Here is a 288,358-nt window from a genome sequence, read left to right on the forward strand (position 1 = left end):
TCTTCAGCCAGAGGGTGGTGAATCTGTGGAACTCGTTGCTGCAGAAGGCTGTGGAGGCCAAATCACAATGTCTTTAAGACAGAGATCGAAAAGTTCTTGATTAATAAGGGGATCAGGGTTATGGGGAGAAGGCAGGAGAATGCGGATGAGAAAATATCAGCCATGATTGAATGGCGGAGCAGACTCAATGGGCCAAGTGGCCTAATTCTGCTCCTATGTCTTATGGTCTTATGGAAACCCCAGCAACAAGGAGAAGAATTGTCAAGACACCCATCAGTGGGTGTCTTGGGAAGGGATACAACTCTTTCTCCGCACCCCCCTCCCCTTTTATCATTCCTGTTTGAAAGTTGCCAATGGAGTTCATGTTCATAGTGTGGGAGCTGGACCTCGTGGCCTGGAGTTTGGTAATTCCTTATTATCGGCAATGTGACGTTGTACATGGTTTGTAAAAGAAATACTCATCTCGTGGCTTTGGGATGTTCTAAGTCCTTTACAGCCAATCAAGTACTTTTGAAGTGTAATCCTGCTGTAATACAGGAAACAGCATCCAATTGGTGCACAGTGGGCGGCACGGTAGCACAGTGGTTAGCACAGTTGCTTCACAGTGCCAGGGTCTCGGGTTCGATTCCCGGCTTGGGTCACTGTCTGTGCGGAGTCTGCACATTCTCCCCGTGTTTTCGTGGGTTTCCTCCGGGTGCTCCGGTTTCCTGCCACAAGTCCCGAAAGATGTGCCGTTAGGTGAATTGGACATTCTGAATTCTCCCTCAGTGTACCCGAACAGGCGCCGGAGTGTGGCGACTAGGGGATTTTCATAGTAACTTCATTGCAGTGTTAATGTAAGCCTATTTGTGACAATAAAGATTATTATTATAAATGGCTTATCTCTTATCCTGAGACTGTTCTCGGCCCCTCAGACAGGGGAAAATCCTTCTTGCATCGACCCTGGTGAAGCCCGTTATCAATTTTGTATGCTTCATTGAGATTAATGGTTCATCCAAAAGATTTAATCTCTTCCGGTGCAGATTTCTTGGATTTGGGGCTCAAGTGTCAAGTGGAAAATTGTCACTTCACATTAATTTGTAAAACTTGCTCAGCGAGAGGATCTGACCATTTTTACAGAGAGCTGTGTTAATTTTGTTTCCCACAAAATTAACTGCAATTATTAATGGTCAAGAGCAAGGGTGATGCACGGATTTGAGAGGCAGCAGTGAAAATTACTGAAAGAAAATCTGGAAAAGAATCCTTGTTTCCAGCAATGGGAAAGCTGAGTGGCAGCAACAGAGGAACAGGCACTTGTGGTGGGTGAGGGAGGGAGGAAAGTAGCTAACTGAGCACCAATTCATTAATTTTCTCACTATAGAAATTCTCAGTTCCAGTGATGCGGATCTTTTCTGATGGCAGAGAATGTTGGAAATGTGTAGCAGGTCACAATATTTGAAGGAGAAAGACCAGCTTAGTTTTGTTGCTGTTCTTTCTGAAACATTAACCTGTCACTCTCTGCTCCTCCCCAATACCCGACGTATGCTGATCACTCACAATTTCTCTCTTTCAGATTTACTGTGTTGTTTTCAGCTCTTGGTCGAATGCCTTGATCTGAATGTCTTTTCTCTCCTAGGTGAAACACTCCTCAGCCCACTGGTGATGTGTGGACCTCATGGCTTGAAGTTCCTGAAGCCTGTGGAGCTGCGTTTGCCTCACTGTGCGTCTATGACTCCAGATGGTTGGTCTTTTGCTCTAAAATCCTCCGACTCCTCGTCGGGTATGCTTCTCTCTCTCTAGCTCTCTCTCTCTCTCTCTCTCTGCTTTATCTGAAGAGTTTGGGGCCAGGGGTGGTTTTATCGTGCCTTTGCCTGCTCTGTTTTCATGGTTTATTTAGGATGTGGTTCAGTTGCATTGTTTACATTTCTTTGCCCAGTGTCAACTCCCTTCATTTCACTCCATTGAAACTGAACGTTGTGCACTTGTGTTTATCAAACAGAAGCTTAAGTAATCAATGCTTCTTAATTTTAAAAGAACATGTAGAGATTAATATCTGAATGTCCCTGATGTTTTGTTAGTTAATGTTAGGACTCTGCAATTTTGCTGGTATTACTTTCACTGTTGATCACACTAGACCTGTCGATTATAATTTGTGATCAGACACTCCCCATTCATTGCATACGGTTTATGGGGTATTCATCTTTGTGGATCCTGTCCATTTAGCACTGCTGGCACTCCAGGACTCTGATTTAAATATTGCTGGGAGGAGTGGCGAGGAAAGCATTTAGTCCCGTGATGTAATGAGAAGAGGTGGCGACTGAGAGGGGAATGTGACTTGAAGGGGGTGTCACGGAGGATCAAAGTTGTGTCATTGATGGGCATCTATAAAATTGGGAGCTTCCGGAGAAATGTTGCACTTTGTACTGAGCATCCCTAACGTCAGCTGATGAATTGATCTGAATTATTTTAACTAACATTTTGGCCTTGTTTCCGCTCACAAAGGTTTTTTCAGCCTTGTCTCTGTGTAGCATTTGAGAGTCAGATCCATTGCATGGCCTTCCCTAACACTGCTAGCTGTCCTGCCAGACATATGTTCAGGATACGTAAGAATGGTACTGCTTCTAACCCAGACCAAGCTATGATACATTGTGCTTTAACTTGTGCCTTTCGTGATCCCTCTATTAACCCTGCCCAAATTATTATTAAATTGCATCTTTAGTTATTAAAACTCTCTGCCGTTCTCAGTCTGCAACTGTGCTGTTGGGATGTGCAGATGCTCACCACCTTTCTGCTCTATCTGCTTGTTCATAAACCAACTCTAAACCTCAACTTTCCAGTTTTGTGACACTTATTGCTTGTTTTACTCTTTTCAAAGTATTAATATGTAACATGACTGTTTATGTATGAGTTAACATTGCTGTACTTGGTGAGTAAACGGAAATGAATTTCTGCATGATAATTCACTTCCCGCAGTGTGGTTCAGCTAAACCGTGAGACAAGTGTCTTTAAACCTACTTTAAAGCGGCTTCAGCACAAGCTGGAAAAGTCCTTCAATGGGAAACATTTGGGAAACCTGCCACCTCGCGGAAGCTCACTGTAGTTTTATTTGGAGCTTTAACTGGATATTGGAAATTGAAAGCTCCCCAGAATTTAGAGTGGGGACTCAGCTGAGTGGCGTATGATCCTTGCTGTACCTGTATGGGGGGGGTTTAGATGGCTGAAGTAGAAAATGTTTCATTGACCGGTGCTAACATCCCTCCCCTCCGTGAGTGAAACTGTTGATTTGATGTTAAACTAATGGTTTATTTCTTTTTTCCAGGTGACCCTAAGAGTTGGCAGAACAAATCTCTCCCTGGAGACCCCAATTACCACGTGGGAACAAATTGTGTCTCCGTCTTAATTGATCACTTTTAACGGTGGAAGTGGGTGATTGACAGTTGTGCCGGGGATACCTCGGCAGTGGGTGGAACGCAGATTTAAGCAATAACCTGTTTTCACACAATCAGAAATGAGGGTGTTGGACAACCTGAAATGTAAATGCTTACATTCTAAGTGCTGTGAATCGAATTGCAGACAAGCTTGCAATGACACAGCAAGTCTGAACTGTAAAGTTTCCCCAGATTCTTTGTTAACCAGCAGGAATGCCTTACCCGTAGATTTTGTAGCTATCATTTAAAACACTAAATAGATTTTTCTACTTTGTATAACTTTACAGCCTTTTCATGTTTATATAGGTAACCATAGCCTAGTTTAAATGTAGAAGTTACTTTTCTATGTCCTTTAATTATAAAAAGATGTTTGGCTTTGAGTGAGTAAAGCTGGTTGGCAGGGACTTTCTAACGAGTTACTGTTGGATGTCCTGCTTGCTGTGGGATTGGTAGGAAAGTCGCTGAGATCTATAGCTGTACATAAACCTTGATATCACCTTGGAGCTCAGTTTGTAAATTAACATTTTTTATGTCTTATTTTGTATAAAACAAAACTGAAAAGAGCTTTCTAAAGAGGATCTTTATATTCTGTCGCCATGGGGCCTTTTGAGCAGTTGTATAATTTGCAGCAATAAAATCAACAGTTACAACTTTAAAAAAATCACTGAAATTTTTACAGATTTGTAATAATGTTGCTGTGTTGTTGAGAATGACTTGTCTGTGTAAAGGCACTGGGTCCTTTATAGTTTACGGCATGTTGGAGTGCAATGAGTGGGATCTTTGGATAAAGTGACAGGTTACTGTGCTGTGTGCCCCAAAGTGTATTTTTGTACTAATAGACGATTTATTCTGGCACAGCAGCACGTGGCTCGCTGGGGATTCTAACACGGCTTCTGTTAATCACTTCTTCACTATTCCTGAGGGGCTGACTTTATTTCCTGCGATTACTCAAATTACGCATTTCTAAATATACCACTATTATTGAATAAAAACATTTTTAAAACATTTTTAAAATATCAAGTTGTAGTCTTTTTGTCTGATATTCTATTCCTATTTACCTTTCCTCTCCCCTCTCTCAGTCCTCTCCAGTACAGTAAGAAATCTTCCAAAACCAGGTTAAAGTCCAACAGGTTTGTTTGGAATCACTAGCTTTCGGAGCGTAACTCCTTCATCAGGCGAGACTCCCCCCAGTCCAATGCCGACATCTCCACATCGTGGCTACCATCCTCTCCTGTAGGCAAAGACTCTCAGTGGGATATGTTTTCATGTGTGCCAACTAACCGTGGTAACTATCCCAGTGCCTGTTGCTAATATGAGAGGCATGAGCATTTGGCCGTGTCAGGCCTTTGCAATCACTCGGTGTTAGTTTAGAGCAGAATCTATTTGCCCAGGTTAGTTTAGAGCAGAATCTATCAGGATCAAAGGAATTTTGATTAGCAATGTGAGCACTGACTATCCCAGGGATCCTGAGGCCAGCCCCATTGCTGATTTGTTGACTTGAGTGAGATTAACTCTGCACAGAATTAGGATCTGATGGCCTTGTTGCTTAGTGCTGGATAGCACATTTACTCATTTGTCCATTCATCCCAAAGAAACGTACAACATTGTAAAATTGAATTGCGTATCATTTGTAAAAATAGATGAATTACTAAAAATTCATGACTAAAACGTTAGTGCTGACTCATGTGATCACAGGTTAAAAGCATAATGTCCGAAGCCTCCTGTATTGCTCGTTTGCTACCACTTTTAAAAGCTTTCTGTAGAGCAGCACGGTGGTGCAGTGGTTAGCACTGCTGCCTCATGGTGCCGAGGACCCGGGTTCGATCCCCGTCCTGGGTCACTGTCTGTGTGCAGTTTGCACATTCTCCCCGTGTCTGCGTGGGTTTCACCCCCACAACCCAAAGATGTGCAGGGTAGGTGGATTGGCCACGCTAAATTGGCCCTTAATTGGGGGAAAAAATGAATTGGGTACTCTTTTAAAAAAAAAAAAAAAAAAAAAAAAAAAAAAAAAAAAAAAATTTTAAGGAAAAATAAAAGCTTCCTGTATCATGCTGAGAGCCTCCTGCTCTCTGGGAGCAGGAATTTCCTGATCATTCGGGCACTGCAGGGGATAGGGTGTCCCGGGCATCGCATGGAGGGCCCAGACCCAGGCATTGAGGAGCTTTTATTGCAATCTGTGTCAAAAGATAAATAAATGTGGGCAGCACGGTGGCGCAGTGGGTTAGCCCTGCTGCCTCGCGGCGCCGAGGTCCCAGATTCGATCCCGGCTCTGGGTCACTGTCCGTGTGGAGTTTGCACATTCTCCCCGTGTTTGCGTGGGTTTCGCCCCCACAACCCAAAGATGTGCAGGGTAGGTGGATTGGCCTCGATAAATTGCCCCTTAATTGGAAAAAATTAATTGGGTATTCTAAATTTATTTTAAAAAGCTAAATAAATGAGCTGATGTTTGGACAGCGGATGAAACAGATGGGTTAGACTCAGCAACACAAGTGATAGGATTACGCTGAGTGAATGCTGCACTGGCAGAATTGTGGCCGTGTAAGATGTGTGGCGATCTTCGAGACTACAGTGGGAAATCTGAAGATTGGGTGATGGCAGGCAGCAGTGTCTCAAAGGTGTAAAGCTGAGATTTTAGAGATGGAGGTCAAATGTTGACGCAGAAATCAGGAAGGGGGTTTTGGGGACTCTTGAAGCCGAGGCAGCAACCCACACTCATGGCTATCAACTATCCGAGGTTTCACGCCTCAAATGTATCTCATCAAGACATTGAGGAAAGAAAGTGCAATGGTATTTTTGTGCCATTATCATCAAGCTTATCAATATGTGATCAAATGTAATTTCTCTGGATAAGGGGCCAAATGTGATTGTCCATAAGACTTGCTAATTTTTACTGTTTGGTCCCTCATTCCATGTTTGGCAGCTGGATTTATATTTCATTTAATTTGCTTTCACGTGTGAATTTTACACAAGCCAGAGTTAGCTGATGGATATGGTGCATTAATCATCATCTGCTCCTGTCAGCAACTTAAAATAACTGATTTTGCAGTTTGCTCCCCTTCCTTTCGGAAAGTGCTCACCCATACTGGTGCTGATAGGCTTTGTACCCACCTCCAGAGTCATTCTTCATCAGTGAGCTCTGAGAGAAAGTGTATTCAGTTCCTTCTCCCAAGGTACTGAGGGACTGAGTTCAGCTCGAGTTTCCAGCAGGAGCCATTTAAAAAACAGTCGAATCCAACTTAAATTTGACGATCATGATGTCACATTCCTGCAATCTTTATTTGTTTATTCCTTTGCCTCAGGAATCTCCCCTTCATCCAGGAATTAAAGTGAGGATTATCATGGTCCCTGAGGGATCTCTGAGTTTGGTCTATATTCTGAATGACAGTATGGATGGGGATCTGTTCCTGTGGATTAAATTCCATATCACATCGCAACATTCCACACCACGCACATGAACTGCAGGAATGAGAAATCAGAGATTCAAACAGAGCTAGTAGTTTTTCATAAGAAATAGAAGCAGAAATGATCATGATTTTCAATGGAATAGTGGAACAGAGAGCCGCTTTATGCCTCAAGGAAAACAGAAGCTTCTGTCTCTGCGATGCAGAATAGAGCCGGGGTTTCCTGGGAATGTTTGTAATTTGGAAATTACACTCACGTTGGTAAAGTGCAGCTGGATGCAGTCAGTGACTGCTGGGGGACAGGATAACCTCACTGGTACATCAAAAATAGAAGCAGGAGACCACCATTCGGCCCCTCGAGCCTGCTCCGCCATTCATTATGATCATGGCTGATCATCAAGTTCCATACCCTGATTCCGCCTCTCTCCCCCCCCCCCCCCCCCCCCCCATATCCCTTTAGCCCCAAGATTAATATCTAATTCCTTCTTGAAATTATGCACCGTTTTGGCGTCAACTACTTTTTGTGGTAGTGAATTCCACAGATTCACCACTCTCTTACAATTGGGGGAAGGGTAAATACGATGTTGTCAGACGAGTTGAAGTGCATAAGTTGGGAACATAGGCTGGCAGGGAAGGACACAAGTGAAATGTGGAACTTGTTCAAGGAACAGGTACTACGTGTCCTTGATATGTATGTCCCTGTCAGGCAGGGAAGGGATGGTCGAGTGAGGGTACCATGGTTGACGAGAGGTTGAATGTCTTGTTAAGAGGAAAAAGGCGACTTATGTAAAACTGAGGAAACAAGGTTCAGACAGGGCGCTGGAAGGATACAAGATAGCCAGGAGGGAGCTTCGGAAAGGGATTAGGAGAGCTAAGAGAGGGCATGAACAATCTTTGGCGGGTAGGATCAAGGAAAACCCCAAGGCCTTTCACACATATGTGAGAAATATGAGAATGACTAGAGCGAGGGTAGGTCCGATCAAGGACAGTAGCGGAAGATTGTGTATTGAGTCTGAAGAGATAGGAGAGGTCTGGAACGAGTACTTTTCTTCTGTATTTACAAATGAGAGGGGCCATATTGTTGGAGGGGACAGTGTGAAACACACTGGTAAGCTCGAGGAAATACTTGTTAGGAAGGAAGATGTGTTGGGCATTTTGAAAAACTTGAGGATAGACAAGTCCCCTGGGCCTGATGGGATATATCCAAAGATTTTATGGGAAGCAAGAGATGAAATTGCAGAGCCGTTGGCAATGATCTTTTCGTCCTCACTGTCAACAGGGGTGGTACCAGGGGATTGGAGAGTGGCGAATGTCGTGCCCCTGTTCAAAAAAGGGGACTAGGGATAACCCTGGGAATTACAGGCCAGTTAGTCTTACTTCGGTGGTAGGCAAAGTCATGGAAAGGGTACTGAAGGATAGGATTTCTGAGCATCTGGAAAGACACTGCTTGATTAGGGATAGTCAGCACGGATTTGTGAGGGGTAGGTCTTGCCGTACAAGTCTTATTGAATTCTTTGAGGAGGTGACCAAGCATGTGGATGAAGGTAAAGCAGTGGATGTAGTGTACATGGATTTTAGTAAGGCATTTGATAAGGTTCCCCATGGTAGGCTTATGCAGAATGTAAAGACGCATGGGATAGTGGGAAATTTGGCCAGTTGGATAACGAACTGGCTAACCGATAGAAGTCAGAGAGTGGTGGTGGATGGGAAATATTCAACCTGGATCCCAGTCACCAGTGGCGTACCGCAGGGATCAGTTCTGGGTCCTCTGCTGTTTGTGATTTTCATTAATGACGTGGATGGGATAGTTGAAGGGTGGGTCAGTAAATTTGCAGACGATACGAAGATTGGTGGAGTTGTGGATAGTGAGGAGGGCTGTTGTCGGCTGCAAAGAGACATAGATAGGATGCAGAGCTGGGCTGAGAAGTGGCAGATGGAGTTTAACCCTGAAAAGTGTGAGTTTGTCCATTTTGAAGGACAAATATGAATGCGGAATACAGGGTTAACGGTAGAGTTCTTGGCAATGTGGAGGAGCAGAGAGATCTTGGGGTCTATGTTCATACATCTTTGAAAGTTGCCACTCAAGTGGATAGAGCTGTGAAGAAGGCCCATGGTGTGCTAGCGTTCATTAACAGAGGGATTGAATTAAAGAGCCGTGAGGTGATGATGCAGCTGTACAAAACCTTGGTAAGGCCACATTTGGAGTACTGTGTACAGTTCTGGTCGCCTCATTTTAGGAAGGATGTGGAAGCTTTGGAAAAGGTGCAAAGGAGATTTACCAGGATGTTGCCTGGAATGGAGAGTAGGTCTTATGAGGAAAGGTTGAGGGTGCTAGGCCTTTTCTCATTAGAACGGAGAAGGATGAGGGGCGACTTGATAGAGGTTTATAAGATGATCAGGGGAATAGATAGACAGTCAGAGACTTTTTCCCCGGGTGGAACAAACCATTACAAGGGGACATAAATTTAAGGTGAATGGTGAAAGATATAGGAGGGATATCAGAGGTAGGTTCTTTACCCAGAGAGTAGTGGGGGCATGGAATGCACTGCCTGTGGAAGTAGTTGAGTCGGAAACATTAGGGACCTTCAAGCAGCTATTGGATAGGTACATGGATTACAGTAGAATGATATAGTGTAGATTAATTTGTTCTTAAGGGCAGCACGGTAGCATTGTGGATAGCACAATTGCTTCACAGCTCCAGGGTCCCAGGTTCAATTCCGGCTTGGGTCACTGTCTGTGCGGAGTCTGCACATCCTCCCCGTGTCTGCGTGGGTTTCCTCCGGGTGCTCCGGTTTCCTTCCACAGTCCAAACATGTGCAGGTTAGGTGGATTGGCCATGATAATTTGCCCTTAGTGTCCAAAATTGCCCTTAGTGTTGGGTGAAGGTGTTGACCTTGGGTCGGGTGCTCTTTCCAGGAGCCGGTGCAGACTCAATGGGTTGAATGGCCTCCTCCTGCACTGTAAATTCTATGATAATCTGATTAATCTAGGACAATGGTTCGGCACAACATCGTGGGCCGAAGGGCCTGTTCTGTGCTGTATTTTTCTATGTTCTCTGGGTGGAGAAATTTCTCCTCACCTCAGTCCTAAAAGGTTTACCCCTTATCCTCGAACTAAGACCCTGAGTTCTGGACACCCCAACTATCAGGAACGTTCTTTCTGATTCAACCTAATCCTGTTAGAATTTTAAAAGTCTCAATGAAATCCTCTCTCACTCTTCTAAATTCCAATGAATATAATCGTAAATCCCTCCTCATCGGACAGTTCCGCCATCCCAGGAATCAGCCTGGTAAACCTTCGCTGGACTCTCCTTAGCAAGAACATCCTCCCTCAGATAAGGACATCAAAACTGCCCACACTACTCCAGGTGTGGCTTCACCAATGCCCTATACAGCTGCAGTAAAACCTCTCTCTTCCTACAATCAAATCCTCTCGCTATGAAGGCCAACATACTGCCTGCTGTACCTGCACGCTTACTTTCAGCGACTGATGTACAAGGACACCAAGGTCTCGCTGAGTATCCACCTCTCAATTTACACCCGTTCAAATAATAATCTGCCTTCCTATTTTTGCTACCGAAGCGGATAACCTCACATTTATCCACATTATATCATTCCAGAGTCCAAAGAAGTTTGGAAAATGACCACCAATGGATCTACTATTTATAGGGCCACTTCCTTAAGTACTCTGGGATGAAGATTATCAGGCCCTGGAGATTTCTCCGCCTACAATCCCATAATTTCCCCAAAACCATTTCTTTACTAATACTAATTTCCTTCAGCTCCTCACTAAAACTTGTGTTTCTCAGAACTTTCGGTACATTATTCATGTCTCCATTTGTAAAGACAGAAGCAAAGTATGAATTTAGTTCCCCAGCCATTTCTTTGTTCTGAGTTATGAATCCCCCCATTTCTGACTAATGGGCCTTCCTTAATTTTTATCAATATTTTTCTCTTTATATACCTATAGAAACTTTTACAGTCAGTTTTTATGTTTCCCACTAGCTTACTTTGAAATTGTATTTTCCGCTTAATCAATCCCTTGGTCTTGCTGAATTTTAAACTGTTCCCAATCCTCAGGTCTATTGCTTTTTCTTGTTAATTTGTATGCCTCTTTGAATCCAATACTATCTCTAATTTCCTTTGTAAGCCATGGTTTGGCCACAGTTCCCTTTCTACCCTTGAGCCAAATAGGAATAAACAACTTTTGGAGTTCACGTATTCATTCCTTGAATGCCTGCCATTGCCTGTCCACTGTCCTTCCTTCAATAATGTTTCCCAGTCCGTCATCGCCAGTCTCAGTCCGTCATACCTTGTTCAAAGTGGGGTTACCCTTGTCTTTCCAGCACTGCTTGTGAATAAAGGATGTATGAAACTGATGCCATGACTCCTGCTATCTTGAAATTTAAGAAGGGTTACGCTTCTTTTCAAGTTGAGCCATTTTGCCTTTCATAATGTCATAACATTATCAATTGTCTGAATAAATTAGGATGAATGAAATACAGATTAATAGGCATGGAACTCATATACATTTTCAAATAGTTACAAGAAAATATCAGTCTTCCTGATGAATTCCACTGAACTGTACCATTCCAGCCATATCTGATGGGATCTACCCCAGAATACTGAAGGAGGCTGGAGAGGAAATTGCTGTGGCCTTGACAGAAATCTTTGGATCCTCACTGTCTTCAGGTGATGTCCCGGAGGACTGGAGAATAGCCAATGTTGTTCCTCTGTTTAAGAAGGGTAGCAAGGATAATCCAGGGAACTACAGGCCGGTGAGCCTTACTTCAGTGGTAGGGAAATTACTGGACAGAATTCTTCGAGACAGGATCTACTCCCATTTGGAAGCAAATGGACGTATTAGTGAGAGGCAGCATGGTTTTGTGAAGGGGAGGTCGTGTCTCACTAACTTGATAGAGTTTTTCGAGGAAGTCACTAAGATGATTGATGCAGGTAGGGCAGTGGATGTTGTCTATATGGACTTCAGTAAGGCCTTTGACAAGGTCCCTCATGGTAGACTAGTACAAAAGGTGAAGTCACACGGGATCAGGGGTGAGCTGGCAAGATGGATACAGAACTGGCTCGGTCATAGGAGGCAGAGAGTAGCAATGGAAGGATGCTTTTCTAATTGGAGGGCTGTGACCAGTGGTGTTCCACAGGGATCAGTGCTGGGACCTTTGCTGTTTGTAGTATATATAAATGACTTGGAGGAAAATGTAACTGGTCTGATTAGTAAGTTTACAGATGACACAAAGGTTGGTGGAATTGCGGATAGCGATGAGGACTGTCAGAGGATACAGCAGGATTTAGATTGTTTGGAGACTTGGGCGGAGAGATGGCAGATGGAGTTTAATCCGGACAAATGTGAGGTAATGCATTTTGGAAGGTCTAATGCAGGTAGGGAATATACAGTGAATGGTAGAACCCTCAAGAGTATATCTGACCTCTGTGGGAACTTGCTGTTGACCGTAGCGTTTTGGAGGGGAAAGGTTCAGGATGTACACCTGCCATCTCAACACCACCGGGTGTTCAGGAATCATTACAATTACTCTCAACCTCAAAATTCATGCATGACACCTTGGATGAGGTAGTAACGGATAATAATTATAATAGTGATGGTGTACCATGATGTAACAGTGACATCAGCAGGCAGATGCAAGAGACTGAGAAGATGGAATAGTTTATACCATAGTGTAAATAAAACAAGCTTTTGAAGAAACATACCCATTAGTGGGAAACCTAACCCAATCCGGAACAAGCCAGAAGTTACCTAGAGATCGAAAAAGTATTCAAAATGAAGCCCACAATTCAATAATGTTCCTGGCAAAGCAGCTGGTGAGAGCATCATTAAGGCTCTGACAGCTTATCAACATTCAAAAATAATTTTGAGTGTGAACAAGAATAATTTGTCTCCAATGCGGTAATGAAATTCATAGATTTATCATTAAATAAGGAGCTGTAAGTTATTCAGTGACAGAAAAATCACCAACAGTCAGAGAAATTCAGATTGTGCTAAAGGTCGAAATGACAGATCTCGTTCTCCAATTCCCATCCTTAACCCATCGAACAGTCAAAAAGATCCTCACTTCTTTCCCAGGAACAGGAAAACCTCCCCAAGCTGAGTGAAGAATTGGCCTGATTACTGTTCCAGACAAATTTTATCCCTCAGCTAATATCACCTGCTGATTATGGGATCAGCTGGAAAAGGACCAGGTGTTGGAAAGGAGAGCGACGGTCAATGTTTGTTGTTTTTTTTCTCTGCCTCCTTTCTTGGGTAAAGTTACAACTAAATTAATATCGGACCGGTTTACTAGAGATATGGTGAAAGGTCACAATCTGAAACATAAATCTATTTGTCTCGCCACAGAAGCAGCCAGACCTGCTGAGTATCTCCAGCATTTTCTAATAACAGCCCCCCAACCACCGGACAGAGGGGCTCATTGGCGGAGTTTGGATGGAATTCTTTCCCGGTGACGGGGTTTGGGTGGGGTTCTGACCCGGTGATGGTGATTGGACGGGATTCTGTCCCGGGGACGGGGTTTGGACGGGATTCTGTCCCGGTGACGGGGTTTGGGCGGGGGTCTGACCCGGGGACGGGGTTTGGACGGGATTCTGTCCCGGTGACAGGGTTTGGACGGGATTCTGTCCCGGTGACGGGATTTGGGTGGGATTCTGTCCCATTCTGACCCGGTGACGTGGTTTGGGCGGGATTCTGTCCCGGTGATGGGATTTGGGCGGGATTCTGTCCCGGTGACGGGGTTTGGACGGGATTCTGTCCCGGTGACGGGATTTGGGTGGGATTCTGACCCGGGGACGGGGTTTGGACGGGATTCTGTCCCGGTGACGGGGTTTGGGCGGGAGTCTGTCCCGGTGACGGGGTTTGGGTGGGATTCTGTCCCGGGGACGGGATTTGGGTGGGATTCTGACCCGGGGACGGGGTTTGGACGGGATTCTGTCCCGGTGACGGGGTTTGAGCGGGAGTCTGTCCCGGTTACCGGGTTTGGACGGGATTCTGTCCCGGTGACGGGGTTTGGGCGGGAGTCTGACCCGGGGACGGGGTTTGGACGGGATTCTGTCCCGGTGACGGGGTTTGGGTGGGATTCTGACCCGGTGACGGGATTTGGGTGGGATTCTGTCCCATTCTGACCCGGTGACGTGGTTTGGGCGGGATTCTGTCCCGGTGACGGGATTTGGGCGGGATTCTGTCCCGGTGACGGGGTTTGGACAGGATTCTGTCCCGGTGACGGGATTTGGACGGGATTCTGTCTCGGTGACGGGATTTGGACGGGATTCTGTCCCGGTGACGGGGTTTGGACGGGATTCTGTCCCGGTTACCGGGTTTGGACGGGATTCTGTCCCGGTGACGGGGTTTGGGTGGGATTCTGTCCCGGTGACGGGGTTTGGGTGGGATTCTGTCCCGTTGACGGGATTTGAGTGGGATTCTGACCCGGGGACGGGGTTTGGACGGGATTCTGTCCCGATGACGGGGTTTGGGTGGGATTCTGACCCGGTGACGGGATTTGGGTGGGATTCTGACCCGGGGATGGGGTTTGGACGGGATTCTGTCCCGGTGACGGGGTTTGGGTGGGGTTCTGTCCCGGTGACGGGGTTTGGACGGGATTCTGTCCCGGTTACCGGGTTTGGACGGGATTCTGTCCCGGTGACGGGGTTTGGACGGGATTCTATCCCGGTGACGGGGTTTGGGTGGGATTCTGTCCCGGTGACGGGATTTGGGCGGGATTCTGTCACATTCTGACCCGGTGACGGGGTTTGGGTGGGATTCTGACCCGGGGATGGGGTTTGGACGGGATTCTGTCCCGGTGACGGGGTTTGGGTGGGATTCTGTCCCGGTGACGGGGTTTGGACGGGATTCTGTTCCCGTTACCGGGTTTGGACGGGATTCTGTCCCGGTGACGGGGTTTGGACGGGATTCTATCCCGGTGACGGGGTTTGGGTGGGATTCTGTCCCGGTGACGGGATTTGGGCGGGATTCTGTCCCGGTGACGGGGTTTAGACGGGATTCTGTCCCGGTGACGGGATTTGACGGGATTCTGTCCCGGTGACGGGATTTGGACGGGATTCTGTCCCGGTGACGGGGTTTGGACGAGATTCTGTCCCGGTGACGGGGTTTGGACGGGATTCTGTCCCGGTTAACGGGTTTGGACGGGATTCTGTCCCGGTGACGGAGTTTGGGTGGGATTCTGTCCCGGTGACGGGGTTTGGGTGGGATTCTGTCCCGGTGACGGGGTTTGGGTGGGATTCTGACCCGGTGACGGGGTTTGGGTGGGATTCTGTCCCGGTGACGGGGTTTGGACGGGATTCTGTCCCGGTGACGGGGTTTGGACGGGATTCTGTCCCGGTGACGGGGTTTGGACGGGATTCTGTCCCGGTGACAGGGTTTGGACGGGATTCTGTCCCGGTGACGGGATTTGGGCGGGATTCTGTCCCGGTGACGGGATTTGACGGGATTCTATCCCGGTGACGGGATTTGGACGGGATTCTGTCCCGGTGACGGGGTTTGGACGGGATTCTGTCCCGGTGACGGGATTTGGGTGGGATTCTGTCCCATTCTGTCCCGGTGACAGGGTTTGGGTGGGATTCTGTCCCGGTGACGGGGTTTGGACGGGAGTCTGTCCCGGTGACGGGGTTTGGGTGGGATTCTGACCCGGGGACGGGGTTTGGACAGGATTCTGTCCCGGTGACGGGGTTTGGGTGGGATTCTGTCCCGGTGACGGGGTTTGGACGGGATTCTGTCCCGGTGACGGGGTTTGGACGGGATTCTGTCCCGGTGACGGGGTTTGGACGGGATTCTGTCCCGGTTAACGGGATTTGGGTGGGATTCTGTCCCGGTGACGGGGTTTGGGTGGGATTCTGTCCCGGTGACGGGATTTGGGTGGGATTCTGTCCCATTCTGTCCCGGTGACAGGGTTTGGGTGGGATTCTGTCCCGGTGACGGGGTTTGGGTGGGATTCTGTCCCGGTGACGGGGTTTGGGTGGGATTCTGTCCCGGTGACGGGGTTTGGGTGGGATTCTGTCCCGGTGACGGGGTTTGGACGGGAGTCTGTCCCGGTGACGGGGTTTGGGTGGGATTCTGACCCGGGGACGGGGTTTGGACGGGATTCTGTCCCGGTGACGGGGTTTGGACGGGATTCTGTCCCGGTGACGGGGTTTGGACGGGATTCTGTCCCGGTGACGGGGTTTGGACGGGATTCTGTCCCGGTGACGGGATTTGGGCGGGATTCTGTCCCGGTGACGGGATTTGACGGGATTCTATCCCGGTGACGGGATTTGGACGGGATTCTGTCCCGGTGACGGGATTTGGGTGGGATTCTGTCCCGGTGACGGGGTTTGGACGGGATTGTGTCCCGGTGACGGGGTTTGGGTGGGATTCTGTCCCGGTGACGGGGTTTGGACGGGATTCTGTCCCGGTGACGGGGTTTGGGTGGGATTCTGACCCGGGGACGGGGTTTGGACGGGATTCTGTCCCGGTGACGGGGTTTGGACGGGATTCTGTCCCGGTGACGGGGTTTGGACGGGATTCTGTCCCGGTGACGGGGTTTGGACGGGATTCTGTCCCGGTGACGGGATTTGGGCGGGATTCTGTCCCGGTGACGGGATTTGACGGGATTCTATCCCGGTGACGGGATTTGGACGGGATTCTGTCCCGGTGACGGGATTTGGGTGGGATTCTGTCCCGGTGACGGGGTTTGGACGGGATTGTGTCCCGGTGACGGGGTTTGGACGGGATTCTGTCCCGGTGACGGGGTTTGGGCGGGATTCTGTCCCGGTGACGGGGTTTGGGCGGGATTCTGTCCCGGTGACGGGGTTTGGACGGGATTCTGTCCCGGTGACGGGGCTGGCAACTGGGATGCGCTGCCGCGCGCGCCCCCGCCTTCCGCGCGCGCTCCCTGTCCGCGCGCCCCCCGCCTGCCGCGCGCTCCCTGTCCGCGCGCCCCCCGCCTGCCGCGCGCCCCCTGTCCGCGCGCCCCGCTCTGGCCATGCCCGGCTGGGAGGTGCGGGCCGGGCGGCGCGGGACCCGGGCCCGGGGCCTCCTCCTGACTCTCGGCGCCGCCCAGCTGGCGCTCGGGGGGCTGATCGTCGCCGTCAGCTTCGCCGCTCTGGCGCTGGCATCGTCCGCCCGCGTCCGCCACGCCTGCCCCTTCTGGGCCGGGTTCTCGGTGAGTGACCGGTAACCTGGTTAGTGAGAGCCAGGTTAACCCTGTTAGTGTAACCCGGTTAGTGAGAGCCAGGTTAACCCTGTTAGTCTAACCTGGTTAGTGAGAGCCAGGTTAACCCTGTTAGTGTAACCTGGTTAGTGAGAGCCAGGTTAACCCTGTTAGTGTAACCTGGTTAGTGAGAGCCAGGTTAACCCTGTTAGTGTAACCCGGTTAGTGAGAGCCAGGTTAACCCTGTTAGTCTAACCTGGTTAGTGAGAGCCAGGTTAACCCTGTTAGTGAGACCTGGTTAGTGAGAGCCAGGTTAACCCTGTTAGTCTAACCTGGTTAGTGAGAGCCAGGTTAACCCTGTTAGTCTAACCTGGTTAGTGAGAGCCAGGTTAACCCTGTTAGTGTAACCTGGTTAGTGAGAGCCAGGTTAACCCTGTTAGTTTAACCCGGTTAGTGAGAGCCAGGTTAACCCTGTTAGTGTAACCCGGTTAGTGAGAGCCAGGTTAACCCTGTTAGTCTAACCTGGTTAGTGAGAGCCAGGTTAACCCTGTTAGTGAGACCTGGTTAGTGAGAGCCAGGTTAACCCTGTTAGTCTAACCTGGTTAGTGAGAGCCAGGTTAACCCTGTTAGTGAGACCTGGTTAGTGAGAGCCAGATTAGTGTAACCTGGGGGTGGCGCAGTGGTCAGCACTGCAGCCTCACGGCGCCGAGGTCCCAGGTTCGATCCCGGCTCTGGGTCACTGTCCGTGTGGAGTTTGCACATTCTCCCCGTGTCTGCGTGGGTCTCACCCCCACAGCCCAAAAATGTGCCGGGTAGGTGGATTGGCCACACTAGATTGCCCCTTAATTGGAAAATGAATTGGGTACTCTAAAATTTAAAAAGGTTTGTATAACCTGGTTATGGAGACCTGGTTAGTGAGAGCCAGATTAACCCTGTTAGTGAGACCTGGTGAGTGTAAACTGCTTAGTGAGACCTGGTGAGTGAAAACTGGTTAGTGTAACCTGGTTAGTGAGAGACAGGTTAATCCTTTAGTGAGACCCAGTGAGTGTGAACTGGTTAATGAGAGCCTGGTTGGTGAGACCTGGTCAATGACACCTGGGTAACCAATTTAGTGTAAACTGCTGAGTGAGGCCCGGCTAATGAGACTTGGGTAACCTGGTTAGTGACTGGTAAAGTCAGCCGAGTCGGTTAACTACTTGGTTAGTGTCTTGTTATCTGGTTAGTGTTTGGTTATCTGGTTAGTGACAGGGCAGCTTAAAAAGGCAAATGGAAAGTTAGCGTTTATTGCAAAAGGACTGGAGTATAAAAGTAGAGCAGTGTTGTTGCAATTGTATAGGGTGTTGGTAAGACCACATCTGGAGTAGTGTGTCCAGTTTTGGTCTCCTTATTTGAGGAAGGATGTGGTGGCATTGGAGGCAGTTCAGAGGAGGATCACCAGATTGATTCCGGGGATGAAAGGGTTGATCGATGAGCACAGATTAAGCAGTTTGGACTTATACTCGCTGGAGTTTAGAAGGATGAGAGGGAATCTGATCAAGGTGTATAAAATACTAAAAGGGATTGATAAAGTAAACGTAGACCAAATGTTCCCCCTTGTGGGGCAATTTAGAGTGAGAGGTCACAGATATAGGTTGAGAGGCAGTAGATTTAGAACTGAGATGAGGAGGAACTACTTCTCGCAGAGGGTGGTGAATTTGTGCAACTCGCTGCCCCATAGTGCGGTGGAATCTGAATCATTAAATGGTTTCAGAAAGGAGATAGATGTATTTCTGATTTTAAAAACGTGTTAAAGGGATATGGGGAACAGGTGGGGAGGTGGATTTGAGACCAGGAAGAGATCAGCTATGATCTGATTGAATGGCAAAGCAGGTTCGAGGGGCTGAATTGCCTAAGCCTAGGTTGGTGGGTAAATTATCTTGGTTAGCCAGGTTAATCCAGGTGAGCAACCCGCTTACAAAGGGGCATCTGTGGGTAAGTGAGTGGGAAAAACTGTGGCAGATGGAGTTTAACTTGGGGAAAGTCCGAGATCATCTCTGGATCTAGGAAAGTCACTTTGGAATGAGCAGAAAGATAAATGGATCCAAACGTATGGATCACTAAACGTTTATGCAGAGGTAGCTGATAAATGTTGGCCTTTATTTCACAGGGAACTGGAATCTGAAGAACAGAATGATGCAGCTCAGGAGACCATTCACCCATTGTGCTGTGCTAGCTCTGTGAGACAGCTCTCATACTTCAGCTGTCACAAGGTTCTGCTGGATAAATTTAGCAAGTGTGGCAGTATCTGTGGAGAAAAATAGTGTTCACGTTGTGAGTCCAAATGACCCTTCCACAGAACTGCAATTAGAAATGTGATGAATTATATTGTAGGAGAGGGGAGCAGGAGGTGGGACAGAACAGAAGAACAGGGGTAGATTGGGGCAAAGGTGTCATGTACAGGACGGAATGTTAATTATGCCATTTAGGGATGAAGAGTGCTCAAAGTAGCAAAAGGTAAGATAGCGGAATGTGTTAATGGGAGCAAAACTGAACAAGAAGGAACAGGTGAACATGTGTGACAGGGTTGGGGTGATGTCGGGACAAGCCAAGGGAACTGAAAAACAAAAAACTTCAAAAGGGAGGGTCAAGATGAAGGAGAATGTTAAAATCTAAAGTTGTTGAATGTTGAATCCGGAAGGCTGTAACATGCCTAATCTGAAAATGAGGTGGTGTTCTTCCAGTTTGCGTTGGGCATCACTGTAGAGCAGACATGTGGGAAAGGCCTTAATGCTCCTGTGCTCCTTTGTCAATCTCTCCTTTGCTCCAGCCTATCCCTGTTCTTTTATTCTGCCCACCTCCTCCACCCACCTCTCTGACTGTATAATTCATCACATTTCGACTGTTTTTGTAGAAGGGTCATTTAACGTTTGTTAACATTGGGGAGGCAGTGGTAGAGTCGTATTATCATTGGACTATTAATCCAGTGACCCAGAGTAATGCTCGAGGGACCCAGGTTCAAATCCCACCATGACAGATGTTGACATTTGAAATCATTAAAAATCTGGAATTAAAAGTCTAATGATGACCATGTAATCCAGTCAATTGTTATAATGAGCGGCACGGTAGTACAGTGGTTATCACTTGCTTCACAGCGCCAGGGTCCCAGGCTCGATTCCCGGCTTGAGTCACTGTTTGTGTGGAGTTTGCACTTTCTCCCTGTGTCTGCGTGGGTTTCCTCCGGGAGCTCCGCTTTCCTCCCACAGTCCAAAGATGTGCAGGTTTGGTGGATTGGTTATGATGAAAAATTGACTCTTAGTGTCCGGGGATGTGCAGATTAGGTGGGGTTGTGGGATAGAGAGGGAAATGCGCCTGAGTGGGGTGCTCTTTCAGACACGATTGGCCGAATAGCCTCCTTCTGCACTGTAAAGATTCTAAGATTCTATTCAATGATTCTCAAGGGCAATTGGCAGGAGGCAATAAATGTTGGCCTAGTCAGCGACACCCACACCCCAAAAATTAGTTTTTAAAACATTAGGCCATATGGATTGAGCACAGAAATATAAAAGGCAGCCACCTTGCTGGAAAGACCCCTAAATAGTGAGAGGGAGTTAGAAGAGCACTTATGTCGACAAATTTCTGAGTGTAATAACAATAGAGCAGTAATAGTTGAAGACTTCGACAACCCTTTTTTTAAAATTTAGAGTACCCAATTCACTTTTTCCAATGAAGGGGCAATTTAGCTTGTTCAGTCCACCTACTCTACACATCTTTGGGTTGTGGGGGTGAGACCCACGCAAACACAGGGAGAATGTGCGAACTCCGCACGTCCGGTGACCCAGAGCCGGGATCGAGCCTTGAACCTCTGCGCCATGAGGCAGCAATGCTAACCACTGCATCATTGTGCTGCCCTGACTTCGACAACCCTAATACCAATCGGGGTATGAACAGCGAAAGGCACAGGGCACAACATTTTTGAACTGCATTCAGAAGAACCTTTTAGCCAGCATATAACGAGCCCAACATTTAGTCGTAGATAATTAATCTGGGCAAGTGGACGAAGTAGCAGCGGGAGACCATTTTGGAAATAGTGATCATATTACAGTTCGATTTAGCATCATTATGGAAAAGCAAAAATAGAGAACAGGAGTAGAAATTCTAAATTAAGAGAAGGCGGGTTTTATCATAGAATTTACAGCGCAGAAGGAGGCCATTCGGCCCATCGAGTCTGCACCGGCTCTTGGAAAGAGCACCCTACCCACAGTCTACCTACTCCACCTTATCCCCATAACCCAGTAACCCCACCCAACACTAAGGGCAATTTTGGACACTAAGGGCAATTTATCATGGCCAATCCACCTAACCTGCACATCTTTGGACTGTGGGAGGAAACCGGAGCACCCGGAGGAAACCCACGCACACACAAGGAGGATGTGCAGACTCCGCACAGACAGTGACCCAAGCCGGAATCGAACCTAGGACCCTGGAGCTGTGAAGCAATTGTGCTATCCACAATGCCACCGTGCTGCCCGGTTTTACAAAGCTGAGAGATGAAATGGCGAAAGTGGACTGGATACAGCTGGGAAAGTGGAAAACCATGTCCAATCAGAGGGAGGCATCAAACGCGAGATTCTCCAGGCACAGTTTAGACCAGTTACCACGAAGAAAAAGGGTGGTGCTACCAAATCCCGAGCTCCCTGGTTATCCAGAAGCATTGGGGGTAAGATAAAAACCTTTTCACCCAGAGGTGTATTTTTGAAAACTCACCACTATTCTTAGAAGTCCCCCTATACCAAAAAGGGCCGACATTCTAAATGGTGATCAGGGATTCTCACTCCCCAACTCCGATGCAAGCTTCAGTGGGTGCTATTCAGGTCAAACTATGTTTTCAAGTTATCCCCCGGTATAACCCATACCTTCACCGAAGATTTCATCTACTTACCACTTAGTAGCATCGATCCTAATAATAACCACTATTTCAGGTCAAATTAAGTTATTTTATTATTATATTTTTTCTTTTAAAAGCTGCAATTACTGTCTTTACAGAAAGGTAAAAAGATCTTGCTTCTGGATCCTTCTGGTTGGTTGAAGGGACCTTCAGGCCCAACTTGACAATCAATCTTCTTTAAAGTCTGGTCTTCTTTCGATGTATTCGCTGATGAACTCGGTTGCTGTGTCCTATCTTTCCCTTGTACCGAGCTATGAGAGCTGGCTCTGCTGGCTATCTCCGAGCTGACTCTGCCTACTCTTTAAATTCTAGTCTTCCTTAGATGTATTAGCCATTTTAGCTTGGCTGCTTTACCGTCTCTTTCCCATGGCCGAGCTGACTGTATTCTGACTCTAACTTTTTTTTTTCAAAAAATATACTTTATTCATAAAATGTATACTAAACATTACAGAACATTTCAAATTGTCTTGACTGTACATTTCCATCAGAGTTACACATTCCCTTGACTTTCTTCCATTCAATTTTGATAACATTACACCCATAATCGCTCTTTAAGTTACAATTCCTTCTTAAACATTTACATTGTCATGTTTCTTTTATACATTGGAGTGTTAATGACCCAGACCGAGGGGGGTTTACACTGTTACCTGCCCCTCGGTGTACATTTGCTGGAAAGACCTTTCACAGTGGTCTTTCCCCATTGCGCCTTGGCGGCAGTTGCCCCAAGCTTCAGTGCGCCCCTCAGCACGTAGTCCTGGACCTTGGAATGTGCCAGTCTGCAACACTCGATCGAGGACAGCTCTTTCCACTGGAAGATCAGCAAGTTTCGGGTAGACCAAAGAGCGTCTTCATAGAATTTACAGTGCAGAAGGAGGCCATTTGGCCCATCGAGTCTGCACCGGCTCTTGGAAAGAGCACCCTACCCAACACCTCCACCCTATCTCCGTAACCCCACCCAACACTAAGGGCAGTTTTGGTCACTAAGGGCAATTTATCATGGCCAATCCACCTAACCTGCACATCTTTGGACTGTGGGAGGAACCGGAGCACCCGGAGGAAACCCACGCACACACTGGGAGGATGTGCACACTCCGGACAGACAGTGACCCAAGCCAGAATCGAACCTGGGACCCTGGAGCTGTGAAGCAATTGTGCTATCCACAATGCTACCGTGCTGCCCACTTTCATCGAGTTGATGACCTTCCAGCAGCAGTTGATGTTTGTCTCGGTGTGTGTCCCTGGAAACAGTCCGTAGAGCACAGAGTCCTGTGTCACAGAGCTGCTCGGGATGAACCTTGACAAATACCACTGCATCTCTCTCCAGACCTTCTTTGCAAAGGCACATTCCACAAGGAGGTGGGTGACCGTCCCATTTCCCCCACAGCCACTCCGAGGGCAGCGTACAACGGCACTGAGCCTTCGGGTGTACATGAAGAATCTGACGGGGAGGGCCCTTCTCACCACCAGCCAAGCTAGGTCTTGGTGTTTGTTTGTAAGCTCTGGTGATGAGGCATTCTGCCAGATGGCTCTGACAGTCTGCTCAGGGAACCGTCCAACGTCCTCCACAGTCTCCTTTTCCCTGAGGGCCTCGAGGACATTACGTGCTGACCACTGCTTCATTGCCTTGTGGTCAAAGGTGTTTTTCTTCAAAAACTTTTCTACGAGAGACAGGTGGTACGGCACGGTCCAACTACTTGGAGCGTTCCGCGGCAATGAGGCCAGGCCCATCCTTCGCAACACTGGGGACAGGTAGAACCTCAGTATGTAGTGACACTTGGTGTTTGCATACCAGGGTTCCACACACAGCTGGATGCAGCTGCACACAAAGGTGGCCATCAGGATGAGGGAGACGTTGGGTACGTTTTTCCCTCCCTTATCCAGAGGTTTGTCCATGATGTCCCTTCGGACACGGTCCATCTTGGATCTCCAGATGAATTTGAAGATAGCCCGGGTGACTGCTGCGGCGTAGGGTCGGGTAATGGGCCAGACCTTCGCTACATGCAGTAACACCAAGAGTACCTCACACCTGATGACCAGGGTTTTGCCCGCAATGGAGAGGGAGCGTTGCTCCCACCAGCCCAGTTTCTGTCTTACCTTGCCGATGCGCTCCTCCCAGTTTTTGGTGCACGTCCCAGCCGCTCCGAACCATATCCCCAGCATCTTCAGATAATCTGACCTGACAGTGAAGGGGACAAAGGACCGGTCGGCCCAGTTCCCAAAGAACATGGCCTCGCTCTTGCCGTTGGCTCCCGAGGCCAGTTCAAACTGGTCGCAGGCATTCAAGAGCCTGCGTACAGACGCAGGATCCGAGCAGAAGACGGCAACGTCGTCCATGTACAGGGAAGCCTTGACTTGCACGCCTCCGCTGCCTGGGATCGTCACTCCTCTTATACCCGGATCCTTCCTGATGGACTCGGCAAAAGGTTCTATGCAGCACACAAACAGGGCCGAGGAGAGAGGGCAGCCCTGCCTGACTCCTGATTTGATCTGGAACTTTTCTGATTCCCACCCATTGATTGAGACTGCGCTATAGATGTTGGTGTAGAGCAGTTTGATCCAATTGCGAATTCCCTCCCCAAACCCCATTTTGGAGAGCACATCCATCATGTAGGTGTGTGATATTCTGTCAAAAGCCTTCTCCTGGTCAAGGCTGATGAGGCAGGTGTCCACCTTCCTGTCCTGCACGTAGGCGATCGTATCCCTGAGTAGCGCGAGGCTATCAGAGATCTTCCTGCCGGGTACAGCACAGGTCTGGTCAGGGTGGATCACCGACTCCAGAGCAGACCTGACCCGATTGGCGATGAGCTTGGCTAGAATTTTATAATCCACATTCAACAGTGAAATGGGTCGCCAATTTTGAATTTCTTCCCTTTCCCCCTTCTGCCTGTAGATGAGGGTGATGATGCCTTTCCTCATGGATTCTGACATGCTGCCGTCCAGAAGCATACTCTCGTACACTTCCAGCAGGTCTGGGCCCATCCAGTCCCACTGAGCCGACTCTAACTGCTTGTTCCCTCTCTGCGTCTCTCTCTCTCCCTCTGAGTTCTGGTTCTCGTTGCCCTGGTCTCGGGGTTTATATTCTCTTTCTAACAGTTAAGTTTTTATGACGTTATTGTAAAGTAACTCTTATTTTCTTTGATTGTAAAAAGTATCTTTGATCTAAACCTTCAAATCCAACTAAGTATTCATTTTGACACGACTTCACCTCATAGATCTGATTACATTGTTTCCTTTATGATGTTCAAAATGCTTTGGTTTCAATAGAGGTGTGAATTTTAATTCCTGTCATTTCTATAGTTTTATTTTCCAATTGTGTCCGCAGCTCATAATTTTGACTTGAGTTTTGCTTTGAATTACGTTTCTCGGAGACTGATCGTCTCCAGTTTTCTTTAATTTACCTGGTATTAGCAAATTTTCACACCCAGAATTCTCACCAAATTCAACTGAACCTCATCCATTCTTTTCCAGATCCTTACTAAGATAGTTACTTTCAATGAAGGTGTGAGCCATTGTTTTTGGCTTCATTCAAAATCCTGTTTGTCTTGTTTGCTAAGCCTGATGAACAAAGCTATCTGCATTTTACAATCCTTCCCTGGCAGCTGCTGTTAACCCTTTGTGGGCTCTTTCCCTGTATTCTCTCATGTTTCTCTCAGACCAGATATTGCCAGACTTCCATGTTTCAAATGACACAACTTTCCAGATTTTCAATAACAGGTGGCAGATGCCTGGAATTATTCAAAAGGTACCTGGATCTACACCAGAATGCTGAAACCTGCCAGGCGACAGACCAGGTGTTGGGAAATAGAATTAAAATGGGTGGCTAGCTTTTTTTCCCCTCTTTTTGTTTTGGCCGGCGCAGATGCGATGGGCTGATTGGCCTCTTTTTACGCTGTAATGTTCCTATGGTTTTGATGTGTGAATGTGTTTTAGTTGAAATAAGCCCCTTGAAAACATTACTCATGTAAAAGTAACTGAGTATATTGGGGATAGGGGAAATTGGCAGCAGCAAGAACTGAACTTACCAATTACATTTCATTAATGAAACAGAAGGTTCTGAGGGGAGTTAACAGAGTAGATTGTATGATAATGTTTCCCTTCCTGGAAGAACCTAGAAATCAGGTACGGTTTCAGAATAAGGGGGTGCTCAGTTATGATGGAGGTGAGGACGACTTTCTTCTGAGGTTCATGAATTTTTGGAATTCTCTGACCCAGAGTAGTGTGGTGGCTGGATCATTGAATATATTCAAGGCTGAATTAAGACATTTGTGAACTCTGAGGGCATCAAAGGTTATGGGGAACAGGTGAGAAAGTAGATTTGAAGCCAAGATCAGATCCGTCCTGATATTATTGAATATTGATTTATCCCTTTAAAAAAGAGCTGGATTAATATCGGGCCAGGTGAGCACGTGCGAAGTATAGATATCATAGACCGTTTGCCTAGCACAGTGCTGGAGCAGTGCTTGGAATACACTGAGCTAATTGTTAGGTGGTTTCAGTTTTCCAGGATAATATTAGGGAGTCAGCGAGAAATGTCACAGATTTATCTTGGATTTCAATGTTCTCCTGAAAACCAGACAGTTTTTTTTCTTGCTTCAAGTCAGTCAAAGGACATGTGAAAGAATAATGATTCATGAATTAGGAGCAAGATGGTCAATTTGTATCAGCAAAGATGTCATGTCTCTCTTTGCATTTCACGATGTTAGAGGATCCCTGATTCTCTGCCAAAGACCAAAGTTTACATCTCCAAGAAGTCAGACCACAGGCTAATTGAGAATTCTCTTCAACATGTTTGTATTTCCGCGCACACCCAGGTCAAAGACGGGAAGCATCTAAAGATTGAGCTCCTTGATTAAGGGGGAATTGTTTGTCCCCAGATTTGGTTCATGGGAGATTGGGCTATTTATGGAAACCTCTTATTGCTTTGGAGGAGTGGCAGAGCATTCTTGACACGACAGACATTTGACATTTTGAATTAGAATTATAAATCAATTAGCGTTATGGTGATATTTAATGCTGTTTATCTGAACATTTTTGCGAGAACCAGATGCTGTAAATTTCCACCGGTTAGTCAAAGCTGTTACAGAGCAAATTAAATTTTGAATATACCTTCAAGGCTGCAAATTCGCCATAATTCATACACTTCAAATTTCACTGCAAAGTTCCAAAATAAATTAAATGCATTACACAGTGAAAGACAGTGTTTTATTCAATTGAAATGAACAGAAAAGAACCCAAAAGTCTGCGTAACATGCGCAGTAAGTTATCACAACCTCTTTTGTTCATTGTCAGTGAAGGTTTACCTCTCTTCCACCCCCACCCTTGTGGCCAAGTCAAAGAAAATGCACAGTTAGCTTTAAATGTAATAAATTACTGGGAAACCATCTGCTATTATAATTCATAATGGAATCCAAAGATAATTAGAGCTATGAATTGTTTAAAGATTTGCTGAGTAACAGAGTCTGAATTACAGGTTGTGTTAGCCGTGATTTGGTAGTGGCACTCCCACCTCGCAGTCAGAAGGTCATGGGTTCAAGTCATTCTACAAAGACCTGAAAACAAAAATCTAGGCTAAGACTTCAGTGCAATATTGCGGTGCCGCAGTGTCAGAGGGCCAGTACTGAGGGAGTGCTGGACTGTCAGAGGGCCAGTACTGAGGGAGCGCTGCACTGTCAGAGGGTCAGTACTGAGGGAGTGCTGCACTGTCAGGGTCAGTATTGAGGGAGTGCTGCACTGTCAGAGGGTCAGTACTGTGAGAGTGCTGCACTGTCAGAGCGTCAGTACTGAGGGAGTGCTGCAATGTCAGAGGGTCAGTACTGTGGGAGTGCTGCACTGTCACAGGGTCAGTACTGAGGGAGTGCTGCACTGTCAGAGGGTCAGTACTGAGGGAGTGCTGCACTGTCAGAGGGTCAGTACTGAGGGAGTGCTGCACTGTCAGAGGGTCAGTACTGAGGGAGTGATGCACTGTCAGAGGGTCAGTACTGAGGGAATGCTGCACTGTCAGGGTCAGTACTGAGGGAGTGCTGCACTGTCAGAGGGTCAGTACTGAGGGAGCGCCGCACTGTCAGAGGGTCGGTACTGAGGGAGTGCTGCACTGTCAGAGGGCCAGTACTGTGGGAGTGCTGCACTGTCACAGGGTCAGTACTGAGGGAGTGCTGCACTGTCAGAGGGTCAGTACTGAGGGAGCGCTGCACTGTCAGAGGGTCAGTACTGAGGGAGTGCTGCACTGTCAGAGGGTCAGTACTGAGGGAGTGATGCACTGTCAGAGGGTCAGTACTGAGGGAATGCTGCACTGTCAGGGTCAGTACTGAGGGAGTGCTGCACTGCAGAGGGTCAGTACTGAGGGAGTGCCGCACTGTCAGAGGGTCAGTACTGTGGGAGTGCTGCACTGTCACAGGGTCAGTACTGAGGGAGTGCTGCACTGTCAGAGGGTCAGTACTGAGGGAGCGCCGCACTGTCAGAGGGTCGGTACTGAGGGAGTGCTGCACTGTCAGAGGGTCAGTACTGTGGGAGTGCTGCACTGTCAGAGCGTCAGTACTGAGGGAGTGCTGCAATGTCAGAGGGTCAGTACTGTGGGAGTGCTGCACTATCACAGGGTCAGTACTGAGGGAGTGCTGCTCTGTCAGAGGGTCAGTACTGAGGGAGTGATGCACTGTCAGAGGGTCAGTACTGAGGGAGTGCTGCACTGTCAGAGGATCAGTACTGAGGGAGTGCTGCAATGTCAGAGGGTCAGTACTGTGGGAGTGCTGCACTATCACAGGGTCAGTACTGAGGGAGTGCTGCACTGTCAGAGGGTCAGTACTAAGGGAGTGATGCACTGTCAGAGGGTCAGTACTGAGGGAGTGCTGCACTGTCAGAGGGTCAGTACTGAGGGAGTGCTGCACTGTCAGAGGATCAGTACTGAAGGAGTGCTGCACTGTGAGAGGGTCAGTACTGAGAGAGTGCCACTTTTCAGAAAATACATTAAACTGATGTCCCATCTGCTCCCACTGGTGGTGTATAAAGTCCCATGGCAGTAAATTGAAGAAGTGCAGGGGAATTCTCCGCTGTGTCCTGAGATGATATTTAGTTTATTTGATTGCTGTTTGGGGGAAGTAGCTCTGTGGAAATTGGCTGCTGTTTGCTCCCCTACAGCACATCGTAAATACTTGAATATTAAAGTGCTGTGGGACAGCCGTCATCACGACAGGCGCTCAGTGAAATTCACTCTTTTGAGTGTGAATATATCTGTCATCGACAGCACACCTGGATTTTAATGATTGTCCTGAATAATGTTCTCCCCAGAATTTCTTTAAAGTTTATGGGCGAGTAAAATTCATCTTATGTCTGCTACAACTGTGAACAATAACCGTCGTGTCAGTCGCTATATGCACAGGGACAGCGCTGGTGAGAGCAGGCCAGTCGCTATATGCACACGGACAGCGCTCGTGTGGGCAGGTCGGTCAGTATCTACACAGGGACAGTGCTGATGTGGCAGGTCAGTTGCTATATATCCAGGATGGCGCAAATGTGGGCAGGTCAGTCGCTATATACACAGGACAGCGCTGTGTGGGTAGGTTAGTCGCTATATACACAGGGACAGCGCTGTGTGGGTAGGTCAGTCGCTATATACACAGGGACAGCACTGTGTGGGTAGGTCAGTCGCTATATACACAGGAAAGCGCTGTGTGGGTAGGTCAGTCGCTATATACACAGGGACAGCACTGTGTGGGTAGGTCAGTCGCTATATACACAGGACAGCGCTGTGTGGGTAGGTCAGTCGCTATATACACAGGGACAGCGCTGTGTGGGTAGGTCAGTCGCTATATACACAGGACAGTGCTGTGTGGGTAGGTCAGTCGCTATATACACAGGGACAGCGCTGTGTGGGTCCAAGAATGTTACTGTGTGACACTAAAATACTGCACTGGTGAGGGCAGGTCAATGCAAAATTCTATTCCATGGGAAAAGGGATAGTGCCAGTGTGGATATGGAGTTAAGCAGGAGACGGAAAGCAGAGTTGAGGTGAGTGGTTGTTTGTCAGTCTGGAAGGAAGTAGACAGTGGTGTCTGTATTCAGGTTACAACACATCTAAATAACAAACACCTCAGAGTGTGTAATTTCAGGGTTTGCAGATGAGACGGATTTTGGAACATTTGAAAACAGGAGAATAGTAACAACCAAGAGGACGTAGTGACTGGTGAAGTAGACAGATACATACATATACATGTCATTGCAAATGAATGGAGTGAAATGATTCATTGTGGATGGGTAAATTGCCACATTCCCTTTTGTTCCTGTTTGTGTGTGTGTGTGTGTGTGTGTGTCTGGAAGTATGAGAGTGTGAGAGCATATGTTTATGTGATTGAATGGGTTTACTGGAAGTGTGGGTTTAGAATGAGAGATTAAACATGAGTCCCCATGTGGGAAAAAAACAGTTAGCAAATGTCACCATGGGAGTGAGGATAAAGATTAGGAGAAATGTCTTCTCAGAGACTAGAGGAAAGAACAAAGAAAAGTACAGCACAGGAACAGGCCCTTCGGCCCTCCAAGCCCGTGCCGACCATGCTGCCCGTCTAAACTAAAATCTTCTACACTTCTGGGGTCCGTATCCCTCTATTCCCATCCTATTCATGTATTTGTCAAGATGCCCCTTAAATGTCACTATCGTCCCTGCTTCCACCATCTCCTCTGGCAGCGAGTTCAAGGCACCCACTACCCTCTGTGTAAAAAAACTTGCCTTGTACATCTCCTCTAAACCTTGCCCCTCTCACCTTAAACCTATGCCCCCTAGTAATTGACCCCTCTACCGTGGGAAAAAGTCTCTGACTATCCACTCTGTCTCTGCCCCTCATAACTTTGTGGACTTCTATCAGGTCGCCCCTGTTTATTCAACCTCTCCTCATAGCTAAGACCTCAATGAAGGCAAGCATGCCGTATGCCTTCTTGACTACCTTCTCCACCTGTGTTGCCCCTTTCAGTGACGTGTGGACCTGTACACCAAGATCTCTCTGACTGTCAATACCCTTGAGGGTTCTACCATTCTCTGTATATTCCCTACCTGTATTAGACCTTCCAAAATGCATTACCTCACATTTGTCCGGATTAAACTCCATCTGCCATCTCTCCGCCCAAGTCTCCAAACAATCTAAATCCTGCTGTATCCTCTGACAGTCCTCATCGCTATCCGCAATTCCACCAACCTTTGTGTCGTTTGCAAACTTACTAATCAGACCAGTTACATTCTCCTCCAAATCATTTATATATACTACGAATAGCAAAGGTCCCAGCACTGATCCCTGCGGAACACCACTGGTCACAGCCCTACAATCAGAAAAGGAGCATGCATTACCAAAGGGAGTAATTTAACAGAAAATTAGGTCAATATTTGAAGCAGGTATTTGGTGACCAATCAAGGCACTGCAATTAGTTTTGGATTGTTCCAGCAGACACAGTGTGGGCCCTTCTGTCGCGCCATCCCCGACCTCGAGATGTGCCAAAGTGCTGGGCAGCCAATGGAGCAGCTTTGAAGAGTAGTCACTTTAGTGAAGTGGGGATTCACCCTGTGTAACAACACAGGTAACACTTCTCATTTTATCCGGGTGGATCTTTTGTTCTTTGCTGAAATATTTTTGAAGATTCTGTGATTTGTTATAAGCGAGTTAATCCACTCCTCTGCGATTTATTCCTCTGGTACAGACAGTACGTTAACTGAATGGCACTGTTGGCTGAGAGATTCAAGCTCTAATCCATCAGAGGCTGATAATACAAGTCTTTCCTGGGTCTGATGAAAGGTCATCAACTTGAAAGATTATCTCTGTTTCTCTCTTCACAGATGCTGCCTGACTTGTTGAGCATTTACAATATTTTCTGTCTTTATTTTGGATTACCAGCATCCACCGTATTTTTTTTTGTTCTTTGTAGACTGATTTTCTGCTGACCTTCACAATATGATCCAGTTCAAACTGACGTCACGTTTACCGAAAGTTAGGGGTAATCTCTGACCTTTATTTCTCAATTTCCAGAGCTCCTTGCAGTCTCTCCATCCAAAGCATTTAGTTGAATCTACTCTACATCGCTCTGGTGGGGAAGAATATCACATCTCACTTTGAATGTTGCCTATTTTTGTTTGTCCTTGTATCCCAGCTGGTGGGAAGAGAATGTTTTAACTCCCCCCTAATCCTTCCTCCATCTGCTTTTCATTTACCTGTTGCATTGATTTCTCTGCCCCCTTTTCAGTACTATTGATACTTGTTTTGACCCCCTACCCCACCTTTAGATGCCCCTGAAGATGGGCAGAAAGCTCTTCCACTGTCGTACTGCCTGACTAATCAGTGTTGGTGTAAGAACACAGGAGGTAGGGGGCATAGGTTTAAGGTGAGAGGGGCAAGGTTTAGAGTAGATGTACGAGGCAAGTTTTTTTACGCAGAGGGTAGTGGGTGCCTGGAACTCGCTACCGGAGGAGGTAGTGGAAGCAGGGACGATAGGGACATTTAAGGGGCATCTTGACAAATATATGAATAGGATGGGAATAGAAGGATACGGACCCAGGAAGTGTAGAAGATTGTGGTTTAGTCGGGCAGCATGGTCGGCACGGGCTTGGAGGGCCGAAGGGCCTGTTCCTGTGCTGTACATTTCTTTGTTCTTTGTTCTTTGTACCCGCTTGATCTCACTCAGCTCAGGAAAAGTTGTCCTAGACTTGGGTTGATGTCTTTGACAGTCAGGACTGTGTATTGTGCCCATATGAAGCAATGCAACCCCCCTGTTGTTCGCATTGGCAATCGAACCATTGGCCATGTCATTGAGGGAGTCTAATAAATGGAGGGGGGTAGTCCGAGGGGGAGAAGAGCATCGGGTGTCGCTATATGCGGATGACCTGTTGCTGTACGTGGCGGATCCAATGGAGGGGATGGTGGAGGTCATGCAGACTCTAAGGGAGTTTGGGGAGTTTTCGGGCTATAAGCTCAATGTAGGGAAGAGTGAGCTCTTTGTATTACAGGCGGGGGACCAAGAAAGAGGGATAGGGGACCTACCGCTGAGGAGAGCAGAGGGGAGCCTTCGGTATCTGGGGATCCAGATAGCCAGGAGTTGGGGGACCCTACATAAACTGAATCTGACGAGGTTGGTGGAGCAAATGGAGGAGGATTTTAAAAGATGGGACATGTTACCGCTCTCGCTGGCGGGTAGAGTGCAATCGGTCAAAATGGTGGTCCTTCCGAGGTTTCTGTTTGTGTTTCAGTGCCTTCCCATCGTGATCACTAAGGCCTTTTTTAAGAGTAGGCAGGAGTATTATGGGGTTTGTGTGGGCGAATAAGACCCCGAGAGTAAGGAGAGGGTTCCTGGAATGCAGTAGGGACCGAGGAGGGTTGGCGCTGCCAAACCTGGGGAGCTCCTACTGCGCAGCAAATGTGTCGATGATCCGCAAGTGGGTTATGGAGGGAGAGGGGGCGGCATGGAAGAGGATGGAGATGGCACCCTGCAAAGGAACGAGTCTTGGGGCGTTGGTGACGGCACCGCTGCCGCTCTCGCCGACAAAGTATACCACGAGCCCGGTGGTGGCGGCAACGCTAAGGATCTGGGGCCAGTGGAGACGGCACAGGGGTGCAATGGGAGCATCGGTGTGGTCCCCGATCAGGGGTAACCATCGGTTTGCCCCGGGGAAGATGGACGGGGGGGTTCCAGAGCTGGCATCGGGCGGGGATCAGAAGAATGGGGGACCTATTCATTGACGGAACGTTTGCGAGCTAAGGGGCACTGGAGGAGAAGTTCGAGTTACCCCCGGGAAATGCCTTTAGATATATGCAGGTGAGGGCTTTTGTGAGGCGACAGGTGAGGGAATTCCCGTTACTCCCGGCACAAGAAATTCGAGACACGGTGATCTCGGGCGCATGGGTCGGGGAGGGAAAGGTGTCGGAAATACACCAGGAGATGAAAGAAGAGGGGGAAGCGCTGGTAGAAGAGTTGAAGGGTAAATGGGAGGAGGAACTGGGGGAGGAGATCGAGGAAGGTCTGTGGGCTGATGCCTGGGTAGGGTTAATTCCTCCTCGTGTGCCAGGCTCAGCCTGATACAATTTAAGGTGGTTCACAGAGCTCACTTGAAGGGGGCGAGGTTGAGCAGGTTCTTTGGGGTAGAGGACAGATGTGGAAGGTGCTCAGGGAGCCCGGCGAACCATGTCCATATGTTTTGGTCATGCCCGGCACTGGAGGGGTTCTGGAGAGGAGTGCCGGGAGCAATATCTCAGGTGGTGAAAGTCCGGGTCAAGCCATGCTGGGGGCTAGCAATATTCGGAGTAGTGGACGAACCGGGAGTGCAGGAGGCGAAAGAGGCCGGTATCCTGGCCTTTGCGTCCCTAGTAGCCCGGCGAAGGATCTTGCTAATGTGGAAGGAGGCGAAGCCCCCCAGCATGGAGGCCTGGATAAACGATATGGCTGGGTTCATAAAGTTGGAGAAGATTAAGTTTGCCTTGAGAGGGTCTGCGCAGGGGTTTTACAGGCGGTGGCAACCGTTCTTAGACTATCTTGCGGAGCGTTAGAGGAAGGTCGGTCAGCAGCAGCAGCAACCTGGCCGGGGGGGGGGGGGGGGGGGGGAGCTGCCTGGGGGGTGGATGAGCAAGAGATAACATGAAGAGTCGGGGAAACTGGCACGTACGGGAGAGAGCCAGTGTACAAAGCTATGTAAATATACTATTTTGCCATGTATATATCTTGCTTCGCGTGATTTCTCGTTTCTTTTTTTTTTGTTACCGGGGGGGGGGGGGGGGGGGGGGGGTCATTGTTTGTAAGGGAGAAAAATTGTGTTAAAAACTTTAATAAATATATATATATTTTTTAAATGAAGCAATGCAAACTAATGTAACACCTGGGTATGTGCCAATTTGAATGTTCATATGAGCAGAGAAAATACTGGAGGAACTGAGGGACTAAAATCTGACAGACCCCCAGCAATGACCAACATCCTAGAGTTCTGAAAGAGATGTTTCAGAAATAGTGGATGCTTTGGTTATGATTTTCCACAATTCCCGAGATTCAGTACAGTGCCAGCAGATTGGAAGATAACAAATGTACAATCGCTAATCAAGAAGGAGGGAGAGAGAAAACAGAGAGGGGGAGTGCTACAGTCTTGTAAGATAGATGAAGGGGTGCCAGTAGATGTAGGTTCACGTTCACAAAATGCACAAAAAGTTTATACATAACAATCAGAATGAATAGAGGATTAGTTAATGGACAGGAAGCAGAGAATACAGATAAAACTCATTTTTAAGCTGACAGGCTGTGACTATGGAGTGCCGCAATGATCAATGCTGGGGACTCCGTTATCTACTATCTATAGGAATGACTGACAAAGAGACAGAGTAATGTGTCTAAGTCTGTTGATGACACAAAGCTAGGTGGGATTATAAACTGAGGAGGCTACAGAGTGGCTGCAAAGAAATATAGACCGATTAAGTGGGCAATAAGATGGCAGATGGAGTGTAATGCAGGGTAGTGTGAAGTTATTCACTTTGGACATGAGAAAAAAGCAGAATATTTTTTATATTTTTAAAAATGCATGACACTTATTAATGTTTTTTTCGCAGATATTTGGGTACAGAAAGTTAGTACACAAGTACAGCGAGCAGTTCGGAAATTACTAGGGGATTGGAGTGCAAGAATAAAGAAGTCTTTCTACAATTGTACGCGGCTTTGGTTAAACAACACCTGGAATACTGTGCACAGTTTTGGCCTCCATATTTAAGGAAGGATATCCTCGCATTGGAGGCAGGCAGTGAAGACTCAATAGATTGGTCCCTGGGTTATGGGGGTTGACGTAGGATGAGAGGCTGAGTAAATTGGGCCAATACTCTGGAATTTAGAAGAATGTGAGACCATTTCATTGAAACCTTCAAAGGACCTTGACAGGTAGACACGGATGTTTCCCTTGGCTGGAGAATCTTAAAAAGGGGGAACGGTTTCAGGATAAGGGATGGACATTGAGATAAAGATAGTTTTTTTCATTCAGAGTTATGAATCTTTGAATCCTCTATCCCAGTGGGTTATGGATGCTCCATTGTTGAATATATATAAAACTGGGATAGATAGATTTTTGATCTATCAGGGACTCATAGAATCGAGGAATAGGTGGACTGGGTGGGAAAGTGCAATTGAAGCAAGATCAGCCATAATCCTATTGAACTGTGTACGCTTGATGCGTACTCTGATCAAGACCTGATCCTATTTCCTTTGTTATTATGTCACAATTTTTCCCACATTGGACAGTATTCATCCTTCCCAGTGAGAGCTCCAGAAGGAGATGCTGAGATGGTGCTACCACCTAACTGTGCACTGTTCTCCTCTTCAATATGCTTGCCTCTGATTTGTCCACCTCCCATTTATGCCAGGAATTAGATTTAGTATGGCCCATTAGCTGCCCATTCAATTAAATTGTCCTACCACACGCTGCACTGAGCTCTGAAGCTGCAAGCTGGCAGGACGCAGTGTGAGTGCCCATCGCTAAATGATTCACGTAAATGCAGCATCAGATGGATAGCTGGAGAGAAGGGACAGTGATTGGCTGATTTATGCAATTTAACCGTTGACAAGAAAGGAAAGGCCTGACGTCCGTGTTCTTCAGGGGTATTTTAATGTGGAACAAATCCAAACTCTCAGCTGAATTTAGATTTTTTTTCTCACTGCTTACCTCCAATTTAATTTCAGGTACAATCTAACGATTAACATCAGAACCAGGCGGGGTGGCTGAGGGGACAGGATGATTGAGGGGGGGGGGGATTGAGGGAGGAGCTGGTGAGTGAAGGAGGAACAGAGTGACCTGACTGTGAACAATCATATTTTATAAATATAAACACAGGAAAGATTGGGAAATGAGAAATGACTTGTTTTGAAGAAAGAAACAGGATTGTTGTGAAACTGCACTTCAAAGTCACCCAGACTGTATCTCAGAGTAATCTGACATGTTTCCTCGTCTCCAATTCACAGTTTTAATATAAAGTTATTATTTGATTTGTAAATCAAGCACTCCTGCATATTACAAAATCAAACAGGCAGCAGATTAAAACATAGCCCCTACAACTGCAGGAAATAAATTGCAAAACCACATTCCTCTGGAAGAAAAGACTATGGGCGCGATCTAACGAGAATGTTTCCAAATGTGGTAGCGAGCGGGAATTGCCGGGTGCTTCCTGCCGGCTGATCCGGCGAGGCCACTACCTACTGCAACAATTGTTTATTCCTGTCTGACATTAAAGTAAAACGCGAAAGGTGGTTAATCCGTGGTTTACAAGGGAAATTAGAGATAGTGTTCGATCCAAGGAAGAAGCATATAAATTGGCCAAGAAAAACAACAGGTCTGAGGATTGGGAGTTTAGAATTCCACAAAGAAGGACCAGGGGATTGATTAAGAAGGGGGAAATAGAGTACGCGAGTAAGCTTGCAGGGAACATAAAAACTGACTGTAAAAGTTTGTATAGGTACGTGAAGAGAAAAAGATTGGTGAAGACAAATGTCAGGAACAGGGGAATGTATAATTGGGGACAAAGAAATGGCTGAGCAACTAAGCACATACTTTGGTTCTGTCTTCACAAATAAGGACACAAATCAGATACCAGAAATGTTGGGAAAGGCAGGGCTTAGTGAGAGGGAGGAACCGAAGGAGATCAATATTAGTAGAGAAATGGTGATGGGATATGGATGGGATTGATGCTGACAAACCCCAAGGCATAATAATCTACATCACAGAGTACTGAAGAAAGTAGCTCTAAAAATGGTGGATGATTCCAGGATTCTATAGACTCTGGAGCAGATTGGAGGGTGGCTAATGTAACTCTGCTATTTAAAAGGGGAGGTAGAGAAAGCAGGGAATTATAGACCAGTCAGCCTGACATCGGGAGTGGGAAAATTCTCGAATCCATTATCAAAGATTTTATAGCAGAACACCTCGGAAATAGTGGCAGGGTCGGATTTATGAAGGGGAAATTATATTTGACAAATCTACTGGAATTCTTTGGGGATGTAACTAGTAGAGTTGATGAGGGGGAGCAAGCGGATGTGGTATATTTGGACTTTCAGAAGACTTGACAAAGTCCCCCATAAGAGATTGGTGTCATGAGTATACACAATCCAGGGTGTGGACTATGTTGCTAAGTTTGGTTGGCTCTTAATTCGTTGCTCGTTGTGTCTTTACTTAATTTGCTCTGTTTCTGTAACCTTTGCTCTAGAGTCGCCAGGTATCTTTATGATACCACCACGAGGTTCAAGTTCAAGTACTGATCAATAACTTGACACACCAATTAGTAAGATTCAAATCAAAACACATTTATTATCCACAGTCAATCACTACTCATGCATAAAACTCTACTTACTAGACTATCTCTAACACTAAAAGGCCTATACATAGCTTTGGAACTGGCCCACCAGGTCAGGGGAACAAATGGCCTTTCGTTCGATTCTGAGTCTGCAGGATTCAAAAGCTGGTATGGACTGGTAGCTAGGAGCGCCTATCTCGTAGCGTGCGTTGACTGGAGACTTACTTGGTTGGTGCGGCAGCGAAGCAGGTCACTGTCAAGGGTTGGTTCGAGCTGCTGAGTGACCCTGCCAAGAAGGACAAATTGAACTTGGGGACTCTCCAGTCCCCAAGGACTTCGGGGCGGACCCCATATCTGGTTCCAAGTGATTGGACTACGTTCCGATCACTTGGATCAATTTCTCCAATACTGGAGCCTTTCCCTGATCGCTGGGCGGTCCCTGAGTGTCCGTTGGCCTTCCTTTGTCTTGGCTCCTGCTGGCGCCGAGGAGTCTGGCTTGGCCTTATTCACCTTACATGTTTCAATTGTTCCCGGGGATCGCTCATTAGTATGCAGATGGCTGTTGGTTTCAGTGCTGTCTGGGTTTCTGTAAGTTCTAATACACAGGAAACTTTGCACCTGCTAGTTTTTCCTGGCTTGGCTGAATTTCCCTGCATTCTTTGCGGACCTCCATTTTAAGTCGGGAAGTGGCCAACCCAGGTGGCTACACGTCCTCCTTGTGATCCCTAACACGAAGCATGAAGGATCACATAACTGCATCGTCTTCACTTCCTGACCCAGTGAGCATCCTTCCATGGCCTCCACACTGACCATAACAATGTATGAAAATTTTTAACTAACAATTCTAAGTGGCGCTATGTCACAACAGGGGCATGCATTACAACATAAAAAAACGGTACCTCTAACTATCCTCAATAAAGTATCCTCACTCAAATAATCAAAAATAATCTGCAATGCTTTAAATGTACAAATAGCAGCAACACAAGTTTCTCTGGCTTTGCGGTCAAGCACAGAGGTTTACATTCTCTCAGTTGTCGTTATTCACAAAATTGACGCCAAACTAATGTCCTTTATTGTAGATCAAGGAGTTCGGGGGCCTGGTGAAAACCAAAAATAGGGGATCTCATCCTGTATACCGGGTGCGGGAGCGGTAGGCTCTCCTTCACCATTTCCTCATGTGGATAGTCTGCACGATGCTGCAGAATGTCGTCAATACTAAAAGGGATTCAATTACGTATGAAAGGGAGTACCACGTTATAAACCTATCACACCATGACGGTGCATTGTTACTTTTCACTGGGCTCTGGGTGCTATGGGGAAGTGAATCATTGACGGCCGGGAGGGGTTGGGGTCAGGGGGTTCGCGTTCGCACGGAACCGGATACAAATTACAATAACGACGAAAAACACGTATGACGTCTTCATTGTTCTCTTCCTTCTCTTTTTGTCTCTTCTCTCTTCCTGGAGCTTCTGAGGTTCCGGAGTTCTATAAATCAAGCATAGTTTCTGTTACTATCTTGTGTAATATCTTGAATGTTAGCATGTCTGTCTTTTAGTGCCAATTTCCCTTTATAATTGGTCAGCATGTGTGACTCCCTCTTTTTTTAAACCAAAAATTTCGACACGACATCTAAGAAAATACTGCCGTACTGCGAGCCGTCTCGCAGCCTGTATGATTTACCATTCTAGTGTTTGAGGATGTAAATAGCATAGGGAAGCAATCCTAAGGGTTGCTAAATCAAACAAAAGAATTTTGAACGTAATCGAGCCAAAATGGGGTGCGGATGGGGTGTGTAAGATTTGGATGGAATCCCCAGGTAGGACGGTGATCAATGCCATATGTGCTCTACCCGAGAGTAGCTGACCAGAGGGGGGTCCTCAGGCAGGGCCTGAGCAACCGGTAAGAACGGGTAAGAATCTGGTCGTCGTGGGGACTACCTTGTTGTCTGCTGATTTGTACCTCTAAACTGGTTTCTGTTGACAAACTAGTTCCTTTGAACTGTTGTCTGGGGACAAACATGTTCCATTAACAGCTAGTGGGCGTTAAAAGAGTGGTGGCGTGGAGCCATGAAAACTTTTAAATTCACAAACAACATTTAACATGTACATTAAACGAACAAACATACAAAAAACATGGTGCAGGTTCCATCAGAATACAGGACATCGTAAATCACATTTGGACTGGGGTGTAACTAGCATATGGAGGGAGTACAGCGTGACCGAAGAAGAGAGGAAGGAGGAGCGAAACAAAAATGAAGTGGCCTTGCTGAGGTAACGCTGCCATGAGAAGTGGTGGGTAAGCGCTCACAGTTTGCATGGGGCAGCTGCGACCTTGTAGCTGCTGTTGGTGGTGTTCTCTTTCATATCTGGGGGCGAGTCTAGCTGGTGGTGGGGGTCTCCTGCAATCTCGGGCGAAGTGTCCTGGCTGCCCACAGTTGTAACATGACCCCTTGGGCACATAAGGTGGAGCAGGCTCTCTGGTGCATTGTTCCCTTGGGTATGGTTCCCTGGGTGGGGGGGGTCGGGGCTGTTGGTGTCGTTGCTGGTTCGGGGGGCATTTGTGGGCTGATTCCATTGCTGTTTCGGGGGGCTTGACATTCTCGTGCGTAATGTCCTAACTGTCCACAATTGTAGCATTCCTGGGATTTAGGCTGCTGTGGGCTATTTCCCTCATTTACCCATGCAGGGTTCTGGTGCGTTTTAACTGCTTGAATATCTGCCTCTGCCTGCTTTTCTTTGGGTTTTCTAATCGTGGGTTTGTTTTGGACAGATTGCTCCCAGGAGCGAGAGAACCTTTTTAAAACCCATTTTTCGTTATGCTCTTCTTCTGAGGGGTCATAATTGGTACAAGCTTTTTGTCCTGCCTCTGTGGCATGGGAGATAAGGGTACGGGTCCATTTGGCCATGTTGTCTGGGGACAAATGGGCGCGGTCTACGTTTCCAAAAACGGCTGTAAAATGAATCCACAGGCGTCCGGCAAATGCTGTGGGGTGTTCAGTTTTCTTCTGCCTGCACTTATTCAGGCCTTCTACTGGGTCACCTCTGTTATAGCTGATCGCATCTAGTATCGCTGTGTGCATCTCTGCAAGGGTGCCTCCTCCTACATTCTGTGGGTCGGGATGGGCTGCTACAACCGAAGGGTCTAAGCTTAAAACTGTGAGCTTCACTTGCTCACGCTAATCCAGGCCGTACATGGTCGCCTGCTGCTTCACTCTAGCAAAGAAGTGGTGGGGGTCTGAGGTGGGGAGGAACCTCACCTTTTCACACGCGTCCTGTAATTGGGTCACGGTTAAGAGGGTGGTGTACAGGAATTCCGCGTCTCCTTCTGATGTGACTGTGCGGTGGGTAGTCACTGGATTTATGGGTGCCTGATCTATCTGCTCTGTGGCGTGTTGGGGTGCTTTTCTCTTTTGGGGCTTTCCTTGCGCACATGTTCCCTGAACATATCTCTGCGCGGTTTTGTTTAGCTCTTGCCAATCAGGGCCGTCTTCTTCATCTAATTGGGATCCAAAGGTGCTCTGAAACCCATTTTGCACTGAAAGCAAAGACTGCAGTTCCACAATCTGCTTCCGGTACTTAGCGTGATCTAATGAGCTTTGTCTGTGCTCCGTGGTGGCAGTATGGAGTGCTCTTAACGCTGCGTTTAGATCGCTGCACTGCCTTTGCAATGCCTCTACCTGTTTCTCTGTCTCTTCTCTTACCAGGACTGCACGTTGCATGTCCTGATGGGCCTTATCGTACTGGGTTTGGAAGCTGCTCAGGTGCGCAAGACAAGACTGGTGTGCCCACTTGGCATCATCCACCTCTCTGTCCTTTGCTGCCAACTTCCTTCTTAATTCTATAATCTCTCTCCCAATCTCACTAACATCGACCTTGCTCATTTGATGTCTCTCTTCTATCTCTTTGCGGAGCGTCCGAACGACCTCTTCTGTGCCTCGCAATTGTGCGAGACAGGACACGATTGCCATCAGCTTGCGAGCTTTTCCCAAGCTCTTCTTGTGGATCTCTGACAGGTTCTCCCACCAAGTATGTCCTATACTCCCGGGTCCTGTTTCCTCATTATCACAGAATTCACTCCAAAGGGGCCATCCTTTCCCTTTGAAATTTTTTCTGATCTCTTCTTCCCAAACGACACTGTCCTACTCTACTGCTGGTCGCTGCGACCTCAAATTCCTGGGGGTTCATAAGGCGTTTCATTGCCATTTTTCTATCAGAATGCTCTTTTAAAATCTGGAACGAGGGGTACTAAGGCGATGCTGTAATCACGGCTACGGCGTTCGCTATTTTCCGGAATACAAACTCCCGACAGTTTTTCGCAATAAAAAATCTATCAGTTTTACCTTCTAGCCCTGTTAGTTACGCATGCATTAACATGCTTCCGAATTATGAGGATTGATCAGAACTGTTTGAACACTTGTGGTTTATGTTCCCAATTGGATTCTCAATTCAAATTTTGGGTTCTCCCGGAGTGGTTAGGCCACTTCTAAATCGGGTCCCGTCAGGATGTCGCCAGTAAATGTTGCTAACTTTGGTTGGCTCTTAATTCGTTGCTCGTTGTGTCTTTACTTAATTTGCTCTGTTTCTATAACCTTTGCTCTAGAGTCGCCAGGTATCTTTATGATACCGCCACGAGGTTCAAGTTCAAGTATTGATCAATAACTCGACACACCAATTAGTAAGATTCAAATCAAAACACATTTATTATACACAATCACTACTCATGCATAAAACTCTACTTACTAGACTATCTCTAACACTAAAAGGCCTATACTTAGCTTCGGAACTGGCCCACCAGGTATGGGGAACAAATGGCCTTTCGTTCGATTCTGAGTTCAGGATTCAAAAGCTGGTATAGACAGGTAGCTAGGAGCGCCTATCCCGTAGCGTGCGTTGACTGGAGACTTACTTGGTGACCCTGCCAAGAAGGATGAATTGAACTTGGGGACTCTACTTTAATGTCCCCAGGGGCTTTGTGCCATTCGGGGCAGACCCCGTACCTGGTTCCAAGTGATTGGACTGCGTTCCGATCACTTGGATCGATTTCTCCAATATTCCCTGATCGCTGGGCGGTCCCTGAGTGTCCGTTGGCCTTCCTTTGTCTTGGCTCCTGTTGGGGCCGAGGAGTCTGGCTTGGCCTTATTCACCTTAAGTGTTTCAATTGTTCCCGGGGATCGCTCATTAATATGCAGATGGCTGTTGGTTTCAGTGCTGTCTGGGTTTCTGTAAGTTCTAATACACAGGAAACTTTGCACCTGCTAGTTTTTCCTGGCTTGACTGAATTTCCCTGCATTCTTTGCGGATCTCCATTTTAAGTCGGGACGTGGCCAACCCAGGTGGCAACAGCTATGAGACCTGCAGAGCAAACCCCAGACAACATGCAGCCCTGCAACCAAGGAGACCCCCACCATGATTCAGAAACACCGACCTGGCCAGGCTGTTGTCAGCTTGGGGAGTGTAACCAGGAGGAGCCCACCCAGTGCCGCAAGGAGCTCAGCGACCACCATCGGGCCACACGGGTCAGTTGGCATTGACCCCTAGCACTGGCCCAACCTGTCACCCCTGGCCGTCCCGCTCCCCTGACGACCCTGTGGTTGGCAGCCCCCCCATCCCGCTCAGGGTGCATCAACACCATGATGCAGACAATGCAGAGCCGCTGGTGCCCTGAGCCTGATTGTCCGATTTCCAAGAGGGTTACTCACCACCTCCGCAGCAGCCATTTCGCCGGCTGCACGCTTCTAAACGTGGCACTGTGTTTGATACTGCTGCCTCACAGAGCCAGGGACCCAGGTTAACACTGCTGCCTCACAGAGCCAGGGACCCAGGTTAACACTGCTGCCTCACAGAGCCAGGGACCCGGGTTAGCGCTGCTGTCTCACAGTGCCAGGGACCCGGGTTAGCACTGCTGTCTCACAGAACCAGGAACCCGGGTTAACACTGCTGTCTCACAGTTCCAGGAACCCGGGTTAACACTGCTGTCTCACAGTGCCAGTAACCCGGGTTAACACTGCTGTCTCACAGAGCCAGGAACCCAGGTTAACACTGCTGTCTCGCAGTGCCAGTGACCCGGGTTAACACTGCTGTCTCACAGAGCCAGGAACCCGGGTTAACACTGCTGTCTCGCAGTGCCAGTGACCCGGGTTAACACTGCTGCCTCACAGAGCCAGGGACCCGGGTTAACACTGCTGCCTCACAGAGCCAGGGACCCGGGTTAGCGCTGCTGTCTCACAGTGCCAGGGACCCGGGTTAGCACTGCTGTCTCACAGAGCCAGGAACCCGGGTTAACACTGCTGTCTCACAGTTCCAGGGACCCGGGGTAACACTGCTGTCTCACAGTGCCAGGAACCCGGGTTAACACTGCTGTCTCACAGTGCCAGGGACCCGGGTTAACACTGCTGTCTCACAGAGCCAGGAACCCGGGTTAACACTGCTGTCTCGCAGTGCCAGTGACCCGGGTTAACACTGCTGTGTCACAGTGCCAGGGACCCGGGTTTACACTGCAGTCTCACAGAGCCAGGGACCCGGGTTAACACTGCTGTCTCACAGTGCCAGGTACCAGGGTTAACACTGCTGCCTCACAGAGCCAGGGACCCGGGTTAACACTGCAGTCTCACAGTGCCAGCGACCCGGGTTAACACTGCTGCCTCACAGAGCCAGGGACCCGGGTTAACACTGCTGCCTCACAGAGCCAGGGACCTGGGTTAACACTGCTGTCTCACAGTTCCAGGGACCAGGGTTAACACTGCTGCCTCACAGAGCCAGGGACCCGGGTTAACACTGCTGCCTCACAGAGCCAGGGACCTGGGTTAGCACTGCTGCCTCACAGAGCCAGGGACCCGGGTTAACACTGCTGTCTCAGCGCCGGGGACGCGGGTTAGCATTGCTGCCTCACAGAGCCAGGGACCTGGGTTAGCACTGCTGCCTCACAGAGCCAGGGACCCGGGTTAACACTGCTGCCTCACAGAGCCAGGGACCTGGGTTAACACTGCTGTCTCACAGTTCCAGGGACCAGGGTTAACACTGCTGCCTCACAGAGCCAGGGACCCGGGTTAACACTGCTGCCTCACAGAGCCAGGGACCTGGGTTAGCACTGCTGCCTCACAGAGCCAGGGACCCGGGTTAACACTGCTGGCTCAGCGCCGGGGACGCGGGTTAGCATTGCTGCCTCACAGAGCCAGGGACCTGGGTTAGCACTGCTGCCTCACAGAGCCAGGGACCCGGGTTAACACTGCTGCCTCACAGAGCCAGGGTCCCGGGTTAACACTGCTGCCTCACAGAGCCAGGGACCCGGGTTAACACTGCTGTCTCACAGTGCCAGGGGCTCAGGTTAACACTGCTGTCTCACAGCGCCAGGGACCCGGGTTAACACTGCTGTCTCACAGTGCCAGGGACCCGGGTTAACACTGCTGCCTCACAGCGCCAGGGACCCGGGTTAACACTGCTGTCTCACAGTGCCAGGGACCCGGGGTAACACTGCTGTCTCACAATGCCAGGGACCCAGGTTAACACTGCTGTCTCACAGTGCCAGGGGCTCAGGTTAACACTGGTGCCTCACCGAGCCAGGGACACAGGTTAACACTGCTGCCTCACAGTGCCAGGGTCCTGGGTTAACACTGCAGTCTCACAGTGCCAGGGACCCGGGTTAACACTGCTGCCTCACAGAGCCAGGGACCCGGGTTAACACTGCTGTCTCACAGAGCCAGGTACCCGGGTTAACACTGCTGTCTCACAGTGCCAGGGACCCGGGTTAACACTGCAGTCTCACAGAGCCAGGGACCCGGGTTAACACTGCTGCCTCACAGAGCCAGGGACCCGGGTTAGCGCTGCTGTCTCACAGTGCCAGGGACCCGGGTTAGCACTGCTGTCTCACAGAGCCAGGAACCCGGGTTAACACTGCTGTCTCACAGTTCCAGGGACCCGGGGTAACACTGCTGTCTCACAGTGCCAGGAACCCGGGTTAACACTGCTGTCTCACAGTGCCAGGGACCCGGGTTAACACTGCTGTCTCACAGAGCCAGGAACCCGGGTTAACACTGCTGTCTCGCAGTGCCAGTGACCCGGGTTAACACTGCTGTGTCACAGTGCCAGGGACCCGGGTTTACACTGCAGTCTCACAGAGCCAGGGACCCGGGTTAACACTGCTGTCTCACAGTGCCAGGTACCAGGGTTAACACTGCTGCCTCACAGAGCCAGGGACCCGGGTTAACACTGCAGTCTCACAGTGCCAGCGACCCGGGTTAACACTGCTGCCTCACAGAGCCAGGGACCCGGGTTAACACTGCTGCCTCACAGAGCCAGGGACCTGGGTTAACACTGCTGTCTCACAGTTCCAGGGACCAGGGTTAACACTGCTGCCTCACAGAGCCAGGGACCCGGGTTAACACTGCTGCCTCACAGAGCCAGGGACCTGGGTTAGCACTGCTGCCTCACAGAGCCAGGGACCCGGGTTAACACTGCTGTCTCAGCGCCGGGGACCCGGGTTAGCATTGCTGCCTCACAGAGCCAGGGACCTGGGTTAGCACTGCTGCCTCACAGAGCCAGGGACCCGGGTTAACACTGCTGCCTCACAGAGCCAGGGTCCCGGGTTAACACTGCTGCCTCACAGAGCCAGGGACCCGGGTTAACACTGCTGTCTCACAGTGCCAGGGGCTCAGGTTAACACTGCTGTCTCACAGCGCCAGGGACCCGGGTTAACACTGCTGTCTCACAGTGCCAGGGACCCGGGTTAACACTGCTGCCTCACAGCGCCAGGGACCCGGGTTAACACTGCTGTCTCACAGTGCCAGGGACCCGGGGTAACACTGCTGTCTCACAATGCCAGGGACCCAGGTTAACACTGCTGTCTCACAGTGCCAGGGGCTCAGGTTAACACTGGTGCCTCACCGAGCCAGGGACACAGGTTAACACTGCTGCCTCACAGTGCCAGGGTCCTGGGTTAACACTGCAGTCTCACAGTGCCAGGGACCCGGGTTAACACTGCTGCCTCACAGAGCCAGGGACCCGGGTTAACACTGCTGTCTCACAGAGCCAGGTACCCGGGTTAACACTGCTGTCTCACAGTGCCAGGGACCCGGGTTAACACTGCAGTCTCACAGTGCCAGCGACCCGGGTTAACACTGCTGTCTCACAGTGCCAGGGACCCGGGTTAACACTGCTGTCTCACAATGCCAGGGACCCGGGTTAACACTGCTGTCTCTCGGTGCCAGGGACCCGGGTTAACACTGCTGTCTCACAGTGCCAGGGACCCGGGTTAACACTGCTGTCTCACAGTGCCAGGGACCCGGGTTAACACTGCTGTCTCACAGTGCCAGGGACCCGGGTTAACACTGCTGTCTCACAATGCCAGGGACCCGGGTTAACACTGCTGTCTCTCGGTGCCAGGGACCCGGGTTAACACTGCTGTCTCACAGTGCCAGGGACCCGGGTTAACACTACTGCCTCACAGTGCCAGGGACCCGGGTTAACACTGCTGTCTCACAGTGCCAGGGACCCGGGTTAACACTGCTGTCTCACAGTGCCAGGGACCCGGGTTAACACTGCTGTCTCACAGTGCCAGGGACCCGGGTTAACACTACTGCCTCACAATGCCAGGGACCCGGGTTAACACTGCTGTCTCTCGGTGCCAGGGACCCGGGTTAACACTGCTGTCTCACAGTGCCAGGGACCCGGGTTAACACTGCTGTCTCACAGTGCCAGGGACCCGGGTTAACACTGCTGCCTCACAGAGCCATCGTTTATATTTAAAAGGTGGTCATGGCTGTTATGCGGTTGCTCCGCGACCTCCCGACACCCGTCTGTGGGTCAGGACCTGCAGTTTGAAAACCCCTGAACTAAGCGCCCCCCCCCCAATCAATCCAGAGGCATTGCTGATGGAATTTCTCCAGAACTCTTATGTTTGAACATGTTGACCATTCCCCCGAGTTTGGCAGCAACCTCTCTCAAACGTCCATCAATGAGGAGATTCACCATTAGATCAGCTGTGATACTTCAACCTTCTACAAAGTACAGCAGCAAATGTTTAACAACCAAGATCTCCACAAACCAACAAATGTCCTGGTGTCATCATCCAACCTTCGTACTGACCGTGTGATCAGGTTTATTTTAGGTGACACCACATAGTCTTGTATCTCTTCACAGAAATCTCACAGCGACTTCCTCGTCCCTGCAGGTGTAACCTGACCTCACATGGCCCAAGCTGTGGATATAATCATGTTGTTTGTTCATTCCAGGTTTTATCCTTGGTTTTGAAGGAATGCCAGAGATAGTACTTGCTGAAAATAGATAACCTGCTGTTTGGACAAAACAATAATGAGTGTGTTCCTGTTTATTTCTTGAATTTCCAGGATTATTTTGTTCCGATAATGGGTACAGATTACATGCCAAGAAATGTAATTCTATATCCGGGAATGCACCATCATGTGAAAATAATGTGGGCCATTTAGCCCAAGTTTGATCCGCTGTCTCCCCTGTGGTGTACCCTGGTGTGTTGTTGGATGAATTTAAGGAGCATGTAGCTGTGATGTTGGGGATTCCACCTTAATTCCAGAGGCAAGGAGGGAGCAGCAGTCGCACAACATGAATTGGATCCTTAACATAGAAGCAAAACTGCAGGGCGACATGGCGGCACAGTGGCTAGCACTGCTGCCTCGCTGCACTGAGGTCCCAGGTTCAATCCCGGCTCTGGGTCAATCTCCGTGTAGAGTTTGCACATTCTCCCCGTGTCTGCGTGGGTTTCACCCCCACAACCCAAAGATGTGCAGGGTAGGTGGATTGGCCATGCTAAATTGGTGCTTAATTAGAAAAAATTAATTGGGTACACTAAAAAAAATTTTTTAATTTAGGGAAGGAAATGTGCCGTCGTTACCTGGTCTGGCTTCCATCTGACTCCAGACCCACAGCGATGTCGTTGCCTCTTAACTGCCCCCTTAAGGGCAATTAGGGATGGGCAATAAATCCTGGCACAGCCTGCGTCGCCAAGTCCCATGAATCAGTTAACAGTGAGGAGTAAATCAACTGGGTCCTGGTAACTAGCTGTGTAATAGAATTGGGTTGGCTGCAGATATGCTGCCTGCTGACGTTCTGAGCCTCACACATTGAGTTTGATCCTGCACGACGCTAATCTCAGGTTGCAAAGAAATTGAAAGATTACAATCTTCCTCGTCTTCCCCAGCTAGGGAGGGAAAATTCCTGATGTCTACCCAGTGACTCCAGCCGAGACGGTGACCCTGTCGGTGATCAGATGAGGGTAACAGTTGGACACGGCCACAATGCACTTCCATCATTGGTCAAGTAGCTTGAGAATACACCATGCCCAGTTTGAAATGAAATGAAATGAAAATCGCTTATTGTCACAAGTAGGCTTCAACTGAAGTTACTGTGAAAAGCCCTTAGTCGCCACATTCCGGCGCCTGTTCGGGGAGGCTGGTACGGGAATTGAACCGTGCTGCCGGCCTGCCTTGGTCTGCTTTCAGAGCCAGCGATTTAGCTACTGGAGGTTACTCAACCACAGGAGAGGGACGAGAATTGGTTCTGATTCAAATAGTTTGAAAGGATTTTTAAAAAGTTGAATACATGGTCATCCTCTGACAGCATTAAGGATTTGTGTGTTTAGTGAGAGATCGGTCATTGCTGATGCTCTGCACGACCCTGATCGTCTCCTGAATGAATGAGCAGGAGTGATATTAGGCTGCGTGCCTTATGTTGGGATGAAGTGTCTCCTGAACCATTCATTACTGTTGGGTGCAGGAGCTGCTTCGGCTGTTTATGGTGTCAGACCCAGTGTGGAGATAGAGGAGCACAACATTGACCTGCTCATAACTACTGGCATAACTACTGAGAGCTCTTGTGTGTTTTTCTGCAGGTTCTGCTCTCTGGGCTAATTGGTATTGTTTCCTGGAAAAGACCCATCTCACTCGTGGTAAGAGTCAATAACAACACCAGTGTGTACAAGGGCAGCAAGCAGGATGTACCTGATCATATCAGTGCCATTGTGTGTAAAGGGAATGTGCACAGTGATGTCACTCCAGACACGCTGCCTCCCCCCCCCCCCCAGCTGCCCGGTGCGACCCCCTCCCCCACACTGCTCTCATTCACTCGCATCCCTGCTAGCTTGGCGACCCCCGCCTGCAGAACCACACGAAGACCCCCACTCATATAACCTAAGCTACCCTTTACCCTGCTCACCCACCAAAACTAGTGCAATCCAGAAAGGACAAACCCCCAAAACCCCCGTCTTCTCGACGCCCCAATCTCCCAATCCCCCAGCAAGTGAAAAGCACAGGGCTCAGAACAATCCCAACATCGAGCATGGTGAAGAGCCAATTCCTGAAAACAACACCTCCAAACATTCAAATTGCAAAAGCATCAAAACTGTACATTCTCAACATTAATCCCCCCCCCCCCCCCCCCCCCCCCCCCCCCCCGCCCCCGGGGCTTTTCGGGATGTTGGATGGAAACTTGCCTGCCTCCCCAATGGATTCTGCTATCTACTTCGCTCAAATTCCTTGCTTTTAGAAATAGCCATTTATACAGTCTCATTGATCTCTGATGGACAATGTTTCTGATATGGCCATTCTCACCTCGCTTTCCCTCGACTCCAGCTAATCTTGTTCCTGGGCAAATCACATCTCATTATTCCTCTTGATGTCTGCTTGTCTTGTTACTTGTTATTTTATTTTTCATCTCAAATTCACTATTAATCTTGTTAACTTTGCACATTCCCAAGGGCAGCACGGTGGCACAGTGGTTAGCGCTGCTGCCTCAAGGCGCCGAGGTCCCAGGTTCGATCCTGGCCCTGGGTCACTGCCCGTGTGGAGTTTGCACATTCTCCCCGTGTTTGCGTGGGTTTCGCCCCCACAACCCAAAGATGTGCAGGGTAGGTGGATTGGCCGCATTAAATTCCCGTACCAGCCTCCCCGAACAGGCGCCAGAATGTGGCGACTAGGGGCTTTTCACAGTAACTTCATTTGAAGCCTACTTGTGACAATAAGCGATTTTCATTTTTCAAATTGCCCCTTAATTGGAAAAAATGAATTGGGCACTCTAAATTTAAAAAAGACTTTACACATTGCTGACAGTACTACATTGGAGCATCGACCCAAAATATGTATCGAGGTCCTGCAGCGGATGCACTTTTTTTTGATCTTGATAATAGGTTTATTTACAGATTGCACCATCACTATAATTTTTTTTCTCGTAAATTTAGAGTACCCAATTATTTTTTTTCAATGAAGGGGCAACTTATTGTGGCCAATCCACCTAGCCTGCACATCTTTGGGTTGTGGGGGTGAAACCCACGCGGACACGGGAATGTGCAAACTCCACACAGACAGTGACCCGGGGCCGGGATCAAACCCAGGTCCTCAGCGCCATGAGATAGCAGTGCTAACCGCTGTGCCAGTGTGCCGCCCAGAATGCACAATTACATGTGTCTGTTTCTTACGCCAGGATTTTAGCAGTCTCTCTTTATAAGTGCTCTAAGTACTTAAATTATTTTCATTTTTAAAAATGTTTTTATTAGAGTTGTTCCTTTTATACACAACAAAAAATAAAAAATAAACAAGTCTGTACAATTTACAAAAGCCACTGATTGGAGTAAGCCCCCAACTCCCAATTCCAGTTGCTCCCCCAACCCCCTGCCCTTTCCGTTGTTTTCTTTATTGGTTTTTCTGGATTCCCTTTTAAAGGTTGCACAGAATGTTGTTGAGCGGTTAGCTCAGTTGGCTGGACGGCTGGTTTGTGATGCGGAGCAATGCCAGGAACGTGGGTTCAATTCCCCTACCAGCTGTGGTGATCAATGAAGGCTCTGCCTTCTCAATGAGGTGTGGTGACCCTCGGGTTGAATCACCGCCAGTCCGCTCCCTCTCCATGTGGAGAGCAGCCAATGGTCCTCGGGGACTGTGATGATATTTGATTGAATTTTGTTGTGGGAATGAATATCAATGATAATTTGATGTGTGTGAGATGGAACTGGATGTGTTTGAAAAGATGAAAAATATGCTTTTTTAATTGTATCAGTAAATGGTGAGAGGACAAAAAACAGACTGCACAAGCTTAGCCAATAGAAGATATCTTTGAGAATACCCCCCCCCCCCGTCTCCACGGTGCGTATGTGTTACAACCCCCACGATGACCACGGGGAAACCATTGTTGATCTCCCTGTAGGACTCATCGAGTACAAACTTCCCAGATAGGGTGCCGAGGCCGACCAACATCGGGAACATTCTTTCTGAATCTACCCTGTTTAATCCTGTTAGAATTTTATAAGTTTCTATGAGATCCCTTCTCACTCTTCTAAACGCCAATGAAAATAATCCTAACAGATTTTGTCTCTCCTCATTTGACAGTCCCGCCATCCCAGGAATCAGTCTGGTAAACATTCGCTGCTCTCCCTCCATAGCAAGAACATCCTTCCTCAGATAAGGACACCAAAACTGCCCACAATACTCCAGGTGCGGCCTCACCAATGCCCTATACAATTGCAGTAAAACATCCCTATTCCGATACTCAAATCCTCTCGCTATGAAGGCCACCATACCATTTGCCTTCTTTCCTGCCTGCTGTACCTGCGCACGTACTCTCAGCGACTGACGCACGAGGACACCAAGGTCTCGCTAAGTATCTGGAGAACCAGTTTTTTAAAGATTTAGAGGCCCATTCGCTGCAGAGACAATTGAGGCCATGGATTGACCAATTAGATCATTGAGTGTGGAGAACTGCAGGATGGATGCTCAGTTCTCTCAGAGATTGGAATCGTGGGAATCCGGTTGCAACTGTCGCTTTCCAAATGGATGCGCATTTCTCCGGGTTCAAACATACAAATTAGGATCAGGAGGAGGCCCCTCGAGCCTGCTCCACCATTTAATAAGGTCAGGACTGATCTGATTGTAACCTCACGCCCACATTCCTGCCCACCTCTGATAACGTTCCCCTGCTTAGCAAGAACTATCTACATTTACCTTATAAATAGTCAATGTAAAAAAAAAAAAAATACATGACAGTTTAATGTTTTTTACCCACAGATTACTTTCTTCATGCTGCTTTCAGCGGTTTGTGTGATGTTGAACCTGGCTGGATCCATCCTTTCCTGTCAGAACGCTCAGATGGTGACCTCCCTGGGGGAATGTCAGCTGGTACGTCAGAGCACGTGATGGTGCAGCGTGAACCCGGTTCGAACCCAGTATAAATCTAGTGTGAACCCAGTGTGAACCTGATGTAACCCAATGTGAACCCGGTGTGAACCCAATGTGAACCCGGTGTGAATCCCGTGTGGACCCGGCGTGAACCCGTGTGGACCTGGCGTGAACCCCGCGTGAACGCAGCGAGAACCTGGTGTGAACCCGGTGTGAACGCAGCGAGAACCTGGTGTGGACTCAGTGTGAACCCAGTCTGAACCCAGTCTGAACCCCGTGTGAACCCGATGTGGACCCGATGTCGACCCAGTGTGAACCCCATGTGGACCCGGCGTGAATCCGTGTGGACCCGGCGTGAACCCCGTGTGAACGCAGCGAGAACCCGGTGTGAATCCAGTCTGGAGCCGGTGTGGACCCAGCGTGAACCCGGTGTAAACATAGCGAGAACCCGGTGTGAACGCAGGGAGAACCCAGTGTGAATCCAGTCTGAACCCCGTGTGGACCCGGTATGAACCCAGTCAACCCGGTGTGAATCCCGTGTGAACACCATGTGGATCCGGTGTGGACCCGGTGTGGACCCGGCGTGAATCCCGTGTGGACCCGGTGTGGACCCGGCGTGAATCCCGTGTGGATCCGGTGTGGACCCGGCGTGAATCCCGTGTGGACCCGGTGTGGACCCGGCGTGAATCCCGTGTGGACCCGGCGTGAATCCCGTGTGGACCCGGCGTGAATCCCGTGTGGACCCGGTGTGGACCCGGCGTGAATCCCGTGTGGACCCGGCGTGAATCCCGTGTGGACCCGGTGTGGACTCAGTGTGAATCCCGTGTGGACCCGGTGTGAATCCAGTCTGAACCCCGTGTGGACCCGGCGTGAATCCCGTGTGGACCCGGCATGAATCCCGTGTGAACTCTCTGTGGATCCAGTGTGAGTCCCGTGTGAACTCTCTGTGGATCCGGTGTGAGTCCCGTGTGGACCCGGCGTGAACCCCGTGTGGACCCAGCGTGAATCCCGTGTGAACGCAGCGAGAACCCGGTGTGGACCCCGTGTGAACGCAGCGAGAACCCGGTGTGGACCCTGTGTGAACCCGGTGCCCATTTTATATTTGCATGTGACATTCGGGGGGGGGGGGGGGAGTAAGGTTAATAAGCGTTTAATCTTGTTAAGTTGTCAGGATGGTACTAGGTGATCAGGCATTGGGCAAACTTTAATACGTCACCGAGATGACTCCTTTACTCTGAAACTCAATACAAATTACAGCCAAGGCAGCACGGTGGCACAGTGGTTAGCACTGCTGCCTCATGGCGCCGAGGTCCCAGGTTTGATCCCGGCTCTGGGTCACTGTCCGTGTGGAGTTTGCACATTCTCCCCGTGTCTGCGTGGGTTTTGCCCCCACAACCCAAAGATGTGCAGGGTAGGTAGATTGGCCACGATAAATTGCCCGTTAATTGGAAAAAAAATAATTGGGCACTCTAAATTTATTTTTTTAAATTACAACCAGAGTGAAATCGAAGACAGCTTAAACGATGTTGGACAAGATATCTAAGTGGACAGGACAATGGCAGATGCAATTAACTGCAGACAGAAGACCTGTAGGAATTTTCTAATTCCATGTGCTGTAGCTGCTCCCTCTGATGGCTGTCTTTTGTTTGGCAGTATAAGTTTGACGGTGATGGGGTGTGCGTTTGCTGCGAGATTCAGGAGCAGACAAAAGGCTGCAGCACCTTCAGTGAAACACTGAAACTTAACCCAGTCCGAGAGTGTAGCAGAGTGCGCCTGGCTTTAAAGGTAAGACTCTGCCAAATCCAGTCCCAACTGCAGAACCAATTCTACCCCCAGCCCAGAAACAGGGTAAACACGGATCTTTCCACTAAAGTTGCTATGTCAGTGACTGGGGGGTCACAATTTCAAGATGGTCAGCAAGAGAGTTGGGAGTGAGATTGGGAGAAACGCCTTTACTCAGAGCTGCTGTTGGGGTTTGGAATGCGCTGCCTGGGAGAGTGGTGGAGGCGGATTCCATAGAAGGTTTCAAAAGGGAGCTGGATATATATTTGAAAGGGATGAATTTAGAGGGGCTGGGGAATGGGACGAGCCAGGTTGCTCTTTTGGGAGCCGGGGTAGACACGAGGGGCCGAATGGCCTCCGTCTGTGCTGTAAGATTCTATGAATCTATAAAAATGGTCTGAAAACACTCAGGCTGCATCTGTGGCGGTGAGAACCTGAATTAAGGTGACCCGTCAATGACCTTTCATCAGAATTGAGCTGAACTGATTTGAAGGTCATTGTCTGAAATAGGCAGATTCTTCCGAACCTGCTGCATATTTCTGACATTTTCTGTTAATTTAGATTTCCACGTCCCACAAGAATTTTATTTTGCGCTGGGCACAAAACTTCAGAAATGGATGACTAATGTGAGCTTACACAGCAACACTTGGAAACCTCACCGTGTATCCTTCAAATGTTATCCCAGAGACTCGGTTAGACATTGGACACTGAGAAATGGAGTGAGACGTGATGCTGAGGGCCAGTGGGTCATTAAATATGTCTACGCTGCACTGTGTTCGCTATTTTGAGCAGAGCTTAACATCCTGGCCTCTCTCTTTGTACAGGATCTTTTATTCAGCATCTGTGCATTAAACGTCATCTCTACCATTGTATGTGCCCTGGCTACTGCGATGTGCTGTATGCAGATGGTCACTGCTGATATTATGCAGATGGTAAGTGTCTATTCAATGAAGGAGGAGAGGCAGCATTTCTAACAAGCCTGTGTCTATTTACCTCACCCACATGAGTTGCCTCTTATATTGCTTTGATCAGATGTATATGAATGAGTATAGTGACAGGATATTAGCCGGCAAGGGATAGCTGGGGAGGCCATGGCGTAGTGAGTGGTCACTGGACGAGTGATCCAGAAACCCAGGGTGATGCTCTGGGGATCCAGGTTCAAATCCCACCACTGTAGATGGTAAAATTTCTATTCAACAAAAATCTGGAATTAAAAGTCTAATGATGACCATGAAACCATTGTTGATTGTCATAAAAACCCATCTGGTTCACGAATAGCCTTTAGGGAAGGAAATCTGCCGTCCTTACCCGGGTTTGCACTGAGTGCTCAATTTGGTGCTTTTTGAGTGCTATAGTAAGAGTTTGGTGACCGAGGGAGTTAGGTGAGGAGGGAGTAAGGTGCTCCTTTCATTTTGTTTCCGGCATTTCCGCAAAGAGTGCGAAGAGAGCCAGGAGTTTACAGAAAGTGTAGCTGACTGGGAGCAGAGTCGGAGGGCGGAGATCTAGTTAGTCCACACGGCAGCTATATTCTGTAAGAGGGGATGGAGGCTAGGCCAGTTACATGCTCCTCCTGTAGGATGTGGGTGGTGAGGGATACCACCGGTGTCCCCACTGACTATACCTGCGGGAAGTGCACCCAACTTCAGCTCCTCAAAGACCGTGTTAGGGAACTGGAGCTGAAGCTGGATGAACTTCGGATCATCCGGGAGGCAGAGGGGGTGATTGAGAAGAGTTACAGGGAGGTAACCACACCCAAGGTACAGGACAAGAATAGCTGAGTTACAGTCAGGGGGAAAAAAACAAACAGGCAGACAGTGCAGGGATCCCTCGTGGCCGTTCCCCTTCAAAACAAGTATACTGTTTTGGATGCTGTTGGGGGGGGGGGATGACCTACCGGGGGAAGGCCCTAGCGGCCAGGTCTCTGGCACTGAGTCTGGCTCTGGGGCTCAGAAGGGAAGGGGGGAGAATAGAAAAGCAATAGTTGTAGGAGATTCAATGGTTAGGAGATTCTGTGGTCGCGAGCGAGACTCCCAGAAGGTATGTTGCCTCCCGGGTGCCAGGGCCAGGGATGTCTCGGATCGCGTCTTCAGGATCCGAAAGGGGGAGGGTGAGCAGCCAGAAGTCGTGGTGCACATTGGTACCAACGACATAGGTAGGAAAAGGGGTGTGGAGGTAATAAACAAGTTTAGGGAGTTAGGCTGGAAGTTGAAAGCCAGGACAGACAGAGTTGTCATCTCTGGTTTGTTACCGGTGCCACGTGATAGCGAGGCTAGGAATAGGGAGAGAGTGCAGTTGAACACGTGGCTGCAGGAATGGTGTAGGAGGGAGGGCTTCAGGTATTTGGATAATTGGAGCGCATTCTGGGGAAGGTGGGACCTGTACAAGCAGGACGGGTTGCATCTGAACCAGAGGGGCACCAATATCCTGGGAGGGAGGTTTTCTAGTACTCTTCGGGAGGGTTTAAACTAATTTGGCAGGGGAATGGGAACCGGATTTGTAGTCCAGCAACTAAGGTAGCCGATATTCAGGACGCCAAAGCGTGTAATGAGGCAGTGGGGAAGGGAACACTGACAAAGGAGAGTACTTGCAGGCACGGCGATGGGTTGAAGTGTGTATACTTCAACGCAAGAAGCATCAGGAATAAGGTGGGTGAACTTAAGGCATGGATCAGTACTTGGGACTACGATGTGGTGGCCATCACGGAAACTTGGATAGAAGAGGGGCAGAAATGGTTGTTGGAGGTCCCTGGTTATAGATGTTTCAATAAGATTAGTGAGCGTGGTAAAAGAGGTGGGGGGGTGGCATTATTAATTAGAGATAGTATAACAGCTGCAGAAAGGCAGTTCGAGGAGTATCACCCTATTGAGGTAGTATGGGTGGAAGTCAGAAATAGGAAAGGAGCAGTCACCTTGTTAGGAGTTTTCTATAGGCCCCCCAATAGTAGCAGAGATGTGGAGGAACAGATTGGGAAACAGATTTTGGAAAGGTGCAGAAGTCATAGGGTAGTAGTCATGGGCGACTTTAACTTCCCAAATATTGAGTGGAAACTCTTTAGATCAAATAGTTTGGATGGGGTGTTGTTTGTGCAGTGTGTCCAGGAAGCTTTTCTAACACAGTATGTCGATTGTCCGACCGGAGGAGGGGCAATATTGGATTTAGTACTTGGTAATGAACCAGGGCAAGTGATAGATTTGTTAGTGGGGGAGCATTTTGGAGATAGTGACCACAATTCTGTGACTTTCACTTTAGTAATGGAGAGGGATAGGTACGTGCAACAGGGCAAGGTTTACAATTGGGGGAAGGGTAAATACGATGTTGTCAGACAAGAATTGAAGTGCATAAGTTGGGAACATAGGCTGGCAGGGAAGGACACAAGTGAAATGTGGAACTTGTTCAAGGAACAGGTGCTACGTGTCCTTGATATGTATGTCCCTGTCAGGCAGGGAAGAGATGGTCGAGTGAGGGAACCATGGTTGACAAGAGAGGTTGAATGTCTTGCTAAGAGGAAAACGGAGACTTATATAAGGCTGAGGAAACAAGGTTCAGACAGGGCATTGGAAGGATACAAGATAGCCAGGAGGGAACTGAAGAAAGGGATTAGGAGAGCTAAGAGAGGGCATGAACAATCTTTGGCAGGTAGGATCAAGGAAAACCCCAAGGCCTTTTACACATATGTGAGAAATATGAGAATGACGGGAGCGAGGGTAGGTCCGATCAAGGACAGTAGCGGGAGATTGTGTATTGAGTCTGAAGAGATAGGAGAGGTCTGGAACGAGTACTTTTCTTCTGTATTTACAAATGAGAGGGGCAATATTGTTGGAGAGGACAGTGTGAAACAGATTAGTAAGCTCGAGGAAATACTTGTTAGGAAGGAAGATGTGTTGGGCATTTTGAAAAACTTGAGGATAGGCAAGTCCCCCGGGCCTGACGGGATATATCCAAGGATTCTATGGGAAGCAAGAGATGAAATTGCAGAGCCGTTGGCAATGATCTTTTCGTCCTCACTGTCAACAGGGGTGGTACCAGGGGATTGGAGAGTGGCGAATGTCGAGCCCCTGTTCAAAAAAGGGACTAGGGATAACCCTGGGAATTACAGGCCAGTTAGTCTTACTTCAGTGGTTGGCAAAATAATGGAAAGGGTACTGAAGGATAGGAATTCTGAGCATCTGGAAAGACACTGCTTGATTAGGGATAGTCAGCACGGATTTGTGAGGGGTAGGTCTTGCCTTACAAGTCTTATTGAATTCTTTGAGGAGGTGACCAAGCATGTGGATGAAGGTAAAGCAGTGGATGTAGTGTACATGGATTTTAGTAAGGCATTTGATAAGGTTCCCCATGGTATGCTTATGCAGAAAGTAAGGAGGCATGGGATAGTGGGAAATTTGGCCAGTTGGATAACGAATTGGCTAACCGATAGAAGTCAGAGAGTGGTGGTGGATGGCAAATATTCAGCCTGGATCCCAGTTACCAGTGGCGTACCGCAGGGATCAGTTCTGGGTCCTCTGCTGTTTGTGATTTTCATTAATGACTTGGATGAGGGAGTTGAAGGGTGGGTCAGTAAATTTGCAGACGATACGAAGATTGGTGGAGTTGTGGATAGTAAGGAGGGCTGTTGTCGGCTGCAAAGAGACATAGATAGGATGCAGAGCTGGGCTGAGAAGTGGCAGATGGAGTTTAACCCTGAAAAGTGTGAGGTTGTCCATTTTGGAAGGACAAATATGAATGCGGAATACAGGGTTAACGGTAGAGTTCTTGGCAATGTGGAGGAGCAGAGAGATCTTGGGGACTATGTTCATACATCTTTGAAAGCTGCCACTCAAGTGGATAGAGCTGTGAAGAAGGCCTATGGTGTGCTCGCGTTCATTAACTGAGGGATTGAATTTAAGAGCCGTGAGGTGATGATGCAGCTGTACAAAACTTTGGTAAGGCCACATTTGGAGTACTGTGTACAGTTCTGGTCGCCTCATTTTAGGAAGGATGTGGAAGCTTTGGAAAAGGTGCAAAGAAGATTTACCAGGATGTTGCCTGGAATGGAGAGTAGGTCTTACGAGGAAAGGTTGAGGGTGCTAGGCCTTTTCTCATTAGAACGGAGAAGGATGAGGGGTGACTTGATAGAGGTTTATAAGATGATCAGGGGAATAGATAGAGTAGACAGTCAGCGACTTTTTCCCCGGGTGGAACAAACCATTACAAGGGGACATAAATTTAAGGTGAAAGGTGGAAGATATAAGAGGGATATCAGAGGTAGGTTCTTTACCCAGAGAGTAGTGGGGGCATGGAATGCACTGCCTGTGGAAGTAGTTGAATCAGAAACATTAGGGACCTTCAAGCAGCTATTGGATAGGTACATGGATTATGGTAAAATGATATAGTGTAGATTTATTTGTTCTTAAGGGCAGCACAGTAGCATTGTGGATAGCACAATTGCTTCACAGCTCCAGGGTCCCAGGTTCGATTCCGGCTTGGGTCACTATCTGTGCGGAGTCTGCACGTCCTCCCCGTGTGTGCGTGGGTTTCCTCCGGGCGCTCCGGTTTCCTCCCACAGTCCAAAGATGTGCAGGTTAGGTGGATTGGCCGTGATAAATTGTCCTTAGTGTCCAAAATGGCCCTTCGTGTCCAAAATTGCCCTTAGTGTTGGGTGGGGTTGCTGGGTTGTGGGGATAGGGTGGAGGTGTTGACCTTGGGTAGGGTGCTGTTTCCAAGAGCCGGTGCCGACTCGATGGGCCGGGTGGCCTCCTTCCTCACTGTAAATTCTATGCTGATCTATGATTAATCTAGGACAAAGGTTCGGCACAACATCGTTGGCCGAAGGGCCTGTTCTGTGCTGTATTTTTCCATGTTCTATGTGCAGGGTAGGTGGATTGGCCACGCTAAACTGCTCCTTAATTGGAAAAAATGAATTGCGTACTCTAAATTTATTTAAAAAAGGAATGGGAACAAATACTGGCCCAGCTGGTGACGGCCACATCCCTCAAACAAATTTTTTAAAAATCTCAACTCAAGCCTTCTACAAAAAAAGAAACAATGTCATTTTCAGTGAAAGTTTGGGGTGTGGCGATAGTTGAGGAAGTTAGAAGGGGCTGAGAACTCCTGGAGTTTTGTGGAGGAACGAAATGAGCTGGGGTAGGAACCGGGATGAATTCTGGTTTCACACAAAACACCCATAGAACCCGATCGACAATCCCGGGAGATCCCCTCGGGCCTGGGCAAGTTGGGTTGTCACCTTGGAATAGACGTGATGAGTAGACATGTCTTGGAAGGACAGTCTTTTCACTTGGTTCGCTCTCAATTACAGTAAGATGCTGCGCTTATTGTGTGTAAGTGACAGCTAGTTTTTGAATTTACTGAGCAGACCCCAGGATTATTGCTCCAGACCTTCTTCACATGGTTATTGAAAATGTAAGCTGAGCAGGTGGGCAGCACTCACCCCTCAATCAACAGCTGAGATTATGGCTTCCATTCCTCATTCGAACTAGGCTAACATTCCAAGTGCAGTACTGAGGGAACGCTGCACTGTCAGAGGGTCAGTACTGAGGGTCAGTACTGAGGGAGTGCTGCACTGTCAGAGGGTCAGTACTGAGGCAGTGCTGCACTGTCAGAGGGTCAGTACTGAGGGAGTGCTGCACTATCAGAGGGTCGGTACTGAGAGAGTGCTGCACTGTCAGAGGGTCAGTGCTGAGGCAGTGCTGCACTGTCAGAGGGTCAGTACTGAGGGAGTGCTGCACTATCAGAGGGTCGGTACTGAGGGAGTGTTGCACTGTCAGAGGGTCAGCACTGAGGGAGCTGCAGTCAGAGGGTCAGTACTGAGGGAGTGCTGCACTGTCAGAGGGTCAGTACTGAGGGAGTACTGCGCTGTCAGAGGGTCAGTACTGAGGGAGTGCCGCACTGTCAGAGAGTCAGTACTGAGGGAGCGCTGCACTGTCAGAGGGTCAGTACTGAGGGAGTGCTGCACTGTCAGAGGGTCAGTGCTGAGGCAGTGCTGCACTGTCAGAGGGTCAGTACTGAGGGTCAGTACTGAGGGAGTGCCGCACTGTCAGAGAGTCAGTACTGAGGGAGCGCTGCACTGTCATAGGGTCAGTACTGAGGCAGTGCTGCACTGTCAGAGGGTCAGTACTGAGGGAGTGCTGCACTATCAGAGGGTCGGTACTGAGGGAGTGTTGCACTGTCAGAGGGTCAGTACTGAGGGAGTGCCGCACTGTCAGAGAGTCAGTACTGAGGGAGCGCTGCACTGTCAGAGGGTCAGTACTGAGGGAGTGCTGCACTGTCAGAGGGTCAGTGCTGAGGCAGTGCTGCACTGTCAGAGGGTCAGTACTGAGGGTCAGTACTGAGGGAGTGCCGCACTGTCAGAGAGTCAGTACTGAGGGAGCGCTGCACTGTCATAGGGTCAGTACTGAGGCAGTGCTGCACTGTCAGAGGGTCAGTACTGAGGGAGTGCTGCACTATCAGAGGGTCGGTACTGAGGGAGTGTTGCACTGTCAGAGGGTCAGTGCTGAGGGAGTGCCGCACTGTCAGAGAGTCAGTACTGAGGGAGTACTGCACTGTCAGAGGGTCAGCACTGAGAGAGCTGCAGTCAGAGGGTCAGTACTGAGGGAATGCTGTACTGTCTTGTAGAGAGAGATTTGATTCTGAGCTTCAAGACTTCCTGATAGGGGCAGCACAGTGGTGCAGTGTTTAGCACTGGGACTATGGCCCGGGTTCGAATACTGGCTCTGGGTCAATGTCCGTGTGGAGTTTGCACTTTCTCCCCGTGTCTGCGTGGGTTTCAGCTCCACAACCCAAAAGATGTGCAGGGTAGGTGGATTGGCCAAACTAAATTGCCCCTTAATTGGAAAAAAAATAATCGGGTACTCTAAATTTATAAAATAAAAGACTTCCTGGTAGTTTAAAATTGTCAAATTTCTGCTGGGAAACTTTGTGAATTTCCCTGTGGATCAGCTTTGCATCTTCTGGTGTTTTGTGAAGAATGACATCTGTCTGGGAGCCAGAATGTATTCAGTGAATGACAGGATCTGTAAAAGAGAAACTGCTCGCCATAAGATTTCAATTCCAATCATGGGGCAGCACGGTAGCATTGTGGATAGCACAATTGCTTCACAGTTCCAGGGTCACATGTTCGATTCCGGCATGGGTCACTGTCTGTGCGGAGTCTGCACGTCCTCCCCGTGTGTGCGTGGGTTTCCTCCGGGTGCTCCGGTTTCCTCCCACAGTCCAAAAAGGTGGATTGGCCATGATAAATTACCCTTAGTGTCCAAAATTGCCCTTAGTGTTGGGTGGGGTTACTGGGTTATGGGGATAGGGTGGAGGTGTTGACCTTGGGTAGGGTGCTCTTTCCAGGAGCTGGTGCGGACTCGATGGGCCGAATGGCCTCCTTCTGCACTGTAAATTCTATGATAATCTATGATGTCACTCCAGGAGCTCTGACCTTTTCCATTCCTGTGTTGGTCATGTAACCTTCTTGACAGCTTATTCCACAGAGACTGAGAACTTCAAACCCTGACTGTGTGTCACCCCATGGTATAGACCTGCAGCGACCACTGGATTTTGATGAGTTCATCCCTCCTATACCACCTCCGCCGTACTATCCTCCAGAATACACCTGTAGCTCAGGGGTCGAGGCCCAGAGGTGAGTTCTTGCTCAATTTACCTGTCCCTTATTCTGCCAATTGCAGCTTCTGTTTTTAGTTTTCCCCCCTATCCTGAAGGTGCACCCTCTCCCGAGGGGACAGACGGAGAGGATTGGCAGTATTACACCGAGCAGGGACCAGCTGTCTTTTTATTAGCGTCGTTCTTGCATCGCTGGCAGGACCAGCATTTATGCCGCATTCCTAAACTGAGTGGTTTATTCGGCCACTTCAGAGGGTAATAAAGACTCAACTGCATTGGTGTGAGGCTGGAGTTGATGCAGGCATGACCAGATAAGGATGGGAGGTTTCTGTCCCCAAAGGGCATTCAGGAGCCACATGGGACAGCTTCATGCTCTTTCCACTGCCTGCCGCCTTCACCAACTCGATTCACGGGGGCCCAAAGTGACAGTTTCAAAATGCAGCTTCTCCCTTCAAATCCCTTTGGGCTGAGCTGTCCCCCATGTGAGTCACCTTCTCCAGCCCGATACCCCTGACTGCACCTCCCTCCCATCTGATTCTCAATTGATACCATTCCCTCTCCATCTGTCCCTCCAGCACAATCTGATCTTTCAGTCATAATGGACGCCATTTAACGAGGAAACAGTCAGGTTTTGGGTGCGAGTAGCGATGGGTGTGTCCCCCATCCAACCGGACTTACCAACTCGGTGACACAACAAGACCGTTAAATCTCACGAGATTTGCGACGCTCTGAACCGCGTGAGGCGTTGCGAGCTGGATCTCGCCCTCGGTGGGATTGGTACATTGGTGGAAGTGCTCCCACACACGGTGCAATAACAATCCTGGAGTTTATTAAGCAATAATGAAGTGATGGTGAAATAATTCCAAATCAGGGTGGTGTGTAATGTGAAGTTGGTGTATTCCCATGTGCCTTGAAATCTTCTGGATGATAGGGCTGAAGTGTTAAGAACAAAGAAATGTACAGCACAGGAACAGGCCCTTCGGCCCTCCAAGCCCGTGCCGACCATACTGCCCGACTAAACTACAATCTTCTACACTTCCTGGGTCCGTATCCCTCTATTCCCATCCTATTCATGTATTTGTCATGATGCCCCTTAAACATCACTATCGTCCCTGCTGCCACCACCTCCTCCGGCAGCGAGTTCCAGGCACCCACTACCCTCTGTGTAAAAAAACTTGCCTCGTACATCTACTCTAAACCTTGCCCCTCTCACCTTAAACCTGTGCCCCCTAGTAATTGACCCCTCTACCCTGGGGAAAAGCCTCTGACTATCCACTCTGTCTATGCCCCTCATAATTTTGTATACCTCTATCAGGTCGCCCCTCAACCTCCTTCGTTCCAGTGAGAACAAACCGAGTTTATTCAACCGCTCCTCATAGCTAATGCCCTCCATACCAGGCAACATCCTGGTAAATCTCTTCTGCACCCTCTCTAAAGCCTCCACATCCTTCTGGTAGTGTGGCGACCAAAATTGAACTCCAAGTGTGGCCTAACTAAGGTTCTATACAGCTGCAACATGACTTGCCAATGCTTATACTCAATGCCCCGGCCAATGAAGGCAAGCATGCCGTATGCCTTCTTGACTACCTTCTCCACCTGTGTTGCCCCTTTCAGTGACCTGTGGACCTGTACTCCTAGATCTCTTTGACTTTCAATACTCTTGAGGGTTCTACCATTCACTGTATATTCCCTACCTGCATTAGACCTTCCAAAATGCATTACCTCACATTTGTCCGGATTAAACACCATCTGCCATTTTTAAAGGATGCTTGGCAAATTGCCGCAATCCACCTTGTAGGTGGTGTGAATGTTGGGTGCTGGATGGGACAGCTTTGTCCGAGCTTCTGGAGTGTTGTCGGAGCTGCGCTCATCCAGGCAAGTGGAGAGTATTCCATCACATTCCTGACTTGTGCCTTGTCGGTGGTGGACAGGCTTTGTGGGGGTCAGGAGGTGAGTTACTCACTGCAGGATTCCCAGCCTCCAACATGCTCTTGTAACCACAGTATTTTTATGTTCAGTGCTAGGGTTTTGGACAGCACAGTAGCACAAGTGGATAGCACTGTGGCTTCACAGCGCCAGGGTCCCAGGTTCCATTCCCCGCTGGGTCGCTGTCTGTGCGGAATCTGCACGTTCTTCCCGTGTCTGCGTGGGTTTCCTCCGGGTGGTCCGGTTTCCTCCCACAGTCCAAAGACGTGCAGGTTAGGTGGATTGGCCATGATAAATTGCCCTTAGTGACCAAAAAGGTTAGGAAGGGTTATTGGGTTACGGGGATTGGGTGGAAGTGAGGGCTTAAGTGGGTTGGTGCTGACTCGATGGGCCTCCTGCACTGTATGTTCTATGTTAACCCCAGGGTTATGGTGGGAATACAATGGTGCGAACGTCATTGAATATCCAGGAGAGGTAGTTTATCTCTGATGACATAATTATCTGGCATTTGTGTGACTCGAATGTAACTTGCCATTTAGTCTGAGCCTGAATATTGTCCAGCTCTTGCTGTATACAGACATTACTCCCTCCCATCTCTGAGTCAACCCCAGTAAGTTGCTTCGTGTCCAGCACCTCATCACCAGCAGCTTCATGTGAGACATGAGGAGCTCAGTCGAAATGCAGGCTCCTATTGGCTCACCACATTTACTGTTATTTTTCAGAGACCTGCACCTAGACTTCCCTCACTCACCCTTCGACACCATGTACAGTGTGGCCATTAACAGCCCCCGCAGCCTGGACCCTGCAGAACTGCCTCCCCCGTATGAAGTTGTGGTTGGAGAAACCTCCACTCGTCAGGTGAGAGATTGAAGTGAGCCCAGTTTGGGCTGTGATATTAATCCATCTTTCACCAGCTTGTGGCAGTGGTTCAGCTGCCCAAACTGAGATTGCAACAAAGCTCATTGAAGGATAACATTTCCCACGGAATTGCTTCAGTTGTACAGTTACGAGTGTTTGGCTCCACTCAAAGACGGAGTGAAGCTTTCGGAGAATGCAGACTCACACTCTGAACTGGCTCTCTGGCACCTTGCTCTGTGGTCCTTGGCTCAAATGTCCAGCATTCCAATATCAAGCTGGACAGCGAGTCTTAGTCGCAAGTTATTGATTTGTATCATTCGATACCATAGCTTTGAGCTTGAGGAAAATTAAGTCAGCAGAATTTAGGCCAGAGGTTCAATCCAGGTGGTGACGAGGTGGATTTGTTAAGAATCCCTTCAATTCCTGAGGGTTTCAGACATATCCATTTGGCTGAACAGTTAGAAAATGAGGGAGCAGCACCCTCAATGGCTCAGCTGATAGAATTTACCGAAATTGGCAAAATCGTGACTGGCTCTGTGCTGCTGGGGGATCTCAGTTGGAGACTGGATGATCCTGAGCTAGGGAAGAATAGAATCCGTTTCCCTGTCTATTGTCCAGGACCCTTTCCACATGAGAGCCATGATCAGGCTGAGCACAGTCACATTTCAATAACTATAACTCTCTGAACACCAGCGCTGAGCACTGTGAAGTTTTGACCCAATCTATGCATGACAACCCGATAACTTGGCTTTGATCGTTTGAAGTCAACCCTTAAATTTGACTGTATTTTGAGAGCTGAGGTTTGGAGTGTTAAAAAATTTGTATTAACATTAGTCAACTAACTGGTAGCGAGGTGGAAACTCAAATCCCACACAGAAGAATTCAGCAAGCTTAAGATTCTCAGGTAGTGGTTAATTTAGTGTAAGCAGGTTAATGACCAGTTAATGCCACAGCACCCAGTCCACATCCCTGAGGGAGTGTTCCTGACAGCTCACCCAGTCCACATCCCTGAGGGAATGTTCCTGACAGCTCACCCTGAGTACATCCCTGAGGGAGTGTTCCTGACAGCTCACCCTGAGTACATCCCTGAGGGAGTGTTCCTGACAGCTCACCCTGAGTGCATCCCTGAGGGAGTGTTCCTGACAGCTCACCCAGTCCACATCCCTGAGAGAGTGTTCCTGACAGCTCACCCTGAGTACATCCCCGAGGGAGTGTTCCTGACAGCTCACCCTGAGTGCATCCCTGAGGGAGTGTTCCTGACAGCTCACCCAGTCCACATCCCTGAGAGAGTGTTCCTGACAGCTCACCCTGAGTACATCCCCGAGGGAGTGTTCCTGACAGCTCACCCTGAGTACATCCCCGAGGGAGTGTTCCTGACAGCTCACCCTGAGTACATCCCTGAGGGAGTGTTCCTGACAGCTCACCCTGAGTACATCCCCGAGGGAATGTTCCTGACAGCTCACCCAGTCCACATCCCTGAGGGAGTGTTCCTGACAGCTCACCCAGTCCACATCCCTGAGGGAATGTTCCTGACAGCTCACCCAGTCCACATCCCTGAGGGAGTGTTCCTGACAGCTCACCCTGAGTACATCCCTGAGGGAATGTTCCTGACAGCTCACCCAGTCCACATCCCTGAGGGAGTGTTCCTGACAGCTCACCCTGAGTACATCCCCGAGGGAGTGTTCCTGACAGCTCACCCTGAGTACATCCCCGAGGGAGTGTACCTGACAGCTCACCCTGAGTACATCCCTGAGGGAGTGTTCCTGACAGCTCACCCAGTCCACATCCCTGAGGGAGTGTTCCTGACAGCTCACCCAGTCCACATCCCTGAGGGAATGTTCCTGACAGCTCACCCAGTCCACATCCCTGAGGGGGTGTTCCTGACAGCTCACCCTGAGTACATCCCTGAGGGAGTGTTCCTGACAGTTCACCCAGTCCACATCCCCGAGAGAGTGTTCCTGACAGCTCTCCCAGTCCACATCCCTGAGGGAATGTTCCTGACAGCTCATCCTGAGTCCATCCCTAAGGGAGTGTTCCTGACAGCTCACCCAGTCCACATCCCTGAGGGAGTGTTCATGACAGCTCACCCAGTCCACATCCCTGAGGGAGTGTTCCTGACAGCTCACCCTGAGTACATCCCTGAGGGAATGTTCCTGACAGCTCACCCAGTCCACATCCCTGAGGGAGTGTTCCTGACAGCTCACCCTGAGTACATCCCTGAGGGAATGTTCCTGACAGCTCACCCAGTCCACATCCCTGAGGGAGTGTTCCTGACAGCTCACCCAGTCCACATCCCTGAGGGAATGTTCCTGACAGCTCACCCTGAGTACATCCCTGAGGGAATGTTCCTGACAGCTCACCCAGTCCACATCCCTGAGGGAGTGTACCTGACAGCTCACCCTGAGTACATCCCTGAGGGAGTGTTCCTGACAGCTCACCCAGTCCACATCCCCGAGGGAGTGTTCATGACAGCTCACCCTGAGTACATCCCTGAGGGAATGTTCCTGACAGCTCACCCAGTCCACATCCCTGAGGGAGTGTTCCTGACAGCTCACCCTGAGTACATCCCTGAGGGAATGTTCCTGACAGCTCACCCAGTCCACATCCCTGAGGGAGTGTTCCTGACTGCTCGCCCTGAGTACATCCCTGAGGGAATGTTCCTGACAGCTCACCCAGTCCACATCCCTGAGGGAGTGTTCCTGACAGCTCACCCTGAGTACATCCCTGAGGGAATGTTCCTGACAGCTCACCCAGTCCACATCCCTGAGGGAATGTTCCTGACAGCTCACCCAGTCCACATCCCTGAGGGAGTGTTCCTGACTGCTCGCCCTGAGTACATCCCTGAGGGAATGTTCCTGACAGCTCACCCAGTCCACATCCCTGAGGGAATGTTCCTGACAGCTCACCCTGAGTACATCCCTGAGGGAATGTTCCTGACAGCTCACCCAGTCCACATCCCTGAGGGAGTGTACCTGACAGCTCACCCTGAGTACATCCCTGAGGGAGTGTTCCTGTCAGCTGGAAAAGGTGCAAAGAAGATTTACCAGGATGTTGCCTGGAATGGAGAGTAGGTCTTACGAGGAAAGGTTGAGGGTGCTAGGCCTTTTCTCATTAGAGCGGAGAAGGATGAGGGGCGACTTGATAGAGGTTTATAAGATGATCAGGGGAATAGATAGAGTAGACAGTCAGAGACTTTTTCCCCAGGTGGAACACACCATTACAAGGGGACATAAATTTAAGGTGAAAGGTGGAAGATATAGGAGGGATATCAGAGGTAGGTTCTTTACCCAGAGAGTAGTGGGGGCATGGAATGCACTGCCTGTGGAAGTAGTTGAGTCGGAAACATTAGTGACCTTCAAGCAGCTGTTGGATAGGTACATGGATTACGGGAAAATGATATAGTGTAGATTTATTTGTTCTTAAGGGCAGCACGGTAGCATTGTGGATAGCACAATTGCTTCACAGATCCATGGTCCCAGGTTCGATTTCGGCTTGGATCATTGTCTGTGCGGAGTCTGCACGTCCTCCCCGTGTCTGCGTGGGTTTCCTCCGGGTGCTCCGGTTTCCTCCCACAGTCCAAAGATGTGCGGGTTAGGTGAATTGGCCAATGATAAATTGCCCTTAATGTCCAAATTGCCCTTGGTGTTGGGTGGAGGTGTTGAGTTTGGGTAGGGTGCTCTTTCCAAGAGCTGGTGCAGACTCAGGGGGCCGAATGGCCTCCTTCTGCACTGTAGATTCAATGATAATCTATGATTAATCTAGGACAAAGGTTCGGCACAACATCGTGGGCCGAAGGGCCTGTTCTGTGCTGTATTTTCTATGTTCTATGTTCACCCTGAGTACATCCCTGAGGGAGTGTTCCTGACAGCTCGCCCTGAGTACAGCTCCGCAGAGGCATTATTGCAACTTGCTGAATATTTGCGATCTCCAGATGGAGAGGACAGTGTGAAACAGATTGGTAAGCTCGAGGAAATACTTGTTAGGAAGGAAGATGTGTTGGGCATTTTGAAAAACTTGAGGATAGACAAGTCCCCCGGGCCTGACGGGATATATCCAAGGATTCTATGGGAAGCAAGAGATGAAATTGCAGAGCCGTTGGCAATTATCTTTTCGTCCTCACTGTCAACAGGGGTGGTACCAGGGGATTGGAGAGTGGCGAATGTCGTGCCCCTGTTCAAAAAAGGAACTAGGGATAACCCTGGGAATTACAGGCCAGTTAGTCTTACTTCGGTGGTAGGCAAAGTAATGGAAAGGGTACAAAGAACAAAGAACAAAGAAATGTACAGCACAGGAACAGGCCCTTCGGCCCTCCAAGCCCGCGCCGACCATACTGCCCGACTAAACTACAATCTTCTACACTTCCTGGGTCCGTATCCTTCTATTCCCATCCTATTCATATATTTGTCAAGATGCCCCTTAAATGTCCCTATCGTCCCTGCTTCCACTACCTCCTCCGGTAGCGAGTTCCAGGCACCCACTACCCTCTGCGTAAAAAACTTGCCTCGTACATCTACTCTAAACCTTGCCCCTCTCACCTTAAACCTATGCCCCCTAGTAATTGACCCCTCTACCCTGGGGAAAAGCCTCTGACTATCCACTCTGTCTATGCCCCTCATAATTTTGTAGACCTCTATCAGGTCGCCCCTCAACCTCCTTCGTTCCAGAGAGAACAAACCGAGTTTATTCAATCGCTCCTCATAGCTTATGCCCTCCATACCAGGCAACATTCTGGTAAATCTCTTCTGCACCCTCTCTAAAGCCTCCACATCCTTCTGGTAGTGTGGCGACCAGAATTGAACACTATACTCCAAGTGTGGCCTAACTAAGGTTCTATACAGCTGCAACATGACTTGCCAATTCTTATACTCAATGCCCCGTCCAATGAAGGCAAGCATGCCGTATGCCTTCTTGACTACCTTCTCCACCTGTGTTGCCCCTTTCAATGACCTGTGGACCTGTACTCCTAGATCTCTTTGACTTTCAATACTCTTGAGGGTTCTACCATTCACTGTATATTCCCTACCTGCATTAGCCCTTCCAAAATGCATTACCTCACATTTGTCCGGATTAAACTCCATCTGCCATCTCTCCGCCCAAGTCTCCAGACAACCTAAATCCTGCTGTATCCTCAGACAGTCCTCATCGCTATCCGCAATTCCACCAACCTTTGTGTCGTCTGCAAACTTACTAATCAGACCAGTTGCATTTTCCTCCAAATCATTTATATATACTACAAACAGCAAAGGTCCCAGCACTGATCCCTGTGGAACACCACTGGTCACAGCCCTCCAATTAGAAAAGCATCCCTCCATTGCTACCCTCTGCCTTCTATGGCCTAGCCAGTTCTGAATCCACCTTGCCAGCTCACCCCTGATCCCGTGTGACTTCACCTTTTGTACTAGTCTACCATGAGGGACCTTGTCAAAGGCCTTACTGAAGTCCATGTAGACAACATCCACTGCCCTACCTGCATCAATCATCTTAGTGACCTCCTCGAAAAACTCTATCAAGTTAGTACTGAAGGATAGGATTTCTGAGCATCTGGAAAGACACTGCTTGATTAGGGATAGTCAGCACGGATTTGTGAGGGGTAGGTCTTGCCTTACAAGTCTTATTGAATTCTTTGAGGAGGTGACCAAGCATGTGGATGAAGGTAAAGCAGTGGATGTAGTGTACATGGATTTTAATAAGGCATTTGATAAGGTTCCCCATGGTATGCTTATGCAGAAAGTAAGGAGGCATGGGATAGTGGGAAATTTGGCCAGTTGGATAACGAACTGGCTAACCGATAGACGTCAGAGAGTGGTGGTGGATGGCAAATATTCAGCCTGGATCCCAGTTACCAGTGGTGTACCGCAGGGATCAGTTCTGGGTCCTCTGCTGTTTGTGATTTTCATTAATGACTTGGATGAGGGAGTTGAAGGGTGGGTCAGTAAATTTGCAGACGATATGAAGATTGGTGGAGTTGTGGATAGTAAGGAGGGCTGTTGTCGGCTGCAAAGAGACATAGATAGGATGCAGAGCTGGGCTGAGAAGTGGCAGATGGAATTTAACCCTGAAAAGTGTGAGGTTGTCCATTTTGGAAGGACAAATATGAATGCGGAATACAGGGTTAACGGTAGAGTTCTTGGCATTGTGGAGGAGCAGAGAGACCTTGGGGTCTATGTTCATACATCTTTGAAAGTTGCCACTCAAGTGGATAGAGCTGTGAAGAAGGCCTATGGTGTGCTCGCGTTCATTAACAGAGGGATTGAATTTAAGAGCCGTGAGGTGATGATGCAGCTGTACAAAACTTTGGTAAGGCCACATTTGGAGTACTGTGTACAGTTCTGGTCGCCTCATTTTAGGAAGGATGTGGAAGCTCTGGAAAAGGTGCAAAGAAGATTTACCAGGATGTTGCCTGGAATGGAGAGTAGGTCTTACGAGGAAAGGTTGAGGGTGCTAGGCCTTTTCTCATTAGAGCGGAGAAGGATGAGGGGCGACTTGATCGAGGTTTATAAGATGATCAGGGGAATAGATAGAGTAGACAGTCAGAGACTTTTTCCCCAGGTGGAACACACCATTACAAGGGGACATAAATTTAAGGTGAAAGGTGGAAGATATAGGAGGGATATCAGAGGTAGGTTCTTTACCCAGAGAGTAGTGGGGGCATGGAATGCACTGCATGTGGAAGTAGTTGAGTCGGAAACATTAGGGACCTTCAAGCAGCTGTTGGATAGGTACATGGATTACGGGAAAATGATATAGTGTAGATTTATTTGTTCTTAAGGGCAGCACGGTAGCATTGTGGATAGCACAATTGCTTCACAGATCCATGGTCCCAGGTTCGATTCCGGTTTGGGTCATTGTCTGTGCGGAGTCTGCACGTCCTCCCCGTGTCTGCGTGGGTTTCCTCCGGGTGCTCCGGTTTCCTCCCACAGTCCAAAGATGTGCGGGTTAGGTGAATTGGCCAATGATAAATTGCCCTTAATGTCCAAATTGCCCTTGGTGTTGGGTGGAGGTGTTGAGTTTGGGTAGGGTGCTCTTTCCAAGAGCTGGTGCAGACTCAAAGGGCCGAATGGCCTCCTTCTGCACTGTAGATTCAATGATAATCTATGATTAATCTAGGACAAAGGTTCGGCACAACATAGTGGGCCGAAGGGCCTGTTCTGTGCTGTATTTTCTATGTTCTATGTCTAAGCCAAGGGCCAGTGAGGCGGACTAAAATCCCAGATCAGAATGATGGCTGCTGACAGTTTCTTTGCATCCTCCAGCCCCCCCCCCCCCCCCCCCCCCCCCCACACACACAGACACACACACAACAAAAGACCCTGAGGAAAACATGGCCAGTCGCTGCTTTCTGATGCCTCATGCTTGTAACCATCGAGGCACTAAATGTTGATCGGCTATCCGAGCGGCAGCACAGCCAGGCTTGGCCTTGTGAATGATACTTCTGTGACTCTGCTCCCACCTAATTCAGGGGAGAAGGACAGTCAGTGGTGACACTGAAATATCATTAAAGTTTATTTCCCAGAGCACCTCCTCACTGTGCGTTTAAAAATCCTCCTTCCCTCTTCTGCCTGAGCTGCCTCCCCCTTCCACAGGACTGAACTCTGGGCAGGCAGCACTGAATGAGTCAGTTAGCACTGGCTAGTCAGTTACAAAGCGCTCCTTACTCACTCAATATTGTGTTTCATTATCCAGGTCAACTTGCTGCATCATCACAGCTCGGAGCAGAACTCCAGTTCCTCGCTCTGTGACGGGAGTACCTCAGCCGCCTTCAGTACACAAGGTATCAAAGCTGAGAACACTCTGCTTAATCCTGTTAAAGGGTCAATTGATATATTTTTTTAATGAGACGAGAAAGCAATTCCAAAGTACGGACATTGACCAGACTGCAGGATTGGCCAGAATTAACCAGACCGCAGGATTGGCCAGAATTGGCCAGACTGCAGGATTGGCCAGAATTGGCCAGACTGCAGGATTGGCCAGAATTGGACAGACTGCAGGATTGGCCAGAATTGACCAGACTGCAGGATTGGCCAGAATTGACCAGACCGCAGGATTGGCCAGAATTGGCCAGACCGCAGGATTGGCCAGAATTGGCCAGACTGCAGGATTGGCCAGAATTGGCCAGACTGCAGGATTGGCCAGAATTGGCCAGACTGCAGGATTGGCCAGAATTGACCCGACTGCAGGATTGGCCAGAATTGACCAGGCCGCAGTGTTGACCAGAATTGACCAGACTACAGGATTGGACAGAATTGACCAGACTGCAGGATTGGCCAGAATTGACCAGACTGCAGGATTGGCCAGAATTGACCAGACTGCAGGATTGGCCAGAATTGACCGGACTGCAAGATTGGCCAGAATTGACCAGACTGCAGGATTGACCAGGCCGCAGGATTGGCCAGAATTGACCAGACTGCAGGATTGGCCAGAATTGACCAGACTGCAGGATTGACCAGAATTGACCAGACTGCAGGATTGACCAGACTGCAGGATTGACCAGAATTGGCCAGACTGCAGGATTGGCCAGACTGCAGGATTGACCAGAATTAGCCAGACTGCAGGATTGGCCAGAATTGACCAGACTGCAGGATTGACCAGAATTGGCCAGACTGCAGGATTGGCCAGAATTGACCGGACTGCAGGATTGGCCAGAATTGACCAGACTGCAGTATTTACCAGAATTGGCCAGACTGCAGGATTGGCCAGAATTGACCAGGACAGCAGGATTGGCCAGAAATGACCAGACTGCAGGATTGACCAGAATTGACCAGACTGCAGGATTGGCCAGAATTGACCGGACTGCAGGATTGGCCAGAAATGACCATACTGCAGGATTGGCCAGAATTGACCGGACTGCAGGATTGGCCAGAATTGGCCAGACTGCAGGATTGGCCAGACTGCAGGATTGGCCAGAATTGACCAGACTGCAGGATTGACCAGAATTGACCAGACTGCAGGATTGGCCAGAATTGACCAGAATGCAGGATTGACCAGGCCGCAGGATTGGCCAGAATTGACCAGACTGCAGGATTGGCCAGAATTGACCAGACTGCAGGATTGGCCAGAAATGACCAGACTGCAGGATTGGCCAGAATTGACCAGACTGCAGGATTGGCCAGGCCGCAGGATTGGCCAGAATTGACCAGACTGCAGGATTGACCAGGCCGCAGGATTGACCACAATTGGCCAGACTGCAGGATTGGCCAGAATTGACCAGACTGCAGGACTGGCCAGAATTGACCAGACTGCAGGATTGACCAGAATTGACCAGGCCGCAGGATTGACCAGAATTGACCAGACTGCAGGATTGACCAGAATTGACCAGGCTGCAGGATTGGCCAGAATTGACCAGGCCGCAGGATTGGCCAGAATTGACCAGACTGCAGGATTGACCAGACTGCAGGATTGGCCAGAATTGACCAGACTGCAGGATTGGCCAGAATTGACCAGACTGCAGGATTGGCCAGAATTGACCAGACTGCAGGATTGGCCAGAATTGGCCAGACTGCAGGATTGGCCAGAATTGACCAGATTGCAGGATTGGCCAGAATTGACCAGACTGCAGGATTGGCCAGAATTGACCGGACTGCAGGATTGGCCAGAATTGACCAGACTGCAGGATTGGCCAGAATTGACCAGGCCGCAGGATTGGCCAGACTGCAGGATTGGCCAGACTGCAGGATTGGCCAGAATTGGCTAGACTGCAGGATTGGCCAGAATTGACCAGACTGCAGGATTGGCCAGAATTGACCAGACTGCAGGATTGGCCAGAATTGACCAGACTGCAGGATTGGCCAGAATTGACCAGACTGCAGGATTGACCAGACTGCAGGATTGGCCAGAATTGACCAGGCCGCAGGATTGGCCAGAATTGACCAGACTGCAGGATTGACCAGAATTGACCAAACTGCAGGATTGACCAGAATTGACCAGACTGCAGGATTGACCAGAATTGACCAGACTGCAGGATTGGCCAGAATTGACCAGACTGCAGGATTGACCAGACTGCAGGATTGGCCAGAATTGGCCAGACTGCAGGATTGACCAGAATTGGCCAGACTGCAGGATTGGCTAGAATTGACCAGACTGCAGGATTGGCCAAAATTGACCAGACTGCAGGATTGGCCACAATTGGCCAGACTGCAGGATTGACCAGAATTGGCCAGACTGCAGGATTGGCCAGAATTGACCAGACAGCAGGATTGGCCAGAATTGACCAGACTGCAGGATTGGCCAGAATTGACCAGACTGCAGGATTGGCCAGAATTGACCAGACTGCAGGATTGGCCAGAATTGGCCAGACTGCAGGATTGGCCAGAATTGACCAGGCAGCAGGATTGGCCAGAATTGACCAGACTGCAGGATTGGCCAAAATTGACCAGACTGCAGGATTGACCAGACTGCAGGATTGGCCAGAATTGACCAGACTGCAGGATTGGCCAGAATTGACCAGACTGCAGGATTGGCCAGACTGCAGGATTGACCAGAATTGACCAGGCTGCAGGATTGGCCAGAATTGACCAGACTGCAGGATTGGCCAGAATTGACCAGACTGCAGGATTGGCCAGAATTGACCAGGCCGCAGGATTGGCCAGAATTGACCAGAATGCAGGATTGACCAGAATTGACCAGACTGCACGATGGACCAGAATTGACCAGGCTGCAGGATTGGCCAGAATTGACCAGTCTGCAGGATGGACCAGAATTGACCAGGCCGCAGAATTGGCCAGAATTGACCAGGCCGCAGGATTGGCCAGAATTGACCAGACTGCAGGATTGGCCAGAATTGACCAGACTGCAGGATTGGCCAGACTGCAGGATTGGCCAGAATTGACCAGGCCGCAGGATTGGCCAGAATTGACCAGACTGCAGGATTGGCCAGAATTGACCAGGCCACAGGATTGACCAGAATTGACCTGGTCACAGGATTGGCCAGAATTGACCAGACTGCAGGATTGGCCAGAATTGACCAGACTGCAGGATTGGCCAGAATTGACCAGGCCGCAGGATTGGCCAGAATTGACCAGACTGCAGGATTGGCCAGACTGCAGGATTGACCAGAATTGGCCAGACTGCAGGATTGACCAGACTGCAGGATTGGCCAGAATTGACCAGACTGCAGGATTGGCCAGAATTGACCAGACTGCAGGATTGACCAGAATTGACCAGGCCGCAGGATTGGCCAGAATTGACCAGACTGCAGGATTGGCCAGAATTGACCAGGCCGCAGGATTGGCCAGAATTGACCAGGCCGCAGGTTTGGCCAGAATTGACCAGACTGCAGGATTGGCCAGAATTGACCAGGCCGCAGGATTGGCCAGAGTTGACCAGGCCGCAGGATTGACCAGAATGCAGGATTGGCCAGAATTGACCAGACTGCAGGATTGACCAGGCCGCAGGATTGACCAGAATTGACCAGGCCGCAGGATTGGCCAGAATTGACCAGGCCGCAGGGTTGGCCAGAATTGACCAGGCCGCAGGATTGGCCAGAATTGACCAGGCCGCAGGATTGGCCAGAATTGACCAGGCCGCAGTATTGGCCAGAATTGAACAGGCCGCAGGATTGGCCAGAATTGACCAGGCCGCAGGATTGGCCAGAATTGACCAGGCCGCAGGGTTGACCAGGCCGCAGGATTGGCCAGAATTGCCCAGACTGCAGGATTGGCCAGACTGCAGGATTGACCAGAATTAGCCAGACTGCAGGATTGGCCAGAATTGACCAGACTGCAGGATTGACCAGAATTGGCCAGACTGCAGGATTGGCCAGAATTGACCGGACTGCAGGATTGGCCAGAATTGACCAGACTGCAGTATTGACCAGAATTGGCCAGACTGCAGGATTGGCCAGAATTGACCGGACAGCAGGATTGGCCAGAAATGACCAGACTGCAGGATTGACCAGAATTGACCAGACTGCAGGATTGGCCAGAATTGACCGGACTGCAGGATTGGCCAGAAATGACCATACTGCAGGATTGGCCAGAATTGACCGGACTGCAGGATTGGCCAGAATTGGCCAGACTGCAGGATTGGCCAGACTGCAGGATTGGCCAGAATTGACCAGACTGCAGGATTGACCAGAATTGACCAGACTGCAGGATTGGCCAGAATTGACCAGAATGCAGGATTGACCAGGCCGCAGGATTGGCCAGAATTGACCAGACTGCAGGATTGGCCAGAATTGACCAGACTGCAGGATTGGCCAGAAATGACCAGACTGCAGGATTGACCAGAATTGACCAGACTGCAGGATTGGCCAGAATTGACCAGAATGCAGGATTGGCCAGGCCGCAGGATTGGCCAGAATTGACCAGACTGCAGGATTGACCAGGCCGCAGGATTGACCACAATTGGCCAGACTGCAGGATTGGCCAGAATTGACCAGACTGCAGGACTGGCCAGAATTGACCAGACTGCAGGAATGACCAGAATTGACCAGGCCGCAGGATTGACCAGAATTGACCAGACTGCAGGATTGACCAGAATTGACCAGGCTGCAGGATTGGCCAGAATTGACCAGGCCGCAGGATTGGCCAGAATTGACCAGACTGCAGGATTGACCAGACTGCAGGATTGGCCAGAATTGACCAGACTGCAGGATTGACCAGAATTGACCAGACTGCAGGATTGGCCAGAATTGGCCAGACTGCAGGATTGGCCAGAATTGACCAGATTGCAGGATTGGCCAGACTGCAGGATTGGCCAGAATTGACCAGACTGCAGGATTGGCCAGAATTGACCGGACTGCAGGATTGGCCAGAATTGACCAGACTGCAGGATTGGCCAGAATTGACCAGGCCGCAGGATTGGCCAGACTGCAGGATTGGCCAGACTGCAGGATTGGCCAGAATTGGCCAGACTGCAGGATTGGCCAGAATTGACCAGACTGCAGGATTGGCCAGAATTGACCAGACTGCAGGATTGGCCAGAATTGACCAGACTGCAGGATTGGCCAGAATTGACCAGACTGCAGGATTGACCAGACTGCAGGATTGGCCAGAATTGACCAGGCCGCAGGATTGGCCAGAATTGACCAGACTGCAGGATTGACCAGAATTGACCAGACTGCAGGATTGACCAGAATTGACCAGACTGCAGGATTGACCAGAATTGACCAGACTGCAGGATTGGCCAGAATTGACCAGACTGCAGGATTGACCAGACTGCAGGATTGGCCAGAATTGGCCAGACTGCAGGATTGACCAGAATTGGCCAGACTGCAGGATTGGCTAGAATTGACCAGACTGCAGGATTGGCCAAAATTGACCAGACTGCAGGATTGACCAGACTGCAGGATTGGCCAGAATTGGCCAGACTGCAGGATTGACCAGAATTGGCCAGACTGCAGGATTGGCCAGAATTGACCAGACAGCAGGATTGGCCAGAATTGACCAGACTGCAGGATTGGCCAGAATTGACCAGACTGCAGGATTGGCCAGAATTGACCAGACTGCAGGATTGGCCAGAATTGGCCAGACTGCAGGATTGGCCAGAATTGACCAGGCAGCAGGATTGGCCAGAATTGACCAGACTGCAGGATTGGCCAAAATTGACCAGACTGCAGGATTGACCAGACTGCAGGATTGGCCAGAATTGACCAGACTGCAGGATTGGCCAGAATTGACCAGACTGCAGGATTGGCCAGAATTGGCCAGACTGCAGGATTGACCAGAATTGACCAGGCTGCAGGATTGGCCAGAATTGACCAGACTGCAGGATTGGCCAGAATTGACCAGACTGCAGGATTGGCCAGAATTGACCAGGCCGCAGGATTGGCCAGAATTGACCAGAATGCAGGATTGACCAGAACTGACCAGACTGCACGATGGGCCAGAATTGACCAGGCTGCAGGATTGGCCAGAATTGACCAGTCTGCAGGATGGACCAGAATTGACCAGGCCGCAGGATTGGCCAGAATTGACCAGGCCACAGGATTGGCCAGAATTGACCAGACTGCAGGATTGGCCAGAATTGACCAGACTGCAGGATTGGCCAGACTGCAGGATTGGCCATAATTGACCAGGCCGCAGGATTGGCCAGAATTGACCAGACTGCAGGATTGGCCAGAATTGACCAGGCCACAGGATTGACCAGAATTGACCTGGTCACAGGATTGGCCAGAATTGACCAGACTGCAGGATTGGCCAGAATTGACCAGACTGCAGGATTGGCCAGAATTGACCAGGCCGCAGGATTGGCCAGAATTGACCAGACTGCAGGATTGGCCAGACTGCAGGATTGACCAGAATTGGCCAGACTGCAGGATTGACCAGACTGCAGGATTGGCCAGAATTGACCAGACTGCAGGATTGGCCAGAATTGACCAGACTGCAGGATTGACCAGAATTGACCAGGCCGCAGGATTGGCCAGACTGCAGGATTGGCCAGAATTGACCAGACTGCAGGATTGACCAGAATTGACCAGGCCGCAGGATTGACCAGAATTGAACAGGCCGCAGGATTGGCCAGAATTGACCAGGCCGCAGGATTGGCCAGAATTGACCAGGCCGCAGGTTTGGCCAGACTTGACCAGACTGCAGGATTGGCCAGAATTGACCAGGCCGCAGGATTGGCCAGAGTTGACCAGGCCGCAGGATTGACCAGAATGCAGGATTGGCCAGAATTGACCAGACTGCAGGATTGACCAGGCCGCAGGATTGACCAGAATTGACCAGGCCGCAGGATTGGCCAGAATTGACCAGACTGCAGGATTGGCCAGAATTGACCAGGCCGCAGGATTGGCCAGAATTGACCAGGCCGCAGGATTGGCCAGAATTGACCAGGCCGCAGTATTGGCCAGAATTGACCAGACCGCAGGATTGACCAGGCCGCAGGATTGGCCAGAATTGACCAGGCCGCAGGATTGGCCAGATTTGACCAGGCCGCAGGATTGGCCAGAATTGACCAGGCCGCAGTATTGGCCAGAATTGACCAGGCCGCAGGATTGGCCAGAATTGACCAGGCCGCAGGATTGGCCAGAATTGACCAGGCCGCAGGGTTGACCAGGCCGCAGGATTGGCCAGAATTGCCCAGACTGCAGGATTGACCAGAATTGGCCAGGCCGCAGGATTGGCCAGAATTGACCAGACTGCAAGATTGGCCAGAATTGACCAGGCCGCAGGATTGACCAGAATTGACCAGACTGCAGGATTGGCCAGAATTGAACAGGCCGCAGGATTGGCCAGAATTGACCAGGCCGCAGGATTGGCCAGAATTGACCAGGCCACAGGTTTGGCCAGAATTGACCAGACTGCAGGATTGGCCAGAATTGACCAGGCCGCAGGATTGGCCAGAATTGGCCAGACTGCAGGATTGACCAGGCCGCAGGATTGACCAGAGTTGACCAGGCCGCAGGATTGGCCAGAATTGACCAGGCCGCAGGGTTGGCCAGAATTGACCAGACCGCAGGATTGACCAGGCCGCAGGATTGGCCAGAATTGACCAGGCCGCAGGATTGGCCAGAATTGACCAGGCCGCAGGATTGGCCAGAATTGACCAGGCCGCAGTATTGGCCAGAATTGAACAGGCCGCAGGATTGGCCAGAATTGACCAGGCCGCAGGATTGGCCAGAATTGACCAGGCCGCAGGGTTGACCAGGCCGCAGGATTGGCCAGAATTGCCCAGACTGCAGGATTGGCCAGACTGCAGGATTGACCAGAATTAGCCAGACTGCAGGATTGGCCAGAATTGACCAGACTGCAGGATTGACCAGAATTGGCCAGACTGCAGGATTGGCCAGAATTGACCGGACTGCAGGATTGGCCAGAATTGACCAGACTGCAGTATTGACCAGAATTGGCCAGACTGCAGGATTGGCCAGAATTGACCGGACAGCAGGATTGGCCAGAAATGACCAGACTGCAGGATTGACCAGAATTGACCAGACTGCAGGATTGGCCAGAATTGACCGGACTGCAGGATTGGCCAGAAATGACCATACTGCAGGATTGGCCAGAATTGACCGGACTGCAGGATTGGCCAGAATTGGCCAGACTGCAGGATTGGCCAGACTGCAGGATTGGCCAGAATTGACCAGACTGCAGGATTGACCAGACTGCAGGATTGGCCAGAATTGACCAGAATGCAGGATTGACCAGGCCGCAGGATTGGCCAGAATTGACCAGACTGCAGGATTGGCCAGAATTGACCAGACTGCAGGATTGGCCAGAAATGACCAGACTGCAGGATTGACCAGAATTGACCAGACTGCAGGATTGGCCAGAATTGACCAGAATGCAGGATTGGCCAGGCCGCAGGATTGGCCAGAATTGACCAGACTGCAGGATTGACCAGGCCGCAGGATTGACCACAATTGGCCAGACTGCAGGATTGGCCAGAATTGACCAGACTGCAGGACTGGCCAGAATTGACCAGACTGCAGGATTGACCAGAATTGACCAGGCCGCAGGATTGACCAGAATTGACCAGACTGCAGGATTGACCAGAATTGACCAGGCTGCAGGATTGGCCAGAATTGACCAGGCCGCAGGATTGGCCAGAATTGACCAGACTGCAGGATTGACCAGACTGCAGGATTGGCCAGAATTGACCAGACTGCAGGATTGACCAGAATTGACCAGACTGCAGGATTGGCCAGAATTGGCCAGACTGCAGGATTGGCCAGAATTGACCAGATTGCAGGATTGGCCAGACTGCAGGATTGGCCAGAATTGACCAGACTGCAGGATTGGCCAGAATTGACCGGACTGCAGGATTGGCCAGAATTGACCAGACTGCAGGATTGGCCAGAATTGACCAGGCCGCAGGATTGGCCAGACTGCAGGATTGGCCAGACTGCAGGATTGGCCAGAATTGGCCAGACTGCAGGATTGGCCAGAATTGACCAGACTGCAGGATTGGCCAGAATTGACCAGACTGCAGGATTGGCCAGAATTGACCAGACTGCAGGATTGGCCAGAATTGACCAGACTGCAGGATTGACCAGACTGCAGGATTGGCCAGAATTGACCAGGCCGCAGGATTGGCCAGAATTGACCAGACTGCAGGATTGACCAGAATTGACCAGACTGCAGGATTGACCAGAATTGACCAGACTGCAGGATTGACCAGAATTGACCAGACTGCAGGATTGGCCAGAATTGACCAGACTGCAGGATTGACCAGACTGCAGGATTGGCCAGAATTGGCCAGACTGCAGGATTGACCAGAATTGGCCAGACTGCAGGATTGGCTAGAATTGACCAGACTGCAGGATTGGCCAAAATTGACCAGACTGCAGGATTGACCAGACTGCAGGATTGGCCAGAATTGGCCAGACTGCAGGATTGACCAGAATTGGCCAGACTGCAGGATTGGCCAGAATTGACCAGACAGCAGGATTGGCCAGAATTGACCAGACTGCAGGATTGGCCAGAATTGACCAGACTGCAGGATTGGCCAGAATTGACCAGACTGCAGGATTGGCCAGAATTGGCCAGACTGCAGGATAGGCCAGAATTGACCAGGCAGCAGGATTGGCCAGAATTGACCAGACTGCAGGATTGGCCAAAATTGACCAGACTGCAGGATTGACCAGACTGCAGGATTGGCCAGAATTGACCAGACTGCAGGATTGGCCAGAATTGACCAGACTGCAGGATTGGCCAGAATTGGCCAGACTGCAGGATTGACCAGAATTGACCAGGCTGCAGGATTGGCCAGAATTGACCAGACTGCAGGATTGGCCAGAATTGACCAGACTGCAGGATTGGCCAGAATTGACCAGGCCGCAGGATTGGCCAGAATTGACCAGAATGCAGGATTGACCAGAATTGACCAGACTGCACGATGGGCCAGAATTGACCAGGCTGCAGGATTGGCCAGAATTGACCAGTCTGCAGGATGGACCAGAATTGACCAGGCCGCAGGATTGGCCAGAATTGACCAGGCCACAGGATTGGCCAGAATTGACCAGACTGCAGGATTGGCCAGAATTGACCAGACTGCAGGATTGGCCAGACTGCAGGATTGGCCAGAATTGACCAGGCCGCAGGATTAGCCAGAATTGACCAGACTGCAGGATTGGCCAGAATTGACCAGGCCACAGGATTGACCAGAATTGACCTGGTCACAGGATTGGCCAGAATTGACCAGACTGCAGGATTGGCCAGAATTGACCAGACTGCAGGATTGGCCAGAATTGACCAGGCCGCAGGATTGGCCAGAATTGACCAGACTGCAGGATTGGCCAGACTGCAGGATTGACCAGAATTGGCCAGACTGCAGGATTGACCAGACTGCAGGATTGGCCAGAATTGACCAGACTGCAGGATTGGCCAGAATTGACCAGACTGCAGGATTGACCAGGCCGCAGGATTGGCCAGACTGCAGGATTGGCCAGAATTGACCAGACTGCAGGATTGACCAGAATTGACCAGGCCGCAGGATTGACCAGAATTGAACAGGCCGCAGGATTGGCCAGAATTGACCAGGCCGCAGGATTGGCCAGAATTGACCAGGCCGCAGGTTTGGCCAGACTTGACCAGACTGCAGGATTGGCCAGAATTGACCAGGCCGCAGGATTGGCCAGAGTTGACCAGGCCGCAGGATTGACCAGAATGCAGGATTGGCCAGAATTGACCAGACTGCAGGATTGACCAGGCCGCAGGATTGACCAGAATTGACCAGGCCGCAGGATTGGCCAGAATTGACCAGACTGCAGGATTGGCCAGAATTGACCAGGCCGCAGGATTGGCCAGAATTGACCAGGCCGCAGGATTGGCCAGAATTGACCAGGCCGCAGTATTGGCCAGGATTGACCAGACCGCAGGATTGACCAGGCCGCAGGATTGGCCAGAATTGACCAGGCCGCAGGATTGGCCAGATTTGACCAGGCCGCAGGATTGGCCAGAATTGACCAGGCCGCAGTATTGGCCAGAATTGACCAGGCCGCAGGATTGGCCAGAATTGACCAGGCCGCAGGATTGGCCAGAATTGACCAGGCCGCAGGGTTGACCAGGCCGCAGGATTGGCCAGAATTGCCCAGACTGCAGGATTGACCAGAATTGGCCAGGCCGCAGGATTGGCCAGAATTGACCAGACTGCAGGATTGGCCAGAATTGACCAGGCCGCAGGATTGGCCAGAATTGACCAGGCCGCATGATTGGCCAGAATTGACGAGACTGCAGGATTGGCCAGAATTGACCAGGCCGCAGAATTGGCCAGAATTGACCAGGCCGCAGGATTGGCCAGAATTGACCAGGCCGCAGGATTGGCCAGAATTGACCAGACTGCAGGATTGGCCAGAATTGACCAGACTGCAGGATTGGCCAGAATTGAACAGGCCGCAGGATTGGCCAGAATTGACCAGGCCGCACTATTGGCCAGAATTGACCAGACTGCAGGATTGGCCAGAATTGACCAGACTGCAGGATTGGCCAGAATTGACCAGAGTGCAGGATTGACCAGGCCACAGGATTGACCAGAATTGACCAGGCCGCAGGATTGGCCAGAATTGACCAGGCCGCAGGATTGGCCAGAATTGACCAGGCCGCAGGGTTGACCAGAATTGACCAGGCCGCAGGGTTGGCCAGAATTGACCAGACTGCAGGATTGACCAGAATTGACCAGACTGCAGGATTGGCCAGAATTGACCAGACTGCAGGATTGGCCAGAATTGACCAGACTGCAGGATTGATCAGACTGCAGGATTGGCCAGAATTGGCCAGACTGCAGGATTGACCAGAATTGGCCAGACTGCAGGATTGGCCAGAATTGACCAGACTGCAGGACTGGCCAGAATTGACCAGACTGCAGGATTGACCAGAATTGACCAGGCCGCAGGATTGACCAGAATTGACCAGACTGCAGGATTGACCAGAATTGACCAGGCCGCAGGATTGGCCAGAATTGACCAGACTGCAGGATTGACCAGACTGCAGGATTGGCCAGAATTGACCAGACTGCAGGATTGGCCAGAATTGACCAGACTGCAGGAATGACCAGAATTGACCAGACTGCAGGATTGACCAGAATTGACCAGACTGCAGGATTGGCCAGAATTGGCCAGACTGCAGGATTGGCCAGAATTGACCAGATTGCAGGATTGGCCAGACTGCAGGATTGGCCAGAATTGACCAGACTGCAGGATAGGCCAGAATTGACCGGACTGCAGGATGGGCCAGAATTGACCAGACTGCAGGATTGGCCAGAATTGACCAGGCCGCAGGATTGGCCAGACTGCAGGATTGGCCAGACTGCAGGATTGGCCAGAATTGGCCAGACTGCAGGATTGGCCAGAATTGACCAGACTGCAGGATTGGCCAGAATTGACCAGACTGCAGGATTGGCCAGAATTGACCAGACTGCAGGATTGGCCAGAATTGACCAGACTGCAGGATTGACCAGACTGCAGGATTGGCCAGAATTGACCAGGCCGCAGGATTGGCCAGAATTGACCAGACTGCAGGATTGACCAGAATTGACCAGACTGCAGGATTGACCAGAATTGACCAGACTGCAGGATTGACCAGAATTGACCAGACTGCAGGATTGGCCAGAATTGACCAGACTGCAGGATTGACCACACTGCAGGATTGGCCAGAATTGGCCAGACTGCAGGATTGACCAGAATTGGCCAGACTGCAGGATTGGCTAGAATTGACCAGACTGCAGGATTGGCCAAAATTGACCAGACTGCAGGATTGACCAGACTGCAGGATTGGCCAGAATTGGCCAGACTGCAGGATTGACCAGAATTGGCCAGACTGCAGGATTGGCCAGAATTGACCAGACAGCAGGATTGGCCAGAATTGACCAGACTGCAGGATTGGCCAGAATTGACCAGACTGCAGGATTGGCCAGAATTGGCCAGACTGCAGGATTGGCCAGAATTGGCCAGACTGCAGGATTGGCCAGAATTGACCGGACTGCAGGATTGACCACACTGCAGGATTGGCCAGAATTGGCCAGACTGCAGGATTGACCAGAATTGGCCAGACTGCAGGATTGGCTAGAATTGACCAGACTGCAGGATTGGCCAAAATTGACCAGACTGCAGGATTGACCAGACTGCAGGATTGGCCAGAATTGGCCAGACTGCAGGATTGACCAGAATTGGCCAGACTGCAGGATTGGCCAGAATTGACCAGACAGCAGGATTGGCCAGAATTGACCAGACTGCAGGATTGGCCAGAATTGACCAGACTGCAGGATTGGCCAGAATTGGCCAGACTGCAGGATTGGCCAGAATTGGCCAGACTGCAGGATTGGCCAGAATTGACCAGGCAGCAGGATTGGCCAGAATTGACCAGACTGCAGGATTGGCCAAAATTGACCAGACTGCAGGATTGACCAGACTGCAGGATTGGCCAGAATTGACCAGACTGCAGGATTGGCCAGAATTGACCAGACTGCAGGATTGGCCAGAATTGGCCAGACTGCAGGATTGACCAGAATTGACCAGGCTGCAGGATTGGCCAGAATTGACCAGACTGCAGGATTGGCCAGAATTGACCAGACTGCAGGATTGGCCAGAATTGACCAGGCCGCAGGATTGGCCAGAATTGACCAGAATGCAGGATTGACCAGAATTGACCAGACTGCACGATGGGCCAGAATTGACCAGGCTGCAGGATTGGCCAGAATTGACCAGTCTGCAGGATGGACCAGAATTGACCAGGCCGCAGGATTGGCCAGAATTGACCAGGCCACAGGATTGGCCAGAATTGACCAGACTGCAGGATTGGCCAGAATTGACCAGACTGCAGGATTGGCCAGACTGCAGGATTGGCCAGAATTGACCAGGCCGCAGGATTGGCCAGAATTGACCAGACTGCAGGATTGGCCAGAATTGACCAGGCCACAGGATTGACCAGAATTGACCTGGTCACAGGATTGGCCAGAATTGACCAGACTGCAGGATTGGCCAGAATTGACCAGACTGCAGGATTGGCCAGAATTGACCAGGCCGCAGGATTGGCCAGAATTGACCAGACTGCAGGATTGGCCAGACTGCAGGATTGACCAGAATTGGCCAGACTGCAGGATTGACCAGACTGCAGGATTGGCCAGAATTGACCAGACTGCAGGATTGGCCAGAATTGACCAGACTGCAGGATTGACCAGAATTGACCAGGCCGCAGGATTGGCCAGACTGCAGGATTGGCCAGAATTGACCAGACTGCAGGATTGACCAGAATTGACCAGGCCGCAGGATTGACCAGAATTGAACAGGCCGCAGGATTGGCCAGAATTGACCAAGCCGCAGGATTGGCCAGAATTGACCAGGCCGCAGGTTTGGCCAGACTTGACCAGACTGCAGGATTGGCCAGAATTGACCAGGCCGCAGGATTGGCCAGAGTTGACCAGGCCGCAGGATTGACCAGAATGCAGGATTGGCCAGAATTGACCAGACTGCAGGATTGACCAGGCCGCAGGATTGACCAGAATTGACCAGGCCGCAGGATTGGCCAGAATTGACCAGACTGCAGGATTGGCCAGAATTGACCAGGCCGCAGGATTGGCCAGAATTGACCAGGCCGCAGGATTGGCCAGAATTGACCAGGCCGCAGGATTGGCCAGAATTGACCAGGCCGCAGTATTGGCCAGAATTGACCAGACCGCAGGATTGACCAGGCCGCAGGATTGGCCAGAATTGACCAGGCCGCAGGATTGGCCAGATTTGACCAGGCCGCAGGATTGGCCAGAATTGACCAGGCCGCAGTATTGGCCAGAATTGACCAGGCCGCAGGATTGGCCAGAATTGACCAGGCCGCAGGATTGGCCAGAATTGACCAGGCCGCAGGGTTGACCAGGCCGCAGGATTGGCCAGAATTGCCCAGACTGCAGGATTGACCAGAATTGGCCAGGCCGCAGGATTGGCCAGAATTGACCAGACTGCAGGATTGGCCAGAATTGACCAGGCCGCAGGATTGGCCAGAATTGACCAGGCCGCATGCTTGGCCAGAATTGACGAGACTGCAGGATTGGCCAGAATTGACCAGGCCGCAGAATTGGCCAGAATTGACCAGGCCGCAGGATTGGCCAGAATTGACCAGGCCGCAGGATTGGCCAGAATTGACCAGACTGCAGGATTGGCCAGAATTGACCAGACTGCAGGATTGGCCAGAATTGAACAGGCCGCAGGATTGGCCAGAATTGACCAGGCCGCACTATTGGCCAGAATTGACCAGACTGCAGGATTGGCCAGAATTGACCAGACTGCAGGATTGGCCAGAATTGACCAGAGTGCAGGATTGACCAGGCCACAGGATTGACCAGAATTGACCAGGCCGCAGGATTGGCCAGAATTGACCAGGCCGCAGGATTGGCCAGAATTGACCAGGCCGCAGGGTTGACCAGAATTGACCAGGCCGCAGGGTTGGCCAGAATTGACCAGACTGCAGGATTGACCAGAATTGACCAGACGGCAGGATTGGCCAGAATTGACCAGGCCGCAAGATTGGCCAGAATTGACCAGACTGCAGGATTGACCAGAATTGGCCAGACTGTATTGTAGACAGGATGGAGGGGTGTGTAAGGAGTTGGAAGAAATTGGGCAACTAAGATTTGAAGTGGGACTGATGCAAATATAACACATGCCATAAATTATATTTACACCAACTGGTGTGGTGTCAGCATAATTTCTCGAGCGGCTATTTTACATTTTGATCCTTGCTGTCTCCTCCTCGTCCTGTGACTTGTGGGTGGCGGAACTCATTGGCTTGCTTTCAAGGCGAGCAGGTGCCACCTCTCAGTCCTGGACTGGTCTCGGCCTCTCCCTGGGTTAGCTTCAGTGTTCCAGACCATCAGCCAGTGTCCCTGGTCCTGGGGTTACTGCTCGTGTAGCTCAGGCGCAGGTGTGGCTGTAATCCTCCCATGGTTGAATTGTTTACTGGTCCTGGCTGCTGGGATTCCTGCCAGGTGAGTGGCCGGCCACATGTGTGAGGTGCTGGAGGGTTGTGTGTGCTGATCCACACATTGTGAGGGAGGGAGCTTTCTCAGCGCAGTTTCAGGCACAAGTGATTAAATATTCTGCTCTCCCTTTTTCAGTGTTTGTGGACAATGCCTCGCTGATGTTGTGTGAACCGGCTGATGTCCCAGGACGCAATGGCCTACCCGGGGATTGCTGCTCACCTGAAGTTCAGGAATCTGTGCACGCTGCCAACAGTGTGATACCCGCTATTGCCACGGACCGTGGTCCCACCAGTTTGGAGACTGATGTCAGGTGGAGACACAGGACCTATTCAGAGAGTTCCCATGAGGAGGGCAACAGTTCACCAGCTCTCTCACAGGGCTCTGAGCACAGATTGTCAGAGTGTGCAGGATTGAGCACAGTGAGGAAGAAGCCCCATGCACCAGCCCAGGCAAACACTGCATCGCTCAAACCAATTAAAATGTGCTGTGGAGTTTTCAGGCAGACCTTGTCCACCACCAGGTCTGACAGAGTCGGGTCACCAGCTCGAAGAAAAACTAATGGGAACAGAATAATCCGATCCAGCAGTGATCCTGCTGCCTGCACTTGTACAGGTAAATATCCAGTGACTGTGGGACTGAGATTTGTGATCTAATCCCAATCCCATTTCTAGCTGGTGGAAGCAGATCAATGAACAATCCAACACACCATTAAAGCCATCGGTCTGGATCAACAAGTTATATTCCCACTGAGTGTTGGAGTTACGAAAACAAATCAAAACTACCCTGGCTGTCTCCACACACTGAAATCCTCCCTTTCCTCCTCCCATTGGTCGAATGCAGCATCAGGACAGGAGGCCATTTGGCCCCTCGAGCCCTTTCCATCCTTCGATGAGATCCCGGCTGCTCTGATCATGGCCTCAACCCCACCCCTGGTCACCAAAAAGCCACCTGAATTCCACATTCACTATATTCAGTGGCGCGGGCTGTACTGCTCTCTACGGGAAGAGGATGCAGCAGGCATGAAAAACTCTGAGAAAAATAAATTCCCCTCAGTCTGAAATGGAAGACTCCAATTTTTAAACTGTTACCCCCTAATTTCAGACCCACCCAAGTTCCTTTCAGAATCCACCTGATTAAATCCCCTTAGGATCTTCTATGTTTCAATAACATCCCCCCCCCCCCATCTCCAGCCGGAACCAAAACAAACATCTCTCGGTCTTCTTGAAATATTTCTGCTTCATGCTGGGGAACCACTTACTGCCAATGTCAGGCACTCCAATATCCTTCCTATTACACTGCAGAGCAAATACAATGTGGGTTCAATACAGAGTAAAGTTCTCTTTACACTCTTCCATCCAACACTCCCAGCGCAGGTGCAGCCAAATTGGATTATATGCAGATTAATGTTTGACTTTGTTTTGTGTTCGAGGTGAGAAATGTCTTTGTTACAGCCCCGTGTGCTTCACTATCAGGGACCCCTGGTTCACAGGCTCCACATCCACATTCTCAGCCTGAAGATAATCTTCACCCTGCTTTACCGAACACCCTTAGAGGCACAGAATGAAACCGCACAGAGGGTGTCATTCACTCTTTATAATTCTGTTGGCTCTTTGACAGAGATGGGATTGTTCTCCTTCGCACATGGAAGGTTTTTATTCATTCATTTTAAAATAAATTTGAGTGCCCAATTCATTTTTTTCCAATTAAGGGGCAATTTAGCGTGCCCGATCCACGTACCCTGCACATCTTTGGGTTGTGGGGGCGAAACCCACGCAGACCCGGGGAGAATGTGCAAACTCCACACGGACAGTGACCCAGACCCGGGATCGAACCCGGGTCCTCGGCGCTGTGAGGCAGCAGTGCTAGCCACTGTGCCACCGTGCTGCCCAGGTCCTCGGCGCTGTGAGGCAGCAGTGCTAGCCACTGTGCCACCGTGCTGCCCAGGTCCTCGGCGATGTGAGGCAGCAGTGCTAACCACTGCACCGCCCTAGAGCAGAGAAGATTAAGGGTTTAACAGCTGTTCAAATTCATGCATTGTTTTGAAGAGTAAATAAGAAACTTATCGCAGTTTCTCCATTTAACTGAAGTCCTTCGACCCTGGTATTATTCCAAGAAATCTGTAACCTCGCCCTCTCTCTGAGATAGCTTTACTAAAGTGTGGTACCTGGAACATTTGTATTTGCAACATAATGCTTGGTCTAAAACAAGTGGTAAGCTCTCTCTCCAGAATAAAATTTTCATCTGTTTTTGACTGTGGGGCTGGGGGTGTCAGCCTGGGAGAGAAGGTTTGAAGAGCTCATCTCAGCTAGAATGGTGAACATCAATGGCCGCTTCTGTACTGGAAATGTGTTGAACGGGTTGTTCTTTGCATGGGTCATGCCCAGAGCTTTTTAAAATTTGTTCTTGGGATATGGGTGACACTGGATGACCCAACATGTGTTGCCCATCCCTAATTGCCCTGGAACTGAGTGGCTTGCGAGGTCACTTTAGTGGGGGGGGCAGTTCAGAGTCAACCACTCTATTAGCAAGTCTATAGCGTATATCCCTCCCTTGAATTCTGTTTCAAATCTCAAATAACTGGGTATGGACACTGCTGGGTCTAGGTGGAAAAGGTCACGCCCCATGCAGGCTAGTTAGTGTCTTGTCCACAGTTAGTATATCCTTGCCTCTGCTGTCCACGTTTTCCAGATTATGTCCACACTGTAAAGGTTAATATTTGTAGGTGAACTGACGACAAAATGCTTCTGGGCTGTTTTATCAACTCATTTCTCTCTTCCTCAGCTTCCTATCTTGAGCTGCATCCAGTTGCTTCCAGCCATTTTGCCAAGCGTTTCCAGTCGAACAAACATCAGAGTGACAGAGGGAAAGTGGATGGGCAGCTAAAGCACCGAGCACTGCGGGAAATCTCCAAGGAGCGACCACGCTCTCTTGTTGACCTGAAAACCTATAAGGACACAAAAATACTGGTAGCTAAGTTCTTGCAGCATTCAAATTGCAACCTTGCTCCCGAGGTGCAACATGTGGTCAATAACATCAGGTCTGTCATCAAATCAGATGAGCGTCACATGGAGGAAGCTATTTACAGTGCCAACGTCATTGATCAGGTAGGCCCCACTCCCATATCCAGTGCCAGAATCACTTTTTGTTGGGATCATTTTAAACTATTGCTCACCAATGATTTGCAAACATTTGCTGCTCACAGTGGAACCCCTTGGGGTGACATTCCTCCTGGTTTCGGTGCCGTATTGAACAGGATTGGGTGGAATTGTGGACCCCGATTGATGTTCCAGTCACTTTGACATTTTTCCTTATCCCCACTAGGTGATGACAAGTTCTCAACATCCAATGAACATGTTGAGATTGCGGTTACAGGACCTGCACCTCCAGAGCTGCGGTGATCTTAGTTCCCCATCTGCCTCAGTGCGGACTGTCCGAGTGGGCCGCAGATTGGAACACGAGCGGTCACATAGTTTGATTGGTGTCTGCAGAGAGACCATTCTGTGAACATCGCTGTGGATTGTGCTCGGGAATGGTAACACGTCATGGACATGGAAGGAACAGATTGATTGGCGCTCGAACACAGTGAAGATCAACTTCTCGACGTATCAAACCTGGAGATTCTCCTGGTTCTTTCAACATGATCTGTAATTGTGAAAACTGAAGTTTTTAAACATTGGATGAATCCTTGCCATGCGGTGGGACCATTTGCAATCCTTTGATATAAGTATTTATAATTTATTGCTGCTGACTGGTTCTGGGTTAAGTATGTGGGTGAAGATGAATTACTGTTTGTGCCTGTGTTACTGAGTAACACAATAACCCCATAGTGGAATCTGCCAGCAACCCTACCGTGTGTTCTTCAATTGAGGACCATTGAATTGTGTGTGAGAGCACGAGAGACATTGAGCAGGGCAGGCTGAAATAGAACTGCTATTAAACTGTAACCAGCAGCCCTTCAGCTCTCTTCAAAGTGCATGTTAAACATTTGTGCCTGTGATTTTGTTTGTGTGCCAAACCCAGAGAGAGTTTAACTAATCAGCTCCAGAAGGAAAATAAGCCAGTGGTTCAGAGAATTCAGGGCGTTGACCATAACATTTAAATTCATCTTCTGCCTTATTGGCCCAAACTTACTCTGTTACATCATCCTTTCATATGTGAACCCAGAGCTGTGGAACTACCCGAGTAACAAGCGGCAGCCAACGCGTGGAACAAAACACCAGCATAGTGATTGTGACTCGTCGCTGAACAACTGAGTAATATTGCTATTCTACTAAGTTGCAAGATGTGTTAAATATTAATATATTTTAACATTATGGAGAAAATAAATAAAATATATAAATTGTCCCCCAGGTAGTCGCAGTGAATAACAAGAAACAAAGTCTGATGTGAGGGAGTCCAGATTGCTGATGCTGAACTAAAAACCAAACTACAATGTCCAAGTACAGAATCCTGGGAGGGTATCGGAGTTTGACTGAAATATTAAATTAACATTTATTTTTCTGTATTTTTGATTTAAATTGGTTTGAATCCTGTGGATTAAAGATGAATGTTTTGTATATTGCAAAAAATAAATTTGGTGCCATTAACATTTTTAGTCTCATGTCTGTGCGTTTCCCATTGTGTCTGTATTACACCCAATGCCACTCCCTACCTGGGCTCCTCCCAAACACCGGATAAATTATCATACTTTTTCTTAAATAAAAAGGAAAGAAGTCTGGATTTTTCTGTTTTCTCCAGTGATCCACAGCTGTTCAAACTTTTTATTTCACATTCTGTATTCTAGCTGCAGTTTCATGCTACAGCCAATAAGACAACAATCGCAGGATCTGCTGCTGCGCCGACTCGACACCAACTGGAGTAAGGTGAAGGGAAAATGACAAACTAACATTTAGCCTCTAGCGATAGGAACAGCATCTCCAGATACAAATACAAAGAGTCTAATATTAACAGCTCACTCACCAGCAACATAACACGCGCTGCACAAATACAGGCTCGGCCAGTAACCATTGTCCATCACAGATAACAGAACTAATCCGTTACATTCCAATCGGGCTAAATCCACAAAGAAAACAAAGATACACGAGAAAGAAAGTTCAAAGCAGTGAGTTTCACTGCCGGCTGGGCTGTCAGAGTATTCCCTGTATACTTGTTACTAATGGTAACACTGACTCAATAGTCATTTTTACCTGACATTCAGCACTGGACATTCAAGTATTTATTGCACACCAACATCACGTGGAAGTGACATTGTCACTAACCTTTGAAAGAACTTGGTTCAAACTTTTATAAAATGCAAAATATTTTTGTTATTTCCCACAATAGGGCAAATGTTCCTCAATCGAAATGGCAGAATTCAGTGAAGTGACAGAGCAGAAAGACACACCCAGAGCCACGCCAATGTGCGTGCATACACACCCCCCCAAACACATACATACACCCATAGACAATAACACATAGATTATGCACCCAGAGATGTGCGCACAGGAACATATAGAGAAAGAAACGCACATACACTCCTCTCACGCGACAGACATGTACACACAGTATGGAGGCACTGACACTGTCTTTGCGCCAGTCACCACTTCACAGCACTGAATCTTCAGATGATCTGCCAGAGTCTTGTGACGATCGAGCAGATGAAACCGCTTTCTCCACAGTCAGATGTATAATGGTGTTTCTTGTCCAGTTAGAAGTCTAAACATGGCAGCTGGCATCGTCTTCATGTGGATCTAAGATCATTAAAAATTCAGCAATTTAAAAATTCCAACTTCCCAAAAGCGTGCATTCCTGTTAGTCGCGTGACATCAGAGCAGGGGGAGGGCGTGAGCTTGATGATGTGTAGGTTAAACCTGAGTGAATCCTCTGTGACAATACCCATGGTGATCTGCTGTTGGGATGGAACTGAAAATAAATCCCTCACCTCATTCAGGATCCTCTGCACATTATAGTATTAGGGAGACACGGTTTTATCTAAAGTCAAATACAGATCACTCCGAGATCAAGCTATACCCCGAAATACTCACAGGGCATTCGGGGGGGGGGCTATGCTGTATCCTGAAATACTCACAGGGCACGCGGGGGGGGGGGGGGGGGGGGGGGTCTATGCTATACCCCGAAATACTCACAGGGCACTCGGGGGGGGGGGGGGGGGGGGGGGGCTATGCTGTATCCCGAAGTACTCACAGGGCACTCGGGGGGGGGGGGGGGGGGGGCTATGCTGCATCCCAAAATACTCACAGGGCATTGGGGGGGGGGTGCTATGCTGTAACCTGAAATACTCACAGGGCATTCGGAGGGGGGGCTATGCTGTACCCCAAAATACTCACAGGGCACTCGGGGGGGGGGGGGGGGGGGGGGGGGGGCTATGCTGTACCCTAAAATACTCACAGGGCACTCGGGGGGGGGGGGGCTATGCTGTACCCTGAAATACTCACAGGGCACACAGTAATCCCTTCAAGGAATTCAACCTCAAGCCCAGATATCATTTTGGTAAATCCAGCTCCAGGGTCCCAGGTTCGATTCCGGCTTGGGTCACTGTCTGTGCGAAGTCTGCACATCCTCCCCGTGTCTGCGAGGGTTTCCTCCGGGTGCTCCGGTTTCCTCCCCCACAGTCCAAAGATGTGCAGGTTAGATGGATTGGCCATGATAAATTGCCCTTAGTGTTGGGTGGGGTTACTGGGTTATGGGGATAGGGTGGAGGTGTTGACCTTGGGTAGGGTCTCTTTCCAAGAGCCGGTGCAGACTCGATGGGCCGAATGGCCTCTTCCTGCACTGTAAATTCTATGATAATCTATGATAAGACGAATCTATCCTTCCTTCGCTGTGGTGTCCAGAATTGCTCACGGTACTCCAGGGCCTTGTATAGATGTAGCCCCACATATTCTAGTCCTCGCAATATAAATACCAGTATTCCATTCGCCATTTAGATTATTTTTGTCTCTGCCCATGAGATTTTTGTAGTGACATCGGTTAGAACTGTTGCTTGACAATGCCAGGGACCCGGGTTCGATTCCCGGCTTGGGTCACTATCTGTGCGGCGTCTGCATGTTCTCCCCGTGTGTGCGTGGGTTTTCTCCGGGTGCTCCGATTTCCTCCCACAGTCCAAAGATGTGCAGGTTAGGTGGATTGGCCATGATAAATTGCCCCTTAGTTTCGAAAGGTTAGGTGGGGTCACGGGGATAGGGCAGGGCAGGGCGCAATTTCAGCGGGTCAGTGCGGATTTGATGGGCCGAATGGCCTCTTTCTGCAGTGTAGGGATTCTATGGCGAGAAGTTCTTTGCATCAAGGGACCTTACCTCACCCACCGAGTTAGACAGAGCCTGAACAATCTTTTCATGAGCAGTCGCCACCACACTTTGTCCATTGATCTCAATGATCCGGTGGCCCACTCGGACTCCACCGCGTTCCGCTATTCCACCTCGCATCAGGCTGCAGATCTGTGAAAGCAAACAACTGTCACTGCTGTTAATCATCCTTGGCCAGATTCCCGAGTCATTAGTAAGATTCGGTTAGGGGCCAATACTGTTTTCTTTAAAATAGACAACAGTGGACATTTAAGACACTTGCTCAGTGAATAATATCACAATCTTCCGCTTGTTTTGAACAAACAAATCTAAACTTTCCAATACTATACAAGATCAGGAAGATAAAACAATTTCCAATTTTTATCATATACTCTGACATTTTATAATAATCTTTATTATTGTCTTATTAACACTGCAATGAAGATACTGTGAAAAGCCCCTAGTTGCCACATTCCGGCACCTGTTCAGGTACACAGAGGGAGAATTCAGGTTCACCTAACAGCACGTCTTTCGGGACTGTGGGAGGAAACCGGAGCCCCCGGAGGAAACCCACGCAGACACGGGGCGAACATGCAGACTCCGCACAGACAGTGACCCAAGCCGGGAATCGAACCTGGGACCCTGGCGATGTGAAGTTAAAGTGCTAACCACTGTGCTACAGTGCCGCCCACTCTGGTTAAAGGTTTTTCTCCTGGCTCCTGAGCGATGACCTATGGCTCCCAGTTTTGGACTCCCCAACAAGTGGAAACATCATCTCTGCGTCTATCCGTGTTTCGAAAGGGATGCGATTGTCAGGTGGGGGCCGGAGTAAATTCACCAAAAGGATCTGGAAGGAGGCGGGAAATACAAACAAATCTAAGCAGCTTCTTAGCGAGGATAGAGCAGTGCTGATGAATTACCATCAGCTCCCTGGCCTTCTGAGCACCAATGAGCAAGGTATACGAACACAAGAGGTCATAATCTTAGAACACAAAGTAGTAAATTTAAAACAGATTTGAGAAAAAACTCCCCCAAAGGGTTGTGAATCTGTGGAATTCGCTACCCAGAGAGAGGTGGATGCTGGGACAGTGAGTAAATTTAAAGAGGAGTTAGACAGATTTTTAATTGGTAATGGGTTGAAGGGTTACGGAGGACGGGCAGGACGGTGGAGTTGAAGCCAGGATGGGATCAGCCATGATCCCATTGAGGGTGTTTAGGCTCCGGAGGCTAAATTGCAGACTCCCGCTCCTAGACATGGGTTCTAGGGAGGAGATGCTCTGGCTGACTTCGCAATCCACCTCTTGGTCTATAACAATGTTACATTTGGTAGCAGATGAGGAACATATCAGCCATGATAGAATGGCAGAGCAGACCCAATGGGCTGAATGGCCTAATTCTGCTCTCTATCTTATAATTCTATCTTACGAACGATAAGTTTTGCAAACAGCCAAGCAATTGCTCTTGGGTGTCAGATACGAGAGACAGTTCAATAATTTAAATACTTAAGTCGGAAAGTGAAAAGGATATTGCTTTAAAAAAAAAAAAAAAGAGGTCATTCTCGATTTAATTTTGGCAGCCGAGGCCCCCTTTAAGATGTAGCAGTGAACTCCTCACGCGTGGACCGACACACACGGGTCTTGGCAGCCCGCACATCGCAGACCGGTTCAAACCCAGGCGGTTGTGACTTCCTGCCCATGGGTGACAGGGTTAGGTATGAGGTACAAGTGAAGGTGACACTGTGGCACAGTGGTTAGCACTGCTGCCTTACGGCGCCGAGGTCCCAGGTTCGAATCCCAGCCCTGGGTCACTGTCCGTGTGGAGTTTGCACATTCTCCCCGTGTCTGCGTGGGTTTTGCCCCCACAACCCAAAGATGTGCAGGGTAGGTGGATTGGTCACGCTAAATCGGCCCTTAATTGGAAAAAATAATAATGGGTACTGTAAATTTTTTTTTTTAAAGTTTGTGATATTTGTGAATTAACAGGCAAACTGTGGTCAGACGCAGCACTCTGCACAACAAATTCCAAATGCAACCAAAGTAGAGACCATGGATTTCTTAACAACCCACTTAGACATCAGTACCACCCAAACAACCAACCTCCCTGAAACTCTGTTTCTCTCAGGAGCAATTCCAGTCTTCACCTTTGAAGATCTAACTTTGGAATTCTCTTCAATAGACGCTCCAATGAGAATAAAGGAGTTCAGTTTTGCTATTCTCTCCTGTCCATAACATCAGAATTTAATGCCCATCCCTAGTTGCCCTTAGGAAGATGGTGGCGTTTTCTTGAACTGCTGTAGTGCATGTGGTGTAGATACACCCAACAGTGATGGTAGGGTGGGTGTAGAGGGATATGGGCCAAATGCGGGCAAGTGGGACCAGCTTAGTGATAGAAACTGGGCGGCATGGACAAGCTGGGCCGAAGGGCCTGTTTCTATTCTGTAAACATCTATGACTTCAAGGATTTTGCCCTCGTGACAGTGAAGGAACGGTGATATATTTCCAAATCAAGATGGTGAGTGGTTTGGAGGGGAACCTCCAGGTGGTGGTGTTCCCAGGTATCAGCTGCCCCTGTCCTTATCAATGGTACAAGCTGCATGTTTGTAAGGTGCTGTCAAAGGAGCCGTTGTGAATTATTGCAGTGCATCTTGTAGATGGTATACACGGCTGCCACTGTGCATCAGTGGTTAGATACAGAGTAAAGCTCCTTCTACACTGTCCCCATCAAACACTCCCAGGACAGGTACAGCACGGGGTGAGATACAGAGTAAAGCTCCTTCTACACTGTCCCCATCAAACACTCCCAGGACAGGTACAGCACGGGGCTAGATACAGAGTAAAGCTGCCTCTACACTGTCTCCATCAAACAAGGCAGAGAGTAGCAATGGAAGGATGCTTTTCTAATTGGAGGGTTGTGACCAGTGGTGTTCCACAGGGATCAGTGCTGGGTCCTTTGCTCTTTGTAGTATATATAAATGATTTGGAGGAAAATGTAACTGGTCTGATTAGTAAGTTTGCAGACAACACAAAGGTTGGTGGAATTGCGGATAGCGATGAGGACTGTCAGAGGATACAGCAGGATTTAGATTGTTTGGAGACTTGGGCGGAGAGATGGCAGATGGAGTTTAATCCGGACAAATGTGAGGTAATGCATTTTGGAAGGTCTAATGCAGGTAGGGAATATACAGTGAATGGTAGAACCCTCAAGAGTATTGAAAGTCAAAGAGATCTAGGAGTACAGGTCCACAGGTCACTGAAAGGGGCAACACAGGTGGAGAAGGTAGTCAAGGCATACGGCATGCTTGCCTTCATTGGCCGGGGCATTGAGTATAAGAATTGGCAAGTCATGTTGCAGCTGTATAGAACCTTAGTTAGGCCACACTTGGAGTATAGTGTTCAATTCTGGTCGCCACACTGCCAGAAGGATGTGGAGGCTTTAGAGAGGGTGCAGAAGAGATTTACCAGAATGTTGCCTGGTATGGAGGGCATTAGCTATGAGGAGCGGTTGAATAAACTCGGTTTGTTCTCACTGGAACGAAGGAGGTTGAGGGGCGACCTGATAGAGGTCTACAAAATTATGGGGGGCATAGACAGAGTGGATAGTCAGAGGCTTTTCCCCGGGGTAGAGGGGTCAATTACTAGGGGCATAGGTTTAAGGTGAGAGGGGCAAGGTTTAGAGTAGATGTACGAGGCAATTTTTTTCGCAGAGGGTAGTGGGTGCCTGGAACCCGCTACCGGAGGAGGTGGTGGAAGCAGGGACGATAGTGACATTTAAGGGCATCTTGACAAATACATGAATAGGATGGGAATAGAGGGATACGGACCCAGGAAGTGCAGAAGATTGTAGTTTAGTCGGGCAGCATGGTCAGCACGGGCTTGGAGGGCCGAAGGGCCTGTTCCTGTGCTGTACATTTCTTTGTTCTTTGTTTGTTGTACTCCCAGGACAGGTACAGCACGGGGTTAGATACAGAGTAAAGCTCCCTCTACACTGTCCCCATCAAACACTCCCAGGACAGGTACAGCACGGGGTTAGATACAGAGTAAAGCTGCCTCTACACTGTCCCCATCAAACACCCCCCCAGGACAGATACAGCACGGGGTTAGATACAGAGTAAATCTCCTTCTACACTGTCCCCATCAAACACTCCCAGGACAGGTACAGCACAGGGTTAGATACAGAGTAAATCTCCCTCTACACTGTCCTCATCAAACACTCCCAGGACAGGTACAGCACGGGGTTAGATACAGAGTAAAGCTCCCTCTACACTGTCCGCTCTACACAGGAGATTGCTTGCCCCAAATTTGCCCTTTAAAAATGTGTCGCACAGGATCAAATAAACTCGGAACAATATCCAACTCGAATAGGGAGCAGGAAGAGAGGGATTAGGGAGACAGAGATTGTAACTGAGGTCAGAACACTGGGACTTGGGTAGGAAACAGCAGGATGCTGCGATAAGGAGGCAGTGACGTTACTGTAAAGCGATGATATGAAACTGGCTAAAGAGCTCTTTTGCTGCTCTGAGCTTACAGTGTCGAGTGCCCCTCTGCAATATCTTTTACATTTCATTCCAATCATATTTCATCAGACTAAGAGACAAACCAGTTATCGGTTTCCTGCTTGGTTTCACTTGCTGAGGAAACTGATAAATTCACCGATACTGCCTCAAAGAACAGAGGTGAAAGGTTCATCAAACTTGTGAAAGTTCAGTAAGTGGAGATTTGCAATATAAATATCTAGTCCTGGCAGCACAGGTTAGGGTTTGGTTGTAGGTAAAATATCTGAATCTATGTTTTATATATTTAATTTCTCCTCTCAAACATTAAAACTAATTGGTTGGAATGCAACATGCTGTAAAATCAGAACCTCAGCCTGTCTCCGCAGTCTCTCACTGCCACCTGCAGGTCAGTCGCTGTTCTCAATCCCTCCAACACAGGGAATGTCTGCCATGCTTCAGGGTGTGTCCTCAGGGACTCAGGAGGCCAGTCCTGGTGCAGAGGGGACATCTGGTGACATGGAGGCATCTTCAGCCAGGGTCCGGCCCTCTTTTCCACAGCAGGATTTGGTCCATTCTGACTGTGTTACAACCTGTAGGATGTGGCACCACCATTGACACAATTGGTGGCAAGTTCCTCTCATGCGGCAATATCAATGTGTCCCCTTTTCAATGAGGCTGGCATAGTGTCCCCCCTCGATCGGGGGCCATCCTTAGCTTGTGAGAAGAGGGGGCAGCACGGTTTTGCAGTGGGTTAGCCCTGCTGCCTCACGGCTCCTCAGGTTCGATCCCGGCTCTGGGTCACTGTCCGTGTGGAGTTTGCACATTCTCCCCGTGTCTGCGTGGGTTACGCCCCCACAACCCAAAGATGTGCAGGGTCGGTGGATTGGCCTCGATAAATTGCCCCTTAATTGGAAAAAATGAATTGGGTACTCTAAATTTATTTTAAAAAAAGAAAGAACTTGTGAGAAAAGGACCTCTTTTGGAAGCGGATTATCGGACTGTAGGATGCAGATCCAGACCAGAGGAGCCGATTTCACACAATCATGTTTACACTTCAGTGAGGATTCTATTATATTTATCATTCTGACAAAAGAATGTGTTTGTGATGGTGAGCCCACACTTGGCGAGAAGGAGAAGACATTTGAATTCTTCACTCCTCCTTTGACATTGGTGCCTTTCCAGACAGTGACGTCGTAGTCAACTCTGGCAATAGAATCTCCCAGTACAATCAGTTTTTCTTGTTTTGGGGCAGCTGTCTGTGCAGAAAGCTGATCCACATAAAAGAGCTCTTTAGTTTTGTCAGCGGCATCAAGTGTTGCAGCGTAACCACTGATGACTGTGGCCTATCAGTCGTCACTAAGCTGAAGGTGTGGGACCATGAGCCATTCATTCTTGGAAGTTCTGCAAGTATATCTGCGATTCTGTTTTCGATAGTGAACCCAACTCTGTGGATACAATAATCTTCCTCTGGTTTCCCCTTCCAGAAGAAAGTGCGTCTTGAAAAAAGGGACATGTCAAAGCTTTTCATCTTGGACTCATCAGGGGACTTTGCAAGAATATCGATATTGAGAGAAAACAATTTACACTGCCTGAGAAGAGAACGCAGATTGCTTGGCAACAGGATTATGATTGGTAGAAACATTAGTGACAGCCATTCGCTAATTCACTGTTGTGATAGTTTATGAAGGTGCAGACATTCCAGGTCCACACAGCCGTGTGTGTTTCCCACCACAATTTCCTTGCCCTTCCACAGAGGGCACCCTAAAAAAGGATTCTTGTCATGGACGCTGTTGTCAGGGAGATATTTCTGTCTCTAATCCAAGAGCTCAGTGGCCATCTGTCATCTCCGACAGGACCAGGGATTTATGAGTAAAGGTTAGCACTGCTGCCTCAGAGCGACAGGGACCCGGGTTAACACTGCTGTCTCACAGTGCCAGGGACCCGGGTTAACACTGCTGTCTCACAGTGCCAGGGACCCGAGTTAACGCTTCTGCCTCACAGTGCCAGGGACCCGGGTTAACACTGCTGCCTCACAGTGCCAGGGACCCGGGTTAACACTGCTGTCTCACAGTGCCAGGGACCCGAGTTAACACTGCTGCCTCACAGTGCCAGGGACCCGTGTTAACGCTGCTGCCTCACAGTGCCAGGGACCCGGGTTAACACTGCTGTCTCACAGTGCCAGGGACCCGGGTTAACACTGCTACCTCACAGTGCCAGGGACCCGGGTTAACACTGCTGTCTCACAGTGCCAGGGACCGGGTTAACACTGCTGTCTCACAGTGCCAGGGACCCGGGTTAACACTGCTGTCTCACAGAGCCAGGGACCCGGGTTAACATCCTGCTTCCAACATCACTTGTCCATCACCATCACACTTATTCATGCGGAGAGGACTGCATTTGTCATCTTATAGCATGAGGAAATCGATACGCAGTCAACAACCTTGATGGTTGTAGTCATCACCCAACAGCATGGCAAGCCACGGGGCTAGATTATCAATCCCACTGCCGCCGCCATACCCCTTCACAGTCACTGCTCTTCACACAGACTTTAGTCATCTGCATGCGCCTGCCGTTTTGAAAAAGTGTCTCTTTCTGGGAGAAGCTTTCCTCTCTGAAGATCAGAGTAGAAAGCTCAGCTCGTGCAGGTTTGGCTTAGGGTGATCTTGGTAGAGGACAGGCTGCGAGCAGCACAATCGCTCTGTCTCCCGGGGATGGGGGAAGGTTCATTTGACAGAGTTATCCAGTCCATGCAGGAAAGTCAGGTTGCACCAACCTCACCACAAACATCACTGAGAGATCAGTCCATTCGCAACACTCTTTGCACAGCACCAAATATTTAAATGAAGGAACAATATTTTCATTAAAGAATCAGTGAAAGAATAACACAAACTAGAAAACAGCTAAAATGTATCATTCTCCGTTACCACTATATTAATACACATACTGCCCCTCCCTGGGTTTGTTCACAGCAGATAGTAAGAGGCACAGTAAGAACATGGTGCAGGAATAAAGAGGATTCAATTTGCCTGAAAGGAGACGAGCAGAGATTTGTGGATCAGTCTCACTGAACAAGGAGAATCTGCAGGAGAGTGATGCTCTGTGCTGCCACCAGAGGGCAGTGCTGGACTGCGACCCAATGGTTTCTCTCACTGTGCAGAACATTAGACTGGATTTCCAGGCAGAGTTTTCCCAGACGCCTGGGCCAATTCATTCAGCTGCATCTCCAGATTGTGTGCAACGCAGAGTGTGAAAAACCAATTAGACAGCATGAAACTAGAACTCGCAGTTTAATAATTCAAGTGTGTGGGATTGGACCTAGATAGGGTGCAGACTCGAAGGGCCAAGTGGCCTCCTTCTGACTGATAGGGATTCTATTGTTCTAATTGCTCGCTTGGGGGTAACACTGCACCTCTGCATTATACTACCAAGGGTCAGTACTGAGGGAGAGCTGCACTGTCAGAGGGTCAGTACTGAGGGAGTGCCGCAGTGTCAGAGGGTCGGTACTGAGGGAGTGCCGCACTGTCAGAGGGTCAGTACTGAGGGAGTGCCGCACTGTCAGAGGGTCGGTACTGAGCGAGTGCCGCACTGTCAGAGGGTCGGTACTGAGGGAGTGCCGCACTGTCAGAGGGTCAGTACTGAGGGAGTGCTGCACTGTCAGAGGGTCGGTACTGAGGGAGTGCTGCACTGTCAGAGGGTCAGTACTGAGCGAGTGCCGCAGTGTCAGAGGGTCAGTACTGAGGGAGTGCCGCACTGTCAGAGGGTCAGTACTGAGGGAGTGCCGCACTGTCAGAGTGTCAGTACTGAGGGAGTGCCGCACTGTCCGAGGGTCAGTACTGAGGGAGTGCCGCACTGTCAGAGGGTCAGTACTGAGGGAGTGCCGCACTGTCAGAGGGTCAGTACTGAGGGAGTGCCGCACTGTCCGAGGGTCAGTACTGAGGGAGTGCTGCACTGTCAGAGGGTCAGTACTGAGGGAGTGCCGCACTGTCAGAGGGTCAGTATTGAGGGAGTGCTGCACTGTCAGAAGGTCAGTACTGAGGGAGTGCTGCACTGTCAGAGGGTCAGTACTGAGGGAGTGCTACACTGTCAGAGGGTCAGTACTGAGGGAGTGCTGCACTGTCAGAGGGTCAGTACTGAGGGAGTGCTGCACTGTCAGAGGGTCAGTACTGAGAGAGCGCTGCACTGTCAGAGGGTCAGTACTGAGGGAGTGCTGCACTGTCAGAGGGTCAGTACTGAGGGAGTGCTGCATGTCAGAGGGTCAGTACTGAGGGAGTGCCGCACTGTCAGAGGGTCAGTACTGAGGGAGTGCCGCACTGTGAAATATTGTTCTAATTGTATGTTGGGAGTGGGATCCTTGGCTTTATTTCACCCTGTTGTTGGCTGGGTGATTGGTATTGGCCCTGCCCTGTATACTCACAATGCCATTCTGCACACTGAAGCCCAGCTGGTACTTGAGGTCAGGACGTTTAATCAGCACGGTGGTGACAGGTGGACAGCTCACAATGTTCATCTTAACCTCAACCTGATTCTTCAGACCCTGAAAAACAAGAAATGTTGTTAAATAACCAGGAGTGAGGGATGAGAATGATCGACCTCAGAGAGTCTCGGAATCAATCACTGATCTCAGCTGGGATAAAGCCACAAGGATCGGAGTCAGGGCTGAGGAATGGGGAGCTACAAAAGGCTGTGGGTGTGAGGGAAGGAATGTGTGTAGAGGTGAGCGAGGGTGTGTGTTTAGGGATGAAGGTGCAGCAATGGAACAGGATCAAGCTGAGCTCTGGTGCCCGCATTGGTGGAACAGGGCTCTGGCAGTCACTGCCGCAACTGCCGCATGGATAATGCACTCGGATGGTTCAGCTGAGTTTCTGCCCCAACAACAAACCCCTTCCTCAGGACCAGGAATGACATAATAATAATAATAATCATTTATTGTCACGAGTAGGCTTCAATGAAGTTACTGTGAAAGCCCCTAGTCGCCACATTCCGGCACCTGTTCGGGGAGGCTGGTACGGGAATTGAACCCGCGCTGCTGGCATTGTTCTGCATTACAAGCCAGCTGTTTAGCCCACTGTGCTAAACCAGCCCCTGAGGGTTGGGAGAAGGAAGTGGGGGGGGCTCAGGAGTTGGACTGAGATCACTCAGCTGAGGAGCTGGGGGGGGGGAATATAAGAAATAGGAGAAGCAGTAGGCCATTCAGCCCCTCGAGCCTGGCCCATCATTCAATGAGATCCTGGCTGATCTTGTCCTTCACCATTTCCCTGCGGTGATGAATGTAGGAATTCCCGATATTTTGGATTTTCTGTAATTGGTGCAGAATCCTGGTTCGTAACATACCTCGGGTCCCCTGTGGAGTAGTTAATCAGAGACATTGTGTTCAGTTGGGAAGAAGATGTAACTAATGGGAGGAGTTAGAGTAGCGGGAATTTTTCAGAAAAACAGACTGTGCAGTTGGGAGATGGAAGTCAAACTATGAAAGACAGTTCCTGAAGACTTCAGCTCCTGAACCTGCATTGTTCTGACAGGGTCAGGCCTCTTTCTTTAAAGCAGTCACAACGTCTCTCTTTCTCAAAGTGGAGCATCCAGGCATCTCTGTACAGAAAATATTCGTGAATGCTAACTGTATTTAAAAGTGGATTGGGATCGGAGATGGTTTTGTTGTGTGAGTGGGAATAGAGATAGCAGTTAAGGATTATTGTGTCACTGTATTGATTCATTCACCTGAGGAAGGAGCAGCGCTCCGAAAGCTAGTGATTCGAAACAAGCCTGTTGGACTTGAACCTGGTGTTGTAAGACTTCGTACTGTATTGATTAGCATTGGTTAAGGGGTAATTGTCAGCGAATTTCTTGTGATATTAAAGATATTTTAATACTGCGTTAGTAAGAAAATTTGTTTTAATTTACCACATCCCTGTTTTGTGTGAACTCACTCCTGGCGGTGCCCTTTCCTGACAGTCTGACAAAATTAGATATTGGGGTTGTTGTCAGTAATCTAGCAACTGTTGGGGTCTGTCTGGGATGGGAATAGTGCACTATTCTGGGATGGTCTGGGATGGGAATAGTGCACTATTCTGGGATGGTCTGGGATGGGAATACTGCATTATTCTGGAATGGTCAGGAATGGGAATACTGCATTATTCTGGGATGGTATGGGATGGGAATACTGCACTATTCTGGGATGGGAATACTGCACTCTTTTGGGATGGGAATACTGCACTATTCTGGGATGGGAATACTGCACTATTCTGGGATGGTCTGGGATGGAATACTGCACTATTCTGGGATGGGAATACTGCACTATTCTGGGATGGGAATTCTGCACTATTCTGGGATGGTCTGGGATGTAATACTGCACTATTCTGGGATGGTCTGGGATGGGAATACTGCACTCTTCTGGGATGGGAATACTGCACTATTCCGGGATGGGAATACTGCACTATTCTGGGATGGCCTGGGATGGGAACACTGCACTATTCTGGGATGGGAATACTGCACTATTCTGGGATAGTCTGGAATGGGAATACTGCACTTATCTGGGATAGTCTGGGATGGGAATACTGCACTATTCTGGGATGGGAATAGTGCACTATTCTGGGATGGTCTGGGATGGGAATAGTGCACTATTCTGGGATGGTCTGGGATGGGAATACTGCACTATTCTGGGATGGTCTGGGATGGGAATACTGCATTATTCTGGAATGGTCAGGAATGGGAATACTGCATTATTCTGGGATGGTCATACTGCACTATTCTGGGATGGTCTGGGATGGGAATACTGCACTATTCTGGGATGGTCTTGGATGGGAATACTGCACTCTTCTGGGATGGGAATACTGCACTATTCTGGGATGGTCTGGGATGGAATACTGCACTATTCTGGGATGGTCTGGGATGGGAATACTGCACTATTCTGGGATGGTCTGGGATGGGAATACTGCGCTATTCTGGGATGGGAATACTGCACTAATCTGGGATGGTCTGGGATGGAATACTGCACTATTCTGAGATGGTCTGGGATGGGAATACTGCACTTTTCTGGGATGGTCTGGGATGGGAATACTGCGCTATTCTGGGATGGGAATACTGCACAATCTGGGATGGTCTGGGATGGAATACTGCACTACTCTGGGATGGTCTGGGATGGGAATACTGCACTATTCTGGGATGGGAATACTGCACTATTCTGGGATGGTCTGGGATGGAATACTGCACTATTCTGGGATGGTCTGGGATGGGAACACTGCACTATTCTGGGATGCGAATACTGCACTATTCTGGGATGGGAATACTGCACTATTCTGGGATGGGAATACTGCACTATTCTGGGATAGTCTGGGATGGGAATACTGCACTATTCTGGGATGGGAATACTGCACTATTCTGGGATGGTCTGGGATGGAATACTGCACTATTCTGGGATGGTCTGGGATGGGAATACTGCACTATTCTGGGATGGTCTTGGATGGGAATACTGCACTCTTCTGGGATGGGAATACTGCACTATTCTGGGATGGTCTGGGATGGAATACTGCACTATTCTGAGATGGTCTGGGATGGGAATACTGCACTATTCTGGGATGGTCTGGGATGGGAATACTGCGCTATTCTGGGATGGGAATACTGCACAATCTGGGATGGTCTGGGATGGAATACTGCACTACTCTGGGATGGTCTGGGATGGGAATACTGCACTATTCTGGGATGGGAATACTGCACTATTCTGGGATGGGAATACTGCACTATTCTGGGATGGGAATACTGCACTATTCTGGGATGGTCTGGGATGGGAATACTGCATTATTCTGGAATGGTCAGGAATGGGAATACTGCATTATTCTGGGATGGTATGGGATGGGAATACTGCACTATTCTGGGATGGGAATACTGCACTCTTTTGGGATGGGAATACTGCACTATTCTGGGATGGGAATACTGCACTATTCTGGGATGGTCTGGGATGGAATACTGCACTATTCTGGGATGGGAATACTGCACTATTCTGGGATGGGAATTCTGCACTATTCTGGGATGGTCTGGGATGGAATATTGCACTATTCTGGGATGGTCTGGGATGGGAATACAGCACTCTTCTGGGATGGGAATACTGCACTATTCCGGGATGGGAATACTGCACTATTCTGGGATGGCCTGGGATGGGAACACTGCACTATTCTGGGATGGGAATACTGCACTATTCTGGGATAGTCTGGAATGGGAATACTGCACTTATCTGGGATGGGAATACTGCACTATTCTGGGATGGGAATAGTGCGCTATTCTGGGATGGTCTGGGATGGGAATAGTGCACTATTCTGGGATGGTCTGGGATGGGAATACTGCACTATTCTTGGATGGTCTGGGATGGGAATACTGCATTATTCTGGAATGGTCAGGAATGGGAATACTGCATTATTCTGGGATGGTCATACTGCACTATTCTGGGATGGTCTGGGATGGGAATACTGCACTATTCTGGGATGGTCTTGGATGGGAATACTGCACTCTTCTGGGATGGGAATACTGCACTATTCTGGGATGGTCTGGGATGGAATACTGCACTATTCTGGGATGGTCTGGGATGGGAATACTGCACTATTCTGGGATGGTCTGGGATGGGAATACCGCGCTATTCTGGGATGGGAATACTGCACTATTCTGGGATGGTCTGGGATGGAATACTGCACTATTCTGAGATGGTCTGGGATGGGAATACTGCACTATTCTGGGATGGGAATACTGCGCTATTCTGGGATGGGAATACTGCACAATCTGGGATGGTCTGGGATGGAATACTGCACTACTCTGGGATGGTCTGGGATGGGAATACTGCACTATTCTGGGATGGGAATACTGCACTATTCTAGGATGGGAATACTGCACTATTCTGGGATGGTCTGGGATGGAATACTGCACTATTCTGGGATGGTCTGGGATGGGAACACTGCACTATTCTGGGATGGGAATACTGCACTATTCTGGGATAGTCTGGGATGGGAATACTGCACTATTCTGGGATGGGAATACTGCACTATTCTGGGATAGTCTGGGATGGGAATACTGCACTATTCTGGGATGGGAATACTGCACTATTCTGGGATGGGAATACTGCACTATTCTGGGATGGTCTGGGATGGAATACTGCACTATTCTGGGATGGTCTGGGATGGGAATACTGCACTATTCTGGGATGGTCTTGGATGGGAATACTGCACTCTTCTGGGATGGGAATACTGCACTATTCTGGGATGGTCTGGGATGGAATACTGCACTATTCTGAGATGGTCTGGGATGGGAATACTGCACTATTCTGGGATGGTCTGGGATGGGAATACTGCACTATTCTGGGATGGGAATACTGCACTATTCTGGGATGGTCTGGGATGGAATACTGCACTATTCTGGGATGGTCTGGGATGGGAACACTGCACTATTCTGGGATGGGAATACTGCACTATTCTGGGATAGTCTGGGATGGGAATACTGCACTATTCTGGGATGGGAATACTGCACTATTCTGGGATGGGAATACTGCACTATTCTGGGATGGTCTGGAATGGGAATACTGCATTATTCTGGGATAGTCTGGGATGGGAATACTGCACTATTCTGGGATGGTCTGGAATGGGAATACTGCACTATTCTGGGATAGGAATACTGCACTATTCTGGGATGGAATACTGCACTATTCTGGGATGGTCTGGGATGGGAACACTGCACTATTCCCGTATCCATCATGTTTTTAATATGGAGAAATCAATGGCTGATCCTCCGCAGCCTCTGGAGCAGAGAACTCCTCTGAGTGAAGATATTCCTCCTTATCTCAGCCCGAACTGGTCCTTATTCGGAGACTATGTTTACTGCTTCTAGACCCTGGCCAGGGGAAAGTGTCGTTCCTGCATCCATCTTCTTGAGTCCGGTTAAGAATCTTCTATGTTTGAATGAGGTCATCTCTCATTCTTCTAGAGAATAAAGGTCCAGCCTATTTAATCTGTGCTCATAGGACAAGCCAGGAATTAGATCAGTAAAGTTGAATTCCCTCTATAGCAAGTCTATCTTTATTTAGGTAAGGAGACAAAACCTGCACACACTACCTTGGGTGTGGTCTCACCAAGGCTCTGTCTAGTTGCAGTCAGACATATTCTATACTCAAATCATCTTGTAATAAAGACCAACGTACCGTTTGCCTTCTTAAGGACACCAAAGTTTCTTCAAAGATCAACACTTCCCAGCCACTCCCATGGAGAAATACTCTGTATTTCTGACCTGCCTATTAAAACTAAAAGGTCTAAAAATTGATAAATCTCCGGGCCCAGATGGGCTACATCCTAGAGTTCTAAAGGGGATAGCTGAAGAAATAGTGGAGACGTTAGTTATGATCTTTCAAAAGTCACTGGAGTCAGGGAAAGTCCCAGTGGATTGGAAAATCGCTGTTGTAAGGGATTGTTCAAGAAGGGAACAAGGAAAAAGATGGAAAATTATAGGCCAATTAGCCTAACCTCGGTTGTTGGCAAGATTCCAGATTCCATTGTTAAGGATGAGATTTCTAAATTCTTGGAAGTGCAGGGTCGGATTAGGACAAGTCAGCATGGATTTAGTAAGGGGAGGTCGTGCCTGACAAACCTGTTAGAGTTCTTTGAAGAGATAACAAATAGGTTAGACCAAGGAGAGCCAATGGATGTTATCTATCTTGACTTCCAAAAGGCCTTTGATAAGGTGCCTCATGGGAGACTGCTGAGTAAAATAAGGGCCCATGGTATTCGAGGCAAGGTACTAACATGGATTGACGATTGGCTGTCAGGCAGAAGGCAGAGAGTTGGGATAAAAGGTTCTTTTTCGGAATGGCAACCGGTGACAAGTGGTGTCCCGCAGGGTTCAGTGTTGGGGCCACAGCTGTTCTCCTTATATATTAACGATCTAGATGACGGGACTGGGGGCATTCTGGCTAAGTTTGCTGATGATACAAAGATAGGTGGAGGGGCAGGTAGTATGGAGGAGGTGGGGAGGCTGCAGAAAGATTTAGACAGTTTAGGAGAGTGGTCCAAGAAATGGCTGATGAAATTCAACGTGGGCAAGTGCGAGGTCTTGCACTTTGGAAAAAAGAATAGAGGCATGGACTATTTTCTAAACGGTGACAAAATTCATAATGCTGAAGTGCAAAGGGACTTGGGAGTCCTAGTCCAGGATTCTCTAAAGGTAAACTTACAGGTTGAGTCCGTAATTAAGAAAGCAAATGCAATGTTGTCATTTATCTCAAGAGGCTTGGAATATAAAAGCAGGGATGTACTTCTGAAGCTTTATAAAGCATTAGTTAGGCCCCATTTAGAATACTGTGAGCAATCTTGGGCCCCACACCTCAGGAAGGACATACTGGCACTGGAGCGGGTCCAGCGGAGATTCACACGGATGATCCCAGGAATGGTAGGCCTAACATATGATGAACGTCTGAGGATCCTGGCATTATATTCATTGCAGTTTAGGAGGTTGAGGGGAGATCTAATAGAAACTTACAAGATAATGAATGGCTTAGATAGGGTGGATGTAGGGAAGTTGTTTCCATTAGCAGGGGAGACTAGGACCCGGGGGCACAGCCTTAGAATAAAAGGGAGTCACTTTAGAACAGAGATGAGGAGAAATTTCTTCAGCCAGAGAGTGGTGGGTCTGTGGAATCCATTGCCACAGAGGGTGGTGGAGGCCGGGACGTTGAGTGTCTTTAAGACAGAAGTTGATAAATTCTTGATTTCTCGAGGAATTAAGGGCTATGGAGAGAGAGCGGGTAAATGGAGTTGAAATCAGCCATGATTGAATGGTGGAGTGGACTCGATGGGCCAAATGGCCTGACTTCCGCTCCTATGTCTTATGGTCTTAAAATGGATGATCTCACATTTCTCCACACTGTATTCCATCTGTCAAATAGCTGCCACTCGCTCAGCCTCTTTGTATTCTCCTCACAACTCACTAGTTTTGTATCAACGGCAAACTTGGAAATATTACCTTTAACCCTTGTTGGCCCTTTAGAGGACGATACTGGTGAGGTAATAATGGGGAACACAGAGATGGTGGAGGCACTGAACCAATATTTTGCCTTTGTCTTTACGGTAGAGGATAATAAAACAATTCCAAAAACTGCAGTTAATGCAGAGGAACTTGGTGCAATAATCATCATTAGGGAGACGGTATTGAATAAACTAATGGGACTAAAGGCAGATAAGTCTCCGGGACCCGATGGCCTGCACTCTCGGGTATTAAGGGAGGTGGCAGCAGAGATAGTGGATGCATTGGTTATGATATTTCAAAATTCCATAGATTCTGGAAAGGTCCCAGTGGATTGGAAACACGCTAATATAACTCCCCGATTCAAAAATGGAGAGAGAGATAAATCGTAGGAATATAGACCGGTTAGCTTGACCTCTGTGGTGGGGAAGTTGCTGGATTCAATCATTAAGGAGGAGATGACTGAACATTTGGAAAGACAAAGCTCAATCCACCATTGTCAGCGTGGTTTTATGAAGGGTAAGTCGTGCTTGACAAACTTGCTCGAGTTCATTGAGGACGTAGCCAGCAAGGTAGATAATGGGGAAGCTGTGGATGTGGTGTATCTAGACTTCCAGAAGACGTTTGACAAGGTGCCACATAAAAGACTGATCCAGAAGGTGATATCGCAGGCGATTGGGGTAGAGTACTAGATTGGATTGAGGATTGGCTGACTGACAGGAAGCAGAGGGTCGGGATAAATGGATCCTTCTCTGGCTGGTGAACTGTAACTGGCGGGGTGCCGCAGGGGTCAGTCCTCGGACCTCAACTGTTTACAATCTGTATCAATGATCTACAAACAGGGACAGAGTGTAACATAGCAACATTTGCAGATGATACTGAAATAGATGGGAAAGCAGACAGTGAAGAGGAGATACAGATTTTACAGACGGATATAGATAGGCTAGGAGATTGGGCCAAAGTTTGGCAGATGGAGTTTAATGTGGATAAATGTGAGGTTTTCCAATTTGGCCGAAGAATTAGAAAGACAAGTAATTATCTAAATAAAAAGCAGATTCAAGATGTTTCTGGGCAGAGGGATCTGGGCGTCTTTGTTCATGAATCACAGAAAGTCGGTTTGCAGGTACAGCCGGTAATTAAAAAGGCAAATGGAAAGTTAGCGTTTATTGTAAAAGGACTGGAGTATAAAAGTAGAGAAGTGTTGTTGCAGTTGTTTAGGGTGTTGGTGAGACCACATCTGGAGTATTGGGTCCAGTTTTGATCCCCTTATTTGAGGAAGGATGTGGTGGGATTGGAGGCAGTTCAGAGGAGGTTCACCAGATTGATTCCGGGGATGAAAGGTATGACATATGAGGAGAGATTAAACAGTTTGGGCTTATACTCGCTGGAGTTTAGAGAGGGAATCTGATCGAGGTTTATGAAATACTCAAAGGGACTGATAAAGTAAACATACACCAAATGTTCCCCCTTGTGGGGCAATCTAGAACGAGAGGTCACAGATATAAGTTGAGAGGCAGTAGATTTAGAACTGAGATGAGGGGAAACTACTTCTCGCAGAGGGTGGTGAATTTGTGGAACTCATAGAATCATAGAATTTACAGTGCAGAAGGAGGCTATTCAGCTCATTGAGTCTTCACCGGCTCTTCCTCCACCCCATCCCCGTAACCCAGTCACCCACCCAACATTTTTGGACACTAAGGGCTTTTCACAGTGACTTCATTGAAGCCTACTTGTGACAATAAGCAATTATTATTATTATTATCACGGTCAATCCACCTAACCTGCACATCTTTGGACTGTAGACTGTAGCACCCGGAGAAAACCCATGCACACAAGGGGAGAACGTGCAGACAGTGACCCAAGCCGGGAATCAAACCTGGGACCCTGGAGTTGTGGAGCAACTGTGCTAACCACTGTGCTACCATGCCCCCCAACTCGTTGCCCCATAATGTGAGGAATCTGAGTCATTAACTGGCTTCAAGAAGGAGATAGATATATTTCTGATTTTTAAAAACGGGTTAAAGGGATATGGGGAACAGGTGGGGAGGTGGATTTGAGACCAGGAAGAGATCAGCTATGATCGGATTGAATGACGGAGCAGTCTCGAGGGGCCGAATTGCCGACTTCTGTTCCTAATTCCTATGTTCCTAACCGTCACATCCTAATCAATGATATGGATTGTGAATAACTGTGTTTCAAGTGCTGATTCTTGCGGTACCGCACTAGTCACTGTATTTTGGTAGCTTTACGCACCTCTCCATTGATTAAACGCGACCTTGGATTTAATTTGTTCCACAGTTGGAACACTTTCCTTGCTGGGTTTTGTACATTAAAGGAATATATTTTTGTTGTAAACTAAGCATTAATTTTTTAATTATCACCTGTCCTAGGCCGTATCTTTTCATGTAGTTTCCCAATCTAACGTAGACAAACTGCCCCTCAAATCGACGCAGTGCCTTTGTTTCGATTTAAGACCAGAGTCTCGGACTGAATTCCATGACATTCAAACTGGATGTCAGTCGCTGTCCCTTCCTGTGTCTCTGTGATTATCAGCTTCACCGCTGCCTCATCCATTTGCCTCTCATTTCACTTTATTTACTTACTTTTCCCCGACATGATGCGTTCCCCCTCCAGTTAGTTTAAAACCCTCTCTACTTCCCTTGTTATGTAACTCACCAGAAAACTGCCACCCTCCCCAGCACAATTCAGGTGAAATCCGCCACAACGATACAGCCGCCCCCCCCCCCCCCCCCCCCCCCCCCACTTTCCCCAGTCCTGCTGCCAATTCCCCATCAACCAAAACTCACTTCTCCCTTTCAACAACACATTCATTCATCTAATTTTATTTACCCAATGCCAATTAGCACATGATTCAGGTAATAATCCAGAGATGATTATCTTGAGGTTCGGCTTTTTAATTTAATGCCTCGCTCCACATGTTGCCGATGCAGAAGCTCCTTCTCAATTCTATCTCTGTTTTGGTTCCTATACAGACCATGACAACTGAATCCTCACGTGGCAATTTCCCGACCAGCCCTAAGCAGATAGTAGAACAATGTCTATGCCCCTGACTATATTGTCCCTTACTACCACTTTATTCCTACTATCTCCCTCTATCTGAACATCACTCTGTACCAAGGTCAGGCTGCTCCTCCACACGGTAGCCCTCACTCTTGTCCATACAAGCTGTAAGAGCCGCAAACTTGTCACTCAGTTGCAAGGGCTGAGGCTCTGACACTTCCACCTTCCCAACCCCTTTACCTGCCCGTCTCACAGTCACACACTCCACTCACCAAATCAAAGAACAAAGAGAAGTACAGCACAAGAACAGGCCTTTGGCTCTCCAAACCTGCACCAACCATGCTGCCCTTCTAACCTAAAACCTCGAAGGGCCGAATGGCCTAATTCTGCTCCTATGTCTTATGATCCGTTACCCTCTATTCCCATCCTATTCATGTATTTGTCAAGACGACCCTTAAACGTCACGATCATTCCTGCTTCCACCACCACCTTCCAAAATGCATTACCTCACATTTGTCCGGATTAAACTCCATCTGCCATCTCTCCGCCCAAGTCTCCAGACAATCTAAATCCTGCTGTATCCTCTGACAGTCTTCATCGCTATCCGCAATTCCACCAACCTTTGTGTCGTCTGCAAACTTACTAATCAGACCAGTTACATTCTCCTCCAAATAATTTATATATACTGCAAACAGCAAAGGTCCCAGCACTGATCCCTGTGGAACACCACTAGTCACAGCCCTCCAATTAGAAAAGCATCCTTCCACGGCTACCCTCTGTCTTCTATGACCTAGCCAGTTCTGTATCCACCTTGCCAGCTCACCCCTGATCCCGTGTGACTTCACCTTCTGTACCTGTCTGCCATGAGGGACCTTGTTAATGGCCTTACTGAAGTCCATGGAGACAACATCCACCTGCAACAATCATTTTTGTGACCTCCTCGAAAAACTCTATCAAGTTAGTGAGACACGACCTCCCCTTCACAAAACCGTGCTGCCTCTTACTAATACGTCCACTTACTTCCAAATGGGAATAAATCTTGTCTTGAAGAATCATCTCCAATAATTTTCCTACCATTGACGTAAGGCTCACCCGGCCTGTCATTTCCTGGATTATCCTTGCTAGCCTTCTTAAACAAAAAGAACAACATTGGCTACTCCCAGTCCTCTGGGACCTCACCTGTAGCCAATGAGGATACAAAGATTTCTGTCAAGACCCCAGCAATTTCCTCCCTCAGTATTCTGGGGTAGATCCCATCAGGCCCTGGGGACTTATCTGCCTTAATTATTTCAAGACACCCAACAACACCTCCTTTCTTGATCTTAATGTGACCCAGACTATCTACACCCCCTTCCCCAGACTCACCATCCGCCAAGTCCTTCTCTATGGTGAGAAAACTGAAGCCAAAGGTGACACTAATTTAAGGGGTGTGACTGTCTTCTGGACCCTCCCCGAGGGTCACAGTGACATCCAGGAGCATCCACATGCTGCAGCCATGATACATTACCCACCCGACCATCTTTATTCTCTTAATTAAATAGTTATTTTTCTTAATTTATAGTTCTCTTCACTGAACTCACCAAACTCACAGCTTGATACTCCTGCACTGGGAGGAGGTCAGGGGGCAACATCAACTCTCCTCTATCCTCTCTTGTCTTGGCTTTAAATCGAGCTCTCTGACAAGGTTACAGTACAACCATCGTACCCGGCATTACCTTAATGATTCCTTGGCATGTGGTGAGTGGGAGGCCGACTAGGCTGGTGCCGTTAATGGACATTATCTGGTCTCCAATGCTGAGCTTTCCTGAGCGAGCAGCCGGACCTGTATTCATCATGTTTGCTAGGATGACAGTGGGCAGGATTGAGCCCCATCCCGACTCCACAATCACAACCCCAAATATCTCCCCTTTTAGTTTCTCAACGTGTAGCTATGGAAACAGTGAGAGAAGACAACAAGCCCCAAGATTACTGAGTAAAGTACCAGCGACAGAAAACCCCAATCATCCCCCACAATCACATATTAGCAGCATCAACCTGAAGGACAATGTACCCAGGAGGGGGTAGGGAGGGGGCATAAAATCCCAGGGGGTCTAGTTTGTACCCACTGGAGGAGGGGAAGAGTGGAGGAGTGTCTACCTGGGGGTGAAAAACAGTGCACGGGGCAGGGTGTAGGATGGAGGGAGCAGGTGCACATGAGACGAGGGAGGGGGACCGTTTGGAGGGGAGGAGGGAGGGGGACCGTTTGGAGGGGAGGAGGGAGGGGGACCGTTTGGAGGGGAGGAGGGAGGGGGACTGTTTGGAGGGGAGGAGGGAGGGAGACCGTTTGGAGGGGAGGAGGGAGGGAGACCGTTTGGAGGGGAGGAGAGAGGGGGACCGTTTGGAGGGGAGGAGGGAGGGGGACCGCTTGGAGGGGAGGAGGGAGGGGGACTGTTTGGAGGGGAGGAGGGAGGGAGACCGTTTGGAGGGGAGGAGAGAGGGGGAACATTTGGAGGGGAGGAGGGAGGGAGACCGTTTGGAGGGGAGGAGAGAGGGGGAACATTTGGAGGGGAGGAGGGAGGGGACCGTTTGGAGGGGAGGAGAGAATGACTCTGTGGAGGGGAGGAGGGAGGGGGACCTGGAGCAGTACCAGAGGGAGGGGGAACACATGCAGGACAGTTGTTTGAGGGACTGCATACTGGACAGGTGGGAGGGGGAATGTTCGCAGGGGAAGAGGGAGGGGAGTGTACGCAGAACAGGATACTGGGGCCAGATGTGGAAAGATGCTGCGTAACAAAGAGTAGAGACTAGGTAAGAGAGGAAAATAGTAATATGGGAAATGAGGGTCAGAGAATGACAGGCAGGGCCAGAGAGAAAAATACCAAAGGAAAAGGATATAACTGCACATAGATGAGTGGCAGGTGAGAATTTAAAGAATAGAGAACAACTAAAAGCTTAATCAGGATAAAGAAAATAGAGTATGAGTGGAAGTTAGCCAGAAATGTAAAAACGGATAGCACGAGTTTCTACAGGTATTTAAAAAGGAGAAGAGTCAGGAAAGTGAGGGTTGGTCCTCTAGAGTCAGAATGGGGAGTTAATCATATTTAACAAGGAAATGGTGGATAAAATGGATAAATATTTTGTTTCTGTCTTCACTGTATACTTCATCTGACAATTCTTTTCCCACTCACGTAACTTATCGATACCTTTGCAGACTCTTTACGTCCTCTCCACATCTTACTTTCCTACCCAAGTTGGTGACATTGGCAAATTTAGCTGCCATATATTTGATCCCTTTGGAGTGTGTATGTGAGGTGGGGGTGTACTGGGAGAGGGAGGGAGGAAGGGAATGTGCACCGTGGAGGGGTGGGGTGGGGAAGGGAATGGGGGAAACATACACCGGGCGCTGAGTAATTCACCTCTTTACAATTGGCAGAGTTGGAGAAATGGACGAGGTCATCATTGTACATTTCCTGTGTATTGATGATGTCACTGTATTCCTTCTGACTCAGATCCTCAGGGTTAATCCCATTGGCTCGCAGAAACTCTTGGTAGGCAACACTAAATGCCTGTCCAATAGACTGAGCTATCAGCTGTGCCTGTACGGGTACAAGACAGATTATTGAAAACATCAAGACAATGAATGGTTCAAACCTCACTGCCTGGCTCATTAATGAGTGCTTGTCTGGTACAGCACTGGGTCACAGACAGCATCGATCCCTGGTCCTCATTCACTTAACAATTAATAAAATGTTCAATACTCAAGAGCAGCATGAAATTCTCGATTACCAAACCTGGACTTGCCCCACTGGTAAGGAACAGGCTGTCTCCCTGAGCCCTCATCTGCTGTCCACAGGCTTCAGTAAGGCCTGTTCAGGCTCTGTACATTAATCAGATCCCAGGTGCCCAGCACTATCCACCTGGGGGAAGCCCAAGTTCCCAGTGGGGGACAGACTAGCGACACAAAATATTTCTGCTGAGGCTGTTGACTGCATTGCCTGAGGAGCTGGAACCAAGCAAGAGGCAGATGAGGAGGAGACAGGACAGGGGAAGCACCTCATACTCACATCCTCAGACTCAAAGACATGACAGACCATCTTGTATTGTTTCTTGGTCTCCAGGCTCCCGGGCGTGCTCTCGATACAATCCTGGGAAGCTGCCCGTGGCACTCGCCGCCGGGCCATCAGAACAACAATGTTGCCAATGTCCGCGATGTAGGATATTGTGCGCAGGGCATGGTCCATCATTGGCTCCTGGGATAGGAGAAACATCAGGATTAGCAGCTGCTGATGGAACCCACAGCCGTTAATTAACGGAATTGCAGATATGAGAACCCCTCAAGCTGCAGATCTGGAAACAGTATCAGCAGAGGAATTGACGCTCATTCCTTTATGGCGAATGTATGGAATTGATATATATATCATATGTATCTGGTACAGTAATGTTTCAAAAGCCTGGGTTAAGGTGTATTTGTATCAGCTGCAGTAATTTTAAAAATATCCTGGTTTAAAAGAAATAGAGACTTCATGGCTGCAGACGGTGTAATTAAGATGTTGTAAAAGTGGGATCATCCTTCTTTCAAACCTTGTTTATGTTTACAAGGAGAGGCTTCATGTGATTTTGTGATATTTCAAGGGATTTCTTAGGGTGTAGAAAAGGGGATTATGTAATCAATGGGAGGAGCCAGGGCTGTAGCAGGCAGTCAGTTTTGACCTATTTTTAATTTTGGCTGTGACCTGAACAGCAACCTCTGCAGAAGGCTGTCAGAGAAATAGCGTTAGTCTGGTAAGATCTCACTCCATTAAAGCAGCCTCTCAAAAGATCTGTCTATCCAAAGATTGGGAAGGAATCCTGGGGCGCGATTCTCCACTCCCACGCCGGTTGGGAGAATCGCCTGGGCCGCCAAAATTTCCGGGGACGCCGGTCCAACACCCTCCCACGATTCTCCCAAGCGGCGGGAACGGCCCGGTGGAGTTTCGCGGGCCGCAGGCCGGAGAATCGCCGGAGACACCGAAAATGGCGATTCTCCGGCACCCCCGCTATTCTCAGGCCCGGATGGGCCGAGCGGCCAGGCTAAAACGGCGGGTTCCCCCTGGCGCCGTCCAAACCTGGTCGCTGCAGTCGTGGGCGGTGCGTGAATGCTGGGGGGGTGGCCTGTGGGGGGGCGAGGGGGGTTCCTGCACCGGGCTTCACCTGGAATGTGGGGTGGCCCGTGATCAGTGCCCACAGATCGTCGGGTCGTCCTCTCTGAAGGGGGACCTCCTTCCTTCCGCGGCCCCGCAAGATCCGTCCCCCATCTTCTTGCGGGGCGGACTTAGAGGGGACGGCAACCCCCGCATGCGCGGATGACGTCCGTTATGCAGCGGCAGCCGCGTCATCTATGCGGCGCCGCTTTTACGCAGGCGACAAGGCCTGGCGCGTGTAGATGACGCGGCCCCGATACTGGCCCATTGTCAGGGCCTGAATCGGTCGGGACCGGGGCCGCTCCGTCGTGAACCTCAACGGCGTTCACGACGGCGCGGCCACTTCAGCGTGGGAGTGGAGAATCCCGCCCCCTGTGTTTGCTAACTCTATTTAAAAGTGTTTTTTGACCTGTGATGGGTTTTGCTTGATTGGTGATAAAGAAAGTAACAGTTAGAAGTTAAAGTGTACTTTTTTATTGTTAAACATTATTTAACTGCTAACTGTAACTATATTTCTGTGATGTTAAGGTAGTTTAATAAAGTTTGTTTTAATATACCATATCACTATATCTGTGTGAAATCACTTCTGGAGACTTCCCTCACAGTTTTACAAATTTTTAAAAAGTATTGGACCTCCTATCCAATATCCGAGCAAATGTTGGGTTCTGGCTCAGGATCAGAGTCGCTCTTATGATGCTTTACGTTGACAGCAGCTGAAATTTCAGCCATGTCTCAGTGGGTAACAACTTCCTCCAAGAGTTCAAAATGCGTTTCAGCCCCAATTGAGAGGTTGGAGCAAAATCTGCAGGCATTAGCGAGGCTGTGTCACAGAGAGAGTCAGGATCAAGGGGGCCCGCATAGTTGGAGGTTCAGCACTGGCGGAACGCTAGGCTGTCAGAGGGTCAGTACTGAGGGAGTGCAGCACTGTCAGAGGGTCAGTACTGAGGGAGCGCCGCACTGTCAGAGCGTCAGTACTGAGGGAGTGCTGCACTGTCAGAGGGTCAGTACTGAGGGAGCGCCACACTGTCAGAGGGTCAGTACTGAGGGAGTGCCGCACTGTCAGAGGGTCAGTACTGAGGGAGTGCTGCACTGTCAGAGGGTCAGTACTGAGGGAGTGCTGCACTGTCAGAGCGTCAGTACTGAGGGAGTGCTGCACTGTCAGAGGGTCAGTACTGAGGGAGTGCTGCACTGTCAGAGGGTCAGTACTGAGGGAGTGCTGCACTGTCAGAGGGTCAGTGCTGAGGGAGTGCCGCACTGTCAGAAGGTCAGTACTGAGGGAGTGCCGCACTGTCAGAAGGTCAGTACTGAGGGAGTGCTGCACTGTTTGAGGGGGGGTAGTGAGGGAGTGCTGCACTGTCAGAGGGTCAGTACTGAGGGAGCGCTGCACTGTCAGAGGGTCAGTACTGAGGGAGTGCTGCACTGTCAGAGGGTCAGTACTGAGGGAGTGCTGCACTGTCAGAGGGTCAGTGCTGAGGGAGTGCCGCACTGTCAGAAGGTCAGTACTGAGGGAGTGCTGCACTGTTTGAGGGGGGGTAGTGAGGGAGTGCTGCACTGTCAGAGGGTCAGTACTGAGGGAGCGCCACACTGTCAGAGGGTCAGTACTGAGGGAGTGCAGCACTGTCAGAGGGTCAGTACTGAGGGAGCGCCGCACTGTCAGAGCGTCAGTACTGAGGGAGTGCAGCACTGTCAGAGGGTCAGTACTGAGGGAGCGCCGCACTGTCAGAGCGTCAGTACTGAGGGAGTGCAGCACTGTCAGAGGGTCAGTACTGAGGGAGCGCCGCACTGTCAGAGCGTCAGTACTGAGGGAGTGCTGCACTGTCAGAGGGTCAGTACTGAGGGAGCGCCACACTGTCAGAGGGTCAGTACTGAGGGAGTGCCGCACTGTCAGAGGGTCAGTACTGAGGGAGTGCTGCACTGTCAGAGGGTCAGTACTGAGGGAGTGCTGCACTGTCAGAGCGTCAGTACTGAGGGAGTGCTGCACTGTCAGAGGGTCAGTACTGAGGGAGTGCTGCACTGTCAGAGGGTCAGTACTGAGGGAGTGCTGCACTGTCAGAGGGTCAGTGCTGAGGGAGTGCCGCACTGTCAGAAGGTCAGTACTGAGGGAGTGCTGCACTGTTTGAGGGGGGGTAGTGAGGGAGTGCTGCACTGTCAGAGGGTCAGTACTGAGGGAGCGCTGCACTGTCAGAGGGTCAGTACTGAGGGAGTGCTGCACTGTCAGAGGGTCAGTACTGAGGGAGTGCTGCACTGTCAGAGGGTCAGTGCTGAGGGAGTGCCGCACTGTCAGAAGGTCAGTACTGAGGGAGTGCTGCACTGTTTGAGGGGGGGTAGTGAGGGAGTGCTGCACTGTCAGAGGGTCAGTACTGAGGGAGCGCTGCACTGTCAGAGGGTCAGTACTGAGGGAGTGCTGCACTGTTTGAGGGGGGGGTAGTGAGGGAGCATCACACTGTCGGAGGTGATGTTGAGACATTATATATTGAGCCCCTCTCTGCTCTCCAATGTAGATTTACAAAATCCCATTTTAGAATGAAGAGTTTTCCTTGTTTCCTGAACCAATATCTATCCCTCAGATAACCCCTAAAACAGATTCTCAGGGTTTTTCACAATGCTGTTTGGGAGATATTCCTTGGTGCTTCTTGTTACACCATGACCCACCTCAAAATACTTCATTGGCTGTTCAGAGCACCCCGAGGCCTGGATGCCACAGGGACGTGTTTTGCTTGTTAACTCTTTATTCACCAGGCTGCTATTCCTGTTACCCAGGTCTCCCTGCACATTGCCTATACCTGGGAGCAAGGCTTTCTCCCCCTCCCGTCTCACTCCATCCATTGATTTTATGGAGAACCTCAGGTACAGCCATTTGCGACTTTACAATGAATATACTGAATCTCCTTCACTGCTAATGGGCAGCACGGTAGCACAGTGGTTAGCACTGTTGCTTCACAGCGCCAGGGTCCCAGGTTCGATTCCGGCTTGGGTCACTGTCTGTGCGGAGTCTGCACGTTCTCCCCGTGTCTGTGTGGGTTTCCTCCGGGTGCTCCGGTTTCCTCCCACAGTCCAAAGAAGTGCTTGTTAGATGAATTGGATATTCTGAATTTTCCCTCTGTGTACCCGAACAGGCGCCGGAATGTGGCGACTAGGGGCTTTTCACAATAACTTCATTGCAGTGTTAATGCCAGCCTACTTGTGATACTAATAAAGATTATTATTTTAACCAGCAAAGTGGAACTGGCAGCGAGCAGCTTGACTGCTTCAATATTTCGCTCAGAATCCTGGAGTGTTCCATAATCGTCTCGTCAGCCTGCCCACTTCCTCTCCCCCTCTCCCTCCCCCACATCCACTGGGGCGGGTCCCCGAGTATCGCAAACACAACTGTTACCTGCGAATCCGCATTCAGAACTTTAATCCTCTGGGTGGAGATGAACAGATCGACTTCGGTCATTGGCTGAGAATCTCCATCGGAAACCTGAAAGAAAGATGTTGACAGGGTCGGTGCGAAAGCAGACGTGGGAATCTGCGTCTGACAGTGATTCACTCGCCAGCTAAACATCGCTGTTGAGTTCGGCATCCATTTTGTATAATGCAACACTCAATTAAACCATGTCCCATTAAAGCAAACAAAATGGTTTAAAACCATGGGGGCGTCACGGTGGCACAGTGCTTAGCACTGCTGCCTCACAGCGCCAGGGACCCGGGTTCACTTCCAGCCTCGGGTGACTGTGTGGAGTCTGCACGTCCTCCCCGTGTCTGCGTGGGTTTCCTCCGGGTGCTCCGGTTTCCTCCCACAGTCCAAAGACGTGCAGGTTAGGTGGATTGGCCGTGCTAAATTGCCCTTAGTGTCCAAAAGGTTAGGTGAGGTTACTGGGATAAGGGGCCTACAGACTCGATGGGCCGAATGGCCTCCTGCTGCACTGTAGGGATTCCGTGAAATAATGATCCCGGGGCAGTCTCCTGGAGGCTGGTTACTTACCCCTTTCTTCTTGCTCTTTGATGTTTTCTGCACCCTCTGAAGGACAGTAAAATGAGAAAACGTTAGTCACTGGAGATGGCGCAATAGATACTGACACGCAGCATGTACCCCATGGCGGTGGTGGGGTTTTGGGGTGTGGGGTGGGAGGAGGGACAGTGATGGGAGGGGGGGGAGGGGGAGGGAAGGGGTTGTAATGACACAGCCCTGCGTGCACTGTCATCGTATCTCCTCACCGTCACACTGTGCACACACAACATGACCGTTTCATCCTGACCCAGAGCGATTGGCCTCAATACTTCCCCATCCCGGTTGATGGTGCAGCACGGTCTCATTTGAAGAAGAATGTTTTCTCTCAAAGAGCGGTGAATCTTTGGGATGTTTTTCCCGGGAAGCTGTGGAGGTCGAATCCTTGAACATTTTCACGGTCGAGATGAATAGGTTTGTAATATGTTGGGGAATTATGGGTTACGGAGATGAGCCAGGAGGAAAATGGATTTAGTGAGTGTTAGATCAGCCATGATCGTATTGAATGGAGGAGCGGCTCGAAGGGCTGAATGGCCTCCTTCTGCTCCCATTTCTTATGGACTTTTATCTTCACTCCTCAAAGGTCTGGGCCTAGTTTTTAGGCTGTGTCCCCTTGTTCTCGCGCCCCAACCAGCAGAAATAGTTTCTCTCCGTCTACCCTATTATTCCCCTCAATATCTTGAAAACTTTGCTCAAATCACCCTTTAAACTTCTGAAAATCGACAATACTATCCTGGTTTAACTAATCTTCATAATTTAATCCCAGGAGTCAAAGTTATCATTCTGGTAAATTAACATATTCTCCCGCACAAGCCAATCATTTTTCAGGTATGCTGCCCAGAACTGCTCTGCCTCTAGGTTTGGTCTAATCAGGACTTTGTACAAATGAAGGGTGACATCTACCCTCTTCCAGTCCTTTAGAAATAAAGGCCAGCATTCTATTATCCTTCTTGGCTATCAGTTCATCACAATTGAATGATCTTGGGACCTGGAACCCCCAAGACTGTTTGCTCCTCCACCTTTTCTAGTTTTTCAACATTTGTAAAGACCCTAAGACATAGGAGCAGAATTAGGCCACTCGGCCCATCGAGTCTGCTCCGCCATTCAATCATGGCTGATATTTTTCTCATCCCCATTCTCCTGTCTTCTCCCCATAACCCCTGATCCCCGTATTGATCAAGAACCTATCGTTCTCTGTCTTAAAGGCACTCCGTGAATTGGCCTCCACAGCCTCTGCGGCAAAGCGTTCCACAGATTCACCACCCTCTGGCTGAAGAAATTCCTCCTCATCTCTGTTTTGAAGGATTGTCCCTTTAGTCTGAGATGGTGTCCTCTGCTTCTAGTCTCTCCTACAAGTGGAAACATCCTCTCCAGGTCCACTCTATCCAGGCCTCGCAATATCTTGTAAGTTTCAATAAGATCCCCCCTCATCCTTCTAAACAGTGTCCTCTAGCGTTGCATCATCAGCTTTCCGCCCCATCATCCAAGTCGTTACAAATAACAGTGCGTAGCTGAGCCCCCAACACATAGCTTGCAGGATACCACTAGTCCCAACTTCAACTTTATCAAACTCTGAGGGGCATCATCAATTGCCTCCTTTAAAGTCCTTATTAGTAATATCCATGGACAATGCCCTGTTCAGTCCCAGAATCACTTGTTCAAAGAATTCAGTCAGATTGGTGAGGGATTACCTGTGCTGTATGTGTCCATGTTAGTTATCTAATCAGCTGAAATATTTTACAATATTCAGTTACTCTATCATTACCAACAGAGTCCAATTATTACCCAACAAAAGATGTTGGATGAACTGGTCTATAATTCCTTGGTCTCCTCTCAATGAGACAAGTAAGCATTAGCGATGAACACAGCATCTTTGGGCAACCCTTTGCTATTTTAACAATACATCAGGTCATAACTACATCTGTAGAATGGCAGAGTTTGATCGGCAGTGAAACAAGCTGAATTAAACAAGGTACCTTGATGCGACCCACAGCTTCCTGGGCTTGCATCATCCGGATATTTTTGGAGGGGTTCCGCTCAGATAATAACTGCGTGGAGCCCAGGTAATTGGCTGCAAAAATGATCCCGTCAATCAGGTCCTCTGGCTCACAGGGACCTGGAACTTAACCAAAAGCAACACAGCATCAAAGGTGAAGAAATCCCTATGGGGTCTAACATGGGTAGCAAAATATCAATTACAGGCAGACACAAAGTCAAGTGAAAATATTAAACAGTTCGCTCTGGGAAATGCTCGCTCTGGGAAATGCTCGCTCTGGGGCATGCTCGCTCTGGGGCATGCTCGCTCTGGGGCATGCTCGCTCTGGGGCATGCTCGCTCTGGGGCATGTTCGCTCGGGGGCATGCTCGCTCGGGGGCATGCTCGCTCTGGGGCATGCTCGCTCTGGGGCATGCTCGCTCTGGGGCATGCTCGCTCTGGGGCATGCTCGCTCTGGGAAATGCTCGCTCTGGGAAATGCTCGCTCTGGGAAATGCTCGCTCTGGGAAATGCTCGCTCTGGGGCATGCTCGCTCTGGGGCATGCTCGCTCTGGGGCATGCTCGCTCTGGGGCATGCTCGCTCTGGGACATGCTCGCTCTGGGGCATGCTCGCTCTGGGGCATGCTCGCTCTGGGGCATGCTCGCTCTGGGGCATGCTCGCTCTGGGGCATGCTCGCTCTGGGGCATGCTCGCTCTGGGGCATGCTCGCTCTGGGAAATGCTCGCTCTGGGAAATGCTCGCTCTGGGGCATGCTCGCTCTGGGAAATGCTCGCTCTGGGAAATGCTCGCTCTGGGAAATGCTCGCTCTGGGAAATGCTCGCTCTGGGGCATGCTCGCTCTGGGGCATGCTCGCTCTGGGGCATGCTCGCTCTGGGGCATGCTCGCTCTGGGGCATGCTCGCTCTGGGACATGCTCGCTCTGGGGCATGCTCGCTCTGGGGCATGCTCGCTCTGGGGCATGCTCGCTCTGGGGCATGCTCGCTCTGGGGCATGCTCGCTCTGGGGCATGCTCGCTCTGGGGCATGCTCGCTCTGGGGCATGCTCGCTCTGGGAAATGCTCGCTCTGGGAAATGCTCGCTCTGGGGCATGCTCGCTCTGGGGCATGCTCGCTCTGGGGCATGCTCGCTCTGGGGCATGCTCGCTCTGGGGCATGCTCGCTCTGGGGCATGCTCGCTCTGGGGCATGCTCGCTCTGGGAAGTGTTCTCTCTGGGAAGTGTTCTCTCTGGGAAGTGTTCTCTCTGGGAAGTGTTCTCTCTGGGAAGTGTTCGCTCTGGGAAGTGTTCGCTCTGGGAAGTGTTCGCTCTGGGAAGTGTTCGCTCTGGGAAGTGTTCGCTCTGGGAAGTGTTCGCTCTGGGAAGTGTTCGCTCTGGGAAGTGTTCGCTCTGGAAAGTGTTCGCTCTGGAAAGTGTTCGCTCTGGAAAGTGTTCGCTCTGGAAAGTGTTCGCTCTGGAAAGTGTTCGCTCTGGAAAGTGTTCGCTCTGGAAAGTGTTCGCTCTGGGAAGTGTTCGCTCTGGGAAGTGTTCGCTCTGGAAAGTGTTCGCTCTGGAAAGTGTTCGCTCTGGAAAGTGTTCGCTCTGGGAAGTGTTCGCTCTGGGAAGTGTTCGCTCTGGGAAGTGTTCGCTCTGGGAAGTGTTCGCTCTGGGAAATGTTCGCTCTGGGAAGTGTTCGCTCTGGGAAGTGTTCGCTCTGGGAAGTGTTCGCTCTGGGAAGTGTTCGCTCTGGGAAGTGTTCGCTCTGGGAAATGCTCGCTCTGGGAAATGCTCGCTCTGGGAAATGCTCGCTCTGGGAAATGCTCGCTCTGGGGCATGCTCGCTCTGGGGCATGCTCGCTCTGGGGCATGCTCGCTCTGGGGCATGCTCGCTCTGGGGCATGCTCGCTCTGGGGCATGCTCGCTCTGGGGCATGCTCGCTCTGGGGCATGCTCGCTCTGGGGCATGCTCGCTCTGGGGCATGCTCGCTCTGGGGCATGCTCGCTCTGGGGCATGCTCGCTCTGGGGCATGCTCGCTCTGGGGCATGCTCGCTCTGGGGCATGCTCGCTCTGGGGCATGCTCGCTCTGGGGCAAGCTCGCTCTGGGGCAAGCTCGCTCTGGGGCAAGCTCGCTCTGGGGCAAGCTCGCTCTGGGGCAAGCTCGCTCTGGGGCATGCTCGCTCTGGGGCATGCTCGCTCTGGGGCATGCTCGCTCTGGGGCATGCTCGCTCTGGGGCATGCTCGCTCTGGGGCATGCTCGCTCTGGGGCATGCTCGCTCTGGGGCATGCTCGCTCTGGGGCATGCTCGCTCTGGGGCATGCTCGCTCTGGGAAATGCTCGCTCTGGGAAATGCTCGCTCTGGGAAATGCTCGCTCTGGGAAATGCTCGCTCTGGGAAATGCTCGCTCTGGGAAATGCTCGCTCTGGGAAATGCTCGCTCTGGGAAATGCTCGCTCTGGGAAATGCTCGCTCTGGGAAATGCTCGCTCTGGGAAATGCTCGCTCTGGGAAATGCTCGCTCTGGGAAATGCTCGCTCTGGGAAATTCTCGCTCTGGGAAATTCTCGCTCTGGGAAATTCTCGCTCTGGGAAATTCTCGCTCTGGGAAATTCTCGCTCTGGGAAATGCTCGCTCTGGGAAATGCTCGCTCTGGGAAATGCTCGCTCTGGGAAATGCTCGCTCTGGGAAATGCTCGCTCTGGGAAATGCTCGCTCTGGGAAATGCTCGCTCTGGGAAGTGCTCTCTCTGGGAAGTGCTCTCTCTGGGAAGTGTTCGCTCTGGGAAGTGTTCGCTCTGGGAAGTGTTCGCTCTGGGAAGTGTTCGCTCTGGGAAGTGTTCGCTCTGGGAAGTGTTCGATCTGGGAAATGTTCGCTCTGGGAAGTGTTCGCTCTGGGAAGTGTTCGCTCTGGGAAATGTTCGCTCTGGGAAGTGTTCGCTCTGGGAAGTGTTCGCTCTGGGAAGTGTTCGCTCTGGGAAGTGTTCGCTCTGGGAAGTGTTCGCTCTGGGAAATGTTCGCTCTGGGAAGTGTTCGCTCTGGGAAGTGTTCGCTCTGGGAAGTGTTCGCTCTGGGAAGTGTTCGCTCTGGGAAATGTTCGCTCTGGGAAATGTTCGCTCTGGGAAATGTTCGCTCTGGGAAATGTTCGCTCTGGGAAATGTTCGCTCTGGGAAATGTTCGCTCTGGGAAATGTTCGCTCTGGGAAATGTTCGCTCTGGGAAATGTTCGCTCTGGGAAGTGTTCGCTCTGGGAAATGTTCGCTCTGGGAAATGTTCGCTCCTGAAGTGAATAGCAATGCATTTACTCCAAAAGGTTGTAACAAATTACTTTTTAAAAGTCCAAGTCACTTCCTTTTTCCGGTTTGCTGTCTTCTTTACTAACTTTGGAAGAATGACTTGCCATTTATTCAAGGATAGTTAGTGACAAGTCTATCCTGTAACAGCTGTTTATCATTACTTCAAAATCACCGGGCTTCCGTCACGGAGAGTCAATCACTGAGCGTCAATCACCCGTTTAAATCGATCATTGTAGCCGTCCTCCTTTACATGCTCAATGTTGGGGGTCATGGGGGGCAGGTTCTATACCTACAGAGGGTTCTGGAGAAGAGTTATATGGACTCGGAACATTAACTCTGGTCCCCTCTCCACAGATGCTGTCAGACCTGCTGAGTTTATCCAGCATTTTCTGTTTTTTATTTCAGATTTCCCTTTCTCCAGTATTTTGTTTCTATTTAATTATGGCAGCCTCTTGCTGATGTGTGTTGTGATATTGAGAAGCGTTTGTTACACTGAATGACCCCTTAGGTTTCCCATTCCAGCCAGCTTCTGTTTGACGAGCCATTTCTATCTGGCGATATCGCGAAGCACTCACCATCCACAAAGTTGGGAAAGGTTGATGGTTTCTTTGTTTGCTGAAAGAGAAACCAGATGTTAGCAGCTGTCCTGTCCCACACTAACTAACCAGATATTAGCAGCTGTCCTGTCCCACATGAACTAACCAGATGTTACCAGCTGTCTGTCCCACACTAACTAACCAGATGTTAGCAGCTGTCCTGTCCCACACTAACTAACCAGATGTTAGCAGCTGTCCTGTCCCACACTAACTAACAAGGTGTTAGCAGCTGTCTGTCCCACAGCACCGCACTAACTAACCAGATATTAGCAGCTGTCCTTTCCCACACTAACTAACCAGATGTTAGCAGCTGTCTGTCCCACAGCACCGCACTAACTAACCAGATGTTAACAGCTGTCTGTCCCACAGTATCACACTAACTAACCAGATGTTAGCAGTTGTCTGTCCCACACTAACTAACCAGATGTTAGCAGCTGTCCTGTCTGACACTAACTAACCAGATGTTAGCAGCTGTCTGTCCCACAGCACCGCACTAACTAACCAGATATTAGCAGCTGTCTGTCCCATAGCACCGCACTAACTAACCAGATGTTAGCAGCTGCCTGTCCCACAGCACCGCACTAACTAACCAGATATTAGCAGCTGTCTGTCCCACAGCACCGCACTAACTAACCAGATGTTAGCAGCTGTCTATCCCACAGCACCGCACTAACTAACCAGATGTTAGCAGCTGCCTGTCCCACAGCACCGCACTAACTAACCAGATGTTAGCAGCTGTCGGTCCCACAGCACCGCACTAACTAACCAGATATTAGCAGCTGTCCTTTCCCACACTAACTAACCAGATGTTAGCAGCTGTCTGTCCCACAGCACCGCACTAACTAACCAGATGTTAACAGCTGTCTGTCCCACAGTATCACACTAACTAACCAGATGTTAGCAGCTGTCCTGTCTGACACTAACTAACCAGATGTTAGCAGCTGTCTATCCCTCAGCACCGCACTAACTAACCAGATGTTAGCAGCTGCCTGTCATACAGCACCGCACTAACTAACCAGATGTTAGCAGCTGTCTGTCCCACAGCACCGCACTAACTAACCAGATGTTAGCAGCTGCCTGTCATACAGCACCGCACTAACTAACCAGATGTTAGCAGCTGTCTGTCCCACAGCACCGCACTAACTAACCAGATGTTAGCAGCTGTCTGTCCCACAGTATCACACTAACTAACCAGATGTTAGCAGCTGTCTGTCCCACAGCACCACGCTAACTAACCAGAAGTTAGCAGCTGTCTGTCCCACAGCACCACACTAACTAACCAGATATTAGCAGCTGTCTGTCCCACAGCACCGCACTAACTAACCAGATGTTAGCAGTTGTCTGTCCCACAGCACCGCACTAACTAACCAGATGTTAGCAGCTGCCTGTCCCACAGCACTGTACTAACCAGATGTTAGCAGCTGCCTGTCCCACAGCACCGCACTAACTAACCAGATATTAGCAGCTGTCCGTCCCACAGCACCGCACTAACTAACCAGATGTTAGCAGCTGTCTGTCCCACCATATCACACCAGTACCCACACACTGACCGGTACCCGCACTGACCGGTACCCACGATGACCGGTACCCGCGCTGACCAGTACCCACGCTGACCGGTACCCGCACTGACCAGTACCCACAATGACCGGTACCCGCACTGACCGGTACCCACGCTGACCGGTACCCGCGCTGACCGGTACCCGCGCTGACCGGTACCCGCGCTGACCAGTACCCGCGCTGACCAGTACCCGCGCTGACCGGTACCCGCGCTGACCGGTACCCGCGCTGACCGGTACCCACTCTGACCGGTACCCACTCTGACCAGTACCTGCGCTGACCGACCGGTACCTGCGCTGACCGACCGGTACCTGCACTGACCGGCCGGTACCTGCACTGACCGACCGGTACCTGCACTGACCGGCCGGTACCTGCACTGACCGACCGGTACCTGCGCTGACCGACCGGTACCTGCACTGACCGGCCGGTACCTGCACTGACCGACCGGTACCTGCACTGACCGACCGGTACCTGCACTGACCGACCGGTACCTGCACTGACTGGCCGGTACCTGCACTGACTCTCCCTCGAGTGCAGACACTGGACACCTGAGGCTGACTAGCCAGGTTGTCAATCTTCCCGTGTTAATGAAGGTGACGTGTGTCTCAAGGATATTTAAAACCTTATACAACTGCAGCCACACCTGTCATTGATGCACATTCCATTTGGAGTCACTGAACAGCGACCAAGAGCACAAGTCCTGCCTCTCTGTGGTCATTCCGATCGCAGCTCCAGTCCTCCCCCAACAGATTCCCGCTGACTCTGTCGACACGGTAAACCTCTAACAGGCCTTCCTGGGCTGCCTGCTCAGTACCTGCCTAATTCTCCCACTGAGCCACGAATATTTCATTAAAGGATAACGATCACAGTAAAGGAGCTGAACTTACCTCAGAAAGATAGTTATTGTTAACCGGGCCGTTGAGGTCGGAGCGCTGCTGTTTCCGCGACTGCTCGATGTCAGGGGTTTCCTGTGAGCAACAAAAAAACTCTTTACAACTTCCATTTATCCCCCTCCTCCCGATATGACCTTCCATCAGTCTGCGTTCTCCCTTCTCAGTCAACACCTAGCAATAATATCTATGTATCTGTCTGTCTTTTTATCCAAACATTAGCCAAACAGGGGCTGGTTTAGCACAGGGCTAAATAGCTGGCTTTGAAAGCAGACCAAGGCAGGCCAACAGCACGGTTTAAATCCCGTACCAGGCTCCCAGAACAGGCGCCGGAATGTGGCGACTAGGGGCTTTTCACAGTAACTTCATTAAAACCTACTTGTGACAATAAGCGATTTTCATTTTCATTTAATTTCATACTTTCCAAACGCTGCATAGAGACCCTCTGGAAGCAGCCATTTGACCTGAATGGGAAGAGTGAAACATGGGAACGCTGTTCACTGCTGATACGGGAGGGAACAGTGATTGAAATAACAGCAATTGACCGAGGATTTGAACACATTCACCTGGACCCGGCGAGACAGTTACAGAGGGAGCGTCACATTATATCCCTTTAAATATCTGGAATCAGAGGGCAACCCAGTCGTATTTACTTCCACTCAAAACGTTACAGAATATGGGATGAGTGTTTAAAATATTAATTATGTTCTAGATTTTTTTAATGTTACAGATATATTAAATACCTATCCTCATTTCAAAAAACTATTAGTACCACCGATTTGTTAAACTGTTCACTCTCTCTGTACGTGCTCCATCTCAATATATTAAAGAACTTACATCATTTTATATCTGCCATAATAATTATAAAGAGACACAAAAAAGTTCACTTGTTCATTTAAATACATCACTGGGGGAATTGGGTCATCACGGACAGGATAAATTTGGTTTCCAGCTTGGTTATGCCCTGACCTCGGAGTCCCACAACACAAACTGATTCAGAGAACCCAGCAATCCGCAATCCATTCCTCATTCCTGCTGCCTTAACAGAGTCTGAGAAATTCAGCGGCCAAGATTTCTGCTCCTGATCTCTATTCAACGTTCCCTGCAGTGAGTGGGGACATGGAGTAAAGTGTAGGATCCCACCTTCCACAGTTGAATAGCCTGCCAACACCATCTGTTCATATTGGGAGAGATACTGGGACGTAAAGGGCAAGGGGCAGCTGCTGAGGAATTCCAGAATAAACCAGAACATTCAGGAGAGGAAGGGGAGAAATGATTTTTAGTTGATGAGGAAGTGTTGGTTGTGGTGATGTGTACCTGCCCAGAGTTCCATTGCTTGCGTTCCTCAGAGTTACTCAGCCCAGGCTTTTCAGTGAAGGGAGTCTCGCCACTTTTCCCGTCGCTGGCTGATGCCTGGCAGAGTCGGGGTCGGCCCTCCCCTCTCGCGTGACAGCCGGCCTGCTTTCTGTCTAACTTCCCCTTCACCGCCTCCTCCAGATTCTGCTCTCCAACACTGTTCAAACTGCTCACACTCATACTCATTTTGATCTCAGCTACGATCTGATCAATGTCCTCCTCTGCATCCTCTGCGTCCACTTCAAATTTGCTGCATTGGTGCCAGGATGCCTGAGGGGACTGAGCGATGTGCTTGGAGGGGGAATACTCCCGGGGAGTTCCTTCACTGCTGCCAATCCCTTCACTGCTCATTTCAGCATGAGCTACAGTACTGTCCGATTGCTCAAGCTGACCATCCCCGTCACAACCATGGTCTTCACACTCTTCAGTCATCGGTTGGGAATGCCCATTAGATTCTGCCCAGGCCTCTTCTACAGCTTCCTGACAGTCATCAGCTGCTCCTGCAGACATATCCTGAGTTCTGTAGTCCTCTCCGATGCACCCTATGTCTTCCAGATAACTGTCTTCCTCAGGACAGTATCTAATATAATAAGTCACTCCTTCCTCCTCCTCAGGCAGACCTTCATCGTAATCTTCCTCTTCCTCAGAAGTATTGTTTACGTAGTCAGAGCTGGAGTCACCATCCCCTGGGTTGTCACAGGGATTGGTATCCACAACAATGGCAGAGGATTCCTTCCCATCCTCCTGCCAATCTTCAGAGGGCTGATGTTTTGGTTCCTCCTGGCAGTGAGGGGGAGTGGAGGAAGGAGCCACCCCAGGCTCCACCAAGCTGCTTGCCATCATCACCAGCTGCAGCCGGTTAGAATCACCGTCCCGTCACATCCCAGTCCTGCTTCAGAGTTGACCTGCGGTAAAGAGAAAGGTATCAGTGCAGAATAACAACAACTACTCCAACGCCTTCACATCATAAATCTTACAGGAAATAGAGATGGGCCTGGAACAGAATCACCATCAGGCACTTTCTAACAGACCATTCCGTGACATTCCTCAAGACAGAATGCTCATTATCAAAGGGTACACTGCCAACTTTCAGATTGGGCAGCGGAATCCCTCTTCTCAGCAACCAGGGAAACACCTCCTTTGCGGTTATCCATGTTTATTGTTTTGTCTGCATCAGGCATTGACTCTCACTGAGGTACGGGTTCCACACACACTGACTCTCACTGGGGTATGGGTCCCACACACACTGACTCTCACTGGGGTACGGGTCCCACACACACTGACTCTCACTGGGGTACAGGTCCCACACACACTGACTCTCACTGGGGTACGGATCCCACACACACTGACTCTCACTGGGGTACGGGTCCCACACACACTGACTCTCACTGGGGTACAGGTCCCACACACACTGACTCTCACTGGGGTACGGATCCCACACACACTGACTCTCACTGGGGTACGGGTCCCACACACACTGACTCTCACTGGGGTACAGGTCCCACACACACTGACTCTCACTGGGGTACGGATCCCACACACACTGACTCTCACTGGGGTACGGGTCCCACACACACTGACTCTCACTGGGGTACTGGTCCCACACACACTGACTCTCACTGGGGTACGGATCCCACACACACTGACTCTCACTGGGGTACGGGTCCCACACACACTGACTCTCACTGGGGTACGGTGCCCACACACACTGACTCTCACTGGGGTACTGGTCCCACACACACTGACTCTCACTGGGGTACGGGTCCCAAACACACTGACTCTCACTGGGGTACGGGTCCCACACACACTGACTCTCACTGGGGTACGGGTTCCACACACACTGACTCTCACTGAGGTACGGGTTCCACACACACTGACTCTCACTGAGGTACGGGTTCCACACACACTGACTCTCACTGGGGTATGGGTCCCACACACGCTGACTCTCACTGAGGTACGGGTTCCACACACACTGACTCTCACTGGGGTATGGGTCCCACACACACTGACTCTCACTGGGGTACGGGTCCCACACACACTGACTCTCACTGGGGTATGGGTCCCACACACACTGACTCTCACTGGGGTACGGGTCCCACACACACTGACTCTCACTGGGGTACGGATCCCACACACACTGACTCTCACTGGGGTATGGGTCCCACACACACTGACTCTCACTGGGGTACGGGTCCCACACACACTGACTCTCACTGGGGTACGGATTCCACACAAACTGACTCTCACTGGGTTACGGGTCACACACACACTGACTCTCACTGGGGTACGGGTCCCACACACACCGACTCTCACTGGGGTACGGGTCGCACACACTGACTCTCACTGGGGTACGGGTCCCACACACACTGACTCTCACTGAGGTACGGGTCCCACACACACTGACTCTCACTGGGGTACGGGTCACACACACACTGACTCTCACTGGGGTACGGGTCCCACACACACTGACTCTCACTGGGGTACGGGTCGCACACACTGACTCTCACTGGGGTACGGGTTCCGCACACACTGACTCTCACTGGGGTACGGTGCCCACACACACTGACTCTCACTGGGGTACGGGTCCCACACACACTGACTCTCACTGGGGTACGGATTCCACACAAACTGACTCTCACTGGGGTACGGGTCCCACACACACTGACTCTCGCTGGGGTATGGGTTCCACCCACACTGACTCTCACTGGGGTACGGTGCCCACACACACTGACTCTCACTGGGGTATGGGTTCCACCCACACTGACTCTCACTGGGGTACGGGTCCCACACACACTGACTCTCACTGGGGTACGGATTCCACACAAACTGACTCTCACTGGGGTACGGGTCCCAAACACACTGACTCTCACTGGGGTACGGGTCCCACACACACTGACTCTCACTGGGGTACGAGTCCCACACACACTGACTCTCACTGGGGTACGGGTCCCACACACACCGACTCTCACTGGGGTACGGGTCCCACACACACTGACTCTCACTGGGGTACGGGTCCCACACACACTGACTCTCACTGGGGTACGGGTCCCACACACACCGACTCTCACTGGGGTACGGGTCCCACACACACTGACTCTCACTGGGGTATGGGCCCCACACACACCGACTCTCACTGGGGTACGGGCCCCACACACGCCGACTCTCACTGGGGTACGGGCCCCACACACACCGACTCTCACTGGGGTACGGGTCCCACACACACTGACTCTCACTGGAGTGCGGGTCCCACACACACCGACTCTCACTGGGGAACGGGTCACACACACACTGACTCTCACTGCGGTGCGGATTCCACACACACTGACACTCACTGGGGTACAGTTCCACACTGACTCTCACTGGGGTACGAGTCCCACACTGACTCTCACTGGGGTACGGGCTCCACACACACTGACTCTCACTGGGGTATGGGTCCCACACACACTGACTCTCACTGGGGTACGGTGCCCACACACACTGACTGTCACTGGGAGACGGATTCCACACAAACTGACTCTCACTGGGGTACGGGTCCCACACACACTGACTCTCACTGGGGTACGGATTCCACACAAACTGACTCTCACTGGGGTACGGGTCCCACACACACTGACTCTCACTGGGGTACGGGTCCCACACACACTGACTCTAACCCTAATCCTAGCCAGAATTGACATGACCCTTTATTGGTGAAGTCTCCAAATGAAGTTGTGCTTTTTTTGAACCCACTCCTCCCAGTTGCTGGGACGTGGATTCTTTTCCATGCAAGCTCTATGGCTGGTTTGTGGATGAGCTGCAAAACAAGGGTGGGATTCCCCGGCCGTGTCCGCCTGGCGACTGGAGAATCCAGTCTGCCCGCGGTCACTGGACGTCTGTGTTGTCGGTACACACTCATCCTTCCTTCCTAAAGTGTGGTGACCAGAACTGGACACAATGTTCTAGTTGTTGCCAAATTTGTTTTAAGAAGGTTCAGCATAACTTCCCTGCTTTTGTACTTAATCTCTGAAACCCCAAATTCCATATTTGCTAATTACTTTTTCAATCGGTTTTGTCACCTGTAAAGATCAATGCAGGTGACCCCTTAATTACTACACACCCGCACATTCTTTAAAACTATGCCAGGCTGGCACAGTGGTTAACAGGGGCAGCACGGTGGCACAGTAGTTAGCACTGCTGCCTCAAGGCGCCAGGGACCCGGGTTCATTTCTGATCTCGGGTGACTGTGTGGGGTCTGCACGTTCTTCCCGTGTCTGCGTGGGTTTCCTCCGGGTGCTCCGGTTTCCACCCACAGTCCAAAGACGTGGGGTTACAGGGATAGGGCGGGGGAGTGGGCCTAGGTGGGGTGCTCTTTCAGAGGGTCAGTGCTGACCCAATGGACCGAACACCTCCTTCTACACTGGAGGGATTCTATGATTTATCAGTTTCCAAATCTCTGAACCACCACAAACCAAGAAATTGGAAGATTATGGCAAGTTCTTCTGCCGTCTCCACCCCCACATCCTTTAGCAACCTGGGATGCATATTTTATGGATCAAATTACTGACCCATCCTAAGGATACTCAGCCTGTCCAGTTCACCATTTCTGTTAATTTTCACCCCACCCATTACCTGTGCCATCTGTATCGCTGTTTCTAACGATACTGGGTTAGTTTTGTTTCCTTGTGAAACACTCGGTGCTCATTAAACATTCTATTTGTGGCCTGCATAACTCAGCACACACCATCCTCTTTGCCGCTCGTACCTAGCCACTTATTACCCATTTACTATTATTGTCCACAGCACAGTGACATTCCCCATTACTACATCTACAGTCCAGAGCCCAATCTCAGCTGCCCAACCAAACCACTGTTCATATCTCTAGCCCACAGCCCCTGCCCATCGCTCCCTTCCAGCTCGTTGTCCAATACTGCAGCAGTCCCTCAGTAATGACCCTCTGACAGTGCAGCACTCCCTCAGTACTGACCCTCTGACAGTGCAGCACTCCCTCAGTACTGACCCTCTGACAGTGCAGCACTCCCTCAGTACTGACCCTCTGACGGTGCGGCACTCCCTCAGTACTGACTCTCTGACAGTGCAGCACTCCCGCACCACTGACCCTCTGACAGTGCTGCATTCCCTCAGTACTGTCCCTCTGACAGTGCAACGCTCCCTCAGTACTGACCCTCTGACAGTGCAGCGCTCCCTCAGTACAGACCCTCTGACAGTGCAGCACTCCCTCAGTACTCACCCTCTGACAGTGCAGCACTCCCTCAGTACAGACCCTCTGACAGTGCGGCACTCCCTCAGTACTGACCCTCTGGCAGTGCAGCAGTCCCTCAGTACAGACCCTCTGACAGTGCGGCACTCCCTCAGTACTGACCCTCTGACAGTGCAGCACTCCCTCAGTACTGACCCTCTGACAGTGCGGCACTCCCTCAGTACTGACCCTCTGACAGTGCAGCACTCCCTCAGTACTGACCCTCTGACAGTGCGGCACTCCCTCAGTACTGACCCTCTGACAGTGCAGCATTCCCTCAGTACTGACCCTCTGACAGTGCAGCACTCCCTCAGTACAGACCCTCTGACAGTGCAGCACTCCCTCAGTACAGACCCTCTGACAGTGCAGCACTCCCTCAGTACAGACCCTCTGACAGTGCGGCACTCCCTCAGTACTGACCCTCTGACAGTGCAGCGCTCCCTCAGTACTGACCCTCTGACAGTGCAGCACTCCCTCAGTACAGACCCTCTGACAGTGCAGCACTCCCTCAGTACTGACGCTCTGACAGTGCGGCACTCCCTCAGTACTGACCCTCTGACAGTGCAGCACTCCCTCAGTACTGACCCTCTGACAGTGCAGCACTCCCTCAGTACAGACCCTCTGACAGTGCAGCACTCCCTCAGTACTGACGCTCTGACAGTGCGGCACTCCCTCAGTACTGACCCTCTGACAGTGCAGCATTCCCTCAGTACTGACCCTCTGACAGTGCAGCACTCCCTCAGTACAGACCCTCTGACAGTGCGGCACTCCCTCAGTACTGACCCTCTGACAGTTCAGCACTCCCTCAGTACAGACCCTCTGACAGTGCAGCACTCCCTCAGTACAGACCCTCTGACAGTGCAGCACTCCCTCAGTACTGACCCTCTGACAGTGCAGCACTCCCTCAGTACTGACCCTCTGACAGTGCAGCACTCCCTCAGTACTGACCCTCTGACAGTGCGGCACTCCCTCAGTACTGACCCTCTGACAGTGCGGCACTCCCTCAGTACTGACCCTCTGACAGTGCAGCACTCCCTCAGTACTGACCCTCTGACAGTGCGGCACTCCCTCAGTCCTGACCCTCTGACAGTGCGGCACTCCCTCAGTACTGACCCTCTGACAGTGCGGCACTCCCTCAGTACTGACCCTCTGACAGTGCGGCACTCCCTCAGTACTGACCCTCTGACAGTGCGGGGCTCCCTCAGTATTGCAGCAAGTGTTGGCTGGATTTTATCGAATGGAGGAATGGTGACATCTGATGCAGCAGTGTTCACTGGCCGGGGCTAAGGGTGCAATTTCTGTAAAATTTTCAATGCCTGAAATAACGACTCTACAGCCTAGCTGGTAACTATGGAAACAGAAACATGCCATTGTTCTATCTGTTCTACAGTCCAGAGCCAAGGCTTGTAGTGAAGCCCTTCACTGAATCTCTCAGTGCCTCCATTTTCAGTCTGTCTAATCTCGGTAACAGTTGGGACAATGGATGCACGGAGCCCTCGACTGCAGCCCAATTGTGGGCCATGAGAGTCCTGTGACTGGGGACAGTGCTGTTCAGCGTGGGAGGACAATTGAAGCACAATACCTGCCAACTATGAGATTCACCAGCCCCGCTAACTCACACAGATACACAAACAATATTCCAGACAAAAAAAATCCTTCACCTTCTGCTCTCCCCGATCAGCCGAGACCCAGGAGACTGTGACAGGGAGATTAATGTCCTGAAGCCAATCCTGCTCCGAATTGAGGGAAATTCTGGATAGTTTAGCACCGATTCCCGTAAATAGCAGAAATTTCACGACAACTGGCAGTCAGCAATATCTGCAGCTGGGCCCAAATGGGAGCGGTGATAAATAATTCATGGCCCTCGCTCTCAAACACATTTCATAGCACGCAATTGTAAGGATTTCATTGTCAGTGTACAAATGGGTTTATTTTAACATGCAGACATCGGAGAAACTGAACAGAAACATCCCTGAAACTGAACAGGAACACATTTGATTTCTCCCAGATGCTAATCTCACTTCTCTCTTTCCGAGTGCCAGGCCAGCTGTGCATTCCTAGCACTTTGTTTTCAGACTCATTTCCTCGATTTCTGCCCTTTCTCTTAATCCCATTATTTTAGAAAAATCTTGATGTTTATCGGAATAAAATATACAGGGTTGGGGTTAGTACAGACAACGCAGACAATACAGGTCCTGTCTGATGGAACAATGATGGTGCATTAACATAGGGGCACAGGGACTTCCGGGTGCGGCGATGACCAGCTGAGTCGCACGTTTCGGCAGCTCCCGGTGAAACGGACTTTTGGGCTCTTGATAGGAGCCCCAACGGCAATTTTGACGGCTAAAAACACTGTGCGGTAAACCAGAAGGGAATCCCCCCTGGATACGGATGAAAAAAGGAGGAGAAAGTGGCCGGATTGCAGTGGATCCTTTAGAACAGCGGCAAGGAAGGCAAGCAAAAACCAAGATGGCGTCGGAAGGTGGCAGTTTAACATGGGGCCCTGAACAACAAGAGTTCTTGAAATGCTGTGTGGAAGAGCTCAAAAAGGAAATGAAGAAAGAGCTGTTGGCCCCGATACTACAGGCAATCGAAGGGCTAAAGGAGGAACAAAAGACCCAGGAGCGGGAGCTTCGGGTCGTGAAGGCAAAGGCAGCCAAGAATGAGGACGATATACAGGGCCTGGTGGTGAAGACGGAGATGCATGAGGCACATCAGAAACGATGTGATGAAAGGTTGGAGGCACTGGAGAACAACGCAAGGAGGAACAACCTGAGGATTCTTGGTCTTCCTGAAGGTGTGGAGGGAGCGGACGTCAGGGCATATGTGAGCACGATGCTGCACTCGTTAATGGGAGCGGAGGCCCCGGCGGGTCCGTTGGAGGTGGAGGGAGCATACCGAGTGATGGCGCGAGGACCGAGAGCAGGAGAAATTCCCAGAGCCATAGTGGTGATATTCCTCCGTTTTAAGGATAAAGAAATGGTCCTTAGATGGGCAAAGAAAACTCGGAGCAGTAAATGGGAGAACGCGGTGATCCGCGTTTATCAAGACTGGAGTGCGGAGGTGGCGAGAAGTAGGGCGAGCTTTAATCGGGCCAAGGCGGTGCTTCATAAAAAGAAGATAAAATTTGGAATGCTGCAACCGGCAAGACTGTGGGTCACATATCGAGGAAGGCACCACTACTTTGAGACGGCGGATGAAGCGTGGACTTTTATTGTGGAAGAAAAACTGGAATGAGCGGGTTATTAAAAAGAACGTTTGAACAAAGTGGTGGGTCGAATGTGGGGGGCGAAGAGGGGGGTTAAAAAGGGCGGAAAGAGGAGTTTTATGTACTAATCCTGCGATGTGGTAACTTTTCTCTCTTCCACAGGTGGTGATGGGGGGAGGAGGGGAGGTGGAGGAGATGGGGCGTTGGCCATTGGGGGTGGGGCCAAGGGAGAAGCGCGGGCTTGGTTCCCGCGCTATGATAATCATGGCGGGAATAGAGAAGCAGGAAGGAGGGGGCGTCGCACGGTGCGAGCCGAGGTCACGGGGGGAAGCCGAGGTCGGCCAGAGTTTGCTGACTTCTGGGAGCAACATGGGGGGAGTAATTACGCTAGCGGGGGATCTAGCGGGGGGGGGGGGGGGGGGTGGGAGGGGGGAATTACTGGGTTGCTGCTGCTGGGGAGAGGGGGGAGCTGATATGGGAGGGGATGGGCGGGGGGGCACCGCCTGGGGGAGATACAGCTGCGTGGGATCCGGGTGAGGAGCTGGAAAAAGGTGATGGCTAATCGACAAGTGGGGGGGGGGGGTAGGAAGCCCCCCAACCCGGCTGATCACGTGGAACGTGAGAGGGCTGAACGGGCCGATAAAGAGGGCACGGGTACTCGCACACCTTAATAAACTTAAGGCAGATGTGGTTATGTTACAGGAAACGCACCTGAAACTGATAGACCAGGTTAGGCTACGCAAAGGATGGGTGGGGCAGGTGTTCCATTCGGGGCTAGATGCGAAAAACAGGGAGGTGGCTATATTAGTGGGGAAGCGGGTAATGTTCGAGGCAAAGACTATAGTGGCGGATAACAGGGGCAGATACGTGATGGTGAGTGGCAAACTACAGGGGGAGACGGTGGTTTTGGTAAACGTATATGCCCCGAACTGGGATGATGCCAATTTTATGAGGCGGATGCTAGGACGCATTCCGGACCTAGAGATGGGAAAGCTGATAATGGGGGGAGATTTTAATACGGTGTTGGAACCAGGGCTGGATAGGTCGAAGTCCAGGACTGGAAGGAGGCCGGCAGCAGCCAAGGTACTTAAAGATTTTATGGAGCAGATGAGAGGTGTAGACCCGTGGAGATTTAGCAGACCTAGGAGTAAGGAGTTCTCGTTTTTCTCCTATGTCCATAAAGTCTACTCGCGAATAGACTTTTTTGTGCTGGGAAGGGCGTTGATCCCGAAGGTGAGGGGAACGAAGTATACGGCTATAGCCATTTCGGATCACGCTCCACACTGGGTAGACTTGGAGATAGGGGAGCAAACAGGAGGGCGCCCACCCTGTAGAATGGACATGGGACTAATGGCGGATGAGGGGGTATGTCTAAGGGTGAGGGGGTGCATTGAAAAGTACTTGGAACTCAATGATAATGGGGAGGTCCAGGTGGGAGTGGTCTGGGAGGCGCTGAAGGCGGTGGTTAGAGGGGAGCTGATATCAATAAGGGCACATAAAGGGAAGCAGGAGAGTAAGGAACGGGAGCGGTTGCTGCAAGAACTTTTGAGGGTGGACAGACAATATGCGGAAGCACCGGAGGAGGGACTGTACAGGGAAAGGCAAAGGCTACATGTAGAATTTGACTTGCTGACTACAGGCACTGCAGAGGCACAATGGAGGAAGGCACAGGGTGTACAGTACGAATATGGGGAGAAGGCGAGCAGGTTGCTGGCACACCAATTGAGGAAAAGGGGAGCAGCGAGGGAAATAGGGGGAGTGAGGGATGAGGAAGGAGAGATGGAGCGGGGAGCGGAGAGAGTGAATGGAGTGTTCAAGACATTTTATAAAAAATTATATGAAGCTCAACCCCCGGATGGGAGGGAGAGAATGATGGGCTTTTTGGATCGGCTGGAATTTCCCAAGGTGGAAGAGCAGGAAAGGGTGGGACTGGGAGCACAGATCGAGGTAGAAGAAGTGGTGAAAAGAATTAGGAGCATGCAGGCGGGAAAGGCCCCGGGACCGGATGGATTCCCAGTCGAATTCTATAGAAAATATGTGGACTTGCTCGCCCCGGTATTGATGAGGACCTTTAATGAGGCAAAGGAAAGGGGACAACTGCCCCCGACTATGTCTGAAGCAACGATATCGCTTCTCTTAAAGAAGGAAAAGGACCCGCTACAATGCGGGTCCTATAGACCTAGTTCCCTCCTAAATGTAGATGCCAAGATCCTGGCCAAGGTAATGGCAATGAGAATAGAGGAATGTGTCCCGGGGGTGGTCCACGAGGACCAAACTGGGTTTGTGAAGGGGAGACAGCTGAACACGAATATACGGAGGCTGTTAGGGGTAATGATGATGCCCCCACCAGAGGGGGAAACGGAGATAGTAGTGGCGATGGATGCCGAGAAAGCATTTGATAGAGTGGAGTGGGATTATTTGTGGGAGGTGTTGAGGAGATTTGGTTTTGGAGAGGGGCATGTTAGATGGGTGCAGCTGTTGTATAGGGCCCCGATGGCGAGCGTGGTCACGAATGGACGGGGATCTGCATATTTTCGGCTCCATAGAGGGACAAGGCAGGGATGCCCTCTGTCCCCATTATTGTTTGCACTGGCGATTGAGCCCCTGGCGATAGCGTTGAGGGGTTCCAAGAAGTGGAGGGGAGTACTTAGAGGAGGAGAAGAACACCGGGTATCTTTGTATGCGGACGATTTGTTACTATATGTGGCAGACCCGGCGGAGGGGATGCCAGAAATAATGCGGATACTTGGGGAGTTTGGGGATTTTTCAGGGTATAAATTGAACATGGGGAAAAGTGAGTTGTTTGTGGTGCATCCAGGGGAGCAGAGTAGAGAAATAGAGGACCTACCGTTGAGGAAGGTAACAAGGGACTTTCGTTACCTGGGGATCCAGATAGCCAAGAATTGGGGCACATTGCATAGGTTAAATTTAACGCGGTTGATGGAACAAATGGAGGAGGATTTCAAGAGATGGGATATGGTATCCCTGTCACTGGCAGGGAGGGTGCAGGCGGTTAAGATGGTGGTCCTCCCGAGATTCCTCTTTGTGTTTCAGTGCCTCCCGGTGGTGATCATGAAGGCTTTTTTTAAAAGGATCGAAAAGAGCATCATGGGTTTTGTGTGGGCCGGGAAGACCCCGAGAGTGAGGAAGGGATTCTTACAGCGTAGCAGGGATAGGGGGGGGCTGGCACTACTGAGCCTAAGTGAGTATTATTGGGCCGCTAATATTTCAATGGTGAGTAAGTGGATGGGGGAGGAGGAGGGAGCGGCGTGGAAGAGATTAGAGAGGGCGTCCTGTAGGGGGACTAGCCTACAGGCTATGGTGACAGCCCCATTGCCGTTCTCACCGAGGAACTACACCACAAGCCCGGTGGTGGTGGCTACACTGAAGATTTGGGGACAGTGGAGACGGCATAGGGGAAAGACTGGAGCCTTGGGGGGGTCCCCGATAAGAAACAACCATAGGTTTGCCCCGGGGGGAATGGATGGGGGATATGGAATGTGGCAAAGAGCAGGAATAACGCAACTGAAAGATCTGTTTGTGGATGGGAAGTTCGCGAGTCTGGGTGCGCTGACCGAGAAATATGGGTTGCCCCAAGGGAATGCATTCAGGTATATGCAACTGAGGGCTTTTGCGAGGCAACAGGTGAGGGAATTCCCGCAGCTCCCGACACAAGAGGTGCAGGACAGAGTGATCTCAAAGACATGGGTGGGGGATGGTAAGGTGTCAGATATATATAGGGAAATGAGGGACGAAGGGGAGACTATGGTAGATGAACTAAAAGGGAAATGGGAAGAAGAGCTGGGGGAGGAGATCGAGGAGGGGCTGTGGGCAGATGCCCTAAGCAGGGTAAACTCGTCGTCCTCGTGTGCCAGGCTAAGCCTGATTCAGTTTAAGGTATTACACGGGGCGCATATGACTGGAGCACGGCTCAGTAAATTTTTTGGGGTGGAGGATAGGTGTGCGAGGTGCTCGAGAAGCCCAGCGAATCATACCCATATGTTTTGGTCATGCCCGGCACTACAGGGGTTTTGGATGGGGGTGACAAAGGTGCTTTCAAAAGTAGTGGGGGTCCGGGTCGAACCAAGCTGGGGGTTGGCTATATTTGGGGTTGCACAAGAGCCGGGAGTGCAGGAGGCGAGAGAGGCCGATATTTTGGCCTTTGCGTCCCTAGTAGCCCAGCGTAGGATATTGCTAATGTGGAAAGAAGCCAAGCCCCCGGGGGTGGAGACCTGGATAAATGACATGGCAGGGTTTATAAAGCTAGAGCGGATTAAGTTCGTCCTAAGAGAGTCGGCTCAAGGGTTCACCAGGCGGTGGCAACCGTTCGTCGAATACCTCGCAGAAAGATAGATGGAATGGAAAAAAGAAGGCAGCAGCAGCAGCCCAGGATCGGGGGCGGGTGGGTGGGTGGGGGGGGCGGGGAGGGGGGGGGGGGGGGGGAGGAGGAACCAGAAGGACTCTCAGGGTTGTTAATATATACTGTATAGTATGTATAGGTCGTTGCTACAGATAATTATATATTGGACTGTTAAATTATATTTTTGGAGAGTGTTACTTGTGACAAGGCAGTTGCCAATTAGGGCTAGTTTTCATTTTTGTTATTTATTATTTATTCATTTTCTGTTTATAAAATAGGTCATTGTTATTTGTGTTGTTATAATATTGTGTAAAGGATGCACAATGTACTGTGTTGGTTGACCAAACATTTTCAATAAAATATTTTTTTTAAAAAAACAAGGGGCACAGGGGTAAGAGGCTGAGGGAGGGATGGGTGGGGAAGAAAGAAAAAGGAAAAGATACAAAATTCAGCCTCCATTGCTAGCCACGGCTCAAATTAGGAAGATAGGAGCAGGGGCAGGACAGTCACTTAGATCGAGCCTGCTCCGCCATTTAACTAGATTATGGCTGATTTTCTACATCAAAGCCATCTTCCTGCTCCATCCCCACATCCCTTAATGTCATGGGTTTGGAGAAATCAATTGCCCTCTGCTTTGAACAGACTCAGTGATTGAGCTTCGACAGCCCTCTGGGGTAGAGGATTCCAAAGGTTTTCCACCCTGAGTGAAGATTTTCCTCTTCACCTCATCCCTAAATGGGCCACCTCGTTTTCTGAGACAGTGTTCCCTGGCTCTAGCCCCCCACCCCCAGGGGCCACATCCTTCCTCCATCCACCCTGGAGAGCCCGTTACGAATTTTGTACATTTCAATGAGATCACATCTGTCTTATAAACTCCAGAGAATACGTTTTTAAAAATAAATTTAGAGTACCCAATTATTATTTTTCCAATTAAGGGGTAATTTATCGTGGCCAATCCACCTACCCTACACATCTTTGGGTTGTGGGGGTGAGACCCACGCAGACACGGGGAGAATGTGCAAACTCCGCACGGACAGTGACCCGGGGCCAGGATCAAACCCGGGTCCTCGGTGCCGCAGTCCCAGTGCTAACCACTGTGCCGCGTGCCGCCCATCTCCAGAGAATACATGACCAGTCTCCTCAATCCTTCCCTGTTGGAAAATCCCAGCATCCCTGGGATTAGTCTGACAAATCTCTGTTGCACTCCAGTGAAGTACTGAGGGGTGCAGCACTGCCAGAGGTGCTATCTTTCTGATGAGACATTAAATAGAAGCATCGATCCCGGCTCTGAGTCACTGTCCGTGTGGAGTTTGCACATTCTCCCCGTGTCTGCGTGGGTTTCGCCCCCACATCCCAAAGATGTGCAGGGTAGGTGGATTGGCCACGCTAAATTGCCCTTTAATTGGAAAAAATGAATTAGATACTCTAAATTAAATAAATAAATAAATACATAAAAACAGATTCTCGGGTTATTATCACACTGCTGTGTGTGGGATCTTGCAGTGCACAAATTGACTGCGGCGTTTCCTGCATTACAACGATGACTACATTTTAAAAGTACTTAATTGGTTGGAAGGGCTTTGGGATGTGGTTGTAAAAGTCTGAGCTGGATCTCACTCAACGGGAATGCAGCTCCGAGACTTTGGGCCATGGAGTGCTGGCTCTCTCTCTGCCTCGCACTCCCAGTTAGTGAGACTCCCTCCGAGGGTTGTTCCTTGGGCTCTTCTGACTTTTAATCTGAAAGATGGCTCTGATATTCAAAGAGGCACATGTGTCCTGGAAATGTGTTGCCGAGTTTTCGGAAGGGGATGTTGAGGGATGGGAAGGCAAAAGGGAAAAATCATCTTCATCATGAGCTGTCTTCAGGAAATAAAGATCATCCCATTGTTAATCCTGATCAAGCACACTTACTCTTTAACAGGCTCCACTCAGCCTTGTATGGAGACACAGTAATATTATCACAAAACCATAAATGGAGCAGAATTTCATAGTATTTTAAGCTTTATCCGGATTACCGACTAAAAGTACCAGGGACATTTGGAGATATGCAGAAATATTAGGCCATGTCAGCACTGAATGCAGTGCGACAGTCAGTAACTGAGTCAGGAAGCTGGGGGCATGATAATCTCTCTCCCTCTCTCTTTCGGCATCATCCTTACTTCTATTTTATTGAATCTATTATGATCAGTGATCCTCTGAACTATCCTTTCTTAATGTTCCTAATATTAGGGCAGCACGGTAGCACAGTAGTTAGCACAGTTGCTTCACAGCTCCAGGGTCCCAGGTTCGATTCCCTGCTGGGTCACTGTCTGTGCGGAGTCTGCACGTTCTCCCCGTGTCTGCGTGGGTTTCCTCCAGGTGCTCCGGTTTCCTCCCACAGTCCAAAGATGTGCAGTTTAGGTGGTTTGGCCATGTTAAATTGTCCTTAGTGTCCAAACAGATTGGCTGGGGTTGCTGGGTTATGAGGATAGGGTGGGGCGCTCTTTCCAAGGGGCAGTGCGGACTTGATGGGCTGAATGGCCTTCTTCTGCACTGTAAATCCTATGATTCTGATCAAGATGGTGAGCTTCTCACCTCCATCAGATCCCCCTCCGAATTGGCTGCAAACCCAAGCATGGTGTTATCGTTCAATTCCTCACGTTTTTCCAACCTTGCTGTTGTTCTACATTGTGAGCCTTGACCCTTCACATGGGTCACTCACCTGTTTCGTCACTCAATTAGATAATGGGGGGGCAGCCATCTGAACGTATTTACCAGCATTGGATCCAGAACACCCGATATCCCAGCCCAGCAAAAATCTATCAATCCCAGTCGTGAAAGCTCCAATTAAACCCCAGCGTGCATAGTTTTGATGAAAGATTCCGAACATCCAAATCTGGAGTAGGCCACATTCCTGCCCGCCCCCGATAACCTTTCGCCCCCTTGCTCATCAAGAGTCCATCAGGCTTTCCATTAAAAATATTCAAAGATTCTGCTTCCACTGCCTTTTGAAGAAGAGAGTTCCAAAGAATCACGGCCTTCAAGAGAAAACATTTCTCTTCATCGGTCCTAAACTTTATTCTGAAACAGTGACCCATAGTTCTAGATTCTCCCACAAGAGGAAACATCCTCTCCACGCCCACCCTGTTAATACCCCTCAGGATCGAATCAAGTTTGCTCTTACTCTTCTAAACTTCAGTGGATACAAGCCTAGCCTTTCCGAACTTATCAGAAGACAAGAAGACTATTCTAGGTATAAGTTTAGTAAAATTTCTCTGAACTACTTCAAAAATATTTACATTCTTCCTTAAATAAGGAGACCAATACTGTACAGGGTACTCCAGATGCAATCTCACCCATGCCCTGTATAATTGAAGTATAACTTCTAACTTTTAACATTCAATTTCTCGCACACTAAACAATAACTCTATTTACTTTCCCAAATACTTGGTGTACTTGTGCAAAGAATCTATATCTTCAACAACTATATACTTCTTAAAAAATTAGACAGACATCAAATTACTTGGACACTCTCATGAGCTTTTTTTAAAAAAAGATCGACAAGTTCACTTTGGTCTGTGAGCAAGCTGCCTTTTCCCAATAAATCACACAATTTTCAGCTAGATGTCCAGCACGACACCTGGTGAGATATGAGTTATTTTGCTTACTTGAGCTAAAGTAAAAAAACGCATTTTTCAGATCAGGGGTCTCCTGCTGATTGCCTGAAATCATCAGGAAGTAGCACCACCAACTATCACAAAGAAATATTAAGGAAAGCACATGAAAATGCTACAGCAAGGCATACGGGGATATGGAAAACTCAGGCGCGGATAAACCAACTTTTTTTTAAAAAACTGGTCAGGTCTTCACTGGAGCGTGGTGTAGTTTTGTAAACGTGCCAGATAGTGGGAAATCCACAACCTACAATCAAACCAGTAAGTTTTATTCCCAGGGCTGTTATTGCTGAACCATTTAGTAGGACATTAGTAGATTGTGTGGGACTGTTAATGAAAACTGAGGGAAAGCAGTATATCCTGACCATTATGTATATGCCAACTTGATTTCAAGGTCATCCCTTTGAGAATGATTACAGCTAAGGTTGTGGTAGAGAAATTAACCAAATGCTTTACTCAATATGGAGAAGCAGTCGGGACAAGGTTCCAGTTTTATGTCTAAATATTTTCAAAACATGATGAATAGGCAAAGTCCGCGATGTATCATCCAGACACAGGGAGCTTCAGAGAAGAACTATCAAACTCTCTAAAGAATGATTAGAGCACATAGTCATGAATATCCTCATGATTAGGACAAAGGACTGGACTTTCTTTTACTTACTACCCAAAATTCACCTATTGTATCTATTGGTCCTTTTGAATTAATTTATGGCCATGAGATAAAGGGTCCTCTGAAATTGGATTGGATTTGTTTATTGTCACGTGCACCAAGGTACAGTGAAAAGTATTTTTCTGCGAGCAGCTCAACAGATCATTAAGTACATTAAAAAATTAATCAAATTAATCAAAGAAAAGTTTCAGGGACAGAGAGAGGACTCCTGGACGTGAGGTTGTGTGTCAGTGTTTCAGGAACGGCTGACGGGAGCCTGCAAAGTGGCTCACGAACATCTGAAAATTTCACAAAGATGAAGGAATGGGAAGGTAAGCAAGCAGAGACCCGAACATTTCAACCAGGGGATGAAGTGTTATTGTCTCGACGGGAGGAACCTCTGAAACGTTCAGTGGTGCATACAAGGTAATTAAGAGGGTTGGTAAAGTAAACTATTTTTGATAGACACCCCAGATCACAGGAAAAATATTCTACTGTGTCATATCAATAAGTTAAAACAAAACCATCGCTGGGAGGAGAAGGAGGGGTAGGTATGTCAGGCAGTATGTCAGGCAGTAAGTGCCGGAGAAGACCAGACAGCAAGAGTGAGGCAGAAGGAGACTTAGACAGTTGGCCAATTGAACCTCCAATTATCCAGTTAGCTAATACTGAAATATTCAGACAGTTAGGAACCAGGGGCGAAATTCTCCGGTATCGGCGCGATGTCCGCCGACCAGCGCCAAAAATGGCGCAAATCAGTCGGGCATCGCGCCGCCCCAAAGGTGCGGAATCCTCCACATCTTGGGGGGCCGAGCCCCAACCTTGAGGGGCTAGGCCCGCGCCGGACTAATTTCCGCCCCGCGCCGGACTAATTTCCGCCCCGCCAGCTGGCGCGGAAATGACATTGCCAGGCGGCGCATGCGCGGGAGCGTTAGCGGCCGCTCACGGCATCCCTGCGCATGCGCTGTGGAGGGAGTCTCTTCTGCCTCCGCCATGGTGGGCTAAACAGCTGGCTTGTAATGCAGAACAAGGTTCAATTCCCGTACCGGCCTCCCCAAACAGGCACCGGAATGTGGCGACTAGGGGCTTTTCACAGTAACTTCATTGAAACCTTCTTGTGACAATAAGCTTTTATTATTATTATTACAAGATCAACTGAGGACCCGAGTGAGAGAAATTTAGAATTTGGAATGTAGAAATTTTAATAAGAAGGGTTATGCACCTCGATCTTCTAATACTGTTTCCCGTTAGCCAGCCAATCTTCTATCCATGCCAATATGAGCCATTATTTTCTGCAATAACCTTTGATGTGACACCTTATCAAATGCTTTCTGGGAATCTAAGTGTAGTACATTCACCATTATTGACCTGAAACATTAACTCTATTGCTCCACAGGTGCTGCCTGACCTGTTGGGTATTTCCAATATCTTCTGATTTTATTTCAAATTTCCAACATCTGCAGTATTTTGCTTTTCGGTTTTCCTGGGACGGAGTTTCAGATTTCCAATTCTAAATGGTTTTGATCTCATTCCTGTTCTGGGCCCTGTGCCCAGAGGAAAAGATTTCTCTCCATCGACTCAATATTTAAAAAATAAATTTAGAGTATCCAGTTCATTTTTTCCAATTAATTTAGCGTGGCCAATCCACCTACCCAGCACATCTTTGGGTTGTGGGGGTGAAACCCACGCAGACACGGGGAGAATGTGCAAACTCCACACGGACAGTGACCCAGAGCCGGGATCGAACCTGGGACCTCGGCGCCGTGAGGCAGCAATGCCACCGTGCTGCCCCTCTATTTGATTATTTTATACATTATTGACCTGCTGTGAAATGGGTCATCGACAAACTTCTTTCTCCTTGTCCTACAGCAAGCAGTGTCTCTCTCTCCCAGGCCTGCCAAATATTCCTTATTCCACCTAAAACAGGTGATCCAGACATTCGTCTCTGGCTGAAGATCATGTTTCTCTTTTTATCAGCCACTACCTCAAATTCCCATTGCACAAGAAACACAGCTATTTAAGGGAGTGAGCAGTGCAGTATAATTAAGGCCTACTTGTTTACAAAAACAAGTCTTAATAAAGAATATTTTTTGAGGACAGCTCATTTCCGTTCCCACATTTTCAGAATTTTCGAAAGTCTCACAGGCTTTAAGTCAGCTTAAGATTTCTATTAAACAGAAGAGAAGATCCGGCTGCCAGTTTGCACACATTCTGCACAGCTCAGCTGATGCAAGTGGCTCACTGCCATCACAGTTTGAACTCAGTCAGCAGCTGCTATATTCAGCCCATGTTCCTCGATTCTCTTCTGTTTACCCCGCTCCCCCAATTCCTTTCTGCCCCTTCCATGCTCTCCCTCCCACCCCAGTCCTTTGCAGAATTTCTACCCTGGACTGATGGGTTCAACGCTATCCTGAGTTCCCTAGTATACTCTCTTGTAAATCAACATTCACTATTGTGTAGCCTGGTGTCCTTCTGATTAGCTGCACCACTTACAGAGAGAGCTCCGTAATCAGCATTGATCATCAGTGACTCTTTGTTGGATGTTCGCCTGGTATCACACCGAGTAGATACACACTGACTCCAGTACCACTTGATGCTAACACTGACCTTCCCTTCCAGTTATATACAGAAATTGGTACCAACCAAGTGACTAATTCTCAACACAACAATACAGGGACAGTAATTCTTCTATTTCCTCACGTACTGACTGAGAGGTGAACACTGAGCGAAACAACGCTTCCTATTTACTTTTGGTTAATGCAGAGCTTGCCCCCTGCGTCACTAATCAGACATTCGCACAGGGGTGAAACACACACAATTCATGTATCACACGCATCACTATCACTACAGTTACAGAAAAGTCCAACACTAGATTGGAGTGATTAGGTCTGAGGTACAAGACCAGAGTGTATACACCGGTTACTCTATATCACTGGGATTAATGTACTAGAGGGTGGAGGTCACTACACAATACTAGCACACAGTGTTGGTGGTTACAGATTTGTCACAGTACTGGCGAGGACAGGTCTGTCACAGTGTAACACTGGGGTACAGTACTGGTGAGGACAGGTCTGTCGCAGTGTAACACTGGGATACAGTACTGGTGAGGACAGGTCTGTCACAGTGTAACACTGGGGTTCAGTACTGGTGAGGACAGGTCTGTCGCAGTGTAACACTGGGATACAGTACTGGCAAGGGCGGGTCTATCCCAGTGTAACACTGGGGTTCAGTACTGGTGAGGGCAGGTCTGTCGCAGTGTAACACTGGGTTTCAGTACTGGCGAGGGCGGGTCTATCCCAGTGTAACACTGGGGTACAGTACTGGTGAGGATAGGTCTGTCACAGTGTAACACTGGGATACAGTACTGGTGAGGACAGGTCTGTCACAGTGTAACACTGGGATACAGTACTGGCGAGGGCGGGTCTGTCACAGTGTAACACTGGGATACAGTACTGGCGAGGGCGGGTCTGTCACAGTGTAACACTGGGATACAGTACTGGCGAGGACAGGATGTCACATTGTAACACTGGGATACAGTACTGGCGAGGGCGGGTCTGTCACAGTGTAACACTGGGGTACAGTACTGGTGAGGACAGGTCTGTCACAGTGTAACACTGGGATACAGTACTGGTGGGGATAGGTCTGTCACAGTGTAACACTGGGATACAGTACTGGTGAGGACAGGTCTGTCACAGTGTAACACTGGGATACAGTACTGGCGAGGGCGGGTCTGTCACAGTGTAACACTGGGATACAGTACTGGCGAGGGCGGGTCTGTCACAGTGTAACACTGGGGTACAGTACTGGCGAGGACGGGTCTGTCACAGTGTAACACTGGGGTACAGTACTGGCGAGGACAGGTCTGTCACAGTGTAACACTGGGATACAGTACTGGTGAGGACAGGTCTGTCACAGTGTAACACTGGGGTACAGTACTGGTGAGGACGGGTCTGTCACAGTGTAACACTGGGGTACAGTACTGGTGAGGACAGGTCTGTCACAGTGTAACACTGGGATACAGTACTGGTGGGGACGGGTCTGTCACAGTGCAACACTGGGATACAGTACTGGCGAGGACAGGTCTGTCACAGTGTAACACTGGGATACAGTACTGGTGGGGACGGGTCTGTCACATATAACACCGGGATACAGTACTGGTGGGGACGGGTCTGTCACAGTGTAACACTGGGATACAGTACTGGCGAGGAAGGGTCTGTCACATATAACACTGGGATACAGTACTGGTGAGGACAGGTCTGTCACATATAACACTGGGATACAGTACTGGTGAGGACCGGTCTGTCACAGAGTAACACTGGGGTACAGTACTGGTGAGGACAGGTCTGTCACAGTGTAACACTGGGGTACAGTACTGGCGAGGACGGGTCTGTCACATATAACACTGGGATACAGTACTGGTGAGGACCGGTCTGTCACAGAGTAACACTGGGGTACAGTACTGGTGAGGACAGGTCTGTCACAGTGTAACACTGGGGTACAGTACTGGTGAGGACAGGTCTGTCACAGTGTAACACTGGGATACAGTACTGATGAGGACAGGTCTGTCACAGTGTAACACTGGGGTACAGTACTGGTGGGGACGGGTCTGTCACAGTGTAACACTGGGGTACAGTACTGGTGGGGACAGGTCTGTCACAGTGTAACACTGGGATACAGTACTGGTGAGGACAGGTCTGTCACAGTGTAACACTGGGATACAGTACTGGTGAGGACAGGTCTGTCACAGTGTAACACTGGGATACAGTACTGATGAGGATAGGTCTGTCACAGTGTAACACTGGGGTACAGTACTGGTGGGGACGGGTCTGTCACAGTGTAACACTGGGATACAGTACTGGTGAGGACAGGTCTGTCACAGTGTAACACTGGGATACAGTACTGGCGAGGGCGGGTCTGTCACTGTGTAACACTGGGGTACAGTACTGGTGAGGACAGGTCTGTCACAGTGTAACACTGGGATACAGTACTGGTGGGGACGGGTCTGTCACAGTGTAACACTGGGATACAGTACTGGTGAGGACAGGTCTGTCACAGTGTAACACTGGGGTACAGTACTGGTGGGGACGGGTCTGTCACAGTGTAACACTGGGATACAGTACTGGTGAGGACAGGTCTGTCACAGTGTAACACTGGGGTACAGTACTGGTGAGGACAGGTCTGTCACAGTGTAACACTGGGATACAGTACTGGCGAGGGCGGGTCTGTCACAGTGTAACACTGGGGTACAGTACTGGCGAGGGCAGGTCTGTCACAGTGTAACACTGGGGTACAGTACTGGCGAGGGTGGGTCTGTCACAGTGTGACACTGGGATACAGTACTGGCGAGGACAGGTCTGTCACAGTGTAACACTGGGGTACAGTACTGGTGGGGACGGGTCTGTCACAGTGTAACACTGGGATACAGTACTGGTGGGGACAGGTCTGTCACAGTGTAACACTGGGATACAGTACTGGTGAGGACAGGTCTGTCACAGTGTAACACTGGGGTACAGTACTGGTGAGGACGGGTCTGTCACAGTGTAACACTGGGGTACAGTACTGGTGAGGACAGGTCTGTCACAGTGTAACACTGGGATACAGTACTGGTGGGGACGGGTCTGTCACAGTGCAACACTGGGATACAGTACTGGCGAGGACAGGTCTGTCACAGTGTAACACTGGGATACAGTACTGGTGGGGACGGGTCTGTCACATATAACACCGGGATACAGTACTGGTGGGGACGGGTCTGTCACAGTGTAACACTGGGATACAGTACTGGCGAGGAAGGGTCTGTCACATATAACACTGGGATACAGTACTGGTGAGGACAGGTCTGTCACATATAACACTGGGATACAGTACTGGTGAGGACCGGTCTGTCACAGAGTAACACTGGGGTACAGTACTGGTGAGGACAGGTCTGTCACAGTGTAACACTGGGGTACAGTACTGGCGAGGACGGGTCTGTCACATATAACACTGGGATACAGTACTGGTGAGGACCGGTCTGTCACAGAGTAACACTGGGGTACAGTACTGGTGAGGACAGGTCTGTCACAGTGTAACACTGGGGTACAGTACTGGTGAGGACAGGTCTGTCACAGTGTAACACTGGGATACAGTACTGATGAGGACAGGTCTGTCACAGTGTAACACTGGGGTACAGTACTGGTGGGGACGGGTCTGTCACAGTGTAACACTGGGGTACAGTACTGGTGGGGACAGGTCTGTCACAGTGTAACACTGGGATACAGTACTGGTGAGGACAGGTCTGTCACAGTGTAACACTGGGATACAGTACTGGTGAGGACAGGTCTGTCACAGTGTAACACTGGGATACAGTACTGATGAGGATAGGTCTGTCACAGTGTAACACTGGGATACAGTACTGATGAGGACAGGTCTGTCACAGTGTAACACTGGGGTACAGTACTGGTGGGGACGGGTCTGTCACAGTGTAACACTGGGGTACAGTACTGGTGGGGACAGGTCTGTCACAGTGTAACACTGGGATACAGTACTGGTGAGGACAGGTCTGTCACAGTGTAACACTGGGATACAGTACTGGTGAGGACAGGTCTGTCACAGTGTAACACTGGGATACAGTACTGATGAGGATAGGTCTGTCACAGTGTAACACTGGGGTACAGTACTGGTGGGGACGGGTCTGTCACAGTGTAACACTGGGATACAGTACTGGTGAGGACAGGTCTGTCACAGTGTAACACTGGGGTACAGTACTGGTGAGGACAGGTCTGTCACAGTGTAACACTGGGATACAGTACTGGTGGGGACGGGTCTGTCACAGTGTAACACTGGGATACAGTACTGGTGAGGACAGGTCTGTCACAGTGTAACACTGGGGTACAGTACTGGTGGGGACGGGTCTGTCACAGTGTAACACTGGGATACAGTACTGGTGAGGACAGGTCTGTCACAGTGTAACACTGGGGTACAGTACTGGTGAGGACAGGTCTGTCACAGTGTAACACTGGGATACAGTACTGGCGAGGGCGGGTCTGTCACAGTGTAACACTGGGGTACAGTACTGGCGAGGGCAGGTCTGTCACAGTGTAACACTGGGGTACAGTACTGGCGAGGGTGGGTCTGTCACAGTGTGACACTGGGATACAGTACTGGCGAGGACAGGTCTGTCACAGTGTAACACTGGGGTACAGTACTGGTGGGGACGGGTCTGTCACAGTGTAACACTGGGATACAGTACTGGTGGGGACGGGTCTGTCACAGTGTAACACTGGGATACAGTACTGGTGAGGACGGGTCTGTCACAGTGTAACACTGGGATACAGTACTGGTGAGGACAGGTCTGTCACAGTGTAACACTGGGGTACAGTACTGGCGAGGGCGGGTCTGTCACAGTGTAACACTGGGGTACAGTACTGGTGAGGATAGGTCTGTCACAGTGTAACACTGGGATACAGTACTGGTGAGGACAGGTCTGTCACAGTGTAACACTGGGATACAGTACTGGCAAGGGCGGGTCTGTCACAGTGTAACACTGGGGTACAGTACTGGTGAGGATAGGTCTGTCACAGTGTAACACTGGGGTACAGTACTGGTGGGGACGGTCTGTCACTGTATAACACTGGGATACAGTACTGGCGAGGGCGGGTCTGTCACAGTGTAACACTGGGGTACAGTACTGGTGAGGATAGGTCTGTCACAGTGTAACACTGGGGTACAGTACTGGCGAGGACAGGTCTGTCACAGTGTAACACTGGGATACAGTACTGGTGAGGACAGGTCTGTCACAGTGTAACACTGGGGTACAGTACTGGTGAGGACAGGTCTGTCACAGTGTAACACTGGGATACAGTACTGGCGAGGGCGGGTCTGTCACAGTGTAACACTGGGATACAGTACTGGTGAGGACAGGTCTGTCACAGTGTAACACTGGGGTACAGTACTGGTGAGGATAGGTCTGTCACAGTGTAACACTGGGGTACAGTACTGGTGAGGATAGGTCTGTCACAATGTAACACTGGGGTACAGTACTGGTGAGGACAGGTCTGTCGCAGTGTAACACTGGGGTACAGTACTGGCGAGGGCGGGTCTGTCACAGTGTAACACTGGGGTACAGTACTGGTGAGGACAGGTCTGTCACAGTGTAACACTGGGATACAGTACTGGCGAGGACGGGTCTGTCACAGTGTAACACTGGGATACAGTACTGGTGGGGACAGGTCTGTCACAGTGTAACACTGGGGTACAGTACTGGTGGGGACAGGTCTGTCACAGTGTAACACTGGGATACAGTACTGGTGAGGACAGGTCTGTCACAGTGTAACACTGGGGTACAGTACTGGTGAGGACGGGTCTGTCACAGTGTAACACTGGAATACAGTACTGGCGAGGGCGGGTCTGTCACAGTGTAACACTGGGGTACAGTACTGGCGAGGGCGGGTCTGTCACAGTGTAACACTGGGGTACAGTACTGGATCAGAGACACAACGAACAGGCATGAACCCAGTTTGGACACGGGCTGATGGCTGACTTGTTTTTTCTTCTTCTAATCTTCCTGTTGCTTCTGCAGGGCCCAAAAATCAGTAATAATAATAATAATAATCGCTTATTGTCACGAGTAGGTTTCAATGAAGTTACTGTGAAAAGCCCCTGGTCGCCACATTCCAGCGGCTGTTCGGGGAGGTCGGTACGGGAATTGAACCCGGTGCTGGCCTTGTTCTGCATTACATGCCAGCTGTTTAGCCCACTGGTCTATGCCAGCCCCAGATTTGTTGTTCATATAACCAAATGTTCCCAAGTGTTCCCATATAACCAAGTGTTGTTCATATAACCAAATAATGACGAGTACCCAGTCTGTTTTAATCACTGGAACATGTGCAGTATACAAGGGAATTGTAAAAAAGCTACAGAAGGTACTGCCGCTGCCTCACATCTGAAGCAACAACACTTTCCTGTCATGATCCGGGAATGTTAGGCTGGGTTAAGATTTCCTGATCTATTGTAAATTATTCGCTGTAAAGGGAGCAGTTCTGAACTGTGCTCCTTCACATCTCACTGAGGGCTTGTTTGCAACATATGGCTGGCTTGGCGCCTCCTCGGAGGTGTACGGATAACAAACTGCAAGAAGCACGTTGTGGGAGATTGTGTCAGAATAAAGATACAACATAATGGCACTGAGAGGTGTGGTACTGAGTCACACAGACCAGAAGGTGCCAGCTTCAATTCAGTCTGTGCGAGGGTGGGGAGTTACAATTTGCCTCTATGTTTCTGGGCTCAGGATGGTGAGTAAAACAAGCTCCTGCTTCCATTCACTGATGGAACCCTCCCTCGGTTCCAGTGAGCTGAAGATTGTGTCTTGTCCTTTGTCCTGGTCTCATTCAAATTCTCTGGAGCAAAGTGTGGACGGAGAGGGTAATGAAAACCATGCAAATCCAGGGGACCCCAACCCAAGGAACAGAGAGACTTGAGGACCTGTGTAACTCTGGCACCCTCTGTATTCAATACCCAAGTATTGAACACAGAACGTAATACTGTAATGAAGATTGGCTAGCTAACAGGAAACACAGTTGACATCGATGGGTCTTTTTCAGGTTGGCAGGATGTGACAAGGGTGGTGTGCCGCAAGGATGGGTGTTGGGGCCACAAATGTAAATGACTTGATGAAGGGGCTGAAGGTATGGTTGTTAAATCTGCTGACGACACACAAGATAGGTGGGAAAGTAAATCGTGAAGAGGATGTAAGGAGGCCTTAAAGGGATATCAATAGATCAAATGACAGGCAAAGATCTGGAAAATGGAATAATGTGGGCAAATGAGAAATTGTCCATTTTGGAAGGAAGAGTAAAAATGCTCATTATCTAAATGGTGAGAGTTTGCAGAGCTCGGAGGGATTTGGGAGTCCTAGTTTATGAATCACAAAAGGCTACAATACAGTTAGAGTAAGTAATTAAGAAAGCTAATAGAATGATATTGTGATTAAACTGAAGATTCACCGAGTGCCAAAGTGTCAAGTTAGATTAAGGAATTTAAGCTCTGCATTCGAGCAGGACAAGACCGCAATGATTTTGGGTCTATCCAAATTTAAATGGGAACACTATTAAGATGGAAGTGGATACAGATGTTACAGTATCACTTATATCCAAGTCAATAGTTTACAATCTATATAAATGATCTACAAACAGGGACAGAGTGTAACATGGTAACATTTGCAGATGATACTAAAATAGACGGGAAAGCAGGCAGTGAAGAGGAGATACAGATTTTACAGACGGATATAGATAGGCTAGGAGATTGGGCCAAAGTTTGGCAGATGGAGTTTAATGTGGATAAATGTGAGGTTATTCATTTTGGCTGAAAAAAATAGAAAGACAAATTATCTAAATAAAAAGCAGATTCAAGATGTTTCTGGGCAGAGGGATCTGGGCGTCTTTGTTCATGAATCACAGAAAGTCGGTTTGCAGGTACAGCCGGTAATTAAAAAGGCAAATGTAATGTTAGCGTTTGTTGCAAAAGGACTGGAGTATAAAAGTAGAGAAGTGTTGTTGCAATTGTATAGGGTGTTGGTGAGACCACATCTGGAGTATTGTGTCCAGTTTTGGTCTCCTTATTTGAGGAAGGAAGTGGTGGGATTGGAGGCAGTTCAGAGGAGGGTCACCAGATTGATTCCGGGGATGAAAGGGTTGACGGATGAGGAGAGATTAAACAGTTTGGGTTTATACTCGCTGGAGTTTAGAAGGATGGGAGGGGATCTGATCGAGGTTTATAAAATACTAAATGGGATTGATAAAGTGAACGTAGACCAAATGTTCCCCCTTGTGGGGCAATCTAGAACGAGAGGTCACAGATTTGAGTTGAGAGGCGGTAGATTTAGAACCGAAATGAACAAAGAACAAAGAAAATTACAGCACAGGAACAGGCCCTTCGGCCCTCCCAGCCTGCGCCGATCCAGATCCTTTATCTAAACCGGTCTTCTATTTTCCAAGGATCTACTTCCCTCTGTTCCCCACCCGTTCATATATCTGTCTAGATGCATCTTAAATGATGCTATCGTGCCCGCCTCTACCACCTCCACTGGCAAAGCGTTCCAGGCACAAACTACCCTCTGCGTAAAAAACTTTCCACGCACATCTCCCTTAAACTTTCACCTTGAAATCGTGACCCCTTGTAATTGACACCCCCACTCTTGGAAAAAGCTTGTTGCTATACAGTGAATGGTAGAACCCTCAAGAGTATTGAAAGTCAAAGAGATCTAGGAGTACAGGTCCACAGGTCATTGAAAGGGGCAACACAGGTGGAGAAGGTAGTCAAGAAGGCATACGGCATGCTTGCCTTCATTGGCCGGGGCATTGAGTATAAGAATTGGCAAGTCATGTTGCAGCTGTATAGAACCTTAGTTAGGCCACACTTGGAGTATAGTGTTCAATTCTGGTCGCCACACTACCAGAAGGATGTGGAGGCTTTAGAGAGGGTGCAGAAGAGATTTACCAGAATGTTGCCTGGTATGGAGGGCATAAGCTATGAGGAGCGATTGAATAAACTCGGGTTGTTCTCACTGGAACGAAGGAGGTTGAGGGGCGACCTGATAGAGGTATACAAAATTATGAGGGGCACAGACAGAGTGGATAGTCAGAGGCTTTTCCCCAGGGTAGAGGGGTCAATTACTAGGGGGCATAGGTTTAAGGTGAGAGGGGCAAGGTTTAGAGTAGATGTACGAGGCAAGTTTTTTACGCAGAGGGTAGTGGGTGCCTGGAACTCACTACCGGAGGAGGTAGTGGAAGCAGGGACGATAGGGACATTTAAGGGGCATCTTGACAAATATATGAATAGGATGGGAATAGAAGGATACGGACCCAGGAAGTGTAGAAGATTGTAGTTTAGTCGGGCAGTATGGTCGGCACGGGCTTGGAGGGCCGAAGGGCCTGTTCCTGTGCTGTACATTTCTTTGTTCTTTGTTCTTTGCTATCCACCCTGTTCATACCCCTCATAATTTTGTAGACCTCAATCAGGTCCCCCCTCAACCTCCGTCTTTCCAACAAAAACAATCCTAATCTACTCAACCTTTCTTCATAGCTAGCACCCTCCATAACAGGCAACATCCTGGTGAACCTCCTCTGCACCCTCTCTAAAGCATCCACATCCTTCTGGTAATGTGGCGACCAGAACTGCACGCAGTATTCCAAACGTGGCCTAACCAAAGTCCTATACAACTGTAACATGACCTGCCGACTCTTGTACTCAATACCCCGTCCGATGAAGGCCAAGCATGCTGTATGCCTTCTTGACCACTCTATCGACCTGCGTTGCCACCTTCAGGGTACAATGGACCTGAACTCCCAGAGCTCTCTGTACATCAATTTTCCCCAGGACTCTTCCATTGACCGTATAGTCCGCTCTTGAATTAGATCTTCCAAAATGCATCACCTCGCATTTGCCTAGAGAGAACTCCATCTGCCATTTCTCTGCCCAACTCTCCAATCTATCTATATTTTGCTGTATTCTCTGACAGTCCTCCTCGCTATCTGCAACTCCACCAATCTTAGTATCATCTGCAAACTTGCTAATCAGACCACCTATACCATCGTCCAGATCATTTATGTATATCACAAACAACAGTGGTCCGAGCACGGATCCCTGTGGAACACCACTAGTCACCTTTCTCCATTTTGAGACACTCCCTTCCACCACTACTCTCTGTCTCCTGTTGCCCAGCCAGTTCTTTATCCATCTAGCTCATACACCCTGAACCCCATACGGCTTCACTTTTTCCATCAACCTGCCATGGGAAACTTTATCAGACGCCTTACTGAAGTCCATGGGCGGGATTCCCCACTCCCGCGCCGAAGTGGAGGCGCCGTCGTGAACGCCGTTGAGGTTCACGACGGCGCGGAACGGCCCCGGTCCCGACCGATTCAGGCCCTGACAATGGGCCAGTATCGGGGCCGTGTCATCTACCCGCGCCAGGCCTTGCCGCCCGCGTAAAAGCGGCGCCGAATAGATGACGCGGCCGGCGCCGCATAACGGACGTCATCCGCGCATGCGTGGTTGCCGTCCTGTCCAAATCCACCCCGCAAGAAGATGGGGGACGGATCTTGCGGGGCGGCGGAAGGAAGGAGGTCCTCCTTCAGAGAGGACGGCCCGATGATCGGTGGGCACCGATCGCGGGCCACCCCACATTCAAGGTGAAGCCCGGTGCAGGATCCCCCCTCGCCCCCCCACAGGCCGCCCCCCCCCCCAGCGTTCACACACCACCCACGACTGTAGCGACCAGGTGTGGACGGCGCTGGGGGGAACCCGCCATTTTGGCCTGGCCGCTCGGCCCATCCGGGCCTGAGAATAGCGGGGGTGCCGGAGAATCGCCATTTTGGGTGTCTCCGGCGATTCTCCGGCCTGCGGCCCGCGAAATTCGACCAGCCCGTTCCCGCCGCTTGGGAGAATCGCGGGAGGGCGTCGGACCGGCATCCCCGGAAATTTCGGCGGCCCAGGCGATTCTCCCAACCGTCGTGGGAGTGGAGAATCGCGCCCCATGTATGTGACATCTACAGCCCTTCCCTCATCAATTAACTTTGTCACTTCCTCAAAGAATTCTATTAGGTTTGTAAGACATGACCTTCCCTGCACAAACCATGCTGCCTATCACTGATAAGTCTATTTTCTTCCAAATGTGAATAGATCCTATCCCTCAGTATCTTCTCCAACAGTTTGCCTACCACTGACGTCAAGCTCACAGGTCTATAATTCCCTGGATTATCCCTGCTGCCCTTCTTAAACAAAGGGACAACATTAGCAATTCTCCAGTCCTCCGGGGCCTCATCCGTGCTCAAGGATGCTGCAAAGATATCTGTTAAGGCCCCAGCTGTTTCGTCCCTCGCTTCCCTCAGTAACTCGGGATAGATCCCATCCGGACCTGGGGACTTGTCCACATTAATCCCTTTTAGAATACCCCAAACATCCCCCTTCCTTATGCCAACTTGGCCTAGAGTAAACATCCATCCCTAGCCTCAACATCCATCATGTCCCTCTCCTTGGTGAATACCGATGCAAAGTACTCATTAAGAATCTCACCCATTTCTTCTGACTCCACGCATAAATTCCCTCTTTTGTCTTTGAGTGGGCCAATCCTTTCTCTCGTTACCCTCTTGCTCCTTATATACGAATAAAAGGCTTTGGGATTTTCCTTAACACTGTTAGCCAAAGATATTTCATGACTGCTTTTAGCCCTCTTTATTGCACGTTTGAGATTTGTCCTACTTTCCCGATATTCCTCCAAAGTTTCATCAGTTTTAAGTCGCCTACATCTTATTTATGCTTCCTTTTTCATTTTAGCTAGTCTCACAATTCCAACCGTCATCCATGGTTCCCTAATCCTGCCATTTCTATCCCTCATTTTCACAGGGACATGTCTGTCCTGCACTCTAATCAACCTTTCCTTAAAGGACTCCCACATTTCAAATGTGGATTTACCCTTAAGCAGCTGCTCCCAATCCACATTCCCTAGCTCCTGCCGAATTTTGTTATACTTGGCTTTTCCCCAATTTAGCACTCTTCCTTTAGGACCACTCTCGTCTTTGTCCATGAGTATTCTCAAACTTACGGAATTGTGATCGCTATTCCCAAAGTAATCACCGACTGAAACTTCAACCACCTGGCCGGGATCATTCCCCAATACCAGGTCCAGTATGGCCCCTTCCCGAGTTGGACTGTTTACATACTGTCTAAAAAACACTCCTGGATGCTCCTTACAAATTCTGCTCCATCTACGCCTCCAACACTACACGAGTCCCATTCAATGTTGGGGAAGTTAAAATCCCCCATCACAACCACCCTATTGCTCCTACATTTTTCTATAATCTGTCTACATATTTGTACCACGACTTCACGCTCGCTTTTGGGAGGCCTGTAGTAAAGTCCCAACAATGTTACTGCACCCTTCCTATTTCTTAGCTCTACTCATATTGCCTCAGTGCTAGAATCCTCCATCGTGCCCTCCTTAATCACAGCTGTGATATCATCTCTGACCAGTAATGCAACTCCTCCACCCCTTTTACCTCCCTCTCTATCCCTCCTGAAGCATCTATACCCTGAGATATTTAGTTGCCAGTCTTGCCCTTCCCTCAACCAAGTCTCAGTAATACCAATAACATCATATTCCCAGGTACTAATCCAAGCCCTAAGTCCATCTGCCTTACCTGCTACACTTTTCGCAGTGAAACAAATGCACCTCAGACCACCTGTCCCTTTGCGTTCATCATCTCTTCCCTGTCTACTCTTCCCCTTAGTCACATTGAGTTTATAATCTAGTACCTTGCTGGCTTTAGTTGCTGCCTCTTTACTGACCTCTAACTTCCTAATCCGGTTCCCAACCCCCTGCCACATTCGTTTAAAACCTCCGCAACAGTAGCTGAAATGAGGAGGAACTACTTCTCGCAGAGGGTGGTGAATTTGTGGAACTCGCTGCCCCATAGTGCGGTGGAATCTAAGTCATTAAAAGGTTTCAAGAAGGAGATAGATATATTTCTGATTTTAAAAATGACTTAAAAGGATATAGGGAACAGGTGGGGAGGTGGATTTGAGACAGGAAGAGACCAGCCAGGATCTGATTGAATGGCGGAGCAGGTTCGAGGGGCTGAATTGGACCCTGCCCACTCCGTCACGTTCCAGTGTCTCTCGCCCACGCCCCCGTCACGTTCCAGTGTCTCTCGTCCACGCCCCGTCACATTCCAGTGTCTCTCGCCCACGCCCCGTTCGTGTCTCTCGCCCACGTCCCATTCCAGTGTCTCTCGCCCACGCCCCGTTCGTGTCTCTCGCCCACACCCCTTCATGTCTCTCGCCCACACCCCTTCGTGTCTCTCGCCCACACCCCTTCGTGTCTCTCGCCCACGCCCCGTTCCAGTGTCTCTCGCCCACGCCCCGTTCCAGTGTCTCTCGCCCACGCCCCGTTCCAGTGTCTCTCGCCCACGCCCCATTTGTGTCTCCCGCCCACGCCCCGTTCGTGTCTCTCGCCCACACCCCTTCATGTCTCTCGCCCACACCCCTTCATGTCTCTCGCCCACGCCCCGTTCCAGTGTCTCTCGCCCACGCCACGTTCCAGTGTCTCTCGCCCACGCCCCGTTCCAGTGTCTCTCGCCCACGCCACGTTCCAGTGTCTCTCGCCCACGCCCCGTTCCAGTGTCTCTCGCCCACGCCCCATTCGTGTCTCTCGCCCACACCCCTTCGTGTCTCTCGCCCACGCCCCATTCGTGTCTCTCGCCCACGCCCCTTAGTGTCTCTCGCCCACGCCCCTTCGTGTCTCTCGCCCACACCCCTTCGTGTCTCTCGCCCACGCCCCGTTCGTGTCACCCGCCCACGCCCCGTTCCAGTGTCTCTCGCCCACGCCCAGTCACGTTCCAGTGACTCTCGCCCACGCCCCGTTCCAGTGTCTCTCGCCCACGCCCCATTCGTGTCTCTCGCCCACGCCCCTTCGTGTCTCTCGCCCACGCCCCGTTCCAGTGTCTCTCGCCCACGCCCCGTTCCAGTGTCTCTCGCCCACGCCCCGTTCCAGTGTCTCTCGTCCACGCCCCGTTCCAGTGTCTCTCGCCCACGCCCCGTTCCAGTGTCTCTCGCCCACGCCCCATTCGTGTCTCTCGCCCACACCCCTTCGTGTCTCTCGCCCACACCCCTTCGTGTCTCTCGCCCACGCCCCGTTCCAGTGTCTCTCGCCCACGCCCCGTTCCAGTGTCTCTCGCCCACGCCCCGTTCCAGTGTCTCTCGCCCACGCCCCGTTCCAGTGTCTCTCGCCCACGCCCCATTCGTGTCTCTCGCCCACACCCCTTCGTGTCTCTCGCCCACACCCCTTCGTGTCTCTCGCCCACGCCCCGTTCCAGTGTCTCTCGCCCACGCCCCGTTCCAGTGTCTCTCGCCCACGCCCCGTTCCAGTGTCTCTCGCCCACGCCCCATTCGTGTCTCTCGCCCACACCCCTTCGTGTCTCTCGCCCACACCCCTTCATGTCTCTCGCCCACACCCCTTCGTGTCTCTCGCCCACGCCCCGTTCCAGTGTCTCTCGCCCACGCCCCGTTCCAGTGTCTCTCGCCCACGCCCCTTCGTGTCTCTCGCCCACAGCCCTTCGTGTCTCTCGCCCACACCCCTTCGTGTCTCTCGCCCACGCCCCATTCGTGTCTCTCGCCCACGCCCCATTCGTGTCTCTCGCCCACACCCCTTAGTGTCTCTCGCCCACGCCCCTTCGTGTCTCTCGCCCACACCCCTTCGTGTCTCTCGCCCACACCCCTTCGTGTCTCTCGCCCACGCCCCGTTCGTGTCACCCGCCCACGCCCCGTTCCAGTGTCTCTCGCCCACGCCCAGTCACGTTCCAGTGACTCTCGCCCACGCCCCGTTCCAGTGTCTTGCCCACGCCCCATTCGTGTCTCTCGCCCACGCCCCTTCGTGTCTCTCGCCCACGCCCCGTTCCAGTGTCTCTCGCCCACGCCCCGTTCCAGTGTCTCTCGCCCACGCCCCGTTCCAGTGTCTCTCGCCCACGCCCCGTTCCAGTGTCTCTCGCCCACGCCCCGTTCCAGTGTCTCTCGCCCACGCCCCATTCGTGTCTCTCGCCCACACCCCTTCGTGTCTCTCGCCCACACCCCTTCGTGTCTCTCGCCCACGCCCCGTTCCAGTGTCTCTCGCCCACGCCCCGTTCCAGTGTCTCTCGCCCACGCCCCGTTCCAGTGTCTCTCGCCCACGCCCCATTCGTGTCTCTCGCCCACACCCCTTCGTGTCTCTCGCCCACACCCCTTCGTGTCTCTCGCCCACACCCCTTCGTGTCTCTCGCCCACGCCCCGTTCCAGTGTCTCTCGCCCACGCCCCGTTCCAGTGTCTCTCGCCCACGCCCCTTCGTGTCTCTCGCCCACACCCCTTCGTGTCTCTCGCCCACACCCCTTCGTGTCTCTCGCCCACACCCCTTCGTGTCTCTCGCCCACACCCCTTCGTGTCTCTCGCCCACACCCCTTCGTGTCTCTCGCCCACACCCCTTCGTGTCTCTCGCCCACACCCCTTCGTGTCTCTCGCCCACACCCCTTCGTGTCTCTCGCCCACACCCCTTCGTGTCTCTCGCCCACACCCCTTCGTGTCTCTCGCCCACACCCCTTCGTGTCTCTCGCCCACACCCCTTCGTGTCTCTCGCCCACACCCCTTCGTGTCTCTCGCCCACACCCCTTCGTGTCTCTCGCCCACACCCCTTCGTGTCTCTCGCCCACAACCCTTCGTGTCTCTCGCCCACACCCCTTCGTGTCTCTCGCCCACACCCCTTCGTGTCTCTCGCCCACACCCCTTCGTGTCTCTCGCCCACACCCCTTCGTGTCTCTCGCCCACACCCCTTCGTGTCTCTCGCCCACACCCCTTCGTGTCTCTCGCCCACACCCCTTCGTGTCTCTCGCCCACACCCCTTCGTGTCTCTCGCCCACACCCCTTCGTGTCTCTCGCCCACACCCCTTCGTGTCTCTCGCCCACACCCCTTCGTGTCTCTCGCCCACACCCCTTCGTGTCTCTCGCCCACACCCCTTCGTGTCTCTCGCCCACACCCCTTCGTGTCTCTCGCCCACACCCCTTCGTGTCTCTCGCCCACACCCCTTCGTGTCTCTCGCCCACACCCCTTCGTGTCTCTCGCCCACACCCCTTCGTGTCTCTCGCCCACACCCCTTCGTGTCTCTCGCCCACACCCCTTCGTGTCTCTCGCCCACACCCCTTCGTGTCTCTCGCCCACACCCCTTCGTGTCTCTCGCCCACACCCCTTCGTGTCTCTCGCCCACACCCCTTCGTGTCTCTCGCCCACACCCCTTCGTGTCTCTCGCCCACACCCCTTCGTGTCTCTCGCCCACACCCCTTCGTGTCTCTCGCCCACACCCCTTCGTGTCTCTCGCCCACACCCCTTTGTGTCTCTCGCCCACACCCCTTCGTGTCTCTCGCCCACACTTTCGTGTCTCTCACCCACGCCCCGTTCGTGTCACCCGCCCACGCCCCGTTCGTGTCTCTCGCCCACGCCCCGTTCATCTCTCGCCCACGCCCCTCTAGGTCTCTCGCCCACGCCCCGTTCGTGTCTCTCGCCCGCGCCCAGTTCGTGTCTCTCACCCGCGCCCAATTAGTGTCTCTCACCCGCGCCCCGTTCGTGTCTCTCACCCGCGCCACGTTAGTGTCTCTCACCCACACCCCGTCACGTTCCAGTGTCTCTCGCCCACGCCCCGTCACGTTCCAGTGTCCCTCGCCCACGCCCCGTCACGTTCCAGTGTCTCTCACCCACGCCCCGTCACATTCCAGAGTCTCTCGCCCACGCCCCGTCACGTTCCAGTGTCTCTCGTCCACTCCCCGTCACATTCCAGTGTCTCTCGCCCACGCCCCGTCACGTTCCAGTGGACCTCGCCCACTCCCCGTCACGTTCCAGTGTCTCTCGCCCACGCCCAGTCACGTTCCAGTGTCTCTCGCCCACGCCCCGTCACGTTCCAGTGTCTCTCGCCCACGCCCTGTTCCAGTGGACCTCGCCCACTCCCCGTCACGTCACGTTCCAGTGTCTCTCGCCCACGCCCAGTCATGTTCCAGTGTCTCTCGCCCACGCCCCGTCACGTTCCAGTGTCTCTCGCCCACGCCCCGTCACGTTCCAGTGTCTCTCACCCACACCCAGTTACGTTCCAGTGTCTCTCACCCACGCCCCGTCACGTTCCAGTGTCTCTCGCCCACGCCCCGTCACGTTCCAGTGTCTCTCGCCCACGCCCCGTCTCGTTCCAGTGTCTCTTGCCCACGCCCCGTCACGTTCCAGTGTCTCTCGCCCACGCCCCGTTCCAGTGTCTCTCGCCCACGCCCCGTCACGTTCCAGTGGACCTCTCCCACGCCCCATCACGTTCCAGTGTCTCTCGCCCACGCTCCGTCACGTTCCAGTGGACATAGAACATAGAAAATACAGCACAGAACAGGCCCCTCGGCCCACGATGTTGTGCCGAACCTTTGTCCTAGATTAATCATAGATTATCATTGAATTTACAGTGCAGAAGGAGGCCATTCGGCCCTTTGAGTCTGCACCAGCTCTTGGAAAGAGCACCCTACCCAAACTCAACACCTCCACCCAACACCAAGGGCAATTTGGACATTAAGGGCAATTTATCATTGGCCAATTCACCTAACCCGCACATCTTTGGACTGTGGGAGGAAACCGGAGCACCCGGAGGAAACTCACGCAGACACGGGGAGGACGTGCATACTCCGCACAGACAATGACCCAAGCCGGAATCGAACCTGGGACCATGGATCTGTGAAGCAATTGTGCTATCCACAATGCTACCGTGCTGCCCTTAAGAACAAATAAATCTACACTATATCATTTTCCCGTAATCCATGTACCTATCCAACAGCTGCTTGAAGGTCCCTAATGTTTCCGACTCAACTACTTCCACAGGCAGTGCATTCCATGCCCCCACTACTCTCTGGGTAAAGAACCTACCTCTGATATCCCTCCTATATCTTCCACCTTTCACCTTAAATTTATGTCCCCTTGTAATGGTGTGTTCAACCTGGGGAAAAAGTCTCTGACTGTCTACTCTATCTATTCCCCTGATCATCTTATAAACCTCTATCAAGTCGCCCCTCATCCTTCTCCGCTCTAATGAGAAAAGGCCTAGCACCCTCAACCTTTCCTCGTAAGACCTACTCTCCATTCCAGGCAACATCCTGGTAAATCTTCTTTGCACCTTTTCCAGAGCTTCCACATCCTTCCTAAAATGAGGCGACCAGAACTGTACACAGTACTCCAAATGTGGCCTTACCAAAGTTTTGTACAGCTGCATCATCACCTCACGGCTCTTAAATTCAATCCCTCTGTTAATGAACGCGAGCACACCATAGGCCTTCTTCACAGCTCTATCCACTTGAGTGGCAACTTTCAAAGATGTATGAACATAGACCCCAAGGTCTCTCTGCTCCTCCACAATGCCAAGAACTCTACCGTTAACCCTGTATTCCGCATTCATATTTGTCCTTCCAAAATGGACAACCTCACACTTTTCAGGGTTAAACTCCATCTGCCACTTCTCAGCCCAGCTCTGCATCCTATCTATGTCTCTTTGCAGCCGACAACAGCCCTCCTTACTATCCACAACTCCACCAATCTTCGTATCGTCTGCAAATTTACTGACCCACCCTTCAACTCCCTCATCCAAGTCATTAATGAAAATCACAAACAGCAGAGGACCCAGAACTGATCCCTGCGGTACACCACTGGTAACTGGGATCCAGGCTGAATATTTGCCATCCACCACCACTCTCTGACTTCTATCGGTTAGCCAGTTCGTTATCCAACTGGCCAAATTTCCCACTATCCCATGCCTCCTTACTTTGTGCAGAAGCCTACCATGGGGAACTTTATCAAATGCCTTACTAAAATCCATGTACACTACATCCACTGCTTTACCTTCATCCACATGCTTGGTCACCTCCTCAAAGAATTCAATAAGATTTGTAAGGCAAGACCTACCCCTCACAAATCCGTGCTGACTATCCCTAATCAAGCAGTGTCTTTCCAGATGCTCAGAAATCCTATCCTTCAGTATCCTTTCCATTACTTTGCCTACCACCGAAGTAAGACTAACTGGCCTGTAATTCCCAGGGTTATCCCTAGTCCCTTTTTTGAACAGGGGCACGACATTCGCCACTCTCCAATCCCCTGGTACCACCCCTGTTGACAGTGAGGACGAAAAGATAATTGCCAACGGCTCTGCAATTTCATCTCTTGCTTCCCATAGAATCCTTGGATATATCCCGTCAGGCCCGGGGGACTTGTCTATCCTCAAGTTTTTCAAAATGCACAACACATCTTCCTTCCTAACAAGTATTTCCTCGAGCTTACCAATCTGTTTCACACTGTCCTCTCCAACAATATGGCCCCTCTCATTTGTAAATACAGAAGAAAAGTACTCATTCAAGACCTCTCCTATCTCTTCAGACTCAATACACAATCTCCCGCTACTGTCCTTGATCGGACCTACCCTCGCTCTAGTCATTCTCATATTTCTCACATATGTGTAAAAGGCCTTGGGGTTTTCCTTGATCCTACCCGCCAAAGACCTCGCCCACTCCCCGTCACGTCACGTTCCAGTGTCTCTCGTCCACGCCCCGTCACGTTCCAGTGTCTCTCGCCCACGCCCCGTCACGTTCCAGTGTCTCTCGCCCACGCCCCGTCTCGTTCCAGTGTCTCTCGCCCACGCCCCGTCACGTTCCAGTGTCTCTCGCCCACGCCCCGTTCCAGTGTCTCTCGCCCACGCCCCGCCCCGTTCCAGTGTCTCTCGCCCACGCCCCGTCACGTTCCAGTGTCTCTCGCCCACTCCCCGTCACGTCACGTTCCAGTGTCTCTCGTCCACGCCCCGTCACGTCACGTTCCAGTGTCTCTCGCCCACGCCCTGTCACGTTCCAGTGTCTCTCGCCCACACCCAGTCACGTTCCAGTGTCTCTCGCCCACACCCAGTCACGTTCCAGTGTCTCTCGCCCACACCTCGTCACGTTCCAGTGTCTCTCGCCCACACCTCGTCACGTTCCAGTGTCTCTCGCCCACACCTCGTCACGTTCCAGTGTCTCTCGCCCACACCCAGTCACGTTCCAGTGTCTCTCGCCCACACTCCGTCACGTTCCAGTGTCTCTCGCCCACACCTCGTCACGTTCCAGTGTCTCTCGCCAATGCCCCGTCACGTTCCAGTGTCTCTCGCCCACTCCCCGTCACGTTCCAGTGTCTCTCGCCCACTCCCCGTCACGTCACGTTCCAGTGTCTCTCGTCCACGCCCCGTCACGTCACGTTCCAGTGTCTCTTGCCCACGCCCTGTCACGTTCCAGTGTCTCTCGCCCACACCCAGTCACGTTCCAGTGTCTCTCGCCCACACCCAGTCACGTTCCAGTGTCTCTCGCCCACACTCCGTCACGTTCCAGTGTCTCTCGCCCACACCTCGTCACGTTCCAGTGTCTCTCGCCCACACCTCGTCACGTTCCAGTGTCTCTCGCCCACACCTCGTCACGTTCCAGTGTCTCTCGCCCACACCCAGTCACGTTCCAGTGTCTCTCGCCCACACTCCGTCATGTTCCAGTGTCTCTCGCCCACACCTCGTCACGTTCCAGTGTCTCTCGCCAATGCCCCGTCACGTTCCAGTGTCTCTCGCCCACTCCCCGTCACGTTCCAGTGTCTCTCGCCCACTCCCCGTCACGTCACGTTCCAGTGTCTCTCGTTCACTCCCCGTCACGTTCCAGTGTCTCTCGCCAATGCCCCGTCACGTTCCAGTGTCTCTCGCCCATGCCCAGTCATGTTCCAGTGTCTCTCGCCCACGCCCCGTCACGTTCCAGTGTCTCTCGCCCACGCCCTGTCACGTTCCAGTGGACCTCGCGCACTCCCCGTCACGTTCCAGTGTCTCTCGCCCACACCCCGTCACGTTCCAGTGTCTCTCGTCACGCCCCGTCACGTTCCAGTGGACCTCGCCCATGCCCCGTCACGTTCCAGTGTCTCTCGCCAATGCCCCGTCACGTTCCAGTGTCTCTCGCCCACGCCCAGTCACGTTCCAGTGTCTCTCACCCACGCCCCGTCACGTTAGTGTCTGCTAGTCCTAGGAGTTGAGAACAAAAGTTCTGAGCTTTTAACTTGAGCTACTGTCACCATTCTCCTGTGCAATATAACGTGAACACCTCACCTTATGGCCCTCTATATACAATGCACTGATAACAGAGCAGAAACAGCTAAAATAATCACAAGAACATGTCTAGCGTAGAGATTTCTGCATCAGTTCTCCCAGCCTCCTGCATGCATTGGCCCTGGCAGAGGGAAGAGTTTCCTGTAAGGGTTAGCTTCCCTCTGGGTTTCTTGGCTTGGTACTATTCTAACAGAGACTGTGAGGGATTTTAATTAGAAATAGTCAGCAGGCAGTTATTGCAGAAACTCAGCCTTGTTAAGGCCTCAGACTGCCTTTAGTTTCACTAAAGACAAAATGATTGTTCGACATGTCATTTGGAGCTTGTGAATTAGCTCCAGGTATTCACCATTCAGCGTCACACAGCACCCCCCCCCCGTCCAACAGCGCTGCTCAATAAAACGCACAGCGCACAAAGTCCATTTGGTGGATTCTGTGCATCATTGACAATTCTGGGAGTTAGTTTGCAAAATTACCTGTAAACTCAATATTAAATTGAAAAGCACTGGTTCTGTGGGAACGATTACAGAAAGGTATTTTACACTATTTTACATCAGTGGGCAACACGGTAGTATTGTGGATAGCACAATTGCTTCACAGCTCCAGGGTCCCAGGTTCGATTCCCGGCTTGGGTCACTGTCTGTGCGGAGTCTGCATGTTCTCCCAGTGTGTGTGTGGGGGTTTCCTCCGGGTGGTCCGGTTTCCTCCCATAGTCCAAAGATGTGCAGGTTAGGTGGATTGGCCAAGCTAAATTGCCCTTAGTGTCCAGAAAAAAGGTTAAGTGGGGGTTACTGGGTTACGGGGGCGGGGTAGATAGGTGGGCTTGAGTAGGGTGCTCTTTGTAGGGCCGGTGCAGCCTCGATGGGCCGAATGGCCTCCTTCTGCACTGTAAATTCTATGATTCTATGACCATGTTTCAGAGTGCTCAGCTTTGTCCTACCAATTCGTGGAGGTCAGTGTAAACTCCCTACTGTTTTCCTACTGCCCCAAGGCCTGTAACCTGGTTCATGGACCACGAACCAGGGTAAGTGTGTACTTTCTCTGTCCATTCATGGGATGTGGACATGGCTGGCAAGTCCATTGATTGGCCGTCTCGAAGTTCCCTCGGTATACCCAGAGTGCTGTCAGAGAGGAAAGTTCCAGCGTTTTGATGAAATACCGGTGATTTATTTTCCAAGTCAGGGTGGTGTGTGACTGGAGGGGAACTGTTGGTTGTGTTCCCATGTATCAGCTGCCCTTGCCCTTCTAGGTGGCAGAGATCGCATTTTTTGGGAGGTGCTGTCAAAGGAGCCTTGGTGAGCTGCTGCGACGTATCCTGTATTTCGTACACACAGCTGCTACTGCAGGTTGGTGGTGGAGGGAGTGAATGTGTAAAGTACCGATCGAACAGTCCTGGTTGGTGTCGAGCTTCTTGAGTTTTGTTGGAGCTGTACTCATTCTGCAGTCAAAGTGGCAAGCATCCCATCACATTCCTGACCTTGTTCTGGGGAGTCAGGAGGCGAGGAAGGGAAGTAGGTGCAGAATACCTCAGGATTGAGAGCAGTGAGTGAACCTCCCCTGGTGCCTCCTGCCCAGCCTGTCCCACACATCAGTGAGCGGAATTCAAACAGCTGTTTGCAGGACAACATTTGAGGCAGTGGGTACAGTGTGAAGTAGGTAGAATTCCAAAAAGAGAAATTTTAATTCACATTTCTTACCTACAAATAAAAATCTAATAAATTGACTCTTAAGTCTGGGTCCAGGATCATCCAGCTGAAATACAGCAAAGATGCCAGTTAGAAACTAAACAAAAAATTTCTGCAAACACAAAGCGGCCTCTCAGAGGGACGCATCCATGACCCTAATTTCACAATGGCTGTACACAGCAAAGGGCATGGAGTCACCCTCCAAACAGAGAATCTCCATTCCTTATCCTAAATGTTACATGGTAATAAGATTTGAAAGCTGCAGATCAGGTAACAACAACTGGACCATCGTTCTCACACATCCTAGAAAAGTGCAATACTCCAAGTGCTTCATCGTTAGAAAGCACCTAGTCCATCTACAAGGGTGTGACAGAGATCTGGGACAGCTGTAACTACATCGAGGATGTAACTATTGGAGCTGATGAGGGAGCGTCAGTGGATGTGGTTTATTTGGACTTTCAGAAGGCATTCAACAAAGTCTCACATGAGATATTAACATGTCAATTTAAAGCATATGGGATTGGGGTAGTGTATCGAGGTGGATAGAAAACTGGCTGGCAGACAGAATACAAAGAGTAGGAATAATGGCAGGCATCAACCAGTAGGGTACCACAGGGATCGGTGATGGGACTCCAGCTATTCACAATATATATTAATGATTTAGATGAAGGAACAAAATGTAATATCTCCAAATTTTCAGATGGCACCAGGTTGGGTGGGAGGGTGAGCTGTGAGGAGGATGCAGAGATGCTTCAGTGTGATTTGGACAAGCTCAGTAAGTGGGTGAATGCATGGCAGATGCAGTATAATGTGGATAAATTGAGGTTATCTACTTTGGTAGCAAATACAAGGAGGCAGATTATTATCTGATTGGCCATAAATTAGGAGAGGGGAACATGGAACGAGACCTGGGTGCCCTCATACACCAGTCACTGAAGGTAAGCATGCAGGTGCAGCAGGAGGTAAAGAAGGCAGAGAGAGGATTTGAGTACAGGAGCAGGGATGTCTTGCTTCAATTATACAGGGCCTTGGTGAGGCCACACCAGGAAAATTGTGTGCAGATTTGGTCTCCCTATCCAGTAATGTTTCTGCTCTCGAGGGAGTGCAGAGAAGGTTTACCAGACTGATTTCTCTGATGGTAAGACTGATGTAGGAGGTGTGATTGAGTCGGTTAGGATTGTATTTGCTGAAGTTCAGAAGTATGAGGAGGGATCTCATAGAAACCTGTACAATTCCAACAGGACTGAACAGGATAGATGCAGGAAGGATGTTCCTGATGGTGGGGGTGTTCAGAAGCAGGGGGGTCACAGTCTGAGCATACAGGTAGACCATTTAGGACTGAGATGAGGAGAAACTCTTCACCCAGAGAGTAGTCAGCCTGTGGAATTCACTACCACAGAGAGTAGTTCAGGCAAAAAGATTGTATGTTTTCAAGAAGCAGTTAGATATCGCACTTTGGGCGAAGGGGATGAAAGGATATGGGGGAAAGCAGGATTAGACTATTGAGTTGGATGATCAGCCATGATCATAATGAATGGCGGAGCAGGCTCGAAGGGCCGAATGGCCCCTTCCTGCTCCTATTTTCTATGTTTCAATGTAAGATGGACAGGGTGTCTGTTTAACACAGGACAGTATGGTTACTGAGTCTTTACTACAGACAGCACAGTGACACAGGAGAGTGAGGGGGAAAATGACAGGAGAATGAGGAGCACGCGAGGGTGGAGAGTGGGCAGGTGCATGAGGGGTGAAGCAATGGAGGAGCAAAAGAGAGAGTGCGAGAGAGCAATAAGCTCAGTGACGAGGGAGAAATGAAGTGACAAGGGAACTCTTCCTTTCCATTCTGTTCCACCTCTCTCGCCACCTCCACTTTGGAGATAGAGCAGCAGTTTGCAAAGGCACAGGGGTCAAACACGGGTTCTCTGGGCAGGTGGGTGATGAGAGAAGGTTTGAGGGGAACCAGGGCAGTAGCCAAGGAGAACAGTATTTACAATGTCTACTAGCATGGAAGTCCAGGAAAGACCCTCAGCAAACTCACTAATGGCGGACTATGTGCCTGTGACAAAGATAAACTATCCAAAGAAATCATATGGTCGTTAACTCTGATTTTGATGCTGCCAGACCAGCTGAACTTATCCAGCATTTTGTTTCAATTTCCGAACTCCAGCACCTGCAGAACGTTTGCTTTTATTTTAGTGTAAGCTCTCCCTCCTTGTCCTGCCTGATCTGTCTCTGCTGCGTTTAACACAGTTGATAACAGTATCCTCCTCCAATGATTCTCCACTTACATCCAGCTCGGTGGATTCCATTTTTCTTTATCGAATTGCAGCCAGAGAGTCACCTGAAATGGCTTCTCTTCCTCTCCCAAACCATTCCTCTCCCGAACCATTCCCTCGGGCTGTACGAAGGACTCCTCCCATTTCTCATCTACAGGCCTCTGTTACCTCTAAACTTGTGAATTGCAATGCATTCCAGCCTCCCTCATTCATAAGAACTAGGGGCAGGAGTCGGCCATCTGGCCCCTCGAGCCTGCTCCACCATTCAATGAGATCATGGCTGATCTTTTGTGGACTCAGCTCCACTTTCGGCCCGAACACCATAACCCTTAATCCCTTTATTCTTCAAAAAACTATCTATCTTTATCTTAAAAACATTTAATGAATGAGCCTCTACTGCTTCACTGGGCAAGGAATTCCATAGATTCACAACCCTTTGGGTAAAGAAGTTCCTCCTAAACTCAGTCCTAAATCTACTTCCCCTTATTTTGAGGCTATGCCCCCTAGTTCTGCTTTCACCCGCCAGTGGAAACAACCTGCCCGCATCTATCCTATCTATTCCCTTCATAATCTTATATGTTTCTATAAGATCCCCCCTCATCCTTCTAAATTCCAACGAGTACAGTCCCAGTCTACTCAACCTCTCCTCGTAATCCAACCCCTTCAGCTCTGGGATTAACCTAGTGAATCTCCTCTGCACACCCTCCAGTGCCAGTACGTCCTTTCTCAAGTAAGGAGACCAAAACTGAACACAATACTCCAGGTGTGGCCTCACTAACACCTTATACAATTGCAGCATAACCTCCCTAGTCTTAAACTCCATCCCTCTGAAGGACAAAATTCTATTTGCCTTCTTAATCACCTGTTGCACCTGAAAACCAACTTTTTGCGACTCATGCACTAGCACACCCAGGTCTCTCTGCACAGCAGCATGTTTTAATATTTTATCATTTAAATAATAATCCCTTTTGCTGTTATTCCTACCAAAATGGATAACCTCACATTTGTCAACATTATATTCCATCTGCCAGACCCTAGCCCATTCACTTAGCCTATCCAAATCCCTCTGCAGACTTCCAGTATCCTCTGCACTTTTTGCTTTACCACTTATCTTAGTGTCGTCTGCAAACTTGGACACATTGCCCTTGGTCCCCAACTCCAAATCATCTATGTAAATTGTGAACAGTTGTGGGCCCAACACTGATCCCTGAGGGACACCACTAGCTACTGATTGCCAACCAGAGAAACACCCATTAATCCCCACTCTTTTATTTCTATTAATTAACCAATCCTCTATCCATGCTACTACTTTCCCCTTAATGCCATGCATCTTTATCTTATGCAACAACCTTTTGTGTGGCACCTTGTCAAAGGCTTTCTGGAAATCCAGATATACCACATCCATTGGCTCCCCGTTATCTACCGCACTGTTAATGTCCTCAAAAAATTCCACTAATTTAGTTAGGCACGACCTGCCCTTTATGAACCCATGCTGCGTCTGTCCAATGGGACAATTTCCATCCAGATGCCTCGCTATTTCTTCCTTGATGATAGATTCCAGCATCTTCCCTACTACCGAAGTTAAGCTCACTGGCCTATAATTACCCGCTTTCTGCCTACCTCCTTTTTTAAACAGTGGTGTCACGTTTGCTAATTTCCAATCCGCCGGGACCACCCCAGAGTCTAGTGAATTTTGGTAAATTATCACTAGTGCATTTGCAATTTCCCTAGCCATCTCTTTTAGCACTCTGGGATGCATTCCATCAGGTCCAGGAGACTTGTCCACCTTTAGCCCCATTAGCTTGCCCATCACTACCTCCTTGGTGATACAATCCTCTCAAGGTCCTCACCTGTCATAGCCTCATTTCCATCAGTCACTGGCATGTTATTTGTGTCTTCCACTGTGAAGACCAACCCAAAAAACCTGTTCAGTTCCTCAGCCATTTCCTCATCTCCCATTACTAAATCTCCCTTCTCATCCTCCAAAGGACCAATATTTACCTTAGCCACTCTTTTTTGTTTTATGTATTTGTAGAAACTTTTACTATCTGTTTTTATATTCTCGAGCAAGTTTACTCTCATAATCTATCTTACTCTTCTTTATAGCTTTTTTAGTAGCTTTCTGTTGCCCCCTAAAGATTTCCCAGTCCTCTAGTCTCCCACTGATCTTTGCTACTTTGTATGTTTTTTCCTTCAATTTGATACTCTCCCTTATTTCCTTAGATATCCACGGTCGATTTTCCCTCTTTTTACCGCCCTTCCTTTTTTTTTCCCCCCCCTCCTCCACAGACTGGAAGTCATCCCAAACAGCCCATCGTCTAACTCAAACTAAGTCCAATTCACGTATCACTTCTCTAGTCTACAATGGTTCCTGATTAATGCCTCGATTTTAAAATTCTCGCATCCCTCTGTAGCCTCGCCCTGCCCAGCCAAAAGCCTCCAAAATAATCTGTTCTCCTCCAATTCTTCTCTCCTGACCATCTCCAATTTTAATTGCACCACCATGCCTTCAGTTGACAAAGCCATTAGTTCTGGAGTTTCCTCTGTAAATCTCTCTGTTTCTCCACCCCCTTCTCCAAGGCACTCCTTATAATCTCACTTTGATCAATCTTTGCTCAGCTGCCCTAATATCTCTTTAGGTGGCTTGTTATCGAAGTGTGTTGGATAATTGCTGCGGTGAAGCATTTGGGGACATTAAAGGCACTTTCTAAATGGCAGCTGTTATTTTGGACCAGGGTGGCCGGCTGTGCTGTGGGAATATCGAGACAGCTGGAGGTAAGTCCCATGGTCCAAGATAAAATCAGAGAGAGCATAAGAGAAGATGGGAGAGAAAGAGAAAGATGCAGGTTAGGTCCAAGGTAGGGGGAATCATAGGATGATGATCATTTGGTCGAGAATGACTGATCTCAATTCCAAGTGTGTTCCTTCCTAAATACAGAGACCAAAACTGCACACAATAAGAATCCAGGTGCAACATAGAATTTACAGTGCAGAAGGAGGCCATTCGGCCCATCAAGACTGCACCAGCTCTTGGAAAGAGCACCCTACCCAAGGTCACCTCCACCCGATCCGCATAACCCAGTAACCCCACCCAACAATAAGGGCAATTTTGGACACTAAGGGCAATTTATCACGGCCAAGCCACCTAACCTGCACATCTTTGGACTGCGGGAGGAAACCGGAGCACCCGGAGGAAACCCACGCACACACGGGGAGGATGTGCAGACTCCGCACAGACAGTGACCCAAGCCGGAATCGAACCTGGGACCCTGGAGCTGTGAAGCAATTGTGCTAACCACTGTGCTACCGTGCTGCCCATTGTTTCCTAATTGTGGGTCTCACCAAAACCCTGTACAATTGGAGCAAGACTTATTTATATTTGTACTCCAACCACCCACAATAAAAGCTAACATGCCATTTTGTTTTCCTAATTGTTTGCTGAACCTGAATTCCTTGTGAGAACATCAGAGTCTCTCTGAACATCACCATTTACAAGTGTCACACCTTTTTATTTTCTACCCTGAGAGTTACCTGATAGTTCCTCAGCGAGGTTTACGGACCCATAGAATGTGCTGGAAATTAACCAGATCAAACAGATTACCAGCACTGATTACCAGTACGGGAAACCATCCCACTGCCTCTCCACCCATTAAGGCTGTCATGTTGGAACCACTTAAACCTGACTTACAGTAAGCTCACTGATCTGTGAGAGACAAGAGACCTCGAGTTGTGCAGCATCAGCATTGAGAGGTGAGGAAATCTCACCACTAATCACACTAGCTGTGATAGTGTCACTGAAGGTACATCAGACCACAGATTCCCCCAAGCACCAATATTCTGCTCACTGCCAGGCAGGCCCCTGGATCTGACGGGACAGTTTACATCAGTTTTCCTTCCAACAATCTTTGAACAGTGAAAAGAAAACACTTGCCCCCACATCCCTCCCCTTCAACAGCCCCAATACCAGTCTGCTCCGCCCTTACCTGGGAAAACTGTCACCCCAGTCAACCCTCCCCCCCCCCCCCACACCCACCAGGATAACAGCCACCACCACCCCCTCCAGAATGGTAATCAGTCTCCCCCACCCCAGGGGAGCAGCCTCTGTAACCACAGGACAGAGGTAGTGTGGAGGGGGCACCATCACTGCAAACCCTGGCAAGACCTTCTGCTGCTGCATCAAATAAACATGACCCCACCCCCCCAAGCACAGCCCAGGTTCTGTAAACAGTGACCCGTGGGGTTCACAACATTGTCACTGGCAACCTGGTGATGAACTGCAGCTGGGGGGGGGGGCAGGTCTATTCCCCCATCTCCTGGCAGCAGTGCCTGTGCTGAGCAGGGATGCTGCTGAGACTGTGCAGCCGGCAGCATCTCTCCTCTTTGCAGCTGGAGCCCGGCTTCGTGGGAGGCCGTCACCGGGGGAGGTGGGGGTCTCCAGGCTGCAGGGAGGGGGTGGGTATCTCTGGGGGGGGGGGGTCCTCCGGGCTGCAGAGAGGGTGGGGGTCTCTGGGCTGCAGGGAGAGGGTGGGGGTCCTCCGGTCTGCAGGGAGAGGGTGGGGGTCCTCCGGGCTGCAGGGAGAGGGTGGGGGTCTCCCGGCTGTAGGGAAAGGGTGGGGGTTTCCGGGGGGGTGGAGGTCTCAGGGCTGCAGGGAGAGGGTGGGGGTCTCCGGGCTGCAGGTGGAGGGTGGGGGTCTCCGGGCTGCAGGTGGAGGGTGGGGGTCTCCGGGCTGCAGGTGGAGGGTGGGGGTCTCCGGGCTGCAGGTGGAGGGTGGGGGTCTCCGGGCTGCAGGTGGAGGGTGGGGGTCTCCGGGCTGCAGGTGGAGGGTGGGGGTCTCCGGGCTGCAGGTGGAGGGTGGGGGTCTCCAGGCAGCAGGTGGAGGGTGGGGGTCTCCAGGGTGAGGGTGGGTCTCCGGGCTGCAGGGTGAGGGCGGGGTTGTCCCCGGGCTGTAGGGGGAGGGTGGGGGTCTCCAGGTGGAGGGTGGGGTCTCCGGGCTACAGGGTGAGGGGGTTGTCCCTGGGCTGTAGTGGGAGGGTGGGTCTCCGGGCTGCAGGGTGAGGGTGAGGGCGGGGGGGGGGGGTTGTCCCCGGGCTGTAGGGGGAGGGTGGGTGGGGGTCTCCGAGCTGCAGGGAGAGGGTGGGGGTCTCCGGGCTGCAGGGTGAGGGGGTTGTCTCCGGGCTGCAGGTGGAGGTCTCTGGGCTGCAGGGTGAGTTGTCCCCGGGCTGTAGGGGGAGGGTGGGTGGGGGGTCTCCGAGTTGCAGGGAGGGGGTGGGGGTCACCGGGGGGGTTGCCTCCATCCCCCTCGCTCCTGCCGCTTACCTGTCTGCTCCGCTCTCAGCCTCTGTTCCTTTGTGTTCCCGGTCCCAGTGCATGGGGCCCCGGACCCTGGATACGGCACACCCGCCGCACCCGGCAGGCTGAATGCAGCACTCAGCCCACATTCAGATTCCGGGGTGGCGGCGGACTGCCCAGCAACAGCTCAGGAACCCAGGACCCTGAATGTGTGATATCACCACCCAGCCCAGGACCCTGAATCATCATTTCCGCTGAGCCCAGAGTGCTGGAGATGGTCAGGGTCAGACCGGGGCAGAGATAAACTTCACATTGTAACCTGGAGTGAGCAGCTCTGGCAGGGGCAGCAGCTAAATCCATTCCAAACCACATTCCGCAAGGAGGACTTTCTGCAGATGGGAATCAAGGGCAGTCATTGCAACATCAGCTGTGAAGCACATGGGAAAGGACATGAAAGGGCATCACGGTAGCATTGTGGTTAGCACAATTGCTTCACAGCTCCAGGGTCCCAGGTTCGATTCCCGGCTTGGGTCACTGTCTGTGCCGTCCGAAGATGTGCAGGTTAGGTGGATTGGCCATGATAAATTGCTCTTAGTGTCCAAAATTGCCCTTAGTGTTGGGTAGGGTTACTGGGTTGTGAGGATAGGGTGGAGGTGTGTGCTTGGGTAGGGTGCTCTTTCCAAGAGCCGGTGCAAACACAATGGGCTGAATGGCCTCCTTCTGCACTGTAAATTCTATTCTATGAACTATGCTGGGGGATCTGTTAGAATTAGAAAATAGGGTGATTTTGGGCGTATGGGTCGGAGAGGGCAAGGTGTCGGCGATATACCAGGAGATGAAAGAAGAGGAGGCTTTGTAGAGGAGCTGAAGGGTAAATTGGAAGAGGGGTTGGGAGAGATTGAGGAGGGGCTATGGGCTGATGCACTAAGTAGGGTTAATTCCTCTTCCTCGTGTGCCAGGCTTAGCCTGATACAATTTAAGGTGGTTCATAGAGCGCATATGACAGGGGCGAGGCTGAGTAGGTTCTTTGGGGTGGAGCACAGATGTGGGAGGTGCTCAGGAAGTCCGGCGAACCATGTCCATATGTTTTGGTCATGCCCGGCACTGGAGGGGTTCTGGAGAGGAGTGGCGGGAACAGTATCTAAGGTGGTGAAAGTCCGAGTCAAGCCAAGCTGGGGGCTAGCACTATTTGGAGTAGTGGACGAGCCGGGAGTGCAGGAGGCGAAAGAGGCCGGCATTCTGGCCTTTGCGTCCCTAGTAGCCCAGCGAAGGATCTTGCTAATGTGGAAAGAGGCGAAGTCCCCCAGCATGGAGGCCTGGATAAACGATATGGCAGTGTTTATCAAGTTGGAGAGGATAAAGTTTGCCTTGAGAGATCTGCGCAGGGATTCTACAGGGGTGGCAACCATTCCTAGACCATCTCGCGGAGCGTTAAATGAAGGTCGGACAGCAGCAACGGCAACCCGGGGGGGGACATCGTTCGTGGGGGGGGGGTTTCACTGGGGGGCATTTGAGCAAGAAAACACATGAATGATCCGGAAACTGAAATGTATGGGAAGAATACAATGTACAAAGTTCTGTATCTTATTGACTTGCCATGTTCATGTCTTGCCACGCGAGCTTTCTTTTTTTTCTCTTTGTTACGGGGGGGGGGGGGGGGGGGGGTGTTGTTTGTATGGTGGAAAATAGTGTTGAAAAATTCTTAATAAAAACATATTTAAAAAAAAAAAAAGAATTAGAAAATCGCTTTGACACAGAAGGTGGCCATTGGGACAAACATATCCACGCCAGTCCTCTGTTAGAGCTGCTCAGCGAGCCCAGCTCCTGGTCTTTTCCCTGCAGTTTGTTTCCCCTCTGATAATTATCCCTTTTGAAAAACACCAGCGAGTCTCTCTCCACCACATTCTCGGGCTCGTGCGTACCAGATCCTAACCATTCATTGCATAAAATACATTCTTTCCTCATGTCACCTCGGGTTCTTTTCCAATCCCCGTAAATCTTGGTTCATTAAAAATAAGAGTGGATTTGTAAAGGGTACCTACCCACCTGGTGGACTTTAAAAAAAAAAATTTAGAGTACCCAATTATTCTTTTCTAATTAAGGGGCAATTTAGCGTGGTCCCTCCACCTACCCTGCACATCTTTGGGTTGTGGGGGTGAAACCCACGCGGACACGGGGAGAATGTGCAAACTCCACACAGACAGTGACCCAGAGCCAGGATCGAACCCGGAACCTCGGCGCCGTGAGGCAGCAGTGCTAACCACTGTGCCACCGTGCTGCCCTTGAGTGTTATTCATATGGATTTCAAAAGGCACTTGATAAAGGTCCGCCCAATAAGCAGTTACCTAATATTTTCTTGAAGCGTTGAATCCATAGGACCCCTACAGTGCAGGCCATTCGGCCCATCGAGTCTGCACCGACCACCAAAAGGGCACCCTACATAAGCCCTCTCCCTCGCCCTATCCCGTAACCCTTCCTAACCTTCACATCTTTGGACTGTGGGAGGAAACCTGTCACAGGAGATGATGGCTTGTTTAGTGGTGGTCAACTCCCTGTTAAGCATCACCCGGTGTGGTTCAGGAGCCCCACTCTGGCACGGCAGCCTCCGCCACATTTACTGAAGAGGGAGACAATGGGCTGAGAAGGTGAACGATTCTCTGACCTCTGTTTTCTCTGGGCCCCTTCTCAGCCGGCTGAGCTTTGCGTTTCTGCTCACTGCTTCCAATGCCCATTCAAATAGTCAGCATCTGGAGGTCACAGCTGTCAGTAACTGTCTCTTACTCATCAGTGTCAATGTCCTCTGCCCTCACATTGTCAGCGTCCTTCCTGTTTCGTCTTGTTTATATCCTGTTTCAACAGGGGTGGTACCAGGGGATTGGAGAGTGGCGAATGTCGTGCCCCTGTTCAAAAAAGGAACTAGGGATAACCCTGGGAATTACAGGCCAGTTAGTCTTACTTCGGTGGTAGGCAAAGTAATGGAAAGGGTACTGAAGGATAGGATTTCTGAGCATCTGGAAAGACACTGCTTGATTAGGGATAGTCAGCACGGATTTGTGAGGGGTAGGTCTTGCCTTGCAAATCTTATTGAATTCTTTGAGGAGGTGACCAAGCATGTGGATGAAGGTAAAGCAGTGAATGTAGTGTACATGGATTTTAGTAAGGCATTTGATAAAGTTCCCCATGGTAGGCTTCTGCACAAAGTAAGGAGGCATGGGATAGTGGGAAATTTGGCCAGTTGGATAACGAACTGGCTAACCGATAGAAGTCAGAGAGTGGTGGTGGATGGCAAATATTCAGCCTGGATCCCAGTTACCAGTGGTGTACCGCAGGGATCAGTTCTGGGTCCTCTGCTGTTTGTGATTTTCATTAATGACTTGGATGAGGGAGTTGAAGGGTGGGTCAGTAAATTTGCAGACGATACGAAGATTGGTGGAGTTGTGGATAGTAAGGAGGGCTGTTGTCGGCTGCAAAGAGACATAGATAGGATGCAGAGCTGGGCTGAGAAGTGGCAGATGGAGTTTAACCCTGAAAAGTGTGAGGTTGTCCATTTTGGAAGGACAAATATGAATGCGGAATACAGGGTTAACGGTAGAGTTCTTGGCATTGTGGAGGAGCAGAGAGACCTTGGGGTCTATGTTCATACATCTTTGAAAGTTGCCACTCAAGTGGATAGAGCTGTGAAGAAGGCCTATGGTGTGCTCGCGTTCATTAACAGAGGGATTGAATTTAAGAGCCATGAGGTAATGATGCAGCTGTTAAAACTTTGGTAAGGCCACATTTGGAGTACTGTGTACAGTTCTGGTCGCCTCATTTTAGGAAGGATGTGGAAGCTCTGGAAAAGGTGCAAAGAAGATTTACCAGGATGTTGCCTGGAATGGAGAGTAGGTCTTACGAGGAAAGGTTGAGGGTGCTAGGCCTTTTCTCATTAGAGTGGAGAAGGACGAGGGGCGACTTGATAGAGGTTTATAAGATGATCAGGGGAATAGATAGAGTAGACAGTCAGAGACTTTTTCCCCAGGTGGAACACACCATTACAAGGGGACATAAATTTAAGGTGAAAGGTGGAAGATATAGGAGGGATATCAGAGGTAGGTTCTTTACCCAGAGAGTAGTGGGGGCATGGAATGCACTGCCTGTGGAAGTAGTTGAGTCGGAAACATTAGGGACCTTCAAGCAGCTGTTGGATAGGTACATGGATTACGGGAAAATGATATAGGGTAGATTTATTTGTTCTTAAGGGCAGCACGGTAGCATTGTGGATAGCACAATTGCTTCACAGATCCATGGTCCCAGGTTCGATTCCAGCTTGGGTCATTGTCTGTGCGGAGTCTGCACGTCCTCCCCGTGTCTGCGTGGGTTTCCTCCGGGTGCTCCGGTTTCCTCCCACAGTCCAAAGATGTGCGGGTTAGGTGAATTGGCCAATGATAAATTGCCCTTAATGTCCAAATTGCCCTTGGTGTTGGGTGGAGGTGTTGAGTTTGGGTAGGGTGCTTTTTCCAAGAGCTGGTGCAGACTCAAAGGGCCGAATGGCCTCCTTCTGCACTGTAAATTCAATGATAATCTATGATTAATCTAGGACAAAGGTTCGGCACAACATCGTGGGCCGAAGGGCCTGTTCTGTGCTGTATTTTCTATGTTCTATGTTTATTCCCTTGTTTACCCCTTTCTTTTATTTTTGCTATTACATTTTTCATCCATGGATGATTTATGGACCTGTGCCTGCAAGAAGCAGTCTTTAATTCAAACAAGCAGATCCCAGAAGGCTGTTCTGCTTTAGATTGGTGAGTGGAGATTGGCTGGCCTCAGCGATGACTCGATTTGATTGACGTGGCTGGTGGTCAATGAATTGGCCCAAAAGGCTGTGCTCTGCCTGGTAACAGATGGTGATTGGATCTGATCCCACTGGAATGGTTCAGAGACCCAAGGAGCTTTCAGTTTCATTTTGGCAGCTGAGACAGAACACTCACTCTCTTGCCACTCCATTTTTCTCCAGAGGACTGTGTTTCTGACCTGGATTACAGGATAACCATTACAGGCTGTGCAGGAAAGGTTTAGAATCTGATAACTCACTCCAGAAATAGCCAGCTAATTCTCACCAAAAGGCTGGTGTAGAATCAACTCTCGCTGCAGAAAAGGCTGGTGTGAACTGACCAAATGTTTCTCCAGAAATGGCAGAAGCCTAGAAACGGAAGTTTGATGTGAAGCAAGGGGCCTCTCCAGGAGGAGATGAGAGTAATATTGCTAAGCTGCAAGGAAGATCATTGCAGGCTGTAAACTAGGGTATACTGTGAAGAAAGCAGGCTGCGAACCACCATTTGATGACCTTCACCCTTATTATATTCACCTCCCCCCCCCCCCCACCCCCCGGCGTGTTTCTCTATCTTGTGTGTGTGGTAGAGGATAGGACAGTTAAAGGTTAGCTTGTTGTTATTCAGTTGCATTTACTGCACATTTCATCATTATCTTTGTTTATGAATAAATAGTCATCATGTTTCAACTTACAAATCTGGTGACTGTAATTGTTGGGCAGCCAGAAGATATAGGAGCAGAATTAGGCCATTCAGCCCATTGAGTCTGCGCCGCCATTCAATCATGGCTGATATGTTTCTCATCCCCATTCTCCTGCCTTCTCCCCATAACCCTTAATCCCCTTATTAATCAAGAACCTATCTATCTCTGTCTTAAAGACACTCAGTGATTTGGCCTCCACAGCCTTCTGTGGCAAAAGAGTTCCACAGATTCACCACTCTCTGGCTGAAGAAATTCCTCCTTATCTCAGCCAAGGGCTAAACATTTCAGGATTTTGTTTTAAAAATTATTGGTTAATTCACTTGTGTTGTGACTCCGGATCGGTGAGCTAGAATTGACCGCACACTTGCCCAGGGTGGCCTAACAATATCTCATTTACAGGTAGCAGAGATATCACCACCCAGGAGGCCATGACCCAGTGGACAGTTCACTGTGCAGAAGTTCTTTGGGGATACATCTGTCATCCATCCTATGACGCAACCGAGCCAACACAGAGGGGGCAATGACTGTACTCTGACGGAATTAACAAATTCCAGGACCTCCGAGTTTGTGACCTTCTCCCACCAAGAGATGCCACAGATACACCTGCGGTAGCAAAGTTGGAAATGTTCAGCCTTTTCTTCTGCCGAGCATACATTGTCCAGTTTTCACTTCGGAGAGAATTGCTACGGAGCGAAGTGCAAGAAGGGCACAGGCTTGGTAGACTTGCAGATTGACGTTTTGTCAGGCTGCAGTTGTTCCACAGACTGTTTCTACACAACAGCTGCAGTTTTGCAGTGTATGTGATGATTGAAGTGTCAAGTGACAGATTATTGGTGATCGTGGAGCTTAGATATGTGAAGCGTTCAACAACCTGTCACATTGTCAATGCTGATAGGTGGTGGTTGGACAATGTCCTGGACCATGACATTTAATCAAACCAAACTCTTTACAGCCGTGTGTCTGACCGGGATCCTGGGAACAAGTCCAGACAGTGTGCCTCTTACTGTCAGTGTGAGTTTTGTTTGCATGCAAGCTGGAAATGTATTAGTGACACATCAAGCAAAGATTAGAGATTAACACAAAGATGAAGCAAGTTTGTGGCAAGCTTGGATTCCAGGTTTACAGATTAAATTCTGTCTCTCAGCACTGATACATAAATCTTACATAATCAAATCCTATTTCCTCTTCCTCTCCTCAGGCCATTAGACACAAAGGTGAATTATGATGATCATGGCAATGGTGGCCTTGCTCTTTTCCACTGTGGAAGCGCAGAGGGGTGGATTCTCGGTCCCACGCAGGTATCGGGATTCCCGATCGGGCAGAGAATGGGGTGCAGGGGCGATTCTCCAGGATGTTGCCTGGGATGGAACATTTCAGTTAGGAGAGGTTGGGTAGGTTTGGGTTGTTTTCGCCGGAGCAGAGAAGACTGAGGGGGTGACCTGATTGAGGTGGACAAGACTATGAGGGGTATGGACAGGGTGGATAGGGAACAGCTGTTCCCCTTAGTTGAAGAGTCAGTCATGAGGGGGGCACAAGTTCAAGGTTTCAGGGCGATTTGAGGAAAAACATTTTTACCCAGAGAGTGGTGACGGTCTGGAACGCACTTCCTGGGAGGGGGGTAGAGGCGGACTGCCTCACATCCTTTAAAAAGTACCTGGATGAGCACTTGGCCGTCTTAACATTCGAGGCTGTGGGCCAAGTGCTGGCCAATGGGGTTAGGTGGGCAGCTCAGGTGTTTCTCCTGTGTCGGTGCAGACTCGATAGGCTGAAGGGCCTCCTCTGCACTGTGATACGGCGACTCTGTGAATGTTCCGCTGCCCCGCCGCTGGCCTCAGTTAACCAGCTGCCTCAAGCCTGGGGCACCCTGCAAATCCGCAATTTGCAGGTGTTTAAATCTGATTAAAGGGCTAGAAGACCAAATCCACCCCCCCTCCTCCCCGTTATGCTTCACCCCTCACAGCTGGCGTCATGCCAGTGGGCAACATTTACAAGCTGGGCCCAGGCATCATGGCCGTTGAGGGGGAGCAAGGAGGCAAGCAAACTATTGAAATTCTTTGGACTTGCTTGGGGGGGGTGCTGGATCTCAGGGAGTAGAGATAAATGACTTGGGGCAAATACATGGACTCAGGATCGGGCAGCCCTGGCCACGACCCCCATTGCTGCATAAATTCATTTAAACCCACCCCCTGGCTGCACTACAGGCTCCTGGCTGTTGAGACTGCTGAAGGTATCCTGCAAATATTTATAAACACTCTTGCTATGATTGACAGCTCCTCACCACATCAAACGAAGTGTGGTTTCACTTCCTCTTTTCCCCAGAATTGTGGTTAGCATCAAAGGGAAAAATCAATAAACAACTCACCAAGCAGCTGCAACTGACCCATAAAACTGTCACCAGGTTAGTGAACGTTTTTTCTCACTGAAATTGAATGTGAGTTTTGCAATTCAAAGGCTGTCAGGCGATTTGAGTTTTAGAGTTGGCCTCTGCCTCTCCTAACAGCTACTACTTTAAAGACTTCTGTCTGAAGTGGAAATACAGTGAACACAGCGATCTTTCATTGTACTGCCCGGTCTGCTCTTCAGCTGTCAGGCAGGGGTCACTGATGGGGGGTGGGGTTTGCTTTGGGGGTGGGGGGGGGGGGGAGGGAGCAGCCTCCGATTGGGGTGGGGAGGTGGGGGGGGGGGAGGGAGCAGCCTCCGATTGGGGGTGGGTGGGAGGGAGCAGCCTCCGATTGGGGCAGGGGGGGGGGGGAAGAGCAGCCTCCGATTGGGGTGGGTGGGAGGGAGCAGCCTCCGATTGGGGTGGGGGGGGCGGGAGCAGCCTCCGATTGGGGTGGGGGGGGGGCGGGAGCAGCCTCCGATTGGGGGGGGGGGGGGGGAGAGCAGCCTCCGATTGGGGGGGGTGGAGCAGCCTCCAATTGGGGGGGAGGGAGGGGGAGCAGCCTCCGATGGGGGGGGGGAAGAGAGCAGCCTCCGATGGGGGGGGGGGGGAGCAGCCTCCGATGGGGGGGGAGCAGCCTCCGATGGGGGGGGGGGGAGCAGCCTCCGATGGGGGGGGGGGGGAGCAGCCTCCGATGGGGGGGGGGGGGAGCAGCCTCCGATGGGGGGGGGAGCAGCCTCCGATGGGGGGGGGAGCAGCCTCCGATGGGGGGGGGGGGGGAGCAGCCTCCGATGGGGGGGGGGGGGGAGCAGCCTCCAATGGGGGGGGAGCAGCCTCCAATGGGGGGGGGGAGCAGCCTCCGATGGGGGGGGGGGAGCAGCCTCCGATGGGGGGGGGGGAGCAGCCTCCGATGGGGGGGGGAGCAGCCTCCGATGGGGGGGGGAGCAGCCTCCGATGGGGGGGGGGGGGGAGCAGCCTCCGATGGCGGGGGAGGGAGCAGCCTCCGATTGGGGGGGGGGGGGAAGAGCAGCCTCCGATTGGGGGGGGGGAGCAGCCTCCGATTGGGGGGGGGAGCAGCCTCCGATGGGGGGTGCAGCAGCCTCCGATGGGGGGGGGGGGAAGCAGCCCCCGATGCGGGGGGGAGCAGCCTCCGATGGGGGGGGGGGGGAGCAGCCTCCGATGGGGGGGGGGGAGCAGCCTCCGATGGGGGGGGGGGAGCAGCCTCCGATGGGGGGGGGAGCAGCCTCCGATGGGGGGGGGAGCAGCCTCCGATGGGGGGGGGAGCAGCCTCCGATGGGGGGGGGAGCAGCCTCCGATGGGGGGGGGGGGAAGCAGCCCCCGATGGGGGGGGGAGCAGCCTCCGATGGGGGGGGGAGCAGCCTCCGATGGGGGGGGGGAGCAGCCTCCGATGGGGGGGGGGAGCAGCCTCCGATGGGGGGGGGAGCAGCCTCCGATGGGGGGGGGGGAGCAGCCTCCGATGGGGGGGGGGAGCAGCCTCCGATGGGGGGGGGAGCAGCCTCCGATGGGGGGGGGAGCAGCCTCCGATGGGGGGGGGGAGCAGCCTCCGATGGGGGGGGGGAGCAGCCTCCGATGGGGGGGGGAGCAGCCTCCGATGGGGGGGGGGGAGCAGCCTCCGATGGGGGGGGGGAGCAGCCTCCGATGGGGGGGGGAGCAGCCTCCGATGGGGGGGGGGAGCAGCCTCCGATGGGGGGGGGGGGAGCAGCCTCCGATGGGGGGGGGGGGAGCAGCCTCCGATTGGGGGGGGGGGAGCAGCCTCCGATTGGGGGGGGGGGAGCAGCCTCCGATTGGGGGGGGGGGAGCAGCCTCCGATTGGGGGGGGGGAGCAGCCTCCGATTGGGGGGGGGGGGGCAGCCTCCGATTGGGGGGGGGGGAGCAGCCTCCGATTTGGGGGGGGGAGCAGCCTCTGATTGGGGGGGGGAGCAGCCTCCGATTGGGGGGGGGGAGCAGCCTCCGATTGGGGGGGGGGGAGCAGCCTCCGATTGGGGGGGGGGGGGGAGGGAGCAGCCTCCGATTGGGGGGGGGGGGGGGAGGGAGCAGCCTCCGATTGGGGGGGGGAGCAGCCTCCGATTGGGGGGGGGGGGGGAAGCAGCCTCCGATTGGGGGGGGGGGGGAGGGAGCAGCCTCCGATTGGGGGGGGGGGAGGGAGCAGCCTCCGATTGGGGGGGGGGGGGGAGGGAGAAGCCTCCGATTGGGGGGGGGAGGGAGCAGCCTCCGATTGGGGGGGGGGGGGAGCAGCCTCCGATTGGGGGGGGGGGGGAGGGAGCAGCCTCCGATTGGGGGGGGGGGGGAGGGAGCAGCCTCCGATTGGGGGGGGGGGGGGGGAGAGCAGCCTCCGATTGGGGGGGGGGGAGCAGCCTCCGATTGGGGGGGGGGAGCAGCCTCCGATTGGGGGGGGGGGGGGCAGCCTCCGATTGGGGGGGGGGGAGCAGCCTCCGATTTGGGGGGGGGAGCAGCCTCTGATTGGGGGGGGGAGCAGCCTCCGATTGGGGGGGGGGAGCAGCCTCCGATTGGGGGGGGGGAGCAGCCTCCGATTGGGGGGGGGGGGGAGGGAGCAGCCTCCGATTGGGGGGGGGGGGGGAGGGAGCAGCCTCCGATTGGGGGGGGGAGCAGCCTCCGATTGGGGGGGGGGGGGGAAGCAGCCTCCGATTGGGGGGGGGGGGAGGGAGCAGCCTCCGATTGGGGGGGGGGGAGGGAGCAGCCTCCGATTGGGGGGGGGGGGGGAGGGAGAAGCCTCCGATTGGGGGGGGGAGGGAGCAGCCTCCGATTGGGGGGGGGGGGGGGAGCAGCCTCCGATTGGGGGGGGGGGGGAGGGAGCAGCCTCCGATTGGGGGGGGGGGGAGGGAGCAGCCTCCGATTGGGGGGGGGGGGGGGAGAGCAGCCTCCGATTGGGGGGGGGGGGGAGGGAGCAGCCTCTGATTGGGGGGGGGGGAGGGAGCAGCCTCCGATTGGGGGGGGGGGGGGAGGAGGGAGCAGCCTCCGATTGTGGGGGGGGGGGGGGGGGAGGAGGGAGCAGCCTCCGATTGGGGGGGGGGGGGAAGGAGGGAGCAGCCTCCGATTGGGGGGGGGGAAGGAGGGAGCAGCCTCCAATTGGGGGGGGGGGGGAAAGGATGGAGCAGCCTCCGATTGGGGGGGAGCAGCCTCTGATGGGGGGGGGGGGGAGCAGCCTCCGAATTGGGGGGGGGGGAAGCAGCCTCCGATTGGTGGGGTGGGGGGGGGGGGAAAGAGAAAGCAGCCTCCGATTGGGGTGGGAGCGTGGGGGGGGAGGGAGCAGCCTCCAATTGGGGGGGGGGGGGAGCAGCCTCCGATTTGGGGGGAGGGGGGAAAGAGGGGGAAGCAGCCTCCGATTGGGGGGGGGGGAAGCAGCCTCCGATTGGGGGGGGGGGGAGCAGCCTCCGATTGGGGGGGGGGGAGCAGCCTCCGATTGGGGGGGGGGAGCAGCCTCCGATTGGGGGGGGTGGGGGGAGGGAGGAAAGAGAGCAGCCTCCGATGTGGGGCGGGGGGGGGGGGGAAGCAGCAGTCTGTGAGGGGTTGTCCCACCATGCCTGTGGTGGGGCAGGAGAAGTATTAGCATTGTGGCGGGGGGGGTCTGCCTCCGGACCTCCTGATTAGGCTGCCCGCTCAAAATCTGGCAAGCTCTCCACCATGCATATATTTGCATGGTTAAGGAGTGAGATTCACACCTGGGCCCTGCTCCTACCGTCAGTGGAGACCAGTCCGGATTCTCCGCTGGCGGGAGCACTTAGGCTCCAGAATGGAGAATCCGCTCAGGCCCTTGGTGAGACCACACCCGGAGTATTTTGTGCAGTTTTAGTCTCCTCACCAAAGAAAATATATACTTGCCATAAAGGCAGTGAAGCAAAGGTTCAGCAGACTGAGTCCTGGGGTGGCAGGAAGAGATATTGGGTCGACCAGGTCTGCTTTCACCGATGTTTAGAAGAATGAGAAGTGATCTCATTGAAGCGTACAAAATTCTAATAATCCTGCACAGACTGGATGCAGGGATGATGTTCCCGCTGGCTTGGGGGGGGGGGGGGTGCTCCTAATCTTTTTGGTCACCAAGGGCAATTTATCATGGCCAATCCATCTAACCTGCACGCCTTTAGACTGTGGGAGGAAACCGGAGCACCCGGAGGAAACCCACGCAGACACGGGGAGAACGTGCAGACTCCGCACAGACAGTGACCCAGCGGGGAATCAAAACTGGGACCCTGGCGCTGTGAAGCCACAGTGCTAACCACTGTGCTACCGTGTTGCCCCCAACCCGTGAACCTGTGGAATTCCCGACCACAGAAAGCTGGAGGCCAAATCACTGAACACATTTAAGAAGGAAATGGATTGAGGGGTATGGGGAGAGCACAGGATAGGAGTGAGATAGAGGATCAGCCATTATCATATTATCAGGCTTTCTCCTGCTCCTATTTTCTAGGTCTTCTATCTTACACGTATCTGCAATAAATTCACAAATATCAGAGTGACTAATAAATACAAGAATTCAGGGAAAGTTATTTCCCCAGAGTGTGGTTAGATGGGGAACTATTCCACCACTAGGAGGAATTCCATTGGGTTTCTCAGTCAAACTCATAGTTGTCAATTGCAATCAGTAAAGTTGCCTCACTCATTACTCGTTTCCATTATGATCAAATTCCTCTCAAGAGCATCTGTTGTTCTTTATCCTCAAGCAAGATGAACCCTGAACGTATACAGCTTTTGGGCTTCATTGATAGTTGGAAGGCTATCTGTTCTTGTAGCCGTTTTGATCTCTGATGTTGTAATAATCATACTTGAAGCTTTGAAAGATGAGAGCTCTTTATGTTTAATATTTGCCATGCTGCTTGTACAAAGGAAAGACCAATATGAATTGGTTGTTACATATCACGTGACTCTCCCATGTAACCATGAAATGTGGCCCCCTGGAACACTTACATAACAATTAATTCCTAACTCTTTACAGATAATACAACAATATATAACATCACTCTTTCTGTAAAACGTAACACCCCCATCAATGGAGCTGTTCCAGTCATTAACTTTCTTAAATTATCAATCGACTTTTGTAAATAACATCATCTAAAGAGTCTTTACAGCATGTATTCTTTTTAAAAAAAATATTATTCACAGTACGTCTTCGGTGGTAAGAAGACCATCTTTTAGATTTGACTTTTGTTATCTGTGGCGAGTTGGTACATTACAGAGGCGATGTTGTGCCTGTTTCTGGTATTGCAGGAGTCATGCTTGCTGTTGCTAACATGTCGTTTGCTGGTGATGTTGTGAAGATTATTTCCCTGGTTATTGATGATTCCAGTGTTGCTGATGATTTGATCTGTATTTTCCAGCCCTGGTTTAGATTGAATATGGACTCGGTTTCTTCTGATTTGTTTACTGGTTTCGCTCTCAATTTTGCTGACCTTGATGTCTCCGTTTCAGCAACAACCTCTGCCGAGCTGCAGGCTTTCATGACTGGATCCTGTACATTTACACTTTGTCCTTTCACTTCAGCAGCTCAGGTGGGGATCTTGCAGTTTTGTTGAAGTGCTGATCTCATGTTGTCTCACTTCATCCTGTCATTTTGCTTGGCTGCGGAGACAGTACGGTAGCATTGTGGATAGCACAATTGCTTCACAGCTCCAGGGTCCCAGGTTCGATTCTGGCTTGGGTCACTGTCTGTGCGGAGTCTGCACATTCTCCCCGTGTCTGCGTGGGTTTTCTCCGGGTGCTCCGGTTTCCTCCCACAGTCCAAAAGATGTGCAGGTTAGGTGGATTGGCCATGATAAATTGCCCTTAGTGTCCAAAATTGCCCTTAGTGTTGGGTGGGGTTGCTGGGTTATGGGGATAGGGTGGAGGTGTTGACCTTGGGTAGGGTCTCTTTCCAAGAGCCAGTGTAGACTCGATGGGCTGAATGGCCTCCTTCTGCACTGTAAATTCTATGATATCTTCTTCCATTCATGAATCATAGTACCTACAAAGCAGAAGGAGGCCATTCGGCCCACCGGCCCTTGGAAAAGCACCCCACCTAAGCCCACACCATCACCCTGTCCCCGTAACCCCACCTAACCTTTTTGGACACTAAGAGCCAATTTAGCATGGCCAATCCACCTAACCACCGGTTAGGGCTGGTTTAGCACAGTGGGCTTGTAATGCAAAACAAGACCAGCAGCACGGGTTCAATTCCCGTTCCAGCCTCCACGAACAGGCGCCGGAATGTGGCGACTAGGGGCTTTTCACAGTAACTTCATTGAAGCCTACTTGTGACAATAAGTGATTATTATTATTATAACCTGCACATCTTTGGACTGTGGGAGGAAACCGGAGCACCCGGAGGAAACCCACGCAGACACGATGAGAACGTGCAGATTCCGCACAGACAGTGTCCCAAGCCGGAAATCGAACCCAAGACTTTGGCGCTGTGAAGCAACTGTGCTAACCACTGTGCTACCGTGCCACTGATTCCATGTCAGCCTTGGGAGGGGTGGATCAGAGTGACAATAAGGCAATGTTTGGGTCTTCCTTTTTGTCGACATGTCAGAAGGATTCTTTGACCGTCTGCAATTGTCTTTCTATAAACCCATGTCCTCAAGGGTAGCATCAGCCTTTCAGTGTCCTCAGACTTGCATTTTCTAGCTGAATTTTTCAATCTTGTTACAAAGTTGTCAATTGGCTCACCTAAATTCTGTCTGAGGCCTTGAAATTAGAATCATGCAATTTACAGTGCAGGAGACCATTCGGCCCATTGAGTCTGCACCGGCCCTTAATAATAATACTCTTTATTGTCACAAGTAGGTTAAATTAAATCTTTGTCTCAAATAGGCTTACATTAACACTGCAATGAAGTTACTGTGAAAAGACTCTAGGCGCCACATTCCGGCGCCTCTGCGGGTAAACGGAGGGAGAAATCAAAATGTCCAAATTACCCGACAACACGTCTTTCGGGACTTGTGGGGGGAAACCGGAGGAAACCCATGCAGACACAGGGAGGAAGTGCAGTGACCCAAGCAAGGAATCGAACCTGGGACCCTGGAGCTGTGAAGCAACAGTGCTAGCCATTGTGCTACTGTGACACCCACATTTCTCTTGGAAAGAGCACCCGACTTAAGCCCACTCCTGCACTCTATCCCGGTAACCCAGTAACCCCACCTAACGTTTTGGACACTAAGGGCAATTTATCATGGCCAATCAACTCAACCTGCACATCTTTGGACTGTGGGAGGAAACCGGAGCGCCCGGAGGAAACCCACGCAGACACAGGGAGAACGTGCAGACTCCGCACAGACAGTGACCCAAGCCAGAATCGAACCTGGGACCCTGGAGCTGTGAAGCAATTGTGCTATCCACAATGCTACCGTGCTGCCCTGAAGAACAAATTAATCTACACTATATCATTCTACCATAATCCATGTACCTATCCACAGGCAGTGCATTCCATGCCCCCACTACTCTCTGGGTAAAGAACCTACCTCTGATATCCCTCCTATATCTTCCACCATTCACCTTAAATTTATGTCCCCTTGTAATGGTTTGTTCCACCCGGGGAAAAAGTCTCTGACTGTCGACTCTATCTATTCCCCTGATCATCTTGTAAACCTCTATCAAGTCACCCCTCATCCTTCTCCGTTCTAATGAGAAAAGGCCTAGCACCCTCAACCTTTCCTCGTAAGACCTACTCTCCATTCCAGGCAACATCCTGGTAAATCTTCTTTGCACCTTTTCCAAAGCTTCCACATCCTTCCTAAAATGAAGCGACCAGAACTGTACACAGTACTCCAAATGAGGCCTTACCAAAGTTTTGTACAGCTGCATCATCACCTCACGGCTCTTAAATTCAATCCCTCTGTTAATGAACGCGAATACACCATAGGCCTTCTTCACAGCTCTATCCACTTGAGTGGCAACTTTCAAAGATGTATGAACATAGACCCCAAGATCTCTCTGCTCCTCCACATTGCCAAGAACTCTACCGTTAACCCTGTATTCCGCATTCATATTTGTCCTTCCAAAATGGACAACCTCACACTTTTCAGGGTTAAACTCCATCTGCCACTTCTCAGCCCAGCTCTGCATCCTATCTATGTCTCTTTGCAGCCGACAACAGCCCTCTTCACTATCCACAACTCCACCAATCTTCGTATCGTCTGCAAATTTACTGACCCACCCTTCAACTCCCTCATCCAAGTCATTAATGAAAATCACAAACAGCAGAGGACCCAGAACTGATCCCTGCGGTACGCCACTGGTAACTGGGATCCAGGCTGAATATTTGCCATCCACCACCACTCTCTGACTTCTATCGGTTAGCCAGTTCGTTATCCAACTGGCCAAATTTCCCACTATCCCATGCCTCCTTACTTTCTGCATAAGCCTACCATGGGGAACCTTATCAAATGCCTTACTAAAATCCATGTACACTACATCCACTGCTTTACCTTCATCCACATGCTCGGCCACCTCCTCAAAGAATTCAATAAGACTTGTAAGGCAAGACCTACCCCTCACAAATCCGTGCTGACTATCTTTAATCAAGCAGTGTCTTTCCAGATGCTCAGAAGTCCTATCCTTCAGTACCCTTTCCATACTTTGCCTACCACCGAACTAAGACTTACTGGCCTGTAATTCCCAGGGTTATCCCTAGTCCCTTTTTTGAACAGGGGCACGACATTCGCCACTCTCCAATCCCCTGGTACCACCCCTGTTGACAGTGAGGACAAAAAGATTTCATCTCTTGCTTCCCATAGAATCCTTGGATATATCCCATCAGGCCCGGGAGACTTGTCTATCCTCAAGTTTTTCAAAATGCCCAACACATCTTCCTTCCTAACAAGTATTTCCTCGAGCTCACCAGTCTGTTTCACACTGTCCTCTCCCACAATATGGCCCCTCTCATTTGTAAATACAGATGAAAAGTACTTGTTCAAGACCTCTCCTATCTCTTCAGACTCAATAGACAATCTCCCGCTACTGACCTTGATCGGACCTACCCTCGCTCTAGTCATTCTCATATTTCTCACATGTGTGTAAAAGGCCTTGGGGTTTTCCTTGATTCTACCCGCCAAAGATTGTTCATGCCCTCTCTTGGCTCTCCTAATCCCTTTCTTCAGTACCCTCCTGGCTATCTTGTATCCCTCCAGCGCCCTGTCTGAACCTTGTGTCCTCAGCCTTACATAAGTCTCCTTCTTCCTCTTAACAAGACATTCAACCTCTCTTGTCAACCATGGTTCCATCACTCGACCATCTCTTCCCTGCCTGACAGGGACATACATATCAAGGACACGTAGTACCTGTTCCCTTGAACAAGTTCCACATTTCACTTGCGTCCTTCCCTGACAGCCTATGTTCCCAACCTATGCACTTCAATTCTTGTCTGACAACATCGTATTTACCCTTTCCCCAATTGTAAACCTTGCCCTGTTGCACGCACCTATCCCTCTCCATTACTAAAGTGAAAGTCACAGAATTGTGGTCTCTATCTCCAAAATGCTCCCCCACTAACAAATCTATCACTTGCCCTGGTTCATGACCAAGTACCAAATCCAATATTGCCCCTCCTCTGGTCGGACAATCTACATAACTGTGTTAGAAAAGCTTCCTGGACACACTGCACAAACACCACCCCATCCAAACTATTTGATCTAAAGAGTTTCCATTCAATGTTTGGGAAGTTAAAGTCACCCATGACTACTACCCTGTGACTTCTGCACCTTTCCAAAATCTGCTTCCCAATCTGTTCCTCCACATCTCTGCTACTATTGGGGGGGCCTATAGAAAACTCCTAACAAGGCGACTGCTCCTTTCCTATTTTATGGTCCAGAAACATATATGTAGACAAATTCAATGGTGCCAGACAATGCTTGGAATGCGAGCATTAGCAGGTGATTAAATCTTTACAGATCCAGAGATGGGGTAACCCCAGATTAAAGGGGTGTGAATTATGTCAAGCCAGGACAGTTGGTAGGATTTTGCAGGCCAGATGGTGGGGGATGAATGTAATGCGACATGAATCCCAGGTCCCGGTTGAGGCCGCACTCGTGTGTGCGGAACTTGGCTATAAGTTTCTGCTCGGCAATTCTGCGTTGTCGTGCGTCCTGAAGGCCGCCTTGGAGAACGCTTACCCGGAGATCAGAGGCTGAATGCCCTTGACTGCTGAAGTGTTCCCCGACTGGAAGGGAACATTCCTGCCAGGTGATTGTCGCGCGATGTCCGTTCATTCGTTGTCGCAGCGTCTGCATGGTCTCGCCAATGTACCATGCTTCGGGACATCCTTTCCTGCAGCGTAGGAGGTAGACAACGTTGGCCGAGTCGCACGAGTATGTACCGCGTACCTGGTGGGTGATGTTCTCACGTGTAATGGTGGTATCCATGTCGATGATCTGGCACGTCTTGCAGAGAGTGTCATGGCAGGGTTGTGTGGTGTCGTGGTCACTGTTCTGAAGGCAGGGTAGTTTGCTGCAAACAATGGTTCGTTTGAGGTTGCGCGGTTGTCTGAAGGCAAGTAGTGGGGGTGTGGGAATGACCTTGGCAAGATGTTCATCTTCATCGATGACGTGTTGAAGGCTGTGAAGAAGATGTCGTAGTTTCGCTGCTCCGGGAAAGTACTGGACGACGAAGGGTATTCTGTCGGTTGTGTCCCATGTTTGTCATCCGAGGAGGTCGGTGCGGTTTTTTGCTGTGGCGCGTTGGAACTGTCGATCGATGAGTCGAGCGCCATATCCCGTTCGTACGAGGGCATCTTTCAACTTCTGTAGATGTCTGTTATGCTCCTCCTCGTCTGAGCAGATCCTGTGTATATGGAGAGCTTGTCCATAGCGGATGGCTTCTTTAATGTGTTTAGGGTGGAAGCTGGAGAAGTGGAGCATCATGAGGTTATCCGTGGGTTTGCGGTAAAGCAAAGTGCTGAGGTGACCGTCCTTGATGGAAACGATTATGTCCAAGAATGCAACTGATTTTGGAGAGTAGTCCATGGTGAGTCTGATGGTTGCGTGGAACTTATTGATGTCATCGTGTAGTCGTTTCAGTGATTCTTCGCCGTGGGTCCAAAGGAAAAAAATGTAATCGATGTATCTGGTGTATAACGTTGGTTGAAGGTCCTGTGCAGTGAGTAGGTCTTGTTCAAACTTGTGCATGAAGATGTTGGCATATTGGGGTGCAAATTTGGTCCCCATGGCTGTTCAGTGCGTCTGGATGAAGAACTTGTTGTCGAAGGTGAAGACGTTGTGATCCAGAATGAAGCGGATGAGTTGCAGAATGAAGCGGATGAGTTGCAGAATTGCGTCTGGAGATTGGCAGTTGTCCGTGTTGAGTACTGAGGTGGAGTATGAAAATAAATGTAATCCTAGGTCTCCTGTCCACAGAAGGATATAGCTGATCCTCTCTTTGTGTTTGTGTCTTTTAGGGAATGACTAAATGTCTTAATATACATCATTAACTTCGCAATTCATCATGGGCTGCGGTCACCGCTGTGCTGATCGACATTTCAATTTGATTTTCGCAGGCTTCATCCAGATTTTCTTCTGACACTAAAACGGGGATCAATTTTCCAAATCGGCATTGAATCATTTACAAATGCTTGAAATTCACTCGCAGCCACCATGCGGTGTTCCTCTTGACGTTTGGTTTGCTGACATTGATAATAATCACACTTAAGTTCGGAGAGATAAGAATTATTAAAGTTTAATATCCTCCATCCTGCCTTGTGTGAAATCAGGACCAGGTTTAAACTTCTGTCCAGTTAGGCTGTGAATGTGCCCCCCCCCCCCGGGCTGGGCCTCAGACAGAGAAACTGAAAAGAAAAGCGGTTAGTTCACGGCCTTAATATTAATATTGTGAAACTTACCGGCCCGGTGCAGGGGGGCTGTCAGCCCCCGGCGAGGCGCAGGCCGCTCGGGGGGGGGGGGGGGGGAGAGAGGGGAGCCGCTCCGGGGGGGGGGGGGGGGATGGGGAGGTGGGTCGCTCCGGGGGGGGGGGGGTCGCTCCGGGGGGGGGGGATGGGGAGGTGGGTCGCTCCGGGGGGGGGGGGGGGGTGGGTCGCTCCGGGGGGGGGGGGGGGGAGGTGGGTCGCTCCGGGGGGGGGGAGGGGGAAAGAGGAGGAGGGTCGCTCCGGGGGGGGGGGGGATGGGGAGGTGGGTCGCTCCGGGGGGGGGGGAGGGGGAAAGAGGAGGAGGGTCGCTCCGGGGGGGGGGGAAGAGGAGGAGGGTCGCTCCGAGGGGGGGGGGGGGGAGGAGGAGGAGGGCCGCTCCGGGGGGGGGGGGGGGGGGAAGAGGCCGCTCCCGGCGGGGGGGGGGGGAAGAGGCCGCTCCCGGGTGGGGGGGGGTGGGAGGAGGGTCGCTCCGGGGGTGGGGGGGGGGGGGGGGGTGGGAGGAGGGTCGCTCCGGGGGGGGGAGGAGGGTCGCTCTCCGCTGAGGTAGTTCGCGGATCTCATTCTGACCAAGCGCCACGTTGCTATGGTGACGGCGGCCTGCGCTCCGAAGCCGCGGCTCCCGAGTGAGAGAAACGTTTAAAAACTGGCGGCAAAGGGGAAGCGGAAGTGGCGGCTGGTGTTCCGGATCCGGGACTCGGGGGGAGACCCGATGTGGGTTCCAGGGGCGGGTTTCCGGTTCCGGGGACGCTCTCAGTGTGACGCCGGCGGGAAGATGGCGGCGCTGGCGGACAGCGCGCGGCGGCTGGAGCGCGCGGTGCAGAAACCCGAACTCCTGCTGAGGTAAACCCGGGACAGACCCGAGTTATACTGACCGAGAGACCCGGACCTGAGTTATACTGACCGGGAGACCCGGACCCGGGTTATACCGACCGAGAGACCCGGACCCGGGTTATACTGACCGAGTGACCCAGACCCGAGTTATACTGACCGAGTGACCCAGACCCGAGTTATACTGACCGAGAGACCCGGACCCGGGTTATACTGACCGAGAGACCCGGACCCGAGTTATACCGACCGAGAGACCCGGACCCGAGTTATACCGACCGAGAGACCCGGACCCGGGTTATACTGACCGAGAGACCCGGACCCGAGTTATACCGACCGGGAGACCCGGACCCGGGTTATACCGACCGAGAGACCCGGACCCGAGTTATACTGACCGAGAGACCCGGACCCGGGTTATACTGACCCGGACCCGAGTTATACTGACCGAGAGACCCGGACCCGGGTTATACTGACCGAGAGAGCCGGACCCGGGTTATACCGACCCGGACCCGAGTTATACTGACCGAGAGACCCGGACCCGGGTTATACTGACCGAGAGACCCGGACCCGAGTTATACCGACCCGGACCCGAGTTATACTGACCGAGAGACCCGGACCCGAGTTATACTGACCGAGAGACCCGGACCCGAGTTATACTGACCGAGAGACCCGGACCCGGGTTATACTGACCGAGAGACCCGGACCCGAGTTATACCGACCCGGACCCGAGTTATACTGACCGAGAGACCCGGACCCGGGTTATACCGACCCGGACCCGAGTTATACCGACCGAGAGACCCGGACCCGAGTTATACTGACCGAGAGACCCGGACCCGAGTTATACCGACCCGGACCCGAGTTATACTGACCGAGAGACCCGGACCCGGGTTATACCGACCCGGACCCGAGTTATACCGACCGAGAGACCCGGACCCGAGTTATACTGACCGAGAGACCCGGACCCGGGTTATACTGACCGAGAGACCCGGACCCGGGTTATACCGACCGTGAGACCCGGACCCGAGTTATACTGACCGAGAGACCCGGACCCGAGTTATACTGACCGAGAGACCCGGACCCGAGTTATACCGACCCGGACCCGAGTTATACTGACCGAGAGACCCGGACCCGGGTTATACCGACCCGGACCCGAGTTATACTGACCGAGAGACCCGGACCCGGGTTATACCGACCGAGAGACCCGGACCCGGGTTATACCGACCGAGAGACCCGGACCCGAGTTATACTGACCGTGAGACCCGGACCCGAGTTATACTGACCGAGAGACCCGGACCCGAGTTATACCGACCCGGACCCGAGTTATACTGACCGAGAGACCCGGACCCGAGTTATACCGACCCGGACCCGAGTTATACTGACCGAGAGACCCGGACCCGGGTTATACCGACCGAGAGACCCGGACCCGGGTTATACCGACCGAGAGACCCGGACCCGAGTTATACTGACCGTGAGACCCGGACCCGAGTTATACTGACCGGGAGACCCGGACCCGAGTTATACCGACCCGGACCCGAGTTATACTGACCGAGAGACCCGGACCCGAGTTATACTGACCGAGAGACCCGGACCCGAGTTATACTGACCGAGAGACCCGGACCCGAGTTATACTGACCGAGAGACCCGGACCCGGGTTATACTGACCGAGAGACCCGGACCCGGGTTATACTGACCGAGAGACCCGGACCCGGGTTATACTGACCGAGAGAACCGGACCCGAGTTATACTGACCGAGAGACCCGGACCCGAGTTATACCGACCGAGAGACCCGAACCCGAGTTATACCGACCGAGAGACCCGGACCCGAGTTATACTGACCGGGAGACCCGGACCCGAGTTATACCGACCGAGAGACCCGGACCCGGGTTATACTGACCGAGAGACCCGGACCCGGGTTATACCGACCGAGAGACCCGGACCCGAGTTATACTGACCGAGAGACCCGGACCCGAGTTATACTGACCGAGAGACCCGGACCCGAGTTATACTGACCCGGACCCGAGTTATACTGACCGAGAGACCCGGACCCGAGTTATACCGACCGTGAGACCCGGACCCGAGTTATACTGACCGTGAGACCCGGACCCGGGACAGACCGAGACCCGGGCCCGGGTTATACCGACCGAGAGGCCCGGACCCGAGTTATACTGACCCGGACCCGAGTTATACTGACCGAGAGACCCGGACCCGAGTTATACTGACCCGGACCCGAGTTATACTGACCGTGAGACCCGGACCCGAGTTATACTGACCGAGAGACCCGGACCCGAGTTATACTGACCCGGACCCGAGTTATACTGACCGTGAGACCCGGACCCGGGTTATACTGACCGAGAGACCCGGACCCGAGTTATACCGACCGAGAGACCCGGACCCGAGTTATACTGACCCGGACCCGAGTTATACTGACCGTGAGACCCGGACCCGAGTTATACTGACCGAGAGACCCGGACCCGAGTTATACTGACCCGGACCCGAGTTATACCGACCGAGAGACCCGGACCCGAGTTATACCGACCGAGAGACCCGGACCCGAGTTATACCGACCGGGAGACCCGGACCCGGGTTATACTGACCGAGAGACCCGGACCCGAGTTATACTGACCGAGAGACCCGGACCCGAGTTATACCGACCCGGACCCGAGTTATACTGACCGAGAGACCCGGACCCGGGTTATACCGACCCGGACCCGAGTTATACCGACCCGGACCCGAGTTATACTGACCGAGAGACCCGGACCCGGGTTATACCGACCCGGACCCGAGTTATACCGACCCGGACCCGAGTTATACTGACCGAGAGACCCGGACCCGAGTTATACTGACCGAGAGACCCGGACCCGGGTTATACCGACCGAGAGACCCGGACCCGGGTTATACCGACCGAGAGACCCGGACCCGAGTTATACTGACCGTGAGACCCGGACCCGAGTTATACTGACCGAGAGACCCGGACCCGAGTTATACCGACCCGGACCCGAGTTATACTGACCGAGAGACCCGGACCCGAGTTATACCGACCCGGACCCGAGTTATACTGACCGAGAGACCCGGACCCGGGTTATACCGACCGAGAGACCCGGACCCGGGTTATACCGACCGAGAGACCCGGACCCGAGTTATACTGACCGTGAGACCCGGACCCGAGTTATACTGACCGGGAGACCCGGACCCGAGTTATACCGACCCGGACCCGAGTTATACTGACCGAGAGACCCGGACCCGAGTTATACTGACCGAGAGACCCGGACCCGAGTTATACTGACCGAGAGACCCGGACCCGGGTTATACTGACCGAGAGACCCGGACCCGGGTTATACTGACCGAGAGACCCGGACCCGGGTTATACTGACCGAGAGAACCGGACCCGAGTTATACTGACCGAGAGACCCGGACCCGAGTTATACCGACCGAGAGACCCGGACCCGAGTTATACCGACCGAGAGACCCGGACCCGAGTTATACTGACCGGGAGACCCGGACCCGAGTTATACCGACCGAGAGACCCGGACCCGGGTTATACTGACCGAGAGACCCGGACCCGGGTTATACCGACCGAGAGACCCGGACCCGAGTTATACTGACCGAGAGACCCGGACCCGAGTTATACTGACCGAGAGACCCGGACCCGAGTTATACTGACCCGGACCCGAGTTATACTGACCGAGAGACCCGGACCCGAGTTATACCGACCGTGAGACCCGGACCCGAGTTATACTGACCGTGAGACCCGGACCCGGGACAGACCGAGACCCGGGCCCGGGTTATACCGACCGAGAGGCCCGGACCCGAGTTATACTGACCCGGACCCGAGTTATACTGACCGAGAGACCCGGACCCGAGTTATACTGACCCGGACCCGAGTTATACTGACCGTGAGACCCGGACCCGAGTTATACTGACCGAGAGACCCGGACCCGAGTTATACTGACCCGGACCCGAGTTATACTGACCGTGAGACCCGGACCCGGGTTATACTGACCGAGAGACCCGGACCCGAGTTATACCGACCGAGAGACCCGGACCCGAGTTATACTGACCCGGACCCGAGTTATACTGACCGTGAGACCCGGACCCGAGTTATACTGACCGAGAGACCTGGACCCGAGTTATACTGACCCGGACCCGAGTTATACTGACCGTGAGACCCGGACCCGGGTTATACTGACCGAGAGACCCGGACCCGAGTTATACCGACCGTGAGACCCGGACCCGAGTTATACTGACCCGGACCCGAGTTATACTGACCGGGAGACCCGGACCCGAGTTATACCGACCGAGAGACCCGGACCCCAGTTATACTGACCGAGAGACCCGAACCCGAGTTATACTGACCGAGAGACCCGGACCAGAGTTATACTGACCGAGAGACCCGGACCCGAGTTATACCGACCCGGACCCGAGTTATACTGACCGAGAGACCCGGACCCGGGTTATACCGACCCGGACCCGAGTTATACTGACCGAGAGACCCGGACCCGGGTTATACCGACCCGGACCCGAGTTATACCGACCCGGACCCGAGTTATACTGACCGAGAGACCCGGACCCGGGTTATACCGACCCGGACCCGAGTTATACCGACCCGGACCCGAGTTATACTGACCGAGAGACCCGGACCCGGGTTATACCGACCCGGACCCGAGTTATACCGACCCGGACCCGAGTTATACTGACCGAGAGACCCGGACCCGAGTTATACCGACCCGGACCCGAGTTATACTGACCGAGAGACCCGGACCCGGGTTATACCGACCGAGAGACCCGGACCCGGGTTATACCGACCGAGAGACCCGGACCCGAGTTATACTGACCGTGAGACCCGGACCCGAGTTATACTGACCGAGAGACCCGGACCCGAGTTATACCGACCCGGACCCGAGTTATACTGACCGAGAGACCCGGACCCGAGTTATACCGACCCGGACCCGAGTTATACTGACCGAGAGACCCGGACCCGGGTTATACCGACCGAGAGACCCGGACCCGGGTTATACCGACCGAGAGACCCGGACCCGAGTTATACTGACCGTGAGACCCGGACCCGAGTTATACTGACCGGGAGACCCGGACCCGAGTTATACCGACCCGGACCCGAGTTATACTGACCGAGAGACCCGGACCCGAGTTATACTGACCGAGAGACCCGGACCCGAGTTATACTGACCGAGAGACCCGGACCCGGGTTATACTGACCGAGAGACCCGGACCCGAGTTATACTGACCGAGAGACCCGGACCCGGGTTATACCGACCGAGAGACCCGGACCCGAGTTATACTGACCGAGAGACCCGGACCCGAGTTATACTGACCGAGAGACCCGGACCCGAGTTATACTGACCGAGAGACCCGGACCCGGGTTATACTGACCGAGAGACCCGGACCCGGGTTATACTGACCGAGAGAACCGGACCCGAGTTATACTGACCGAGAGACCCGGACCCGGGTTATACCGACCGAGAGACCCGGACCCGAGTTATACTGACCGAGAGACCCGGACCCGAGTTATACTGACCGAGAGACCCGGACCCGAGTTATACTGACCCGGAGCCGAGTTATACTGACCGAGAGACCCGGACCCGAGTTATACCGACCGTGAGACCCGGACCCGAGTTATACTGACCGTGAGACCCGGACCCGGGACAGACCGAGACCCGGGCCCGGGTTATACCGACCGAGAGGCCCGGACCCGAGTTATACTGACCCGGACCCGAGTTATACTGACCGAGAGACCCGGACCCGAGTTATACTGACCCGGACCCGAGTTATACTGACCGTGAGACCCGGACCCGAGTTATACTGACCGAGAGACCCGGACCCGAGTTATACGGACCCGGACCCGAGTTATACTGACCGTGAGACCCGGACCCGGGTTATACTGACCGAGAGACCCGGACCCGAGTTATACCGACCGAGAGACCCGGACCCGAGTTATACTGACCCGGACCCGAGTTATACTGACCGTGAGACCCGGACCCGAGTTATACTGACCGAGAGACCCGGACCCGAGTTATACTGACCCGGACCCGAGTTATACTGACCGTGAGACCCGGACCCGGGTTATACTGACCGAGAGACCCGGACCCGAGTTATACCGACCGTGAGACCCGGACCCGAGTTATACTGACCCGGACCCGAGTTATACTGACCAAGAGACCCAGACCCGAGTTATACCGACCGTGAGACCCGGACCCGGGTTATACTGACCGAGAGACCCGGACCCGGGTTATACTGACCGGGAGACCCGGACCCGGGTTATACTGACCGTGAGACCCGGACCCGAGTTATACTGACCGTGAGACCCGGACCCGAGTTATACTGACCGAGAGACCCGGACCCGAGTTATACCGACCGTGAGACCCGGACCCGGGTTATACTGACCGAGAGACCCGGACCCGGGTTATACTGACCGAGAGACCCGGACCCGAGTTATACTGACCGTGAGACCCGGACCCGGGTTATACTGACCGAGAGACCCGGACCCGAGTTATACTGACCGAGAGACCCGGACCCGAGTTATACTGACCGTGAGACCCGGACCCGAGTTATACTGACCGTGAGACCCGGACCCGAGTTATACTGACCGAGAGACCCGGACCCGAGTTATACCGACCGTGAGACCCGGACCCGGGTTATACTGACCGAGAGACCCGGACCCGAGTTATACTGACCGTGAGACCCGGACCCGGGTTATACTGACCGAGAGACCCGGACCCGAGTTATACTGACCGTGAGACCCGGACCCGAGTTATACTGACCGTGAGACCCGGACCCGGGTTATACTGACCGAGAGACCCGGACCCGAGTTATACCGACCGAGAGACCCGGACCCGGGTTATACTGACCGAGAGACCCGGACCCGGGTTATACTGACCGAGAGACCCGGACCCGGGTTATACTGACCGAGAGACCCGGACCCGGGTTATACTGACCGGGAGACCCGGACCCGGGTTATACTGACCGAGAGACCCGGACCCGAGTTATACTGACCGAGAGACCCGGACCCGAGTTATACTGACCGTGAGACCCGGACCCGAGTTATACTGACCGAGAGACCCGGACCCGGGTTATACCGACCGAGAGACCCGGACCCGAGTTATACCGACCGAGAGACCCGGACCCGAGTTATACTGACCGTGAGACCCGGACCCGAGTTATACTGACCGAGAGACCCGGACCCGAGTTATACTGACCGAGAGAGCCGGACCCGAGTTATACTGACCGAGAGACCCGGACCCGGGTTATACTGACCGAGAGACCCGGACCCGGGTTATACTGACCGAGAGACCCGGACCCGAGTTATACCGACCGAGAGACCCGGACCCGAGTTATACTGACCCGGACCCGAGTTATACTGACCGAGAGACCCGGACCCGAGTTATACCGACCGAGAGACCCGGACCCGAGTTATACTGACCCGGACCCGAGTTATACCGACCGAGCGAGCCGGACCCGGGTTATACCGACCCGGACCCGAGTTATACTGACCGAGAGAGCCGGACCCGGGTTATACTGACCCGGACCCGAGTTATACTGACCGAGAGACCCGGACCCGAGTTATACTGACCCGGACCCGGGTTATACTGACCGAGAGACCCGGACCCGGGTTATACCGACCGAGAGAGCCGGACCCGGGTTATACCGACCGAGAGACCCGGACCCGAGTTATACTGACCGAGAGACCCGGACCCCAGTTATACTGACCGTGAGACCCGGACCCGGGTTATACTGACCGAGAGACCCGGACCCGGGTTATACTGACCGAGAGACCCGGACCCGAGTTATACCGACCGTGAGACCCGGACCCGAGTTATACTGACCCGGACCCGAGTTATACTGACCCGGACCCGAGTTATACTGACCGAGAGACCCGGACCCGAGTTATACCGACCGTGAGACCCGGACCCGGGTTATACTGACCGAGAGACCCGGACCCGGGTTATACTGACCGGGAGACCCGGACCCGGGTTATACTGACCGTGAGACCCGGACCCGAGTTATACTGACCGTGAGACCCGGACCCGAGTTATACTGACCGAGAGACCCGGACCCGAGTTATACCGACCGTGAGACCCGGACCCGGGTTATACTGACCGAGAGACCCGGACCCGGGTTATACTGACCGAGAGACCCGGACCCGAGTTATACTGACCGTGAGACCCGGACCCGGGTTATACTGACCGAGAGACCCGGACCCGAGTTATACTGACCGAGAGACCCGGACCCGAGTTATACTTACCGTGAGACCCGGACCCGAGTTATACTGACCGTGAGACCCGGACCCGAGTTATACTGACCGAGAGACCCGGACCCGAGTTATACCGACCGTGAGACCCGGACCCGGGTTATACTGACCGAGAGACCCGGACCCGAGTTATACTGACCGTGAGACCCGGACCCGGGTTATACTGACCGAGAGACCCGGACCCGAGTTATACTGACCGTGAGACCCGGACCCGAGTTATACTGACCGTGAGACCCGGATCCGGGTTATACTGACCGAGAGACCCGGACCCGAGTTATACCGACCGAGAGACCCGGACCCGGGTTATACTGACCGAGAGACCCGGACCCGGGTTATACTGACCGAGAGACCCGGACCCGGGTTATACTGACCGAGAGACCCGGACCCGGGTTATACTGACCGGGAGACCCGGACCCGGGTTATACTGACCGAGAGACCCGGACCCGAGTTATACTGACCGAGAGACCCGGACCCGGGTTATACCGACCGAGAGACCCGGACCAGAGTTATACCGACCGAGAGACCCGGACCCGAGTTATACCGACCGAGAGACCCGGACCCGAGTTATACTGACCGTGAGACCCGGACCCGAGTTATACTGACCGAGAGACCCGGACCCGAGTTATACTGACCGAGAGAGCCGGACCCGAGTTATACTGACCGAGAGACCCGGACCCGGGTTATACTGACCGAGAGACCCGGACCCGGGTTATACTGACCGAGAGACCCGGACCCGAGTTATACCGACCGAGAGACCCGGACCCGAGTTATACTGACCCGGACCCGAGTTATACCGACCGAGCGAGCCGGACCCGGGTTATACCGACCCGGACCCGAGTTATACTGACCGAGAGAGCCGGACCCGGGTTATACTGACCCGGACCCGAGTTATACTGACCGAGAGACCCGGACCCGAGTTATACTGACCCGGACCCGGGTTATACTGACCGAGAGACCCGGACCCGAGTTATACTGACCGCGAGACCCGGACCCGGGTTATACCGACCGAGAGAGCCGGACCCGGGTTATACCGACCGAGAGACCCGGACCCGAGTTATACTGACCGAGAGACCCGGACCCCAGTTATACTGACCGTGAGACCCGGACCCGGGTTATACTGACCGAGAGACCCGGACCCGAGTTATACCGACCGAGAGACCCGGACCCGAGTTATACTGACCCGGACACGAGTTATACTGACCGAGAGACCCGGACCCGAGTTATACCGACCGTGAGACCCGGACCCGGGTTATACTGACCGAGAGACCCGGACCCGAGTTATACTGACCGTGAGACCCGGACCCGGGTTATACTGACCGTGAGACCCGGACCCGAGTTATACTGACCGTGAGACCCGGACCCGAGTTATACTGACCGTGAGACCCGGACCCGAGTTATACTGACCGTGAGACGCGGACCCGGGTTATACTGACCGAGAGACCCGGACCCGAGTTATACTGACCGTGAGACCCGGACCCGAGTTATACTGACCGAGAGACCCGGACCCGGGTTATACCGACCGAGAGACCCGGACCCGAGTTATACCGACCGTGAGACCCGGACCCGAGTTATACTGACCGAGAGACCCGGACCCGAGTTATACTGACCGAGAGAGCCGGACCCGAGTTATACTGACCGAGAGACCCGGACCCGGGTTATACTGACCGAGAGACCCGGACCCGAGTTATATCGACCGAGAGACCCGGACCCGAGTTATACTGACCCGGACCCGAGTTATACTGACCGAGAGACCCGGACCCGAGTTATACCGACCGAGAGACCCGGACCCGAGTTATACTGACCCGGACCCGAGTTATACCGACCGAGAGAGCCGGACCCGGGTTATACCGACCCGGACCCGAGTTATACTGACCGAGAGAGCCGGACCCGGGTTATACTGACCCGGACCCGAGTTATACTGACCGAGAGACCCGGACCCGAGTTATACTGACCCGGACCCGGGTTATACTGACCGAGAGACCCGGACCCGAGTTATACTGACCGAGAGACCCGGACCCGGGTTATACCGACCGAGAGAGCCGGACCCGGGTTATACCGACCGAGAGACCCGGACCCGAGTTATACTGACCGAGAGACCCGGACCCCAGTTATACTGACCGAGAGACCCGGACCCCAGTTATCCTGACCGAGCGACCCGGACCCGAGTTATACTGACCGAGAGACCCGGACCCGGGTTATACCGACCGAGAGACCCGGACCCGAGTTATACTGACCCGGACCCGGGTTATACTGACCGAGAGAGCCGGACCCGAGTTATACCGACCGAGAGACCCGGACCCGGGTTATACCGACCGAGAGAGCCGGACCCGAGTTATACTGACCGAGAGACCCGGACCCGGGTTATACCGACCGAGAGACCCGGACCCGGGTTATACTGACCCGGACCCGGGTTATGCTGACCGAGAGAGCCGGACCCGAGTTATACCGACCGAGAGACCCGGACCCGGGTTATACCGACCGAGAGAGCCGGACCCGAGTTATACTGACCGAGAGACCCGGACCCGGGTTATACCGACCGAGAGACTCGGACCCGGGTTATACCGACCGAGAGAGCCGGACCCGAGTTATACCGACCGAGAGACCCGGACCCGGGTTATACCGACCGAGAGACCCGGACCCGAGTTATACTGACCGGGTGACCCGGACCCGGGTTATACCGACCGAGAGACCCGGACCCGAGTTATACTGACCGAGAGACCCGGACCCGGGTTATACCGACCGAGAGAGCCGGTCCCGAGTTATACTGACCGAGAGACCCGGACCCGGGACAGACCGAGAGACCCGGACCCGAGTTATACTGACCGGGTGACCCGGACCCGGGTTATACCGACCGAGAGACCCGGACCCGAGTTATACTGACCGAGAGACCCGGACCCGGGTTATACTGACCGAGAGACCCGGACCCGAGTTATACTGACCGAGAGACCCGGACCCGGGTTATGCTGACTGAGAGAGCCGGACCCGAGTTATACCGACCGAGAGACCCGGACCCGGGTTATACCGACCGAGAGAGCCGGACCCGAGTTATACTGACCGAGAGACCCGGACCCGGGTTATACCGACCGAGAGACTCGGACCCGGGTTATACCGACCGAGAGAGCCGGACCCGAGTTATACCGACCGAGAGACCCGGACCCGGGTTATACCGACCGAGAGACCCGGACCCGAGTTATACTGACCGAGAGACCCGGACCCGGGTTATACCGACCGAGAGAGCCGGTCCCGAGTTATACTGACCGAGAGACCCGGACCCGGGACAGACCGAGAGACCCGGACCCGAGTTATACTGACCGGGTGACCCGGACCCGGGTTATACCGACCGAGAGACCCGGACCCGAGTTATACTGACCGAGAGACCCGGACCCGGGTTATACTGACCGAGAGACCCGGACCCGAGTTATACTGACCGAGAGACCCGGACCCGGGTTATACTGACCGGGTGACCCGGACCCGAGTTATACTGACCGGGTGACCCGGACCCGAGTTATACCGACCGAGAGACCCGGACCCGAGTTATACTGACCGGGAGACCCGGACCCGGGTTATACCGACCGAGAGACCCGGACCCGAGTTATACCGACCGAGAGACCCGGACCCGAGTTATACTGACCGAGAGACCCGGACCCGAGTTATACTGACAGGGTGACCCGGACCCGAGTTATACTGACCGGGTGACCCGGACCCGGGTTATACTGACCGAGTGACCCGGACCCGAGTTATACTGACCGGGAGAGCCGGACCCGAGTTATACTGACCGGGAGAGCCGGACCCGAGTTATACCGACCGAGAGACCCGGACCCGAGTTATACTGACCCGGACCCGAGTTATACTGACCGAGAGACCCGGACCCGAGTTATACTGACCGAGAGACCCGGACCCGAGTTATACTGACCGAGAGACCTGGACCCGAATTATACTGACCGAGAGACCCGGACCCGAATTATACTGACCGAGAGACCCGGACCCGAGTTATACTGACCGAGACCCGGACCCGAGTTATACCGACCGAGAGACCCGGACCCGAGTTATACCGACCGAGTGACCCGGACCCGAGTTATACTGACCGAGAGAGCCGGACCCGGGTTATACTGACCGAGAGACCCGGACCCGAGTTATACTGACCGAGAGACCCGGGACAGACCGCGACCCGGACCCGGGTTATACCGACCGAGAGACCCGGACCCGAGTTATACTGACCGAGAGACCCGGGACAGACCGAGACCCGGACCCGGGTTATACCGACCGAGAGACCCGGACCCGAGTTATACCGACCGAGAGACCCGGACCCGAGTTATACTGACCGAGAGACCCGGACCCGAGTTATACTGACCCGGACCCGAGTTATACTGACCGAGAGACCCGGACCCGAGTTATACTGACCGAGAGACCCGGACCCGAGTTATACTGACCGAGACCCAGACTCGAGTTATACCGAACGAGAGACCCGGACCCGAGTTATACTGACCGAGACCCGGACCCGAGTTATACCGACCGAGAGACCCGGACCCGAGTTATACTGACCGAGAGACCCGGACCCGGGACAGACCGAGACCCGGGCCCGGGTTATACCGACCGAGAGGCCGGACCCGAGTTATACTGACCGAGACCCGGACCCGAGTTATACCGACCGAGAGACCCGGACCCGAGTTATACTGACCGAGAGACCCGGACCCGAGTTATACTGACCGAGAGACCCGGACACGAGTTATACTGACCGAGAGACCCGGACCCGAGTTATACTGACCGAGAGACCCGGACCCGAGTTATACCGACCGAGAGACCCGGACCCGAGTTATACCGACCGAGAGACCCGGACCCGAGTTATACTGACCGAGAGAGCCGGACCCGGGTTATACTGACCGAGAGAGCCGGACCCGGGTTATACTGACCGAGAGAGCCGGACCCGGGTTATACTGACCGAGAGAGCCGGACCCGAGTTATACTGACCGAGAGACCCGGACCCGAGTTATATTGACCGAGGGACCCGGGACAGACCGAGACCCGGACCCGGGTTATACTGACCGAGAGACCCGGACCCGAGTTATACTGACCGAGACCCGGACCCGAGTTATACTGACCGAGAGACCCGGACCCGAGTTATACTGACCGAGAGACCCGGACCCGAGTTATACTGACCGAGAGACCCGGACCCGAGTTATACTGACCGAGAGACCCGGACCCGAGTTACACCGACCGAGAGACCAGGACCCGAGTTATACTGACCGAGAGACCCGGACCCCGGTTATACTGACCGGGTGACCCGGACCCGAGTTATACTGACCGAGAGACCCGGACCCGAGTTATACCAACCGAGAGACCCGGACCCGAGTTATACTGACCCGGACCCGAGTTATACTGACCGGGAGAGCCGGACCCGAGTTATACTGACCGGGAGAGCCGGACCCGAGTTATACTGACCGGGAGAGCCGGACCCCGGTTATACTGACCGAGAGAGCCGGACCCCGGTTATACTGACCGAGAGACCCGGACCCCGGTTATACTGACCGGGTGACCCGGACCCGAGTTATACTGACCGAGAGACCCGGACCCGAGTTATACCGACCGAGAGACCCGGACCCGAGTTATACTGACCGAGTGACCCGGACCCGAGTTATACTGACCGAGAGACCCGGACCCGAGTTATACTGACCGGGAGACCTGGACCCGAGTTATACTGACCGGGAGAGCCGGACCCGAGTTATACTGACCGGGAGAGCCGGACCCGAGTTATACTGACCGGGAGAGCCGGACCCGAGTTATACCGACCGGGAGACCCGGACCCGAGTTATACTGACCCGGACCCGAGTTAAACTGACCGAGAGAGCCGGACCCGGGTTATACTGACCGAGAGAGCCGGACCCGTGTTATACTGACCGAGAGAGCCGGACCCGAGTTATACTGACCGAGAGACCCGGACCCGAGTTATACTGACCGAGAGACCCGGACCCGGGACAGACCGAGACCCGGACCCGGGTTATACTGACCGAGAGACCCGGACCCGAGTTATATTGACCGAGACCCGGACCCGAGTTATACCGACTGAGAGACCCGGACCCGAGTTATACTGACCGAGAGACCCGGACCCAAGTTATACTGACCGAGAGAGCCGGACCCGGGTTATACTGACCGAGAGAGCCGGACCCGGGTTATACTGACCGAGAGAGCCGGACCCGAGTTATACTGACCGAGAGACCCGGACCCGAGTTATACTGACCGAGAGACCCGGACCCAGGACAGACCGAGAGACCCGGACCCGGGTTATACTGACCGAGAGACCCGGACCCGAGTTATACCGACCGGGAGACCTGGACCCGAGTTATACCGACCGAGAGACCCGGACCCGAGTTATACTGACCGAGAGACCCGGACCCGGGTTATACTGACCGAGAGACCCGGACCCGAGTTATACCGACCGAGAGACCCGGACCCGAGTTATACCGACCGAGAGACCCGGACCCGAGTTATACCGACCGAGAGACCCGAACCCGAGTTATACCGACCGAGAGACCCGGACCCGAGTTATACCGACCGAGAGACCCGGACCAGAGTTATACTGACCGAGAGACCCGGACCCCAGTTATACTGACCGGGAGACCCGGACCCCAGTTATCCTGACCGAGCGACCGGGAACCGAGTTATACCGACCGAGAGACCCGGACCCGAGTTATACCGACCGAGAGACCCGGACCCGAGTTATACCGACCGAGAGACCCGGACCCGAGTTATACCGACCGAGAGACCCGGACCCGAGTTATACTGACCGAGAGACCCGGACCTGAGTTATACTGACCGAGAGACCCGGACCCCAGTTATACTGACCGGGAGACCTGGACCCGAGTTATACCGACCGAGAGACCCGGACCCGAGTTATACTGACCGAGAGACCCGGACCCGGGTTATACTGACCGAGAGACCCGGACCCGAGTTATACCGACCGAGAGACCCGGACCCGAGTTATACCGACCGAGAGACCCGGACCCGAGTTATACCGACCGAGAGACCCGGACCCGAGTTATACCGACCGAGAGACCCGGACCCGAGTTATACCGACCGAGAGACCCGGACCAGAGTTATACTGACCGAGAGACCCGGACCCCAGTTATACTGACCGGGAGACCCGGACCCCAGTTATCCTGACCGAGCGACCGGGAACCGAGTTATACCGACCGAGAGACCCGGACCCGAGTTATACCGACCGAGAGACCCGGACCCGGGTTATACCGACCGAGAGACCCGGACCCGAGTTATACTGACCCGGACCCCAGTTATACTGACCGAGAGACCCGGACCCGGGTTATACCGACCGAGAGACCCGGACCCGAGTTATACTGACCCGGACCCGGGTTATACTGACCGAGAGAGCCGGACCCGAGTTATACCGACCGAGAGACCCGGACCCGGGTTATACCGACCGAGAGAGCCGGACCCGAGTTATACTGACCGAGAGACCCGGACCCGGGTTATACCGACCGAGAGACCCGGACCCGGGTTATACTGACCCGGACCCGGGTTATGCTGACCGAGAGAGCCGGACCCGAGTTATACCGACCGAGAGACCCGGACCCGGGTTATACCGACCGAGAGAGCCGGACCCGAGTTATACTGACCGAGAGACCCGGACCCGGGTTATACCGACCGAGAGACTCGGACCCGGGTTATACCGACCGAGAGAGCCGGACCCGAGTTATACCGACCGAGAGACCCGGACCCGGGTTATACCGACCGAGAGACCCGGACCCGAGTTATACTGACCGGGTGACCCGGACCCGGGTTATACCGACCGAGAGACCCGGACCCGAGTTATACTGACCGAGAGACCCGGACCCGGGTTATACCGACCGAGAGAGCCGGTCCCGAGTTATACTGACCGAGAGACCCGGACCCGGGACAGACCGAGAGACCCGGACCCGAGTTATACTGACCGGGTGACCCGGACCCGGGTTATACCGACCGAGAGACCCGGACCCGAGTTATACTGACCGAGAGACCCGGACCCGGGTTATACTGACCGAGAGACCCGGACCCGAGTTATACTGACCGAGAGACCCGGACCCGGGTTATGCTGACTGAGAGAGCCGGACCCGAGTTATACCGACCGAGAGACCCGGACCCGGGTTATACCGACCGAGAGAGCCGGACCCGAGTTATACTGACCGAGAGACCCGGACCCGGGTTATACCGACCGAGAGACTCGGACCCGGGTTATACCGACCGAGAGAGCCGGACCCGAGTTATACCGACCGAGAGACCCGGACCCGGGTTATACCGACCGAGAGACCCGGACCCGAGTTATACTGACCGAGAGACCCGGACCCGGGTTATACCGACCGAGAGAGCCGGTCCCGAGTTATACTGACCGAGAGACCCGGACCCGGGACAGACCGAGAGACCCGGACCCGAGTTATACTGACCGGGTGACCCGGACCCGGGTTATACCGACCGAGAGACCCGGACCCGAGTTATACTGACCGAGAGACCCGGACCCGGGTTATACTGACCGAGAGACCCGGACCCGAGTTATACTGACCGAGAGACCCGGACCCGGGTTATACTGACCGGGTGACCCGGACCCGAGTTATACTGACCGGGTGATCCGGACCCGAGTTATACCGACCGAGAGACCCGGACCCGAGTTATACTGACCGGGAGACCCGGACCCGGGTTATACCGACCGAGAGACCCGGACCCGGGTTATACCGACCGAGAGACCCGGACCCGAGTTATACTGACCGAGAGACCCGGACCCGAGTTATACTGACCGAGAGACCCGGACCCGAGTTATACTGACAGGGTGACCCGGACCCGAGTTATACTGACCGGGTGACCCGGACCCGGGTTATACTGACCGAGTGACCCGGACCCGAGTTATACTGACCGGGAGAGCCGGACCCGAGTTATACTGACCGGGAGAGCCGGACCCGAGTTATACCGACCGAGAGACCCGGACCCGAGTTATACTGACCCGGACCCGAGTTATACTGACCGAGAGACCCGGACCCGAGTTATACTGACCGAGAGACCCGGACCCGAGTTATACTGACCGAGAGACCTGGACCCGAATTATACTGACCGAGAGACCCGGACCCGAATTATACTGACCGAGAGACCCGGACCCGAGTTATACTGACCGAGACCCGGACCCGAGTTATACTGACCGAGACCCGGACCCGAGTTATACCGACCGAGAGACCCGGACCCGAGTTATACCGACCGAGTGACCCGGACCCGAGTTATACTGACCGAGAGAGCCGGACCCGGGTTATACTGACCGAGAGACCCGGACCCGAGTTATACTGACCGAGAGACCCGGGACAGACCGCGACCCGGACCCGGGTTATACCGACCGAGAGACCCGGACCCGAGTTATACTGACCGAGAGACCCGGGACAGACCGAGACCCGGACCCGGGTTATACCGACCGAGAGACCCGGACCCGAGTTATACTGACCGAGACCCGGACCCGAGTTATACTGACCGAGAGACCCGGACCCGAGTTATACTGACCGAGAGACCCGGACACGAGTTATACTGACCGAGAGACCCGGACACGAGTTATACTGACCGAGAGACCCGGACCCGAGTTATACCGACCGAGACCCGGACCCGAGTTATACCGACCGAGAGACCCGGACCCGAGTTATACTGACCGGGAGACCCGGACCCCAGTTATACTGACCGAGACACCGGGACCCGAGTTATACCGACCGAGAGACCCGGACCCGAGTTATACTGACCGAGAGACCCGGACCCGAGTTATACCGACCGAGTGACCCGGACCCGAGTTATACCGACCGAGAGACCCGGACCCGAGTTATACCGACCGAGAGACCCGGACCCGAGTTATACCGACCGAGAGACCCGGACCCGAGTTATACCGACCGAGAGACCCGGACCCGAGTTATACCGACCGAGAGACCCGGACCCGAGTTATACCGACCGAGAGACCCGGACCCGAGTTATACTGACCGAGAGACCCGGACCCGAGTTATACTGACCCGGACCCGAGTTATACTGACCGAGAGACCCGGACCCGAGTTATACTGACCGAGAGACCCGGACCCGAGTTATACTGACCGAGACCCGGACTCGAGTTATACCGACCGAGACACCCGGACCCGAGTTATACTGACCGAGACCCGGACCCGAGTTATACCGACCGAGAGACCCGGACCCGAGTTATACTGACCGAGAGACCCGGACCCGGGACAGACCGAGACCCGACCCCAGTTATACCGACCGAGAGGCCGGACCCGAGTTATACTGACCGAGACCCGGACCCGAGTTATACCGACCGAGAGACCCGGACCCGAGTTATACCGACCGAGAGACCCGGACCCGAGTTATACTGACCGAGAGACCCGGACACGAGTTATACTGACCGAGAGACCCGGACCCGAGTTATACTGACCGAGAGACCCGGACCCGAGTTATACCGACCGAGAGACCCGGACCCGAGTTATACCGACCGAGAGACCCGGACCCGAGTTATACTGACCGAGAGAGCCGGACCCGGGTTATACTGACCGAGAGAGCCGGACCCGGGTTATACTGACCGAGAGAGCCGGACCCGGGTTATACTGACCGAGAGAGCCGGACCCGAGTTATACTGACCGAGAGACCCGGACCCGAGTTATACTGACCGAGGGACCCGGGACAGACCGAGACCCGGACCCGGGTTATACTGACCGAGAGACCCGGACCCGAGTTATACTGACCGAGACCCGGACCCGAGTTATACTGACCGAGAGACCCGGACCCGAGTTATACTGACCGAGAGACCCGGACCCGAGTTATACTGACCGAGAGACCCGGACCCGAGTTACACCGACCGAGAGACCAGGACCCGAGTTATACTGACCGAGAGACCCGGACCCCGGTTATACTGACCGGGTGACCCGGACCCGAGTTATACTGACCGAGAGACCCGGACCCGAGTTATACCAACCGAGAGACCCGGACCCGAGTTATACTGACCCGGACCCGAGTTATACTGACCGGGAGAGCCGGACCCGAGTTATACTGACCGGGAGAGCCGGACCCGAGTTATACTGACCGGGAGAGCCGGACCCCGGTTATACTGACCGAGAGAGCCGGACCCCGGTTATACTGACCGAGAGACCCGGACCCCGGTTATACTGACCGGGTGACCCGGACCCGAGTTATACTGACCGAGAGACCCGGACCCGAGTTATACCGACCGAGAGACCCGGACCCGAGTTATACTGACCGAGTGACCCGGACCCGAGTTATACTGACCGAGAGACCCGGACCCGAGTTATACTGACCGAGAGACCCGGACCCGAGTTATACTGACCGGGAGAGCCGGACCCGAGTTATACTGACCGGGAGACCTGGACCCGAGTTATACTGACCGGGAGAGCCGGACCCGAGTTATACTGACCGGGAGAGCCGGACCCGAGTTATACTGACCGGGAGAGCCGGACCCGAGTTATACCGACCGAGAGACCCGGACCCGAGTTATACTGACCCGGACCCGAGTTATACTGACCGAGAGAGCCGGACCCGGGTTATACTGACCGAGAGAGCCGGACCCGTGTTATACTGACCGAGAGAGCCGGACCCGAGTTATACTGACCGAGAGACCCGGACCCGAGTTATACTGACCGAGAGACCCGGACCCGGGACAGACCGAGACCCGGACCCGGGTTATACTGACCGAGAGACCCGGACCCGAGTTATATTGACCGAGACCCGGACCCGAGTTATACCGACTGAGAGACCCGGACCCGAGTTATACTGACCGAGAGACCCGGACCCAAGTTATACTGACCGAGAGAGCCGGACCCGGGTTATACTGACCGAGAGAGCCGGACCCGGGTTATACTGACCGAGAGAGCCGGACCCGAGTTATACTGACCGAGAGACCCGGACCCGAGTTATACTGACCGAGAGACCCGGACCCAGGACAGACCGAGAGACCCGGACCCGGGTTATACTGACCGAGAGACCCGGACCCGAGTTATACCGACCGGGAGACCTGGACCCGAGTTATACCGACCGAGAGACCCGGACCCGAGTTATACTGACCGAGAGACCCGGACCCGGGTTATACTGACCGAGAGACCCGGACCCGAGTTATACCGACCGAGAGACCCGGACCCGAGTTATACCGACCGAGAGACCCGGACCCGAGTTATACCGACCGAGAGACCCGGACCCGAGTTATACCGACCGAGAGACCCGGACCCGAGTTATACCGACCGAGAGACCCGGACCAGAGTTATACTGACCGAGAGACCCAGACCCCAGTTATACTGACCGGGAGACCCGGACCCCAGTTATCCTGACCGAGCGACCGGGAACCGAGTTATACCGACCGAGAGACCCGGACCCGAGTTATACCGACCGAGAGACCCGGACCCGAGTTATACCGACCGAGAGACCCGGACCCGAGTTATACCGACCGAGAGACCCGGACCCGAGTTATACTGACCGAGAGACCCGGACCTGAGTTATACTGACCGAGAGACCCGGACCCCGGTTATACTGACCGGGAGACCTGGACCCGAGTTATACCGACCGAGAGACCCGGACCCGAGTTATACTGACCGAGAGACCCGGACCCGGGTTATACTGACCGAGAGACCCGGACCCGAGTTATACCGACCGAGAGACCCGGACCCGAGTTATACCGACCGAGAGACCCGGACCCGAGTTATACCGACCGAGAGACCCGGACCCGAGTTATACCGACCGAGAGACCCGGACCCGAGTTATACCGACCGAGAGACCCGGACCCGAGTTATACCGACCGAGAGACCCGGACCCGAGTTATACCGACCGAGAGACCCGGACCAGAGTTATACTGACCGAGAGACCCGGACCCCAGTTATACTGACCGGGAGACCCGGACCCCAGTTATCCTGACCGAGCGACCGGGAACCGAGTTATACCGACCGAGAGACCCGGACCCGAGTTATACCGACCGAGAGACCCGGACCCGAGTTATACCGACCGAGAGACCCGGACCCGAGTTATACCGACCGAGAGACCCGGACCCGAGTTATACTGACCGAGAGACCCGGACCTGAGTTATACTGACCGAGAGACCCGGACCCCAGTTATACTGACCGGGAGACCTGGACCCGAGTTAGACTGACCGAGAGAGCCGGACCCGAGTTATACTGACCGAGAGACCCGGACCCCAGTTATACTGACCGGGAGAGCCGGACCCGAGTTATACCGACCGGGCGTGCCGGAACCGGATTATACCGACCGAGAGATCCGGACCCGAGTTATACCGACCGAGAGACCCGGGCCCGAGTTATACTGACCGAGAGACCCGGACCCGAGTTATACTGACCGAGAGACCCGGACCCGAGTTATACCGACCGAGTGACCCGGATCCGAGTTATACCGACCGAGAGACCCGGACCCGAGTTATACTGACCGAGACCAGGACCCGAGTTATACCGACCGAGAGACCCGGACCCGGGTTCTACTGACCGAGAGACCCGGACCCGAGTTCTACTGACCGAGAGACCCGGACCCGAGTTATACTGACCGAGAGACCCGGACCCGAGTTATACTGACCCGGACCCGAGTTATACTGACCGAGAGACCCGGACCCGAGTTATACTGACCGAGAGACCCGGACCCGAGTTATACTGACCGAGAGACCCAGACCCGAGTTATACTGACCGAGAGACCCGGACCCGAGTTATACTGACCGAGAGACCCGGACCCGAGTTATACTGACCGAGAGACCCGGACCCGAGTTATACTGACCGAGAGACCCGGACCCGAGTTATACTGACCGAGAGACCCGGACCCGAGTTATACTGACCGAGAGACCCGGACCCGAGTTATACTGACCGAGACCCAGACCCGAGTTATACCGACCGAGAGACCCGGACCCGAGTTATACTGACCGAGACCCGGACCCGAGTTATACCGACCGAGAGACCCGGACCCGAGTTATACTGACCGAGAGACCCGGACCCGGGACAGACCGAGACCCGGGCCCGGGTTATACCGACCGAGAGGCCGGACCCGAGTTATACCGACCGAGAGACCCGGACCCGAGTTATACCGACCGAGAGACCCGGACCCGGGACAGACCGAGACCCGGCCCCGGGTTATACCGACCGAGAGGCCGGACCCGAGTTATACTGACCGAGAGACCCGGACCCGAGTTATACTGACCGAGAGACCCGGACCCGGGACAGACCGAGACCCGGGCCCGGGTTATACCGACCGAGAGGCCGGACCCGAGTTATACCGACCGAGAGACCCGGACCCGAGTTATACTGACCGAGAGACCCGGACCCGGGACAGACCGAGACCCGGGCCCGGGTTATACCGACCGAGAGGCCGGACCCGAGTTATACCGACCGAGAGACCCGGACCCGAGTTATACCGACCGAGAGACCCGGACCCGAGTTATACTGACCGAGAGACCCGGACCCGAGTTATACTGACCGAGAGACCCGGACCCGAGTTATACTGACCGAGAGACCCGGACCCGAGTTATACTGACCGAGAGACCCGGACCCGAGTTATACTGACCGAGAGACCCGGACCCGAGTTATACTGACCGAGAGACCCGGACCCGAGTTATCCTGACCGAAACCCGGACCCGAGTTATACCGACCGAGAGACCAGGACCCGAGTTATACCGACCGAGAGACCCGGACCCGAGTTATACTGACCGAGAGAGCCGGACCCGGGTTTTACTGACCGAGAGAGCCGGACCCGGGTTATACTGACCGAGAGAGCCGGACCCGGGTTATACTGACCGAGAGAGCCGGACCCGGGTTATACTGACCGAGAGAGCCGGACCCGAGTTATACTGACCGAGAGACCCGGACCCGAGTTATACTGACCGAGGGACCGGGGACAGACCGAGACCCGGACCCGGGTTATACTGACCGAGAGACCCGGACCCGAGTTATACCGACCGAGAGACCCGGACCCGAGTTATACTGACCGAGAGACCCGGACCCGAGTTATACTGACCCGGACCCGAGTTATACTGACCGAGAGACCCGGACCCGAGTTATACTGACCGAGAGACCCGGACCCGAGTTATACTGACCGAGACCCAGACTCGAGTTATACCGACCGAGAGACCCGGACCCGAGTTATACTGACCGAGACCCGGACCCGAGTTATACCGACCGAGAGACCCGGACCCGAGTTATACTGACCGAGAGACCCGGACCCGGGACAGACCGAGACCCGGGCCCGGGTTATACCGACCGAGAGGCCGGACCCGAGTTATACTGACCGAGAGACCCGGACCCGAGTTATACCGACCGAGAGACCCGGACCCGAGTTATACCGACCGAGAGACCCGGACCCGAGTTATACTGACCGAGAGAGCCGGACCCGGGTTATACTGACCGAGAGAGCCGGACCCGGGTTATACTGACCGAGAGAGCCGGACCCGGGTTATACTGACCGAGAGAGCCGGACCCGAGTTATACTGACCGAGAGACCCGGACCCGAGTTATACTGACCGAGGGACCCGGGACAGACCGAGACCCGGACCCGGGTTATACTGACCGAGAGACCCGGACCCGAGTTATACTGACCGAGACCCGGACCCGAGTTATACTGACCGAGAGACCCGGACCCGAGTTATACTGACCGAGAGACCCGGACCCGAGTTATACTGACCGAGAGACCCGGACCCGAGTTACACCGACCGAGAGACCAGGACCCGAGTTATACTGACCGAGAGACCCGGACCCCGGTTATACTGACCGGGTGACCCGGACCCGAGTTATACTGACCGAGAGACCCGGACCCGAGTTATACCAACCGAGAGACCCGGACCCGAGTTATACTGACCCGGACCCGCGTTATACTGACCGGGAGAGCCGGACCCGAGTTATACTGACCGGGAGAGCCGGACCCGAGTTATACTGACCGGGAGAGCCGGACCCCGGTTATACTGACCGAGAGAGCCGGACCCCGGTTATACTGACCGAGAGACCCGGACCCCGGTTATACTGACCGGGTGACCCGGACCCGAGTTATACTGACCGAGAGACCCGGACCCGAGTTATACCGACCGAGAGACCCGGACCCGAGTTATACTGACCGAGTGACCCGGACCCGAGTTATACTGACCGAGAGACCCGGACCCGAGTTATACTGACCGAGAGACCCGGACCCGAGTTATACTGACCGGGAGAGCCGGACCCGAGTTATACTGACCGGGAGACCTGGACCCGAGTTATACTGACCGGGAGAGCCGGACCCGAGTTATACTGACCGGGAGAGCCGGACCCGAGTTATACTGACCGGGAGAGCCGGACCCGAGTTATACCGACCGAGAGACCCGGACCCGAGTTATACTGACCCGGACCCGAGTTATACTGACCGAGAGAGCCGGACCCGGGTTATACTGACCGAGAGAGCCGGACCCGTGTTATACTGACCGAGAGAGCCGGACCCGAGTTATACTGACCGAGAGACCCGGACCCGAGTTATACTGACCGAGAGACCCGGACCCGGGACAGACCGAGACCCGGACCCGGGTTATACTGACCGAGAGACCCGGACCCGAGTTATATTGACCGAGACCCGGACCCGAGTTATACCGACTGAGAGACCCGGACCCGAGTTATACTGACCGAGAGACCCGGACCCAAGTTATACTGACCGAGAGAGCCGGACCCGGGTTATACTGACCGAGAGAGCCGGACCCGGGTTATACTGACCGAGAGAGCCGGACCCGAGTTATACTGACCGAGAGACCCGGACCCGAGTTATACTGACCGAGAGACCCGGACCCAGGACAGACCGAGAGACCCGGACCCGGGTTATACTGACCGAGAGACCCGGACCCGAGTTATACCGACCGGGAGACCTGGACCCGAGTTATACCGACCGAGAGACCCGGACCCGAGTTATACTGACCGAGAGACCCGGACCCGGGTTATACTGACCGAGAGACCCGGACCCGAGTTATACCGACCGAGAGACCCGGACCCGAGTTATACCGACCGAGAGACCCGGACCCGAGTTATACCGACCGAGAGACCCGGACCCGAGTTATACCGACCGAGAGACCCGGACCAGAGTTATACTGACCGAGAGACCCGGACCCCAGTTATACTGACCGGGAGACCCGGACCCCAGTTATCCTGACCGAGCGACCGGGAACCGAGTTATACCGACCGAGAGACCCGGACCCGAGTTATACCGACCGAGAGACCCGGACCCGAGTTATACCGACCGAGAGACCCGGACCCGAGTTATACCGACCGAGAGACCCGGACCCGAGTTATACTGACCGAGAGACCCGGACCTGAGTTATACTGACCGAGAGACCCGGACCCCAGTTATACTGACCGCGAGACCTGGACCCGAGTTATACCGACCGAGAGACCCGGACCCGAGTTATACTGACCGAGAGACCCGGACCCGGGTTATACTGACCGAGAGACCCGGACCCGAGTTATACCGACCGAGAGACCCGGACCCGAGTTATACCGACCGAGAGACCCGGACCCGAGTTATACCGACCGAGAGACCCGGACCCGAGTTATACCGACCGAGAGACCCGGACCCGAGTTATACCGACCGAGAGACCCGGACCAGAGTTATACTGACCGAGAGACCCGGACCCCAGTTATACTGACCGGGAGACCCGGACCCCAGTTATACTGACCGGGAGAGCCGGACCCGAGTTATACCGACCGGGCGTGCCGGAACCGGATTATACCGACCGAGAGATCCGGACCCGAGTTATACCGACCGAGAGACCCGGGCCCGAGTTATACTGACCGAGAGACCCGGACCCGAGTTATACTGACCGAGAGACCCGGACCCGAGTTATACCGACCGAGTGACCCGGATCCGAGTTATACCGACCGAGAGACCCGGACCCGAGTTATACTGACCGAGACCAGGACCCGAGTTATACCGACCGAGAGACCCGGACCCGAGTTCTACTGACCGAGAGACCCGGACCCGAGTTCTACTGACCGAGAGACCCGGACCCGAGTTATACTGACCCGGACCCGAGTTATACTGACCGAGAGACCCGGACCCGAGTTATACTGACCGAGAGACCCGGACCCGAGTTATACTGACCGAGAGACCCAGACCCGAGTTATACTGACCGAGAGACCCGGACCCGAGTTATACTGACCGAGAGACCCGGACCCGAGTTATACTGACCGAGAGACCCGGACCCGAGTTATACTGACCGAGAGACCCGGACCCGAGTTATACTGACCGAGAGACCCGGACCCGAGTTATACTGACCGAGACCCAGACCCGAGTTATACCGACCGAGAGACCCGGACCCGAGTTATACTGACCGAGACCCGGACCCGAGTTATACCGACCGAGAGACCCGGACCCGAGTTATACTGACCGAGAGACCCGGACCCGGGACAGACCGAGACCCGGGCCCGGGTTATACCGACCGAGAGGCCGGACCCGAGTTATACCGACCGAGAGACCCGGACCCGAGTTATACCGACCGAGAGACCCGGACCCGGGACAGACCGAGACCCGGGCCCGGGTTATACCGACCGAGAGGCCGGACCCGAGTTATACTGACCGAGAGACCCGGACCCGAGTTATACTGACCGAGAGACCCGGACCCGGGACAGACCGAGACCCGGGCCCGGGTTATACCGACCGAGAGGCCGGACCAGAGTTATACCGACCGAGAGACCCGGACCCGAGTTATACTGACCGAGAGACCCGGACCTGGGACAGACCGAGACCCGGGCCCGGGTTATACCGACCGAGAGGCCGGACCCGAGTTATACCGACCGAGAGACCCGGACCCGAGTTATACCGACCGAGAGACCCGGACCCGAGTTATACTGACCGAGAGACCCGGACCCGAGTTATACTGACCGAGAGACCCGGACCCGAGTTATACTGACCGAGAGACCCGGACCCGAGTTATACTGACCGAGAGACCCGGACCCGAGTTATACTGACCGAAACCCGGACCCGAGTTATACCGACCGAGAGACCAGGACCCGAGTTATACCGACCGCGAGACCCGGACCCGAGTTATACTGACCGAGAGAGCCGGACCCGGGTTATACTGACCGAGAGAGCCGGACCCGGGTTATACTGACCGAGAGAGCCGGACCCGGGTTATACTGACCGAGAGAGCCGGACCCGGGTTATACTGACCGAGAGAGCCGGACCCGAGTTATACTGACCGAGAGACCCGGACCCGAGTTATACTGACCGAGGGACCGGGGACAGACCGAGACCCGGACCCGGGTTATACTGACCGAGAGACCCGGACCCGAGTTATACTGACCGAGACCCGGACCCGAGTTATACCGACCGAGAGACCCGGACCCGAGTTATACTGACCGAGAGACCCGGACCCGGGTTATACTGACCGAGAGAGCCGGACCCGAGTTATACTGACCGAGAGACCCGGACCTGAGTTATACTGACCGAGAGACCCGGACCCGGGACAGACCGAGAGACCCGGACCCGGGTTATACTGACCGGGAGAGCCGGACCCGAGTTATACTGACCGGGAGACCCGGACCCGAGTTATACTGACCGAGAGACCCGGACCCGAGTTATACTGACCGAGAGACCCGGACCAGAGTTATACTGACCGAGAGACCCGGACCCGAGTTATACTGACCGAGAGACCCGGACCCGAGTTATACTGACCGAGAGACCCGGACCCGAGTTATACTGACCGAGAGACCCGGACCCCAGTTATACTGACCGAGAGACCGGGACCCGAGTTATACTGACCGAGAGACCCGGACCCGAGTTATACCGACCGAGAGACCCGGACCCGAGTTATACCGACCGAGAGACCCGGACCCGAGTTATACTGACCGAGAGACCCGGACCTGAGTTATACTGACCGAGAGACCCGGACCCCAGTTATACTGACCGGGAGACCTGGACCCGAGTTATACTGACTGAGAGAGCCGGACCCGAGTTATACTGACCGAGAGACCCGGACCCCAGTTATACCGACCGAGAGACCCGGACCCGAGTTATACCGACCGAGAGACCCGGACCCGAGTTATACTGACCGAGAGACCCGGACCCGAGTTATACTGACCGAGACCCGGACCCGAGTTATACCGACCGAGAGACCCGGACCCGAGTTATACCGACCGAGAGACCCGGACCCGGGTTATACTGACCGGGAGAGCCGGACCCGAGTTATACTGACAGGGAGAGCCGGACCCGAGTTATACCGACCGAGAGACCCGGACCCGAGTTATACTGACAGGGAGAGCCGGACCCGAGTTATACCGACCGGGAGTGCCGGACACGGATTATACCGACCGAGAGACCCGGACCCGAGTTATACTGACCCGGACCCGAGTTACACTGACCATGAGACCTGGAACCGAGTTATACTGACCGAGAGACCCGGACCCGAGTTATACTGACCGGGAGAACAGGAAACAGTCCAGAGTTATACCGACCGGGAGAGCAGGAACTGGTCCTGAGTTATACTGGCTGGTAACACACTGACAGGCGGTGAGCCGCCTGGTTTGAGACTCTTACAAATAGACTTTCCAGCAGGAGTTAATATCTTTAAAAGAAATTGGAGGGTGGGGGAATGACATTTGTAAGAAGTGAATGTTGTGTTTCAGGGTGAGATGTGTAACACTGTCCCTCTCTCTCTCTCTCTCTCTCTCTGTCTCTGTCTGTCTCCTAGTGTACAGGATGGCTTGGCATCGGACTTCACTGTTCTCACTAAGGAGCTATATGATTTACAGAAGGCACAAGAGTCCGATACTACTGCTGGAAGCCCGCTGAAGGAGCTGGTCATAGAACAGTTTGATGAGGAGCAGATCTGGCAGGAGATTGAGCTACAGAATCATTCGGTCTTAAACTATTTCAAAGATACAGTGGCTTTTTTACTTCAGGACCCTTTTAGCAGACTGATTGATACCAGAGATGTGGAGATTGAAGCTCCTGAGGAAGACTTTGAAAATAATGAATGTGCAGAAACAGAAGATGAGATTGTGGAGGGTTGTGATGGTGAGGAGGAAGTGTTAAAAAAACAGGCAATAAAGAGAAAACCTCTTCAAACAGAAAAGCCTAGTGATGAAGACTCTGATGAAGACTCTGACCTCAACTTTGATATTGCTGAAGTTGAGGAAAGGACTAAACTCCAGAGGCAATGCCCTCGATTTGCCAGTAGCTCAGAATTAGACGATAAATTTTTTAGACTTTCGGAAATGGAAGATTTTTTGGAGAAAGTTGAGAAAGAAGAAAAGAAGCAGAAAGAGAACGATGAAATAGATTATTTTGAAGATATTCCCTCTGAAGATGAAGAACTTGGAGATTATTTTAAAGATGTTCCCTCTGAAGATGACGAAGTTGTCCTAAAAACAAAGACTAAGATAAAGGTAATAATATTTCCCCAGTATTCAGCCCTGCTCCGTGACGCCAGCGCGGTGCCTCTGCTCCGTGGCCGTGGTGCCTCTGCTCCGTGGCCCCGGTGCCTCTGCTCCGTGGCCCCGGTGCCTCTGCTCCGTGGCCCCGGTGCCTCTGCTCCGTGGCCCCGGTGCCTCTGCTCCATGGCCGCGGTGCCCCTGCTCCGTGGCGCCAGCGCGGTGCCTCTGCTCCATGGCCGTGGTGCCTCTGCTCCGTGGCCGCGTGCCTCTGCTCCGTGGCCGCGTGCCTCTGCTCCGTGGCCGCGTGCCTCTGCTCCGTGGCCGCGTGCCTCTGCTCCGTGGCCGCGTGCCTCTGCTCCGTGGCCGCGTGCCTCTGCTCCGTGGCCGCGTGCCTCTGCTCCGTGGCCGCGTGCCTCTGCTCCGTGGCGCCAGCGCGGTGCCTCTGCTCCGTGGCCGTGGTGCCTCTGCTCCGTGGCCACGTGCCTCTGCTCCGTGGCCGTGGTGCCTCTGCTCCGTGGTGCCTCTGCTCCGTGGCCACGTGCCTCTGCTCCGTGGCCGTGGTGCCTCTGCTCCGTGGTGCCTCTGCTCCGTGGCCACGTGCCTCTGCTCCGTGGCGCCAGCGCGGTGCCCCTGCTCCGTGGCCACGTGCCTCTGCTCCGTGGCCGTGGTGCCTCTGCTCCGTGGCCGTGGTGCCTCTGCTCCGTGGCGCCAGCGCGGTGCCCCTGCTCCGTGGCCGTGGTGCCTCTGCTCCGTGGCCGTGGTGCCTCTGCTCCGTGGCGCCAGCGCGGTGCCTCTGCTCCGTGGCCACGTGCCTCTGCTCCGTGGCCGTGGTGCCTCTGCTCCGTGGTGCCTCTGCTCCGTGGCCACGTGCCTCTGCTCCGTGGCGCCAGCGCGGTGCCCCTGCTCCGTGGCCACGTGCCTCTGCTCCGTGGCCGTGGTGCCTCTGCTCCGTGGCCGTGGTGCCTCTGCTCCGTGGCGCCAGCGCGGTGCCCCTGCTCCGTGGCCGTGGTGCCTCTGCTCCATGGCCGCGGTGCCCCTGCTCCGTGGCCATGGTGCCTCTGCTCCATGGCCGCGGTGCCCCTGCTCCGTGGCCGTGGTGCCTCTGCTCCGTGGCCGTGGTGCCCCTGTTCCGTGGCGCCAGCGCGGTGCCTCTGCTCCATGGCCGTGGTGCCTCTGCTCCGTGGCCGCGTGCCTCTGCTCCGTGGCCGCGTGCCTCTGCTCCGTGGCCGCGTGCCTCTGCTCCGTGGCCGCGTGCCTCTGCTCCGTGGCCGCGTGCCTCTGCTCCGTGGCCGCGTGCCTCTGCTCCGTGGCCACGTGCCTCTGCTCCGTGGCGCCAGCGCGGTGCCTCTGCTCCGTGGCCGTGGTGCCTCTGCTCCGTGGCCGTGGTGCCTCTGCTCCGTGGCGCCAGCGCGGTGCCCCTGCTCCGTGGCCACGTGCCTCTGCTCCGTGGCCGTGGTGCCTCTGCTCCGTGGTGCCTCTGCTCCGTGGCCACGTGCCTCTGCTCCGTGGCGCCAGCGCGGTGCCCCTGCTCCGTGGCCACGTGCCTCTGCTCCGTGGCCGTGGTGCCTCTGCTCCGTGGCCGTGGTGCCTCTGCTCCGTGGCGCCAGCGCGGTGCCCCTGCTCCGTGGCCGTGGTGCCTCTGCTCCGTGGCCGTGGTGCCTCTGCTCCGTGGCGCCAGCGCGGTGCCCCTGCTCCGTGGCCACGTGCCTCTGCTCCGTGGCCGTGGTGCCTCTGCTCCGTGGTGCCTCTGCTCCGTGGCCACGTGCCTCTGCTCCGTGGCGCCAGCGCGGTGCCCCTGCTCCGTGGCCACGTGCCTCTGCTCCGTGGCCGTGGTGCCTCTGCTCCGTGGCCGTGGTGCCTCTGCTCCGTGGCGCCAGCGCGGTGCCCCTGCTCCGTGGCCGTGGTGCCTCTGCTCCATGGCCGCGGTGCCCCTGCTCCGTGGCCATGGTGCCTCTGCTCCATGGCCGCGGTGCCCCTGCTCCGTGGCGCCAGCGCGGTGCCTCTGCTCCGTGGCCGTGGTGCCTCTGCTCCGTGGCCGTGGTGCCTCTGCTCCGTGGCGCCAGCGCGGTGCCCCTGCTCCGTGGCCGCGTGCCCCTGCTCCGTGGCGCCAGCGCGGTGCCTCTGCTCCATGGCCGCGGTGCCCCTGCTCCGTGGCGCCAGCGCGGTGCCTCTGCTCCGTGGCGCCAGCGCAGTGCCTCTGCTCCGTGGCCGCGCGCCTCTGCTCCGTGGCCGCGCGCCTCTGCTCCGTGGCCGCGCGCCTCTGCTCCGTGGCCGCGCGCCTCTGCTCCGTGGCCGCGCGCCTCTGCTCCGTGGCCGCGCGCCTCTGCTCCGTGGCCGCGCGCCTCTGCTCCGTGGCCGCGCGCCTCTGCTCCGTGGCCGCGCGCCTCTGCTCCGTGGCCGCGCGCCTCTGCTCCGTGGCCGCGCGCCTCTGCTCCGTGGCCGCGCGCCTCTGCTCCGTGGCCGCGCGCCTCTGCTCCGTGGCCGCGCGCCTCTGCTCCGTGGCCGCGCGCCTCTGCTCCGTGGCCGCGCGCCTCTGCTCCGTGGCCGCGCGCCTCTGCTCCGTGGCCGCGCGCCTCTGCTCCGTGGCCGCGCGCCTCTGCTCCGTGGCCGCGCGCCTCTGCTCCGTGGCCGCGCGCCTCTGCTCCGTGGCCGCGCGCCTCTGCTCCGTGGCCGCGCGCCTCTGCTCCGTGGCCGCGCGCCTCTGCTCCGTGGCCGCGCGCCTCTGCTCCGTGGCCGCGCGCCTCTGCTCCGTGGCCGCGCGCCTCTGCTCCGTGGCCGCGCGCCTCTGCTCCGTGGCCGCGCGCCTCTGCTCCGTGGCCGCGCGCCTCTGCTCCGTGGCCGCGCGCCTCTGCTCCGTGGCCGCGCGCCTCTGCTCCGTGGCCGCGCGCCTCTGCTCCGTGGCCGCGCGCCTCTGCTCCGTGGCCGCGCGCCTCTGCTCCGTGGCCGCGCGCCTCTGCTCCGTGGCCGCGCGCCTCTGCTCCGTGGCCGCGCGCCTCTGCTCCGTGGCCGCGCGCCTCTGCTCCGTGGCCGCGCGCCTCTGCTCCGTGGCCGCGCGCCTCTGCTCCGTGGCCGCGCGCCTCTGCTCCGTGGCCGCGCGCCTCTGCTCCGTGGCCGCGCGCCTCTGCTCCGTGGCCGCGCGCCTCTGCTCCGTGGCCGCGCGCCTCTGCTCCGTGGCCGCGCGCCTCTGCTCCGTGGCCGCGCGCCTCTGCTCCGTGGCCGCGCGCCTCTGCTCCGTGGCCGCGCGCCTCTGCTCCGTGGCCGCGCGCCTCTGCTCCGTGGCCGCGCGCCTCTGCTCCGTGGCCGCGCGCCTCTGCTCCGTGGCCGCGCGCCTCTGCTCCGTGGCCGCGGCGCCTCTGCTCTGTGGCGCCGCCGCGCTGCCTCTGCTCCGTGGCGCCGCCGCGCTGCCCCTGCTCCGTGGCGCCGCCGCGCTGCCCCTGCTCTGTGGCGCTGCCCCTGCTCTGTGGCACTGCCCCTGCTCTGTGGCGCCGCCGCGCTGCCCCTGCTCTGTGGCGCCGCCGCGCTGCCCCTGCTCTGTGGCGCCGCCGCGCTGCCCCTGCTCTGTGGCGCCGCCGCGCTGCCCCTGCTCTGTGGCGCCGCCGCGCTGCCCCTGCTCTGTGGCGCCGCCGCGCTGCCCCTGCTCTGTGGCGCCGCCGCGCTGCCCCTGCTCTGTGGCGCCGCCGCGCTGCCCCTGCTCTGTGGCGCCGCCGCGGTGCCCCTGCTCTGTGGCGCCGCCGCGGTGCCCCTGCTCCTTTTTCTCTGAGTGAACAGTAACACCCAACACATCCTGGCAGTGCACTGCACATTTCTAAATCTTACTGTTATCCGGTATATCTCCCTCTTGAAACAGAAGGTTTACAATGGACCAGTCTCCGATAGTTGCAAGCCAGAGCCTCGACAGCTAATTGGTGGAGACGAGACAACATCTTGGCTGCCTGTCCTTTCTATGTCAGTAAGGGATGAGCGAGGCTGGCAGTACCCCTTGCTGCAGGGTGGACCCAGGGCAGCGGGGTGGGCCCAGGGCTGCAGGATGGGCAGGGTCATGATCTGTGAACTGAGTAAGGAACACTAATATTACTGTTTTTACGTATTTGAATTTTGTTTGCTGTTTGTCAGACCAAGAGTTCCAGGAACCTGCAGTATAAGGATTTCTTCGACCCAGTCGATGGTGAGAAATCAGCGGGAGAAGGTGGCGATGAGGAGAATGGGAGTGTTGAGGCTGAAGGAGAACCAGAGGAATTTGAGGAGGAGGAGGAAGAAATCAATGAGTATGTTTTCTGACGTTTTTTTCCCATTTACTCCTTCCCCAGCCAAGGCCTAGACACTGGATCCAACTCCAATTGCAGCATCACTGGCATTGCTCTGACGACTCCCCCTGTCTTGGGTGAGACCGAGTGTCAGATGACTCATTGACAGTGGGTAACAGATCACTCCCTATCCTCCTGGGAATGTGAGCCTAGTTTATCCATTTCCTTTCTTCCACATACGATCCAGGTCCACTGATGCTGGACTTCCTCCTGCTGACTCCTTCCAGGTGAAGATTACCAACACTGTGTATCTGCAGTGGACACTGCCTTGATTTTGTATTCTGTACCTGATGATGCTGTGCAGCACCCACTGGCCTTAACAGTTCCCTCTTTGCTTTGGCTTTTAATGATATGTACCTGGGTCACTGAACCTCTTTATTTATGTACAATTAGTCAGGGCACTGAGACCAGACATAGAAACCTAACCAGTGGTCTAACTGGTTAGCGATGGGATGGAGTCTGGGCCACCGGATTTACAGCGATCAGGTTCCTCAGAACCATTGCCAATTGAGTCCTGCAGAAACAATTAAAAGAATTATAAGCTGCAGTGCTCCAGCAATTGGTCTGTGTCTCACACCCTTCTGGTAATCTGTAAGATTTTGAATTGTTGTCTCACATTAATTAGCAAAGAATAAGATAAGTTCTAGCTGAAAATAGATATATTCCTTCTACAAACTAATAGAGTGTAGATCCCATATTTATTTGTTGTATTAATTTGGTTTTCTTTCTGTGACTCAGAGACCAGGAGGAGATGGCTGAATCCAAGACTGGCCAAGCGGCCAAGGGAGTGCATAAGAAAGTCACTTTTGACCTGTCGGATGGCAGTGATAGGGATGAATTGGCTGTTAGCACAGGAGCAAAGAAGCCAGGCGAGACCAAATCAGCCTTTGAAAAACGTCAAGAAAAGGTGATGATTGGAATTACACTTAATTCAGGCACAGGGTACAATATCCATCCATCTCCCCCCGCCCGGACACTTCCCTAAGCTTTAAAACAGCCCCAAAGGAGTTACTGGGGAAATGACCAAAGGTTTTGTCAAAGAGATGTGTTTAAGGGAAGGACTGCAGATGAAGAGATTTAGAGAGGAGTTCAGAGTCTATGTGGCTGACAGTATGGCTACCAATAGTGGCACGATGAGGGGGTGGGAGACCTGAAAGGTTGCAGTTTGAGCAAATAAATTTTTGGGGTGGAGACTGGAACAGGTTACAGAGATATGAAGGGTAACAACGATCTAATATGAGGATGAGAATATTAACTTTGTGGGGAAGCGAGAGGTGATATGAGAAATTGTAATACAAAGAAAGCCTTGAAAAGATCTGGTGTTTTTATCTCTCCCCCGCTGCTGCCTGATCGGCTGAGAGCATTTCCAGTGTTTTCAGTTTTAATTTCAGATCTCCGGCAGCTGCAGTATTTTGCTGTGGGAAAGTGAGGGCTGTTGTTGTTACAAGAGGTTCAAACTCTGAAGGGATTGGACAGAGTAGATGGAAACAGTCTGGTCTTTGTGATTGAGGAAGGGTAGGTCTTCCATTCACACACTCCCCTCAACATGGGGGCAGAGGGGTGGGTGGAGAAAGGTCGGCAATGACCACTTGTTATGTTTTTGGTATGTCAGAATGTATGAGACAGTGGGCGGGGTTCTCTGAAAATGGGGCTATGTCACCACGCCAGCAGGAAAACCGGCGCCAATGACCGGTTAAATGTAAAATGATTTGGACAGGAGCAGCATTTTTACTCTAGGTTGAGAGGTTGTGGAGTTAGTTTAGGGATGGGTTGATCAGTGGTTGAGGGAACATGGGATTAGAGTACAGTTTCTGTGGAGCGGTTGCATTAACATGGGCTGCTTGGGTGAATGGCTGGTGTCCAGCCTGTAATTTCTGTGCCATGTAATTCCATAGGTAACCGGCACAGTGTTTTGTTTCCTGTAGCTAAACGCACAAATCCAGCAGCTGGAGAAATCTGCCTTGGAGCAGAAGCCTTGGCAGCTCCTGGGAGAGGTCACGGCTCAGAAACGTCCAGAGAATAGCCTGCTGGAGGAGGACCTCCTGTTTGACCATGCAGTCCGGAAGGGTAGGTCTTCCCTTCACACACTCCCCTCAATGTGGGGGCAGAGGGGTGGGTGGAGAGAGGTCGGCAATGACCACTGGTTATGTTTTTGGTATGTCAGAATGTATGAGACAGTGGGCGGGGTTCTCTGAAAATGGGGCTGTGTCCCCACGCCGGCAGGAAAACCGGCGCCAATGACTCCGGAGTCAACGGCCCCCCAAGGTGAGGAATTCTCACCTTTCTCGGGGGCTAGGTTGCCGCCGGAGTTGTCCCCGCTGCTCCAGCCGGCGTGGAATAGCCAGCGTATTTCCGCGCATGCGCAGACCAGGCGGCGTATTTCCATGCATGCGGGGGTCCTCTTCTCCGTGCCGGCCCCCCCGGCAATATGGCGGAGCCCTCCAGGGGCCCGGCGTGGAGGAAAGAAGGCCCCCAAGGAAACAGCCCGCCCACAGGATCGGCAGGTCCCGATCACGGTCCCGATCACGGGCCAGATCACCGTGAGTGCCCCCCCCCCCCCCCCCCCCCCCCCCCCCCCCAGGACCGCCCCCACATACTCACCTGGCAGGTCCCGCCGTGCGTGAGGTGAGTCATTCACGTCGGCGGGACTGGCCAAAACTGGACGGCCACTTGGCCCATCGGGGCCCGGAGAATCCCGGGGGGGGTGGGGGGCTACTGTCAACGGCCCCCGACGGGCGTGGCGGGAATCCCGGCGACGCCTGAAAAACGGCGCCGGAGAACAGGGCAGCCGGTGGCGGGGAGGGATTTGCACCTCCCCCGGGGATTCTCTGACCCGGCGGGGGGTCGGAGATCCCGGCCAGTGCGTTTACTGGAAGCGTGGTAGGACAGTGGTTCGCACTGTCGCTTCACAGCTCCAGGGTCCCAGGTTCGATTCCCGGCTTTGGTCACTATATGTGCGGAGTCTGCAAGTTCTTCCCGTGTCGACGTGGGTTTCCTCCGGGTGCTCCGGTTTCCTCCCACAGTCCAAAGATGTGCAGGTTAGGTGGATTGACCATGATAAATTGCCCTTAGTGTCCAAAAAAGGTTAGGTGGGGTCACGGGGATAGGGTGGAGGTGTGGGCATAAGTAGGGTGCTCTTTCCAAGGGCTGGTGCAGACTCGATAGGCCGAATGGCAGCCTCCTGCACTGGCAAAGCATTAAGCTGTGTTACAGAATGGCAAAATACCGTGCATGTTGGAAATCTGATAGAAAACTGAAAATGCTGGAAATTCTCAGCACGTCGGCAGCATCTGTGGAGAGAGAACGCGACTTGACGTACTTCAGAGTTCACAATTCAGATTGAAGATCATTGACCTGAAACATTAAGCTGTGTTATAGTTTATTTTGTAATGAGTTTGTCCAAATGTCTGATCTCTCTCCTCAGCTCCTGTCATCACCGAGGAGACAACACTGCAACTGGAGGATATTATTTTGCAGAGGATTAAAGACCAGGTGAGTGGAAAGGTTGTTGTCAGTAATGCCTTGACCAGATCATCTGTTGGTTGGAGAGTTTCCTGTGTAGCGAAAAGCAAGAAGCTGTGAAATAAGTTGCTCCGGAAAATCTAACAGCTTGTGCCGCATACCCTGGTATGTCTGGCAAACTGATGGTTTAGAACAGTCTAACTGTGCATTGGTGCTGAATTACATGGGCAGCTTGTGCTTGCCAAGTGTGGAGTATTCACATGTTTCACCCTCTGCCGTTCGCCACAGAAACAATGTGGCTTCATTTAAACCAAATGTAAAACAGCAAGAAAACAGATTCTTAACATAAAGTGGAAAACAAAAGGAAAGCTGCAGTTCATCGATGGAAAATGAAGATATTGTAAAGAATGAAATATAGTGGAGTTTGATTCCTCTATCTATGCAAATGTATAATGAACTGTGTGCTTGAAATATTGCCTTCCCTAAAAATAGAACTTTCTCACCTTTCTCTGGGGAGGCAGTGGTGCAGTGGGATTGTTACTGGACTAGTAATCCAAAGACCCAGGATAATGCTCTGGGAACCTGGGTTCAAATCCCACCAGAGCAGACGTTGGAATTTGAATTTTAAAAAATCTGGGATTAAAAGTCCAATGACGACCATGAAACCATTGTCGATTGTTGTAAAAGCTCATCTGGCTCACTAATGTCCTTTAGGGAAGGAAATCTGCTATCCTTACCTGGGCTGGCCTACCTGTGACTCCAGCTCCACAGATTGGAGGGCAGCGAATGTAACCCCGTTATTCAAAAAGGGAGGTAGAGAGAAAAGAGTGAACTATAGACCAGTGAGCCTAACATCGGCAGTAGGAAGTTGCTGGAGTCCATTATCAAGGATTTCACAGCACAGCATGATGAATGCAGTGGTGTAAAGGGACCAGGGTGGGGGCCTCCACGCTGGCCGGTTTAAACCAGCCAGTGAACAGGAGTGAGGTTGGGGGGAGGGGCTGCGGCCATCGGAGCCTGGCAGAACAGGGTCCGAGTGGTCTAGCCGGGGTGGAATGTTGGGGGGAAGGAACCGACGTTGGGGGGAGGAGTTTTACAAGAGGCAGTGGACGGGAGGAGTTAGAGACTTGGGGGGGGGGGGGGGGGGGAAGAAGAGTACAACTCTTGGGTATCATGTACGGTACTCTTTGAGAGGTTGGATGGCGTTGAGTGTAGGGGGGGGGAGGGGGTGTGGACTCTATAGGTCAATGGTGACCATGGGTGGTCCCGGACTCCTTTTTATTTTTCTCCTTTGTTTTTTTGTTGCCACCGTGGGAGGGTTTGTTTTACTGGATGCATATATTGACAGGTGGGCCGTTGTTTGGGGTGGTGGGAGGATGGGATCGTTGGTATTGTTCAGGGGATTGATTTTGTATTTGTTACCGTTTTCTGTTTGTGGGTGGGGTGTAAATTTTGAAGGAAAATGGAGAATAAAAACATCTTTTGAAAAAAATGAAAGCAGTGGTGTAATCAGACAAAGTCAGCATGGATTTACGAAAGGAAAATCCATGCTTGATAAATCTACTAGAATTCTTTGTAGATGTAACTAGTAGAGTTGACCAGGGAGAACCAGTGGATGTGGTTTATTTAGACTTTCAGAAAGTCTCACATAGAAGATTAATATGTAAAGTTAAAGAGCATTATGGGTAGTGTCTTGAGATGGATAAAGAGCTGGTTAGCAGACAGGAAACAGAAGAATTGGAATAAATGGGTCTTTTTCTGATTGGCAGGCAGTGACTCATGGGATACCACAGGGATCTGTACTCAGACCCCAACTGTTCACATTATATATGAATGATTTGGACGAGAAAACTAAATGTACGATCTCCAAATTTACAGTTGATACAAAGTTGGGTAGGAGGGTGAGCTGTGAGGAGGATGCAGAGATGCTTCAGCAGGATTTGGACAGGCTGAGTGAGTGGACACATGCATGGCAGATGCAGTATATAATGTGGATAAATGTGAGGTTATCCGCTGCGGTAGCAGAAATAGGAAGGCAGATTATTATTTGAATGGGTGTAAATTGAGAGAGGTGGATACTCAGTGATACCTTGGTGTCCTCGTGCATCAGTCGCTGAAAGTAAGCAAGCAGGTACAGCCGGCAGTAAAGAAGGCAAATGGTATGTTGGCCTTCATAGTGAGAGAAATAGGAATAGAGATGTATTACTGCAGCTGTATAGGGCAATGGTGAGGCCACACTTGAAATATTGTGTGCAATTTTGGTGTCCTTATCTGAGGAAGGATGTTCTTGCTATGGAGGGAGAGCAGCGAAGGTTTACCAGGCTGATTCCTGGGATGGCGGGACTGTCATATGAGGGGAGACAGTCGGTTAGGATTATATTCATTGGAGTGTAGTAGAGTGAGAGGGGATCTCATAGAGACTTATTACGTTCTAACACGATTAAGCGGGGTCGGTTCTGAAAGAATGTTCACGATGGTGGGGGAGTCCAGAACTAGGGGTCATAGTTTGAGGATCGGGATAAACCTTTCAGGACAGAGATGAGAAATTTCTTCACCCAGAGAGAGTGGTGAATCTGTGGAATTCACTGCCACAGAAAGTAGTTGAGGCCAAAACGTTGTATGATTTTAGAAAGGAATTAGATATAGCTCTTGGGGCTAAAGGGATCAAGGTTTATGGGGAAAGGCGCGATCAGGATATTGAACTTGATCAGCCATGATCATAATGAATGGCGGAGCAGGCTCGAAGGGCCGAATGGCCCCCTGCTCCTATTTTCTATGTTTCTATGCAATGTGGTTGATCTTATGTGCTCTCAGGGATGGACAATAAATGCTGGCTCCACCTGCACGCCCACAACCCATGAACGAATAAAGAAAAGAAAACCCTGGAATCTGGGAGATATATTTGTGTAATTAAATTGTGAATATATCACTCTATTATGTAAGAGCAGAGAAATCAGCTGCCTGGCGTTTCATTGAGTGTTCAAAATAATACAGGATAAACAAGGCCAAATGATTTCCATTGGTCAGTGGATCAAAGGTGAGGCTGTGATCTTGAGGTAGGCACGAGTACACTGCCAGTGTGGAGGGCGTTATTGGAAAAGGAATGCTTTGCCACCTGTGACTGACGTTAGAATCAATAATTGAATATTGTAATTGCTAGATTACAGATGGGGCAAGATGTAAGGACATGGAGCTGTGGAAACTCCGTTCTTGAGAGAAGCCTAACTTTGATTCTGGTGACAATCACGCAATGTCCTCTTTTGGGATAAAATGTCTTTCCGCTAATCAGAAATAGCACAAAGTCCTAGAACAGGGATTGTGGGTCAGTTGTAGCTAAGGTTGCAAAAGGGATGCAGTCACCAGTTGGAGCAGTTTGGGGTGGAGCTGGAACGGAGACCCGAGCTCACCATCCCAAGTGCCCTTGCTTCACTTTGGCGTGCATGTGCTTGTGTAGCATTTTGTGTTTCAGCTGGGATTAATGAACTGAATGTTCAGTGTTGATATGTTTACTCTGCTTTAAACATGAGCAGCACGGTGTCACAGTGGTTAGCACTGTTGCTTCACAGCTCCAGGATCCCAGGTTCGAATCTGGGTCCGGCTTGGGTCACTATCTATGTGGAGTCTGCACGTTCTCCCTGTGTCTTGTTTCTAATGAATGTTTTTTTTTATTGGGTTTTTGAATAAAGTATATTTACCGTTATGTTCACAGAATAAGTTTTATATATTGGATTTGTTTATTGTCACGTGTACCGAGGTACAGCGAAAATTATTTTTCTGCGAGAAGTTCAACAGATCATTAAGTACATGGGAAGAAAAGGAAACAAAAGAAAATACATAATAGGGCAACACAACATATACAATGTAACTACATAAGCACTGGCATCGGGTGAAGCATACAGGGTGTAGTGTTAATGAGGTCAGTCTAAGAGGTCATTTAGTAGTCTGGTAACAGCGGGGATATAGAAGAGAAGGGCACACACAAACATACCAAAAAAAAAAAGTAATAATAAAAAAGAAATAAAATAAAGTAAGTGGTAAGGTATTATGCACCAGCTCAACAGCAGCAACTCTGTACAATTGGCAAAATTATTTACAACACATAAGTAGGCATCTGTTTGTGGGGGGGGACTGGGGGGATAGATACACATTTGGGTGCCGGGGAAACAATTACAGACGGCAATACTCAAATGGGTCCGGTGTTGGTGTTGTCACTTGCTTCTCCCGGACGGATCTCGCTGCCATTGTTGTCTCGCGCTCACCTCCGCTTCAGCCGTTCCTCCCGTCTTTCGCCTGAATTCCCCTTGTTCTCTCTTCCTGTAAATGCCAAATTTATTATCGTTTCCTGTGCCCTCCTTCTGGCTATCATTTCCCTGCCTCCCCGCTCCTGTGGTTCGAATTTCTTTCCTCTTAGGCTGAGCTGTCGTGTCTCTCCTTCCCCACCCCCCTTTCCCTCCTCCTCCTCTCCCGGTCTATCTCTCCCTCTCATGCTTTGGCTACTTTCCCCTGATTCTTGGCTACCTGGCTATTCTTCTACTTGTTCGTTGGCCACAAACAGGTCCCAGAACAATTGGGTGAATGGCTCCCACGTTCTGTGGAAGCCGTCGTCTGACCCTCTGATGGCGAATTTGATTTTCTCCATTTGGAAAGATTCCGAGAGGTCGGACAGCCAGTCTGCAGCTTTGGGCGGTGCTGCTGACCGCCAGCCTAACAGGATTCTATGGCGGGCGATCAGGGAGGCAAAGGCATGGGCGTCCTCCCCAGGAATAGATCTGGCTGGTCTGATACCCTGGAGACCGCCACTTTCGGGCATGGCTCCACCCTCATCCCCACCACTTTGGACATTGCCTCGAAGAAGGCTGTCCAGTACCCCGCAAGTCTCGGGCAGGACCAGAACATGTGGACATGGTTGGCCGGGCCTCCCTGGCACCGTTCACATCTATCCTCCACCTCCGGGAGTTCTCCCCGTGTCTGCGTGGGTTTCCGCCGGGTGCTCCGGTTTCCTCTCTCAAGTCCCGAAAGACGTGCTGATAGGTGAATTGGACATTCTGAATTCTCCCTCTCTGTACCCGAACAGGCGCCGGACTGTGGCGACTAGGGGCTTTTCACAGTAACTTCATTGCAGTGTTCGTGTAAACGTACTTGTGTCACTAAGAGAGATTATTATTATTAAACTGGATTTTTCACAATTATCCTTTGACCATATTGGAATCAGTTGGGTCTGGTTCTCTGCACTATTTCTCTTTTATAAGCTCTGACGATTAATTAAGGATGGCTGTTATCAGTTGTTAATAGATAAGCATCATGTGATCTGTGTTACAGGTCTGGGACGATGTTGTACGTAAAGAAAAGCCAAAAGAAGAGATCTTTGAATACAAGAAGAGACTCACGTTGGACCATGAGAAAAGCAAGCTGAGTCTGACGGAGGTCTATGAGCAGCAATATTTAAAGCAAACAGAGGTAAACTAACGTCATTCTCACGAGGCACAAACAGCTTTGAGATATGGTTTGAACAAGGGATTGATTTGAATTCAACACCAAGACTAGACACAGAGGTTCAGACCGGCATGTGATGCCAAACACACTTGGGTCAAAATCCTTGGACTCCCTCCACACGGGCTGCATCGGTTCAAGAAGGCAGCTCACCACCTCCTTCCCAAGACAAATCGGGGACGGGCAATAAATGATGGCATAGCCAGCGTTTGCCATATCCCTCCAGTAAACAAAAAATTGTTGAATGATTTGGCAAAACTCACTGGTTTCGCACACAGAAAATTACCAATTGGATGAGTCAATAAACGGGAGAGTCAGCACCTTAACGGACTGTCCCCCAGTGAGAGTCAGCACCTTAACGGACTGTCCCCCAGTGAGAGTCAGCACCTTCAGGAACTGTCCCCCAGTGAGAGCCAGCACCTTCAGGAACTGTCCCCCAGTGAGAGTCAGCACCTTCAGGAACTGTCCCCCAGTGAGAGTCAGCACCTTCAGGAACTGTCCCCCAGTGAGAGTCAGCACCTCCAGGAACTGTCCCCCAGTGAGAGTCAGCACCTTCAGGAACTGTCCCCCAGTGAGAGTCAGCACCTTCAGGAACTGTCCCCCAGTGAGAGTCAGCACCTTCAGGAACTGTCCCCCAGTGAGAGTCAGCACCTTCAGGAACTTTGTCCCAGTGAGAGTCAGCACCTTCAGGAACTGTCTCCCAGTGAGAGTCAGCATCTTCAGGAACTGTCTCCCAGTGAGAGTCAGCATCTTCAGGAACTGTCCCCCAGTGAGAGTCAGTACCTTCAGGAACTGTATCCCAGTGAGAGTCGGCACCTTCAGGAACTGTCTCCCAGTGAGAGTCAGCACCTTAACGGACTGTCCCCCAGTGAGAGTCAGCACCTTAACGGACTGTCCCCCAGTGAGAGTCAGCACCTTCAGGAACTGTGTCCCAGTGAGAGTCAGCACCTTCAGGAACTGTGTCCCAGTGAGAGTCAGCACCTTCAGGAACTGTGTCCCAGTGAGAGTCAGCACCTTCAGGAACTGTCCCCCAGTGAGAGTCAGCACCTTCAGGAACTGTGTCCCAGTGAGAGTCAGCACCTTCAGGAACTGTCTCCCAGTGAGAGTCAGCACCTTCAGGAACTGTGTCCCAGTGAGAGTCAGCACTTTCAGGAACTGTGTCCCAGTGAGAGTCAGCACCTTCAGGAACTGTACCCCAGTGAGAGTCCGCATCTTCGGGGGCAACATGGTGGTGCAGTGGTTAGCACTGCTGCCTCACGGCCCGAGGACCCAGGTTCGGTCCCGGGTCACTGCCTGTGTGTGCGTGGATCTCACCCCCACAACCCACAGATGTGCAGGGTAGATGGATTGCCCCTTAATTGGAAAAAAAAGAATTAGATACTCTAAATTTGTTGTTTTTTTTTTTTTAAAAAGAGAGTCAGCACCTTCGGGAACTGTCTCCCTGAGAGAGAGAAGCACCAACTGGAGTGGAGATCCTCAATCCCTACAGTACAGCAGGTGCCATACGGCCCATCGAGTCTGCACCGACCAAGAGCACCCAACCCAGGCCCACTCCCCCACCCTACCCGGAACAAAGTATCCCCACCCAACCTTTTGGACACTAAGGGCAATATATCATGGCCTACCCAACTAACAGCACGTCTTTGGACTGTGGGAGGAAACCGGAGCACCCGGAGGAAACCCACGCAGACACGGGGAGAATGTACAAACTCCGCACCGACATCCCAGTGTTGGAATTGAACCCGGGTCCCTGGCGCTGTGGGGCAGCCGTGCTAACCACTGCGCCAGCGTGGTTTGATAATTGGCAAAACATAAAGCATTTGTATTGTGTCAATCAGAAAGTTTGGAGAGGAATATTTATAGTTGCTTGTTTAATAGTAATGTGATATTGGGTAGGATTAAGTTGTAATTAACAAATTGTAATTGCTGTGAGTCAGGTGTGAGATTCACAGCCCATGGCCATGTGAGTGTGAGATCACACAGCTGGCGGCTGGCTGCCTGCATGTTAGATTTTTAATCAAACTCTCATCGTTGCAGCAAAAGTCTGAAGTGGAAGAAAACGTGCAGCATGCAGAGATCCAGAAGTTTATGGATTCCCTTTTCCTCAAACTGGACGCACTCTCAAACTTTCAGTTCACACCCAAACCGGTGAGTGAAGAAATTGGTGTAATTCTGGAGGCGAGCATGGACTAACCGAGTCCACTGCTGCAAGATTCACGGCTGTCTACTTACGGGCTACACTGACACCGCTGGTGGGGTCACAACCCCTGTTTTGTTTAACTTTGACATTCAGGGTGACTGGAACAAGCTGCAGCCATTCACATCAGCAAGACCCACTGTTTCTGAATTGTGCTGATTCCAGCTGGGCAAAGCAGGGGGGGAGCCACAACGTGCCTCAGGGCCCTGGTAAATGGCAAAGGAATTCCATGTGACTGCCCTGTGAACCCTGCTGGGAAATGTAGATATCTCCCAATCTGGGCTCACAGAGGAAGAATGACCACAGGCCATTCGCCCGTCGAACCTGCTTTGCCATTCATTCTGATCATGGCTGATCCCGCCTTCCCCATATCCCTTTACCCCAAGAACCATATCCAAATCCTCCTTGAAATTACAAAACATTTTGGCCTCAACTACTTTCTGTGGCAGTGAATTCCACAGATTCACCGCTCTCTGGGTGAAGAAATTTCTCCGCACCTCAGTCCTAACAGGTTTACTCCTTATCCTCAAACTATGACCCCCTAGTTCAGGACACCCCCCACCATCGGGAATACCTGTGGTACTGTGCATAACGAGTGAAGTCTTTAGGACTGTCAGAAAGAAGCTGTAAAATCAGAAACATTCCCTTTGTGTTGGAGTAGAATTGAAAGTTTCAGATTCTGGCACCAAAACATAAAGTCTTAATTTTAAGTGCTCAGGATTTCCTTTGATGTTTTAATCTTGTTATTTGTGTAGTTGGCTGCACTTGCTGTTTGGATGCAGTCAGTGTGTTATTTTCGCGCTTGCCCTAGGGGCAGGTTTATCCCTGCAGCACTCTTTACTCTCTGATCTTTAACCTGTGTGAAATTCAGGTTCTGTCTGCTGCCGTATCCAGAGGACTCGTCGCTGTGAGCTCCCCGTCGCTGTGAGCTCCCCGTCGCTGTGAGGCCCCCCCTCGCTGTGAGGGCCCCCCCCCCTCGCTGTGAGGGCCCCCCCCCCTCGCTGTGAGGGCCCCCCCCCCTCGCTGTGAGGGCCCCCCCCCCTCGCTGTGAGGGCCCCCCCCCCTCGCTGTGAGGGCCCCCCCCCTCGCTGTGAGGGCCCCCCCCCCCTCGCTGTGAGGACCCCCCCCCCTCGCTGTGAGGGCCCCCCCCTCGCTGTGAGGGCCCCCCCCCTCGCTGTGAGGGCCCCCCCCCTCGCTGTGAGGGCCCCCCCCCTCGCTGTGAGGGCCCCCCCCTCGCTGTGAGGGCCCCCCCCCTCGCTGTGAGGGCCCCCCCCCTCGCTGTGAGGGCCCCCCCCCTCGCTGTGAGGGCCCCCCCCCTCGCTGTGAGGGCCCCCCCCCCTCGCTGTGAGGGCCCCCCCCCTCGCTGTGAGGGCCCCCCCCCTCGCTGTGAGGGCCCCCCCCCTCGCTGTGAGGGCCCCCCCCCTCGCTGTGAGGGCCCCCCCCCCTCGCTGTGAGGGCCCCCCCCCTCGCTGTGAGGGCCCCCCCCCTCGCTGTGAGGGCCCCCCCCCTCGCTGTGAGTGCCCCCCCCTCGCTGTGAGGGCCCCCCCCCTCGCTGTGAGGGCCCCCCCCTCGCTGTGAGGGCCCCCCCCTCGCTGTGAGGGCCCCCCCCTCGCTGTGAGGGCCCCCCCCCTCGCTGTGAGGGCCCCCCCCTCGCTGTGAGGGCCCCCCCCCTCGCTGTGAGGGCCCCCCCCTCGCTGTGAGGGCCCCCCCCCTCGCTGTGAGGGCCCCCCCCCTCGCTGTGAGGGCCCCCCCCTCGCTGTGAGGGCCCCCCCCCTCGCTGTGAGGGCCCCCCCCCTCGCTGTGAGGGCCCCCCCCTCGCTGTGAGGCCCCCCCCCCTCGCTGTGAGGCCCCCCCCCCTCGCTGTGAGGGCCCCCCCCCTCGCTGTGAGGGCCCCCCCCCTCGCTGTGAGGGCCCCCCCCCTCGCTGTGAGGGCCCCCCCCCTCGCTGTGAGGGCCCCCCCCCCTCGCTGTGAGGGCCCCCCCCCCTCGCTGTGAGGGCCCCCCCCCTCGCTGTGAGGGCCCCCCCCCCTCGCTGTGAGGGCCCCCCCCCCTCGCTGTGAGGGCCCCCCCCCCTCGCTGTGAGGGCCCCCCCCCCTCGCTGTGAGGGCCCCCCCCCCTCGCTGTGAGGGCCCCCCCCCCTCGCTGTGAGGGCCCCCCCCCCTCGCTGTGAGGGCCCCCCCCCCTCGCTGTGAGGGCCCCCCTCACACTTTGCAATGAATTGTGTCCTCAGCTGCCCTCGGGGAGGTAGGAGCGGAGCGGTTGTTTAAACGTCTCCAGTGATGAGGAATGAGTTTGTAATGACATTTGTTTCTCTTGTCAGCCTGTGCCTGAAGTGAAGGTGGTCTCTAACCTGCCATCCATCAGTATGGAGGAGGTGGCACCAGTGAATATCAGTGATGCCACTCTACTGGCACCAGAAGAAGTCAAGGTAAGAGACTAAAGAGGAAAATAATGTAAAGGCAACCGGTGCTGAGCCCCTCGCTGGAATGATACAGCCTGCCCGTCTTTGTTACCTTACAGCCGCTGGGAAACAAATGCAACATTAGCCTCTAAACGTTTGGTTTTAGTAAGTAAGTGAACGTTTGGTTTTAGGAAAGGAACTTAAGCTTGTATCTCTGCTCCTGATTGTGATAGTGACTGCAGGAAAGTGAGTATGCTTTTCTCAACTTTTGGTGAGAATGGGCGCAGGATTGGGCTCAGCTATGAAACCTCTTATTGGATTGGATTTGTTTATTGTCACGTGTACCGAGGTACAGTGAAAAGTATTTTTCTGCGAGCAGCTCAACAGATCATTAAGTACATGGAAAGAAAAGAAAAAAATACATAATAGGGCAACACAACATATCCAATGTAACTACATAAGCACTGGCATCGGATGAAGCATACAGGGTGTAGTGTTAATGAGGTCAGTCCATCAGAGGGTCATTTAGGAGTCTGGTAACAGAGGGGAAGAAGCTGTTTTTGAGTCTGTTTGTGCGTGTTCTCAGACTTCTGTATCTCCTGCCCGATGGAAGAAGTTAGAAGTGAGTAAGCCGGGTGGGAGGGATCTTTGATTATGCTGCTCGCTTTCCCCAGGCAGCGGGAGGTGTAGATGGAGTCAATGGATGGGAGGCGGGTTTGTGTGATGGACTGGGCTGTGTTCACGACTCTCTGAAATTTCTTGCGGTCCTGGGCCGAGCAGTTGCCATGCCAGGCTGTGATGCAGCCCGATAGGAGGCTTTCTATGGTGCATCTGTAAAAGTTGGTAAGGGTTAATGTTGGTAAATTGTTGATGTTCAACACATTTGATTTACTGCATTGCAGCATCTCTTTGTCAGTACGTCTGTCGAGGGGGACGGTGCGAGAATGCGCACATAAAGAGGCTATTGTTCAATGGATGCTGGTTTATTATTAGTGTATTGTTGAGCATTATTATTGGTTTATTATTGAATGAGATGCGAGTCTGTGGTTGGTGTCTGAGCCGTGCTGATAATTACAGGAGAAGAGTCGGGCCGGGGACGTCCAGGGAGACTTGGAAAAGACAGAAACCGACAAGAAACGGGAGCGAAGGAGGAAGAAGAAAGTGAAGCGTCTCCGACTGAGAGCAAAAGCGGCGCATCAGAGAGTGTTGGAGAAGCTGAATGTGAAGCTGAGCAGTAACCAAGTGAAGGAAAAGAATGCTGAGAAAGTGAGGAAATTAACCCAGGAAGGGAAGGCGATGCTGCTGAAGGTGAGTACTGACACACGGCGATTAAACCAGAGCCGGGTTGGCCGTGTAATCAGGCTGTTTATCATGTCTCTCTCTGACTGAGGGAGAAGGAGAGATTAAATTAATTTTATAATGTTTTATTTCCTTTCCGTGTTTGCTCCCTTTGCCAGGTAATCACTATTGTTGCTGTTAGCATAGAATCATAGATTTTACAGTGCAGAAGGTGGCCTTGCAGCCCATCGAGTCTGCAGTGGCCCTTGGAAAGAGCACCTCACTTAAGCCCACACCTCCACCCCCATTCCCGTAACCCAGTAACTCCAGCTAACCCCACTAAAGGCAATTTATCATGGCCAATCCACCTAACCTGCACATCTTTGGACTGTGGGAGGAAACTGGAGGAAACCCACGCAGACACGGGGAGGACGTGCAGACTCCGCACAGACAGTGACCCTAGCCTGGAATCAAACCTGGGACCAGTGTTATTTAAATTGATTCTATATTCCTTCAAAGCCCTATCATTTTAGAAAAATACTGCACTCATCAGAAAGTACACAGCACCACTGTCACCACTGTTATGGTTGGATCCTTGTACAAAGAACCGACCTGTTATACTAACCTATCCTTTCTGATCCATTGTGTAGTTCCAGCATTCACTGTTTTATCTCAAATTCTTAGATCAGTTCATTTACCCAAGTTACATTGAACCCTCTACATTACCTGCTCATTCTTGAATACAATCTCTCACTTGGTCAATTACTGACTTCCCTATTTTACTATCTACTGCTTTAGATCAGACACTCCTTTAAATCAGTGGAGGGCAACCTGTGCCCCGGGACCACATGCAGCCCCTCTGGGTTCACAGTGCAGCCCACGAGATGTTTTTGTTGACTGTTGCAGAGTTGCAACATGCTTCTGGTTTCCATCCACACAGCTTTTTTGCTAGCTGTGTGACAGTGATTGACGCGTGAAGTGCGCTGCATGCTGATTGACGCGTGAAGTGCGCTGCATGCTGATTGACGCGTGAAGTGCGCTGCATGCTGATCGCTCGCATTTACTGTGAAAGCCGTGTAAATATTCAAGTGTAAATATTTATTTTGCTTTTACCACTTGAAGTTGATAGTTCTATTAATATATGAATGATTAAGGATTTACTATAACTTAAGAAATATTTGGTGTGTATTAAATGTATTCAACCATTTTCAAGGGTCATAGTTATTGAATATGCCCAATTTCAACCTTGCGCCCCACTGAGATGGAGGGCCACTCGGGTGGCCCACGCACCCGCCTAGGTTGCCCATCACTGCTTCAGATCCTCCGAGGCATCAGTACCCTGAACAGGAGTGCCTGTTTATTGTTGTAGACCGTGGCACTAGGCAGCATTGTATGGAATAATCTGTATCTTCAATGCCTTTGTTTCCCAATAGAATTCACCAGGAGGGAAAAGCCAAATTTTCTGTTTCAAAAGTGAACTTTTAACTTGATTTTGTTTTTAACTATTAAAAGGATGAAGGGAAAGACAAAACTCTCCGCTCGTCAAAGGCCTTCTTCTCCCAGTTACAAGATCAAGTGAAAGCTGAGCTGAAAGGAGCCAAGATCGGAGCCAAGAAGCAGAACAAACACAGAGAGCTTTCAGCAAGCAAGCTGAAACTTTAATACAGCTCCTTCAGACTGAATCATCTGTTTCCTGTACACACAAGTAGAACATTCAAAGAACAATCTTAAATAAAACATGACTTTTCCCAAAGAAAATACAGAGTTTTCCCTTTGTTGTACGGGAGTGTTAATAATCTTTATCGTCACAAGTAGGCTTACATTAACACGTCAATGAAGTTACTGTGAAAATCCCCTCGTCGCCACACTCCGGCACCTGTTCGGGTACACTGAGGGAGAATTCAGAATGTCCAATTCACCTAACAGGCACGTCTTTCAGGATTTGTGGGAGGAAACCGGAGCACCCGGAGGAAACCCACGCAGACACGGGGAGAACGTGAAGACTCCACACCCAAGATTCACCAGTCGTGTAATAGAGCTGCATCGGGCACCTGTCAAGCTCAAACATACTGACCAGCGTGACAAAAAAAATCTTTTTTTTAAATGTTTTAATTCATTCATGGGGTGTGGGTGTTGCTGTCTAGACCAGCATTTATTGTCCATCCCTAATTACCTGTAGTGGAGGTAACCCACGCCGCTGTTCAAGAAATACTTTCAGGGGTTTGACCCAGTGACAGTGAAGCAATGATTATAAGACATAGGAGTGGAAGTAAGGCCATTCGGCCCATCGAGTCCACTCCACCATTCAATCATGGCTGATTTCAACTCCATTTAGCCGCTCTCTCTCCATAGCCCTTAATTCCTCGAGAAATCAAGAATTTATCAACTTCTGTCTTAAAGACACTAAAGTTCCAAGTGAGGATAGTGAAGGGCTTGGAGGGAAACCTACAGGCCGTGATGTTCCCATGTGTCTGCTGCCAGGTCCTAGATGGTAACAGTCATTGGTTTAGAAGGTGCTGTGCAAGGAACTTTGGTGAGTTCATGCAGTGTAGATAATACACACAGCTGCTGCTGTCTGCCGGCAGAGTTGGGAATGAATGTTTGTTGATGGGGTGCCACTAAAGGGGGCTGCTTTGTCCTGGATGGTATTGAGCTTCTTGACAGGCAAATTGAGAGAATTCTATCACACACCTGACTTTGCCATGTAGATGGCGATAGACTTTGGGGAGTCGGTAGGTGAGTTACTTGCTGCAGAATTCCCAGTGTCTCATCTGGTCTTGTAGCCACAGTATTTACGTGGTAAGTCCAGTTCAGGTTTGGTCAATGGATGTTGATAGTTTGTTGGGTTTATCTTACTTGTTATAGCACAAGATTCAAAGTGGTAAGTGAGCAAAATCTTAGATTTTTGATTTGATTTATTATTGTCACATGTATTAGTACACAGTGAAAAGTATTGTTTTTTCCATGCTGTACAAACAATGCATACCGTACATAGGGAAGGAAGGAGAGACTACAGAATATAATGTTACAGTTATAGCAAGGTTTAGAGAAAAGATCAACTTAATATGAGGTAGGTCCATTCAAAAGTCTGATGGCTGTGGGGAAGAAGCTGTTCTTGAGTCGTCTGGTACGTGACCTCAAACTTTGGTATCTTTTTCCTGACGGAAGAAGGTGGAAGAGAGAATGTCCGGGGTGCGTGGGGTCCTTAATTATGCTGGCTGCCTTTCCAAGGCAGCGGGAATTATAGAATCAATGGATGGGAGGCTGGTTTGCGAGATGGACTGAGCTACATTCATGACCTTTTGTAGTTTCCTGCGGTCTTGAGCAGAGCAGAATCCATACCAAGCTGTGACACAACCAGAAAGATTGCTTTCTATGGTGCATCTGTAAAAGTTGGTGGGAGTCGTAGCTGACATGCCAAATTTCCATCGTCTTCTGAGACGGTAGAGTCGTTGGTGGGCTTTCTTAACTATAGTGTCAGCATGGGGGGACCAGTACAGGTTGTTGGTGATCTGGACACTAAAAACTTGAAGCTCTGATAAGTGTAAGTGAATTGCCTGGGAGCCTGATTGATTGGATCATTCGGTTCAAATACAAACGTCCAGCAGCCTGGATAAATATCCTGGATATCTTCATATTTATAAATTACGCCCTTGATGAGATTTCTGGGGCCAGGGTTGTGAAGGGCTGTAAATCCCTCACGCTGCAGGAGGCCATTCAGCCCATCGGGTCTGCACCAACCCTCGGAAAACAGCCTAGGCGCGGGCTGTGATTGGCGGAGCCGGGCGCGGGCTGTGATCGGCGGAGCCGGGCGCGGGCAGTGATTGGCGGAGCCGGGCGCGGGCTGTGATTGGACGGGGCCGGACGCGGGATGTGATTGGCGGAGCGGGCACGGGCAGTGATTGGTGGAGCCGGGCGAGGGTTATGTTTGGTGGAGCCGGGCACAGGCTGTGATTGGTGGAGCCGGCGCGAGCTGTGATTGGTGGAGCCGGGCGAGGGTTATGTTTGGTGGAGCCGGGCGCGGGCTGTGCTTGGCGGAGCCGGGCGCGGGCTGTGATTGGACGGGGCCGGGCGCGGGCAGTGATTGGCGGAGTGGCGCGGGTTGTGCTTGGCGGAGCCGTGCGCGGGCTGTGCTTGGCGGAGCCGGGCGCGGGCTGTGATTGGACGGGGCCGGGCGCGGGCAGTGATTGGTGGAGCCGGGCGTGAGCTGTGATTGGTGGAGCCGGGCGAGGGTTATGTTTGGTGGAGCCGGCCGCGGGCTGTGATTGGACGGGGCCGGGCGCGGGCAGTGATTGGTGGAGCCGGGCGCGAGCTGTGATTGGTGGATCCGGGCGAGGGTTATGTTTGGTGGAGCCGGGCGCGGGCTGTGATTGGACGGGGCCGGGCGCGGGCAGTGATTGGTGGAGCCGGGCGCGGGCTGTGATTGGACGGCCGGGATGTTGGGCAGGAAGCGGCTCCGCTCCGGCCTTTCGCTCCGGGTCCGGCGGGAAAGCGCTGCAGCCCGGGGCGGGCCCGAAACCCCAGCCCGGGGCGAGGGGGAGGGAGCGGCAGGGCCCCCCGGGGGACATAGCGGCTCCGGGGCTGAGGGGAAGTCGGAGGTCGGCCGGAGGCGGCGGCTCCAACTCGCAAAGAGACACCGGGGGGAGGGAGAGGGTCCGGCCCGGACCGAGAGTCCCGGGGGGCCGGGCCTGGGGGAGGGTCCCGGGGGTCCGGGCCTGGGGGAGGGTCCGGGCCTGGGGGAGGGTCCCGGGGGTCTGGCCCGGACCGAGAGTCCCGGGGGTCCGGGCCTGGGGGAGGGTCCCGGGGGTCTGGTCCGGACCGAGAGTCCCGGGGGTCCGGGCCTAGGGGAGGGTCCGGGCCGGGGGGAGGGTCCGGGCCTGGGGGAGGTTCCCGGGGGTCCGGGCCTGGGGGAGGGCCCCGGGGGTCCGGGCCTGGGGGAGAGTCCCGGGGGTCTGGTCCGGACCGAGAGTCCCGGAGGGCCGGGCCTGGGGGAGGGTCCGGGCCTGGGGGAGGGCCCCGGGGGTCCGGGCCTGGGGGAGAGTCCCGGGGGTCTGGCCCGGACCGAGAGTCCCGGGGGTCCGGGCCTGGGGGAGGGTCCGGGCCTGGGGGAGGGCCCCGGGGGTCCGGGCCTGGGGGAGAGTCCCGGGGGTCTGGCCCGGACCGAGAGTCCCGGGGGTCCGGGCCTGGGGGAGGGTCCCGGGGGGCCGGGCCTGGGGGAGGGTTCTGGGGGGCTGGGCCGGGTGGAGGGTCCGGGCCGGACCGAGAGTCCGGGGGTACTGGGCCGGGAGGACGGGTTCCCGCTGCCTTATTATCTGAGGAATTTCCTGACGGCGCTGCAGACAGTTCTCCAGAGTGAAGATAAAGAACTTTTTGATGAAGGAGACGCGCTCTGGTTGGGAAAGTTCCACAATCTCTCAGGTGAATGGCTGGAGTGTGTGTCGGGAGCCTCCTGCTGCACTTGGCCTCAGTGCCGCAGGGCAGGAGTCCCCCCGACAAAGGACATTGAGCGAGAACCAGGTCCGGCGGTGATGTTCCCTCTGGTTGAATGTCCGGCTGGCGCTGCAGGAACTTCCCGTCTTCGCTCAGCCCGAGGTTGCTGCTGTTGAGTTTGTGAAATAGCTGCAGCGGATCCACCTGCACCTCCCTCAACACCGGCACCGCCAAACCTTCCTGAATGGCAGGAAAAACTCCAGTCTGGCAGCGCCTGTGGAGAGAGGCCGTTTAACTCTCAGTCCTATTTTAGGGGCAATTTAGCGTGGCCAATCCACCTACCCTGCACATCTTTGGGTTTTGGGCGTGAAACCCACGCAAACACGGGGAGAATGTTCAAATTCGACACGGACAGCGACCCAGAGCCGGGATCGAACCTGGGACCTCAGCGCCACAGTCCCAGTGCTAACCACTGTGCCACATGCAGCCCGAACCTATCAATACTCTTAAGGGTTCTGCCATTTACTGTACATTTCCCATCTGTATTAGACCTTCCAAAATGCATTACCTCATTTTTCAGGATTAAACTCAATCTGCCATCTCTCCGCCCAAATCTTCAACCAATCTAAATCCTGCTGTATCCTCAGACAGTCCTCATCACTATCCGAATTCCACTAACCTTTGTGTCGTCCGCAAACGTACTAATCAGACCAGTTACATTTTCCTTCAAACCATTTTATATACTACAAACAGCAAAGGTCCCAGCACTGATCCCTACGGAACACCACTAGTCACTGCCTTCCATTCAGAAAAACACCCTTCCATTGCTACCCTCTCTTCTGTGATCGAGCCAGTTCTGTATCCATCTTGCCAGCTCACCTCTGATCCCGTGTGACTTGACCTTCTGTACCAGCCTGCCATGAGGGACCTTGTCAAAGGCCTTACTGAAATCCATGTGGCCAACATCCAATGCCCTACCCTCATCAATCATCTTCGTCACTTCCTCAAAAAACTCAATCAAATTAGTGAGACATGACATCCCCTTCACAAAACCATGTTGCCTCTAGCTACGTCCACTTATTTCCAAGTGGGAGTAAATCCTGTTTTACATAAGAACTAGGAGCAGTAGTAGGCCATCTGGCCCCTCGAGCCTGCTCCACCATTCAATGAGATCATGGCTGATCTTTTGTGGACTCAGCTCCACTTTCCGGCCCGAACACCATAATCCTTAATCCCTTTATTCTTCAAAAAACTATCTATCTTTATCTTAAAAAGATTTAATGATGGAGCCTCTACTGCTTCACTGGGCAAGGAATTCCATAGATTCACAACCCTTTGGGTGAAGAAGTTTGTCCTAAACTCAGTCCTAAATCTACTTCCCCTTATTTTGAGGCTATGCCCCCTAGTTCTGCTTTCACCCGCCAGTGGAAACAACCTTCCCGCATCTATCCCGCATAATCTTATATAAGATTCCCCCCCCCCCTCATCCTTCTAAATTCCAACGAGTACAGTCCCAGTCTACTCAACGTCTCCTCGTAATCCAACCCCTTCAGCTCTGGGATTAACCTAGTAAATCTCTGCTCACCCTCCAGTGCCAGTACATCCTTTCTCAAGTAAGGAGACCAAAACTGAACACAATACTCCAGGTGTGGCCTCACTAACACCTTATACAATTGCAGCATAACCTCCCTAGTCTTAAACTCCATCCCTCTAGCAATGAAGGACAAAATTCCATTTGCTTTCTTAATCACCTGTTGCACCTGTAAACCAACATTTTGCGACTCATGCACTAGCACGCCCAGGTCTCTCTGCACAGCAGCATGTTTTAATATTTTATCATTTAAATAATAATCCGTTTTACTGTTATTCCTACAAACATGGATAATCTCACATTTGTCAACATTGTATTCCATCTGCCAGACCCTAGCTCATTCACTTAGCCTATCCAAATCCCTCTGCAGACTTCCAGTATTCTCTGCACTTTTTGCTTTACCACTCATCTTAGTGTCGTCTGCAAACCTGGACACATTGCACTTGGTCCCCAACTCCAAATCATCTATGTAAATTGTGAACAGTTGTGGGCCCAACACTGATCCCTGAGGGACACCACTAGCTACTGATTGCCAACCAGAGAAACACCCATCAATCCCCACTCTTTGCTTTCTATTAATTAACCAATCCTCTATCCATGCTACTACTTTCCCCTTAATGCCATGCATCTTTATCTTATGCAGTAACCTTTTGTGTGGCACCTTGCCAAAGGCTTTCTGGAAATCCAGATATACCACATCCATTGGCTCCCCGTTATCTACCGCACTGTTAATGTCCTCAAAAAATTCCACTAAATTAGTTAGGCACGACCTGCCCTTTATGAACCCATGATGCGTCTGCCCAATGGGACAATTTCCATCCAGATGCCTCGCTATTTTTTCCTTGATAGATTCCAGCATCTTCCCTACTACCGAAGTTAAGCTCACTGGCCTATAATTACCCGCTTTCTGCCTACCTCCTTTTTTAAACAGTGGTGTCACGTTTGCTAATTTCCAATCTGCCGGGACCACCCCAGAGTCTAGTGAATTTTGGTAAATTATCACTAGTGCATTTGCAATTTCCCTAGCCATCTCTTTTAGCACTCTGGGATGCATTCCATCAGGTCCAGGAGACTTGTCTACCTTTAGCCCCATTAGCTTGCCCATCACTACCTCCTTGGTGATAACAATCCTCTCAAGGTCCTCACCTGTCATAGCCTCATTTCTATCAGTCACTGACATGTTGTTTGTGTCTTCCACTGTGAAGACCGACCCAAAAAACCTGTTCAGTTCCTCAGCCATTTCCTCATCTCCCATTATTAAATCTCCTTTCTCATCCTCTAAACGATCAATATTTACCTTAGCCACTCTTTTTTGTTTTATATATTTGTAGAAACTTTTACTATCTGTTTTTATATTCTGAGCAAGTTTACTCTCATAATCTATCTTACTCTTTATAGCTTTTTTAGTAGCTTTCTGTTGCCCCCTAAAGATTTCCCAGTCCTCTAGTCTCCCACTGATCTTTGCCACTTTGTATGTTTTTTCCTTCAATTTGATACTCTCCCTTATTTCCTTATATATCCACGGTCGATTTTCCCTCTTTTTACCGTCCTTCCTTTTTGTTGGTGTAAACCTTTGCTGAGCACTGTGAAAAATCACTTGGAAGGTTCTCCACTGGTCCTCAACTGTTTCACCATAAAGTCTTTGCTCCCAGTCTACCTTAGCTAGTTCTTCTCTCATCCCATTGTAATCTCCTTTATTTAAGCACAAAACACTAATGCTTGATTTTACCTTCTCACCCTCCATCTGTATTTTAAATTCCACCATATTGTGATCGCTCCTTCCGAGAGGATCCCTAACTATGAGATCCTGAATCAATCCTGTCTCATTACACAGGACCAGATCTAGGACCACTTGTTCCCTCGTAGGTTCCATTACATACTGTTCTAGGAAACTATCGCGGATACATTCTATAAACTCCTCCTCAAGAGGGATCCTCTCGGAAGGAGCGATCACAATATGGTGGAATTTAAAATACAGATGGAGGGTGAGAAGGTAAAATCTTTATATTCGTATAAAAAACCTTGGGATTTTCCTTAATCCTGCTGGCCAATTACTTTTTGTTTCCCCTTTTACCTCTTCTGACTCCTTGCTTAAATTTCTTTCTACTTTCCTTGCATTCCATACTTGCTTTGTGAGTTCCCAGCTTCCTAGCCTTGACAAATGCTTCCTTTTTCATTTTTGTCTCCGGTTGCTGACATACCTGCCACTGCAAAGCTTCTCCTTATTTGCTCTAAAAATCCTTCACAATTTGAACGTACCTATTAAACCTTCCTTTAACCTTCTCTACTCTGAGGATAACCTCCCTCGTTTCTCTTGTAGCTGCACATTATTGATGTCCCTCATCCCTGCTGTCTTTGCAGTAAATTCCCTCTGCACCCTCTTCAAGGCGATGGCATTCTATAGTGTCCGGAATTGGACAGGTGAATGCAGCTGAGACCTAAGCAGTATTTTATAAAAGTTCACTCTGTACTTGCCAAAACTTCTCGAGAATCTTTAAATGTAATGAAACACCCAAAGGCGCTTCATTATAAAACAGAATTCTTATCTGAGGAAGTTCCTGCTCGAGAGGAAGTGCAGCAAAGGTTTGTATTCAGGCTGGAGTTCAGAAGAATGAGGGGGGGGGGGGGGGGAACTCCTAGAAACCTATAACATTCTAACAGGACTGGAAAGGGTAGATGCAAGAACGATGTTCCCGATGGTGGGTGTGTCCAGAACCAGGGGTCTGAGGATATGTTTAACAGAGAGATGAGAAGAAATTTCTTCACCCAGAGAGTGGAGAGCCTGTGGAATTCGTTACCACAGGAAGTATGTTTGTCAAGAAGCGATTAGATATAGCACTTGGGGAGAAGGGGATGGGGGGAAAGTGGGATCAGGCTATTCCATTGGATGATCAGCCATGATCATAATGAATGGCGGAGCGGGCTTGAAGGGCCGAATTATCTGCTCCTATTTTCTGTGACACTGAGCCACATCATGAAGTATTAGCCCAGATGACCAAATGTTTGGCCAAAGAGGTAGGTTTTAAACAGCTTAAAGTAGGAATGTGAGGTAGAGAGGGGGAAAGCAGAGAGGGAATCCAGAGCTTGGGATCCAGGTAATTAAAGGCCCGGCTGCCAATGGAGCCATTGTGATTGGAAAAGAGGCGAGAAATAGAGGGACATAGATCCCTCGTAGAGCTGTGGGACTGGAAGAATTACAAAGATCGGGAGGAACACAGAGCGATTTGTAAACATGGATGAGAATTTTACAATCCAAGACCTGGTTTGACTGGGCTCGTGGGTCAGTGAGCACAGGGGTGAGAGACCATCAGGACCTGCTGCAAGTTAAAACATGGGCAGCAGAGTTGTGGCTGATTTGAAGTTTGCAGAGGGAGAGCAGCCAGGGGTGTTGGAATAGTCTAGTCTGGAGGAAATGAAGGCCCCACGTGTATTTTTACAATTTATCCTGCTGTTAGGGTCTGATGCTCTTCCTGTACTTACAGGAGTTCTATCTTATTCACAGCTGCCGGGCAGATGCTGTATGTGCGACTCTTTCAACGGAAGCTGAAATGGCTAAAAGTGATAAAACTGAGCTATGCTGAGATTGGTGAGGATCTAACCCCCACCATTGAGGAGCTGCGGCTCGCAGGCTTCTTCCAGACAGGTAATAATAATCTTTATTAGTGTCACAAGGAGGCTGACATTAACAGTGCAATGAAGTTACTCTGAAAATCTAGTCGCCACACTCCAGTGCCTGGTCGGGTACACAGAGGGAGAATTCAGAATGTCCAATTCACCTAATAAGCATGTCTTCCGGGACTTATGGGACAAAATTGGAGCACCCGGAGGAAACCCACGCAGACACAGGGAGAACGTGCAGACTCCGCACAGACAGTGATCTAAGGCGGAAATCAAACTTGGGTCCTTGGCGCTGTGAAGCAACAGTGCTAACCACTGTACCACCATGTGCTGTAGGGGGGATATGTAGGCTTACAAAACAAAAGGATGTGGCAGCATTACAAATCAGCTATTTAGGTAATGATACCCAGAGTGTGGCAGGAAGGGACAGAGTGCGACGGGAAGGGACAGAGTGCGACGGGAAGGGACAGGGGGCGACGGGAAGGGACAGGGGGCGACGGGAAGGGACAGGGGGCGACGGGAAGGGACAGGGGGCGACGGGAAGGGGCAGGGGGCGACGGGAAGGGGCAGGGGGCGACGGGAAGGGGCAGGGGGCGACGGGAAGGGGCAGGGGGCGACGGGAAGGGGCAGGGGGCGACGGGAAGGGGCAGGGGGCGACGGGAAGGGGCAGGGGGCGACGGGAAGGGGCAGGGGGCGACGGGAAGGGGCAGGGGGCGACGGGAAGGGGCAGGGGGCGACGGGAAGGGGCAGGGGGCGGCGGGAAGGGGCAGGGGGCGGCGGGAAGGGACAGGGCGCGGGAGGGGACAGGAGTGTACAAACATTAAAACAGCAGCAAATCAGGTCAAAAATGGTAACAAGGCAAAATTAATGGTTCTTAAATGCATGTAGTATTCAGCACAAAATAAATGAATTAATGGCACAATTCAAGGTTAATGGGTGTGATGTTATAGCTATTCCAGAAACATGGTTACAGGGAGATCAAAACTGGGAACTAAATATTCAGGGGTTTGTGACTTTTCGTAAGGAAGGGCAAGAAGGAAAGGGTGGTGAGGTATCTTCGTTCGTACGAGAAGGAATAAGTACAATAGCAAGATATGATCTTGGATCGGAAGGTGTAGAATTTATATGGGTGTTGGTAAGAATTAACAAGGGGAAGGCAATACCAGTGGGAGTAGTCTCTGGCCCTAAACAAGTAGCTCTACTGTAGGACAGAGAATAAATCAGGAGATAGATAATAAAGGCCTGTAAAGCACTTTAATCATGGTTGACTTTAATCTTCATGTAGATTGGGAAAATCAGAGATAGCCACGAGGAACGTTTCATCGAGTGTATTCAGGACAGTTCCCTAGAACAATATGTTGTGGGTCCAACCAGGGATCGGGCTATTTTAGATTTGGTAATATATAAAGAGGCAGGTTTAATAAACAATCTGAGTAAAAGATCCCCCAGGAAGCAGTGGCCATAACATGGCAGAATTTAGCATTCAATTTGAGAGTGAGAAACTTGGGTTGGAAACAACTGTGCTAAACTTAAACAAGAAACTTAAACTTAAAGGAACGAGGGCAGAGTTGGCTGGAGCGGATTGGGAAAGGAGTTTAGCAGGAAAGATAGTTGATCAGCAATGTTAGATGTTTCTGAAAATAGTTCATGACTCACAACCAAAATATATCCCAGTGGTATTCTCGGAAAGGGATAAATCCACCAAAATTACAAATTATATGTACAAAAAAATCTTTAACCAAACACAAACCCCAAATAAGTCCCCAACTCAGTAGCAACATGGTAGCACAAATGGATAGCACTGTGGCTTCACATCACCAGAGTCCCAGGTTCGATTCCACGCTGGGTCACTGTCTGTGCGGAGTCTGCACGTTCTCCCCGTGTGTGCGTGGGTTTCCTCCGGGTGCTCCGGTTTCCTCCCACAGTCCAAAGACGTGCAGGTTAGGTGGATTGGCCATGATAAATTGCCCTTGGTGTCCAAAAGGTTAGGAGGGGTTATTGGGTAACGGGGAGAGGGTGGAAGTGAGGGCTTAAGTGGGTCGGTGCAGACTTGATGGGCCGAATGGCCTCCTGCACTGCATGTTCTATGACACGGGGAGAATGTGCAAACTGCACATGGGGACAGTGCTAACCACTGTGGCACCGTGCTGCCCCCTTCTCCGGATGCTGAGCTGGATGTACCTAGAGCACGTGATGTCAGTGCCTGAGACATACTCAGGATCGTCTGGAGCGACAGGAGAAATGAACTGAGAATCCCCACGTTACCCAGGCATTCCCAACCCACTCTGCCACCCCCTGTGCACTTTAAAAAAATAATTTTTATTAAAGTTTTCACAAAATATCAACAACAAAATGTAAAAGGAACCCAATAGAATAAAATTCAAAACAAAACAACCCCCGTGCCCCCCCCATACATAAATAATATTAACACCCGCCCAAACATAGCAAATATATACACCCCCTCAGATCCCCCAGTGTAAACAAACAAAAATAAAATAGAACCCCCCCCCCCCGGGTTGCTGCTGCTGACCATTGTCTACCGTTCTGCCATTTAAACACTGACAAAGTTCTTTATACTCTCCCAGGGTCAGAGCTCTGCGATGTGTCCGAGGCCCTGGACCTGTTGTCGGCTCCTGAGCTCAAATTATTGGCTAAAAGCTTCCACCTGCGAACCCAAGGTCAGAGGGCAGAGAGTCTGAAGTCCCTGCTACATTTGGCCAAACAGCAATCGATCTTCAGCAGTAAACAGAAACCGTCCAGTCCCGGCCTCGCCATCCTCAAAAGGTCTTTCAAAAGGCACCATTTTACCTTCGTACCAGCTGCTGTTAGAGCAGAGCCCACACTGTCCGTAGGAGGCAGCGGGGAGGGGTCAGGGAGGGGCCGGGCAGCGGGGACTCTGCCCCAGGGAGGGGCAGGGTGGCGGGGAGGAGCCAGGGTGGCGGGGAGGAGCCAGGGCGGTGGGAGGGGTCAGGGCGGCGGGAGGGGTCAGGGCGGCGGGGAGGGGCCAGGGCGGCGGGGAGGAGCCAGGGCGGCGGGGAGGAGCCAGGGCGGCGGGGAGGGGTCGGGCGGCAGGGAGGGGCCGGGTGGAGGGGAGGGGGCAGGGCGGCAGGGAGGGGTCAGGGTGGCGGGGAGAGGTCAGGGCGGCGGGGAGGGGTCAGGGCGGCGGGGAGGGGTCAGGTTGATGGGGAGGGGCCGGGTGGTGGGGAAGCTTCTGCTTGTGGGAGGAGGCAGAACTGTACAGTAAACTGTGAGGGTGCGCAGCTTCTAACCGGTGAGGGGAGAAGAAGGTGCTACGTCCCATTCCCAGGGTCTGGTGGGTGGGGGGTGTTTCCATGGCAACTAATGGGAGCTACAGTCAAAAGGGCCTTTTTTGTTCTTTGAGGCAAATGGCATTGATACATTGAAAGGGGGGCTCGGTCAGAGAGAAAGGAGTTAAAGGATCCGCTGGTATGGTTGGGAGAGAGATGGGAGGAGAATATCCGCATTGCCCAGCTGGATGGATCGTCCTGTGTCTGAGCTCTAAATGCTGCATCTTTTGGTTATTTCCAACGGCGATTGTTTGATATTGTTGTCTGTTGTCAGGGCGAAGGCAGTGGTTGGACGTTGTGTCCGAGTGGCTGCATTGGGCCGCGCTGTCTTCTCACGGCTGTTGCTACTTTTCAACCTGACGGACTGGACGGATGAAGAGGAGGTTTCCAGCGCTGGCCGGACTTCGCTGTCCACGTTACTCAAGGTCAACATGGGTCATTTCACATTTCCCAATTATACTGTCCTGAGGGAGAAGAAAATATTCCAGCACAGAGATGATTTGCTCAGGTGATGCCTCGTTCTGGTAAATACAGAATAGCATCTGTACAGTTAGCAGAATAATTGTCTCACCCGGTGCGACTTAATGGAAAGATCAATGTGTGGCCAAGTAAATGGCCAGGCATATCAGTGACATTGTTGGATGAGTGAAGCTTCTCAATAAAACTACACAACAATTCTGCTGATTGTGCAACTTTGACGCCTGAAGAGGAATTGCTGCCATTTAGATCGAATAACGCTGTTACTTTCTTGTCAGGTACACTGAGGCCGTGCATTCTCTTGCTGAGGTGGGAGGCGCCATGGCCGACGGGACCTGGAGTGAAGCTCTCCACCTTTGTAAAACTGCCAGGGAGACATGGATCCAGCTGGAGAAGAGCAGTGACGTTGGGTAATTGGAGGAGGTGCAGGACACACATGGGGACTGTGGTTCTCCTTGTCACACCGTCTCAGCTGGTAACAGCCTTCAACAGTGCCACTGCTGCCCCCATCAGCAAATAATCTAATGATGGGTCATAGATAGCTTTACAATTTGGCATCTTGTTAAACACGTGTGTTGACAGTGTGGTAGAACATGCATTTCAGTGAACAGGGGAGCACAGAGACTTAAACAGTGAAAGAGCAGTGGTTAGCACTGCTGCCTCACAGAGCCAGGGACCTGGATTTGATTCCCAGCTTGGGTCACTGTCTGTGCGGAGTCTGCACGCTCTCCCCTTTTTTGCTGGGCTTCCTCCCACAGTCCAAAGACGTGCAGGTTAGGAGAATTGCCACGCTGAATTGCCCTTTGTGTCCAAAAAGGTTAGGTGCGGTTACAGGGATAGGGTGGAGGTGTGGGCTTAAGTAAGGTGCTCTTTCCAAGGGCTGGTGCAGACTTGATGGGCCGAATGGCCTCCTTCTGCACTGTAAATTCTATGAAAAAGGTGGCCATTAGCATGGGTACAGTTAGATACAGAGTAAAGCTCCCTCTACACTGTCCCCATCAAACACCTCAAGGACAGGTACAGCACGGGGTTAGATACAAAGTAAAGCTCCCTCTACACTGTCCCCATCAAACACTCCCAGGACAGGTACAGCACGGGGTTAGATACAGAGTAAAGCTCCATCTACACTGTCCCCATCAAACACTCCCAGGACAGGTACAGCACGGGGTTAGATACAGAGTAAAGCTCCCTCTACACTGTCCCCATCAAACATTCCCAGGACAGGTACAGCACGGGGTTAGATACAGAGTAAAGCTCCCTCTACACTGTCCTCATCAAACACTCCCAGGACAGGTACAGCACGGGATTAGATACAGAGTAAAGCTCCCTCTACACTGTCCCCATCAAACACTCCCAGGACAGGTACAGCACGGGGTTAGACAGAGTAAAGCTCCCTCTACACTGCCCCCATCAAACACTCCCAGGACAGGTACAGCATGGGGTTAGACAGAGTAAAGCTCACTCTACACTGCCCCCATCAAACACTCCCAGGACAGGTACAGCACAGGGTTAGATACAGAGTAAAGCTCCCTATTGTGTACACTGCTCCAAGTGTAATGTGGACACTCTCGCTCCTCTGCTTGTTCATGCTGTCGATCTCGATCCTGCAGTGACTGGTTGAAACTGGCCAAGGTCTGTAATCACGAGCTGACAGGTTTGAGCCCAGGACCATGAGGATAAAGTCCCGATATTACTCAGTCACACCATCAACATTAAATATCTGCCAAATGTTTCCTTTCAGCTTGCAGCGATTGATGAATGTTGGTTAATTTCAGGTTCCACCAGGATCTCCCGGTGTATCTGCGATGTTTCACCGCAGGCTGGGTCTACACACGGATCCGATTCCGCGGGGTTGAAATTTTTCAGCGACTACACATGTATGAGGTAAAAGTGCAAAAGTTACATAAGAAAGGCCTAGTGATCCAGTGCTGAGAAAAGTGATTGAGTGATCCAGTGCTGAGATTAGTGATCGAGCACTGAGCATAGTGATCTAGTAATTCAGTGCTGAGGATGCAGTGCTCGGTAAAGTGATACATGCCGGTCTCTGAACTTGTATGTTATGGTAATATAGAGGTGCTGTTCAGGGATCCAGCCCAGGGTGAAGTGATCTTGTGATTTTAATATAGGACATGATGATTTAATGACTTGCAGGGCTTGAGGTTCCAGTATTGACCTAATGGGGGAATAGCATGATCCAGTAGTGATCCGACAATCAAATGGAGGAATTGGTGATCCAGTGCAGTGTATAGTAATCTGGTGATCCAGGATGGGCCTATGGGAACAGTTGCGATCGTTCATTTTGTTTAGTTAAGCTTATTATGGATATAGTTGAAGCTGTTGGTGTCAGAATGTTAAACTCTGTCTTTGAATCTCACTCTTAGGAGGCAGTGGAGGAATTGCAAAGTCTTTTGGAACAAAGCACCTATTGTGTAGAGAGCCGCGGCCACTGGTGGAATCGACTCAGTCTGAATCTCCATCAGCATTTGAAACGGACGGATCAGGTAACTGAGGGTAAAGGTCAGGGTGTCTGCTGCTTAAAATCTTTCCCATCAGGTCCATGTGTACCTCAATGCATTGATGTGATTGGGGCAGAACCCAGTTTTGATCGATCAATCCCAGCATGTCCAACCGTGTTTGACACAGACAATGGAGGGGATTGAACCCAAAGCTCTGAATTCTGGTGAGCTTTGCTGCATAATAAGCCAGGTTTGGTCATGAATTAGGTTCGGTAATCGGGTGAAATGAAATGAAAAATGAAAATGAAATGAAAATCGCTTATTGTCACAAGTAGGCTTCAATGAAGTTACTGTGAAAAGCCCCTAGTCTCCACATTCCGGCGCCTGTTCGGGGAGGCTGGTACGGGAATTGAACCGTGCTGCTGGCCTGCCTGGGTCTGCTTTAATAGCCAGCGATTTAGCCCAGTGAGCTAAACCAGCCCCTGGTTGAGGAATGTTTAAGGTTTAACAGACAGTGGAAGCTGATTCATGCTCAGCTCGCTGACTGACTGTCTCCTCGGATGGTTCTGTCAGAATGGACTCCTGTTCATGTGATCTTGGATTCCAGGCAATTCACTGTTTGTGGAAAGGTTTGGACGATGTGTGGGTTCACACGGGACAGCGACTGGCTCTATACCAGAGGGCTCTGCGGATACGCGATTCTCCAAGCTGCAGGAAATGGCATCACCTTCTTCAGGATGTGCCAGTGATGAGAGTGGAAGATGTGCCGCATGTGAGTGTGTCTGAGGGGAGGAGCTCGGAGACCCCCCCCTCATCAATAGTTTAACCCAGTGCGAAACATTGCATTATTTAATTGTCGGAGTCCAATTTAGATCATTTTCTTTTGTTTTATCATTTTATTGACTGGGTGATTCTCATGAATTTGAAGCATTAGTCTGACTGGGTCTGTGGGCAAATCAGTGACTAACTCCTGAATTGTCAACCACCAGATCAGCTGCTATTTCAGTGCATTGGCAGAGCAGCCGATCTCCCTCCTCTCCTTCTGGAAGAGGATTGGTCCAGTTTACCCAGCTCCACTCTTGGTGCTGACACCTGACCAGGAATGCTGGTCACTTGAGCACCTGACCCGTACAATCCGTTCATCGGAACCTTCGTCGCACAAAATCCTCCAGCTGGAACGATGGCTGAATGTTTCCTTCTCTAGTTCAGTGAGATTAGGGCTAATTGTATTCCCTTTCCCAAGCGCAGGATCAGATCTGGAATTCCAGACTAGCCAAGGCTCCCCTGGTCCAGACGACTCCTAACCCTTCAGAGGGGGTAGTGCCCTGGGTCCCAGCTGAAGCTGCAGAATTTCACGTTGTAATTTTCTTTCTAGGTGACGATAAAGGGCAGAACGTGCCCAGGGATGGGCAACGCCTTGTTCCTGATGTCAGACCCCAGCGAAGGGCCAAATCTGGGCCAGGGGGAGCCTTGCTCTACGGTGATCTGTTCGGTGGAGGAGATTTCTCTGGCGCACTATAAGCAGCAAGGCTTCGATCAGGGTAATCACTGCGTGGAATCCACTCACATTTTACTGCTGAGGAAGGACTGTTTGCTGATTTATCATCCTGTCTGTTACAGGAATTCACGGTGAAGGAGCCACATTCCTGACACTATTCGGACTTCTCTTCTGGGACATCATCTTTCTGTCTGGAATCCCAGATGTTTTTCGAAATCCCTATCAGGTATTTGGCTAAAACATAATTTTGTCGAGATGCTGCCCTCTTAGTCAGAGGTTGGTGGGAGTGATTAGTGTCAATTCACAGTCAGGAGCACACACCATACCGCTCTCTGGACAGCAATTCAAGCAATCCTTTCTCCCGATCTCTGTACTTCTGCAAGTTTAGTTTCCTCAAGTACTAACTGCATTCAATTTCTTTTTGAAATCCTTGATCACTTTGAGCACTTGAACGAGCCGACAAGTCCGTGGACCAAGTGTTGGGAAATGGGATAGTTGCTTGATGGCTGGCACAGAGACGATGGGCTGAAGAGCCTTGCTCTGTGCTGCAAAGCTCTGACTCCACTTCCACCATCCTCATAGGAAGAGTGTTCCAGGTCATTCCCCTCGCTGTGTAAAATAGTTCTTCCTCACCTTCCCTCGTATCTTTTGTCTAAAATCTTAAACCGATCATAATCTTGTGCAGCTCTATCAAATTTCCCCTCGATTATATTGATTTCCTTCAGAAATTCCATTTCCAGCAGGGTAGGTAAAAGACAAACTGGAAGGAGTTGGTCTTTTATCATCTGACAATTGCTTCTTACGAATATGAAGGTAATGATTATTTCTGTTAAGGCTGGTCCTCTCGATCTCTACACTGACTGCTTCTACCAGCACCGGAAGATGCCCATTGAATCGAGGGTGCAGTTCCTGCACGATGCAGCCATAGAAACCCTGCACAGGCTTATCGCTGAGGTCTGGGACAATCACAGAGACACAACTACCACATTAATCAACTGGAGGATATTCAGCTCTCTTCAACAAGCCCAGGTACACACCTTCAACACCAGTGACATACTGAGGCCCAACAAACTACACCCCAGTGTTTGCAGTGACACCGGAGTAACATTTTCCCACTCACTATACTGTTGCAATCTCAGCTAAAGAACAGTCACTGTCTGGATATCCTCGTGCTGTAAGCTGCGGGGAGACATATCAAATGCTGGAAAGTGGGGGTAGGATTTGTGGGCCGGTACAGGGAACGATGCATAAAGTGCCCTTGTCCTGTTCCGTAAATGTTCAATGGTTCTATTCTATGATTAGACTGTGGACTGCCTAATTTGTGGTGAAATTGTTCCCTTTTGGTGCTGAACTGACATATTTGTGGAATGTTTTCAGAGTCTGGTGAGCTGTTTGGGGAGCCTGTTCCTGAGTGGCATCTGCAGCATTCTGGCCAAAGACTTGAGGCACGGCCGGGGGGGGCTTCCTGATCTCGTTGTCTGGAACAGCCACAGTCTCCAGTACAAGGTGAGTGAGTGAGAAACACCAATCTGGCCATTGGTGTTTCCGGAGACTGAACCTTTGTGAATCGATTCACAATTGCCGGTTTGTTTTTCTCGTGTTAATTTGCATTTGAGTAAGAAAATCCCCGGATCAAGGGTAAAGAGAGTGGAATCCAATGCTCCTCCGCCATTAATGTTAGGAGAAATCTGGTTCCTGCTCCTTACTCAGTATTTTGGGGCCTTTATTGCTCTTCAACACATTTATCCAGTGGGAGCACAGTGGAGTAGCTGTGCCCGAGGAACTGGTCTCCCAAGACGGCGTGTTTCTGTCTTATATCTTTACATGCTGCACTGTCTGAATATCCAATGTTCCTCTCACACCTGAAGTTATTTTAAATGCTCCTCACCTGTCATTTTTCTCTTTGGTTTCCAGCTGGCAGAAGTGAAAGGACCGAGTGACCAACTCTCCCACAAGCAGATGGTGTGGCTGGACCAGCTGCAGAGACTTGGGGCTGACGTTGAAGTTTGCCATGTCAGTGCAGTTGGGGCACGAAGTCACAAACTCAGCTGATGCCGGAGAGAGGACATTTCAATACCCCACTGCTCCTACATCCTGCCCCCATCCCGGAGCTCAGTGGCTATAAATGAGGATCACACTCCTGCAGCATGGGGTGAGTGCAGCCCGCAGATGAGGCGCTAGAAGCCTGGATCACTAACTCTCTGCCAATGCGGTGTACGATGCTCAGAAATAGCCCAGGGAGCTCTTTCACGCACTCCTGCTGCCAAACTGCCCGAGAGAAACTTGTATCAAAGCAAAATATTACAGATGCTAGAAATGTGAAATTAAAGCATTTCTAAGAGTAATATTTGACTCAATGTGTTTCTCTCTTTACAGATGCTGAGTATTTTCAACAGGTTTTTAATTTCTGATTTCCAGCATTGCGGTGTTTGGCTTTTACACACAGCTGCAACTTGTATAAGGAGCTCTGGACATGTGCTCAGAGAAAATGGATTAAATATTTCATATACTCCACTCCTGTTCCTGGTTGTGTTACTGGGCCAGCATGCTGGAGGACTCTAAAGCAGGCATTGTCAAACTCAGGGGCGCGACCCGTCCGTCGCTGTGCTCCAGATCGTGCAACAGCTGCGGCCGGTTTTTTTTAAGCGGACGCAGCTTTTGTTTTACAAGTTCAGGCCCGGGGGGGGGGGGATTCATTTTACTTTTATTATTTTTGTTACAAATTCGGGGGGGGGGGGGGGGGGGGATCTTATTTGATAAAAGTTAAAAATGCAGACCTTTGGACAGATGGAGACTCCATACTGTCAGACAACATTTCCTCATTCAACATTTCTTACCCTGAATAAGTAAATGTACAAATTGAAATACTCTACCATACATGTGCATTCCTTGCTGAAATAGCTTGCAAAATAAATCACAATGTAGAAATACTGTATGAAGTCAGCAGCCTTTCTTAGGCAGTTCCTCAGGGCAGGAATGAATTCCACTCCACTCCAGTCTGATGGGTCTAATCTACAGCCCCTGCCACACGTGGGGCAGATGTTGCTTGGAGGCATTCTGTCCACTGCCTTCACTTTGCCTCGAAGATCCCCACAGAATCTGCCTTCCCTAATTAACTGTTTCCTATGGGGCTCCCTCCCCCTCTAATCTGAAACAGGCGAAAACAGAAAAGAATGCAAGGCCAATAAAGGAATAATTACACTGGAAACATCCCCCCCCCCCCGGGTCATCAAAACAAGCTCAGATCTCACAGGCCAATAAAAACTCCTCCCGTGTTACTGAACGTTCTCGACTAGCAGACAAATTATTTTTTTCACTGGTCATAACTTGCTGGGCGTAATCCAAGAGTTAATGAAACGAGGATCTCTGGCTGAAAGAGGGGATTGTGTAGGTCAACCGAGCTCCTCGAACTTTCACACCTGTTCATTATAGAATGAGGCTTTAGACAGGCAAGTTAAGGAACATTTACACCAAAGTATTTATTGCTTCATTTGAGGCACACAGGCTGAACAGATACAAGTATTGAAATACATTGTAATGCACACAGTGCACAACAGCTGAAACCCAGCCCTTTCCCTCCCAACACCAGCTGACAGAAACACCTGCTTTGCTAAACACAGAATTAAATAAAAAGACATTGAATAAATAGCAGAACACAGGAATAACCAAGGAAAGAAAAGCAATGACATTCTCAAGAATAGGTGGAATGTGCAAAAAATAAAGCAGAAACATCCTGTATTGGAGACATTTAATATTAAAATGCAAAAGGATTTGAACAGTTAATCTACTCTCCAAGCATCTGCAGTTGTAGGTTCTCTCATTTTTAGCTTGAATGCTTTAGTTTTACCAGTCCAAACCTTTGTGAATAATTCCCTGTGCTTACAAGACCCAGGATACGAGTTTGAAACACTGCTGGAATTGAAAGTGGAGTTTCATGGTGAATGCTGCATTTGTTGCAGAGGCTGACTAAACAGTCCCTATTCAGAAATTCCCCGTTTAATTATTCGGAGCAGAATTCTGTTTGCCTGACCCAACACTCTATCCCAGGACAGAATGTTCTGGTTGGGCACTTTATGGCTAGGACTATTGCAAAAAATAAGGCTACAATCACTTCACATAATTAATGTACCCCCAGCTGTAATTTAAGACAACATTGGGAAGTGTGCGCAGATAGATCACTCCCCAGCCAGGAAAGAGACTGATCACAGTCTGATCACAGGACACAACGTGGCTTTGGGTTAAGCTGCAAATAGACTGGAAAGGTAGTTAATATGATTATTAAAAATAGAACTATTTTCTCATTTTTTTTAATTTAAAATTACATTTATAATTAAGATATCCGACAAAACAAATCCAAAAGGTGCAGGTGAGTCACCAGACTCTCAGCCCTCGACAAGATCATAAGAAATGTTTTGCAACAGTGCCTGTTATTCAGCCAGGTCTCAAAGAAGATGTGGGGCAAATTCTCCCCCACTTGTCTCCTCCACGCTGTACAGAAGCTGTACAAGCTTTTCCAGCACTAGCCTTCCTGCTTTCAGATCTCCAGAATCTTTTTCACTTCTGGAAATGGGACTGTTGTGGAATGTCTATTGAGCTCAGAACAGCCATAAAGAAGGATCACAGTCATGGATTGGATCAATATTTTCCACTGTTTCTGCTTGTTCAAAGTTTAAAAGCTGGAAGGTAAAATAGACGCCAGCCTACTTCGAAAAAGTGCAAATTGTAGGAGTACACAGCGGGCGACCAACATCCGCAGGTGAAGAGACAGATTAACGAGTGGGACAGTGGATGAAACTCACCCAAAATATGAACTTGCTTTGACCGACCTGCTGAGGAAATGCTACATTTTTCATTTCACTAAAGAATTTATGAATTCTCTATTTCTAGATTTATGAAGCTTCTGAAACACAGCTTTGTGTCCCCCAAGGTGGCAGGGCCTGAGAAATTACAACATTTGTGCGACTTAAGCTTACTAAGAGGACACGTAATGGGAATCCAGGATTCATTCCACGCCAGAGACATGGAAGTGACAGCTCGCTCATCAATACAGGCCATCAGATCCTTCCTCAGTCTCATCACCTCTGATTTCCACAGCTTTCCTGCTCAGTATTTTGGAGAAATAATACGTCCTAAGATTTAAAACGGCACTTATACAATTAGGTTATCCTCCCTGACACGGAGAGTAACTTCAAATGCAGGCAGCCATTAGTCACAAATTTTCTTTTGTCTCCTGCAAGAAATGCCGAGGCATGTGGTTCCCCGGGTGTCCCAGTTCAGTACGTAACAGCTGAGCTTGCAGCTTCGACTTAACAGGTGACACAGGTTTTAATAATCAGCTCAGCCACCAACTCCCCCCCCCCCCCCCCCCCCCCCCGGAGTAAATTCAGAATGTGAACCCACTCTCCAAGTCAATATACAATCAGTGCTCGTTGGCAAGTCTCAAATTAAGTTTCCCACACACTGCTGCAATGTCACTCAAAAAATATATCTGCTGCTGGTAATGACAAGAGTATTTGGTCTAAACTGATCACAGTTCGGATTGACAAAGGTGAGGCACTTGTGGTGAGATGGATGTTGCAGCAGCAAAGATGAGATGTTTAAGTGATTTTATGAATGATGGGGAACGTTACTCAGTCACAGACCATAGGATACATCCCAGGCCCCACGGTCAGGCACAGACTATAGGATACATCCCAGACTCCACGGCCAGGCAGTGCTAGGCTCTGGAGCTGTCATGGGCCTTAGCATTTTTGAATAAGAAAATACCTGGCAGAGTCCCTTCTGCTGTAGCCACGTAAAATGGCTGCGTTCCGATTAATCTGGCCAAAACCCAGTTTGAAATGGCTAACCCGAAAGACTACTGGGAAAAGCAGCTAACAAGACACAAGCAGGCAGCTACAGGCAGTATTGCATATTCGGCTCTGGGGAAGTTAGCCCAGATCGATACTCAGGGCTATCAACAGCCCAGGTATTTGCAGTTACATTCAGGACTGTTAGCAGCCCATCTACCCAGACATCTGCAGTTTAATCGGCTATCCCCGGGAACAATTGCAACATATTAGCAATTGAATGCTGGGCCAGACCTGTCGGCGCCTGCAGTGGCCGAAACAAAGACAGGTGAGCGACCCCCCCACCATTGGACACATCGACCCCAGAGATTGGGGACAAATCCAATCACTTGGGACTCAGGGTCAAGGGCCGCCCCGGGAGGCGGGAAGCCCCTGGGCCCTATAAAAGTGAGGGGCCAAGTTCAGATCTCTCTCTCTCTCTCTCCTCTTCGCCTGCTCGAGACCTTCGCAAGAACAGCAACCGGCAACTGTAAGTTTGAATCCAGCGATCGCTATCCGATAAAGACTCCTAGCCATCGACCTGTATCAGCCTTTTGAATCCAGTGGGCCAGATCTGATTCGATAAGCCATTTGTTTCCCTGACCTGGTGGACTCTTCCTAAGTTAAGTATTGGCCAGTAGTGATAGGTTTATTATACAGATAGTAGTATTAGTGTATTAATATTGCTTCTTGTATATAATAAATGACCGTTGTTTTAATCCTTACTAAGCGGTGTGCTGTGTTATTAATCATAACCTGAACTTGAACCACGTGGCGGTATCATAAAGATACCTGGCGACTCGTGAGCAAAGGTGACGTAATCAGAGCAAATAGACTAAGGTTAAAAAGAGCAACACTGCACATCAGTATCAGCTAACAACAGAATTGAAACGGTGAAGTTCTCCATCTTGTATAAGCTGCCACCAATAAATTTTCCAAATATCAATAAGAAACGGACACTTGGAGCCAAGATCTACCTATTCTCAGTGAAATGTCCCCCAGAGAGAGTCAGCAGCTTCAGGAACTGTGTCCTAGTGAGAGTCAGCACCTTCAGGAACTGTGTCCCAGTGAGAGTCAGCACCTTCAGGAACTGTGTCCCAGTGAGAGTCAGCACCTTCAGGAACTGTGTCCCAGTGAGAGTCAGCACCTTCAGGAACTGTGTCCCAGTGAGAGTCAGCACCTTCAGGAACTGTGTCCCAGTGAGAGTCAGCACCTTCAGGAACTATGTCCCAGTGAGAGTCAGCACCTTCAGAGAGAGGGGGTGGGAAAGGAGTCAGCACCTTCAGAGGAGGGTTGGGGTTAAAAAGTGAATCGAGATATATTCTGTCAGTGGTTGACAGAGAATCTGCTGGTCAGTGCGAGCACAGCCAGGTTCCCAGGATGATTGAAGAGATCAGCCACTGATGTCAGCCAAATGATGAAGGTTTGCTGTTAAAAGAGTAATGTTCAATATTCCTTGTGCCACGGTTTAGTTACGTTAGTTTGAAAGGCCTCGCCTGCTTTGTAAAGAGCTGCTGAGGGATCTAATGGGGGAAAGATGCAAGTGGAGTAATTCTGATATGAACAACACGAGGAACAGTCTCCATCTGCCCTGGTCGGGAACTCAATTCCCCATCATTGGGATAATTTCAGCCCCAAACTCCCAAATGTTGCCTTGTAACCAGTTGCATTCAAGACTGGTCACAAATTGTGCCTTTTTTAACATGTACAAAAAATAATTTATTCAGGAATAGCTTTTTTGTTTTTAAAAACAATTACTGGAATTTTTATAAACTATTTTGGCAAACTTTGCCATTGAAGTGTGAGGTCTTAGTGCAGAGGAACATAATTTCAGGCACCCAGTGAGATTACAATTAGTGCAATGTTACTGCTGTCAGATTGTCATTCTATATCAGGGTCATACAGCTATCAGAGGCTCAGCTCATCGGACTGGTCCCACAGGTAAATCACCAGAGTCTAACCCACTGCACCACCCATTACAAGGACTTTGAACAGAAAGCAGCAACGAGTGGCAGGTTATGGTTGCAATTATGCTTTAAGAAAAGACCATGGGTTTCTTCCGCATAAGCAGTGTTTAAGAAACCCTCTGGGAGCTGCGGTGTGAAAATCAAGTGCTTTCCCTCTCGTCTCCTTCCTCTTAAAAATATCTGTGCAAATCGCTCACATCATTTTGCATATTCGTTACTGGTCAGTGTCAGAGAGCAGCTTTCAGTTTGATTAGCTTAAGCTTTTGGCCTTTACTGGGATGCCAGGGCCTCACTGTCCCCATTCCAGGGATCTTCAATCTTCGTTGGCCAGGGTTTCTGTAGAAGGCCATGTTTTGGCACCAGTGAGCAGAAATTTACTCAGTGGCGTTCCCAGAATGCTCCGTCGACAGAGGTTCCCAACAGGAGAGAAGGGAAACGACGAGGAGAAACAGTCAAGCTCGCCAGGAGTCTCGCTGAAATCTTTGGCACGGAAATACATCTTATGACCACAGGGCTCGGGCGAGCCAGATAGGCAGGGGTCGCTCCAGTACTGGCGAAGACGCTGCTGGAGAGTTTCAATCTCATCAGCAAGCAACGAGATCTTGTGAAAGGCGCTGATAGATCCTCCATTGGTAATCTGCGCCTCGGGGATCCAGCGTAAGTAACACTGCTTCCACAGCTGGATGTGGACGTTGCTGAGATGCGGCAGGATCAGTCCGTGCAGGTCCACGGGCTTAGAGAACCAGTCTCTGAAATAACGCTCCATGTTGCGATCATGGCTCTCATTGAGATGCATTAAATCAAGGCTTGGTCTTTGTATTGAGTTCCTGCGTGGGAAGAAATCGTGCTGGTCACTGAGCTTCCCATTCTTCATCGTGTACACCGAGTAGATGGAGGAGGAGGAATTTTTCTGCATAAGAAATAAGCAGTAAAATAAACAGCCGCTTTTGCAGTCTCCTTATTCGCAGCACGGTGATGGGCAGTGGGAAATGTTAACAATCTCAAAGCTCCTCCAGCCTCTCCAATACTTCCAGTATTGGAGTTCCCGCAGCTCTCACTTCCCGCTTCTCTCAAGATCTTTCTACAATGTTCTTCTCACTGTTTCAATACACATCACCCCCCCCCCAGCCAGCTCATCTCCAGTTTTCCTGTCCCGCATTGTGGTCTTAGGATCTTTACTCTTCCCCAGATCAACTTCTAATGTTACGGAGAAGGAACTCAGGCTCCTGGACTCCTTACTGTCCCCCAGTAAGGCTCATCTTTTAGTGACAGCCAACATTGTAGAAAAAACACCAATCTCCCCAGAATACCAGAGAGAGAGAGCAATCTGCGATTAAAAACTGATCTTTAGAGCCTCAGAACATCTAAAGCAAACACCCAAACTGACAGACACACTCACCTTTACTCTTCTAAAGGATTTGATTGTCCCATTCTGCACACAAGTCACACTTTTACCAATATACAGAGGGTTATTGAAGAGTGACAAATCTTTAGCTGTGAACTGCAGCGACCAATTCCAGACGGAGGGCAGTTCCAGACCTTTTCCTTCACATTGCAGCTTTCCATTAGTGGAAAAATCCTGTAGTTAGTGGGAGAAGGGAATTAAATTAAAACTAATCAGCAGGTATAACACTGCAGACAATAAATTCAGTACAGCTCTAATAATTCAGTAGTCTAATTAAGTCAGTTAGCAATATGACTGCACAATGTTCAGCACCATTCGCTACTCCTCAGATAATGAAGCAGTCCCTGTCCAAATGCAGCAAGACCTGGACTGGGGCTGACAAGTGGCAAGTTTCATTCGCGCCACACAAGTGCCAGGCAATGACCATCTCCAACGAGAGAGAGAATCTCACCACTGCCCTTTGACATTCGATGGTATTACCATCACTGAAACCCCCACAACCGACATCCTGGGAGTTACCACTGACCAGAAACTGAACTGGATTTGCCACATTAATACTGTGGCTACAAAACAAGACATAGGCTGGGAATCCTGTGGCAATTAACACCTCCTGACTCCCCCCCCCCCCCCCCCCCCCCCAAAAGTCAGGAGTGTGATGGAATACTCTCCACTTGCCTGGATGAGTGCAGCTCCAACAACACTCAAGAAGCTCGACAGCATCCAGGACAAAGCAGCCCCGCTTGATTGCTCCCCTTCCACGAACATTCACTCTCTCCACCACCAATGAACAGTGGCAGCCGTGTGTACCATCTACAAGATGCACTGCAGGAACTCACCAAGATTCCTTAGGCAGCACCTTCCATCTAGAAGGTCAAGAGCAGCAGATCCCTGGGAACCCCACCACCTGGAGGTTCCCCTCCAAGTCACTCACCATCCTGACTTGGAAATATATCAGCCGTACCTTCACTGTCGCTGGGGCAACATCCTGGAACTCCCTCTCTAACAGCACAGTGGGTGTACCTACACCACATGGACTGCACCAGTTCAGGAAGGCTGCTCACCCCCACCTTTTCAATGGCAACTAGGGTGGGCAATAAATGTCTAGCCAGGGAAGACCACCTCTGCAAAAATCAATACATATTTTTTAAAAGTCTGAATATTAAGTGTACACGGTTTTAATCACTGGTCTGTATGTTGCTGCGGTTTGTTTACATTTTACTTTATTCCCAGATCAAGGTAGCACGATGGTGCAGTGGGTTAGCCCTGCTGCCTCATGGCGCCGAGGTCCCAGGTTCGATCCCGGCCCAGAGTCCCTGTCAGTGTAGAAATTGCACATCCTCCCCGTGTCTGTGTGGGTTTCACCCCCACAACCCAAAGATGTGCAGCGTAGGTGGATTGGCCGCGCTAAACTGCCCCCTAATTGGAAAAGAAAGAATTGGGTACTATAAATCTATTTTTAAAATACTTTATCAATGAATTAAGATAGTTCATTGAATCAGTACGGATCCTAGTGTGGCCCATTCAGTCAGAAATCATACAACAAAGCCCCAAATGCACATGGACACTGGGAAGGGCAGCATCAGGATCCATTTATAACATCCTCGTGGTTATCATACCACTGGACAAAGCATTGGCGAGCTTTCAGCAACTGTATCCCAACAGGCAGCACCTACAGGGGAGGGTAACCTGTATCCCAACAGGCAGCACCTACAGGGGAGGGTAACCTGTATCCCAACAGGCAGCACCTACAGGGGAGGGTAACCAGTATCCCAACAGGCAGCACCTACAGGGGAGGGTAACCTGTATCCCAACAGGCAGCACCTACAGGGGAGGGTAACCTGTATCCCAACAGGCAGCACCTACAGGGGAGGGTAACCAGTATCCCAACAGGCAGCACCTACAGGGGAGGGTAACCTGTATCCCAACAGGCAGCACCTACAGGGGAGGGTAACCAGTATCCCAACAGGCAGCACCTACAGGGGAGGGTAACCAGTATCCCAACAGGCAGCACCTACAGGGGAGGGTAACCTGTATCCCAACAGGCAGCACCTACAGGGGAGGGTAACCTGTATCCCAACAGGCAGCACCTACAGGGGAGGGTAACCTGTATCCCAACAGGCAGCACCTACAAGGGAGGGTAACCTGTATCCCAACAGGCAGCACCTACAGGGGAGGGTAACCTGTATCCCAACAGGCAGCACCTACAGGGGAGGGTAACCTGTATCCCAACAGGCAGCACCTACAGGGGAGGGTAACCTGTATCCCAACAGGCAGCACCTACAAGGGAGGGTAAACCTGTATCCCAACAGGCAGCACCTACAGGGGAGGGTAACCTGTATCCCAACAGGCAGCACCTACAGAGGAGGGTAACCTGTATCCCAACAGGCAGCACCTACAAGGGAGAGTAACCTGTATCCCAACAGGCAGCACCTACAGGGGAGGGTAACCTGTATCCCAACAGGCAGCACCTACAGGGGAGGGTAAACCTGTATCCCAACAGGCAGCACCTACAGGGGAGGGTAACCTGTATCCCAACAGGCAGCACCTTCTATCGTTGTCAGCACTCACCTGGCTCTGTTGTATCCGCTGATGTGAAGTGTTGAAAAGGAAGGTGCCAAACAAGGGAATCCGCAAGCTGTCATAGAGGACAGTAAGGTAGGTCTCAGTGAACTCGAAGGCAGCTGGGAATTGTTGCAGTAACTGCCACACACAGTCCAGGAACAGCAGGAACAGGGGACACTGGGTGCACAGAAAACAGTTTTAACTTTAATACATCCACATCAGAATTAGGACAGAATAAACTGCCTCACTCCCAAGCTCAAACATAGGAGCTCTGCGTCTTTACCACATTAATAATCTCTAGGGCTGCCAAAAGAATCAACAGAATTAAAATATGGTATTAGCAAAGATAGCCAAAGGGACAGAGCTTCCCAACAGAAGCCATGTTAAACTTAAATCCCAAAACATCAAAACTAAACCTGGGAGTAGCAGGCAGGAGGAGGACCCCGAGACCAACACCCAGCGGAGTGTGAGAGAGGAGGACCCCGAGACCAGCACCCAGCGGAGTGTGAGAGAGGAGGACCCCGAGACCAGCACCCAGCGGAGTGTGAGGAGGACCCCGAGACCAGCACCCAGCGGAGTGTGAGAGAGGAGGACCCCGAGACCAGCACCCAGCGGAGTGTGAGAGAGGAGGACCCCGAGACCAGCACCCAGCGGAGTGTGAGGAGGACCCCGAGACCAGCACCCAGCGGAGTGTGAGAGAGGAGCACCCTGAGACCAGCACCCAGCAGAGAGAGAAAAGGACCCTGAGACCAGCACCCAGCGGAGAGTGAGAGGAGGACGACCCCAGGACCAGCACCCAGCGGAGTGTGGGAGAGGAGGACCCCGAGACCAGCACCCAGCAGAATGCGAGAGAGGAGGACCCTGAGACAGGCAGTCAGCACCCAGTGGAGTGTGAGAGAGGAGGACCCTGAAACCAGCACCCAGCGGAGAGTGAGAGAGGACCCTGAGACCTACACCCAGCGGAGAGTGAGAGAGAGGAGGACCCCGAGACCAGCACCCAGCGGAGTGAGAGAGAGGAGGACTATGAGACCAGCACCCAGCGGAGAGAGAGGAGGACCCCGTGACCAGCACCCAGCGGAGAGGACCCCGAGACCAGTACCCAGCGGAATGGGAGAGAGGAGGACCCCAAGACCAGCACCCAGCGGAGAGAGAGGAGGACCCCGAGAACAGCACACTGCGGAGTGTGAGAGAGGAGGACCCCGAGACCTGCACCCAGTGGAGTGAGAGAGGACCCCGAGACCTGCACCCAGCGGAGTGTGAGAGGAGGACCCCGAGACCAGCATCCAGCGGAGAGTGAGAGAGGAGGACCCTGAGACCAGCACCCAGCGGAGTGTGAGAGAGGAGCACCCTGAGACCAGCACCCAGCGAAGTGAAAGAGGAGGACCCCAAGACCAGCACCTAACGGAGTGTGAGAGAGGAGGACCCTGAGACCAGCACCCAGCGGAGTGTGAGAGAGGAGCACCCTGAGACCAGCACCCAGCAGAGAGAGAGAAAAGGACCCTGAGACCAGCACCCAGCAGAGAGTGAGAGGAGGACGACCCCGGGACCAGCACCCAGCGGAGTGTGGGAGAGGAGGACCCTGAGACAGGCAGTCAGCACCCAGTGGAGTGTGAGAGAGGAGGACCCTGAAACCAGCACCCAGCGGAGAGTGAGAGAGGACCCTTAGACCTACACCCAGCGGAGAGTGAGAGAGAGGAGGACCCCGAGACCAGCACCCAGCGGAGTGAGAGAGAGGAGGACCCCGTGACCAGCACCCAGCGGAGAGGAGGACCTCGAGACCAGTACCCAGCGGAATGGGAGAGAGGAGGACCCCGAGACCAGCACCCAGCGGAGAGAGAGGAGGACCCCGAGAACAGCACCCAGCGAAGTGTGAGAGAGGAGGACCCCGAGAACAGCATCCAGCGGAGAGTGAGAGAGGAGGACCCTGAGACCAGCACCCAGCGGAGAGTGAGAGAGGAGGACCCTGAGACCAGCACCCAGCGGAGTGTGAGAGAGGAGGACCCCGAGACCAGCACGTATCGGAGTGAGAGAGAGGAGGACCCCGAGACCAGGACCCAGCGGAGTGAGAGAGAGGAGGACCCTGAGACCAGCACCCAGCGGAGAGTGCGAGAGGAGGACCCCGAGACCACACCCAGCGGAGAGTGGAGAGGAGGACCCCGAGACCAGCACCCAGCGGAGAGTGAGAGAGAGGAGGACCCCGAGACCAACACCCAGCTGAGTGAGAGAGAGGAGGACCCCGAGACCAACACCCAGCAGAGTGTGAGAGAGGAGGACCCCGAGACCAACACCCAGCGGAGTGAGAGAGAAGAGGACCCTGAGACCAACACCCAGCGGAGAGTGAGAGAGGAGGACCCCGAGACCAGCACCCAGCGGAGTGTGAGAGAGGAGGACCCCGAGACCAGCACCCAGCGGAGTGTGAGAGAGGAGGACCGAGACCAGCACCCAGCGGAGTGTTTGAGAGGAGGACCGAGACCAGCACCCAGCGGAGTGTGAGAGAGGAGGAACCTGAGACCAGCACCCACCGGAGGGCGTGAGAGGAGGACCCCGAGACCAGCACCCAGCGGAGTGTGAGAGAGGAGGACCCTGAGACCAGCACCCAGCGAAGTGAGAGAGAGGAGGACCCCGAGACCAACACCCAGCGGAGTGTGAGAGAGGAGGACCGAGACCAGCACCCAGCGGACTGTTTGAGAGGAGGACCCCGAGACAAGCACCCAGCGGAGAGTGAGAGAGGAGGACCCCAAGACAGGCAGTCAGCGTCCAGCGGAGTGAGAGAGGAGGACCCTGAGAGAGGCAGTCAGCACCCAGCGGAGCGAGAGAGGAGGACCCTGAGACCAGCACCCAGCGGAGTGAGAGAGGAGGACCCCGAGACAGGCACCCAGCGGAGAGTGCGAGAGGAGGACCCCGAGACAGGCACCCAGCGGAGAGTGAGAGAGGAGGACCCCAAGACAGGCAGTCAGTGTCCAGCGGAGTG

The 288,358-nt window shown here is 51.7% G+C and overlaps 6 protein-coding genes across 11 annotated transcripts in view; 4 read left to right on the forward strand and 2 right to left on the reverse strand.

Annotated features, from left to right (window-relative positions):
• tjp1a (tight junction protein 1a) overlaps positions 1-4,412 on the forward strand; it is a 250,349-nt gene extending 245,937 nt beyond the window's left edge. The window contains exons 26-27 of the mRNA XM_072492586.1: positions 1,616-1,759; positions 3,299-4,412. Of these exons, the coding sequence (XP_072348687.1) occupies positions 1,616-1,759; positions 3,299-3,393 (239 nt within the window). The 3' untranslated portion in view covers positions 3,394-4,412. The remainder of the gene's footprint in view (positions 1-1,615; positions 1,760-3,298) is intronic.
• A 12,382-nt stretch (positions 4,413-16,794) lies between these two features.
• fam189a1 (family with sequence similarity 189 member A1) lies at positions 16,795-94,904 on the forward strand. Of its 2 annotated transcripts, XR_011938492.1 has the most exons (12): positions 16,795-16,988; positions 50,031-50,087; positions 53,191-53,301; positions 54,955-55,086; positions 55,908-56,015; positions 63,546-63,706; positions 66,336-66,471; positions 74,155-74,242; positions 90,454-90,930; positions 93,100-93,422; positions 93,640-94,571; positions 94,669-94,904. XR_011938492.1 is itself a non-coding variant. In XM_072492628.1 (11 exons), exons 1-11 carry the CDS (start codon positions 16,809-16,811, stop codon positions 93,820-93,822), a joined length of 1,956 nt encoding a protein of 651 aa, XP_072348729.1. In that variant the 5' UTR covers positions 16,795-16,808; the 3' UTR covers positions 93,823-94,904. The 2 variants fall into 2 exon arrangements, 1 of the variants encoding a protein (XP_072348729.1); XM_072492628.1 differs by having other exon boundaries at positions 93,640-94,904.
• A 133-nt stretch (positions 94,905-95,037) lies between these two features.
• apba2b (amyloid beta (A4) precursor protein-binding, family A, member 2b) lies at positions 95,038-186,091 on the reverse strand. 5 transcript variants are annotated; one of them, XM_072492631.1, is made up of 13 exons: positions 185,937-186,091; positions 135,859-136,802; positions 134,539-134,619; positions 132,074-132,113; positions 128,226-128,365; positions 126,226-126,261; positions 125,635-125,721; positions 121,143-121,328; positions 120,495-120,674; positions 118,815-119,027; positions 106,508-106,627; positions 97,614-97,754; positions 95,038-96,047 (listed from the first exon to the last, which is right to left on the reverse strand). In XM_072492631.1, exons 2-13 carry the CDS (start codon positions 136,738-136,740, stop codon positions 95,976-95,978), a joined length of 2,178 nt encoding a protein of 725 aa, XP_072348732.1. In that variant the 5' UTR covers positions 136,741-136,802; positions 185,937-186,091; the 3' UTR covers positions 95,038-95,975. The 5 variants fall into 5 exon arrangements, with proteins under 5 accessions (XP_072348732.1, XP_072348730.1, XP_072348731.1 ...); XM_072492629.1 differs by having other exon boundaries at positions 128,226-128,371; XM_072492630.1 differs by lacking the exon at positions 185,937-186,091 and adding an exon at positions 142,795-142,978 and having other exon boundaries at positions 128,226-128,371.
• A 20,282-nt stretch (positions 186,092-206,373) lies between these two features.
• mphosph10 (M-phase phosphoprotein 10 (U3 small nucleolar ribonucleoprotein)) lies at positions 206,374-257,005 on the forward strand. Its single transcript, XM_072492636.1, has 11 exons — positions 206,374-206,506; positions 235,432-236,128; positions 240,230-240,381; positions 241,159-241,327; positions 242,346-242,487; positions 243,845-243,912; positions 249,202-249,339; positions 251,410-251,520; positions 253,889-253,996; positions 255,047-255,277; positions 256,760-257,005. The coding sequence occupies exons 1-11, from the start codon at positions 206,376-206,378 to the stop codon at positions 256,907-256,909; spliced, it is 2,097 nt and encodes a 698-aa protein (XP_072348737.1). The 5' UTR covers positions 206,374-206,375; the 3' UTR covers positions 256,910-257,005.
• Positions 257,006-260,513: 3,508 nt separating this feature from the next.
• Positions 260,514-275,970, forward strand: fan1 (FANCD2 and FANCI associated nuclease 1). The gene is made up of 13 exons (XM_072492637.1): positions 260,514-260,665; positions 265,771-265,911; positions 268,472-268,670; positions 269,469-269,702; positions 269,950-270,081; positions 271,447-271,555; positions 272,053-272,172; positions 272,735-272,899; positions 273,503-273,668; positions 273,748-273,851; positions 274,460-274,654; positions 275,003-275,131; positions 275,540-275,970. Exons 2-13 carry the CDS (start codon positions 265,782-265,784, stop codon positions 275,675-275,677), a joined length of 1,821 nt encoding a protein of 606 aa, XP_072348738.1. The 5' UTR covers positions 260,514-260,665; positions 265,771-265,781; the 3' UTR covers positions 275,678-275,970.
• Positions 275,971-277,079: 1,109 nt separating this feature from the next.
• mtmr10 (myotubularin related protein 10) overlaps positions 277,080-288,358 on the reverse strand; it is a 59,227-nt gene continuing 47,948 nt past the window's right edge. Inside the window, exons 15-17 of the mRNA XM_072492587.1 lie at positions 285,394-285,564; positions 282,820-282,999; positions 277,080-282,330 (exon numbers count right to left, since the gene is read on the reverse strand). Of these exons, the coding sequence (XP_072348688.1) occupies positions 281,734-282,330; positions 282,820-282,999; positions 285,394-285,564 (948 nt within the window). The 3' untranslated portion in view covers positions 277,080-281,733. The remainder of the gene's footprint in view (positions 282,331-282,819; positions 283,000-285,393; positions 285,565-288,358) is intronic.

The sequence above is a fragment of the Scyliorhinus torazame genome, chromosome 30, assembly GCF_047496885.1.
Source record: "Scyliorhinus torazame isolate Kashiwa2021f chromosome 30, sScyTor2.1, whole genome shotgun sequence".
NCBI classification, from domain to species: Eukaryota; Metazoa; Chordata; class Chondrichthyes; order Carcharhiniformes; family Scyliorhinidae; genus Scyliorhinus; species Scyliorhinus torazame.

What these genes read in the sequence shown, in the direction of transcription:
- fam189a1 (XM_072492628.1), top strand. Translation starts at nt 16,809, where the DNA reads ATGCCCGGCTGGGAGGTGCGGGCCGGGCGGCGCGGGACCCGGGCCCGG. An exon ending in CCCTGGGGGAATGTCAGCTG is followed by an intron (nt 53,302 to 54,954) that starts GTACGTCAGAGC and finishes TTTGTTTGGCAG; the next exon opens with TATAAGTTTGACGGTGATGG. An exon ending in GTGCCAACGTCATTGATCAG is followed by an intron (nt 93,423 to 93,639) that starts GTAGGCCCCACT and finishes TATCCCCACTAG; the next exon opens with GTGATGACAAGTTCTCAACA.
- apba2b (XM_072492629.1), bottom strand. Translation starts at nt 136,740, where the DNA reads ATGATGGCAAGCAGCTTGGTGGAGCCTGGGGTGGCTCCTTCCTCCACT. An exon ending in CTTTCCCAACTTTGTGGATG is followed by an intron (nt 128,372 to 132,073) that starts GTGAGTGCTTCG and finishes CTTTTGGTTAAG; the next exon opens with TTCCAGGTCCCTGTGAGCCA. An exon ending in CAAAGAGCAAGAAGAAAGGG is followed by an intron (nt 125,722 to 126,225) that starts GTAAGTAACCAG and finishes TCTTTCTTTCAG; the next exon opens with GTTTCCGATGGAGATTCTCA.
- mphosph10 (XM_072492636.1), top strand. Translation starts at nt 206,376, where the DNA reads ATGTGGGTTCCAGGGGCGGGTTTCCGGTTCCGGGGACGCTCTCAGTGT. An exon ending in AAACAAAGACTAAGATAAAG is followed by an intron (nt 236,129 to 240,229) that starts GTAATAATATTT and finishes GCTGTTTGTCAG; the next exon opens with ACCAAGAGTTCCAGGAACCT. An exon ending in TGCAGAGGATTAAAGACCAG is followed by an intron (nt 243,913 to 249,201) that starts GTGAGTGGAAAG and finishes TCTGTGTTACAG; the next exon opens with GTCTGGGACGATGTTGTACG.
- fan1 (XM_072492637.1), top strand. Translation starts at nt 265,782, where the DNA reads ATGCTGTATGTGCGACTCTTTCAACGGAAGCTGAAATGGCTAAAAGTG. An exon ending in GAGTGGAAGATGTGCCGCAT is followed by an intron (nt 272,900 to 273,502) that starts GTGAGTGTGTCT and finishes TTTTCTTTCTAG; the next exon opens with GTGACGATAAAGGGCAGAAC. An exon ending in GCTCTCTTCAACAAGCCCAG is followed by an intron (nt 274,655 to 275,002) that starts GTACACACCTTC and finishes GAATGTTTTCAG; the next exon opens with AGTCTGGTGAGCTGTTTGGG.